The 247,240-nt window shown below is 59.9% G+C and overlaps 8 protein-coding genes, 3 long non-coding RNA genes and 1 other non-coding gene across 25 annotated transcripts; 7 read left to right on the plus strand and 5 right to left on the minus strand.

The window, feature by feature from the left end:
* Positions 1 to 2,155: 2,155 nt before the first annotated feature.
* LOC131511147 (uncharacterized) lies at positions 2,156 to 12,764 on the minus strand. Its single transcript, XR_009261353.1, has 4 exons — positions 12,656 to 12,764; positions 9,679 to 9,793; positions 6,844 to 6,951; positions 2,156 to 3,111 (listed from the first exon to the last, which is right to left on the minus strand). It is a non-coding gene; the product is annotated as an uncharacterized LOC131511147 (long non-coding RNA).
* Positions 12,765 to 12,967: 203 nt separating this feature from the next.
* MAP2K2 (mitogen-activated protein kinase kinase 2) lies at positions 12,968 to 34,543 on the plus strand. 4 transcript variants are annotated; one of them, XM_058729033.1, is made up of 11 exons: positions 12,968 to 13,353; positions 16,912 to 17,122; positions 22,088 to 22,234; positions 26,023 to 26,100; positions 26,620 to 26,671; positions 26,751 to 26,875; positions 27,430 to 27,643; positions 29,487 to 29,551; positions 30,581 to 30,642; positions 31,649 to 31,756; positions 33,386 to 34,543. In XM_058729033.1, the coding sequence occupies exons 1-10, from the start codon at positions 13,262 to 13,264 to the stop codon at positions 31,743 to 31,745; spliced, it is 1,143 nt and encodes a 380-aa protein (XP_058585016.1). In that variant the 5' UTR covers positions 12,968 to 13,261; the 3' UTR covers positions 31,746 to 31,756; positions 33,386 to 34,543. The 4 variants fall into 4 exon arrangements, with proteins under 4 accessions (XP_058585016.1, XP_058585014.1, XP_058585013.1 ...); XM_058729031.1 differs by lacking the exon at positions 33,386 to 34,543 and adding an exon at positions 32,159 to 32,412 and having other exon boundaries at positions 31,711 to 31,756; XM_058729030.1 differs by having other exon boundaries at positions 12,970 to 13,353; positions 31,711 to 31,756.
* On the minus strand, positions 32,456 to 39,330 carry LOC131511146 (uncharacterized). Its single transcript, XR_009261352.1, has 2 exons — positions 38,904 to 39,330; positions 32,456 to 32,657 (listed from the first exon to the last, which is right to left on the minus strand). It is a non-coding gene; the product is annotated as an uncharacterized LOC131511146 (long non-coding RNA).
* Positions 39,331 to 39,958: 628 nt separating this feature from the next.
* Positions 39,959 to 42,223, minus strand: LOC131511144 (uncharacterized). The gene is made up of 3 exons (XR_009261349.1): positions 42,047 to 42,223; positions 40,689 to 40,803; positions 39,959 to 40,568 (listed from the first exon to the last, which is right to left on the minus strand). It is a non-coding gene; the product is annotated as an uncharacterized LOC131511144 (long non-coding RNA).
* Positions 42,224 to 51,335: 9,112 nt separating this feature from the next.
* On the plus strand, positions 51,336 to 72,284 carry ZBTB7A (zinc finger and BTB domain containing 7A). 3 transcript variants are annotated; one of them, XM_058728983.1, is made up of 3 exons: positions 51,336 to 51,735; positions 61,154 to 62,430; positions 67,175 to 72,284. In XM_058728983.1, the coding sequence occupies exons 2-3, from the start codon at positions 61,169 to 61,171 to the stop codon at positions 67,671 to 67,673; spliced, it is 1,761 nt and encodes a 586-aa protein (XP_058584966.1). In that variant the 5' UTR covers positions 51,336 to 51,735; positions 61,154 to 61,168; the 3' UTR covers positions 67,674 to 72,284. The 3 variants fall into 3 exon arrangements, with proteins under 3 accessions (XP_058584966.1, XP_058584967.1, XP_058584968.1); XM_058728984.1 differs by lacking the exon at positions 51,336 to 51,735 and adding an exon at positions 52,527 to 52,997; XM_058728985.1 differs by lacking the exon at positions 51,336 to 51,735 and adding an exon at positions 58,537 to 58,759.
* A 1,888-nt stretch (positions 72,285 to 74,172) lies between these two features.
* On the minus strand, positions 74,173 to 98,945 carry PIAS4 (protein inhibitor of activated STAT 4). Of its 2 annotated transcripts, none has more exons than XM_058728992.1 (11): positions 98,809 to 98,945; positions 93,674 to 94,100; positions 82,853 to 82,937; positions 82,040 to 82,081; positions 81,566 to 81,656; positions 81,335 to 81,463; positions 81,135 to 81,240; positions 79,040 to 79,113; positions 78,781 to 78,941; positions 76,139 to 76,269; positions 74,173 to 76,000 (listed from the first exon to the last, which is right to left on the minus strand). In XM_058728992.1, exons 1-11 carry the CDS (start codon positions 98,833 to 98,835, stop codon positions 75,729 to 75,731), a joined length of 1,545 nt encoding a protein of 514 aa, XP_058584975.1. In that variant the 5' UTR covers positions 98,836 to 98,945; the 3' UTR covers positions 74,173 to 75,728. The 2 variants fall into 2 exon arrangements, with proteins under 2 accessions (XP_058584975.1, XP_058584976.1); XM_058728993.1 differs by lacking the exon at positions 98,809 to 98,945 and adding an exon at positions 96,327 to 96,449.
* A 15,041-nt stretch (positions 98,946 to 113,986) lies between these two features.
* On the plus strand, positions 113,987 to 123,092 carry EEF2 (eukaryotic translation elongation factor 2). The gene is made up of 15 exons (XM_058728957.1): positions 113,987 to 114,113; positions 115,129 to 115,343; positions 116,227 to 116,408; positions 116,488 to 116,699; positions 117,209 to 117,387; positions 117,573 to 117,678; positions 118,193 to 118,306; positions 118,503 to 118,641; positions 118,782 to 118,977; positions 119,569 to 119,827; positions 120,273 to 120,380; positions 120,800 to 121,153; positions 121,448 to 121,630; positions 121,712 to 121,844; positions 122,364 to 123,092. Exons 1-15 carry the CDS (start codon positions 114,111 to 114,113, stop codon positions 122,555 to 122,557), a joined length of 2,577 nt encoding a protein of 858 aa, XP_058584940.1. The 5' UTR covers positions 113,987 to 114,110; the 3' UTR covers positions 122,558 to 123,092.
* LOC131511246 (small nucleolar RNA SNORD37) lies at positions 117,073 to 117,137 on the plus strand. Its single transcript, XR_009261441.1, has one exon. It is a non-coding gene; the product is annotated as a small nucleolar RNA SNORD37 (small nucleolar RNA).
* Positions 123,093 to 127,209: 4,117 nt separating the features above from the next.
* DAPK3 (death associated protein kinase 3) lies at positions 127,210 to 140,379 on the plus strand. Its single transcript, XM_058729016.1, has 9 exons — positions 127,210 to 127,327; positions 128,273 to 128,415; positions 134,559 to 134,919; positions 135,102 to 135,231; positions 135,441 to 135,489; positions 136,068 to 136,094; positions 137,385 to 137,537; positions 138,281 to 138,326; positions 138,722 to 140,379. Exons 2-9 carry the CDS (start codon positions 128,354 to 128,356, stop codon positions 139,256 to 139,258), a joined length of 1,365 nt encoding a protein of 454 aa, XP_058584999.1. The 5' UTR covers positions 127,210 to 127,327; positions 128,273 to 128,353; the 3' UTR covers positions 139,259 to 140,379.
* An 8,033-nt stretch (positions 140,380 to 148,412) lies between these two features.
* ATCAY (ATCAY kinesin light chain interacting caytaxin) lies at positions 148,413 to 178,756 on the minus strand. Its single transcript, XM_058729035.1, has 13 exons — positions 178,022 to 178,756; positions 175,506 to 175,625; positions 165,338 to 165,396; positions 162,437 to 162,658; positions 160,868 to 161,053; positions 160,480 to 160,582; positions 159,216 to 159,347; positions 158,389 to 158,475; positions 156,040 to 156,138; positions 155,345 to 155,380; positions 153,300 to 153,371; positions 151,990 to 152,019; positions 148,413 to 150,117 (listed from the first exon to the last, which is right to left on the minus strand). Exons 2-13 carry the CDS (start codon positions 175,580 to 175,582, stop codon positions 150,108 to 150,110), a joined length of 1,113 nt encoding a protein of 370 aa, XP_058585018.1. The 5' UTR covers positions 175,583 to 175,625; positions 178,022 to 178,756; the 3' UTR covers positions 148,413 to 150,107.
* Positions 178,757 to 184,230: 5,474 nt separating this feature from the next.
* ZFR2 (zinc finger RNA binding protein 2) lies at positions 184,231 to 227,050 on the plus strand. Of its 5 annotated transcripts, none has more exons than XM_058728945.1 (19): positions 184,231 to 184,350; positions 203,599 to 203,794; positions 204,765 to 204,879; positions 205,264 to 205,488; positions 205,581 to 205,831; positions 207,937 to 208,119; positions 210,118 to 210,346; positions 211,443 to 211,594; positions 212,546 to 212,665; positions 214,125 to 214,264; positions 215,346 to 215,478; positions 216,146 to 216,336; positions 219,319 to 219,490; positions 220,696 to 220,834; positions 222,563 to 222,660; positions 223,001 to 223,096; positions 224,370 to 224,481; positions 225,037 to 225,134; positions 225,876 to 227,050. In XM_058728945.1, exons 1-19 carry the CDS (start codon positions 184,298 to 184,300, stop codon positions 226,056 to 226,058), a joined length of 2,886 nt encoding a protein of 961 aa, XP_058584928.1. In that variant the 5' UTR covers positions 184,231 to 184,297; the 3' UTR covers positions 226,059 to 227,050. The 5 variants fall into 5 exon arrangements, with proteins under 5 accessions (XP_058584928.1, XP_058584932.1, XP_058584929.1 ...); XM_058728949.1 differs by having other exon boundaries at positions 225,906 to 227,050; XM_058728946.1 differs by having other exon boundaries at positions 222,566 to 222,660.
* Positions 227,051 to 237,740: 10,690 nt separating this feature from the next.
* MATK (megakaryocyte-associated tyrosine kinase) lies at positions 237,741 to 244,652 on the plus strand. 4 transcript variants are annotated; one of them, XM_058728995.1, is made up of 14 exons: positions 237,741 to 238,001; positions 238,496 to 238,604; positions 239,351 to 239,410; positions 239,721 to 239,834; positions 239,945 to 240,060; positions 240,146 to 240,365; positions 240,774 to 240,867; positions 242,184 to 242,249; positions 242,958 to 243,057; positions 243,136 to 243,211; positions 243,312 to 243,385; positions 243,555 to 243,750; positions 244,039 to 244,125; positions 244,219 to 244,652. In XM_058728995.1, the coding sequence occupies exons 2-14, from the start codon at positions 238,563 to 238,565 to the stop codon at positions 244,456 to 244,458; spliced, it is 1,485 nt and encodes a 494-aa protein (XP_058584978.1). In that variant the 5' UTR covers positions 237,741 to 238,001; positions 238,496 to 238,562; the 3' UTR covers positions 244,459 to 244,652. The 4 variants fall into 4 exon arrangements, with proteins under 4 accessions (XP_058584978.1, XP_058584977.1, XP_058584980.1 ...); XM_058728994.1 differs by having other exon boundaries at positions 237,742 to 238,001; positions 243,136 to 243,220; XM_058728997.1 differs by lacking the exon at positions 238,496 to 238,604 and having other exon boundaries at positions 237,744 to 238,001; positions 243,136 to 243,220.
* Positions 244,653 to 247,240: the final 2,588 nt, after the last annotated feature.

Raw genomic sequence — 247,240 nt, forward strand, 5'->3', positions numbered from 1 at the left:
CTGACACATGATGCGTGACTGTTCCACGAGGCGGTGCTGGGCCAGGGCAGAGCTTGGCTTCACATCCTTGTCGTGCAGCTGTGTGACTCCGGGCCAGTGACTCTGCCTCTCCCTGCCTCAGCTTCCTTGTCTGTGAAAGGCGGTAAAGGCCCTCCTCACACCGAGGTGTTGGCGGGAGCCCATAAATTAAAGCACGTGAGGGGCTAAGAAGGAACCTCCACGGACCCAGGTCCCCAAACCTGTGCTCTTTGTGTCAGTTTCCATCACGAGCAGTACGTGCACCCGTAAGGAACCTGTCGTGCTCCAAACCCGGGACACGCGGGCAGAAGCCTGCCTGGCACTTTCCGGCTGCCTTGGCCCTTTGGCCTCAACACAGATCTGCTCAGGACAGCGGGTCCTGTTTTGCACACGAGGACCGAAGGGCTAATCAGGGGTCGTGACTCACTGTGCCACTCCATGAGTCAGCCACAGCGGGGACAACGCCCGGGCTCCCTGCTCCAGGCGGGGGCTTGGCCCCGGCCACCATGTCACCTCCCCGTTCCTTTGACTTCTCCCTGGGGGGGGGGGGAGGTTCTCTCTACACTGGCCTTTAAGATCAGTTTGGGAGGAAGAGGCAGGGGGGTTCTGGGAGCAGCAAGCCCTTGACTAACTCTCTGCTCCCTCCTCCTCTCCCTCCTCCTCCCCTTCCTCCGCCTGCTCCTCCTCCTCCTCCAGGACCCTCCCTTGGTGTGCCGCCAGGCTGGGCAGTGAGTAAAACCCTCGTGATACGGGTGTGGCAGGGGCAGGCCAGGGGCTGGGGAGCAGGGGGACTCTGACCCACCTCTTGGGCAATGCCCACTGATGATTACCACCTAATCCTCAGGGTGCCTCCTACATCACATGCCACAGCATGTCCAGGAAGTTCCAGGCCCTTGGGGTGGGTGACCACAGGTGATGTGGTCTCTGAGCGCCACAAGGAAGGAGAGCTTGGCCCGGGGTGGGCGCCCTCCGGCTTCCCTAAAGGATGAAGGGCGCCGTGCCCGAGAACTCGTCTATTCTTGTGGTCACTGTTTATTGAGCATCTGCTATGCACAGGCTGCAAACCAGACAAACCCTCCCCCCGTCCGCACACTGATGTTCCCGCAGGGGCAGACCACTTGCACCTAAGCAAGTGAGTAAGTCAGATAAAGACACCATGGAAAGAAAACCAGAGCAGGACAGGTGTGGAGATAGGAGGGACGGGAGGGAGGGGCCGTGGGGCTGAAATGCGTTGCGCGCAGCGGGGGAGGCGAGGGCAGGGGTGCTGGGGGCCTGTTCCAGGGTGAGATGGCTCATGGTCAGGTGCGATGGCCAGTCGTCGATGGCTCTGGAAGGTTCTGTGGGGGTCTGGGTGGGACGTGTGCATGGACAGGGCTGGAAGGCCCGGTGTGTCAGGGGCCCTGCTGTCCAAGCCTGGTGTCTGGGGCTCGCTCCTAACTGGGGCGCAGGCAGGTGGTCCCCCAGCTCCAGGAGGATGGGCGGCCCCTGGGGCGGTGCCCCCTGAGGGCCTTGAGGGTAGAGGGGGTGGGGGTGCTCTGTCCGTCCCCACCCCTCCTCCATGTCTAGCCCCCATCAAATCTTGGTGATTGCTTTATGGCTGGCGGTTCCAAGGGTCACAGCGACGCTCTCACAGGAAAGGAGGCCTCCATTGGCTGTGGATGCGGTCATCCCAGCTTCCTTCCCGTCGCCTCGGGGTGGGGGGTTGGGGGGGCTGGGCGTGTCTCCTCTGGCTCCACCCCAGGGCGTTCTGGAAAGGAGCCCACAGTGCGGGGGTGCAGAGGCATTTCTACGTCTCCAGACCCTGAATTTGTCCTGACCCTTCACCTTCGCCAGCCTGACGAAGGAGGTCCCGTAGACAGGACGCCTAAGGGCGGAATTTAGTGTCTCCCTGCCCTGGAGGCTGCAAATCCCAGATCAAGGTGTGGGCGGGCCTGGCTCCTTCCGAGGCCTCGCCTTGCGGTGTAGACCCCGCCTTCTCCCTGTGTCTCTATGTAAAAGACACCCTGTCCTAGGGATCAGGGGCCCCGCCCTCATGACCTGAACTTGATCACCTCGCTAAAGAGCCCCTCTCTAAATAGAGTTACATTCCGAGGTCCTGGAGGTTACAGTTCCAACTTTTGAATGGGAGGGGGGGGGGTTGGGGAGGACACGTCCTTCAACCCACAAGGCCTTCTCAAAGCTGTTCCCAAACCCATGCCTGGTGGCCTCTGCCCGAGGGTCACCTCCCTCAGGGACCATCCTGAGCATCCCAGCCACCCTAGCAGAGCACCTGGCGGGGGGCGGGGGTGGGGGGGCTCTGATCACCTGTCCATTCCCTCTGTTCCCACCAGGAAACGGGCTCCTGTCTGTGTCGGCCACCGATGGCCCCCCACCATCAAGGCGGCTCCAGACACATCTGCGGAATGAGCCCCGCAATCCAGCACGTGCCGCGGACCCCAAATAAGTGAGGCTGCTCTCGGCCAACTTGGGACACCAGCCTCGGGTCTCATCAGTCCTTAACTTACTCTCCCCTTTCGTGCCCGGTGGCTTTCTGGCCTGAGTGCCCCGGGACCTCAGCGCCCCACCCCCCCCCCCAGCTCGGCACAGTATGCTTAGCCGGGACACCACATCGCGTCTCCCCTCTGAGACCCCGTCCGGAAAAGTGTGACAACTGACCTAGAAGGTTATATAAGCCTCCTGCAAAGGCCAAACATGGGGGTTAATCTTTAATCCCGGGGAGAATCTGATCAGGATTGGCGTTCGATCGGAGGGACGGGCCCAGGAGTTCGGGCACAGGGAGAAGCCCACCAATTAGAGGCCAAGCCCACCCACGCGTGAGAAGGGTGTCGGAAAGCCCCGTGTCCCGCCTCTTGCACTGGGACGCGCTATGAACCTGTGCCCAGAACTCCCTTCCCGCAGCAGGCCGGTCCCCCACACCTCCCGCCTCCACTCGCCAGGTTGGACAACACTGGAAAGGTTGCCCAGCCTACGCACCCCCACATTTGGCAGGATTGAACAATACTTATCTTTATGTTGCATTCATTCCTGCGATCACCTGCTCTTTGGGGCATCCGACATCCGTCTCAATTTATCATCGTGTCCCTGATTGTCATTCTAAAATCAATTTAATGAAGAAGAAGAAAAAAACAAAGTTCTCGACACTGTTGAAGAATGTGCCAAGACTTTTTCCTTCGATGCATTTTTTGGAAAGTTTTATATACTTATTTCGAGAGAGAGAGAGAGAGCGCGTGCGAGAATCCCAAGCAGGCTCCGGGCCGTCCGCATGGTGCCTGCACGAGGTGCGATCCCACGAAGCGTGAGACCGTGACCTGAGCCAAAACCAACAGTCGGACACTTAACTGACTGGGCCGCTCAGGTGCCCCTGATACATTTACCTTCAAAGGAAACATGACAGGGGCTCCTGGGCGGCTCAGTCGGCATGATCTCGAGGTTCATGAGTTCGTGAGTTCGAGCCCCGCGTTGGGTGTGGAGATGACTTAAAAGTTAAAAAAAAAAAAAAAGTTTTACACAAGCTCCTTTGGTAAACATCGTATCCTACTTGGAAGAGAATTTGGAGAACTCTGTGCCATACATTTGGCTAGAACACACACAGAGATTCAGCTACCCATGTTCATTAAAAAAAAAAATTTTTTTTTCACATTTACTCATTTTTGAGAGACAGGGAGAGGCAGAGCGTGAGCAGGGGAAGGGCAGAGAGAGAGAGAGAGAGAGAGAGAGAGAGACACAGAATCGGAAGCAGGCTCCAGGCTCTGAGCTGTCGGCACAGAGCCCGACGCGGGGCTCGACCTCACGGACCGCGAGGTCGTGACCTGAGCCGAAGTCGGACGCTCAACCGACTGAGCCACCCAGGCGCCCCGAGGTATGTTTCACTTTAAAAGAAAATCGTTACCGGAATGGAAAGATATTCGTCCATTACTCTCTGTACTTTGTTGGACTGTGGTATGGGAATGGCTATACATGGGATGTCCAATAAAAAAGAAACACTTCCACTCTGTATTTCTTGCCCGGCCATTCGTTACTATCATCTGTTGCTTTTCTTTTTTTTTTTTTTTTTTAAATTTTTTTTTTTTCAACATTTTTTTATTTATTTTTGGGACAGAGAGAGACAGAGCATGAACGGGGGAGGGGCAGAGAGAGAGGGAGACACAGAATCGGAAACAGGCTCCAGGCTCCGAGCCATCAGCCCAGAGCCCGACGCGGGGCTCGAACTCACGGACCGCGAGATCGTGACCTGGCTGAAGTCGGACGCTTAACCGACTGCGCCACCCAGGCGCCCCCATCTGTTGCTTTTCGACGTGAGGCTCGAACCCACGGCTGCGAGCCCAGGAGTCACGTGTTCTCCGGGCTGAGCCAGCCAGGCGCCCCCGGTTTTCGCATTTTTAAATGCTTTTGAAAAAATATGGCAGAGAAAGTTATTTCGTGTCACAGGAAAATTATATGAAATTCAAATTTCAGCCTCCCAAACCCACAACGTCACTGGCACAGAGCCCCGTGCCTCTGGGGAGGTGCTGTGTGCCGTAGTGTGGGAGCCGGAAGGGTAGAGCGGAGCCCCCGGCAGACAGACAAGTGCGGTTAAACTTTCGGCTCTGTGGCCCTTGAAGAAAAAATTTGCCGGGGCGCCTGGGTGGCTCAGTCCTTTACGCGTCTGACTCTTGGTGTTCGGCTCAGGTCATGATCTCCGGGGGTTCGTGAGTTCGAGCCCCACGTCGGGCTCTGTGCTGACAGCATGGAACCTGCTTGGGATTCTCTCTCTCTCTCTCTCTCTCTCTGCCTCTCCCGCACTCGTTCTCTCCCTCTCTCTCAAAATAAACAAACTTGAAAGAAAGGAAGGAAGGAAGAAAAACAAGTTTGCAGACTCTGGCCCTAATTTGTCAGCCCCTGTCCTCCAAATCCCCAACTCTGGAAGCATAGGCAAGGCTCTCCAGGTTCAAAGACACAGGCCACCAACCCCCCCTCCTGTTCTGGTCACCCAGCATCCTCGGTGGACCCCCTCTCTCTCTCTTCCCACCGGGCCAGGCCTGAGGCTGGGGACACGGAGGTCGGCTTCCCAGTCCCGCGCGCCCTCTAGTGGATTCTAGAAGCAAGTGCTTCCCCACCTCCTCCCCAGCATCTCCGCGGGGCGGTGCGAGGTCCTCGTTCTTTGGCCCCTTCCTCGCCCTCATTCTGCCCCCTGCCCCGGGACGAGGTCTCCAGCGCTTCCCCCTCCCGGGTCCGTGCTCCTCCTCTGCCACCGTGCACGACATCGCCCTCAGCTAGGGTTACGGATGCGAACACACGTGAACGGCCTTGTGATTTTTTTTCCAGAGGCCCTTCCGACGTGCACCTGCAGACACTTTGTATCCGGACCCTTGCCCGCACGCCGTGCTTTGTGCCCCCAGAGTATTTCCGCCCGCGTCATGTCATCTGACATCTGCAAGGGCCGGCTGCTGCGTCCCAGTAACGCAGTAGGACGGATGATGCTATGCGGGCTCGGGCTCCCCGGGAGGCCTGGGGTCCCAGGCAGGGAAGGCTCGGGCGCGGTGGCACTTCGGTCTAACTCCGCGCTCAGCGACATCACCTGGGTGGCCTGAGCTCGGCCACCGTGGGGGGGCGGGGTTTGCCCCACAGGAACTGACACCTGCCGCCCACTGGGGGTTTCCCTCCTCCCAGAACCCCTCGCTGCGCATTAACCAGCCTGCCCGCCAGACCCAAGCCTCCGGAGTCCGCTCCGTTTCCGCACCGACCCTCAATTCTCTCTCTCTCTCCCTCTCCCTCTGCCCCTCCCCTGCTCGCTCACGTACTCTCTCTCTAAAAAATATAATAATAATAAACAAAAACAAAAACAAAATAGAAACGATAGTCCCCGTGTGGTGCGCACGAGGAGGGGATGGGTGGCCGTCCTGGAAGGCTGACCTCGTTTTCTGCCAGTGGTTGGAAAATGGCTCGTGGCTCCAACTGGCTTTGCGCGGACTGTTTCCTCTGCCTCAAAACCCTTCCCCCACATCCCCGCGGGACATCCTCCCACCTTTTACGCCTGTGACCAAATGCCACTTTCTCTGGCATCCTATTTCAAACCTCAACCTTAATAAAATAAAATAAAATAAAATAAAATAAAATAAAATAAAATAAAATAAGTAAACTGCAACCTTGCCCTCTTCCCTCCTTGTAGGCTTCCCACGGGCCAAACCCAGCTTGTCACCTGTGTTTGCACGGCCTGCAAGTTAAGAGTGGTTTTTACATTTTGTTAATGCCTGAAGAAAATTTAAGAATATTTTCTGACGGGGCACCTGGGTGGCTCAGTCAGTGAAGCGTCTGACTCTTGATCTCAGCTTGGGTCTTGATCTCAGGGTTGTGAGTTCAAGCCCCGTGTTGGGCTCTGTGTTGTATGAAGCTTAGGAAGGAAGGAAGGAAGGAAGGAAGGAAGGAAGGAAGGAAGGAAGGAAGGAAGGAAGGAAGAAGGAAGAGAGTGAGAGAGAGAGAGGGAGGAAGGAATCACAAAAGAAAGAAAATAATACTTTCTGGCGTCAGAAATGATACGAAATTCAAATTTCAGTGTCCATAAATACAATTTATTGGCACACGGCCACGCTCACTTGTCTGAATACGGGCTGTGGCTGCTTCTGGCTACGAGCCAGTGTTGAGTAGCTGAAAATATTTATTATCGGGTCCTTTACAGAAAAAGTTTGCAGAGCCCTGCTTTAGTGCCAAAGGAGGAAAGGGGAAACTGAGGCCCAGAGGGTTGAAAGGAGTTTTTCAAGACCTCAAGTCTTGAAGGGATTCCTCGTTTGCGAGATGATCCCAACAATACTTCAAATGCTTTATAAGAAACACAGAAATCAGACTGACCAGTAAGTGCCTCCACAAATCGAAGGTCGTCTAGGATGCCAACCTTGAGGGGAAAATCTGCACACACCCATCTGATCTTGCCAAGCCCTGAGATTTTTTTAATTGCCCCTGTAAAAAAAAAAAAAAAAAAAAAAAAAAAAAAAAAAAAAAATTCATTGCTCTTTCCAGAAACCTTGAATTTAGGACTTTGATCAGAGTGATTAGGATAGCATATCAAAACCCCATTTTGAATTCATCCCTCAGGAGGTATTTTATTATTAATACAGTTAGAAGTTGGTGGCAAAAGACAGAAATTAGATTTGTGGGGGCTGGGGGCTGCGGTGAGGAACAGGGACTGATTGCTGCTGGGGATCGGGTTTCTTTTTGGAATGATGGGAATGTTCCAGAATTAGATCGTGGTGATGCCTGCACAGCACAGTGAATTTTATACTAAAAACCATTGAACTATGCACTTGGAAGTGGTGGATTTTACATTGCATACATGCTGTCCTAATTTAAAAAAGAGAAAAAAAAAATCGAGTAAAAAAGACAATGCCTGGGGCGCCTGGGTGGCTCAGTCGGTTAAAGTCAGACTTTAGCTCAGGTCACGATCTCGTAGTCCGTGAGTTCGAGCCCCACGCCGGGCTCTGTGCTGACAGCTCAGAGCCTGGAACCTGCTTCGGATTCTGTGTCTCCCTCTCTCTCTGCCCCTCCCCCGCTCACACTATCTCTCCAAACTGAATACATGTTAAAAAAAAATTAACTAAAAAAAAAAGAAAAGAGAGACACCGTACATAGCTCACCATCACACAGTATTTCCACCAAAGAGATGTATTAACGGAAATAGAGGACAACGAAATAAAAGGCCGACCCAATGGCAAAATGTAGTGTCATTGGAAGGGATGAGATCCACACAACATAAAATGAACTGTTTCAAAGCGAACACTTCAGTTGCACTCAATACATTCACAATGTCTTGCGGCCATCAGCTCTGCCCAGTTTCAAAACAGTGTCATCGTCCCAAAAGGAAACCCAGTATCCATTAAGTAATTGTTCTTTTGTTTTTAATGTACATCTATTTTTGAGAGAGAGAGAGAGAGAGAGAGAGAGAGAGAGAGAGACAGAGTGGGGGTGGGGGAGGGGCAGGGAGAGAGGGAGACACAGAATCCGCAGCAGGCGACAGGCTCTGAGCCATCAGCACAGACCCCGACGCGGGGCCGGAACTCACAAAATGTGAGATCGTGACCTGAGCCGAAGTCGGACGTTCAACCCACGGAGCCACCCAGGCCCCCCTCCATTAAGTGATTGCCCCGCCCCCACCGCTGGCACCCACTTCCTGTCTCTATGAATATACTCTTCTAGAGACCTCGTATAAATGGAGCCCTGCATCATGTAACTTTTTCAGATCGCCTTCTTTTCGTCAGACAAAACGCCTTTGTGATTCACTCAAGGCCCTGTGCGTATTCGGCTCATTCCTTCGTATTACCGAGCAGTATTCCCTTGTGTGGAATTAATCCATACTTTATTTTTATGTGTTTTTATTCACTCAGTCCAGAATTTGTTTTTCTGGTCACCCACTGAAGAGCCCTTGGGTTGTTTCCAGCTTTTGGTCTCTTACCAGGAAAGCTTTTATGAACGCTCCTGTTCAGATTTTGTGCGAACCCAAGAGTTTCTTTCCCTTGGGTGAACCCTCAGGGGTGAGATTGCCGGGTCGTATAGTAAGTATTTGCTTAACTTTCTAAGAAACCACTAAACTGTTTTCCTTGTCAACACTTGGTATTGTCAGCCTTTTTTATCCCAGCCATTCTAATGGCCTGTGGTAGTCGTATCTCTTTGGGGCTTTTGGGCAATTCCCCAGTGGCTAATGGTGCCGAGCCAATTTCATTTCATAAATATGGTCTCATAAAGACATAGTCTGTAACTCTATATCTCTAAGACTTTTTTAAAAAGTAATCTCCACACTCAACGTGGGGCTCGAATTCAGGACCCCAAGATCAAGAATCAGGTGCTCCACCCGCTGAGCCAGCCGGGTGTCCCATACTCCTGAGACCTTTTTTTTTTTTTTTTGATGTTGTTGTCATTTGTGAGTTTTCTACTGCTTGGCATTTATTTGTGGGACTATTCTGGAACATATTTGTCCCCGGATTTGGATTTGTGTACCTTCCAGATTCCTGCCATTGAGAACATTAGTGTGTATGTCTCCCAGTTATACGAGGCAAGAGTTTCCTAGGCCAGGTGCCTGAGAGTAGATTTGCTGGGCATTCCAGACACCCAGAGGGGGCCTGTCAGCCACTGTTTTTGCTAACCCACCGCACAGGTAAGACAGACGAAGTTCAGGGTGCATTCTGAGATAGCAGGGGCGGACATATGTGATGGTGACACCAGATCGTGCCTGAACAGGGTAAATGTCACCTTGGGTTGAAGCTACCAAAACGATTAGAAATCTATTTCCTGGGCCAGGGGACGGATGTAGGAGACACCCACGTTTCTGGGACCAGGGAACACATGCCTTACGAAAGGTGTGATTGGAACCGGTGATAAGTACAGAGATACGTTAGTGGGAGAGTTTGCAGAGCAAAGCGTGCTCATTAATAAAGATAGGAGGGTAGAGGGCGTGAAATCTGCAGTGTTATCTCAACAATAAAGGCTGGCGTTCTGTATCGAGTGGTGACCGCCACGTGATTAGCGGGAAACTTGTCCCCCCCCAGGACAGGGACGCCCGTTTGTTTTATTCAAGCTGCGAGTGTGGACCGGGAGGGGAAGGGGCAACACGAGAAAAGATGTGAACTCTTCTTGGGGCCGTCCCCCAATCCACACCCCCGAAATATCCTGTAGCAAAGCAAGAGGACCCGTTACCGTTAGACGTGGCGGCGTGCACGAATGCAGCGTGCTGTGCGAAAGAAGTCGGTCACGGAGGCGTGCAGGCAGCACAGCTCCCTTTCCACCAAGCTCTAGAACACGCAGAAGTAATCTGGGGGGAGAGAAACCAGAAGCTAGGGCGTCCGTAGGGGAGTCGTGGGCGGCGGCCAGCTCGTCCTGTCTCGTGCACGCTGATTGCTACCTTCCTTTCCAGCTTCCTGGTAGCCGAAAAGTGGCCGCGGTGGAAATGTCTACACCACAGGGGAGGGCAAAGGCCACGCATGACAAATCAGCGCCCCCCCCCCCCCCATCGTATCTGTCTGTCTGTCTATCTCTCATTTCAAAAACCCACTGTTGATCCACTGCTGGCAGGGGGCGAGGCCGACTGTCTGAAAAGGGCACCGAGGAAACTTTCCGGAGGGACGGAAACCCTCACTCCGCCTTGTTTCCGGGCATGCCCACGTGGGTACGTGCAATGGTACAAGACTGTCTGTGCCCATAGAGCCTAAAATAAAATGATGGGGAGCTCACGTTGCAGCACACAAGGGAGGTAGAGAAACGCCCAGAGCTGGGGAAGGCTGTGGAAATTTTTGAAGCCGGATAAGCATTCTCCCCAACTTGGAGGGGGCTGGGTGGGAGCAGCCGGAGGAAAAGGTAAGAAGGCTCAGGTTGGGGTAGCGAAGGAGCCGAGATACAGAGCAGTTTTTTTTTTTTTTCCAACGTTTTTTATTTATTTTTGGGACAGAGAGAGACAGAGCATGAACGGGGGAGGGGCAGAGAGAGAGGGAGACACAGAAGCAGAAACAGGCTCCAGGCTCTGAGCCGTCGGCCCAGAGCCCGACGCGGGGCTCGAACTCGCGGACCGCGAGATCGTGACCTGAGCTGAAGTCGGACGCTCAACCGACTGCGCCACCCAGGCGCCCCAAGATACAGAGCAGTTTTAATCAGGGGTGGCTATAAGGTTACACTGCATTTTAGATCGGTTGTTACATATTGTAATCACGTGGATATATATTATGTATCTATTTTGTAAACGCTGTATTTCTGTACCTATCCCGTAAAGAGCCCTGCAAACCAACTATCAAAATATGATTGAAGGGTAGCTGGAAAAAAGTGGGCAGAACTGAGCCAGGGTGACCAGGGGACCCTGGAAGAGGGTGTCGCCTGAGCCCTTCCCTCTCTGTTTCTTTGCACGCTGGCCCCAAAGGCACACCCACCATGACAAATACGCCGGGGCACAGGGACGGGACATAAAGAAATGCAATGTGGAGAGTGTTTTATGATGTCAACCTTTTTTCCCATTTAAATGACTGTCTTTTGGGGCGCCTGGCTGGCTCAGGTGGATAAGCCTCCAGCTTCAGCTCAGGTCATGATCTCGAGGTCTGTGAGTTCGAGCCCCGAGTCAGGCTCTGTGCGGACAGCTCGGAGCCTGGATGCTGCTTCGGATTCTGTGTCTCCCTCTCTCTCTGCCCCTCCCCCCCTCATGCTCTGTCTCTCTCTCTCAAAAATAAAGAATTAAAAGCAGGGACTTGAACAGATATTTTTTGCACTGTATTCATAGCACTGTTATTCATAACAGCCAAAAGATAGAAAAACACAAATATCCAACAATGGATGAATGGATAAACGAAATGTGTCCTATCCATACAACGAAATATTACTTAGCCTTAAAAAGGAAGGGAATTCTGGGGCGCCTGGGTGGCTCGGTCGGTTAAGCATCCGACTTCAGCTCAGGTCATGATCTCACGGTCCGTGAGTTCGAGCCCCGCGTCGGGCTCTGGGCTGATGGCTCGGAGCCTGGAGCCTGTTTCAGATTCTGTGTCTCCCTCCCTCTCTGCCCCTCCCCTGTTCATGCTCTGTCTCTCTCTGTCTCAAAAATAAATAAATGTTTAAAAAAAAAAAAAAAAAAAAAAAAAAAAAAAAAGGAAGGGAATTCTGACACCTGCTAGAACACGGATGAAGCTTGGGGACATTATGCTGGGTGAAATCAGTCAGACACACAAAAGAACAAATACTCCATCATTAAAAAGCAAAATTCAACTGAGCAAATGTAAGATCTAATTGGCTGTATTTAATGGTTCATGAGGTGCACAGCATCCCCGTCTCAGCAGGTAGAAAGGAAGTCTGAAAAGCTGTACAAAAGGAAAGGTTTTTACAGGCAGAAGCAGCAGAAAAAGGAAGTTTCTAGCAAAGAGTGGGTTGTTTCAAGCAGGGTCACCTTCCTTTGGGGGAAGGCCGGCAGGGGGGGTGGGGCGGGGGGTGTCTATCAGGCAGGCTATCTCACTAGTGATGACCAAGCAATTCCAGATTGGCTCGTTAAAGGTCATTCTTGGGAGAGTCTAACACTGTAATTGGGTTAGGTATTAAGTCTTGGTTTACTGACATGGGGCTTAACACGAGTGAATCCATTTTGGGCCTATTGGTTTCTTTTTAACAGTATGATTCCAAATATTTCAGGTCCCTAGAGTCCTGTCCGCAGAGACAGAGAGTAGAAGGTGGGAGCTGGGGGTGGGGTTGGGGTGGGGGGGGGGGAGTCAGTCCTTCATGGGGACAGAGTCTCAGTCTGGGGAGCTGGAAAGTTCTGGAGTCAGAAGGGGGGGGGGTTGCACGACAATGTGAGTGTGCCTAACGCGGCTGAGCTGCGCACTTAGAATGGTAAGTGGTAAGTTTATGTCACATATATTCGCCACAATTTAAAACCTGTTTTGAGGGGCACGTGGCTCAGCCAGTGGAGCACGTGACTCTCCATCTGGCAGTTGTGAGTTCAAGCCCCACGTTGGGTGTAGACATTACTTGAATAAATACATAAATAAATCAACTTAAAATTTTAAAAATGTTTTGAAATGACCTTTCATGAAAGAATTGGGTAATTGCTATCACGGGGGGGGGGGGGGGTTGGCGTGAAAGTGTCCGTAAGTGGCAAAAAGACCGAAGTTGACCCTGGGTGGCCTCCCACAACTTTTGGGGATCTTACTGGCTCACGGAGCCCCAGTCGAGCACCCACGACGCTCACAGGAACAAGGCCTCACTCCGGCCCACCTGCCCGCTCTCATCCCTAAACTGCTAGCTCCGTCTCCCCTGCGCCTCCGCCCAGAGCCCCAAGCGCATGCGCACACGCGCCGTCGGACGCGAGCGAGGGCGCAGGCTCAGGGCGCCGCCTCAATAGGTCTCCGCCCCCTTTACCACCACCCCCCCCCCCCCCCCCCCGCGGAAGGCGGCCTCCGGCTGGTGCGCAGGCGCCGCGGTAAGGGGCGGGTCCGCGCGGCTCCCGGCGCTGGTTCTCGCGAGAGGCCGGTCCGCGATCTCGTCGCTCCCCCTCCCTGCCCTCGGCCTCCCGGGCTCCGGCTGCAGCGTCAGCCTCGGGCGGGCCTCCCTTGCGCCGGCGGCGGCTCGTCGGCCTCAGCCCCGGCGCCTCTCGGCGCCCCTTGGCCCCGGTCCGCAGCGACGCCCGCCCTCGCCGCCCCGGTGCCCGCCTAGGCCGCGGCCGCAGCCCCGGGCTCACGTCGGCGCCGCCCGCTCCCGGCCCGCCCCCTATGGGCCCCGGTTAGACGTGCCGCCGCCGCCGGCCCGCGGAGCCCCGATGCTGGCCCGGAGGAAGCCGGTGCTGCCGGCGCTCACTATCAACCCCGCCATCGCCGAGGGCCCGTCCCCCACCAGCGAGGGCGCCTCCGAGTGAGTGGGCCGCCGGGCTTGGCCGGGTTGTGGAAGGGGAGGGGGTCCCCGAGTGGTGAGGTCGGTAGGAGGGGGGGAGGGTCCCTGAATGCTGAGGTCGCAGGAAGAGGGTCCCTGAGTGGAGAGGATGGGGTGTTGGGCCCTGAGTGGTGAGTTGGGGCTGGGGGGGTGGGGGTGGGGGGTCCCTGAGTGAAGAGGTTGGGGTGGGGGATTCTGAGTAGTGAGGTCGTGGCAGGAGGTCCCTGAGTGGAAAGGATGGGATGCAGGGTCCTGAGTGGTGAGGTCAGCGGGAGAAGGTCCTGAGTGGAGAGGATGGGGTGTTGGGGCCCTGAGTAATGAGGTTGGGGGTGGGGGGAGGTAGGGTCTGAGTAGTGAGGTCGTGGGGTAGGCGTTCCTGAGTAGTGAAGTTGGGGAGAAGGTCCCCGGGTAGTGAGGTTCAGCTGCAGGATCCTGGGGGGGGGGGAGCCACCGCCTCTGGGGGCTGGAGCCTTGCAGACGCTGAGGCAGACGAGGGGACTTGGGGGACAGAAAGGAGCATCTGGGACCGTGGGGGTTCAAGGTAGCAGAGTCGTATTGTGTGAGGGGCACGTGCTCGTGAGGTCAAGCCAGGGTGACCCCTTGGCCACAGAACAAGTCCCCACTCCTGTTTCCCACGCTAAAGAGAGGCAGGGTGGTTCCAGAGGCCCCTAGCTGGGGTCTGTTTGCTGTGCCTGTGGTGTGACCCAGTGAGAACCAGGTGTGATGGGTGAACTGCATGTTGGGCACCTCTCGGGGGACTTGGCACTCTGGGCCCCGGGGGAGGGAGTCTTGGTGGCTGTGTGTGCAAAAGCTGACATCTTTTCCTGGCTCTGAGTTTGCGGCTCGACGTGGGGATGTGTTCCTTACTTTCAAAAACCTACTGCTCCTGCTTCTCACAGGAGAGGGCCTTCTTCATACTCCCTTCTCTGCCTCTTACCGTGGTTTCTGATTTCCATCCCTTCCAGAATTCCCCCCGGTAGAGGAAGCCAGCCATTGGAATTCCAGTGTTTTTTTCTTTCTTTCTTTCTTTCTTTTTTTTTTTTTTTAAATAACCACAGCTGAGTTGCTATTAAATTTAAAATGGATTAATCAGCTGACTCCAGAATGCATTTTAGATATCACAGGGCAATGCCAGAGACCTTGCAGAGTCTGGCCTCAAAAGCTGCCTCTTTAACTCTACGGGAAGGAGTCATGTCGTGTATGCTCATTGCTATGCCTCCTCTCTGTCCATCGGTCCTTCTCAGCCATTCCTCATCCAGGCGCTTGTTAACCAGGCATTCAGGGAGCACCTGCTCAGGCCCATGGTCCTGGCTCGGGGCCGTGAGCAGGGGCTTTGCAATCGCGCAGGACACGGGTTTGATTCCAGGCACTGTAACCCTCAGGCAAATTACTTAACCTCTCTGAGCCTGTTCCCTCCTGTGTGGGCCAGGACTGCAAGATCCCCGCCTCCCAGGAGGATCTGGAGAACAAAACAGGGTGGGGTTTGCAAAGCTCTGATACCCAGGGGCAGGCAGCCCCCTGCCTTCTAGCAGCTTCTTTGCAGCACCGGCCCAGATGGCATTGCCCGGCCAGCCGCAGACCATCTCGTTCCCAGCCTGTGCCCCTTTGCTCAGGCCTCTGAGTTCCAGGCTCGTTGCGGTCAATTGAGGGATTGGAAGGTTCCTGAGGAATTTCTAGTCTCCCTCTTTCATTCCCTGTTTGAACCCCTCAATGAGGTCTCCTCTATGGGGGTGATCAACCTTGGCTCAAAGGCCATCAGAAATTGGTGGGGGCGCCCGTTTGAGCGTCTGACTCTTGATTTCAGCTCAGGTCATGATCTGAGGGTCGTGGGGACATGCATTGGGCCCCACGCTGAGCACGGAGCCTGCTTAAGATTCTCTCCCTCCTGCCCCTCCCCTGCTTGCTCTCTCTCAAGCTTGTGCTCTCTCGCAAAAAAAAAAAAAAGAATTGATCGCCATGGACCACCTGAGGTGGCCCATTCTCCTTTAGAGACTTTTCTCAGGTACCCTCCCTGTCTGGTCCAGTAAGCCCCAGACCACAGCCAGTATTTGAAACGTGGCTTATCCAGATTCAGGGGAGACGGAGTAGTTAGTATCATACACGTTCCAGATGCCAAACACTTTAAAATTTTTTTTTTTTTCAACGTTTTTTATTTATTTTTGGGACAGAGAGAGACAGAGCATGAACGGGGGAGGGGCAGAGAGAGAGGGAGACACAGAATCGGAAACAGGCTCCAGGCTCCGAGCCATCAGCCCAGAGCCCGACGCGGGGCTCGAACCCACGGACCGCGAGATCGTGACCTGGCTGAAGTCGGACGCTTAACCGACTGCGCCACCCAGGCGCCCCTCTAAAATATTTTTAATTGCACACATGTAAAATAAAATAACTTGCACGTGTGGCTTTTATTCTTTTTTTTTTTTTTTTTTAATGTTTATTTTTGCAAGAGAGAGCACAAGTGGGGAAGGGGCACGGGGTGGAGGCGGGTGCACAGAATCTGAAGCAGGTTCTAGACTCCAGGCTCTCAGCATAGAGCCCAACTCGAGGCTCGAACTCACGAACCACGAGATCGTGACCTGAGCTGAAGTCGGACACTTAACCGACTGAGCCCCCTGGGTGCCCCCTGTTCGGTTTCTTTTGCACAGCACTGTGTTAGTCCTTGTGTGCGTTGAGCTAATGTCTGCCCACCTCTTACAGGGAGCTGCTTTTTACTCCCAAGATCTGGTTTAAAGTCAAGGCATTAGTGAAATTGCCTTATTGTCAAAATCCCTTGGAAAATTCCTTGAATCACCCAATAAAGTGCCGAGTACGTGGTTGGTTGTTTTACTAACTGGCTCCAGGAAGGGGCGCCTGGGTGGCGCAGTCGGTTAAGCGTCCGACTTCAGCCAGGTCACGATCTCGCGGTCCGTGAGTTCGAGCCCCGCGTCGGGCTCTGGGCTGATGGCTCGGAGCCTGGAGCCTGCTTCCGATTCTGTGTCTCCCTCTCTCTCTGCCCCTCCCCCGTTCATGCTCTGTCTCTCTCTGTCCCAAAAATAAATAAATAAATAAATAAATAAAAACGTTGAAAAAAAAATTATTAAAGATGTAAACTTGAGGGGCGCCTGGGTGGCGCAGTCGGTTAAGCGTCCGACTTCAGCCAGGTCACGATCTCGCGGTCCGTGAGTTCGAGCCCCGCGTCAGGCTCTGGGCTGATGGCTCGGAGTCTGGAGCCTGTTTCCGATTCTGTGTCTCCCTCTCTCTCTGCCCCTCCCCCGTTCATGCTCTGTCTCTCTCTGTCCCCAAAATAAAAAAAAAAAAAAAAAAAAAAAAAACGTTGAAAAAAAAAATAAATGCTTAATGTTCAGAGCAACATAATAAGAGCCCGTCCTCAGGGAGGGGGTGGAGTCCTCTGCACAGTACTTGGGTCTGATCTGTTCCCGCATCCTTCCAGCCACACATGTGGGGCCTGGCATGCGGCGGCCACACGGTGAGCCTGGCTGGGCCAGGTCATCTCTCTGTAGCTTGCATGTTCTTGGCTAGCCCTTGCCCTTGGGGTCTTTGCAGAGCAAACTTGGTGGACCTCCAGAAGAAGCTAGCAGAGCTTGAACTCGACGAGCAGCAGAAGAAGCGTCTAGAAGCCTTCCTCACCCAGAAGGCCAAGGTCGGAGAGCTCAAGGACGATGACTTCGAAAGGATCTCGGAACTGGGGGCTGGGAACGGTGGGGTGGTCACCAAGGTCCAACACAGACCCTCCGGCCTCATCATGGCGAGAAAGGTGAGAGGCGGTTGGCGAGGGCGGGCCCTGCACCCCTGCGCGGTGCAGTAGCGTGTGGTGGGGCAGGCCTCTGGTTTCTGATCCGCCCAGGGCACTTGGGCACTCGGGCACTCGCCCGGGCCCTTAGCGAGAGCCGGCCCGCTTGGGATGCGGAATGCCCGCCTGCCTCGGGCTGCCCTTCCTTTACCGACCGCTGCCTTCCAGGACTTCAGGTCACGTTCCCAGAAACATCCGGACTGGGACAGACCGGCTCCCTCTTCTGGGCTCCCAGGCCACGGTGCAGCCCCCTGGCTAGGTGGGCGAGAACCCTCCCTGAGAGGTGTAGGGGTGGAGAAGAGGAGGGTGTGACCATTTGGGGATTGGTGACTCCTACACGCATAACCGGGGGACACAGTCCGTGTGATAAATCGCTCAGCTCATACAGGCATAGCAAGTCAACCCTTTCTGGAAGCCCGTGCCCCGGTGGTTCCCACCTGTGTTTTCAGAGCCCCGAACGCCCCGCGCCCAGGTGGGTCCGCGTGGGTCCTGCCTTCCCTGGGTTCGCCGTGCTCCCTTGCCACTGGGATTTAACATCGTCGCTCTTTCTCCTGCCCCCAGAGCACCTCCCTCCCTCCTGAAACCTATTTCTGTCCCCTTCCCGCAGGCAGCCTTTTCAAAACCAGAGCAGCCCCAGAAGTCTCTGGTCTGCCGTCACCCAAAGAACAGGGGATAAAAAGGCAGATGTGAGATTCAGGGGGCGGTCGGGGGAGGACTAAGAACAGAGAGCTGGTCAGAGTTGGCTTGAGGCACCAGAGAGTGCTCCCGGGCCAGCTGAGCAGTCTCCTGGGACGTGCCTCATGGTAAGCCTGAGCCTGGGAGCTTGTCCACACCTTTACGGACGAGCCTTCGGAGTAAGATTCGGGAGCTTGAGCCTGGGGCCCGGATGAGTTCTGCTGCACGGCCACGGTGCTCCCTTGTGATGGGTGCTCCCCTGTGACGGGTGAGCCGTCGCCGTGAGGGAAGTGGGGTGAAGTCTACACGGGCACTGCCAGTCTTAACAGCTTCCCACGCGTCCAGAAGTCCTTCAAGTAAAAAGTTAAGAGAAGAACAGGTCTAACCTATTGGGGAGCAGACCTCCAGTTTTGTTCCCCGTAGATTGTGGCCTCTCGGTCGTGTGGGCCCCGTGTGGCTGCCCGCCCAGCACGGTGTCGGAGCGGAGCTGTGCCCGCGGGCACTTGGTGGACGCTTGGAACAAGAAGGCCGTCCTCGCAGCCAGCGCAGTTCGGGGCTGCGACTCCACAGGCCCAGGAGCTCTCTCTTAGCCAGTCAGCGGAGGTCGTAGGCTCTTTTGAATCCCATCCGGAAGCCCATTTCACCCAAGAGGCCGGTTTGTTTTTATTCAGCTGGGGGCGTAGGTGGGAAATTGACACGCAAAGCGGTTTTTGGGAGACCGGCCTCGGTCGTTCCCCCCATTACCCTGGGTGGATCCCGAGTCCCCGCGTGCTGGGTCTGAATGCCATGCTTTCTGAGTACAGAGCTTCTCAGATCTGCAAATGCAGCCCGCCAGCCGGGCTGGAGTTCGAGGGCCAGGGTGGGCTTCTCCGTGGGCCAGCATCCTTTGTCACCCGCGTGGCTCCGGTCCCTTTGATCGACGGAGGTGGGGGGACGTGGAGGCTGGTTACATAAGCCCCGAGTGAACTGGTCTGGACTTTTACAGTCACACTTGATTGTGTTTTCTTGGCCGAAGCACGGCGTTCCGACCCCTCGTGCCCTAGGAACCAAACCTGTGTCAGTCGGGCCAGGAGAGTCTGCAAAGATCACGTTGGTTCCGTACGTGCCTCCCTGGACTGGTAGCGGACGAGTGAGTTTGGGCCTTGTGTTTGTGCGGCCCCCGGGCGCCCGCTTGCCTCCGCGATGGAGGTTTTGTGGCCTCTGTAAGGCCACATCGTGGGACCAGCTGCCATCTCTCAAGTGCCCGGCCCACGGCCGAGCCAGCGTTATTTATGTTCTGGTTTAAAAGGAGCAACAGCTCCACTTTACACACGGGCAGCCTGACGCTGGGTCGGGGCAGCGTGTGAATTGGCTGGGGTGGGCCCCTCTCAGGCTGGCCCTTTGCAGTCAACCCTGACTTGATGGGCGCTATCAGCTTGTGGCGTCCAGAATTTACTTCCCCCCCATCTCTAGCTCGCACCTCCTGGCCCCCCATCGTGCGGAGGAGATAATCTCTTTACATCCCGAGATGGTTTGGTGTTGGGTTTGAATGCCGAGCTCCAGCCTTATCTAGTCCTTGGCGTCTGCATGACCCCAGGGCAATGGCGTGGAAAGCGCGTGGTGTTGGTGTTCGGGGAGCCTGGCCCCAACACGGACTTGCCCGCCCGCCAGCTGAGTGCCGCCGAGAGCAGGATTTAACCTCGCGGCACCTAGACCTGCCCCTCGGCCCTCCTCCCACCGGGGTTGATGTCGGGAGTTGTGAACGCATGTGCTCAGAGACGTGCCCCTCGCTCCCCGCTCCAGCTTTTCCCCAGACGAGATGCTGGCAGGCTGGCTCCTAACTGATCTGGAAGGCTCGCTCTACAGTCTCGTTCGCCCCCGTGTTCTCTCTCCAGCGTCCTTCCCGAAAGCCTTTGACTTACCGTGGCCTTACTTCATGTTAAAGGCTCCAACCCCAGGCATCCGGGGTTCCGTCCAGCTGTGCCCCCTTCTGCCCACTCTTCCTCTTCTGCGAAGCCCGCAGAGTTCTAGCCCTGCAGCTCGGTCGTTCATCTGCGGCCCCTTTGAAGTTCTCGGTCGAGAGCCGCACCGTCCGTGGCAGCCGCCCCGGTCAGCCTTGGCCACGGAGCCGTCGGGACACGGTCGGTCCGGCCGAGGTGTGCTGTCCGTGCAGGGAAGCGCGTTCCGGGTTTCAGGGACTCGGGGTGGGGAAAGCTCACAGATTACGCGTTGAAACAGTAATGTTTTGGTGCATCGCATTGAGTGAAAATACACGAAAAATTCCTCTCCTCTGTTTTCCTTGTACTTTTCCAACGTGGCAGCGGGAGGGTTTAAGACAGAACACACGGCCTGTTCTCTGGGGCAGCGCTGGCCGCCATCAGCCCACATTGCTCATCCCTCGGCCTCAACCAGGCCCTCTTTCTGGGCTTTTGAGAGGAGACCGCTGCCTCCTGGGTAGACCGCCGCGCTCCTTTTCGGAGCCAGCGTGTCGCGAGTGTACCCGCCGGGCAGGTGGTCCTGCAAAGGAGAGAGTGTCCCCGAGTCCTCGGACGGGTGGCCGCGGGGGCGGGGCGGTGCCCAGGCGTGCGGCCAGAGCTTGCCCCCGCAGGTGGCAGCGACAGTTCCCCGACTTTGCTGGGGAAGGTGAGGGGCGCCGGGCACCGTGCCACTGCGACCCACCAGTCACGGCCGCCAGGGTCATCGTCACGAGCTGACACCATGTGCCACCCTGAACTCAACAATCACACCTTCCTGGTGCCCTCAGTCCGCTCTCTGCCCCCCGCGGAGCACCCATCCCCCACCATATCCGGCCAACTCTCATCTGGCCTTCCAGGCCTGGGGAGCCTCCCCCCAGCCAGTTGTCTCCCCTGCTCCCTCCGAGCAGGTCTTTACCACTCCCTCTGCCCATCACAGGGACTCCATGCAAACGTCTGAAAGGCTCAGGCACCCTCGATCCTTTTCCGCCTCTCCCGTTTCTCTTGTCCTGTCGCGGTGGTCAGGGCAGCCGAGATCCTCAGTGGCCTGGACAGGGAACCACGGCCTCAGCTCTTTCCCGGTGGGCATTGCTCTTGGCGCTTTGTCACCTGCGTCGTCCACCTCTCCAGATGCTCCTTTGGTTTCTCCACCTTTTGAATCTCGAGGTGACCGTCCCCTCTGCTGACTTAAACTCAGGTGAAGGGGACCTAGGACCCTCGGGTGGTGGCCCGGAGCTCCCTCCGTGTGGGGCTGCGGGACTCCAGAAGCAGACCCCTGGCGGAGAGGGGCGGAGGTCCCGGGCCACCCTGGGCTGGTGCTTTGGGTGACTGGGGGGGAAGATTCCTCTTACCAGACCTCCCCTGTAGCCAAGTGAAAATGTTTGCTCCATTGAGGTTTGTTTTAAAACAGCCTTTCTGAGATGTACTTTACGTGCCACACCGTTTACCCTTTTGCGTGTGTGTGTGTGTGTGTGTGTGTGTGTGTGTGTGTGTGTGGGTTTTTGGCCCCACCTCCCTTCCTCCACTTACCCTTTTTTCTTTTTTTTAAATGTTTATTTTTGAGAGAGAGAGGGAGACACAGAGTCTGAAGCAGGCTGCATCCAGGCTCTGAGCTGTCAGCACAGAGCCTGACGCGGGGCTCAAACTCCCGAACTGTGAGATCATGACCTGAGCCGAAGTCGGAGGCTCAACCGACTGAGCCACCCCGGGCCCCCCCACCCCCCACCCCCGCTTACCCCTTTGAAGTATATGTAATTCAGTGGCGTACATTCACAGACCTGTGCATCTGCCACCACCATCTATTCTAGAACATTCCCTCTCCCCAGAAAGAAACCCCATCTCTGTCAGCAGTCACCTCCCCGGCCCCCACGAGCCCCCTTCCCGTCCGTGGATGAGCCCGTTCCGGACGTTTCGCACACGTGGACTCACACCCTTTGTGGCCTCTCGTGGCCGCTTCCCTCCCCGAGCGTCGCGCGTTCGGGGTCCGTCCGCGGGGCGGCGGGTGGGGGCGCCTCGCTCCTGCTGGCGGCCGAGGGACGTGCGCGTGCGCGGCGGACACACCCGAGTGAAACGCGTGTGCGGCGGATGCTTGGGTGGCTTTCGCGTTCTGGCGATCGTGCGTCCCGCGTGCACGCAGCGTGCGAGTTCGCGTGGACGTGCGTCTTTGGTTCTCTAGGCGCCTGGAAGCGCGTCGCTGTTTCGAACGCTGTGGCGGGCACATCGGGGCCGGGGCTCCAGAGCCCGCTCGTCGCGGGTGCCCGTCCGAGGCCCGGTCTCGAGCCCCCTTCCCTCTCCCTCGCAGCTGATCCACCTGGAAATCAAGCCGGCCATCCGGAACCAGATCATCCGCGAGCTGCAGGTGCTACACGGGTGTAACTCCCCGTACATCGTGGGCTTCTACGGGGCCTTCTACAGCGACGGCGAGATCAGCATCTGCATGGAGCACATGGTGAGTGGCTGGGGGTCCCTGCCCGCCACCCCCGGGCCCGTGTCCTCAGACGCCAAGCACCGTGGTTCCCAGGGTCCTTCCCGAGGTGCCCCAGGCCGGGTCGGCGTGTGCGCGCAGGTCCCGTGGTTCTCTGCCCCCGTTCCGGCCTCGCCCCTCCCTGGGCGCGTGGCAGAAGCCGCTCTGCCTCGTCTTCCCCACCGGCCGTGTCCTGGCAATGCCCCGTGCTGTAAGGTAGCTTATTAAACACTCCTTGATGGTGGGCACGGGCTGATCCCAACCCGTCCCAAGCCACAGTGAATGAAATTTCCTTCCACGAGACGCGGGATAAAGTCCCGAAGCTGGAGTTGCCGGGCCCAAGGCGTCCAGCAATCTCGATGGACGTCTCCTAGGTGCCCTCCGAAGAGAGAGCTCCGTGAAAGGCGAAACCCCGCTCTGCCCCCCCAGCTCAGGCCTGCGGAGTCAGAAGCTTCGGGGTGGAACACGGGCACCTCTCTTGTTTCAAACCACCATGGCTGATTCTGACGGGCCCCCTTATTAAGAAACCGTGGTCTTGAACGTCAGAACTGGGTGGGATCGGGTGTAACAAAAGCAGAAGTGGTCAGAGCTGAGGGCCCTGGGAGGAAATGCTGCCCACCCTGTTCCGAGCCGAATTCGTCAGGTGTGGGGCTGTCTGCCGCCCGGCTCCCCGGGCCCTGGCCCTGTGGGGCCCTTGCAAAACCAGGATGCTGTGGCCTTAGGCACGGCGGCTTCGGTTACGCCTCGCAGGCCTGCGCTGTCCCCTCCGACGGTGTTGTAACGCGGGCAGGAAGTGAGTTTCAGCAAGCTCCGTGAGCGCTCGTGGTGTAACCGTGCCCCAGACGGGGTGCTGCAGGCCCCAGGCTCCGGGTCAGGCAGCGCCCCGCCCGCCGGTCGCTGCCAGTGAGCGCCAAGGGCAAGAAAGGTGGTCGAGGCAAGCCTCTGCCTCCCCTCCCTGCTGCCCCGGAGCGCGGTGCGGGTCCGAAGCCGCCACCTTCCCTTGCAGAAGAGGCCCCGCGTCCCACCTCGGCCCCCTGGCCCCGCTTCTGTTCTCGGTTTCCTGCCGAGGCATCTGCGCCCCGGCGACGCCGGAGAATGGGCTGCAGCGATGAGGGGGAGGGGCAGGGATCCCGGCTGCTCGCTTGCTCGTCCTCTACACATTCCTGGTTGGGTTCTTTCGGTTTGCTTCTATCACGAGGGCGGGAGGGAGCTAGAGTGAGCGTGTAGCACCCGTGAGAAGACGCGGTCAGGTGAGGCCCGCGCTCCCCACCTGCCGCGGGGGTTACCGTGCACGAAGCCAGGAGGCCACCGGTTTTCAAGTTTTGGGTGAGCCCAGAGGAGGGGGCGGTCTGGGCAGGGAGATGACAGCACAGTAACCAGGGCGGGGGTGGCGGGGGGCGGCCCCCAGCCCACTGCCCTTCGTGGTGTTTTCATGTCACACGATCCCCTCCAGAGCCGCATTCCCCAGGGTTTTCTGTCTCTCCGTCATTCACTCGTGTGCCATATTGGGCGACAGCCTGGGGTCGGGCGTCCACGCCACCGCTCGCCTCTTGGCGGCATGGCTGGGGACGAGGTTCTCGCCTTCCACCCGTAGAGCTGGGGGGCGGGAGAGCCAGCCTTCCGCCAGCACCTGGAGCCGAGGGCAGGGGGCGAGACTACCTGCGCAGGTTTGCGTGCGAATTGGCTCCTGTGTCCAGCCGGGAGGACTCCGGCCCCCGCTTGCAGCAAGAGACCCCCAGCTGGTGACGAGCAGCGTGGATTCCGCACGCAGGGATGGTCTCCCCTGGCCGGCCCATGGGGTGTGTGGGGCTTAGAAGCAGCGGGCCGGTGGTTTCCTGGTGGCCCGAGGCTGTCGCTGGGGCCACTCCGGGCACGGACCCTGCAGACAGCGGGTACTTTGGGGGGCAGCCTGCTGACTGTTCACAGGCACCTCTTGGTGTTTCCTGGGGTCTAGTCAGATCTGAAGTCACACCTCCGCCTGGCAGGGAGAGGAAAGGGTGATGATCCCCACCCAGGCCGGGGACAGAGGTGACTGGACGACAGGGCGTGTGTGCCCCGAGCACGAGGCTTCCTGAGGAGAAAGCACGCATAACGGGAGCCGTTTAGGTACATTTGTTAAACTCCGTGTTTCCCCGCGCATGTGGATGCCTATTCAGATACACAGAAAGATCTGGAACAATAGAAGTCACGCTTCAGGGGAGGCCAGCGGACTCTCCAGGAGATTAGGGGGTGACGTGCCTACAGTTGAGGGTTTTATAAGGAAAGTATTCATGTAGCACCTGCTTGATCAGGGTACAGTTCCCAGAGCATTTAGGACACCCTACACAGAATGAAAGTGTGGGATGCTGCACACGTGTGAGATTTGGGGTCAGAGACACCCAGTTGTGCTATATCTCTGCCACTTCCTGTCAACGTGGCTTGAACGATTTACACTCAGTGCAGACCAGGGGGGTCTCATCCGGGACTGCTCTTGCCCCAGGGGACACCGGGCCACGTCTGGGGACATGTGTGGGACACGTGTCGCTGGCAGGACTGGGCAGTGCCTGGCCTCCCGTGGCCTCTGGGGGTGTTCCCCCCTGGACATCCTCGTTTATAAGCCTGTGGTAGGTCCGTGACAATTAAGAATGAAAGGAGCTGTGTCAGGAAGCAGGGTTATGGTTTTAAAAGAATTTGTTTTTTGATTCTTCTAAGATTGGTTGATACAGGAGAAAACAGGAGGGCTGGAAGGAACGCCCCCGCCCTGCAGACAGAGCGGGCTGAGCCAGGACGCCTGGTCCCGAGGGTGGCCGTCTAGGCACTCGAGAGTCACGTGCAGGTTGTAGAGGCTTCATCGTGTATCGGGTTTTCTAGAACTTCCCACCCCTGGCCTTTCTCACTGGGCACGACTCGGGTAGAAGTGCTGGAGATACGGGGCCCCGGCACCCCTGGGATTTCAGGCTCTCCTCCCGCACCCCTTCCTCTGGCTTCGAGGAAGCCGCGTGGCTGTAGGCGGCCCGGAGCCGCTTGCTGGAGACCGTACCGGCCCGAAGCTGCCCAGCGTTGAGCTCAGATGCTGGCCCCCCGCGCTTGGAACTTAGTGGGTCCATCTAGCGTCCCAGGGGACCCAGTGGGCATTCCTCAGAGCCCCACCTAGGTTTGGTCTCCAGGTTTGCTGTCCCACAGCCTGCGGATTTAAGGCCATGACTGGGGTGGGGTGAGGTGGGACTCAGACTGGTAGGACCCGTGCCCGTCCTTTGAAGGCAGGACGTATCTGCGCACAGCGGCGAGCACGTGACAAGGCCTGAGGGACGGGGGCCCGGGAGCCGGGAGGTGTGGGCAACGGTGTTTCTCCTGTGCTGGTGCCTCCGGGCCCCCGCTGCCCTTCTGCCCGGTCTGCCTCCGACCTGCAGGAGGAGAACCCAGCCCCAGAAGCTGGCTGCTTCCCTCCGCCTGCTGCCAGTGTGGCGAGCTGGGGAGGGCTGAGTCCTGGGCCTCGCTTTCTGGGAGGATGGGCCGCCTAGGACACTGGCCGGCACTCTCGTTGCTTCCTTACTGGATGGGCTGTCCCGAGGGACCGGAGGGGGTCCCTGCTCTTGACCAGCGAGTCGCGCGTCTGGCTGTGGTCTGGCCTCTGTGTCCCGTGGAGGAGATTGAGCTCCAGCTCCTGGCAAGCGGGGAAGTGCTCCGCTGTCCTGCCTGCTTCCCGGTGTCCCTCTGGGACTCCTCCTCTGCACCGCAGGCCCCGCCTGGCCCACCGCCCAGAGCCGGCTTTCTCCCCTCTGTGCCGTCCCTAGGACGGCGGTTCTCTGGACCAGGTGTTGAAAGAAGCCAAGAGAATTCCCGAGGAGATCCTGGGGAAGGTCAGCATCGCGGTAAGTGCGAGGGCTCCAGGCGCACTCCCCCTGCACCTCCCCCCACCCCGACCCCCCAGGGCTGCCGCACCTCTGGGGCGGGTGCGTGCACCCACTCCCGGCCCTGGGCTCCGCACGAGTCTATTCTTGTCCTGGCCCCAATTGGAGGTCCCCGTCTCTGGCAGCCGAGGGGCTGAGCAGGTGGCACCTCTTTGCACATGGGGTGGAGGGACGCTTTCCTGCCCCGCACGGGCCTTGGCGCCCCGTGGGTGGTACCCCACAGGGCTGTCCTCACGTGGCGAATTAGCCATCAGCCTGCGGGACCTCGGTGCAGCCCGGCACGGAAGCTCTCAGCAGACGGTGCCCGTCGGGCTGGCGAGACCCTCCGGGCAGTGGGGGCGGGGCGTTGTGGCCGTCCTTGCCACTCTTCTCGCTTGTCCCAGCCTCACGTGGGCTCCTGAACCCGTCCCAGTCAAGTGGCCCCTCGGGTCTGCCCGAGACGCCGCCCTGCTCACCCGCTCCCTCCCTCCCGCCCCGCAGGTTCTCCGGGGTTTGGCGTATCTCCGGGAAAAGCACCAGATCATGCACCGAGGTGAGCGGGCCTGGGCGTCTTGGCGGCGGGCGGGCCAGCCGGGCCGGGCCCCCCTGACCTGCAGCTGTTGTGCCCGCAGATGTGAAACCGTCCAACATCCTCGTCAACTCCCGAGGGGAGATCAAGCTGTGCGATTTTGGGGTGAGCGGGCAACTCATCGACTCCATGGCCAACTCCTTCGTGGGAACTCGGTCCTACATGTCTGTAAGTCTGTCAGGGAGCCTGCGGGCGTCCGTACCCTCCCCTCTCCTGTCAGCTCTTCCCTGTCTTCCAGAAGCTTTACAAAAGCCTGCGGTTCTCCGTCACACGCTTTGTGTTTCTGCTGGGGTCCTACTTTCCATCCAGATTCTAGTGACCTTGTCTTCTCACTCGGGGCCTTCTCTGGAAACACCTGCCTCGTTCCTTTCCGCCAGCATGAGAGACTAAGTGCAGGGCTGGGGTCAGTTAGAAAGTGGCCCTCAGGTGTTTTCAGAAACATCTGGGGGTCCCGGGAGCAGACTCTGAGAAGTTAGTCTTGGGATTGTAGCAGAGTCTACGCTCTGCCCCTTCGTGGGCTGGTCATCCTTTTGCAAAAGTGCCAGAGGTTCGGGTCTCGAGAGCTGTTTCAGCCCCGGCTGGGAGCCTCGCTGTCCCAAGGCGGTGGAGCGGGGGATGGAATTGCCTTCTTCGCGTTGCCGGTCTCGGGAGGGTGGCAGGGCCGGGACGGGGCCGCCAGGGTCCAGCTTCCGTCTGGGCGTTTCTTTCTTCTCCCCCGACAGCCAGAGCGGTTACAGGGCACTCACTACTCGGTGCAGTCGGACATCTGGAGCATGGGCCTGTCCCTGGTGGAGCTGTCCGTCGGAAGGTACCCCATCCCCCCGCCGGATGCCAAGGAGCTAGAGGCCATATTTGGCCGGCCCATGGTTGACGGGGCAGAAGGAGAGCCTCACAGCATCTCACCACGGCCGAGACCCCCTGGACGCCCCGTCAGTGGTATGGCCTGAATCTGCAACTTTGGACTGGACAGGCAGTGTTACCCGTCCAGGGTATCCCGGGGCACCTGAGGCTTGTGGGGACGGCCCCCCCGGACCCGGTCCTGTCCCCCACGGGGTGTCCTGGGCACCTGAGGCTGATGGGGACAGCCGCCCAGACACGGTCCCAACCAGGGGCAGCTGCACGGGTCAACCAGCTGTGGGGCATCTAGAAACTAACCTCTCAGCCAAACTGTCATTTGGGTGGTTTTTCCAGCACTTTATTCCGGAAACGCTCAAATGTAGAGAGAGGCCCACGGGGATCGCCCAGTGAGCACCCATAGGCCCACCGCCTGGACTTTGGGCGAAGGCTCTGCCGTTCGGAAACCGAGACTGACTCAAGTCGGATTCAGTCCCGACACGCAGCGCAGGAGGGAGCGGGAGGCTGGGGGGCGCGGGGGGCCAGCTGGGCTCCCAGAGGACTGTCCGTACCCGCGGCGGTCACCTGTGCGGTGGGGGACTGCCCGGGGCCAGAGAGCTTCAGGCTGGCCCTCTGGCCGCTTTGGAGGGGCGAGGGCGAAGGGTCACGGCAGCGTAATTAGGAAACAGCGCTCAGGGCTCTGCTGTCTTTCTTTTCCTTAAGTCAGGTGACAGGAAGGGAGCGGAGGGAGTCTGAAGGAGTGTGCCGTGGACAGCGGCTGGCCTGTGCCTTTGCGTGATACTAGCTTTACAGAGAGACTTCACACACCGTGTGACTTACTAGCTTAAGGGGTGCAAGCCAGTGGCTGTCTGTGTCTTCACAAGGCTGTGCAGCCGTCACCACTGTCTGGTTCCAGAACATTCCATCACCCTAAAAAGAAGCCCCATCCCCGTCAGCCGTCACCCCCGCCCCAGCCCCTGGCAACCACGAGCCCCCTTCCCGTCCATGGACGAGCCCGTTCCGGACGTTTCACACCCGCGGACTCACAGCCCGCGTGGCCTCTCGTGTCTGGCTCCCTCCCTGAGCGTCGTGTGTCCGGGGTCCGTCCGCGGGGCGGCGGGGGCGGGCGCCTCGCTCCTGCTGGCGGCCGAGTGTCCCTGTGTGTGGCGTTGGGTCTTCGCTGCCCACAGGCGCCGGCAGTCCAGCAGCGGTTTGTGTGGTGTTTGCGAGCCCGGCTCCTCTCCTCTCCTGGTGCCAGACCCAGGGGGTCCGGGTGTCTTGGTTTTCTCCCGTCTCCCGCCCCCGTGTGTGTCCTCGGGCCCTGGCTCCGTCCCTCCCAGCACCAACTCCCAGATGGCATCGCGGGCACTCCGCCGAGGCCCCGTCCCGGCAGGGAGAAGCCGCAGGGGGTGTCGTGCCAGGCCGCCTCGGCCTGCCAGCGCCTCCCCCAGCCCCAGCTCGCGTGCCTGTTTCAGGACAGGGGACAGGAGGCGAAAGTCCAGCGGCCAAACCTGGCCCTGGCCAGCTGGGCCAAAGACAAGGGTCAGCTACCCCCAGCCGCTCGTCCATCCTGGGCAGCGTTTGGGGCCTGATGCCGCCTTCACCCGCGGCTCCGAGCAAGGTCACGCTGCCCTCCTTGCTCGTGGTCACCCCCCACCCCCTGCCTGTGCGCTAGAAAGCAGGGGCTGTGACTTTGGCACAGCCTGGAGGCAGCACCGTGCCAAATGTGTGACTTCTCAAAAAACACTCCTGTTCGTTTTGGCGTCTCGTCTTGTTTTGTTTTGTTAAGTCACGGGAGGCTCAGAAGAGAAGCCGCTTTGCCAGGGAGGCAGGCGCAGTAGCCGGGGGCACGGCCAGGCCGCCGCCTCTGGTTCAGGCCGGCGTCGGGGGGAAGGGTGCTCAGCGGACGCCCGCCTCACCCCTGGGTCTGTCTCTGCCCCTGCAGGCCCCGGGACGGACAGCCGGCCGGCCATGGCCATCTTCGAGCTGCTGGACTACATTGTGAATGAGGTGCGTACCCGGAGCCCCCGGCCCGGCTGCCCGGGGGCGGGGTAAGCCGTTTGGCTTGGATTTGCCCGCGTGACCCAGAGGAAGGAGCTGCAGGCACAGACCGGAGCTTGTCGCGGGGGGGCAGGTGGCGGGACCGCTTCCCTCATACACACGAGTGAGCCGCGGGCACGGACGGGGGCGGCTCCTCGGGCCTGGAAAGGGCTGAGTAGGGCCTGACCCTGAGGCCCGCCCTCCCAGCTCGGTCAGGCCACCCTTCCTGGGCGTTGCGTGGGCTGCAGTGTGTTCTCGGTGGCCCTTTTGAGTCAGGGCGGAGAAACAGGGCGGCCAGGCTGCCTGAGGCCCTGGCTCGGTCCGGGGCTGGGCGTCCAGTGAGCAGCTCAGAGCAGGGTCAGTGATGACAGAACAGGACGGGCTGGCTCTGGTGACACAGCCCTGCACCTGGCAGCCACGCCCGGGCCCAGCGAGCACGTCTGTCCTCCCAGGGATACTCGGCACTTCCCACCCCTGCTGGGTTTCACCGGGACCGTTGGCCCACAGCCTTCCCTGACAGGGGCTTAGCCCCACACACACCTGTCCCCACCCAGGCGCCTGTGTGCTGGCTTCCCCAGCTTCCAGGCCCGAACCTGGAACGAGCTGCCCGCCCCCCCCACCCCCCCCCCCCCGGTGGTCCCAACCCCCTGCTGGAGACAGGTGGCCCAGACAGTACGACGCACATCTGTAAAGCGGGGGTGGGTCCTGTCTTTTCCCCCCACAAGCAGCTGTGATCCTGAAACCAGACCTTTCCAAAGACAGCCCTGAAGAGCCTGGCCGAGTTGGCAGGGCGGGTGGGGAAGCTGCTGGAAGACGGGGTGGGGGGAGGGTGCCTCTCTAGCAATGAACGTGAAAGGACTGGGGCCAAGGGTGGTGCCTTCTGAGGGTCCCCGAAAAGTGCTGTGCTGTCCCCGCGGATGCAGGACTGGCAGGTGCCTCTCCCCCTGATTCCAGAACCATCCTTGAGTATCTAACCCCCATCTCTCTGTCCGCCCACAGCCACCTCCCAAGCTGCCCAGCGGTGTCTTCACCCAGGACTTCCAGGAGTTTGTAAATAAATGGTAAGGTGCCACCGCCTCCAGCACGGTCTCGGGGCGGGATGCCAGGCCGCCAGGGGCCCCGCCTGCCTCCCGGGATGGCCGCCCACACCCTGGCCACCGACCCAGATGCGCACTTCCTTCCTGGTCCGGGGCCGGGCCCCTCTGCTACCGATGGGCGCTGCCGGTGGGTGGCCGTGCCTGGGGGGCACCTGGAGCTCACCCGAGAACCCAGACGGGTTCCTTTTCGAGGCTGCTGAGTCGTGGTAGCCAGCTGGTGGCCCCATCTGGTCCCCAGAGCAGACCAGGATCACGGGCCGTTTGGAAATGATGCCATTCCCGCCTCACCTTCCACCAGCAAGCACCTCCGTTTCCTAGCCTCTCAAGCCCGTAACTGCCCCATCTTCCACATGAGCCTTCCCAGTCGCTTCCTGGCAAGTGGCCACCTTTTCTTGCCGCGTCAGCCCGGGCCTGGGGCGCGCAGGCTCCAGAGCAGGAAGGGGGCTCGGAGCCGCCCCTCACCCTCAGGGCCGTCCTGCACATCAGGATGAGCGGGCCGGCAGGGCGTCCCACACAGCAGCACACCCGCTCCTGGTGGCAAAGCCACCACTGGCCCTTTGCATGACCGCTGGCCAGCACGCTGCAGCTCAAATCCAGTGGCGTGTGTCCATGTTTCTGTACCGATTGCGTTTTCTTTTGTGTTTGAACAGCCACCATTTGGCCTCTGGCTGGTTTGAGCAACGGTTCTTAGGGGCAGTTCTGCTTTTTTGAAGGAAAAAGTTCCATTTTGACACTGGGGCTCCCAAACTGGGGACATTCGTTAGCAGTGTAGCCACGTTGCCGCTGGGCCTGACGGAGCAGCAGCGGGGGCGTCCCCACGGCCTCGCCCCATCCCTCTTGCCCTTCCGTCCCCGGAGGTCGTGCCCTCCCAGCAAGGGGGCAGCAGAGCAGACTCCGTGCCTTGCCGCATCCAGGCTTTGGACCGGCCAGGCGTGGGGACCGGGCTGACCCACCCCGGCTCCGCAGGCAGGTCTCCGCGGCCACCGGCTAACGGCCCTGCCTTGTCTTCCCACCCCCTGTCCTCCTCTCCAGCCTCATTAAGAACCCAGCGGAGCGAGCCGACCTGAAGACGCTCACGGTGAGTGAGGCCGCGGGTTCCGGGCCCCGGGGGCGCTCCTCGGGGCGCGTGTGGGTCTCCTCTGCTCCGAGCAGCCGTGGCGCCCTTGGCTCCCAGAGGAGCGGGATGGCCCAGCTGTGCCCGTGGTCGGGGTGTCCGCGCCTGGGAGTGCCGGGGCCCTCATGCTTCTGTGCGGCTCCCGCCTTGGGCCTGGCGGGCCCCACAGATCGGGGAGACCTGAGGGCCGCCGGCCTCCCTGTGCGGCGTCCGGTGTCCTTGAGAGGCCAGGTGGGCGTCAACTCCCCTTCCCCCCGGCAGGGTGGGGGCGGGTAGGGCTGCCAGCCCATTGACCTGGGGCATTTCTCTCTGTGAATTTGACCCCCTCTGCTGCCGGGCCTCCTCACCCACAGCCACCCTGCCAAGCCTGGGGCGGCCTGCTCTTCAGGCACCTCCACGACACGAGACCGTGAGGGTCGCACCTGCTGGTTCTCGGTCTCTGGTGCCGAGCGTCAAAACACGAGCGTCTCTTAATTATCGGAACGTGGTCTTTCCAGTGAGGGAGCCTCAGCCTTCCCGCTTCCTCCAGTTAGCCTCCACCTCAGGACCTTTGCAAAGGACAGTGCTTCTCCCCAGGGGACGTGTCCCGGGCCCCTCTCAGCTGGCCTGGCTGCTTCCTGGGGTCTCCGCTTCAGCCCCTCCTCTGACGTGTCCCCAGACACCTTGCCTCGGCCCACATCCTCTATTCGTTCTGGTGACGGCCACCGTCTCCTGGTCGTGGGCGCCACCGAGAACGCCAGGCGGGAAGGGTCTGCGCGCGGTGACTCTTCCGGAAAGTCTTCCGACGCGGGAGGTGTCCCAGTAACGTGTGTTAGAGGCACGTGTGACGTCACAAACGCCTGTTCGTTGTAAGATACACGAAAATCTGTGAAATAGAGAAACTGATGGATGGCGGGGCCCCCGCGGCGCCCCTCGGGACTCTCTGTCCCACTTACACCCTGCTGTGGGACCGACTTTTTAACTTCCCTTCTCCCCCGTTCCTACCCCCTGCCTACAGCGCAGGCAGCAGCTGGGGGTCCGGGTGTCGCGTGAGGAGACCAGACCTGCTCCCATGGACCCCAAGCCCCCAGGACCCACCCCTCCCAGCACGGCCCGTTGGGAAAGCGTCGCTCACCCCCACCCCCACCCCCACCCCCCGGCCTGCAAACCAGGAACCTCGGGTACTGAGCTGTCCTGCGCAGGAACTGCCAGCCGCGTGCAGCTTTCTAAATTACTTGAACCGAAACAGAAGGCCTGGTTTGGCTCCTCAGCCACAGGAGCCACGGGTAAAGGCCTCGGAGCCTCCCGTGGCCAGTGGCTGCCGCAGCAGACAGAACGTGTCAGGGACTTCACTGTCCTCCCAGAGGCCCCTGTCGCTCCAGATCAGACGTTCTCACCCAGGGGTGACTGTCCCCGGGGGACACGGGGAGGTGCCTGGAGATGCTTGCGGGCGCCAGGGCCGGGGTGCCGCTCAGCCCCCCGCGGACGCTGCCAGGGGAGCCGCGGCGCCGGGGGGGCACCTGGGCCCGAGGGAGCAGGTGCGGAGCGGCGCCCTGCGCGCATCCGGACAGCCCGCCGGGCCAGCTCGTTGACGGGCTCCTCCTTCCCTTCCAGAACCACACGTTCATCAAGCGGTCCGAGGTGGAAGAAGTGGACTTCGCCGGCTGGTTGTGTAAAACGCTGCGGCTGAACCAGCCCAGCACGCCCACACGCACCGCCGTGTGACGGGGTCCCCCTGGCGCCCTGCTCTCCCCCACCCACCCGCCCGTCTCCAGGGAGGGCGGCCCTGCTCCTGGCGCCTTCTCAGACCTGCTTCCTTAGGTTCAAAACAAAACAGGGAAAGAAAAAGCAAACTGTGCCCATCGTACTTGTTCCATGTGTTCTGGGGGGTCAGCCCCTGGCCCAGTCCCAGGGCGGGAGGGCCGCCCGGGGATGCAGCACCAGCCCCGAGCCCTCCGCCCACCGCCCACCGGGGGGGGGGGGGGGGGTGGCACCAGGAGCCGGCCTCACTCTCTTCCCAAGGGAGGCGGCCTTGGAGGGGACCTCTGGACACCGGCGTCCTTCACCGGACAGGGAGGGGCGCCCCCGCCCCCTCCCCCCGACGCCCAGCACTGTCCCTGGAGACGGCCGTGGGGTCGGCCCCTCTGCCCTCCCCACCGCCTCTTGTCACTCAGCATCCCGTGCCCTGCGCCTCAGGAGGGACCCGCTCAGCCCTGCCCTGTGCTTGGGGGACAGACACTTCTGACTTCACGGCAGCGAGCCGGCACCCGGCAGAAAGGATGTGGCAGGTTTCCAAGCTGTCGGCGGAGCCAGCAGACGAGGCCTGTGCCATCCCCGAGCCTGCACACCGCCAGATGCGACCAGGTGGCTCCTCGTGTCCCCTCCGCTTTCCCAGATTCAGGAGTGACTGCCCAGGGCGGGTCACTCAGGCCGTCCACGGGGTCAGCCACGGCCGCTGGGAGAGGGAGGTGGTCCCGGTTCCTCGTCCGTCGGGGCCCGGCCACGCTGCCCCTGGAGCCGCTTCTGAGACTTTCTGTCCTCGGAGCCCCGGAGAAGACGGAGCTGGGAGCCGAGGGCCCCCCCTGGACGCTGCCCGCGGGCTGGGACGAGCCGACGCTCAGCTTCGGGGAATCGCGGGAGGAGCCCTCGTCTCCTGTGGACACCAGAGAGACGGGTTGCTGGCTCCTTCGACTGGCTTTCAGGGTCCTCCACTTCCCAGATCCCCCAAAGTCTCACCTGGTCGGGAGGAGAATAAAGATTAGCGGAAGTCGACCGGTGTCGCTCTGTGGGGCCTGCTGGGAACATGGTCAGCATCTGGGCAGCGGGCGTCTGACGCTGGCCGCTGACCCGCGGCCTCTGTGGCCTTGTGTCGCACACGCCCAGCCCGGCTGCGGCCGGCCAGCCCCCATTAACGGCTTGCCCTTTTCAAAGACTGAGAGACCGGGTCCCGAGGGCTTGGGGGGGATCTGGAGTCGGTGGGCTGAGGCCCGCAGGGTCGACGACAAGCTGGTGCAAAAGCAGGGCGACCTCCAGGGTCAGGACCCCAGAGGGGTGGGTGCCGCCCTGAGACCTCCCCTCAGCGGTGACCCGAGGCCGAACCAGAGAAACTGGCACTTTCTCGCTCCGTCTGCCCCAGACCAGGCTCCTGGAAAGCTGGGGGCTCGCCCGAGCCTTGGGGACGGACCTAAGTGTCCCCTCCCCGACCCGTGTCCCCTGCAGGCGCCCGGCAGTCCCCACCGGCCGCCAGACAGACCAGGTGACAGTCCCTGTTGCAAGGGGACAGGCTCCTCAAGCACTTAAGAGCTGTTGGCTTGGGGGTCCGGGCAGGAGGTGGTGTCCAGGTGCTTCCAGGCCTGCCCGTGGCCCGTAGAGTCGGAGCCGATCACGCAGCCGTGGCCCCTGGCTCCTCCTGGAGAACTCGGCACAGCCCGTACGGGAGCGGCACAAGGACACCCCCTCCGTGTCCGGGGCTCCTGTGGACACACGGGGGCGACGCCAGTGACCCCTGACACCCCCGCTGTCTGACCTCGTGGTCCAAAAACAATCACGGGAGGAATCGTCTTGGGATCTTACGCGTTGGGCGCTCCCTTCGTTGGTTTTGTGTTCTCTTCACTTCTGTTGGTTTTTGGCGCTTGGTTTGGAGGAAGAAAATCCCGAGCGGGACCCCGTTGGTGCGGAAGCTTCTTCTGGCTGGATGTTTTCATCCATGGGAGCCGTACTGCACGTGAACACGAGCGCCGTCCTCTACGTCCCCGGACAGCCGGGCTCTTGCCCGTGGCGTTTGCGCCTCCGCACCCGCTCCGTCCAGCCCTGTGGCCCGCGTCCCCTTCCTGGTGTGAGGAGCCCCAGGGCCCGCAGGGCGGAGCGGAAAGGAGGTGTGCGGGGTCCCGGTGGCCCCGTGCACGTCACGCGGTTGGGAGATCTAACCTCTCAGCCGCGCTTCACGCCCGGGAAACAAACGGGAAGGTAACCGGAGGGTCTGTTCGATTGGCCCCACTGTAGGCAGAATGTCACCGTTTTACCTTGTGTCCGCTATGGGAGAATGAGCAGCGTGGTCTTTGACATTCTCCTCTCCCCTCCCCCACCGCCACGAAGTCTTGGGGACCTGGTAGGTGTTTTGCCCTCACGGCACATCTCAGACCCGGCACGTCTCGGGTGCCGGTGCCGCCCGCAGCCCCGGGGCGGCGTTGGGCAGCACAGGCCCAGCTCTCCATGGGGATGACCTTGGCCCCTCAACCCGGGGCCACAGGGCCACGCCTGGGACACCTGTGGTTGTCCCACGGGGGGTGGGGCCGGGGAGGCCGCTGCCCAATAGCGCCCGGGGTGCCCCGCGGAGAAGGGTCCCAAATGGCCACGGTGGCCAGCGGCGGGTGAGGGGAGGGAGACCCTCCGTTAACTATTTGGAAAAGCAGCGGAGTCCGGGCCCTGCTCCCACGAGACCTCAGGGTAGATCCCCGAGGGGTCAGACGGTGCAAGCCAGGGTGAGCCCCACGTGACTCCCTTCTCCCGCCCACTCAGTGTGTCTGTGTGTGTGTATTTATTATTTATTTTTAAGCCAGCTCCACGTGGGGCTCGAACTCTCCACCCCGAGACCACGAGGCTCCTGCTCCAGCGACTGAGCCCCTCAGTGTGTGCATTTAAATGGGCGCAGTACCCCAGGACCTCAGTGGTCACGTGATTGTGGAAGGCACTCTCCTGGGGGCTCAGTGGAGGCCCCTAACCCAGGGAGTCTCACCTAGGGCAGTCCTGCCCCCCAAGAGACACAGGGCGGTGTCTGGGGACATCTGTGGTTGTCATGACCAAGGTGTTCCTGGTATGGGCGGGAGGGGGTTGGGAGCCCGGGATGCTGCTCGGCCCCCAGAGCGCCCAGGCCGACCTCTGCAGGAACGACCCACCCCAGGGGACACTGCCCGGGGTGGGGGGGGGGGGAGCCTCATTCAGCCCCAACCCCTTCCCCAATTTGACGGTCCTAGAGGCCACGGTCGCCCAGCCAGCAAAGGTCAGCGCCTGGACTTCCCGCAGCCCTGCCTGGACTGCGTCTGCGTCCCCACAGCCCTGCCTGGACTTCCCGCGTCCACAGCCGGGGATGCCGTGTGGCAGGAGGGATGTGGGCAGAGGTGGCCCAGAACCTTCTGGAAGGTGGGGAGTTCGGAGGAGTGCGCTCAGCCAGCAGCCGGGGTGGAGGTGTGTGCCCCCGGCAGGAAGCCTCAGGTCAGAGGCGGAACTCGGCCTCCCTCTGTGGGCCGCGGACTCCGGGTTAACAGAGGTCAGAGGAAACTGTGACAGGGTTTCCCAGAAAGCGGGGTCCGCCGCGGGGTGGGGGGGCGGAAGGGGAAGGGGCCCGGCCCGCCCCCCTCCCTGGCTCCAGCTGACCAGGTGTGCGCGCCCCAGGCCAGGTGGGGGAGGACCCGCCTGGCCGGCCATCCCCATGGCAACGCAGGGCCCAGGGCCGGCTCCCGAGGAGGAGGAAGGAGGAGGAAAGGAGGAAGGAGGGCCGGAGGGAGAGGCCTGGGCCCCACGGCTGGCTGCCTGAACCGGGCCGAGGCTCAGTCTCGGGTTTCTGCCCGGCCTTCCCAGGGGACGGAGGGGGGCCCCGGAGGGAAGGACTTGGAGAACCAGAGGCCCCAGGTGAGGGACGGACCTCGGCCCGCAGCCCCGGCTCCTCCCGTGAGACACCCACCCCACGGTGGTGGCCGCGGGACCCCGGGAGCCCCACAGCATTGCTGCCCCCCCCCCCAGCTCAGTGGCCTCAGGGAGGGTCCTGCCCCCCCAGGGAGCCTCCCTTCGCTCCCTGTCCCGCCCGCACGGGGTCAGCCCAGGCTGCCCCTCCCCCAGGAAAGAGCAGACCCTCTCCCTTCACCCCGACCGCACCCCATAATGTGGGCGACACGTTCAGCAGCTCTCGGGACCCCTGTCCTTCCTCTCTGACCCCCAGAGAGGCTGCGCGACTTGCCCAAGGTGACCTGGGACCCATGTGGAGGGTCCAACCTGGCCCGGGCCAGACTCCGGCCATCCTGCCTGCTCCGCACTCGGTCACCGTCTTTTCCCGGGCTGTTCTGCGGTGGGGTCCACAGAGCTGGACGCAACTCCCAGCGCCCTCCAGCCTGAAGGCAAAGCGAGGCCGAACGCCACGGACTGGCTGTTCTCTCCGAGAACTGGCTACACACGAGGGTCGCCGAGGGCCCTCAGGGGCAGGGAGCCCCCCCCCCCAAGCAGGGAGCAAAGCTGGGCAGTGGGGCCCTAGAACACGGGCCCTGGAGATGGGCCTGGCAGGGGGCGAGGCAGGGAGACGGGGTTCAGAATATTTCACGACTGTCCAGCAGAGCAGTGACCGCCCCCCAGTAGACGTGGGAAGGAACCTGGGGTCACGAGGCCCCCACTGTGCCTGGGGTTGACCCTTTCATCTCCGTCGCTGTGGTGGGACACAAGGAGGCCGGGACAGCGGCTGCCATGTCAACGTCCCGCTGGCCTTGGGCACGGGACTGGGTGGGGGCCGAGCGGGGAGCCAGGTCGCTTGGACGTCTGGCCAAGACACCGGTACTTTGTGCCAGGGCCGGCTGCCGCCCCGCGAGCCAGGCAGTCGTGTCAGACGAAGGGGCTCAGGAAGACGAGTTAACGGGGAACACGATGCACAGAGCCCAGCACGGGGGTCCAGTCCCAAGGGTGGCCGTCCCCTTGGGGGCCCTGCCAACCGTGCCGGAGGGGACATTCATGGATTGACAGGGGGGCCGGACCTCTGATTGCAAAACAAGTCATGGAGAGCTGGGTCCAGGGCAAGGCCTTGGACTGGAGACCCCCCCTCGTCCTCCCCTGGGGCCAAGCCCTGAGGTCCGTCCCTCCACAAATACCCTGGTCCAGGGGGCCTGCCTCGTGTGGAAGTCAAGGCCGGCTCCTGAGAAGCTGTCCCGTCCTCCCTGCCCCGCAAAAGACCAAGCCCACCCGGCACCGCTGTCCGCTGCCCCCACGGTCCCCGTTCTGCTCCCCTCTGAGCCTTGTCACACTCTGTCCCCTCTGCGCCTGCCCGGTTCCTGCTCACTGACTGGTGGGCATCTGCTCAGAATTCACCTTCTCAAGGCCAAGGCGTCTCCCCTGCTTCCCCACCCCAGGTGGCTGCATTCCCCCCTCCACTCACGTGCAAGCTCGTGCAGGGGTCAGTCACCACACCGCTGTCCTGACACCCCGCTCCTTTCCTCCAGTGACGGGCTTGGGTTTTTCCACGGGGACCCAGAAGCTCTCTAAGCACAGCCACGTCAGCACCCTCATGCCAGTTTTCCCCCCTCCCCGGGGACCCAGGGTGCAGGTGCAGAGGCTGCCCAGGGGTCCTGGGCATGAGAATGGGAGAGAGGTGGGAGGGGGCAGAGGAAGTGCAAATGTCTCACTCACTCTGGCCTCCCTGTCTGCACCTGCTGTTCCCCGGTTCTGGAAGGTTCTCTCTTCCATCACCCCTCTCCACCCCCAAATCCGGCTCAAACTTCAGGCTCAGGACAAACATCCCGGCTCAGGACAGCCTTCTCCTTCCCCTTCTTCCCTCTCCCCACCCTCCCCCCCCCACCCCACTCCCACCCTCAAGGGCCGCCAGACCTTCCGGGGAACCTTCAGCACCATTGCTGGTGTGATTTTTCCGTCTCCCGTCTTTGTGGCCTGGGACTTGCTGGCGGGCTCTTCACCATGATACGTACATAACTCGGGCAGCAGGAGAAAAAAAAGCAGGTGAACTTGGACTGATCACAACTAACTTGGTGCATGAAAGGGCACCATCCAGAGACAGCCCACAGAGTGGGAGGAAATATTTGCACATCTTGTACACGGGAGGCGGGGCTAGTCGTAAGGATGTGCAAAGCAAGCGTCCTTACAACTGGACAGCCAACAGTTTCCCAACGAAAAAGCGGGCAGAGGATGTGAATGGACATCTCCCTAAAAGGTGGCGTCCAAGTGGCCACTGAGCACATGAGCAGACCTAGTACTCAGTCTCCCTGCGGATGACACCTGGATCGGGGCTGGGTTTTTCGTCCACCGAGGGGTGGGGTCTCGGCACCAGGACCTGGGAGGGGAGTTAGCAAGGCCCGGGAGGGGTCCTGAGGTTGGGGGTGGGGAGGCATGCCCGGGTGATCGCCTGGGTGTGCTGTTCCCTGTCTTACCCCACATCAGAGGCGGGGAGCCTGGCGGGGGGTGGGGGGGGGCGGGGCGCAGTCGGTTAAGCGGCTGACTTCAGTTCAGGTCATGATCTCACGGTTCGTGGGTTCGAGCCCCGCGTCGGGCTCTGCGCTGACAGCTGAGAGCCTGGAGCCTGCTTCAGAATCTGTGACTCCCTCTCTCTCTGCCCCTCCCCCACTTGCGCTCTGTCTGTCTCTGTCTCTCTAACATAAATAAATATTAGAAGAATTTTTAAAAATAAATAAGCATTAAAGAAAATTAACAAACAAACAAACAACTAGCCGGTGGCTCCCGGATGACGGAATCGGACACTGTAACCGATTTCTCCGTCTCCTTCCCTGCCTGGGGACGCCGTGCCCAAGGTGGGGCAGGACACAGGCACAGGTGCAGGGGGGCCACCGGCCCACGTGGGCTAGGAGGAAACCCCTGTGCCACCCTCTTTCCCCTCCCGGCCTCTCCCCTCCCTTCCCCAAATCTCCCTTTGGTCTGCTCAGCTCACCATAGCCCTGCGACCCTCTGCCTTACAGGGAAGGGACCGCTTTTCCGGCCCGCCTGGCTCCTGCCCTGTGTCCGCCAGCCCCTGAGGTTCTGGGAGCCTCTGGTGTCCTCAGTGGGGGCCTTCCGGGTTCACGGCCGGGCCAACCTAGGGGGCAGGGAAGGGGTTCCCCGGAGCCCAGCAGAGACCTGCAGAGCCTGGGTGCCAGGGCACCTCCGCTGGGTGCCCCTCACCCCACAAAACGCAGTGTCCCCGAACATCACTCACTGGGGGCGGACACGCTCTCATCAACACTTTGTTTTGGTCACCTCAACACCTGCCCTCGTTCACAACAGCATGATTCACGGTAGCCCGGGCTGGAAACAGTCCAGACGTCCAGTAGCTGAAAAACAGGTACACACGGTGTGTCCACCGCGCACGCACACGCCCCTCAGGTGCATCCACCGCGCACGCGCACGTCCACAGATGAACGTGTCCACCGCGCACGCGCACGTCCCTCGGCCGCGAGCAGGAGCGAGGCGCCCGCCCCCGCCACCCCGCGGACGGACCCCGAACGCACGACGCTCAGGGAGGGAACCGGACACAAGAGGCCACGCGGGGTGTGGGTCTGCGTGTGTGAAACGTCCAGGACGGGCTCATCCACGGACGGGAAGGGGGCTCGTGGGGGCCGGGGGCCGGGGGCGGGTGGGGATGACAGCTAATGAGGACAGGGCTGCTTTTGGAGTGATGGAATGTTCCAGAATTAGTGGTGGCGGTTGCACAGCTCTGTGAACGCGTGAACGTACTAACAACCAGTGAATTGTACTCTTGAAGTGGGTGAGCTGTACAGTATGTGAATTATATCTCAATAAAGCTGTTATTAAAAAAGCAAACCACCCTCTCCCATTGGTTCACGCTCTATCCTGCCGGAGCCTCAGGTGACTCCCCGGTCCTGTCTGGCGAGTCCTCCACGAGGCCCTGGGCCCTGAGCTGCCGGGGGAGAGGTGACGGGCCCGGTTCCTCCCGGGCTGGGAAGGCAGTGGCTCTGTTCCCCCCGGGCTGTGGACCCCTCGACTCCCCAGAAGGGCCGCAGGGTGCCGGGTGGGGCGGGTGGGACTGAGGAACAAGGCCACGCCCATTTCACAGACAAAAACACCGAGTCCCTGAGACAGGCAGGTGTGCCGGAAAGCAAGCAGAGCAGCTGGGCCGCCAGCCTGGGGCTGCCAGACAGATGCCGTGGTGGCAGGTGGCCTCGGGGACACTGTCCCCCCCCCCCTCCCCCCCCAGCACACACATCCAGGACCGGGCTCAGACCACACGGAGCCTCCTTCCTAGCGGTTTCTGGGCCAAGGGTCCCTTGCTGGGTGACGTCAGCTGACATGACATCCTGTTCTGCCTTGCACCCCGCCCCACCGGCTCCCACTGGGGACATCGCGGGGCTGTCCTTGGCGTTCTCTGGTGGACGTGACTCTCGGCCCCACTTCAAGGCGGCGGGCGTGGGGGCAGGAGCCCGGAGGGAGGAGGTTGCCCGCCCCGCCCGAGGTCACGTGGAGAACTTGACCTTGACCCCTTGACCTTGACCCCAAGGGGGGGGCGGAGGCTCTCGGGAGAGGGAGCTGCAGGTGGCGCCCGGCGGGACCCTGTACCTGACGGCCGCCCCGCGCTCTCTCCACCCCTCGTTCCGCCGCTGTGGCTCTGCCCGAAAGTGAAGTCCGGTGACAGCAAAGTGAAACCGAAGCCTCAGCCCGCCGGGCCAGCCCCAGGAGGGCCGGGGGACACGGGCGGCTGCCGGGCGGCCCACGTGGCAGGCGCCGGATGGAGGGCGGAGCCTGGCGTTCAACTGCGCTGATTTTAAAAAAAGAAAGAACTCGGACCAGAAGTGCGGCCTCGTCCTCCCGCCCGCCCCCGCCCCCCGCGGCCTGCTCTCCTCTGCCCGCCGCCTCCCAGGGGGTGGGGGGCGCAGGGCCAGGACCCGGCCTCGTCCCCTTGGGGTCACGGAGGCGAAGCCGACCCACGGGGCCCCTCCCTGAGGCGTCCCGTCACCGCCCGGCTTCGGGCCCATCGCACGGACGGACGGACGGAGAGCAGGGGCCCCCACCCGGAGCGGAGACGGGCCGCCTCCCTGGGGCGGAGGGGGCAGAGCGCAGCAAGGGGGTTCAAGTCCCCGGTCGCGGAGAGCCAGGGGGCAGCGCTTTATCCTCCTGCCGAGCACCCAGAGGGAGAGGCCCCAGGCCCGCTTAGCAGCAGGCAGGATTGAAGTTAGACCCAGGCCAGGGTTTCTCGCCCTCGGCACCGTGGATGTTTGGGGCCACATCATTCTCGGGGGGGGGGGGGGGGGGGGGGGAGGGGGCCTGAACGTCAGGGGGGGCTCAGCAGCATCCCTGGCCCCAACCCTCCCAGCCGGGAGCCACCCCTTAGGGTCACAACCACCGATGCCACCCCCCCCTCCGTGGGAGGGAGTGGGGTGGGGGTAGGCGGGTGGGGATAGCAGCCTGACTCACGTGACCCACCGCCCTAAGCAAATTCTTACAGTGTGGGGCCAGGCCGGGGAGAGAGCCGCAGAGACCGAGCCGTGACCCAGGCCCCAAAGGCAGGCAGGCTGGCCATCCCGAGCGCCGGAGCGCTCTGTCGAGGTTCTGAGAGGCCCCAGGGGGTCCCCATCGAGCCTGGGAGCGAGGGGGGCATCCAGGAGGCCAGGACGCAGGTGGAGAGAGAGGCCAGAGCCAGGTGCAAAGGCCCATTGCACAGGTAGGAATACTGAGCGGCAAGGTGGCGTAAGGGACAGCGGGAGGGCCAGAATAACCCGCCTTCCTCTAGCTCCCAGACCAAGTCTAAACTGCCTAAGTGAGGTGCACTAGCGCCCCCCCCCCCCCCCCAACCGAGGTACAAATGGGCCAGGCATCTCCCCAGCCGCTGAGAGTTCAGAGGCTGCTGCTCGAGAAAGATTTCCCCTGTGAGGCTCAGGGGCTGGGCCGGGGGAGGCCTCCGGGCGCCGGGGGCAGTCGGGCGCTCCACGCGGCCTCGATTTGCCAACAAGTACTGAAGTGTTCCCGGTACTTGCACACCTGGTTTGGCCACCCCGGGCGGGCTGGTTAAATGTTGGCTCTTCCCCAGGAGCACCTCTGGGAGGAGCCCCGGGATCTGGGAGGAGCCTGACTGGGAGGAGGCTTTACCGGCCACCGCCGGAGCCCTGCGGAGGGGCTGGCTGGCTGGTGGCGGCCCCCAGGCCTTCCGGGTGCCCGCGCACCTGACACGCAGGGCCCCTGCCCACGGAGTCAGCACCACGACCCCAGCAGGACACTCGAAGGCTGGCGCCAGAGGCCGGCCCCTCGTCCCGTCCCTGTGGTTGGAGGAAGCAGTTTGTGCCCTTGCTGGGCGGACAGAAAAGGGCGGCCTCTGTGCAGCCGGACCCTGATGTGTTTGGCTTTTCTTTTTTCAGTCTTAATAGAACGAGAGAGAGAGAGCCGAACTCTGATATTTTTATTGTGTAAAATCTATGTATGTCACCATCGTCACCACCTCTAAGTGCACAGCTCAGGGGCATCAAGGGCACTCACGGTCGTGCAGCCGCCCCCGCCATCCGTCTCCAGAACCTTCCATCTCCCCAGACTGAGACCCTGCCCCCATGAAGCACGGCCTCCCCACCCCTGGCTCCCACCATCCACTCTCTGACTCGGTGGATGGGCCTCCTCTGGGGACCCCCCGTGCGTGGGGTCACGCGGGACGTGTCCTTCTGTGTCTGGCTCCTGTCCCTGCGCACAGCGGCCTCCGGGTCCGTCCACGCGGTGGCAGGCGGCAGGACGTCCTTCCTTTCTGCGCTGAGGAATATTCCAGCGTGTGGCTGGACCGCACTGTGTTCTTCCCTCATCCATCAACTGACACTCGGGTTGCCTGCATCTTTTGGCAACTGTGAACATGGCTGTACAAACACCAACATCATTTTAGGAACCGAACTTTGCTCCGGATTCTCTGACTCAGGCCCCAGCAACCCTGTTGGGCGCTTTGGAGCTAGATGGAATCGGAACTATGGAACTCATCTGCCTGCCTGGGGCCAGAGCGGACCATGAGTGGACCAGACCCAGTGCGGTTGGCCAGGCCGGGCAGCGGGAGGAGGCTCAGATGGGACACGAGCTGGTCTGTCATCCCTCCCTCTGGTCCACCCCAGAATCAATTCCATCCTCCGCAGGTCAGCCCCACAGAGAACCCCCGGGGAGGTAGGCCTGGCTGTCAGTCTGTCTGTCTTTCCTTGTGGGACGTGGCTTCCTGTCTCCCTTCCCCATCTTGGTCTTGTCCCCGAATGGTTTGGTGAGACCACCACCTCCCTTGGGCTGAGCACTAGACCTCTAATATTATGACCTGAAATCACATTAGCTTTTTCAGAAGCCCAGCTACGCTATTGGTTTTGAGTTTTTTGTTTTTTTTTTTTTATTTTAACGTTGATTTATTTTTGAGAGAGAGGCAGAGACAGAGCACAAGCAGGGGAGGCTTGGTGAGAGGGGGGAGACACGGCATCCGAAGCAGGCTCTAGGCTCCGAGCTGTCAGCGCAGAGCCCGACGCGGGGCTGGAACCCACGAACCGTGAGATCACGACCTGAGCCGAAGTCGGACGCCCAGCCGACTGGGCCACCCAGGCGCCCCACCACTTTCAACCTTTTCTCAGGGTGCAGTTCAGCGGCATCAGATACTCCCACACTGATGTAGCCGTGCCCACCACCCGTCTCCAGAACTTTCTCACCTGCCCAGACTGAACATCTCGTCTCCGTTTGCTCAGCTGGCTTTTGAGAATGCGCCCAGACCTTTACGGCCCTCCCAGGAGACCTTCTGTTTATTTGGCTGTTTTGCGTCGTCTACCCTGGATCCAGATCTCTCTCTGTTCTTGCAGACGCGTCTCCCGAACGGCCGATCACTAGCCTTCGGCACGTCAGCACCTTTACTCAGGTCGCTGGTAAACACAACAGGGGAGAGCTAGCTAGCTGGGTAGATGGAGGTGTTGTTGCCCACGCACGCACCATGGCCACGTCCTAATCTCCAGTACCCCAGAACGTGACCTTCCTGGGAAATACGGGTATTGAAGAAGATGTCCTTAGTGAAGTGACCGTGAGGTCATCCTGGAGTCGGGTGGACCCCTACTCTGATATGACTGCCGTCCTCATAAGAAGGGGGCCTTTGGACACAGAGACAGACTTGCACAGGGTGGGGGGGGGGGGCAGTGTGAAGCGATCCAGGGAGACGGCCGTCGGTCTGCAAGCCAGGGAGCCCCCGAGGTTCCCGGAGGCGAGGAGAGAGGCCAGGAACACGTCCTTCCCTGGGGTCTTTGGAGGGAGCCTGGCCTTGCTGACGCCTTGACTGTGGACGTGCGGTCTCCAGACGTGAGGGAGTATGTGCCTCAGTTGTCCTGTGGCGCCCAGCCTGTGGTTCCCTGTTATAGCAGGTGCCAGCAAGGGGACTTAATATTTTCTAGGGTCGTTATCAGAGGAGGGGTCAGAGACACATTGGAAGAATGGCATCCTGCTGGTTCTGGATGGAGGGAGGAGGTCATGGGTCTTTTCAAAACTAACTGCGGGGCACCTGGGTGGCTCGGCCGGTTGAGCGTCCGACTTCGGCTCCGGTCACGATCTCGCGGTTCCTGGATTCAAGCCCCGCGTCGGGCCCTGTGCTGACAGCTCGGAGCCCGGAGCCCGCTTCGGGTTCCGTCTCCTTCTCTCTGAGCCTCCTCCACTAGTGCTCTCTTTCTCTCTCTCTCTCTCTCTCTCTCAAAAATAAACATTAAAAAAAATTTTTTAATACATAAATAGGGGCACCTGGGCAGCTCAGTCAGTTAAGCACCCGACTTCGGCTCAGGTCGTGATCTCACAGTGCATGGGCTGGGGCCCCACCTCGAGCTCTCTGCTGTCAGCACAGAGCCTGCTTCGGATCCTCCGTCCCCCTCTCTCGCTGCCCCTCCCTCCCCTGCTCGCGCTGTCTCTCAATCTCTCTCTCAAAAATAAATAAGCATTAAAGAAAAAACCCTCTTTAAAAATAATTGCGTTATGTCATTTATATATATTTAAGACCAACAATAGAAGTAAACGTATCCATACACTTGCAGACACACACAGGCAGGTCTAGGGACACCCCCAAGCCAAGGCCACCCTCTCCCTGACACTCCTTATCCAACTGTCCACTGCCCCCCCCCCCCCGGAAACCTGGCAAGCCCTTCGGGTTCTAGGCCTCCCGTCCCCCCACCCCGACATCGGACCCAGCATCAGCTCTTTTCCACCTGACCTGCGGAACAGACCTGTTCTGGGGCATCCGGGTGACTCAGTCAGTTAAGCTTCCGACTCCCGATCTCAGCTCAGGCCGTGACCTTGCAGTTCGTGAGTTCGAGGCCCGCATCAGGCTCTGTGCTGACGGCGTGGATCCTGCTTGAGATTCTGTCTCTGCTTCTCTCTGCCCCTCCCCAGCTTGCGTTCTGTCTCTCAAAAAGAAACATTTTGGGGCGCCTGGGTGGCGCAGTCGGTTGGGCGGCCGACTTCAGCCAGGTCACGATCTCGCGGTCCGTGAGTTCGAGCCCCGCGTCGGGCTCTGGGCCGATGGCTCGGAGCCTGGAGCCTGTTTCCGATTCTGTGTCTCCCTCTCTCTCTGCCCCTCCCCCGTTCATGCTCTGTCTCTCTCTGTCCCAAAAATAAATAAAATAAAAAACGATGGGAAAAAAAAAAAAAAGAAACATTTTAAAAATAAAATAAAATTGAGGCGCCTGGGTGGCTCAGTCGGTTGAGCGTCCGACTTCAGCTCAGGTCACGATCTCGCGGTCGGTGGGTTCGAGCCCCGCGTCGGGCTCTGGGCTGATGGCTCGGAGCCTGGAGCCTGCTTCCGATTCTGTGTCTCCCTCTCTCTCTGCCCCTCCCCCGTTCATGCTCAGTCTCTCTCTGTCCCAAAAATAAATAAACGTTAAAAAAATCTTTTTTTAATAATAATAAAAAAAAAAGTCCACAATCCACGTACCCCAATATTCACTCTTTGGAGTATAGAAGTCAGTGGTTTTCAATCTAATCTTAGAACATTTTCATCACCCCTAAAGGAAACCCCGTTCCCCCTTAGCAGTCACTGTCCCTCCCCGGCCCCCACGAGCCCCCTTCCCGTCCGTGGATGAGCCCGTTCCGGACGTTTCACACCCGCGGACTCCCACCCCGCGTGGCCTCTCGTGTCGGGTCCCCTCCCTGAGCGTCGTGTGCTCGGGGACCGTCCGCGGGGCGGCGGGAGTGGGCGCCTCGCTCCTGCTCGCGGCCGCGGGATGTGCGCGTGCGCGGGGGACACACCCGAGTGACGTGCGCGTGTATAGATGGACACGTTGTGTTTACGCATCCGTGAGTCGACGGACGTGTGGACGGTGTTGAGTTTGAGGCTGTTACAAGTAACGCTGTTGCGGATTTTCGCGCACAAGGTGCTGTGTGGGCCACATGCTGTCCTTTCTCTTGGATACACACGTAGGGTCCCCCGTTAACTTCTGGAAGAAGCGCCACAGCTGTGCCGCTGGGCATTCCCACCACTCGTGGTGCTGGTGGCAGGGGGGCGGGGGTTCCGGCCTCTCCCCAATCCCATCGACACTTGTTACCGACCTTTTTCACTCTCCCCATCCCAGCAGGGGTGAGGTGGTGTTTCATCGTGGTTTTGATTTGCATTTCCCTGATGACTAATGATGTTGGGCAACTTTTCATGAACTTTATGGTCCGTTTATGTATCTCTTTTGGAGAAACGGCTGTTAAAATCCTTCGCCCGGTCGAAACAATTTGGTCACTTTGCTTTTAGCGTCGAGTTTCAGATTTCTTCGTAGGTTCCGAGGAGTCAGCCCTTATCACATCTATGATTTTCGAAACTTCTTTCTCTCCCCTTCAGTGGGTGTTTCTTTCACTCCCTTGATGGTGTTCTCTGAAGCACCAAAGTTAAGGACTGTTACTTGAAAGATATTTTAAATTTCATGGCAAATAACGTATGCATTGGGGCGCCTGGCCGGCTAAGTCAGTAGAGCATGTGACTGTTGATCTCGGGGTTTTGAGTTCGAGCCCCACGCGGGGCATAGAAAATACTTAAAACAATAATATACGCGTGGTACGGAATTCAGAAGATCAAAGACAGTGAACAGAAGGTCTCTGGCCCTGCTCCCCACCCTCCTGAGAGCATCCCCCAGAAGCTATCCCCGCTCACGGTGACAAAGATTACCTGCTCAAAATCTACAAATTTGCAGCCTAGCCAACACAACCTGAATTCACGTCCACCCAATGCCTCGCTGTGCGTCTTTGGGAAATTATTCAACTTCTTCTCCTCCGGGTCTCGGTGTCATCATCCCGTACCTCAGGCTTGACAATCGATGCTGCACAGGGGGACCGACATCGCAGGCGGAGACAGAAGTCAGAAAAGCAGAGCTGACTGACGTTCCCACCGACCCTGGAACGAGAGTTAGTTTGGAGACAAGTGCCCGCTATGTGTCAATTTTCGTATTGCTCTGTGGCTAAGACAGAGCTGGTCAGGTTGACACGCCCCAAGAAGCATCTGACGGGGGTGGGGGTTCTGCCGATGAAGTAACAAACGCTATGAGTGCGTGTGGATGTTTCAGCTCTGAAAGGTGGGTTTCAATCCAGCGCTGCCCTGGCCAGGAACAGGAGGGGGGTGTGGCCCAAGAGTAGTAATAACACCGACAGAATGACATCTAGGCTGTATACTAAGGACTTCTGCCGCACTGTGCTGTTGAAGATCGTTACCCCTGCCACCTTATCTCTCCCCTGTTTACAACGCTAGGAAGTCCGGGTCATTATTTTCTAAAGGACGCTGAGGATCAGAGAGGTTAAGTAACCTGCCCAAGGTCACACAGTAGCTCAATCTCTTACGCTCTATGAACTCTAAAAATAGTATCTACCTGGGTAATGTGGGGGGAGGGGAGGGAGTAGGGTCTGAGGAATGGGGGTCAGGACAAAGCTTTGCCTCCCTTCCTGTTGTCACTGCAGGGACTGGAGTGAGCATGGGGGGTGGGGCGGGGTATGCCAGCCCGGCACATCCTTGGAGGAGCCACCCCCAGCCCTTCTGGCAGGGTCCAGAGTCGGGTGGAATGCTGGATTTGACGCCCTTGCCCCTTGCCCCTCTCTGGGCCTCAGTTTTCTCATATGTAAGATGGAAATTATGTAATGCCTCCTTCTCAGGGCATAATGAAGTTTAGATTCGATGCCAATCTTCTGTACGCGTCTATATTCATTCCCTGCCCCTTCTGAAGCGGTTTATCCCCTGTGGAAAAACGGTGCAGGATATTCAGGGCTGCATGGTACAGGAGGGGAAACTGAGTCACCCGGAGGGTGGAGCTTGCGGGGAAGGGGGTGAGGCCATTGAGGAGCAAGGCCCGAGCTCCAGTTATCTGCAGGAGTCCAGGCACCACCCTGAGACCTGCAAGTTGTCTTTCTGCCTGGCCCTTCTGTCCTAAGGCTGATGGCAGGCTGGTTTAAGGAAGGAAAACGGGCTTATATCCCAGGCAGGGTCGTTAGAGCAAAGTCCCTGGGTTCCACCCTCACCGGGACCCACACGGCCCCTCCCTCAGTCCCTTCCTACCTACTAGGGGCCGGTTTCAGTCCTGGGGCTGGCACTTCCCCTCTGGGGGCCTCCCGGGTTTCCCCTAGAAGCCAAATTATTATTACAAAAGGCGATTCAACCCGTTTGGGAGTTGAAAGGCGCCTTTAATATGTTGGGCGAAGAAGCAATAAAGTACCAGGGGCGGTGGGAAGCTTTGAAGTCCGAGAAGGACAGACCCCCCGTCCACTTCACCCACGGCAGGGCCAGTAATGGTGGTGATAATGATGGTAACAGTAAATAATAATGATTATAACGCGATTGGACGTTAGAATGGAGGTAAACAGGACCCGGGACAGAGCCAGCCACTCGAGAGGCGCTCGGTAAAAGGCGGCTCTAAAGCAGGTGCCAGCCCTCTCCGTCCGAGGGAAGGAGGAAGGGGAAACTGAGGCCCAGAGCCCCTCGCGCGGCTGATCGCACCGGCCGGCCCTCCCCAGGCGCCTACTGTGTGCAGCGGGCAGCCGGCCGGGCCGGGTCAGGCTGTTCTCACCGCGCGGCCCCTCCTCCCCCTCCCCCGTGCCCCGCCGGACCTCTCCCACGACCGGGGAGGAAGTGGGAGAAATGGACAGGGGAAAAAAGTCGGGCTGAGCCAACGCCTCCCCACTCCCCATCTCTGCCCCTCCGGAGCCACGCAGACCCTTGAGCGAACGGCCCGCAGGACCCAGACGTCCGGGGCCCGGTCCCCGTCCAGCCCAGCGGCCCGCAGTTGGGTGGGGGAACTCGGCAAGCCGGGAAAACAACCGCCCAGCCCGCCCCTCGCCAACCCCTTCCCCCGCTACGCCCCTGGCGCAGCGGGCGGAGGCGACTCTTTTATATAATCGCGGGCAGGCAGGTTGGCTGTTTCATTTAGGGACCCGGGAGCCCAGCGGACCCAAGCCGTCAGTCGAAAACCCGCCCCCGGGTCCCTTCTGCGGCGGGGCAAACTGAGGCCCCGGGAGGGCCGGCGCCTGGCCCGGGGTCCCCGCTCCCTCGCCCCCCCCAACCCCAGCGGCCCAGGCCGCCGCGACCCACGCCCGCGTCGGTCCTCGCAGTGCGCACAGCCCTCCCCGCCCCCGCTGCCATCCTGCCACGCCCCGGGCGTCGGGGGCAAAGCCCGCGCCCCCCCGCACCCGCCCCTGCGCAGAGGCTGGGGGCCTGTTTATCTGGAGGCCCCCACCCCCCTCCACCCCGGGGGGCCCGCTCCCCCCGCGCCCCGGGGAGCTCTGGGGCCAGATAAGCTGGCAAGCTGGCACGGCGCCGCGCAGCGGGGCGGAGAGGTCAGAGGAGGGGGGGCGCGCCGGGGGCGGGTTGGACCCCCCCCCCACCAACTTGACAAAACCTAATAACAGCCCGGTCTCCCCGGCGCAGCGGGCGAAGCCCCACGGGAGGGCAGAGACGTGGCAAGAGGGGACCTGCCGAGCCTGTTCTGGCCTCCGAGGCCGGGGTGGGGGGGGGCGGGCTGGGCGTGGGGGGGGGGGCCGGCGGCTGCGGCACCTTTAAGACAAGGGAGGACCCCTCTTGCCCTCGGAGAAACCAGGAAGGGAGTCGCGAGCATCATACGGGGCTTTGGCTGTACTGTACAGTTACTGTAGGGGCAGTGACGCCGCCGCCGCCGCCGGAGCGAGGGAGCGACGAGTGGAGAGCGCGAGAGGCGGAGAGCGAGAGACGCGGACCCCGGAGGCGAGCGGCCGAGGAGCCCAGTCCCAACTCCGGGCCCCGGCCCCTCGCGCCCCGGCCCGGCCCGGCCCCGGCCCGGCCGCGCGAGGTAAGTCAGCGCCCGGCGCGGCCCCCCGCACGGGGTGCAGGGCGGGGACGGGCCGGGGGCGCTGCGCCCACCTCTGCCCTCTCGGGAAGGGGAGATCCGGGAAGCCGCGGACGTTCCGCAAGTTTCAGAGGAGGGGGTGGTTGGCAGCTGCCCGGAGGCTGGGAGCGCCCTGGATCCCGAGCGCGGGGAGGGGGCGCCGCCCGGGAAGGGGAATTGGGGGCGAAGTGCATGGGCTTATGCCCCAGCACCCCCCCCCCGCGCCCCAGTGCATGGCTTTTCGGGGATCCCAGACGCGCGGGGAGCGGGGGAGGGGAAGCGGGGCCGCATTGAGGGTGGGGGGGAACCGGCGTGGGGAGATAGGGGGGCGCGTCGCGTGCTAAGTTTGCAGCTAGGTACTGGGGGTGCTTTCGCCCCCCGGGGGCCTATTCGGTGCTGCGTGCATACGTTGGAGTTGGCCAGGATTGAGCTCCATGGGGGATGGGGGGGGGAGGGGGCTGAAAAAACAGGGAGGGGGGCTTTGCAAAGGAGGGGGAAGGGGTGGAGTGTCCCGGTGGGCGGGCGCGGCCGCGGGGGCTTCTGGACGCCGTAGTCCCCCCACCGCTTGCGACTGGCAGGTGGCAGGCGGCTGGGACTACAAGTCCCAGGGTGCCTCGCGCCGGCGGCCCGCCGCGGTCCGCGGGTAGGGGCGGTGCGGAGGAGGGGCGGTGAGCGGCGGGCCGGCGAACCAATGGGCGCGGACCGATCGCGCGGCGCGGCGCGGGGGCGGGCCGAGCCGGCCCGGAGGCGGGGCCTGAAGCCGGGCTCCCCTCGCCGGGGGCCGGTGGCGGTCCCCGGCTTCCGGCTGCGCGGCCCGCGGGCCGGCCCCCTCCCCGCCCCGGGGCCCCTCCCCGCCTGGTTGTGTAACCGTCCCCAGCCCCCCTCCCCTCGGCCCCCCGCCCCGGTAGGGGGGGGGGTCACCCACCCGGCGCTCCCCGGGGAGGGCGGCGGCCCCAGCGGCCGCGCGGCGCAAGCGAGCCCGGGGATGCGCGGCCTAGTGCAGGCCGGGCCCGGGCGTGGGGGAGGCGGGCGGGCGGACCCAGATCCGGGGTAATTTGCATCGCCCTCCCCCCAGCCCGGGTGGGGATTGGCCGCCGGCGGCGGGGGGTGGCGCGGGGCCAGGCTCACTGCCGCCTCCCGGCCCCTCGGAGGGAGCCAGCCCAGCCGCAGCCGCCGCCACCGCCGCCGCCGGGGCCGGGCCCCCTCGCCGCTGCCCCGGGAAGGAGGTAGGAGCCCCCCACGCGGGCGGTGCGGCGGGGGCCCGCGGGCCGGGGCGGGGGCCGCGCGCTGCGGCCGGGGCGGGGGAGGGGGCCGCTTCCTGCCCCCGCCCGGGCCTGACTCAGCCTTGGGTGGGGGGACAGGCCTGGCCCCTTGCCCCGCCCGCGCGGCCGCGCGGCTCCGGCCCCCGGGGAGGGGGCGGAGAGCACCCCTCTCCCCGCCGCCCGCGCCCCCAAAGCGCGTGACCCCGTCTCCTCTGGCTCAGACCCCCCTCCTTCCCCTTGACGCCACCACCACGTGCGAACCCTGAGTCCCGGCAGAGGAGGGGGTGAGCTGGTGGGATCCGGCTCCCTCCCTCGCCCTTCCTCCCTCCCTGGCTTGGGAACCAGCCCCCTCCCCCAGTCCCGGGCCTGGAACCAGGCAGGGGCCTGAACTGAGCGCCGGGGCCGGTGCACCCCCCCCCCCCCCTCCCCCGGGCACAGGCCTTTGCGGGTTCTGGGTGGCACTGCTGGCTGGGGAGCCCGGTGGACCGCAGCAAGAGACTGCTGTCCAACCTGGCTGGGGCACCCAGTGGGCGCCCACTAAATGTTTGGGGAATGCAGCCAGCAGTGGAGTGAGCCGTCAGGGGAGGCAGACAACTCCTCCCCCCACCCCCCCAAGCCGGGCGGCGGAAGTGAGAGAGGTGCTGGTGCCCCTTCCCCGGGTGTGCCCACCTGGTTCACCCATGGGTGGCGGGCTTGGTTTACTACGCACCCCCTCCCCCTGCCAGCTGCCTCCGGGAGCAGGGCCGGCTGGAGAGGGCATCCGGGATTCCATGTCAGCGCGCCCCCCCCCCCCCCACCACCACAACACGGCCAGGGCGTAACCCTGAGTGTGCCGCTCCCACACTGGGGGGGCCCTCCGCAGGACCAGCCGATCACTTCCTATTGGCAGAGCTGGTCTTGGGAGAGGTCCGGGGAGTCCAGGCTCGGCTCCGTGCAGGGGGCATTTTCCCCTGGGGGCCACCCCCGCTGGGGCCCCTAGAGCGCACCGGGCCTGGCACTTGTCGGCTGGGCTCGGGGCTCTGTTTACCGCCAGCCATCGCTGTGGAGACGGGAGCCTAGGGGAGAAGGGGGGGCAGGAGCCGGTGACTGGAAGAGCGGAGGCCTGGGATCCGCATGCCTAATGAGGGAAAGAGGAGCCAACGGGGACACTGAAATTTTAATTCGAGGGTCACTTTGGGGGGGTATTTATTATTCAGTTCTGATTGGCTGCGTGGTGGCCAGTCAGCACCCTGGCCCGGGCCGGGAGCCACGAGAAACTCTCAGCACAGGCCCTAGGAGAAGCAGCAGGGGGTGGCCGCAGGGAGCTGATGCGCCCTTTCCTCTGTGTGGGAGACTGAGGCCTGGCAGAGCTGGGTCTCATCCAGTGGGGAAGGTTCCTGAGGCCGTAGCAAGTACTCGTGTTTGCTTTTTCCCTTCCTTTCTCTTCCTTGGGGCCCTCTGACCTATAGCTGGGTCAGGCTGGTGGCAGTCCCCTTTGCCACAGGAGGAAACCAAGGCTGGGAGGGGAGGCTAGACACGCGTGTGGGGACCCCGGGGCAGGGAGGGGGGGGGTGGTGGCTTACAGCAACCCTCGGAGCAGGTGCCGTGTTGGGCAGGGGAGACTGAGGCCCGGGGGGAAGCAGAGAGCAGCCCAAGGTCACCTAGCTGGGCCTGGGTCTGACCCTCATGGTCCTGCCTCCTGGCTCACAAGACGAGTCTCCTCTCAGCTGAGGGGCACCCACCCACTTCTCTTCCTGGGGGCCTGGGGGCTGAGAGCCGGCATTTGTAGGCCAAATGGAGACTTGCTGGGGCTTATGAAACCCTGTGTCCAAAGAGGACGGCGAGGCTCAGAGAGGGCCAGCCAGGTGCCCAAGGTCACACAGCACGAGCCCCTTGTCCTCTCGCCTCCCCAGCCTTCTGTGGCAGGCACTTTTATGGCTCGCTAAGGCCTTTCCTGCCCTCTCTGAGCCACAGTCCCGCACCTTGGCACCTTGGCCCCTGGAGATGGGCAGGGCTCTGGGTTTTATGACCCATTATACCCAAGATGACTGAGGTCACCTCGCTAAAGCTGAGACTCAGGGCCAGCCCCTCTGCAGCAGAGCTGGCCCGAGGTCTGCTGGGGTTTCGAATGACCCACTAGCTGCTGTGTGACCTTGGACAAGCCCCTTGGCCTTTTGGAGCCTGGGTGTCCCCTGCTGTAAATTGGGGTTACAGGGTTCTCCCTGCGTGGTGCCTGTGGGTCCTACCTGTGTCCTCCTGCCCTCCCTCATGGAGGGAGCACCTAGGTCAACTCAGGGCGCAATGGGGGTTCTGGCGGAGTGTGTCGCCAGCCCGGCCGCTTGAGACATGCAGAACCCCCTCACCTGTCACCTTGTGCTCCAGGCACCTGATGGACCGTAACCCGCCCTGCAACAGCCCTGGGCAGTGGGGACCAGAGGAACAGGCTTGGGTGGGGGCCAGTGTGGTCCGGTCCCAGCCCAGCCCTCACCTCCACCTGAGGTCTCCTTGGGGAGGTCACCGCCCCTCTGCCAGGCCTCAGTCTCGCCCAAACCTGTGGTCCTAAGGGTTTAGTCCCCGATTCCCCAGGAGACTTGGCTGAGCGACTGTCGTGCGGTGTCAGGGCCTGGGAGAGTGCTGCATCCCTGGTGACCAGGGGTTAGGGCCCCCCTGTCCTGAGTTCACAGATGTCAGCAGGACTCCAGTCCTGCCCCAGGCTCCCTCTGTGACCTCAGGCAAACCTCTCCCTTTTCTGAGGCAGAGGCAGAGGCAGCTCTGAGGGGGCGTGAGAATAAGCTGTCCTCAGCCCCAAGGCCTGCAGGGTAGGGGGTTCAGTCCCTTGCTGGTACCTGGGGGCAGTGTGGAGGAGGGGGGAGGAGCCCGGGAAGGACCAGTCGGGCAGTACAGAGCCAGTGGGCTTGTGTTCAAAGTGAGCTCTGCTGTGTGACCCTGGGCGAGTCACTTCCCCTCTCTGAGCCTCAGTTTCCTGACCCGTAAAGTGGGGCAGTGATTACAGACCCGTAAGGACCCCTGTCGAGATCAGGGTCGGGCCTGTTGAGGAGCAGCGCCTGCCCTCGGGGCCCAAGCCCTGAGTGGAGCCCTAAAGCGCGGAAGGGGCCCTGCTGAGAATCTGGCGCTTGTGAAGAGCCTGGCCAAAGGACTGGCCCCTCCATCTGTCCCCCCAGCAGGCTGTGAGCGGCCACTCGGTGGAAGTGTCCCCACCCACGCCTTTCTGGTTTAACTGGAAAACAAGGCCCCGTCCCACCTCCCATCAGGATGTGTTTGATGGGAGGGAGCTGGCGGGTTCGTGGGCACAGGACACAAGGCCCCCACGGGCCAGGCTCCCCCTCGTCTGGGCCCTCCAGGCTTAGCGATCCACCCGCCCGGGCTGGGGGCTGGAGGAGGGCGGGGGGTGGGTGGGAGGTGCAGGCACCTCCTGGTAACAAGCAGGCCTCGGGGGAGGGAGGGAGAGGTCTGGACGAAAGAGAGGACAGCTTCGAGAGGCCAGCCAGGCCCCTTCCATTTTGTCCAAGCAGGTACAGCCTGAGCAAGGGTGGGCTAGACCGTGATGGGAATCTGTGAAGCCTGGCTTTGCTTACCCCCAGGTGATGGGAAGCTCATTCCTTCTAACTCCCCACGAGTGGCTCTGGCTTCCCGGGGCTTCCTCTTGGAAGCCGGTGACTGGTGTCAGGGCTGTTACTTCCTGGCCCGCGACAGCCCTCGAGAGCGTGGGAATAGGGTGAGCCTCAGCCCCACCCATGAGTTGGGGGTCAGATGGGATCCTCGTGACCTCCTCGAAGCACCCCCCGCCCCCCAACTTCCCACCGGCCTGCAGCCTTCCTGCCTCTGGCCCTTTAAGGCCTGGGCAGGAAGCCCCTCCCCATTTAGGGCAATAAATGGACACATAAAATGGCCGAGGGCCTGTTTGCTGGTGTCTGGCCTGGCTGGAGGCCTGTGAGGACAGGCGGGCTGGCAGCCCGGCAGCCACCCTGGGCCGTTGGTGCCCCCCACTCCCTAATCGGGACGCTGCATTCCTGTCCCATTAAACCCCAGGCCGGGGACCGGGCCAGGCAGGGATTGGCACCAGGTCAGGGCGGGGTTACCCGTTGGGACCAACCTTGCAACACAGGCCGCTGGCCTGGGAGGGGGCGGGGGCGGCTGGGCGTGGGCCTGGCGACCGCACCTGGGCACCAGACTTGCTGTGTGACCTTGGGCCAGCCACCCACCCTCTCTGGGTCTGGTTTTCCCCTCCAGGTGAGGGCTCCTCACCCCTGGCTTCCTCCTGGGGCCTCACCACATACTTCCTTGACACGCAGTAGGTGGGGAGGGGGCTGAATTCCTGGAGTCACGTTCGGAGGTTAAGTTCGGAGTCCCCCCATCCGCAAGGAGGCCCCGGGGGGGGGGGTCAGTAAGCAGCCTCACTGGGCCTTTGGGGACACATGCCGGCACACAGTAGGTCCTCAGGCAGAGTTTGCTGAATAGGTGGGGCTGGGACCCTGGGCCTCAAGCAGCCCCAGTCCCCTTGGCACTTGTCATGACCTCCGAGGAAACTGAGGCACAGAGAGGCCCTGCCTCTTGCCCAGTGTCCTACAGCCTGGAAGTGGAGGACCTGGGATTTGGGCTCGGACTGCTGTGCACGGCACATAGTAGGTGTCAGAGGTCCCTTCTTTGGTTTCCTGTTCTACTCTGTGTCGGGGCCGGGGCGTGGGGTGTAGACAGGCCTCAACCGCTCATTAAGCAACCCCCCTCGCCCCCTCTTCCAGGAAGACAGCAGGTGGCAGTTACCTGCCCACCCCCTGCCGGCCGCCCCCTCTCTCCTTCCCCACGAGTTTGGGGAGGGGGGAGAAGGAGGAGGCCCGCCCCAACCCTCACCTTGCCCCTGACCTTGGGAAGCACGGTAAATAGGGCCTCCTCCCCCTGTCCCTCTCCGGGGCGCCCACCTCCCGGCCTTTGCCTGTCCTGTTCCCCTGCTCAGGATGCCCTTGCCACACCTGCTGCTCCTGGGGCCAGGCGGGGGCCCTCCTGACCTGGCGCTGGGTCCCCGGCCTGGCCGCTGGTCTGCTGTGTGCCCTTGCCCAGGCCTCCTCACCTCTCTGAGCCTCTCCTCGTCTGTAAAGCCCTGGGCTTACAGCGAGAAGGATGGAACAAGGTGCCAGTTAGTCCCCAGTCGTCCAGGGCACACGGGAGGCCCCGGGAGGGCTCCCGACAGGCCCGCCCGGGGTTCTGCCGCCTTGGAAACAGTGCGGCAAATAAATGACCCTAGGTTAGCTCGGAGGTGGGACCGGGGGAGCGCGCCAGCCGGGTGGGCGGGGCTGGGTGTGGGCTCACTCCGCGCATAGCTCTGTGGTCTTTGGTTCATCCGGTTTGCTGCGCCCCTACTGTGCGCCGGCGGCGGGGGTGGGGGGAGGGGGGAGCCTGCTGAGGCCTGCCCCTCGGCCGCCGCCGAGTCAGCACCGAGCGCCCCGGAAATCCCATGGAGGCGGGGGCGGGGCTCTGATGAAAGATGGGCTGGGTGGGTGTGGGCCCGAGCTGTGAGGACCCTGGCCCTGGAGGGTGGGGACCTGGCCGGCGTGGGGGTGGGGCTTCCTGGAGGAGAGAAGTTTCATTGGGTCGTCCTGACCGAGGCAGCCACCTGGCGTGGGGGCACCTACTGGGTGTCGGGTGCCGGCCGGGCCTCTTAGGGCGCAGGAGGCCACACGGCTGTCCTGGCGAGAAGATGCCGTGGCGCACAGTGGGTGTTCAGCAAACAGGTGCCTTTTAACTGCCGGGTCGCCCGCCTGACCCCCGCGGGGTTTTCTGCCTCTGCCTTAGAGGGAGCGGGCCCCAAGGGGTGGGGGCAGTGGCCTGGGGTGTGGCACGCAGGTGGCGGGAGGGTGTGGGCCAGGTTGTCTGCAGACCCAGTTTAGTTTCCAGGCTGAGGGATGAGGCAAGGGCTTGCTGGGGGTGGGGGGTGGTGGGGGTGGGGAGGTCTCTTAGGATTACGTGGGGGAAACAGAGGCCCTGGCTGGAGGGGACAGAGACGTGGCCTTTGGACCTACGGGCCGCGCCACGCTGCAGGCTCGCCTGGCTGGTGCAGACCCAGACCCAGGGCCCGGGCCGGCGCCCTGTGCCTGCTACCCCAGCCGGCTGCAAACCGGAGCCCGAGCATCTTCATACTTAGGACCGGGCTGCGCCAGCCCCCTTGCCCGGCAGGCGCAGTGCCCGTGGGAAGGCAGGGGTGGGGCAGCCTGGGGGGCGGGGGGGGGGTGGGGGGAGGTGCCGGTGAATGCTCTGAACCCTTGCAGGTCCGGACCTTGAGGCACCTGGGGGGAGGATGGCAAGCGGGGCCACGGTGGCCATCTTGAGGCCTTGGTGGCCCGGATCAGAACGGGGTGAGGAGGGCCGAGGCCAGTCTGATCCGGAGCCCATCTGCCCACTTGCTCCCTGGGGCCTGGGGCCAGACGGCAGATGGTGGCAGGGGGTGGGAGCCGCCACAGGGGCTCCTCCGAGGCTTCCGTGGCTGGGCCTCAGATGGGGTCGGGCATCCCCCCCCATCTCCTGCTCCCAACAGCCACATCTGAGCCTCCCCCCCCCCCCGGCCCCCCCCCCCCCCCCCCCCCCGCCCCACCACAGGCTGGCGGAACAGAGGGGAGAGCCGAGCAGCTGGTGTGGTCAGCGGGAAAGAGGGCGGGCCGCAGAGAGAGGCGTCCTGGGAAGTGTAGTGCCGGCCCGAGTGGCCACACAAAGGCCTCTGTGTCAGCCCCAGGGCCAGGGCCCTGCTCCCAGGGCGGCCCCGGGCCGGGACAGTCCCGGCCTGGCCTTGGGTTGGGCCAGACCAACCCCGGGGTCCCTTGCCAGGCTGGTCCACTCGAGGCAGGAGGGATGTGGGTTGGAGCTGGGTTGGGCTGCTCGTGCTCTGCCTGGGGGGCTGGGGGTCCCGAGGCCCTTAGGCCAAGGAAGGCGCGGCCCCCCTCCCGGGAGATGTCTGGGGGCTCTGTCCTGAGAGCTGGGCAACCGGAGGAACGTGGGTTGTGTTGGGTGGCTTGGGGCAGCTGGGGGCTCCCCAGAGAGGGTGGAGGGGTGGGGACAGGAGCCAGAGGGTTGCACAAGCGCCCGAGTGGGTGGATGAGTCACAGCCCAGGGGAAGGCGGAAAAAGGGAGTGGGGGAGAGGGGCAGGACAGACGGAGTGTCCCCCACCACTACCGCCAGCTTTTCCAAAGGCCTCTCTGTCCATTCGACAGATGGGGAGACTGAGGCCCTGGGCCGAACAGGGTGGCCAAGGGTTGGGGAGGAGCCGGGTGGGCATGAGGTGGACAGAAAGCCCCTACTTCTCCTCTGGGGGTTCAGCCTGGGTGGGCAGGGAAAAGGAGCCTCAGGCAGTCGTTCTCCCCCGCCCCCACCCCGTGACTCTCTGCTGTGCCTGGGCCAAGCTGAGCTGCGTCGTCCTGGGGGCTCCGTGCTGGGGGCTCCGCGAGGCGCGGGAAGTGGCTTGTCCTGTGGCCACTGGCTCCGCCCCTCCAGGGCACGCCCACAGCCTGGTCCCTGGGTCTTGGCCTTACCCTTTCCTCCTGACTCAGAGCCTCACTGGGAGGTCAGAAAAGGCCCAGGGGCCAGGCAGGGACTGACGACCGGGTTGTCCCCCCGGGTCACACATCCTAGGTTTGAGTCAGGGTACGGCTGAGGGGCCGTGGGCGTGGTTCTCCACCGGGAGCCCTGTTTTCTCACCTCCACAGGGCAGACGGTGCCGGGGGCTCGGCCATATGACAGCACACAGTGGGTGCCTTGCATCACCACCTCCTTAGACAGGGTGCGGGCAGAAGCCAGCACTCAGATTCATTAGGAAGCAAGGCATTTATCGAGCGCCTACTGTGTGCTCCCGTACCGCCTCAAATCATCCCTTGGCCGGGCACTCTAGGGGGCCCTCTGGTGGAGGGGGGGGGGAGTCAGGATCTGTCGCTCGAGCCCCCGGCGTGGGTTTTGCCCGTTGATAAGGCAGCACTGTACGTCCGCCTGCCCTGGTGCACAGCTGGGAAACTGAGGCTGGGGGCGGGGGGGGGGGGGCGCCGCCTTCCGGGGGTCCCCAGCCCCGGCCGGTGCGCCCACCACCCCGCACCCTCACGATCACTACTCCCTCCCTCCCCCCCTCCCCCACCTGGCGCTGCAGGTCTCGGCGCGGAAGATGGCCGGCGGTGTGGACGGCCCCATCGGGATCCCGTTCCCTGACCACAGCAGCGACATCCTGAGCGGACTCAACGAGCAGCGGACGCAGGGCCTGCTGTGCGACGTGGTGATCCTGGTGGAGGGCCGGGAGTTCCCCACGCACCGCTCGGTGCTGGCGGCCTGCAGCCAGTACTTCAAGAAGCTGTTCACGTCGGGCGCCGTGGTGGACCAGCAGAACGTGTACGAGATCGACTTCGTCAGCGCCGAGGCCCTCACGGCCCTCATGGACTTCGCCTACACGGCCACGCTCACCGTCAGCACGGCCAACGTGGGCGACATCCTCAGCGCCGCCCGCCTGCTGGAGATCCCCGCCGTGAGCCACGTCTGCGCCGACCTCCTCGACCGGCAGATCCTGGCGGCCGACGCGGGCGCCGACGCCGGGCAGCTGGACCTCGTGGATCAGACCGACCAGCGGAACCTCCTCCGGGCCAAGGAGTACCTCGAGTTCTTCCAGAGCAACCCCATGAACAGCCTGCCCCCCACCTCCGCCTTCCCCTGGTCTGCTTTCGGCACGTCCGACGAGGACTTGGACGCCACCAAGGAGGCCGTGGCCGCGGCCGTGGCCGCCGTGGCCGCCGGCGACTGCAACGGCTTGGACTTCTACGGGCCGGGGCCGCCGGCCGAGCGGCCCTCGGCCGGGGACGCAGACGAGGGCGACAGCAACCCGGGCCTGTGGCCGGAGCGGGACGAGGACGCCCCTGCCGGGGGCCTCTTCCCGCCGCCCGTGGCCCCGCCGGCCACCGCCACGCAGAACGGCCACTACGGCCGGGGTGGGGAGGAGGAAGCGGCCTCGCTGTCGGAGGCGGCCCCCGAGCCGGGCGACTCTCCGGGCTTCCTGTCGGGCGCGGCCGAGGATGGGGACGGGGACGGGCCCGACGCGGATGGGCTGGCGGCCAGCACGCTGCTGCAGCAGATGATGTCATCGGTGGGCCGGGCGGGGGCGGCGGCGGCGGCGGCGGCGGGGGACAGCGACGACGAGTCGCGGGCGGACGACAAGGGCGTCGTGGACTACTACCTGAAGTACTTCAGCGGCGCCCACGACGGGGATGTTTACCCGGCCTGGTCGCAGAAGGTGGAAAAGAAGATCCGGGCCAAGGCCTTCCAGAAGTGCCCCATCTGCGAGAAGGTCATCCAGGGCGCCGGCAAGCTGCCGCGGCACATCCGGACCCACACCGGAGAGAAGCCCTATGAGTGCAACATCTGCAAAGTCCGATTCACCAGGTGAGCCGGTGCGCCGCGGGGCGGGGGCGGGAGGTGGGGGTGCAGCGGGCACGCCGGGACCCCCCCCTCCACCCCCCCCCGCAGCACCGCTGTCCTCTGTCTCGGGCGGGGGAGGGCTCGGGTGCTCCCCAGGCTGAGCCCATAGGCCTCGGGGCCGGACCACGGGAGGCTCAGGCTCGAGGGAGGGACGGCCCGGGAGTCGGGGGGGGGGGGGGGCATTCTTCTCATCCGGACTGGAGGCCGACGTTTTGCCTGGGGAGAGGGTGGCTGCCCCGTAGGGCAGGGGGAGCCGGGCTGCCTCCCTGAGTCTCCCAGGAGCCCCGGGGGACTCGCTCTACTCGGCCAGCATTTACGGAGCACCTGCTGGGCGCCAGGCCCTGTCCTAGGCCCCGGGGACCCAGCAGCGGAGAGGCACGCCAGAATCCCCGTGCGGGCCATGGGGCGTGTGTGAGCTAAAACCACAGAGCAGAGAACACAGGTTGGGAGCAGAGAACCAGGGAGGGGGCGGCGGCTGTTTTAAACAGAGAGCTGAGTCCCCGAGGAGGGAAGCGCCACTGCCAAGGCCCTGAGGCCAGTTCAGCTTGGGGGTCGCGGCAACAGCAGGAGGGAAATGGACATGGGAGCCACTGGGTTTGGTCCCTAGGCAGGAGGAGTTGGAGGCCAGGCTAGGGGAATTTGTGATTGGGTCTTAAGAGTCCAGAGCTGGCCGGCTGGGCCCTGTGGGCCAGCCGGCGGCAGGGGGGGAGGGGGGGCGCGGGGGGCTGGCGTGCAGGGGCCTGGCCAGGCTGGGTGACTCAGCATCACCCCCTACCCCCACCCGCCCTGGGGTTCCCCCAGCCACGCCCACCCAGGCTGAAGAAAGAGGCCATTGTCCCAGCTTCCCGGCCCTGCCCCATGGGGACAGGATCTAGGGGCTGACCCCCGGCCCCTTCCCCACCAGGCCAGGAGAAGAGGGTGTGGCCCAGACTGCAGGGCTCAGGACCCTAAGCAAGGGGTAAAGGGTGCCAGCTGGGAGGTAGGAATCTAGTTGGGGGCCTGTCCCCCCCCCATTTGGTGAGATTGGGGCACTGTTAGTCTCGGGGGCTGCCTCTTCCTCCAGACAGGGGTCCTAAGGTGGCTGTGGGCCGTGCCCTCAGGGTCTCTGGGCCCAGGAGGGGCAGCTTTGTAGAGGCCCAGTAAGCCAGGATCTGGAGAGGTGAGAAGGGGCCTGGGGCTCCCCTGACACTCCCCCCCCCCCCACCCCCGCCCTGGTCCCACACCCCTAATGACAGGCCTCAGGTGGCTTCATTCTGAGCTGGAGTTCTCCTGGCTACCCCACCCTGACTCAGGCTGATCCTGTTTACCAGGCAGGGAAACTGAGGCAGGGAGAGCCACACCAGGCCGGGCCTCTACCCCCACGTGCCCACCTGGCTCCTCTTTGCCCCCAACCCAGGGCCCCAGCCCCCACGCCTTCCTTCAGGCCAGGGAGCCCAGGGGCCCCTGTGAGTCACACTAGAGAGTTGAGTAAGCGGGGCCTGTGGCAGCCGGGGCTATAATTACCCGGACCAGGGCTCGGGGTGACGAAACAGGCTGCTTCCACCCCCACCCCACCACCGGGCAGCCCCTGGCCCGCTGTGCAGCCTGGGACAGGTCGCTTTGCCTCTCTGAGCCTTAACTGGAGGAGTCTGTCTGCTCCTCAGTCGGAGTCCCTGCTGTCCCCTCTGGACCTGGCCCGTGCTGGGATCTGGACGGGACAAGCGGGAGACCGTGTTCGTATAGACTCTGAGGAGGTGGAGGGAAGGGAGCTCCCTCGGGGCTAAGAGACCCGGGTGGTCCAGGGAACGAGGAGTTCACTGTGTCCCGAGTTCTGTTGACTCACGTGGGATTATAAGGCTGGAGAAGAGGCAGGGGTCTGGTTGCAAAGGGCCAGGCCTTGAACCTCAGGGCGATAGGGAGGCTTGAAAGGGTTAGAGCTCTGTGGGTGGTGCCAGAGGGAGGGACCTGGGGCTAGAAGAGCCTGGGGAGACCAAGTCTCTGAGGAGTGGGAAAGGCTTCCTGGAGGAGGAGGGACACTGGAGATGGGGCTTTGACGGATGCATAGGAGTTTGTCGGTCCCGCCACTGAGCATTGTGGTAGGTGTGAAAAGTGAGAGGCCCAGGATGGCTGAGCCGTAGGGTGCAGGAGGCTGCAGCAAGGAACGGGTCAGATGCTGGCCAGGGTTGCGGAGACCCAGGTCTCTGCCCCTGCCCTGTGGATTCCAGGCAGGAATCCTCTCCCACGGCTAGAGGCCAACCCAGCGATCACATGAGTCACCTCTGTGATTTGACATCTTCCGGCAGGCGCACTTTTTAAAAAGTGAGAGGAACAGGTGAAAGTAACTCGAGTCGTATTTGACGTCCATTTTTCTTGCGTTCAACGTGTAATCGGCGTACAGAGCTCTAAGCGAGCCAGTTTGCATGACACGTTAAGCGAACGAAGCGTTCAAGATCTGGGGCGCCTTTTGGACTTGGTGGCCCATCTCAGCTTGAACAGGCCACGTCGCGAGGGTTCGGGCCGCGTGTGAGAGCCGTGGCTGCTGTGTGACACAGAGCAGCACCCGGGCTGTCGTTGCTTTAGGGCTGATCCGTTGGCCAGCTTGGCTGGCTCTGCACTGTTCCCTGTGGGGCAAGATGGGCAGGCAGGGGCCCCGGAATCACCCGGGCCCCGCTGTCTTGCGGCTCGCAGTCCAGGCAGGCAGACAGATGAGGAACAAGGAAACCGGCACACAAACGAGAGTAAGAGGTGGTGGCCTGAGGGACGCGGGGTGGGTTGGGTGGAGTGCGAGGTGGGGAGGGGCCTGTCTGAGGAAGTGACGTCTGAGCTGGAAGTCAGATATGAAGATCTGGTTAAAAAGTGCTCCAGGCAGCAGGAACAGCATGTGCAAAGGTCCTGAAGTAGGCTTGTGCTCAGCCTGTTGTAGTGACAGCCAGGAATCCAGCGTGGCCAGAGCAGAGAAAGACAGAGGTGCTGGGGGAGTTGACGGAGACTGGGGGCTGTGGGGTGGGGACCCTCTGTCCCAGAATGCAGGACTTTCCGTCTTAGAGACCAGGACAGCTGGCCACCCTCTCTGTTACCAAACACCCTGGAGTGTTGCCTCATGCCCTGTAGTATTTTCCAGCCCTGGAAATAGGGTCTGGTATTCAGCAGGCACTCAGTAAATGCCTAGTGTTGTGAATGAATGTGGGTGCCACAGGCAGAACCCCCAGAGGGAAGCCCCCCATTATTTCCCTCCTTCTATGGATAAGAGAAAAGGGGTTCGGAGAGGTTCTGCCATTTGAGCGGTGGGGCGGGGGGGGGGGGGGAGTGCGAGGCATTTTCCAGCCCCTGTGGGTGTCGCTTCCCCAGCGCAGAGGGCCCACGTCTCGGGCCCACGGCCGTGGGTGCCCCGGTATTCCCGGGCTTGTCCCTCCTCGGGCTTGGAGGGCCCACGTCTCGGGCCCACGGCCCTGGGTGCCCCGGTATTCCCGGGCTTGTCCCTCCTCGGGCTTGGAGGGCCCACATCTCCGGCCCACGGCCCTGGGTGCCCTGGTATTCCCAGGCTTGTCCCCACCCCGGCGTGGAGGGCCCACATCTCCGGCCCATGGCCCTGGGTGCCCCGGTATTCCCGGGCTTGTCCCTCCTTGGGCTTGGAGGGCCCACGTCTCGGGCCCACGGCCCTGGGTGCCCCGGTATTCCCGGGCTTGTCCCCACCCTGGTGTGGAGGGCCCACATCTCAGGCCCATGGCCCTGGGTGCCCTGGTATTCCTGGGCTTGGAGGGCCCACATCCCCGGCCCACGGCCCTGGGTGCCCTGGTATTCCCGGGCTTGGAGGGCCCACGGCCCCGGCCCACGGCCCTGGGTGCCCTGGTATTCCCGGGCTTGGAGGGCCCACGTCTCGGGCCCACGGCCCTGGGTGCACTGGTATTCCCGGGCTTGGAGGGCCCACGTCTCGGGCCCACGGCCCTGGGTGCCCCGATATTCCCGGGCTTGGAGGGCCCACGTCTCGGGCCCACGGCCCTGGGTGCCCCGGTATTCCCGGGCTTGGAGGGCCCACGTCTCGGGCCCACGGCCCTGGGTGCCCCGGTATTCCCGGGCTTGGAGGGCCCACGTCTCGGGCCCACGGCCCTGGGTGCCCCGGTATTCCCGGGCTTGTCCCCACCCCAGCGCAGAGGGCCCACATCTCCGGCCCACGGCCCTGGGTGCCCCGGTATTCCCGGGCTTGTCCCCACCCCGGTGCGGAGGGCCCACATCTCAGGCCCACGGCCCCGGGTGCCCCGGTATTCCCGGGCTTGTCCCTCCTGGGGCTTGGAGGGCCCACGTCTCGGGCCTATGGCCCCCGGGTGCCCCAGTATTCCCGGGCTTGTCCCTCCTGGGGCTTGGAGGGCCCACGTCTCGGGCCCACGGCCCCGGGTGCCCCGGTATTCCCGGGCTTGTCCCTCCTCGGGCTTGGAGGGCCCACGTCTCGGGCCCACGGCCCCGGGTGCCCCGGTATTCCCGGGCTTGTCCCTCCTCGGGCTTGGAGGGCCCACGTCTCGGGCCCACGGCCCCGGGTGCCCCGGTATTCCCGGGCTTGTCCCCACCCTGGCGTGGAGGGCCCACATCTCTGGCCCACGGCCCTGGGTGCCCCGGTTTTCCCGGGCTTGTCCCCACCCCTGCGCGGAGGGGGGCCCGCCTCTCCGGCCGTGGCCCGCGGGGCTCGGGGTGGTGCCGGCGCCCGCTGACCACCCCCCCTCCGCCCCGCCCGCAGGCAGGACAAGCTCAAGGTGCACATGAGGAAGCACACGGGCGAGAAGCCGTACCTGTGCCAGCAGTGCGGGGCGGCCTTCGCGCACAACTACGACCTGAAGAACCACATGCGCGTGCACACCGGCCTGCGCCCCTACCAGTGTGACAGTTGCTGCAAGACCTTCGTGCGCTCCGACCACCTGCACAGACACCTCAAGAAGGACGGCTGCAACGGCGTCCCCTCGCGCCGCGGCCGCAAGCCCCGCGTGCGGGGCGGGGCGCTCGGGGGGCCCGACCCCTCCGCGGGGGCCGCCGCCCCGCCCGGCGCCGCGGCCCCGCCCAGCTCCCCCGACGGCCGGCGCAACGGCCAGGAGAAGCACTTTAAGGACGAGGACGAGGACGAGGACGAGGCCGGCGCCGACGGCCCGAGCAGGTTGAATGTAGCGGGTGCCGGCGGAGGGGGAGGCGACGGGGGCGCCGGGGCCACCGCCGACGGCAGCTTCGCGGCCGGACTTGCCTGAAAACCAAAAAGAGAAAACAGAAACCCGAGAGAGAGAGAGAGAGAGACAGAGAGAGAGAGAGAGAGAGAAAATCACCCACCACCCCCCCAAAAACACAAAAAAAGAAAATCTATCTATATACAGATATCTATATCTATATATATATATACAGATATATATATATGAGGCGCCACAGAATCTAGGGTAGTGCTTTTCTGAGATTTTTCTCCTTCATGATGTTCTCTCCCTCCGCGGGGACCCTCGGCCCCGCTCCGGCTCCCCGTACCCCCACCCCGCCGACGGGTTTCGGGGCTCGGTTTGGGGTTTTTGGGGGACATCTAGATTCTGAGCCCCCCCCCCCCCCGCCCCCGCGGGGCACACCCAGCATGGGGTCTGGGGTCCCATCTGAGGCCTGGTCAGGGCCCCAGGCGCCAGGTGGGGGTGAGGGTGGCCGCGGGGGCTGGGGCACTGGGGTGGGCTTTTGTTTTCGTCCCCTCGCTGGTTTCTATGAGTCTTTCAGACAAGACCTTAAACGATCTCTGTCCGCTGTGAGTGGACGTTAAAATGCACCCTGTCCCCACCCCCACCCTCCTTCCTCAGGGCACTTACTAAGTGGGGGTCTCCCCCCCCCCCCCACCTCCCCGCCTCCCCGACGGTCTCCCTGCCTCCCGCTCCTGCCTGTGGTCCTGTACGTGTCCTGGCCGCTGTGACACAAATCTATTTATTTCCAGGCCCGGAGAGGGGAGCCGGGGGAGGGGGCGCCAGGGTGGCTCCCTGGGGGGGGGGGGGGGGGAGGCTGCTGCCGCCTCCCGTCACGGCACTTACACCCTGGCGGACCCCCCCCTCGGACCGCCGCTCAGGGCGCCCCGCCACCCCCCCCCCCAGGCCGTGCTCCCCCACCCAGGCCACCCAGACCCCACGAGACGTTTGGAGATTCAAAACATTTTTGTCTTTACCCTCCCCTTAGCCCTCTCCCAAGTTTTTAAAGCACTTTTTAGATTTTTTTTTTCTTTCCCTCCTTAAAAACAAAATTTATATATAGATATATATAGATATATATATATAAAATATACTTTCCTCAGAGGAGCAAAGCAACAGTGTGGGGTGGACGAGGCCAGAGCGGAGGGAGCCCAGGGTCTCGAGGTGGCAGGGAGGAGGGGAGAAGAGGCCAGACGTTCTCGTGTCACAAAAGCAATAAAGACAACATTTTACAAAATGAAAGGAAAAAAAAAAAACAAAAAAAACCACAAAAAAACACACACAAAAAAAGACAACCAACCACAAATAGAAGTCTTGGCACTTTGTAACGGAACGGGTACTACACTTTATCTTAATTCTTAATTTAAAACAATGTTTACAAGTTGCAACCAACTTCTATGAAAAGTCGAAAAGACAAAAAAAAATAAAAATAAAAAATAAAAGAGAGCGAGCGAGAGAGAGCGAGCGAGAGAGAGAGCAAAAAGAAATTCCTAAAAGTCAATTTATTTTTGTACAAAATAATAAAAAAAAAAACCCACCGCAGACGCAGAATCCACTTCTGTTCCCCGAGGTGACAGGGGTCAGGAAGGCACGGGGGCGAGGTCTTCTGAGGTATTCGTGCTTTGACCCGGGGGCCTTGCCTTGCAGGCAGGACCGTGGGGTTTTTTTGTGTTTCTGCCGTGTCCCCACCCCCCTCCCATTCTGTCCCGTTTTGGTTCTGATTCGGAGGTGTCTCATCACCTGCCAGCCATACGATGGCCACCCGTGTCTGCGGGGACCCTCCTTACTGACTCCCCAGCTCAGGGATGGGCCCGAGAGAGGGCTGGCCTTCCAACCAGCTACAGCAATCCAGTCCCCCCCCCCCCCGCCCCCTGCCCTCGCCCCTCGCCCACTTTGGGGCTCCCCGCCCTCCAGCATGGCCGCCCTTCCTTGTGGCCACCAAGGAGCCGCCATCTGGGACAGGTGAACCCCGTCGAGGCGGGTGGCGGGGCCCCACCTCCAGGGCCTTATATTCCCCCAGGCACCCCTCTTTTTATTCAAAGGCACTGACTGTAATCTGGGGGCTGGCACCCGCCTCCCCCCAGCCTCTGGCTCCCCAAAGGCCCGGTACTGACCGAGCCACAGGCCACGGACGGGGGCCAGGGCTGGGGAGACCGTGTTGCCAGAGGCCAGGGCACCCTCACCCCAACGCCCTCTCGCATATGCAATGCCTAGCGTGGGACCCTGTAAATAGACGCTCTGTCAAGCCGAGACCCTCCCGCATCAAAGCCCAAGGTGAGGGGTGCCCCTGCTCCCCCCCCTCCAGCTGCTGGCCCGTCTCCCTGTGCCCCTTTGCTCTGTGACAGACCCCGTCTTGTCTTTTTTTTTTTTTTTTTTTTTTTTTTTTTTAAAGGGAAGCTTTTTAAGAAGGCAACTTTCATCATTGTTTCTACAGGATACTATTCATCACCCCTCCCCCCGAGCCCGTCAGCCCCCCAAATGTCTCAGGACCCCCCCTCCTGAGGGGGGGTGGCAGGGGAGCCCAGGGCCGGGTGGCCTCCCTCACACCCCGGTGTCATAGAGTAAGCCCTTTTGGAGAACCATCTGTGGAGGCCAAGCAGAGAGCTCGAGCGCCCAGGCCAGGGACCCCCCCCCCCCACCCCAGCTGAGAGGTTCCCTGAGGGGACAGACCTCTCCCCCCCGCTCATACACCCCCTCGCAATAAAACCAACTGAAAAATCACAGCTGTCGTCCTGGCCAGTGGGGGCGGCTGGACTCGGGGTGGGGGGATCAAGGCCTCTGGCACTATGGCGGGGGCAAGGGCTGAATCCCCGCCGAGCACACTTTTAACAGACTTCCTCGGGAATTGCACTAAACCCCTGCCCCGCTTCTGATCGCCCTGCCCACCCACTCCGCCTTAACCCCTGGCCCGCCCGCCCGTCCTAGGGGCCGCAGCGTCCGCATGGGCCCAGCGCCAGGACCCCGGCCCCTGACCCCGCGCAATCACATACTGTACATAGACGTGGATCGATTTTATTTTTATTCTTTAAATTAAGGTCGTGATCAAGTGTTGCCAAAGATACTGCTGAGTTCTCGCGTTTCAGGAAACAAACAAACAAAAAAAAAAATATTTGAGGGGGAGCGTGCTGACTGGTCAGAAAGGACACAGCAAAACGTTTTTTTGTTTGGTTGTTTGGGGTTTTTTTTTTTTTTTGTGTTTTCTTTTTTTGGGGTGTTTTTTTTTTTTTTTTTTAACTGCCTGGTACAAAAAAAAAAAAAAAAGAAAAGAAAAGAAAAACAAAGCGAAATTGTTATTTCCATCATCTTGGTGAAGTTTGGGTGGATGTGTGCGCGCGTGTGTGCGAGAGTGAGGTCCGGGCCAGGGGCTCCGGGCAGGGTTGGGGGGGGAGCTCCGGGGGGGGGGGGGAGGTGTGTGCCGGAGGGCCTCCCCCCACACTCCCCGGAGCGCTCAGCTGGCCTGTGGGACCTAGGAGAGAGAGGCTAACACCCTTGCCACTTCTCCCAGCCTAGCACCCCCCCCACCCTGACCCCACCTTTTGAGATTAAGAAAAAAAAAAAAAAAAAAGCAAAAAAACACTACAAAACAGAAAAAAAAAACAAAACTTAAAACCCAGTGAATGTAAAGTTCCGGACCAGGCCCAGCCTGGCACGGGTGTGGGCCTGCGCCTCTCCGGGTTCCAGCAGGCCATACCAAAGTCGGCCCCCCCCTTGGGTGGCTTGCCCAGGAGACCCCCATGTGGCCATCTCGTTGCCATTTGTACCTGGCTGTCCCTTTGCTTCCTTCCGGGGTTGGGGGGGGCGGTGGCGGGAGCCGGGGGCGGGGGGGGGGGCAGCATTGGACACGTTGCGCGTGGTGCGGTCGAGGCTGGGCCGGGCGGGGGGAGGGGCCCCCCAGGACCGAGGCAGTCCAGGCAGCCGGGATTGTAGGAGGCCAGACAGAGTGAAAGGAAAAGCAGGACAAAAAATTTAAAACAGAAAAAAAAAAAAAAAAAAAAAAAAAAAAAAAGCAAAAATCCTATTTTTTGAGAAAGAAAGATATTTATATTTGCAGTTTTATTTTAAAAAGTTATTTAAGCTGAGGAAGCAGCCTTCCTGGAGGGCGGCTGGCGCAGGACGGGTCAGGGCCTGGGGGCTCGGGCGCCCCGGGAGCCATAACCTCAGAGTTCAGACTAGCTCGCACTAAGGACATAGATTTACACAGGGGGTGGGCAGGCAGGGCCAGGAGGTGGAGGGGCTGGGGAGACCCCCGTCCCGATGCCGGGGCTGCCTGGAGGCCATGGCCAGGGTTCCTGAGGCCCAGGGTCCCCCCCGCCCCTCCCAGGCCCAGACACAAGGTGCCTTGGACTTTGGGGGGCCGGGCCTGGTGAACGGGGGCGGGAGGGGGGGGGCAGGGGCGGTGCCCGGGGGCACAGAGCACAGAGCAGACATTCCATAGACTGTATTTGAGAGTCTTTATAAAGTGTGGGAGATTTAAAAAAAATCAATTGATAAAAATGCACTTTTGGGGGTGGGGGGGGGAGAAGCTTTAAAAGTAATAAAAACAAAAACAAAAAGACAAAAGATGAAAAACCAGACAAAAAAAAATCATTTTTCTTGTACATAAAAAACCACTAAACGCAGCCTGTTACGACCGCTGCTGCCTCATTTGCCTGATTTTGATGTTCTTTGTGTTTTGTTTGGGGGGAGGTGGGGAGCAGGGGACGGTGGGTGGGGGCTTGGGGGCCCCCTTCCCTGAGGGTCCGGGCTCATGCACCCACACCAGTCGGGGCCCCTGCGGTGACCTGGCCTCGGGGCTCCCGGGGTGGGCGGGTGTCCCCAGCATCGGCAGGCCCAGGGCCCCTACAGAGGAGGTGACCCACAGTGTGGGCTTGGCAGGTGGCACTGGGAAGGGGCCCGGGGGCGTGCAGGGAGAACTGGCTGGACTGGACGTGCTTCTCCATCGCTTCCAGCTGCAGGGTTTCTGGAGGCCGGTGGGCGGCGGGGAGGGGGGGAGTGGTGGTGGCTCGCTCGGGCACCCCAAGTCTGTCAGAGCCCCCCCCCCCCCCCCCCCCCCGTGCAGCCCCGCGCTGGCCCCGGGAACGCGACCAAGGATCCGAGCTGGCTGCTCCCCGGACATCCCCGGGGAAGAAGGGGGGCCAAAGCCCAAGCACTGATGAAGGATCCTGGACTGCAGCCCCCACATCTGGGTTGGGGTTCCCAAACATGGGCACTTTCGGGCCCGGGAAGAGGCCCTCCCTTCTGTTGCCCAGTTGGGCTCAGGCCAGCAGGACCCAGACGGGGGGGGGGGGGGGGGGGGGTGGCAGAGGGGACTGAGGGGCCGCAGCCTGGGAGAGCAGTGGCGGGGGCCTGGGGCGGGGGGGGGGGGGGGGGGGAGGGAATACAGGGTGCCGGCTCCAGGGGTCACGTGGCTGCACACGTGGCATTCGAACCCAGGCCTCCCCCTCAGCTGAGTGAGGGTGGGGCCGGCGGGGGCTGGGGGCAGCCACCAGCCCCACAAGGGCCTGGTCACCCGTGCTCCCAAGTCCACTGGGAGAGGCTTGTTTCGAATTGGAAGTATTCACACACGTCTCCCCCTGTAAAGCCAGAGGCTTTAGCACATCCCAACAACTATGGAATCGTCACCTCTAAGCTCCAGAACATTCCATGACCCCCAGAAGTGCCATTCCCCATTAGCAGTCACGGTCACACCTCCCCCCCCCCCCCCCCCCGTGTTCCACTTCCTGTCCCCGGACGGGCCTGTTCTGGACGTTTCACACACGCGGGCCCACACCCCGCGTGGCCTCTGGCGTCCGGGTCCCTCCCTGAGCGTCGCGTGTCCGGGGTCCGTCCGCGGGGCGGCGGGGGTGGGCGCCTGGCTCCTGTTCAAGGTCCGATCACGTTCCCGCCCGAGGACGCGTCTCCATCTGCTGGCCCGTCGGCGGACGCTGGGTGGTCCCCACCTTTGGGCGCCCGTCAGTCACGCTGCCCTGCAGGTGCGTGTCGGGGGCTCCCACGTGAGCCGGCTCCCTCTACCTTCGGGCGGGTCGCGAGGACGGGGCGGGCCGGCTGGTGGTCGCTCCGTGTTGCGCCTGGGGAGGGCCCGCTGTCCCGTCTTCCGGAGCGGCCGCCCCACTCTCCACGCCCACGCGCCTCCGGTCCCCGCAGCCTCGCCAGCACTTGCTACTGGGCCCGGGACGCCAGCCCTCCCCGCGGCGGACGGGCGGTGGCTCCGGGCTGCGTCTCCCGGTGGCCGGTGAGGAGGCTCAGCATCTTCCCACGAGCCTACCGGCCATTTGTGTACTTTCTTGGCCACGCAGGGGAGCAGGGACAGTCCTGGGGTTGGGTGGCTCTGGTTCAGCTCCTCACCCGACCTAGCGGGGAGACGCCGGGCCCAGCGGCCAAAGCGAAACCTTCCTCACTGGACCGAAGGCCGCGCTTCTTGGATCCTGAACACCGCGGGGCAGAAGGGAACGGTCAAGGGGGGGGTCGGGGGTTGTCTTTGTCCTTTGATGCCCTCGCCCCCAGCCAACGCCCCAGCACACAGAGAAGACGCCCCGGTGGCTTCACCTTGACCTTTTTTATTTGTGTTTTTTAAAAACAATTAAATTAGAATACAAATATTAGAAAACGGTGGCCCTCAGCGGCCCGTGCAGACGGAGGGGCCGCACTGCACAGCCGAGTTTATACAGTAAAACTGAATTTGCCCTCGGCCAGATTGATGTCCCTTTCTTCTTTAGACCTGAAATGATATTGCTTCCTGACTACAAGAGTTCTGTTTATACAAAGGAAATTATTCTGGGGCAGGGGGTGGGCAGCAAGGAAGAAAAGAAGCGAGACAGAACGGGGCAGAGGCGGTGGGAGAACCAAGCGTGGCCTCCGGGGGACGAGGACGCCGGGTGGCGGGGCCGGGCGCCCAGCTGCCGGCTCCCCACGATGGCCGGACCCCACCCCCACCCCGAGGCCGGGCGTCCCCGGGGCAGGGGGGCGGGGGGTGGGGGGTGCTGGGTGAGCAGCTGAAGGGAGGCCCTCGGCCCGGCCCTGTTGGAAGACGAGAGTGAGGCTCCCAGGGGAGGGGGTGCCGGGCGGGCCTCTACCCGTCGGAAAACCCAAGAGCAAGAAGAGGGGGGAGGAGCCACCCCAAGTGGGGAGGGTGGGGCGGGGTGGGGATGGGGGGGTCCCTGCTGCCCCTGGGGGAGTGGCCGCCCTCCCCGCCCCGCCCCGCCGAGGAGGGGCCTGGTGGCGGCATCTGCGGACGTCTGCGCTGTTCCGTAGGGAAGTTAACCTGAATTGGAGTTACCGAGGTAGCTGGCTAGAAAACGGAGACCCCCCCACGCCACACGCCGCCGCACCCTGGGGCCCCCGCCTTCCACAGGGGGTCCTGGCCACATGCTGGGTCTTCAAAATACCAAGTTATTGCACTTTCAAAAAATACAACACATCTGTGGCTAAACCCTCCCCGGCCCCCCCCATAACCACCCCCCCCACCCCGGCCCCTGCTCCCCCCGCCCCCCTCCCTGCCCCAACCCACTCCATGGCTTCTTGGCTAAAATGCTCCCTGCTCGGCGGTGCGCTCCAGGGTCTCTGGGCGAGAGAACGTGTTTGCAGAGAAAAAAAAGCAAAGGAACAGACGAATGTCAAAGTTGCGGCTGCTGCCAGGGGGAGGGGCACGTGGCCGTCAGTGTCCCCCGCTGCCCCCCCCACCCCCACCCCATGCGCCCCGTCCCCCTGCACCAGCTGGAATGGTCACTGGAAGAGGCGAGGCGGGGAGTCCCAGGGCCGGCTTGGGCTCCGGGGCTCGGGCTCCGGCCGGGGAAGCAGCTGTGTGGGTGGCTTGCCTCGTTTTTAAAAGTTTGATTTTTTTTTGTTGTTGTTTCCTTTTTCTTTTTTTTTTTTTTGTACTTTTTTTTGTCATTTTACTTTTTTTTAATCCTCCGATAGGAGAGTCCAGAGGTACAGGTGCCAGGAGCCAGGGAAAGGGGTGGAAAAACAAAATGAACAGTAAAAAGAAAAACAAAAAAAAATCACTCCTCCCTCTGCACCCCGAGGCCCGCCTGCGCCCCATCCGCGTGGGTGAGCACCAGGAAAGTCGAGTGTCCGGCCAGCGGTGGCGGTGAGCAGTCAGCAGGCCGACACCAGGCCCTTCTGGAAGGGACAGCGGCGCTTGGGCCGGGGACCCTCCTCGTCCTCGTCCTCGTCCTCGTCCTCCTCCTCCTCCTCCTCCGACGAGGACGAGCTGTCCAGCGTGAGGTCCACCACGTCGGCTCCCGGCTTCCCGTTCTCCACGCCGCCCACCGCACCGCCCCCGCCCGCGGCGCCCCCGCCCGCGGGGCCTCCTGCACCACCGCCGTTGAGGTTAGGGGTGGACAGGAGCCCGTTGGCGTCCGAGGTGCCTGAGGGCGACAGGGTGGGAAACGGAGGCGGTGAGGGGCGGGGGGGGGGGGGGGGGGGGCCCGGGGCGCAGCAGCGCCGATCGCTGGGCCTGGCGGGCGGCCCGAGCCGCGAGCCCTGCTCTCAGGGCTGGGACTCACCGAGCACCAGGATGGGGCACTGAGGGCTGCAGCTGCGCTCCTTCTCGGCGCGGATCGGGCACCACGAGCCGTCCTCCAGGTACTCGATCTCGTCGGCATCCTCACACTCGCTCAGGATCTTGGACAGGAGCCTGGAGGGGCCGGGGGGCTGACTCCTGGGCCGGCGAGAGTCTCCCCGCCACCCCCAGGCCTGGACTCGGGGGGTGGGAACGCGTGCTAAGGAACCCACTTCTCTGCAGAAGTGGCTTCGGGAGAGCGGCTGCCAGGGCCCGGCGTCCTCGGGTCAGCGGCCCCGTCTCCCCGAGCGAGGGGCCGCGGTCACCCACCCAGTCTCGGCAGCACGGTGGCTGCCCACCCTGCCGCGGCTGGACGGCGTGAGCCTGGGGGTCTGGCCCCCAACCCGAGCCGCTGCCCCCCCCCCCCCCCGCCCCACCTTTCCAGAGAAGGAGACGGGCTCGGACAGAAGGTTTGTGCCGCTCACAACCCCCCTGAGAGGCTCTGGGGCGGAGCAGGGGGCACAAGCAGGGCCACGGCACCCCCGCACGGACAACAGCACCGACGCAGCACCCACGGCGAGCCAGGCCCGGGGTCCCGTGCTCTGGCCCTGGGCACACGGAGATAATGCCAGCTGCACCCGTTTCACAGATGCGGAGACTGAGGCCCGGGGAGGGGCGGGGAGTTCCCCGAAGCCAACGTGGCCAGAAAGCAGCAAGCCTGGGTTCCAATTCCTGACCACAGGGCCTCAGTCGCCCCACCGACAGGATGAGGCCTACACAGCACCCACCGTCTCCAGCCACCGAGGGCCCACACCAGGCCAGGTCTGGGACAGGGATATACTTGCTGCGGTGGCAACAGGCCATCACGGCCCCCAGCGTGAGCTCAGGGTCACAGCTGCACCCGCCTCAGGGGACCCAACGACCGCAGCCGCTGTCACACAAAAGGAAGGCCCTTCCCTGCTCCAGATACTCCGGTCGTCACGCCCACGGACCCAGCATCCTGGGGTCACCCTGCGTCCACACAGCTCTGCCTGCCGCGTGGGTCTCCGTCTCCAACTGGAGAGCCCCTTCCTCCACAGAGCCCCTTCCTCCTCCAGGCAGAGCGCAAGCCACAGGGATGACGTCATCTCTGTCCGGCTTGGTTCTCCACACTCCCCACGCCCAGCTGGGAGTTCTCTGAAGGCAGGATCTGTGACAAAGTTCTCGCGGGGACCCCGGAATCACCCAGCGCACGGCCAGGGATGGGACAAAATGACGAATCCTCGAGGAAAAAGCATGAATCAAGGACCCTGCCTCCAGGAAGCCTCCCTGGCTGTGCCCAGGCCCCGCGGGATGCTGGGACTGTGGTCTGTGTGAGGCACAGCCGCACCCGAGCCCCAGACCCATCTGCCCCTGGAGCGGTCGGAGCTGCCGCCACTCGAGCCTGGGTGACCCGCTCTAGGCCTGTGGGGGTGGCGGGAGAGGCAGGCACGGGGCCGCACAGCTGCCAGGCCAGGAACAGAGCAGCCATTCAGCCCCGGCCCTTGTGCCCGGCCCCAGGGGCCTCCTCTCTCCACCCTGAGGCTAGACAGCGTGGGGGCACTGGGGCGCGCCAGCTCAGCCCTCCAGAGGGGGCCCGGGCTCAGAGCTGGCCGGACCTGGGTCTGAGTCCCGGCCTGGCCACCTGTGAGCTGGGGGCACCCAGAGTAGGTGACTGTCCCCCCTGAGCCTCAGTTTCCTCATCTGCAAGGTGCGGATGATGAGGCTCACCTCCTGGCTCGGTCGGGAGAGACGGCCTGACGAGAGCCTGAGTGCGGTGACCAGATGGAGAGAAGCACTTGAACTGGGGACACGCTCAAGCCACGCCCCTACGGGCAGGAAGCCACTCCCGGGCCCATGGGGCACACACTTGCCCCACGAGGTTCATTGGCCGTCACAGACCTCCCGGTGCAGCAGCGAGGCCACAGACCCACTCCTGCCTGACCCCAGCCTCTCTCTCTCCCTGCCCCCCCCCCCCCCCCCCCCGCCCTGGGGACAGATGGGTGTGGCTGGCGCCTGGCAGGAGCTGGTCAGTCAGGTGCTGGGCTCGGTTTCTGGAAACCTAAGACCTGAGCAAAGTTTCCCCTTTGGGGAGAATGGCCTTTTTCCCCTTGTCCCCCTGTGGCTTGGGGAGGGCCTGCCGCTCAGGAGGTGGGGACAGCCTGGCTGCACACCGGCGCCACCTGGGAAGAAGGGCACAGGAGAGCCAGGACCAGAGCTCAGGGCGGACGCGTCCTTCCCACCTTCCCGGCAGAGGCTGTGCCAAACCCCGTTTCGGAAACAGCTCTCTGGCTCGTGTGGTGGACGTGAGGCGGGGGCTTCCTGGGGTCCCTGCTTGGTGTGGGGCAGATGCACTCCAGATCCGGAGGTCACGAGCAGACCTCCTGGGCCCAGACAGCCTCAGCCACGGCGCCACCGGGTACGCGGCACGGGCCCCAACAGGTCCCGCCGGGGCACCCGCCTCGCTCGTGGCCAGGCCTTCCGAGGCTGCCAAAGGGCTCCGCGGAGCCGCCCAGAGAGGCCCCCTCGTCGTGCGGCTCTGCGGCTCATCGCGGGGCCGGGGGGTGGGGGGGAGAGGGCCCCCCCCGCAACGCGCCCCCCCCCCCCCCCCCCCCCCCGGCGACTCACCCGTCGATGATGAGCTGGTCGTAGGGGGCCGGCTTGTCGCACACGGGGCACATCCAGGTGGGCTTCTTCTCGTTCATCTGGAGGTAGAAGACGGCGTCGAAGCACTGTAGGTGGGCGCAGGTCTCCGCCCGGCAGGGCACGGACAGCCGCATCTTCACCAGCTGCGGGCAGGGGGCCGGCGGGGTGAGCAGGCCACGCGGCCCGGCACTGCCCCACCCCGCGGCGGGCGAGGGGACAGGGCCCGCGCACCCCGACTCACCGGGCAGATGAGGGAGACCCGCACGCCCGTGGTGGCGATCTCGCTGTCAGGGTCCAGGCGCAGCTTCTCTTTGACTGCGGGGGAGGGGTGGCCGTTGTCAGCAGAGGGCACGGAGGCGTCTGCGGGCTGGAGCCGAGGGGCGGGGCCCTCCCGCACCCCACCCCCGCGTCAGGCACCCCCACTTGCACCCTCCCAGGACGAAGAGGTGCGCTGCGGCCGTAGCGCCCAGGGCCGCGGAGGTCACCCGGAAAGCACCCCGGGCAGCGGCCGGCCATGCTGGATAACCGGGCGCCCCGACCCCGCGGCGGGTTTGTACGGCCCACAGGCTTCTTCGGGAAGAAAGGTGGCGGCAACCGACAGCTGCCAACGGGGCGGGCCCCCCCGTGACTGGGAGTCCCCACGAAGCCATCCCCGGAGGACTCGGCGAGGACTTGGGGGGGGGCAGGGGGAGGGGGCGGAGGGGGCGAGGGTGGTCTTGGCCGCCGGTGCACGCGCTGGGGGGGCGGGGCTATCCCCCCCCCACCCCCCCCCCCCAGCAAACCCCGCAGGGGCGGGGCGAGAAGTCTACATCTCAAAAAAGGAAAAGGCGGCCAGTGCCCACCACAAAGCCAACTGCCTCCTGGAAAAACTCCACGGCAACGTGCAAGGCCCCCTTCTCGACGGTGAACGCGGCACGGGAAGGCACTGGAAGGACACTCAGGCGCGGCAAACCCTGGGGCGGCCCGCAGGCTCCCTCCCTCCGGAGCTTTTTGGGCAGAACCCGGAGACTGGCCAGACCGGCTGCCAGACCCCAGCCCTTGAAGGCTCAGGACAGACGGCCCGGAGCCGCCCGGCCCTCCTCCACGCTGGGTGGAGGGTGCTCATCCCCACTCCACTCTCCCCAACTGTCCCGAAGGCCACGTGGGTCCCTCACACCTCGCCGTGAACTTCGCCTCAGAGGTGCATCGGGTTTGGAGCAAGGCCGCCTCCCCCCCGCCCGACCCAACAGAGACAAAACTGGGCGCAGCAAGGAGGCCACAGGTGAGACCAAGTACAGGACTTCCCGTGGCAACCAGCCAGCGGCCCAGAGGCCCAGCCTGGTGCTGGCTTCAGAGAGGAAGCCTGACCATGGGCTCCGAGCCGGGCGGAGGCAGCCCCACCCACGCTGGCCCCTGCGCACCTGGGAACGGCAGGGTCCACCCCCCCCCCCCCCCCCCCCCCGTCGCCCACCACGCCCACCAAGGTCAGCCAGACGTCCAGGCCCCCGCCCCTGCCCCGTGGGCTGCCGCCTACAGAATGCCGCCCAGCCCCTTGCCGATGCCTGCCCCCGGCCTGCATGGCCGGAATGCTGCTGGGGGCCTGCCTCCTGTGCTCAAGCTGGCCATTGTCCCCACAGGGAGACAGGCAGGTAGGGGGGCGGTTTCGAAGAAAGGGCTCTTTCAGGGAAGTGGGAGGCGGTGGGGTGGGGCGCACGGGCCAAGGCCCTGCCGCTCGGCACCTCAGTGTCCCCAATGGTCAGACGGGGACGTCGCCAAGTCCCCCGGCCCAGGGCCATCGTGTGATCTGGTGGGAAGCTGTGGCAACCAGAGAGGGCCGCTGACTTGCCTGAGGCTACACAGCCGCCAAGCAGATGAAGTTCCTGCTGTGGGCTGGGCAGCCCCTGGGCGCAGGGACACAGGAGGAGAGACAGGACCTGCTGTCTGCCCGTCTGGGGAGCGGTTCGCTTTCAGTGCTCCCTGTGTCCCGTCCCCCCTCCCAGAACACGACCAGTCTTGCTGTCTGAGGCCAGACTGTGTCACTGCCCGGGGCCCACAGCTGCAAACTGGGTCTGCTCCTGCCCTCCGTGTCCCTGGCCCCCACCCAGCAGTCAGAGGCATCTGCCTGGAACCCCCGTCTCCAGGGACGTGCCCGGCTCGGGGCTGTGGGAACGGCCCCCAGGTGCTCACCCTGCCAGGATGCCGGCGGGCTTCACCCCGAGCTCTCACCGCCCCGGGCTCGCTGGGCTAGAGAGCACACCTCCCTCATCCCTGCCTCGTCTGTGACTGGCTCCGCTCCTCCTCCCACGCTCCCCGGGGTGATGCACGGATGCTGGGGCGCGCCCCTCCCACGAGCTCACCCAGCGCCTTGCACAGCTCTGGATGCTTCACCCCGATGGTTTTCAACCTCTGCAGCAGCTCCGAAGAGGTCAGCTGTCGCACCAAGTACAAGGCCACGGAGTAGCTCTGGGGATACAGGCAGGGGAGGGGCTGTCAGGACCCCCCTGGGGGGAGCGGGGGGTGGTGGCGGGCAGGCGGGCAGCGCCCCAACCCTACTCACCTTGCCATAGTTCCCCCAGGTGACGGTGATGCGGTTGGTGGCCGAGGAAAGGTACATGAGGTGGGTGAGGTTGATGGGGCGACACGGCCTCTTGGGCTCCACTCCAGGCTTATTCGAGGGGTAGTAGCCCTGGAAGCAGCCATGGGGGCTCACACCGCGGAAGATGCTCCTTCCGCGCCCTCAGCCCCGCCCCCGAGAGCAGGCCCAGGGCTGCCGGGGCGCCCCGCTCACCGGGACGGAGCAGTAGCTGTGGTTGACCTTCACGGCGATGTTGGGTGGGTACTGGTCCTCCTGGGGGCCGCTGGTGTCCGAGTAGCAAATTCTGCAATGGCAGCAGAGCCCATCAGGCCGTGAAAGGGGGCTCTGGATGGAGGGGTGGCCCTGAGAGGGGTGGGAGGGTGGACGTGGGGCCCGGGCGGAGGCCACAGGGGCCACGTCTGCCCGGCAGGTGGATCGCCGTTCTGCACGGTATTGGGGGGGGGGGGGGGTGTCACGGGGCCCAAGAGCTGGTCTGAGCGAGGCTACCTGGGGACATGTCCGCAGGCAGAGGCAAGGACACACAGCAGGAAGAGAGGAGGAGCAGGACCCCCCCCCCCCCCCCCCCCCCGTGAGCGGGGAGCCCGAGAGACACCGTCGGGAGGGAGAGGGGCCCGGTGGGATGGACCTGCGGTGGGCGTGGCGGGGGCCGCGGCCCGCCCAGCTTACCTGAGGACCACCTGCACGGCCTTGATCCCGGGCTGCAGCTCTCTGTGCGCCGAGGGGGTCAGAGGGGAGGAGAGGGGTCAGCGAGTCAGGAGGGCACCGAGCACGCCACACGGGCTAACCTGCCACCTCCCCTGGTGACGAAGTCCGTGGGTGCTGACTGAAGCCTCCTCTCCTGACTACTCACTGCTGACTGGGACAAAGGACCCCCCTCTCTGGACAATTCGGGGGGTGTCCGCGTGGATATTAAATAGGTTGGTGGGTATAGGCCTGGCACGGGCCAAGTGGCCAACAAGTGGCTGCTCCAGCGGTGACTTCTGTCTCAGCTGCAGACGGAAAGGCCTCAGATAGCAGAGACCGGGGACGGCCTTTGTCCCTCATCTGTCCTCGCTCGGGGGCCCCTGCAGGACCCCGGGCAGTGTCTGGGGGGACATGTGTGTGTTCATCACAACCAGGGAGGCTCCGCCATCAAGTGGGATGGGAGCTGGGGATGCCGCTGAGGCCCCCCCACCCCCCCCCCCACCCAGGGCACAGGGCCCCCCTCTCCCGAGCCAGCAGCGCCGAGGGGAGCCACGCTAGAGGGGACACTGGCCCTGTCCGGGACCGCGGGTCGAAGGCAGGGAGGGCACACAGACTAAGCACGCTGTCCAGGACCGGGGGCAGGGGCCACTGCACACACGGTGGGGGTGGGACGGGGCGTCGGGCCTCCGTGGGGTCTGCCGAAGGCCCCCCCCGCCCGGCAAGGCCAGCTCGCCCCAGACCACGCCAGCCCACCGCCCGCCGAGGAGGTCAGCAGGGGTGCAGGGCACAGCGCACCTGGAGTTCCGGATCAGCTCCACTTGCCTTGGTGTCAGCGCAAAGATGCACGGGCTCTCCTGAAGCTTCTCGTTATTCTGTGGGACTGAAAACAAACTGAGGGTCAGGGGGACGTCCGGTTCCCGATGAGGGAGCCAACCGTACCCACGTCCGCGGGGAGCGGGGAGCGGGGAGCGAGGGGCTGAGCCCACCTGGGCAGCCAGGCACGTGGGGTGGAAGCAGAGGCACCAGGGACGAGGTGCGGGGGGACCCCAGCCCAGCCTGTGATTCAGGGAACGCCTCCCCCCACCTCCCCATTACGGGCCCCTTGAGAAGGAGCAGCCTTCTTAGCCCTCCAGGTTCAGGCGTCACTGAGGAAGACTGAGAAGCGCTGGGCTCAGGGAGAGGAGCCTGCCGGGCTGGCAGGATGCCGTGGGGGCAGACCTGAGCCAGCCGCTTCACCTGGAGCCTACTTTCTCGGGGTCCGTACCACGCCAGCAACAACTGTGTCCCCACCCCGCACGGCTGTTCTGGACACCCGGCAAGTGCGTGCCTGTCTGCGTGGCGCTCTGCTGGAGGGGACAGGGACAAGCTGGGGACAGGTTGTGCCTCGGGCATTCACGGCCAGCGAAGGAGACAGGGAAGCAAAACCACCCTGAGCCTCTAAGTGCACAAGAGTCACGGAGCAGCCCAGCTCACAGCAGGGACCCCACACACGGAGGCACGCTAGTCATTACAAAGTGCCTGCTGGGTGTACGAGTGGGGGAATGTCTGCCAGGGGATGGAGACCAGGGTGGTGACGAGCTGGCTCTGCACTCTCAATTACAACTGCATCGAGAACCCCAGGGGTGATCAGAAAGTGCTCTGAACTGAAAGAGAATACACAGTGCTCCAAAACCTGGGAGGAGCAGCTAACACGGTCGTTAGAGGCAAACTTATAGCTTTAAATGCTTCTGTTAAAAGACAGAAAAAGGTTTCAAATAAGTTAGAAAAAGAACAGAAAATTAAAGCCAGAGTCACCAGATGGAAAGAAATTAAAGATAAAAATAGCAAGGGAGAAAATCACTCAAGCGAGAGTTCTTTGATAAACTAGCTACAACGAACAGAAAATCACAAGAACGCAGGCTGTCAGAACGAAAGACAGACAACAGTACAGATCCCACAGCCTTCTAGTTTAATATGGGAATGAGGTGAACGACTTTACGCCAATAAATCTGATAACTTAGATGAAATAGACAAATTCTTCCAAAGATGCAAATTACCAAACTGGCCCCAAAACATGCACGAAGTTTGAAAAGCCCTTTATCAGTGAGGGAAGCTGAACTCATCGTTGAAAAGTCCTCCACACACGAAAACCAGATCCAACTGGGGAGTTCCCTCGAGTATTTAAGGAGCGATATAGGGGCGCCTGGGGGGCTCAGTCGGTCAAGCGTCTGGCTCGTGGTTGCAGCTCGGTCATGAACTCACAATCTGTGGTTTGGAGCCTTGCGTCGGGGTTTGCCCAGTGCAGAGCCTGCTTGGGATTCTCTCTCTCTCTCTCTCTCTCTCTCTCTCTCTCTCTCTCTGTCTCTCTCTCTCTCTGCCCCTCCCTCCCTCCCTCCCTCCATCTCTCTCTCATATTAGAAAAAAATAAAAAGAAACGATACAGACTCCATACAAATTTTCAAAAAGTAAAGAGGACGCTTCACTCACTCTACAATCCCGGCACGAGCCTGATACCAAAACCTGACAAAAAGGCATCAAGGAAGGAACAGTGAGGGAGTGCCTGGGGGGCTCAGTCGGTCCAGCACCGGATTCTTGATTTCGGCACACATCATCACCGAGACTGAGCCCCACATCGCACGCTCTGGGCTGTTGGTGCTCAGCCTGCCCTGCTTGGGGTTCGCTCTCCCTCTCTGCCCCCCTCCCCCAATCCCATGTGCGCACACACACTGTGTCTCAAAACAAATACACGTTAAAAAAAAAAAAAAAAAAAAAAGGAATACTGTCAATATCCCTCGCAAACACAGACGCAAAAATTCTTAAGAAAATATCGGCAAACGTGCAGGCCCTTGGGATCTGGCCCAGGTTTGAAACCTCGACACGCCCACCGGGCATGGCTCAAACGCAGTGACAACTTCCGGTGCTGGGGGGGGGGGGGGAGGAGGAGGGGGGAGGGGTGCGGAGCAAGTCTCTGCTGCGGGCACAACCCCTCCTCTGGAACGGCCGGGCAGCTTCTAGCAAAGTTAAACGCACAGCTACCCAATCGCTCAGCAACCTCCTATCTGCCCCCAGATAAAAGGAAATAGGTCCCCAGGAAAACTGTACAAGAACGCTCACGGCAAACGTATTTCTAGGAGCCCTAAACTGGAAAGAACCCGAGTGGCGGCCGGTGCAGAAACAGACGAACCCTAAAACCGATGCCCCGCACGGCCACGCGGGCAAATCCAACAGCCAAGGTGCTGACCCACAGCAGGCAGACGCCGAGAAGTACCTGACACACGTGCCCTGGCCCGCGTCCAGGAGCAGGCGGAACTCGCCCGCAGTGACGGGAATCGGGACGACAGGGGGTGCTTCTAGGGGTGCGGGTTGAGACGCCGGACGTCCGAAGGGGTGGGGGGCTTTACGTGACGGAAATGTTGTGGGTCTACAGCGTTTGGGTTCCCGGGGTAAGACTCAAACTACACACCGAGGATCTGAGGACTTTGTCGTATGTAAATTACACCTCGGCTTTTAAACATTTAAAGCATCGGTGGAACAGGTGACTCCTGATCTCCGGGTTGTGAGTTCGAGCCCCACGCTGGGCACAGAGATTACTTTCACTCCAGGACAGCTGACGAGGGAATGCCAGGCGACCCTGAAACGGAAAAGCATCCAGAAGCTGTTCAAGCTCCGACAAGGAGTGGACCCCGAGATGCTTCTGTTGGCTGAAAGCAGCAGGTGCAAACAGGTGTGTACCACACCAGATCTGCGTCACCGGGCAGAGGGAGAGATGTGTGCAAAGGACATCTCTGGATGGGGGGCTCTGTGAGAGCTGGCCACAATCACCGCCTCAGAGGAGTCAGCTTTCCTTTTTTTTCTTCTTTACTTATTTGGGGAGAGACAGACAGAGCGCACAAGCAGACGAGGGGCAGAGAGAGCAGGAGAGAGAGAATCCCAAGCAGGCTCTGCTCTGTCAGCACAGAGCTCGACCCGGGGCTCGAACTCACAAACTATGAGGTCGTGACCTCAGCAGAGATCAAGAGTCCGATGCTCAGCTGACTGAGCCACCCGGGCGCCCCAAGGAGTCAGCTTTCTTTCCACTGCCCGAGCCCTTGCAACACTGGTGGGCGGACTGTTCTCGTAAAGGGCTGGAGTGTAAATATTTTTGGTTTCTGTGGGCCACATGCCCTGTGCCTCAACGTCCCCACTCTGCCTTGTACCACGAAAGCCACCAGAGATGGCAAACAGACAAATGGGCGTTGGCTACGGGTCAATAAAGCTCGGTTTTCGAGAGCAGTCAATGAAGCTGGCCCCCGGGCGCGAGGTGGCCGAGCCCTGCTCCCGAACCTTCTGAATCCCAAACCACAAGAGTAGGTAACCTACTTCAAAGCAAACGCAATTGAAATATAAAAACCAGCTCGGCTCCGAAGCCAGACCACGTGGGTTCGTACCCCAGCTCTGCCCGGGTGTGCACCGCTGTCCCCGCCCGAGCCTGGGTGCCTCCCCGCACAGACCCCCTTCTCCGGGCTCGGGGCCGGGCGTGTGGCCGGAGCTCGGCAAGAGGTGGCCGCTCTAACTGCCAGACCACTGCCAACCCATCCCCGCGGAGTCCCGCTTAGGGCCTTGGGGGAGGGCCGCCCAACTGGGGGTGGGGGAGCACACAGGCCACCTGCAGACATGCCCAGACCTGCCCAAAGAGCCAAGGGGCAATTATTTCTTGGGGGCGGGGCTCCCCATACCTAAGACGGGCTGCGAAGGCTGAGGGGAGCCGAGTACCACCCTCGACCCCACAGTGTCCCCAGGGAGACTGTTTGGGAGCCACCACGAACAGTGCAAGGAAGGCAGGCGGGCCCCGTCACGGGAGGCCGAGAGCCTGGGGTCCCTCCCGTGGCTCCTACTTCTAGACGTCGCCACCGAGGGGATGGCATTGGGGTTTTCTGCCACACCACCAGCCCCGGGGGCTCGCTGCTGCCCCAGGAAGCCCAGTGGCCGGGGGAGGCGAGCTGCCACCTGGGTTGGGGCACAGCATACCCGGCACGGTGGGAGGGGGCTGGGGGTCCCCCAAACCCAGACCTGTCATCCACTGAAGTGGTGGCTCCGCCCCTCCAGCAGCTCTGAGCAGAGACGCAGGCAGCATCCACAACTCGTGGCACTCCTACCCCCCCATCAACTCCCAAGTGGCTCCAATTTCGAAATGCACCAGCGAGGTCCCTGTCCCACACAGACCCCTCACTGCCCACCCCCACCCCAGCAGGCCACCGTCTGCCACTTGGGGGATGCCATCCCCACCCCTAGTGCCCTTGATTCCACAGCAGCCATCTCGGCCACCTCCTCCTGTTGCCGGTGTGTCAAGAACATCCTGCCTCAGGGCCTTTGCACTTGACATCCCCTCTTCCAGAACATTCCTTCCCCAGTGATTTAGATGGCCCTGATGTCTCTGAAATCTGCTCAAATGCCACCAGAATGACAGATGTCCCTGAACACCTTCATTTAAAAACTGCTATCCTCCCAAGGGCACCTGGGTGGCTCAGTCGGTTAAGCACCTGACTGTGGCTCAGATCGTGATCTCAGGGTTTGTGAGTTTGAGCCCTGCGTCAGGCTCTGTGCTGACAGCTCAGAGCCTGGAGCCTGCTTTGGATTCTGTGTCTCCTTTTTTCTCTCTCTGCCCTTCCCCCACTCACGCTCTGTCTCTCCTTCTCCCTCAGAAATAAACAAACATTATAACTGCCACCCCCCAGGGGTACCTGGGGGCTCAGTCAGTTAGGTGTCTGACTCTCGGTTTCAGCTCAGGTCATGATCTCACGGTTCGTGGGATGGAGCTCTGCATCAGGCTCTGTGCTGACAGCTTGGAACCTGCTTGGGATTCTCCCTCTTTCTCTCTGCCCTTTCCCACTCACAGGTGCTCTCGCTCAAAATAAACTTTAAGAAACAAAAAAACCCAAAACACTACAACTCCCCAACAACCTCCTGCAATTCTGGTCTCCCCATCTCCTTCCCCGCTCGATTTTTCTCCAAGACTTTTACCTCCTAAGAGTCAACATAATTTCCCGGTGTCTTTGAACAAACCCAGAAGTACGTCTGCGGGGACACAGGCTGCCGCAAGGCGGTGGGGGCCCCGCCAGATGGAGCACAGGCTGGGATGAGGTGCCCACCCCAGGCCCCAGCGCCCCCCAGGGACTAAAGGGAGGGAACCCCTGTTCCCAGGTCGTCTGGGAGGACCGGAACCAGCCTCCGGCTCAATCCCAGACACCAACAGAGAGGCCCGGCACAACATGTCCACCCCAGCTGCCAGGCCGCCTTGCAAACTGCCACCAGCAAAGAACACTTCACGACCGGAGCAGATGCTCACGATACACCGGGGTGGGGGGGCGGAGGGGGAGGGAGGTGCTAAAACCGTAGTCAGGACACGGCTGTGGTCCCGAAGGGTCGCACGTGCGGAGGAAGGACGGTGGCAAGAACACGCCCAAACCTCCAACAGGGGCCTGTTCCTGTTTCTATGACGCACACACACTTGCACACGAGCTTCGGGAGCAAGCAAAGAAAAGGAGATCTTGAACAGTCAATCAGAGGGGCGCCTGGATGGCTCGGTCAGTTAAGCGACTGACTCTTGGTTTTGGCTCAGGGCATGATCTCGTGGCTCATGAGTTCGAGCCCCGGGTCGGGCTCTGTGCTGGAAGTGCAGAGTCTGCTTAGGATTCTCTCTCCCCTCCTCTCTCTCTGCCCCTCCCCTGCTCACATTCCCTCCCCCCCCTCTCAAAATAAGTAAGTAAACTTAAAAACAAGTCAATCAGATAGGCCTGGTCTCCCTCCCGCTGGCCTATGGCCTCCTGCACCCTAGAACCTCAGAGAAGGAGAAAGGCCCACCCTCTAAGCCAATGCCCCCAGACCCACAAGGTCTCTGACTCCTGGCCCAGCCCCCCCCACCACGCTGTAGCCCCAGGCCCCCCGAACGGAGCAGTCGAGGTCTCAGAGGTGTTGTGACTGCGGTGGTGCTGGGGGAGGAGAGGGGAAGACAGGTGCCCCGGGCGGGTGCAGAGGGCCCAGCGGGCAGCAGGGAGCAAGCAGGCACGAGCCCTGGGTCGGGGGCTCCGGGCTCACACCCACCTCCGCCACTCACAGGGGCTCCCACACGCAGCCGGCGGGCTCGTGACTTGCTGCCCCCGTGAAGTTACGCGGATGGAAGGGGCTCACACGCTGAAGGAGAGCTGCAGAATGTTAGCTCAAGGTCATTCTCGCCGCGGCCCCCCACACTGCTTCCCAGCAACGAGCCTCTGCTCACACGGGCACCCCCTGCCCTGCTCCACACCGTCGATGCAGCGACGGAACAAACGAGGCCCAGGCGTCAAAAAACACATACAGGTTAATAAGCAATGTCAGGGTCGGGGACAGGGCCACAGGGATTAAGAGGGCGGTAACGAGATGAGGGAAAGCGAATAGGAAAGAAGATGAGCTTTAGGTTAGGTGACTGGGAAGGGAAGGCCCATGTAGGGTCTGGGAAAGCGTGAGACAGCAGGAACAGCACGTGCAAAGGCCCCGGGGCAGCACCAGGCCTCGTGGTTTGGAGGAACAGTGAGGCCTGTGTGGCTGGAGCAGAGTGGGAAAGGGAGGAAGAGAGAGAGAGAGAGGGAGGGAGGGCAGGGAGGGGACCAGGCAGAAAAGTCAGCGGGTCATGGGAGTGTTTTGAGCAGAGGAGGGACACGACCAGCCCACTATTTTAAGTTTCCTCTGACTGCTGGGGAAGGCGCAGGTGATGTATAGGGAGAGACCAGGGGGGCGGCCAGGCAGGGGGGCCTGAAGCTGGGAGATCAGACCTGGAATGGATCTGAGGAACCACGGAGGAGGCTCTGCGCCTCACGGGGAACACCCACCCCAGAGAGGACCCAACGAAAGGAGACCTGGAAAAGCTCACCAGACCTTCAGCGACCCCGAAGTCCTCAAGACAGTCCAGTCGGTCCCCACTATCCCCACGGCCCGCTCATCCGCGTTCTCTGGCCTCTCTCTCCTGCGCCACACAGCTCCCATCCCCACGCCTTCCATTCCTGAGCCCTCGCTCGCTGCCAGGCCTGTGCCCACCAACCCGCTCCCCTGCTCCTTCCTCTCTGTGATGCTTATGGCTACTCGGCCCTCAGGTCTGGAACTCGGCCTCCTCCAGGAAGCCTCCTGACTGCCACCTCCTCACAAATGCATAATGAGGTGCTCCTGGCACTGACTGCCCCCAGGGAAGCCTGCACTCCCCAGTCATTCCCCTCAAGGCACCATTTAAACGTGTCTAGTGCAGCTTCCGGGCAGAACACTCCAAGCGGGGGACCCCACGCCTGCCTGGCTGCCCGGGCAATACCACCCAAAGGCTTCAGGGGCTGGGTGAGGGACGCACGTGTGCCCCGCACGACAGGGCAGCTGCCGGACAGGCAGGCCTCAACCAGCGTCGGGCCCCCCAGCTGCAGGGGCACGTAGAGAGCCAGGGGGACCTCGGGCACCATCGCCCCAGGGCAGCAGGGACACGGACAGCCCCACAGCCCGAGCCGCTGGCCGCAGGACGCCAGAGCCTCGCGGAGCAGCACTGCTCAGGTCAACACGTCTCCTTCCTCCTGCCCTCAAGTCTCAGGACGGCCTCTCCTCTCTCCCACACGCCCAGACGGGGGTCCGGGCCTCCCCCTGTCAGACTGGCCGCTGACACCGCGACCAGGACTGTGTTCCCTGGCACACCTCCCCCGAATTCTGCCGTGGTCGGGAATCGGGTGCCCCTCTCCTGGCTGGGACGGGGAGGACAGCCGGGCTCTTCGAGCTAAGAGGCGGCCTGGGCTCCAGAACCGTCATGTGGTTCAAGATGGGTTCTTCCCCACAGGGGTGCAGGGCACGATGACTCGGGGAGGGTCAGAGTTGAGAACACGGCCCCGGGGCCCCTTCCTCAGGATGGTGTGTGACCTCGGGCCGGTTTCCCGACCTTTCTAGGTGCCGGCCCCACTGCAGCACATCATTTGTCTCCTGAGGTCCTTCCAGCTCCTGGGTCTGTGACTCCATTATTCTCCTCCCCTCCCCCAACCCAAACATTCCACTCCCTGTGATTTATGTCCCCTCTGCACCCGGCACGGTCTCCATCCGCCGGCGGCTCTTCCGGGGAATCAGACCAGAGTGTTTGGACCTCGTTTTGGTCAGCAGGTCATGGTCAGGAGCGAGGGGGAGGGGGAAACCGGCTGAGCTCGAGCCTGGTGGAGTGGCTCTGGGGCAATGCCAGGGCTGCAGAAGCTGCCACAGGGAGGCGCCCAGGTTGAGGGGCGGGTGGCCAACATCGCCGGTCCTGGAACAGAGGGACCAGACCACTTCGGGGCCAGATCTGGGCCCCACGAGGGCTCTCCCGGTGAACCTGGCAGCCGCCAGGGGGTCCCCGAGGATGGGAGTCCCAGGGAAGCCAGGGAAGGGGTGCACTCAGGATAGGGGCGGGGGAGTGGGTGGGAACAAGGGCAGGGCGGGGTCGGCCTCTTTGTTCTGAGCCGCCAGCAGAGTCATTCCTGGTGCAGACAGGGGAGCAGACTCTCCCGGAGATCAGGTGACTGGGGTCCCCGGGGGCTCAGGGCAAAGTGATGCATTGTGGGGCGGGGGCGGGAGTGGGCCATGCAGGAAGGAAGCCCATGGTCCAGGCAGGGGAGGGAGGCTGCCGGCCCTGGAGTTCAAAGTCACCTCTGTCCCCCACCCAGTGCCAAGCCTGACTTACTGCTTCCCGGTGAAAACCCAGCCTCTCTATCACGAAGATCATCCTCGAGTCCTTAGGAACCTGAAACGTCAACCTGACCTTCAGAGCCAGCCAGTCCCAAGGCCCGCAGAGCCTGCCAGAGTCCCTGGGGGTAGGGGCAGAATGGCTTCCAACATGCACAGAGAAGCTGGGGGGAGCAGACAGGGAAGGCGTCCAGAAGCTCAGGAAAGGGCCTCGGGTCTCCGGTGCGGCCACGTCGACCCCACAACAGGTGCTGCTACGGCAACTTGCTCCCCACCCGGGGGCCGGTGACAAACACTCCCCGAGAGGAGGCAGGAGGGCAGAGCCTCAGGGTCCCGGGCCCGGACCCCCGGCAACTCCTTCCTCCACCCCCTGCAGCCTCTCCCGGAACCACAGCCCCCTCGCCGAACCTCACGGAGCTCAAGGGCTCCGGCGAGGAAGGGGGCTGGACACGGCGGGCTGGCTGGCACGGGCCGGCGTGGAACGCTGCGTGCAGAGAGGGGCCCCCTGGCCGAGCGAGACAGGACGCTGGGTCAGCAGGGTGGGAGGGAGCGAACCACACAGCGAGGGGCATGGCGGGTGGGGGCCCGGAGGGACCGTGGCCTCTGCCACGGCACGCAGGGACCGACGCACGGCGAGGGCCAGGGCCAGGTGTGCAGCGGGGGCGCGGTAAGGACGCGGGGGTTGAAAGGGAGAAATGGGGAATGGGCCGCAGGGGTGGCAGGACCCACGGCGCCGACGAGGCTGGGGGCACCTCTAGGCCCTAAACGAGGAAAGCCGGAAGGGAACCTTCGCGAGGGCGGGGGGGCGCTCTCGGTCTCCTGCCGCGTTCCCAGGGTGGGCCCCCCCTGCCCTGAGATCGGGGCAGCACGTGAGGCCGAGACCAGGCCGACACCCGCCCCGGCCCCATCATCACAGCTGCCGGCAAGGGGCTGGGGGCCTGGCCGCGTGCACCGCTCTAGGGGCCTGGCATGCGGCAGGTGCCCCATCAACACGGGGGCCAGATGAATAAGCAGGGAGGAGCCACAGAGCCCTGGCATGGGTCTCCTCCAGCCCCAGCGTACCTCTCGGGAGCACGGCTAGCCATTCCCTAGCCACCTGGCCCATGCTGACAGGCCCGAACCCATTGGCCGAGGCTGCTCCCATGGGGCGCCTACCCTCTGCAGAGGAAAGGTTGGATCCAACTTCCAGCCCCTTTGCCACCCACCGGGAGTTAGGACCTGGAAGCCAGCATCCCAGGTGGCCCCCAGCGATCCCTGCCTCTGGACGGCCCAGCCCGGTCCAGTCCCCACCCATGATGTACAGAGCTGGTCTGTGGGATGGACGCGATGCAAAGTAGAGAACACGAGGTCATGCCGCTTCGAAGCTTAGGGCATCGAGAGGACGTGGCTTCTGGCTGATCCTACACAGATGTGCACACTAACCCTCCCTCCCCCCCCACCCCCACCCCCACTGGTTCCACAGGAAGCCGGCCACCGTTACACACAGCGAGGACGCTCGAGCCATCCACGGGCACCATGTGGCACGAACTGAGGTCTCTAGTCCACAGCCAGCAAGAAGCCGAGTCCTGCCGGCAGCCAGGTGAGTGGGTGGACGCCAGCCCCAGTCGGGCCTTCAGATGAGACAGCCCCCAGCCAACAGCTTTACTGACACCTCATGAAACCCTGAGTCAGGACCACCCGGCTAAGCCACTCCCAAGTTCTGGTGCTCGCAAACAGAGCAGATGAGCGTCCAATACTTTAAGTTGCTAAAATTTGGGGTCCATTGCGAGACGACGCCGTGTAGCTAATATAAAGATTCAGAGGTGCCCCTGCGCTTCCTGAGAGGGAGAGCCCCCCGCAACCCCATGGCCCTCGCTGGTCCCCAGAAAGCGCTCCAGGGCGGTGGCAGGCTGGCCGTGGCCACTGGGCCCATGCCCGGTGGGACCCCCAGGGCAATGGCAGACTCACCCAGCTCTGTGGGCTTCAGCAACTCATCGAGCATGTTAAAGAAGGGCAGCTTCACCAGACGCACTTCTGGCTTGAGGGTCTTGGCGGGCAGGCGTCCAAGTCCGTTCAAGTACTTCCCATAGAGCACGGGGTAGTCGATGTTGGGGCCCGAGAGGGGAGTCCTGGGCACCGTGCCAGCCCGGTCATAGGCTGAGTGCATGGTCAGGGGGTCCAGGGGCCGGTGGGGTTGGGGGACAGGCTCTGAGCTCTTCTTGGCGTAGCGTGTCTCATACAGCTCTTTGATCTTCTTGAACAGCTCAGGGCTACAGTCAAACTGGACCAGCTGGAGGGCCCGGGTGACAAGTTCGTGTTTAAGTCCACTCTTACTCCGGCCGACAAAACCCAGGAGCATCTGAAGATCGGAGACTCGGAAACTCATCACCATGTTCTGGGAAAAAAACAGACACACGTGCTCAGAAGGGACACTGCCGGATTCAGGGGCTGTCCATGGGACAAGGGGCTTTCTGGAGCCCCCGGGCCCTAACGAGGGGGGACAGCAAAGTGAGACCCCATCAGGTGCTGCCTGGCCCTGCCCCCGAGCCCCCTCCACTCTAGCTGGCAGGAGCAAGAACCCAGGAGGAGGAGGCAGCTTTAGCACCGGGCCCACGAGCCCAGGCTCGGTCCCACCTCCGTGTCTTTACTCAGGCTGCCAGCTCACCCTTCCTTGTGATGCCCCCTCCCAGCTCAGCCCTGCTCCCCTCCTCCTCCTCGAACCTCCCTCAGCATTGCCAACGCAGCAAAAGCTTCTGACTGCCCCCCCCCCCAACACACACACACCATTGCCTTCTATTTTAGGTTCTCTTTTCCCATCTTCAAGCCTGAAAGCATCCCCAGGGCAGGAACTGAGGATCTTGCTTTACCCGTAAACAGCCTCAGCCACTCCCTAGCCAAGCACACTAATGGCCTCTCTGACCCTCGGTCTCTTCATCAGGATGACAGGATTCACTTCATCGGGATGTGGGAAGGACCAGAGGAGGTAACGTACAGGGAAAGCAGAGTAAATCAACATCGGCCACGAACGTGTTTTCCCTTCCGTCTGGAGAATGGGAGCCACAACTTAATACTGATCAGCTGCCAGGAACTGAGCTGCGCGTGTGATTATATACTTAACTCTGATTCTTAAAACGACCCTGCCAGGCCGGGGTGAGCGCCATGTTATAGGCAAGACCTAGACGTAGGCCCGGGCCTGACTCTGAAGCCAGGGGGTAATTTCCCCCTTCGGCACCGCAGGCGTCCGCACGGAGCTGAGCGCTGGCGAGCATCAAACGTCCGCCGTATTCCAGCGGGCCTTCTCTGCCTCGACACCGTGGGCAGCGGGGCTGGACTGTTCTCTGGGGCGGGGCCGCCCTGGGCACTGTGGGGTACTCAGCAGCGTCCCTGGCCTCCCTCCGCTCGATGCCAGGAGTGACGATCGCCAGACCCCAGCGGTGACAATCACAAACGACCCCCTACAAAGCATCCTCTGGGGAGGGGATCGTCCCACTGAGAACGGCGGGTCTGAGGGGAAGGCTTCGGGAATCCGGCGGCCACAGAGGCCGTTCACTGAGCTGCGGCAAAGTGGTGAAGGAGGTCTGGCAGGGTCCCTCCAACTAAATCAACCCGAACACAAGGGCTCAGGTGATGCCAGTGTTTTCTTCGGGGCTGCCCGGCTGCGGCCTGCCCTCCGGGAGATCCCGGACACCGAGGGGGAGTGAAGGGTGTGAGGGTCCCCCAACATCCTACATGAGCCAAGTATCCTGCGAGGATGGGCCACCCGCACCGAGCCCCAAAGCTGGCCTGTGATGAATGCAATGTGGTGGGAAAAAGAAACTTCCAGGGGAACGGGGCAAACAGGTACGTGAGATGACGGTAGGGATGGAAAGCTGGCGAGCACAGGGCAGGACGGCACCCAAGGAAACCAATAAAGCCCTTAAATCCAACTTAAGAGTCTGACAGTCGGGGGTGGGCGGGAACCCGGCCAGGGTGTTTACACAGTGGTCTCGGTGCCAAAAGGCTCTGGGGTTTCCCGTTTCCTGGCTGCTCAAGGGTGAGGCGTGGAGTCTGACGGCAGCAGGGGGACTCAGAAGCCCCGGGTTCCCAGATGACCCTGGCCCCTCTGTCAGGCCCCTCTGTGCTCTCTATCCAAGCAAGATGTGTACCCTCTCCCAGGCGTATAGCAGACAGGCACCTGCTGACGGCGAAGGGGCTGTCGGGGCACAAAACCAGATACCGATGCGCGGGGTGCCGGGCCTGTCTGCAAAATCTCAAGGGAGAGCCCTTTCCTTGCTGTAGGGCCTTCTTCCCAGCCCTGCACTATGGACGTGCAACGTCTGCCACAAGGCCAGTTCCTGCTCACGAGTCTCACAGAGGGCCGTGCCCGCCAGGCAGGTGAGTCGGCTGAAGCTCCGTGAAAGAAGCGGCCGGCCCCCAGAGCCTCCCTGCATAGTCAGCGGCAGGGGCTATCCGACTCCTGAGGGCGCTTCCTTCCGCTCCCACCCAGCTGTCCGGGGGCCTGGGGACCCTCAAATCCCAGCACAGCTCCTGCCTCGGGACCTAAGCACTGTGCAGGCCCTCAGCGAGCCCCGAACGCTTGTGCAAACAGAAAGACTTCACCTTCCTTAGCCTGACTTCCTACCTTGAGCAGACAAAATAGGCTTGCAGGCAAGATGTTTCTTCTGGAAGAGGCCCAAGGCCTTGGAGGGGAGAGGCGATGTCATGTGGAAGCTGACTCCCCGCCACGGAGCTAAAGGCAGGTGGGCTCGGCGCCACAAGGCATCTTCTAACCCGATCCCGCCCCTGGGAGTGCCCCGCCCCCGCCGAGGCCTGGCCCTTTTACCAGGTTGGACATCCCGAGCTGCCGCACGAGCATCCTGGGGCACATCCCTCAAGCTGCCATATGCTCACGACTTGGATTTCTCAGCAGCTGCCACCACCACGAAGCCCGCCCTTGGCACTGGGGGGAGGGGGGGATAGCGTGACAGGGGCACACGCGCTCAGGAAGACGCCCCGAGCGCTTTGCAGATCACTTCCTGCCAAGGCTTCCACCTACCCCGCCTGGCCCTCAGATCCGTGTTTGTAAACAGCACCGGGCCCCAGCGGCTTCCACAGTCTCAACTCTGGGCTTGTTTGGAGCTGCGTGGAAAAACAGCCTGGGCAGAGCTGCCGGTTCCCTCAACCTGCCTCGGGGACAGGTCCCTCGGAGCATGAGGGGAAAAGTTCAGGTCCTCGTCTCCGGGGGACAGGGGGCCTGTGCAAAATGCCACACACCACCTCAGGGGGTTCACTGAACAGAGGCGCCCATTTGAGGCAACTCGAAAGAAGGGTCAACTTGGTTTAATTGGGGTGGGGGGCCCCCCCGGCCACCAGAGGGTCAAGTAGAGTTCATCAGATCGGATTTCAAGGCCCTGGATGGTATAGAAGAATCTAGTCCCCACCCTGGGGGGAACGGGGGGGGGGGGGGCGGCAGGGAGCAGGGGCCCAGGGGCCCAGAATCGCAGCCCCACAGGACGGCTGAATTTCAGGGCTCCGGGGGACTTCAAGCCCACCAGCTGCCACCTTGGGCCTGCAGAGTCCAGACTTCCGCATCTCCAGGGCAAGTCTCAAATTTCTCAAAATGCTAGACACGGGTGGGGCGTGTAGTGCAGGCATTGGAGGGGGGGACACTCCGGGGGTGAAGGGAGCCGCATTTCAGATCTCAGTGGGAAAGGAAGGGAGAAAGAGGAAGCACAGAAAGAAAACATTCACAGGTCAGGACCCTGGGGAGGGGAGACTGGGGGCGGGGCAGGGGGCGGAGCCTCTGTCCAGCAAAGGTCCGGTGCCCCACTTCGCTGCCACCAAAGGCCTGGAGTAAACTTCGCAAGGAGGAAGAAAACCACCCCAGTGTAGTTCGGGACAAGGTCTCTGGAGCCTTGCCGTGAGGGAGGTACCTGGAAAAAAGGTACATCCCTAGAACAGGGATGGCATCTGTGGGACGTGGAACCTGGACCCCAAAATGGAGTAAGCACGAGGAGCACTAAAGAAAGAGGTGGGGGACTCTCCATGAATCAGTGCAAAAAACCGGCAGCAAGGAAGAGCGAGCCTTAGAAGCCAGAGTCAGGGTGCGTAAAAGGATCCAAAGCAGGGGTCTGGGAGTTGTGTGGAGGGAGAATGATCTGAGTAGACTCACCAGGGAGTATAGGAGAAACGGCCAGTATGGGGCCTCATCTTGCTACGGTGAAGTTTACAGACCCCGGGAGCAGAGTCCAAAGCCTCACAGATGCTGTCCCCAGGGTAAGTAAGACGGGAGAGGAAGGCAGAGCCCAGGACCCGAGAATGAGGAGAGAATTAGGAAGGCTTTGAACAGAGAACAGGGATCAGGGCTCCATCCCAGGCTGGAGAGCAAACTCAAGTGACTCCGTGCCCACTCGGAGGGCGAGAGAGATGGTGTCAGGAGGGGGGCGGGGCTCTGGGATCAACGCGGGAGCTGAACTAGGGGTCCAAACTCCACCCTAGGGTACAGACCCCCAAAGAACACTGTGTTTCCGGGTGCTTCGAGCCCCTGGGTCATCACCCCGGATGGTGGAATCGGTGGCAGCAGGATCAAGGGACCCTTCCGATCAAGGAGTCGCCGACCCCAGCTGGTCTGCTGGGCGGGGAGGCTGAGACCCAGATGCTAGTCCTCGGTGCCGTGGAGGGTGGAGAGGCGAAGACACCTCCCCCCACCCCAGGCCAGAGCGTAGGACCCCGGCTCAGAGCGAGGAGGGGACGAGCAGCCCAGCCCGTCATGCTGTCCGGAGGACTGTTCCTCTAGCTGGGAGGCGCGGCCCTGTCCCCGTGCTTAGGGAGACTGGACCCTAACCACTAGGGCTAGTGGGGGGGGTGGGGGGCGACCTCGCCTCAAGCCCGGGAACCAACCCTCAGCCCGAAAGCTAGGGTAAGGTTTGGGGGGCCCCGCCCCCGGCCTCCCCGCCCCCCGCCCGCACCCGGCGCGCCAGGGCCAGGGGCGGGCGAGGGGGCCGGGCACCGAACCGCGAGCGGGCCGCGCCGTGGGGCCCCAGGCGGAAGGCGCAGACCTCCGCCCGCCGCCCGGCCCCCGCCCCCTCTCCCGCCCGCCCGGGCCGGCGCTGCCGCTCACTCACTTTGGCCTCCACCAGCTCCGCCGCCATCTTGGCCACCAGCGTCCCCCGCGCCGGGAGCCCCCAGCCGTCGCGTCACGTGACCGCCCGCCACTCGCGGGCGGGGCCGCCATGGCGGCCAATTAGCACCCGCGCGCCCTGCTTCCCCCCCGGCCGGCGAGCGGTGCTTCGCAGTGCGCAGGCGCGCGCGACCGCCGCCCGGGCCTCGGGCCAATCAGGGAGGCCCGACGCCGCCACCCTCCCTTCGCTTGCGGCAGCCACGCCCACCCCTGGCGGCGTCTGGCTTCTTAAAGGGATACTAGCCCTGCACAGGTGGGGTTCAGCGCTGGGTCCTGTCTAGGGAGGAAGGAGGGAAGGAGGGGGCGGTGGCGACAACAATGCAGCCAGGTGTCGCGGCCCCCGCGCAGGACGGCCGCCAGGTGCGAGCCCTGAGGCCCGGCGGCCTCGGGGGAGGGGATGGGTGCTCCAAGCGCAGCGACTGCCGGCGCCTGCAGTCGGTCGCCCAGCCTCGCCCCGCGGTGCGGCCCTAGCGGCGCGGCTCCCCGCGCGCCGCACATCCGGGTCCTGGCGCGGCCGGGGGCGAGGGGGCGCGGCGCCCCCCGGCTGGCCCCGGACGGGCGAAGGACCACCTCCTCCCCCGCTTCCCTGCAGCCCGCGCTGCTCCGCCCCTGCTAGCGACCCTCCCGCGGGTCCCGCCTCCCCACCCACGGTAACCTTTGGAATCTGCGCTAACTGGGGCCTCCCCTGCTCTAGAGCCCTCCTTGGCTCCCCAGCGCGCGCGCGGGCAGCGCAGCTCAAACTTGGTTGTGTCAAAAGCGGGAGGCGAGAGAGCAAAGATGTGTGTTTCCAGGGCGCCCGCCCGGCTGGCCCAGAAGAGCGTGAGACTCTGGATGTCGGAGTCGTGAGTTCCAGCCCCGCTTTAGGGATCAAGTGTCCTTAAGGTCTTAAAATAATAAAAATACAAATAAAAATGAATTCAAAAACGTGTGTTCCAGGGCTCATACCCTGAGTTCATGATTCTCAGGGCAGGAATGAAGAGAAATTTAAGGAAGCACCCCAAATCACTAGGTTATAAGATATGTTAATGTGATTTTTTTTTTTTTTTAATAAGGATGCGAGGCGCTTGGGTGGCTCGATGGTTGAGCAACCACAAAAGGGGTACCCGGGTGGCTCAGTTGCTAGAGAATCCGTTCTTGACTTCTGCTCAAGTCGTGATCGCACTGTCTTGAAATAGAGCCCCTGATCCCCCCTGATCCGCCTCTGTGCTGACCTCCTGGAGCCTGCTTGCCCGTCCCCTGCTCACCTGCGCACTCTCTCTCCCTCCCTCCCTCTGGAAATAAAAAAAAATAAACATTAAAACGAAGAAGGAGAAGGAGAAGGAGGAGAAGGCAAAAAAAAAAAAAAAAAAATCCATGATGACAAAAATACCAAAATTTTTAAGTCGAGGTAGCATCCACCTCAGCAAATGCATGTGACCTCACTCACTTCCCCCAGACCCGAATTTTACAGGGTTTATGTTATTTTCATCACAATTTTGAAACTTTCGAAACCGTTTTCAGATTAGCAAGAAATTGCAAAGATAGTACGGAGAGTTTTTCGTCCGCCTCCCCCAGCCTCCCCCAACGATAACACCTTCCGAAAACACTGTGTGTTACCAAAACCAGGAAAGCGATGTTGGTACAGTACCATCAACCCAGGTACAGATGTTCAGATTTCTCAAGTTGTTTGTTTTTTGTGCTGTCCAGAGAACACCGTCATCAACCACATCAGTCGCTTCCATTGAGATATTCAGTAGTAAGCTTTCCGTATATTGAGCACCTCCTATATGGCAAACACTGTTTTGGGTCGCGGGACGGCAGACATATTCCGTAAAGGTCAGGATAATAAACGTATTTGGCTCTGCAGCCCACGCACAGTGCGTCTAGCGGCCACTTGACCTTGGCATCATGGGCAGAATCAGCTGTGGGCTGTGTGTAAACTAACAGGGCATAGGCTGTGTGCCAATAAAACTTTATAAGTACTGAAATTTGAAATGGACATCATTGTCACGTGTTATAAAATATGCTTTTGTTTTGTTCCAACGTTTAAAAAAAGCTCAAGCGCTGTTCAAAAACAGTTGTGTCAAGCAAGACTTGGCTCTCCCTCCCTCTCTCCCTCTTTCCTTCCGTTCTTTCTTTTTCTTCCTTAATTTCTAATCGTGATCCAACACGCAAAACATAACGGTAAAAATCGTTTTTTTGTTAAAATTATTTTTTAATGTTTATTTATCTTTGGGAGAGACAGAGACAGACCATGAGCAGGGGAGGGGCAGAGAAGGAGGGAGACACAGAATCCCAAGCAGGCTCCAGGCTCTGAGCTGTCAGCACAGAGCCCGATGCGGGGCTCGAACTCATGAGCTGTGAGATCAGGACCTGAGCCGAAGTCGGATGTTTAGCTGACTGAGCCCCCCAGGTGCCCTTCTCTGGCTTATTCTGATGAGCGCGATGTCCTCCAGACCCACTACGTTGTAGCCAGTGTCACAATGTCCTTCCTTTTCCAGGCTGAAGAATATTCTGTTGTATGGATGGCCCACCTTTTGTTTCTCTGCTCCTCCCTCGATGGACCTTGGGTTGCTTCCACATCTTGGCTATTCTGAATAATCCTGCTATGAAAACAGGCGTACAAATAGCTGTTTGAGACCATGCTTTCAACTCTGTGGGGTAAATGCCCAGAGGTGGAATTGCTGGTCACGTGGGTAGCTCTATGTTTAACTTTGAAAGACCTGCCGAACCGCAGGGTTTGCTACAATGGCTAGTTAGTGTATGTTGTGTTCCCACCAGCAGCAGGAGGGCTCTGATTCTCCACATCTTCAAGGACACTTGCTACTTTCTGCTTTTTGTTTCATTTTGTTTAAATTGTTTTTTTCCTTAAGTTTATTTATTTGGAGAGACAGAGCAGAGGAGGGGCAGGGAGACAGAGAGAGAGAGAGAGAGAGAGAGAGAGAGAGAGAGAGAATCTCAGGCAGGCTCCATGCGGTTGCTGCAGAGCCCAATAGGAGGCTCCCACCCACGAACCCGTGAGATCATGACCTGAGCCCAAACCAAGAGCTTAACCGACTGAGACACCCAGCCCCCCACCTTTCATATTGTTTTAACAATAGCTTCCTAATGCGCGTGAAGTTGTACCTTATTGGGGGGTTGATTTGCATTTCCTAAGGATTGATGCTCATTTCTCATCTCTTCATGCGTTTATTGGTCACATGGATGTCTTCTTTGGGGAAATGTCTGTTCAAGTCTTTTGCCCCCCCCCCCCACCTTTTTTTAATTGGGTTGTGTTTTATGTTGTTGAGCTGCAGAAGTTCTTTATATATTGTGGACATTAACCCTCCATCAGATATATGATTTGCAAATATTTTCTCCCATTCCTTGCCTGCCCGACTTCATATTATTAAGATTTCAATAGGCTCCAAAATGATTGCCTTCCAGATTCAATCCAGTCCCTGTTTAACTCCCAACAACTTTTTTGCAGAGATAGAAAAATCCATCCTAAAATTAGTGTTGAATCACAAGCGACCCCAAATAGCCAATACAATCTTAAAAAAAAACAAAAAAAAAAAGAAGAAAAGAATGAATTTGAGGACTCACATTTCCTGATTTCAAAATTTCTATAAAGCTATGTGATTAAAACAGTGTGGTGCTGGCCTCTGCACAGACATATTGACTGATGGAATAGAATTGAGCGTGAATTTTGTGTTATGTATATTTTTCACGCATTTTTTAAGTATAAAAAAGAAAAAAAAGTTATCTTTGCCTTTCTCAAGTTTTTATTTATTTGTCTTGAGAGAGAAAGTGCAAGCCGGGGAGAAGCAGAGAGAGGAAAAAGGAGAACCCCCCCCCCCAGCAGGCCCCACACCGTCAGCACACAGCCTGGCACGGGGCTCAAACTCACAAACCGTGAGATCATGACCTGAGCCAAAATCAGACACTTAACCCACGGACGCCGGCAGGCACCCCTAGAACTGTGATGTATTCTTACACCACTAATCGAGAAAGGACAAAATAATCTCGAAGGCATTATGCTATGTGGTGGGGGCGGGGGGGGGGGAGCCGATCTCAAAGCGTTACACGCCGTGTGATTCCATTTCTACAGCATTCTCAAACTGACAAAATTGGAGAACCGGAACAGAGATTAGTGGAACAGCCTGAGGGCTGGGCCATGGGGAGCGGAGTAGAGGAGACAGAAAAGGGATAGCAAAAGGAAGATGTTTGGAGGAATGGAATAGGTCTGTATTTTGGTGACAGTGGTGGTTATGAGATTGTATACACCAATGACACAAAGCTAGACACACATTATGCAACCGTGGGGAGGGGCCTGGGTCAAGGGCACAGGGGACCTCTCTGTCCTATCTTTGCAACTTCCTACGAATCCATAATTATTCCAAAGTAAAAAGTTGTTTTCTTTTTTTCCTAAGGGCCTAGGCCCCACCCCCCCACCCCTGGTGGCTCAGTCGGTTGAGCGTCCGACTTTTTATTTTGGCTTGGGTCATGATCTCCCGGTTCGTGGGTTCGAGCCCTGAGTCAGGCTCTGGGCTGACAGCACAGAGCCTGCTTGGGATTTTCTCTCTCTCTCTCTCTCTCTCTCTCTCCCCCCTCTCTCTCTGCCCCTCCTGCCCCCCCCAAAATAAATAAATAAACATTTAAAAGAAGAAGAAAACAGTAAAATAACATTATTGAGAAATTCCATAAAATTCGAATATAGAGTAGGGATGTCATAACAGGAATTATTATTACGAGCTGGCAAAAGCTTGATCATTGTTGAGTACCTGTGAGTGATACATGATGAGTCTTCATGCTTCAATGTGTAGCTATTGCTGTGTGACAAATAACCACTCATTCAGCAGCTTGAAACAACAGTTTGACAGTTCCTGTAGTTCAGGCATCCAAGCCCGTGTGGTTCTCCTTCCTAGACTCTGAGCTGAAATCTAGATGCGTGCTGGGCCGTGATCTCATCTGGAGGTCCGACTGAGGAAGGACATACTTCCAAATGTGCTGAGGTCATGGGCAGAATTCAGTTCCTTGTGGTTGGAAGACTGAGGGCTTCAGCTTCTGGCTGGCTGTCAGCTAGAAGCCACCCTCCAGGACCCATCACGGGAACTTTCTCAACATGAACGCTCACTCTATCCCAACCAGTGAGTAAGAGAGACAACTCACAGGCTGGAGACTGCAATCCTAGGTAACCCATTTACAGGAACGACTTCCTCCACCTCCGCTGTCTCCTGTTAGTTAGAAGCAAGTCACAGGTCCGAGCAACACTCGAAGACAGGAGATTATACAAGGGCATGAATACCAGGAGGCGGGGATTGGCAGGGGCACTCTAAGAGTCTGTCCACCACGGTACCTTTGAAAAAATTCATAATAGGGGCACCTGCCTGACTCAGTTGGTGCACCATGTGACTCTTGATCTCAGGGTTGTGGGTTCAAGCCCCACATTGGGTGTAGAGCTTACTTACAAATAAAATCTTAGGAGCACCCGGGTGGTTCAGTCCATTAAACATCTGACTCTTGATTTCGGCTCAGGTCATGATCTCATGGTTCGTGAGTTTGAGCCCTGCATCGGGCTGTGTGGTAACTGTGCAGAGCCTGCTTGGGATTCTCTGTCTCTCAAGATGAATAAAATAAACTTTAAAAATAATAAAATCTTTAAAAATATGTATATATTAACATTTATTTATTTTTGAGAGACAGAGCAAGACAGAGCATGAGTGGGGGAGGGGCACAGAATCCAAAGCAGGCTCCAGGCTCTGAGCTGTCAGCACAGAGCCTGACTCGAGGCTCGAACTCACAAACCGCGAGATCCTGATCTGAGCCGAAGTTGGACGTTTAACCACCTGAGCCACCCAGGCGCACTTTATAAAATACACGTTCATAAAAAAACATTAGAAGCAACTTAACAGCTGTGTATGTAACTAGATCCCATGTATAATATTAGGTATTCATGTTATTATTTAATTTTTAACTATTTTAATGTTTATTTATTAAATATTAAAGATAGACGGGTAGAGGGTGAGATAAAATCCCAGGCAGGCTCTGTGCTGTCAGCTCAGCGTGGAGCCTGACAGGGGGCTCAATCTCACGACCGTCACAACTGTGAGATCATGACCTGAGCTGAAACCAAGAGTCGGATACCTAGCCGACTGAGCCACCCAAGTGCCCCTAGACATTCGTGTCATTATTAAAAATTAGAAGTAGCCATACAATTTGACCCGGCAATTTCACTTTTAGGAATATATTCCGCAGAGATGAATTCTAGCCTACGACCCAAGCTCTGCACTGGTAAATTAGGAAATGCGTGATTTGCAGAAAAATGTGTGCTGGGTGTTCCAAGAGGTGGCGAGGCTCACAGAATTCTTAGCATTATCACAGGGTGGTAAGGATGAATTGTGCCCCCGTATCTGTTCTCTGTCAGTAATAGGACTTCCTAGTGTAAGCTGGGCACAGCCTCCCAGAATAAAGACTACGTTTCCCAGAAACCCTTACAGCTAGGCGTGGTCATGTGACTAAATTCTGGCCAATGAGGGTAGTGATATGTACACTTCCTTTCCCTTTTCCTCTCTCCCTCTTCCTATTGGATGCAATGTGGACACGTGGTGCACCGTCTTGGGCTATGAGGGTGAAGGCAATATTCTAGGGAGGCCGAAGCAAAAAGAAGGATCTTGAGGGGCGCCTGGGTGGCTCAGTCGGTTGAGCGTCCGCCCTCTGCTCAGGTCATGATCTCGCGGTCTGTGAGTTCGAGCCCCGCGTCGGGCTCTGTGCTGACAGCTCAGAGCCTGGAACCTGCTTGGGATTCTGTGTCTCCCTCTCTCTCCGCCCCTCCCCGACTCAAGCTCTGTCTCTCTGTTAAAAATAAACAAACATTCAAAAAATTAAAAAAAAAAAAAAAAAAAAAGAAGGATCTTGAGATGTTGACAGCAACAAGTACATTATATACGTATTTTACAGGTACGCTGCGTGTCCCGGACTGGGACCTGGTTGGCAGGGGCCTGCTTAGCACAAACATAAAAACAGTCCACTGCCTTAAGTGTTAATCTCATCCGAAAACACTTTCACAGAAACGTCCAGAATCATGTTGAGCAAAATATGGCACCACGGCCCAGTGAAAGGGGACACAGAAAATTAACTAGCACGTGGGGGTAAGGTAGGATTTGTGCTTACAAAGATCCTTCTGGCAGCTGTGAAAAATGGATTGTGGAGGCAGGAGAGCAGGGAGGAAGTGAGTGTGGTCACCCAGGGAAGTGATGATGCCGTCCTGGACCAGGGTGGGGGCAGAGGGGATGGAGTGAAATACATAGAATCAAGGTGTTTATGGGCGCCTCAGTCGGTTAAGCGTCCGACTTCGGCTCAGGTCATGATCTCGCGGTCCGTGAGTTCGAGCCCCGCGTCGGGCTCTGTGCTGACAGCTCAGAGCCTGGAGCCTGCTTCACATTCTGTGTCTCCCTCTCTCTCTGCCCCTTCCCTGCTCATGCTGAGTCTCTCTCTGTCCCAAAAATAAATAAACATTAAAAAAAATTTAAAAAAAAAGAATCAAGGTGTTTATGTGAAGAGTGAGTTCTGATATCATCCTATTCTAATTAAAAATTTTTTTTTTACATTTTATTTATTTTTGAGAGAGAGAGATACAGAGCACAAGTGGAGAAGGGGCAGAGAGAGAGAGGGAGACACAGCATGCGAAGCAGGCTCCAGGCTCTAAGCCATCAGCACAGAGCCCGATGCAGGGCTTGAACTCACGGACCGCGAGATCATGACCCGAGCCGGAGTCGGACGCTTAACCGACTGAGCCACCCAGGCGCCCCCATATTTGATTTTAGAACATTTCTAGGTCCCCAAAAAAGAAATCCCGGAGAGACTCACTTTCTGTCTCAATGGATTTGTCTGTTCTGGACATTTCTTATAAAGTGAATCATACGCTATATGAACTTTACGTCGATTGTGTCACTGAGCATATTTTCTTTAATTTTTTAATGTTTATTTATTTTGAGAGAGAGAGAGAGAGACAGTGCAAGCAGGGGAGGGGCAGAGAGAGAGGGAGACACAGAACCTGAAGCAGGTTCCAGGCTCTGAGATGTCAGCACGGAGCCCAATGGGGGGCTTGAACCCACAAACCGTGAGATCTGATCTGAGACAAAATCAAGAGTTGAAGGGTTAACCCACTGAGCCACCCTGGTGCCCCTGAGCACTGTTTTTTAGGCCCATCCACACTGTGTATGTGTCAGAACTTCACTCCTCTTTAAGGCATAATAATACTCCAATGCGCAGCCCGACCACATCTCCTGACCCATTTCTCAGCCCCCATCATCTCCTGCCTGGACGAGCACACTACCCACTGCTGTCTGCTCTCCCTCCCTCCCACCGCCCCCCCCCACCCCCCCCAACAGTCCGTCCTCCCCGCAGTGGCCGCCAGAGGGCACCCGTGAGCCCCCGAGTCAGGCCCTGCCCTCCCGTGCCCACAGCCCTCCAGGGCTCCAAAATCAAGAGAGGTAAAAGCTCAAATCCTCCCAGGGGCCCCCAAGGCCCTGCACGACCTGCCCTATCCCTTCTCTTACCCTCCTCCCTCTCACCCTCTCCCTTACCCTCCTCCCTCTCACCCTCTCCCTCACTCTGCTCCAGGCACAGGGCCTCCTTACCATTCCTTCAACACTCCAGGCCATGGTTCTGCCCCAGGGCCTTTGCACATGTTCTTCCCACCTGGAATGCCTTTCCCCAGGCACCCATATTGCTCTCTCCCTGATCTTCAGATCTCTGCTATCTCCTTAAACATATAAAGTGTGTATTACCATCTGTCCCCACTCCTCCCAGCCCCTAACTCTATTTCACCTTCCTTCCCAGCATTCTTGCCATCTGACATAACCATACACTGTATTCATTTATTCATGCTTCTCCCTGCCAGTCCCATTAGAATATAAGCCCCACCAGGATAGGGACAATTGTCCCGTGTCCCCAGCTCCTCAGTCAATGTCTGGCAGACAGGAGGTACCCACTAGATATGTGCAGGGTAGATAAATATCATTCACACTAGAAAAACGGAGAGCATTTTATTTATTTATGTATTTATTTACTTTTCTATGTATGTATATGTGTATTTATTTATAGTAATCTCTACACCCAATGTGGGAGTAGAACCCACGATCCGAGATCAAGAATCACATGCTCTTAGGGGCGCCTGGGGGCTCAGTTGGTTGGGTGTCTAACTTCGGCTCAGGTCATGATCTGACTGTGGGTTCGAGCCCTGCATCGGGCCCTATGCTGACAGCTCAGAGCATGGAGCCTGCTTTCGATTCTGTGTCTCCCTCTCTCTCTCTGCCCCGCCCCCACTCTCTCTGTCTGTCTCTCTCAAAAATAAACATTAAACACCAAGGTAGAAATAAAAAAAAATCACATGCTCTGAGTGACCCAGCCAGGCACCCCTAGAGCACGTTATTAAAATAAAACAAAACAAAACGATCACATGTAGGTTTTTTTCTCACTCTCAACACCGTGAACGACATTCAGGACCCGATCATTCTCTAAAGTGGGGCCATCCTGGGCACTGTGGGGTGTTGAGAATCCCCGGTCCCCGCCCACTTGCTCCCAGGAGCCCTCCTAGTTGTGACAACTACAGATGTCCCCCAGACACGGCCCAGCGTTCCGCGGGGACAGAATTGCCCCATACATCAGGGGTTCTTCTCACTGGGGTCTCTACTCATATGCTCCCCTATTCTCTGAGGGATCCATGCATCCCAGGGTCCCCGGATCGGCCTGGTTTACAGCCATCATCCTAGTATAATTAAATCAGGATCCCTTTTACTTTCAAAATCGTCCTGGTTTGCACTTTGGTAAAAGGACGCGTCCACTGAAGCTGAAATCAGGCATGGTTGTATGACTCAGCAATTCCACTCCAAGGTATGTCCCCAACAGAAATGCTGTTGGGACATGCGCTAGAATGTTCCATAGCAGCGTGAGTCGAAACTGCCCCAAACTGGAAACGGCCCAGATGCCCACCAACAGTGAAACGGGCGAATACATTGTGCCAGGGTCTCAAAAGAAAAATACAGCATTGAGACGAGGCCACAATGCGTGATTCAACATGCCCGAAATTCACAAAGAGCAACCCCCCCTTCCCCCCCCCCACACCCCGTCTATGTGGTTAGAAGACAGAATGGTGGTTTCTTTGGGGTGGTGGCGACTGGAAGAGACGCGGGGGCACTTCTGGTCACAATCTGTATTTTATTTTATTTTATTCTATTCTATTTTATTTTATTTTTTTATGTTTATTTATTTTTGAGAGAGACAGACAGAATGCGAGTGGGTTGGGGCAGAGAGAGAGGGAGGCACAGGATCGGAAGCAGGCTCCAGGCTCCGAGCCGTCAGCACAGAGCCCGACGCGGGGCTGGAACTCACGAACCCTGAGATCGTGGCCTGAGCCGAAGTCGGACCCTTGGACCGACAGAGCCACCCAGGTGCCCCTGTATTTCATGTCTTTCGAAAGTTGTATGGGGGCGCCTGGGTGGCTCAGTCGGTTAAGCGGCCGACTTCGGCTCAGGTCACAACCTCGCGGTCCGTGAGTTCGAGCCCCGCGTCGGGCTCTGGGCTGACGGCTCGGAGCCTGGAGCCTGCTTCCGATCCTGTGTCTCCCTCTCTCTCTGCCCCTCCCCCGTTCATGCTCTGTCTCTCTCTGTCTCAAAAATAAATAAACGTTAAAAATTAAAAAAAAAAATTAAAAAAAAAAGTTGTATGAACGTCAAATTTTAGCATCCATCAATAAAGTTTTATTGGCACACAGCCACGCCCATTCGTGTAGGGTGTCTGTGGTGGTGACGCAGCAGAGGTGAGAAGCTGTGTGGCCCAAAATCTAGCCTGATTCCCCAGGCTAGATCATAGCCCTGCCCTGTTCTGCCCTCTCCTTTGCTCGGTCTCTCTCTCCTTCCCACCCAACTTGAAAGGTTCAATTTGTGCAAATATTTGACTGACTGTTTCCTCCACCAGCCAATCAGCTCCCCGAAGGCAGGGACGCTTTGTCTTACATCACAAGCTCCCAGGAGACAACCAGGAAACCCAGGAGCTCCCAGTCTGAGGGAGGTGAAGAATTCCAGGCAAAAAAAAGGTGCAGCCAGGCCGCACAGCTGATGGGTGTCTTTGTGGGTGGGGAGGGGTGGGGCCCTTGGAAAGCCTGGGCTGGAGGTCCCAGGAGCAGCTTAAAAGCAAAGAAAGGCAAAGGGGTTTGCCTAGGGCTCTAATCAAGTCCCTGAGGGCATGTTGGGAGCCCCAGACCAGACTGTCACCTTTCCTTGTCCTCCGGGATGGTCCGATTGTCGGTGTAAGCCTCTGTAAACTGGGGCTTTACAGCTCCCATAGCAAAACCCCTCTGGAGGGGAGAAGCAAGTCTGTCTTTTCCTTAGAGCCTTGTTCAGGGACCTTGGACATCAGCGTTGCCCTGGAGCTGCTGTTCTCACCGGTTGGCCTCGCCAGACTCCCCTGAAACTGCACGACTCTCCCCGGAGAGCAGCCTGCGTGCTTTCTCCCCAAGGCTGCTTCCACACGGGCCTCTAGCAGAACGACCCACGGAAGAGCCATGCTGGACCCCGAGGCAAGAGGAAAGATCTGTGACTCTGGCCCTGTCGTGGGTTCGAGCCCCGCATCGGGCTCTGCACTGACGGTGCGGCTGAGGTTTTTGGAGCGCTCTTAAATTTTGTGCCCAAGGGAAACCATCCGCTTTCCTAATCCCGGTTCCAGCCCTGCCCGATAAGTATTAGGTGCTAATAAATATTCGTAGAAGGAATAGTTGGAACGTCGAGCCTAGTGTTTCTGTCCCATCACGGGAGCTGGATTCGTTTGCTGTGGCTTTAATAACAAAACACCACACACGGCAGGGCTTAAACAACAGATACGGGGGCACCTGGGTGGCTCAGTCGGTTGAACCTCTGACTTTAGCTCAGGTCATGGGCTCGCAATTCATGAATTCGAGCCCCTTGTGGGACTCTGCTGTCAGCGCAGAGCCTACTTTGGATCCTCTGTCCCCCCCTCCCTGCCCCTCTCCCGCTTGTGTGCACGCACGCGGTCTCAAAAATAAGTAAAAAAAAAAAAAAAAAAAAAACCCAGATATTGATTGTCCCCAGTTGTGGAGGCTAGAAGCCCGCAATCGAGGCATCGACAGGGCTGGTTTTCCCGAGGCCTCTCTTGTGGACTTGCGGATGGTTGTCTTCTTGTGGGATTCTCTGTCTCCCTCTCTCTCTGCCCTTCCCCTGCGTGCATCCACCCCCTCCCCCGCCCTCACTCTCAAAAATAAACAAAAAAAGAATTTAAACTCATGATGTCTGGCTTCCGTTGAACCACATCTGAAACCCATCCAGGCAATAGTAGTGGGGCAGAGTTGCTCCCTGATTCAACTCATTTTTTTTGTTATGGTCGTAAAATACACATAACATAAAATTCACCCTCTCAGCTATTTCCAAGTGCACAGCTCAGCGGCGTCAGGCACTCTCACCCTGTTGTGCAGCCACCTCTGTCGTCGTCTCCAGAACTTTCCATCTCCCCAAACTGAGACTCTGTCCCCATGAAACACTGGCTCCCCACCCCCTGGGCATCCCGCCCTCCCCCAGGGGCTCCCACCATCCACTCTCTGTCTCTGTGGACTGGACTCTTCTAGGGACCTCCTGTGAGTGGGGTCACGCAGGACGTGTCTGTGTCTGGCTTCGGTCACTGCGCATAGTGTCCTCCGGGTCCATCCACGTGGTGGCAGGTGGCAGGACGTCCTCCCTTCCTGAGGCTGAAGAACCTTCGGTTGTATGAATACACCAGCAAACCGTGACTTTGTGAGTCGCTGGGTTCTTGTCTCATCTGCTGTGAGACTCCGATTGAATCCTCTAACTTCTCTGAGCCTCAACTATCTCCTGCACAAAGGAGCTCAGCCAAAGCCCAGGGTGTGATCGGGAGATTGCGTGAATTCACTGATTTCAAGGGCGGTGGCCGGCGTTCCATAAACGCTCCAAGTGCATCAAAAGGCAGATACGAGGGGCGTGCAATGGCGGGGGCTGGTCAGCAGGGGCCGCTGCCGTCGCCTCCCGGAGGTACAGCGTTCTTGGCTGGCGCATGCGCAGCTGAGCCTCCCTGCAGAGGCGACTTTTTTCTCCCGGTTCTTCCCCGCCCTTTACCTCGGCCTGTATTTATTACTGCAGACCCTGAACCTGGCTGGAGCTGCTTTTGCTCTCTGCTGAAGCCCGGTACCTTCCCCAGGCTTCTGCTGAACGTGGGTCTGGGAAAAGCGGTGGGGACAGGTACCATGCGTGTCGCTGGTCCCATGCCAGCAGCTGTGGGGCTGAACACGTCCCCACGAAGAGTAGCAGCGGAGGGAAGGACTTCAATCTCACTATTCTCCTCATTAAACTCTCCCCGGCTTATTCAGTTTACGCTAAGTTTTCGTAATAAGCACTCTGCTCACGTGAGAGCAAATTGAACCCCCTCTTAACGAAAACCTTTGCTTTTCATCTCTGAAATGCCTTAATTTGAAAGGAAGTGCTGCGAAGTGTCTAATACGGAGCCCAGGGCACAGTGGGCGCGCAATACATTTAAGAGAGAAATTCACTAAGAACGGGAGCCCTGAGGGGCGCCTGGGTGGCTCAGTCGGCTGAGCGTCCGGCTTCAGCTCAGGTCATGATCTCAAGGTCTGTGAGTTCAAGCCCCGCGTCGGGCTCTGTGCCGACAGCCTAGAGCCCGCTTTGGATTCTCCGTCTCCTTTTCGCTCTGCTCCTCCCCCAATTGTGCTCTATCTCTGTCTCCCTCTCTCTCTCAAAAATAAATAAATGTAAAAAAAAAAAAAAAAAAGAATGGAAACCCATCTACTGGAAACGTGTCCTTCAAACGGCGCAGGCATATTCGTCTTGTAAAATTAACATCAAAATGTGCCATGAACACAGCTGTAGGTGTTCAAAGACCCCGAAATAACCCCGAGGGTAAATGCAATCAACGACTGGACAGAGCTTTACAAAGCAAAATGCGCAAAGCATTTGTGGGAAGGAGTGCACAGGCTCGGAGTTCAGATTCCAATTTGCCTTGGTTTTTGCAGGTGCTTATCTGAGGGAAAGCAGTGCAGTCCTTCGGAGAGCACGAGCGTAGGGGAAGATTTACCTCAGGGGTTTCTTTGTGCTAACGGGAATATCATTTGGGGATGACATAAGGAATACTTACTAAGGGTCTACTATGTACCAGGCATTGGGCTTGGCTCTATATAAAGAATAAAGATACCGCATGGAATGCCAATTTGTTCCCTCGAGCCAAAGATCTGAAATGCAATAGTTTCTCAGGGTCAGATTAGGACACAAATGCAAAATAGTCTTGTGTACCTCCCGCTAGAGAGGAAATGAAGTAGCAAATGAGATTACACCTGGAAAGCGTTGAGCCCCATGCCTGAGAAGTGGCAAACTGTGCCCCTGAAGTAAATGTTGTATTAATAGCAAGGATAGCTAATTAAAATAGCTACATCGAGTGCTGTGTCAGGCACGGTGCTAATCCCTTCGAATGTATTTAACCTTACTCTCCCCCAGTGATCACCCCGTTTGACAGATGAAGAAAAGGAGGCACAGAAAATTCCGAGTACCTACTGTAAGAACGGGTACAGTGGTGCAATTTGTGAGGTGTTTCGTTTATCGCTATGGCGACTACACCTAGCCCATTGCCTATGGTATAGATAAAAACCAATCTATCTTTGCGGGATAAATCAGAGATTAGTACGTGCCTTCAAAAAAGGTTTTTATTTTGAAATAATTACAGGCAGGTAGTCGCAAAAATAGTACAGAGAGGTCCCGAGTAGCCGTCCTCCACCTTCTCCCAGTGGGATCATCTTACATAAGCGCAAAACCAGAACATTGACTTCGGTACAATCCACAGACACTTCCCACATTGCAAAGGGCTTTTAACAGAAGCGCTTGGCATTTTGCAAACTGATGTCCGATTAACTCCGATTAACAGTCTCAGCTAAAACGGTGCTCTGCGCTTTTTGCACCCGAGGATCGCATTCCGGAGGCTGGCACCCGGCTCCAGTAGACCACCGCCCCCGGGAGCTCCGGCAGTCGCACCCGCGTCCAAAGGGTTAACCGGAGGAGCGCTTCCTTGCGCCTGCGCAGGGCGTTTCTTCTCGCCCCGCCCCCGCAGCGCGGTCAGATGACCCGCCCAACCGGCTTCTGCCTATAAAAGGTCGGGTGTTGACGTCAACGTTCTCTTCCGCCGTCGTCGCCGCCATCCTTGGCGCGGCTCGCCCCGCTCGGATCTGCCTGGGAGAATCCACCGCCATCCGCCACCATGGTGAGCAACACTGTCCGGCTGGTGGCCTGGAACGGCGGCGGGGCCTCCGCGGGACCGGCGCTGCCGGGTCTGGGGCGCCGGGGCCGCCCAGACCTGGAGGAGACATGGCGGCGCCGGCGGGCCTCGGGTCGGGGAAGCGGCCGCCGCCATGTCTGCGCGTCGCGCCGTTCGCCGAGCCCCTTCTGCGCTTCCGGGGGCGCCGCCGCCTCCCGGGACCCCGGGCCCGGCTGGGAGCTGGGGCAGAGTCGGGGCGGGGGGGGGGGAGGGGGGTATGATGATGTGGCAGATGCTGTAATGGCGGGCGCCGTGTGGAGCGGGGCGAGGGGAGCCGCCTTATGTAACCCGCGGGTCGCGAGCCGGAGTTGGTGTTCCGTCGGGTGTCGCGGGTGGTAGCGAGGGGGGAAAACGGGGGAGCCGAGGACCTCTTGAGAAAGCTCTTCTCTTAACGCTGTGTGGCGTTGGTCCGGCGTCGTGTCCTCCCCGCGCGTCCAAACTGGGAAAGGCTGACAGGGGAGCGGGGAAACGGAGGCTCGCGCGGCGCTGGGGCTGTGCCAGCTGTCCGCACCCCCGGGGGGAGGCGTGGGTGGAAACCTCCTGGGGTGGGTGGCCCCGTCTGACCCCCAGGTGCAGGGGTGACCTTGGGTCTCAAAGACGCCCTTTGGGGGACGCTGGGGAGGACTCCTGCGGTTACAGGGCTGGGGTTCTCGGGGGAGTATTGACTCTCCCTTACGCTTGACGGAGCTGTCGCGGCCCTCCGACAGGTGTATCCCGTCACTTGGGGGCCTTTTCCCCGGCCCTCGATCTGGATTGTTGCTTCTAAGTGACAAGTGGGATCTGGTGCTTCGAGATGGGACAGGTGGCCTCTTTAAGAGGGTGTCGGCAAAGGGCCGTTTGGGTGGTAGCTGGGGCTGTCCCAGGTCCACGCCACCCCTGGCCGTGGCCTCGCAGTCGATCGATGGAAGTCCCAAGGCCGTCCTGGCTTGGCCTGAGCCTCCCCCTCCCCCCCGACCCCCAGGTGAACTTCACAGTAGATCAGATCCGGGCCATCATGGACAAGAAGGCCAACATCCGAAACATGTCCGTCATCGCCCACGTGGACCACGGCAAGTCCACGCTGACGGACTCGCTGGTGTGCAAGGCTGGTATCATCGCCTCCGCCCGCGCCGGGGAGACCCGCTTCACTGACACCCGGAAGGACGAGCAGGAGCGATGCATCACCATTAAGTCAACGTGAGCCTTGGTGCCCTCTGCCGAGGGGAGGGGAGGTGCTCACCCAGGTCCTGGGCGGGTGGGGGGCCCAGAAAGCAGGCACCGGCTTGTTCCCGAGGCTGCTGGGGGAGGGTTTGAACACCCTGGGGGCTGGGTTTTTGAACGACGAGTGAGGGTGGGGTTCGGTCTGGTGAGGGGAAGCTGCCGCCACCAGAGAGGCTCAGGGGTGGTTGGCTGGTGTCGGGGGTGGGGAGTCTTGGGGAGGGAAGGGCTTGCCCCTGGGCGTCCCCGTTTCCAGGCCAAGGGGCTCTTGGGGCACTGCCTGGAGAAGTCTGGGAGCTTGCTCCTGGGTGGTCGGGATGCTGTCAAACAGCCCGCTTGCGTAGGGCGTCCCCAGTGACTTCTCTAGCCCCAGCCGACCACGGTGACACCCAAGCAAACTGACCGTAACCGCCGTTTGTCTTTCGTCGGTAACTCGCGAGGCTCGCCTGGGTTGTTGGTCCTGAGGCTCCTTTCAGTTGGGAGTGGATGGGGGCAGGGGTGAAAGGTGGTCTGGGGTCACCTGGTCCAGGTTTAGAGTCCAGGGTGTTGAGCCAGGATGAGGGGGCTGGACGGGTGGGCTCCAAGGAGCTGGTCTTTACAGCTGGTACTAGGGAGGTGGGCCTGCTCCGCGGAGGGCGATGGCTTTGGCGAGGGGAGTCTAAGGCCTCCGGGGAGAGGAAAGAAATTTCAGCGTTCTTTCTAGATTTGAACCCCAGTTGCTAGGTGACCCCAGAGTCCCATAGGGATTGAAGAAAGCCCTGCTGACTCTCCTTGCCCACGAAGCTGGGCTTACTCCAGGGGTCACGGGGAGGACAGTGGAGATGAGTCTTTCCTCCGCCCCAACTTGTCCTGATCTCTTCAGGGCTATCTCCCTTTTCTATGAGCTTTCGGAGAACGACTTGAACTTTATCAAGCAGAGCAAGGATGGCTCCGGCTTTCTCATCAACCTCATCGACTCACCTGGGCACGTAGACTTCTCCTCGGAGGTGACCGCCGCCCTCCGTGTCACCGACGGTGCCTTGGTGGTGGTGGACTGTGTGTCTGGTAAGTAGCGGGTTCCCTCACGTGTGCTTCGGGGCGTGGGGCTGTCCTGCCCCTGGCTGATGGAGCCACCTGTCCCCAGGTGTGTGTGTGCAGACAGAGACGGTGCTGCGGCAGGCCATTGCCGAGCGCATCAAGCCGGTGCTGATGATGAACAAGATGGACCGAGCCCTGCTCGAGCTGCAGCTGGAGCCTGAGGAGCTCTACCAGACCTTCCAGCGCATCGTGGAGAACGTCAACGTCATCATTTCCACCTACGGGGAGGGCGAGAGCGGCCCCATGGGCAACATCATGGTATGTGGCTTGCCCGGTGAAACGCAGGGTTCCTCGGCTGGCTCGCCGTCCGCCTCGGTGTTCCCAGTATTTTTATCCCACGTGTTGTTGGGGGAGCCACAGTCCTCTTCATCCTGGAGGGGCTGTGACTGTTCCTGGGCGGGGGGAGGCGCTGGCCCTCGGAAGCACTGTTGTGAGTCTAGGGTCCCTTGGGGATTCGTGGTGGTTCTGAGAGCGGGCTTGCCAGAAACGTTAGGGTGACCAAGAATGGGGTTGGACCGTTTTTGGAACTAACTTCTTTTGGGGAAGCTGTGGGGTAGTTTGCTCTCTTGCAGACCATGCCCTCAGGGTTAGTGGTCCCCCCACCCCCAGGGGATGAGCAGAGCTGGGTCTTGTCAATGATGACGGAAATTTCTTCACTTTGACCTGATGGCTATTGAAGAAATCTGATGTCTGAGGCCCACCGCGCCCGGGGACTTTGTTTTCCGTCCGTGTCTGTTTACAGCTTTCTCTCGCCTTTGCCCTTGCAGATCGACCCTGTACTTGGGACTGTGGGCTTTGGGTCGGGACTCCACGGTTGGGCCTTCACCCTGAAGCAGTTTGCAGAGATGTACGTGGCCAAGTTTGCCGCCAAGGGCGAGGGCCAGCTGGGGCCTGCTGAGCGGGCCAAGAAAGTGGAGGACATGATGAAGAAGCTGTGGGGTGACCGGTGAGCGCCACGTGTGAGGAGCAGGGGCGTCTGCAGCATCCCTGCGGTCCTGGGGGGCGGGGGTCGTCCACTGGTGGTGGCGGTGGTGGGGAGGTGGCTGAGTGGGCTCCTTCTGCACAACTGATTTCCTGGCTCCTTGGGTCTCTCCTGGTCCTACCACGGTTGAGTTGGGTCTCGTCTGCCAGGTATTTTGATCCAGCCAACGGCAAGTTCAGCAAGTCCGCCACCAGTCCTGATGGCAAGAAGCTGCCACGGACGTTCTGCCAGCTCATCTTGGACCCTATCTTTAAGGTGAGCAGCTGAGCGTTTTGTGGATGTGCATCTTCTGGGCTGTCCGTGGGCCTGTCCTGAGGAGCTGTTCCCTGACCTGCTGTGGTGGGTGACAGGATGCTCTGGGGCTGGGCACAGCCGGGTTGGAGGGCGGCTGCTGGAGGGGGGTGAGGGCACAGTGGTAGAGGTTCGGCCCCTGGGCTGCACCCTTACAAGCCAGCCACAGATTCCTAGGTAGAGGGGAGTCCACCTCCCTGGCTGGGGGTTTAGAGGGAGGGGAGAGGAGACAAGCTTGGGGCTTTGCTGGTTTAGTGAATGGAGCGTGAATTTGAACACGTTCGTGGCGTGTAAGTCAGAGCGGATTTGTGGTTTGTGACGACGTATTCTGCTTTTTCTGGGATCTGCATTGGGCCAGGCCCTCAGTGCTGGGCTGCGGGGACTTTGCAGCACTGCCCTCACTGTGGGCTGGGGCAGGAAGGAGCTTCAGGCTTCCCAGCATGTTCTCAAACATGCTGTATTGTTTTTGCCACGTTAGGTATTCGTCGCGATCATGAATTTCAAGAAGGAGGAGACTGCAAAGCTGATTGAAAAGCTGGACATCAAGTTGGACAGCGAAGACAAAGACAAAGAAGGCAAACCGCTTTTGAAGGTGAGTGTGGGCGGCTGCCGGCCCTGCCCCCTAGTCCGTGAGCCATAGCCCCACCACCTGTAGGGTGGACAGGAGACCCGCGGTGTTGGTGTCTCTCTGGGAGGGGCAGCCCAGCACCTGAGCGTCTTCTAGAGCCACTTGGAGCTCAGGGTTGTGAGGGCAGGGGGTGTCCCTGAGCCTCCCGTTCCTCCCGTAGGCCGTGATGCGCCGCTGGCTACCTGCTGGGGACGCCCTGCTGCAGATGATCACCATCCACCTGCCTTCTCCCGTGACGGCCCAGAAGTACCGCTGCGAGCTCCTGTACGAGGGGCCCCCGGACGACGAGGCAGCCATGGGTACGTGAGGTTCACCTGCAACCCCGGGTGGGAGCAGGCTGTGGCCGTGTGGTTGGAAGGTCCCGGTCGCAGGATCCTGGGATGGTGAGGTTTGAGGAAATCACACGCTTCCCTCTGGGGACTCTTTTTTTACACCTCAGGCATCAAAAGCTGTGACCCCAAAGGCCCCCTGATGATGTACATTTCCAAGATGGTGCCGACCTCCGACAAAGGTCGATTCTACGCCTTCGGCCGCGTATTCTCGGGGCTGGTGTCCACTGGCCTAAAGGTCAGGATTATGGGACCCAACTACACACCTGGGAAGAAGGAGGACCTGTACCTGAAGCCCATCCAGAGGTGAGGTGCCTGGCAGTTCTTGGTATGTTCCAGACTGGTCCGTGCCACCCCCCCCGCCCCTCATGGGTGACAGAAGGTGGTGCAGCCCCCAAAAGGGTAAAGGAACCGTCAAAGCTGACGGGCTTACCTGGGCGCACTGGGAAGCAGTGGGCAGAGCTGTATTCTGACTCAGACACACCCGTGCCACAAGTTTGAGGTGGTGGCCAAAGTTTGGTCGCATACCTGGAGGGTCGGCACGGACTCCAGAGGAGGCCCCTGGTGACGGTCTGTCTCCCAGCTCTGCGGTTACGGGTGTTGGGAAGGGCCAGCTCCTCCAGCCCGCCAGCTGCTGGGGCCCCCACACCCCGCCTGCCTCGGGTTCTCAGCTGTGTTTGGTGCTCCTGTCAGCCTTGGGCTGGGTGTGGAGCCCTAAACGGGAGGTAGGAATGAGCACACTGGTGTGCAAGAGGCCTCAGCGCTGATGTCAACTGTAACTGAAGCCAGGGCTTTGGGTCCGGGGGGGGAATGACACCGCCATTTGAGGCTGGGGGTGGTGCGGCCACAGGATCCAGAAGGAGGGGATCTGGCGCACTGATGATCTGTCTCCCCCAGAACAATCCTGATGATGGGCCGTTACGTGGAGCCCATCGAAGACGTGCCTTGTGGGAACATCGTGGGCCTGGTGGGCGTGGACCAGTTCCTGGTGAAGACTGGCACCATCACCACCTTCGAGCATGCCCACAACATGCGGGTGATGAAGTTCAGCGTGAGCCCCGTTGTCCGGGTCGCCGTGGAGGCCAAGAATCCGGCCGACCTGCCCAAGCTAGTGGAGGGCTTGAAACGCCTGGCCAAGTCGGACCCCATGGTGCAGGTGGGTGGGTGCCCTGGCCGGGGCCGCGCTCCTCCGGGGGTGGTCAGTTGGCGGTTTACCTGTGGCGGAGCCAAACACCGAGCCGGGGGCTGGCGAATACTCGCAAGGTCAGGTGTGTGCACACACCTCGTCTGCTGAGCTGCCGTGCAGCAGGGTTGGTTTCTCGTTGGGGGTCCCCGCTCTTTTCCGTAGGCTGCTTAGAAGCTCTCTGGCTTGGCCGTGCAGCAGGCCATTGGGGAAGGTTAACGCTGGGAGCAGCAAAAGCACCTGGGAGCTCTTGCTTCCCGTGAGCCTGGAGTTCCCTGAAAACCCCGGGCCCGGGAGGCCGCCTTCTCCAGCTACAGGGCTTCTGGAGCCTGCTTTCCACCTGTCGGTCTGGAACTTCCTGGGTTCCGAGTGTCCTGGGGTCAGGGCCAGGGGCTGACCCTCCCTCCATCCATTGTAGTGCATCATCGAGGAGTCAGGGGAGCACATCATCGCGGGGGCTGGCGAGCTGCACCTAGAGATCTGTCTGAAGGACCTGGAGGAGGACCACGCATGCATTCCCATCAAGGTGAGGCTTGGCCCCGCCCCGGGCTCACCTGGCCCGAGGCCTGCTGTCTCCAGTACACGGCAGGCAAGTAGAGGTTGCCGAGTCCAGGGTTCAGGCTCCACTCTGCAGGGTCCTCCGTCCTCTTCCCTGGGCGTGTTTCTGGCAGAGAAGTTGTGCAGTTAGGAAACCGGTCCAAGTCTTAACGTTGGAGCGAAGCTGTTTCTAACTGGAGATCCTGAAGGTGGCAGACGGTGGTTAGGTGACCGTGGTCAACCTGGCTTCTGGGTCCTCTGCTTTTCATTTCTTGCTTTGGCAAGGAACTGAACTCGGATCTGTGTGTGTGTTACACTCAGGAGTCCTATCGGGAGGAGCCTCTGAACGTGTTTCTGGGGTGGTCACTGATTCCCGGGGCTGGCCTGACCTTCTCACGACTTTTGCAGAAATCCGACCCTGTGGTGTCCTATCGGGAGACGGTCAGCGAGGAGTCGAACGTGCTCTGCCTGTCCAAGTCTCCGAACAAGCACAACCGGCTGTACATGAAGGCGCGGCCTTTCCCCGACGGCCTGGCCGAGGACATTGACAAGGGCGAGGTGTCCGCCCGCCAGGAGCTCAAGCAGCGGGCCCGCTATCTGGCCGAGAAGTACGAGTGGGACGTGGCAGAGGCCCGCAAGATCTGGTGCTTTGGGCCCGACGGCACCGGCCCCAACGTCCTCACCGACATCACCAAGGGTGTGCAGTACCTCAATGAGATCAAGGACAGCGTGGTAGCTGGCTTCCAGTGGGCCACCAAAGAGGTGAGGGGGCCACTCGAGAGTCCGGCTTACGATGGATCAGTTACCTGTGGGGTTCTCGGACAGGCAGGAGACTCACACCTGCTGGGGGATTGGGGGGCCGTGTTCCGTGAGGGTGAAGGGCTCAGGGTCTTGCATTCTGGGAAGAGCGTCCTAGGGAGGCTGAGTTGGGTAGGACGTGACACTTTGGTCTTGGGGGGCCCCTGGGGGCCTTGGCGTAGAGCTGTATTACCTTTTCTGGAGGAGAAGGCTGCAGCGGGCCCAGGACCTTGATGGCGGTCACGCCCTTTTGTGCAGGGAGCCCTGTGCGAGGAGAACATGCGGGGCGTGCGCTTCGACGTCCACGACGTGACCTTGCACGCGGACGCCATCCACCGCGGCGGCGGCCAGATCATCCCCACTGCCCGGCGCTGTCTCTATGCCAGTGTGTTGACCGCCCAGCCCCGTCTCATGGAGCCGATCTACCTTGTGGAGATTCAGGTAGGGGGGCCTGGTCCTTCAACTGTTGTTGGGTCTTGTCTTGCTCGACAGCTGCTAAAAACCGTCATTCTTTCCTGACAGTGTCCGGAGCAAGTGGTTGGTGGCATCTATGGTGTGCTGAACAGAAAGCGGGGTCACGTCTTCGAGGAGTCCCAGGTGGCCGGCACCCCCATGTTTGTCGTGAAGGCCTACCTGCCTGTGAACGAGTCCTTCGGTAAGTGCCGGCCCAGTGCAGCCTCACCCGCTGCCGGGGGCTGGCTGGTTCTGGGCAGCCTGGTCGAGGGCGTGGCCGGTTTTGCCTCCAGCAAGGCCTAGAGCCGGTCCGACGAGACACTGATGGAGTCTGCAAACTACTGCCCGTCAGAGGTGGGCCCGGCACGGTTGTGGGGGATCACGTGGTCTGCTCATCACGTGGACATGGTGAATTTGCAGGGGGAGACGACTTGGGTGTGTAACTTGGCACCAAGGTGGAAGCCAGCAGCAAGTAGCTCGGGTTCGTACTGTGGGTGGGCAGAGGGAGGCCCCCGAGTGGCCAGCTCTGTGTCCCTTACTAACGAGCGATCTGGGTGCAGGGCTCAGGGGAGATACAGGGTAGCGTTAACGTTAGCGTGACTCGGTCGAGGTGACTGGGCTCTGATCTCCACGTGCCCAGTGTCTCCTCCTGGGCGTTGCCACGGTGGCAGCAGGAGCCAGGTCTCCCGAGCCCGCCAGTGAGCCCTGTCCCTTCCCGCAGGCTTCACTGCTGACCTGAGGTCCAACACCGGTGGCCAGGCCTTCCCCCAGTGCGTCTTCGACCACTGGCAGATCCTGCCCGGGGATCCCTTCGACAACACCAGCCGCCCCAGCCAGGTGGTAGCCGAAACACGCAAGCGTAAGGGCCTGAAGGAAGGCATCCCAGCCCTGGACAACTTCCTGGACAAGTTGTAGGCCGCCCTCCCTGCAGCCTGCCCTCCCGGCTGGGACTCCGCACAGCCCCTGCACCCGGCTGGTGATCGACCACGTAAGCCCTCGCGTTCTCCATGACACCTCGAGACTGTCCACAGTGACGCTCCGCCTGACGGGTTCTGGGGCCCACTCTGTGCCATCACTCAACGTGAACACTCGATGCCGTTTCTTTCGATATTTATTTCAAGATAGCAGAGGCAACAGAAATGCCCTGGCAGCAGGGACTTATTTGGCCGGTGGGGGTGGGGGAGGCGGGATGGGACACTCAACAGTTTTTTTTTTTCCATTTCAGAAACTCAGATGTCCAAAAAAAAAAAAAAAACAAACGCATTAAGAGGTTTATTTGGGTAAATGGCCCGTAGTGGATTTTCCCCCAGAAAGGGGGAAGGAACAAGCGGGTAGACCTTTATCTTTGGACAGAAGCTAGAAGGCAGGAAACTTTGTGCAGTGTCACCGTGAGCACCCCCAGCTGTATTAGTGCCATTGGAATAATAAATTTGATATGGTGGTGACTGTGTGTGTGTCCACGTGGTTCCTTGTCCGGTCAGCCCGCGGCGGGCTCCCAAGTGCTGCCACACAGAAGGCCGGACCTGACCTTGAAGTACCCTTTCAGATCCCAAGCCCAGGTACCAGGCCCATCTAGCAGTCGCACAGGGCTCCCATCTGTCACATCTGTTGTCCAGTGGGACACGCCATGATGGTGGAGCCTCACACCTACCCTGTGCAGGGGGACAGCCGCCCACCATGGCCCCCGCCTGCTGGGCGCTTGAAATGGGCCCTGACTTGGTGACCTTGTAAATCCACTGCTGTGGTCTGATGGGACCGGAGCTGCCTTCTCCATCGTGGTCGGCTCGGACGTGACTGCAGCGAGGGGACATCACAGGACGGTCTGCCGCCAGGTCGTTTGTCTTGTCCAGCTGGATGGCTGTTCAGAAAAAGTAATGTTGGGCATTAGACTTTTAACCTTAAACATGAAATTTTAGGCAGCGTAGGACTAAGATCTTTCTACCAACCAGTGGCTCTTGCATAAGGAACATCCGGGATACATTGTTTCAACAGTGACGCTGGGGAGCCGCTGTGGAAGTTCGGGAGGTATTCTGGGTCACCAGTGTAGGGGACCCCATCAGCATTTAGAAGGAGCCTGGGATGATGGATGTCAGGACTGCATGGGACAGCACTGCACGTGTGAGTTGTCTGGTTCAGTCTCGGACCCCAGCACCTTCCGACAGCAAAGGTCATTCACATTGGGAAACGTTACTTCAAAACAATGTGCTTGACACGCACGCAAGTATTTTGTGCACTTTTAATAAGCTACGCTTGTTTTTGAATAGTTTTATACTTAACAGAAAAGTTTGCAAAGATGTTACAGAAATGTGCTAAGTGACCAGTGGTGTTCTTGGTTTTCCGTGGAAGTTTTCTACGCTGTTTCAGGGTCCGACCCAGGATGCCACGTGGCATTTAGTTTTGCACATTTTTAATATCCAGTAATTTTGTCAAAGACACCACTGTCGTAAATAGAAACTTGAAGTGTGTTTTAAGTTTAAACCGACTATAAATTCATACGCTACCTGTGGTCCTTGGCTTGCTAATCCTGCACCTCTGTCCGCGTGCATTTTCTGTCAAATGTGAAATTCCACTTGCAGGGGTTGACCTGGCAACATGAGGTCTGTAGTCACACCCAAGCATTGACGTGTCGCAAGTGGGTGTCTGTGTGTCTGTGTGTGTTCGCTGTTTTCATTGTACTGATTTTGTGTGATTCTTCTGGCTGCTCCAGGTCAGGACTGAGGCCCCCGCCAGGTGCCCCAACCGGGGGTAATTCTTAAAGAGTAATTGCAGTGTGGTATCTGGAACCACGTTAAGGAGCTTTTCATACTGTTACGCTAAACACCAGTGGCCCATCTTGCGCTTTGAAAGTGTCCTTTCCCCTCTGCATGATTTCGTGACCTCATGTCTTGGTTACTGGGAAATAATAGCATATACCAAGTTGGCTGCTCTAACAGCTGTTGGCACATTTCACTAAAGAATATCGAAAGGTCACGTTCGTTAACAGCGATTTCATCAGAGGAGTGCTGGCTATCAGGAAACGGTCAAGCAAGTTTTGAGATTTTTAATTTTTTGCTTAAAAGCTCGAATTTACCATTGGCAACAAATACGGTCACTTGCTTCCCTTGAAGTGACGGTTTTGGTTTAAGTTTGGAGAATCCCAAGTAGGCTCTGCACTGCCGGCATGGAGTCCCGACATGGTGCTTAGACCCTCGAACCATGAGGTTGTGACCTGAGCCGAAATCAAGAGTGACTTTTTTTTTTTTTTTTTTTTTTTCAACATTTTTTAATTTATTTTTTTTGGGACAGAGAGAGACAGAGCATGAACGGGGGAGGGGCAGAGAGAGAGGGAGACACAGAATCGGAAACAGGCTCCAGGCTCCGAGCCATCAGCCCAGAGCCCGACGCGGGGCTCGAACTCACGGACCGCGAGATTGTGACCTGGCTGAAGTCGGACGCTTAACCGACTGTGCCACCCAGGCGCCCCAAGAGTGACTTTAAAAAAAAAAATTTTTTTAACATTTATTTATTATGTATTATTTTTTTAATGTTTATTTTTGAGAGAAAAAGTGCAAGTTGGGGACGGGCAGAGAGAGAGGGAGACACAGAATGAATCCAAAGCAGGCTCCAGGCTCTGAGCCATCAGCACAGAGCCCAACACGGGGCTCGAACCCACGAACCGTGAGATCGTGACCTGAGCCGAAGTCGGAGGCTCAACCGACCGAGCCACCCAGGCACCCCGCCCCCCCATCCCCCGTTTTTTTTTTTTTTTTTTTTTTTAACATTTATTTTTGAGATAGAGCTTGAGCAGGGCAGGGTCCAAGAGAGAGGGAGACACAAGATCTGAAGCAGTTCCGGGCTCCCAAGCGGTCAGCACAGAGCCCGACATGGGGCTCGAACTCACGAACTGTGAGATCATGACCTGAGCTGAAGTCGGACGCTTCACCGACTGAGCCACCCGGGGGCCCCAGAGACGTTTGATTTGTTCATTTGTGAGAAAATGTCTGCCACGTGCCCAAGTCTAATTTCCTACAGCTTGTCAGGCCTTTTTCTTCACCCCAAGAAAAATGATGCCCCAACTCCCTAAGTACGGGCTTTGCGTAAGTAACTTACAAAGAATGCAGTATGGGAAAGGGAGAAAGAAGAAGGTGTTCTGGAGCAACCCGACAGACACTACCTAGAACCAGGTCAGCATCAACAGTGATGTCCTGGTGGTGGTATTCTGGAGCCTTGTTAAGGTGTCATGGGAAGGGCACTTGACCTCTGTGGTCTTCCTCCCTAAGACCCATCACCCCAGGGTCCGAAAACCACACCAGACAAATCCAGTTGAGGGACGTTCTGCAAAATACCTGACCGGTACTCCTTGAAACTGCCACCAAAGTCCTCAAAAAAGGAAAGTGTGAGAAGCTCACAGCCAGAGGACTCTAAGGACGAAATATCACGGGGGGTCCTGGATGGGATTCTGAGGCAGAGAAAGGACATTAGGGAAAACAAATCTGAATAAAGTGTGGACTTGGTTAGGATAATGTGTTACTGTTGGTTCTCCAGCGGTGACAAGTGTACCAGACTAATGTAAGATGTAACGATTCAATCAGGAGACGATGGTAATGGCCTGAGGTCAGGGTGGTTGGGGAAAGTCAAAAGACGGGGTCTAGGGGCGCCTGGGTGGCGCAGTCGGTTAAGCGTCCGACTTCAGCTCAGGTCACGATCTCGCGGTCGGTGGGTTCGAGCCCCGCGTCGGGCTCTGGGCTGACGGCTCAGAGCCTGGAGCCTGTTTCCGATTCTGTGTCTCCCTCTCTCTCTGCCCCTCCCCCGTTCATGCTCTGTCTCTCTCTGTCCCAAAAATAAATAAAAAACGTTGAAAAAAAATTAAAAAAAAAAAAAGACGGGGTCTTTTGTCAGGTGGCATCTGCAGTGGTTCAGCAGTGGCTTTGGGTTCGGGTCTTTCCAGGAATGAATCTCAGCTATGCCGTCTACTGGCTGTTTGACTTTGGGTGGGTTACTTAACCTCTCTGGGTCTCAGCTTCCCCATCTGCAGAACGGGAGAAATAGTAACATAGTTTGGTACGTACTAACTAGCTGTTGTAGCACCTATCGGGAAACCATGGGAGTCAAGGATCAAGCACGACAGGGGACACCGGACTGGCCTCATTTGCATTTTTGTGTACTTGGAATGGGGGTAACATTTCACAGAGGAGGAAGCTGCGACTCAGGGACTAAAGCGGCCGCGGGCGGCCAGGCGGGAGCTGGGCTTTGCGTTCGCGTATCTTGTGCTCAAGGAAGGGCAGGAAGAGGGACGCAGGATTTCAGCACCGCACCTCTCAGCTTCAGGACCCGGGTCAGAGGACAGCGGGTGGGGCAGCCCGGGGGCCGGAAGTCGGCCTTCCGACTTCCTAAGTGTGACCGACGTCAGTTGCAGCCAATGTGCTGCGTGACGACGAGCCTGGCGGCCAGTGGCGAGGCGGCATCCGGGTTCGGGGGCCCGAACGCCAGCGGGCGGGGCCTGGGAGGCAGCGGGTGGGGCGGGACGTCACGAGCGGCGGGCGCGCTGACCAATGGGCGGCGGGCCCCGCCTCCCGAGGGCGGGCCCCGGCGGGCGCGGTGACGTCACGCAGGTCGGCGCGTCCCGGCGGCCGCGGTGGCTGGGCTGGAGAGGGCGGCGGTGGCCAGCGCGGCAGAGGGCCGGCCCGGGGCGCGGAGCCGCGGAGGGTGCGGAGCGGGCGCGGCCCGTGGCCGGCGGGCTGGGGAGGCCGAGGCGGCGCTTCGGGGGCCATTGGGGGGACGTCTGGAGACCCCTGGGATAAGCGGGCCGGGGAAAGGACTGGGTCCGGGCTCGCGAGGGGCGTGGCGGCCTGGGGGACGCCGGAGCGGGGTCGTTGGGGCTGGGAGAGACCTTGGAGGGGCCTGCCCTAGAGCGTGTGCGAAGGTTGGGGGAGAGGACAACGGAGGAGACTCTCAGATGTGGCCGGGGAGACGGGCTGGGGAGCCTCTGGTACCTGGAGGGATGCCTGGGAGGAGCGGGGAAGAGTTAGTCTCCTTGGGGCGGTGGACGTCAGCGGGAGGCAAGGACGGGCGGGGACCTTGCAGGGGCTTGGAAGCCATTGTTCAGTTCCTGAGGAATTCAGGATTGGGGGGAAGCACACGGCCTCGCAAGGTCTTAGGAGATCTGGGGCGGTCAGGGGGCTTGTGGGGGGAATGGGTGAGGCCGAGGAGGGGATAACGTGGCTGATGGGCAGGGAGGTGGGTGTCGGGACTGGAGCACCTTAGCAAATTGGGTAGGAGTGAGGGAGCCCCTGGCTTTGGGGGTGTGACGAGTGTGGGGGAACTTGCAGGAACGTAGGGGTGGGCTTTGGCTGAGCAGGTTGGGAGAAACCTAGGAAGGAGAGGCAGACAAAGGCTGGGGCAGTGTGTGGGGAGCCAGAGGTCTGGGTCTGGCGGAGTTGCGGGGCCAAGGTGGCACGGTGGGGTTGCCACCCTTTTGGGGGGTGGGGTGTGTAAGTGCGCGAACACAGGAAAGTACCCCGCCCGCCACATGCTCGTGTCTTCTGTGAGGAGCGTGGAACTTATCTTGGGGAGTGGGTGGAGGGCAGGTTGTTCTTCCCTAGGAGAAATGGCTGGCATCTCACGTCTTCCCTATTGCCCTGTCTCCTCCAGGGTCACAGCTAAGGGACTCGCTGAGACCGTGTCTCCGGCCTTTCACTGGAGGGGAAGGCACCGGAAGGCCGACCGGCCACCATGTCAACATTCAGGCAGGAAGATGTGGAGGACTACTATGAGATGGGGGAGGAGCTGGGCAGGTGAGCTCTGTGCGGGCCTCGGGGGCGGGAGGGAGGCGTTGCGGGGTTTTCTGGATGGCGTCTCCCCTCCTGTCCTCTTTCCTACCCTCCAAGACGGGATGAGTCAGTGCCGTGTGCTGGTGGAAGGAATTTAGGCTCTGGGGTCAGGCGGCCCCGTCCGCCAATTCTTTCTCTGACATTCTCTGTGCCTTTCCCTTGGGGAAAAATATCATCAAGCACATGGAGCCCCTAACAGAGTGCCTGCCGTGTGGCGTGAGAGAGAGCGGTAGGTGGTAAAGGTCTGTCCCTCTGTTTAATCCTTTCTTGAGGGAGGTGACCGATTCCCTTGCACGTTTCCAGGAGAGGCCCCCTGTCCGGGCCCACATCCCTGCCAGTTGGTTAGCATTCTTGTGGGAAAGAGAGGAGGTTTCCCGTTCCAGCCAGGCAGCTGATTTCCTGTCCCCCGGGAGCACCCCTGCCTTGGACTAGCCAGACATCATCCTTTTTTTTTTTCTTGCCGGAGCCTCAGACCTTATTTGGTGAGTTCGCTGCTGACCAGCCCTATGATGTCACCAAAAGGGAATGTAAATAACTGAGCCGTGCATCAGGCCTTGGCTGAAAAAGTATTTCAGGCCGGTTTGGGATTCTGAAGTCCCTCCTTTAGGAATTTCCATAACAGAGTGGTAGAGAACAGAGCCTCCCCCCCCCCCCCCCCAAACCTCATTCTTGTTGAAAATGTGTTAGGACCTCCTCCTGAGGGTGGCTCGGCAGAAGTCCGAAGGAAATACGAAGGAAATATACACGTCCTGTGTATATTCCCCTTAATCCACTATTTGCACTGTTGGGAATTGATTCAGTGGGAATGTGTACGCGTGTGACCCCGTGGCCTGAGAACAGGGAGAGTTGCTGTAGGGATTTATATGGACAAAGGACAGGGAGCCTCTTCAGTGGCTGCCACGGAACCACCGCCCCCGTAGATGGAATATTATGCAGCCATTAACAAAGAGCCAGGCAGGGGCGTCAGGGCGGGTCTGTCGGTTAAGCCTCCGACTTCAGCTCAGGTCATGATCTCGCAGTGTGTGGGTTCGAGCCCCGCGTCGGGCTTTCTGCTGACAGCTTAAAGCCTGGAGCCTGCTTCGGATTCTGTGTCTCCCTCTCTCTCTGCCCCTCCCCCATTCATTCTCTCTCTCTCTCTCTCTCTCTCTCTCTCTCTCTCTCTCTCTCTCTCAAATATAAGTAAACATCAAAAAAAAAAAAAGAAAGAAACCCCTGTTCCAGGGATGCCTCAGAGGCTCAGTTGGTTAAGCATCCCACTTGGGCTCAGGTCATGATCTCATGGTTCGTGTGTCGGGCTCTGTGCTGACAGCTCAAAGCCTGGAGCCTGCTTCGGATTCTGTGTCTCCCTCTGTCTCTGCCCTTCCCCAGCTTGTACTCTGTCTCTCTCTCTCTCAAAAATAAATAAAAACATTAAAAAAAAAATTAGAAGAACAAAAAAGAAAAAAGAGCCAGGCAACCTGTATAATGTTCGCCACGTAGGAAGTATATTGAAATTTGGTAGTGGCTGTGTCAATTTTAATAATTTTAATACATTTTATTTAAGCCGATAGATCGAAGTATGACCTTTTTGCTTGTGCGGTAAAAATTACGAAGGAAAAATTCTACCGCTGTTTTTCTATGAAGCCTTTGAAATCTGGTGTGTTTCTAGAAGCTGACAACACATCTCAGTTTTTCGTTTTTTTTTAAAATATTTATTTATTTACTTTGGGGGAGGGAGGGAGGGGCAGAGAGGAGAGACAGAATCCCAAGCAGGCCCCACGCTGCCAGCCCAGAACTGGGGCAGGACACGGGGCTCGACCTCACAAACCGGAAGATTGTGACCTGAGCCAAAATCAAGAGTCGGAACCTCAACCCACTGAGCCACCCCCGGTCCTCCACATCTCTGTTTGGACTGGCTTGGCGGGCCACCGTGTGGCCGGTGGCTGTCATCTGGGACAGCGCCGCTGTAACGATCCGGAAGGTGCTTGGAGATAACATGAAATGAGGAATTAGGCAGCGGATGCCGCACAGGCTGTGGTGCAGTTTGTATAAATTATAGATGTCGCTCACAAGGGGGGCGTGGTCGTCATCCCCACTGTATGAGGAAGCGGGGGCTGAGAGGAGGGAAGCAGCTTGCCCAAGGCCATGCGGACCGCAAGTGGCCAGGTGGGCTTCGGGTCTGGAGACCAGGCCCTGCAAAGGCCAGGCGGGCTGGAACCAGAGGCGGGCATTTATTTGGCTTCCACCTGCCCACGCTGGGACGGGCCCATTAGGTGTCCCAGCGACTTGTGGCTCTGCACGTTGGAAAGAGTGTGCGTCCTTGTGCCCCAGACAGTATCCTGTCCCCTGCTCGGTTGGCACCCCTGAAGGCGGGGCCCGCAGCCCAGCTGTGTCTCCCCCGGTGTCACCGCTAACCGTCTTGGCAAATTAGCTTCTGGGCCTCACCGTGCTGACGAGGACCATGAGTAAAGCAGGGCCACGTTTTCTTGTCCCAGGGGCCATGGGGACAAATGACCCGGAAGCAAGTTTGTATGTGTGTGTGTCTTTGGGAGGGGTCGGGGGATTCTTTCTTCCTAGCTGGAGTTCACGTTGATGGTCTCGAGAAATGACTTAGTCTGTGGGTGGACAGGTGTGGACTTCGCTCTGGCTTCTGCCTCGTAGAGTGGCGTTTGTGCCCGTATCGGTTCGCGCGGCCCGGTAGTGTGACTGGGGGCAGCAGGCAGTCGTGCTTTCCCAGCGCTGGAGGCGGGGAGTCTGAAGATCAAGGCGTCGGCAGGGCTGGTTCCTCCTGAGCTGTCTCTCCTGGGCGTGCAGACGACCACTGTCTCCCTGTGGCCTCACAGGGCTGTGCGTCTGTCTGTGCATCTGTGTCCTACTCCCCTCTTACAGGGACACTGGTCAGATTGGATTCAGGTCCACTCCTGTGAGCTCATTTTTTTTTTGTTTTAAATGTTTATTTCAGAGAGAGAGAAAGAGAGACACAGAGTGCAAGTGGGGGAGGGGCAGAGAGAGGGAGACCCAGAATCCGAAGCAGGCTCCAGGCTCCGAGCTGTCAGCACAGAGCCCGCCGCGGGGCTTGAACTCACGGACTGCGAGATCATGACCTGAGCCGAAGTTGGATGCTCAATCGACTGAGCCCCCCAGGCACCCCCACTGTGAGCTCATTTTAATTTAATCAGCTCTTTAGAAAGGCCCTGTCTCTGGGTAGTCCCATTCTGACGTGCTGAGGGTTAGGGCTGACACATGGGCTTTTGGGGGACACGGTTCGCCCTTTAGTAGTGTCTCTCTTCCTGTTCCCATGAGCTCTGCCTGACTTGTCTCCATTTGTTGGCTCTGCTTAGATACAGCAGGGGAAGGGCGCCTGGATGGCACAGCCAGATCTCACGGTTCGTGGGTTTGAGCCCTGCATCGTGCTCTGTGCTGCCACATGGGGCCTGCTTGGGATTGTCTGTCTGTCTGTCTGTCTCTCCTCCCCACCCCTTCCCCGCTCACACACACTCTTTCTCTCTTAAAATGAACTTAAAAAAAAAAAAAGCAAAGCAGGGAAAAAACAATCCTTGTATTTGAAAATGAGGCCACAGGTCCAGCACTTAGCACAATGCTACGTGGTGAATGTTTGGCATCTGATGTCATTACCATGGGGGAGTTGTGGTGGGACGGGAGGTGGGCCTGGAGGAATTAGCCGGGCAGGTGCAGGCAGAGGAGAGGGGCAGGCGTTTCGGGTGGGGGGAGTGTTAGTGGAGACGTGGGGGGGGGCAGGAGCATAATGTCCCAAGAGACTGCTGTGGCAGATCAGGGGGCACGGGGCGAGGCCTGATCAGGAACGCTTTGCCTTTCTCGGCTGACCCGTGCACTTGGCTCTCAGATCAGTGCTTGACTCTCCCGTCAGCACTGTAACAACTCACCGTGATTCAGTGGCCTAGAAGGGCTGGAAGTCAGGAGTCTAAAACGGGCCTGATACCCCCCGGGGCCCCAGGGAGACCCCTCTCCGGCCTTTTCCGGCTTCCAGCGATGCCACAGCCTTGGCTCTCGGCCGCTCCTCCGTCCTCAGTGGCCAGCAGCGTGGGGCCCACCCGTCTCTCTGCCTTCTTCCTGTGAGGACCTCTTGAGGACACTGGGCACCCCCCCGGGCACCGAGGGTCACCCCCAGGGTCTCAGGGGCCTTGGCTTGCTCCCTCCTGCAAGGTCCCTTTTGTCGTGAGAGTGCTGTATTTACAGGTTCTGGGGATTTGGACGTGGGTGTCTTTGGAGGGACTGTTGTTCAGCCCGCCGTGTCAGTATTAATTTTGCGCCTCCCACTGACCCACCTTGAACTTCACCCATCTTCCAACTGTGTGTGCGTAGAGCACATCTGTGACCCAGCCGTGGGTAGGTCCGCTTACCGGACAGCCCCGGTTGGGTCCCTTGGTCTTTTTGAGGTCCGTGTTGGCCTGGCAAAGGCGCCCCAACCTCTGTCTGTTCCCAGGGTCGTTCTGGCCGGCCTGCCCTCCCTCTGCCGTTGCCAGCTTCAGAGGGCCTGGCCGCCCCCGTCTCTGCCCTTCCTTCCTCTGCACTCTCTCCCTCATTTCCCCGAGATCTCATGTAGCCTGTTTTCTCTCGAGCCCTGGAGGTGCCGTGAAGTTTTCTGTCTGGAACGTGTACTTTCTGTCTTGGAATTGGTCCCCGCTGACGTGGACTCAGCAAATTGTGGCCTTCGGGCCAAATCCGGCCCAGCCTAGTGTGGTCCTGCCTGCCTGGGAGCCTGGAATGGTTCTTTATTTTTTTTTGAAAGGTTGTAAAAACACACAAGAATTATGACAGAAACCACATGGCCCGTAAGGCTAAAAATATTTGCTGTCTGGCCTTTTTCAGTCAGCTCTTGAGTTAAAGTAAGTTCATGTAACTAAGTTCCTGGATAGCAGAATAATTTGGACGTTGGACAGCTCCCCAGAGTGCCCCGAATAGGCTTTCTGTCTCTCTTTTCGTAGCGGCTGTCTTGAGATGTAATTCACATACTGTGCAGTTCACCCCTTTCAAGTGTGCAAGTGAGTGATCGTCGGTGTATTCACAGGGTTTTGCAGCCATCTCTCCAAGTAATTCCAGAACATTCCATCACCCTAAAAAGAAGCCCCGTCCCCATCAGCAGTCACTCCCGCCCCCGGCCCCCACGAGCCCCCTCCCCGTCCGTGGAGGAGCCTGTTCTGGGTGTTTCACACACGTGGACTCACACCCCCGCGTGGCCTCTCGTATCCGGTTCCCTCCCTGAGCGTCGCGTGTTCGGGGTCCGTCCGCGGGGCGGCGGGGGCGGGCGTCTCGCTCCTGCTGGTGGCGGAGGGACTTGTGCCTGTGTGGTGGACACGTTGTGTGTCCATTCATCTGCCGATGGACACAGGTTGTGTCCCCCTTTAGGCTCTCGTGAATCCTGCTGACGTAGGGTTTGTGTTCACGCTTCTCTGTGGATTCGTGTTGTCCTTCCTCCTGGGGGGACACCTGGGGCGGGATTGCCGAGGCGCCTGGAACCGGTGCTTAACCTCTCGGGGAACCGCCAGCCTGTTTCTGTGGGCGCGGGCTCCAGTCCCTTGTCCTCTCTTTGTCAGCTTGAAAATGGGTGCGTGCCTTTTACTTGGCCGGTTGTGTAAGAAGCTCCTTCAAAGTCAATGGCTTATTTCTTGTCTCTTAGATTTTTAAACACGATGAAATAGGCTGGAAAGTCGAGTTTGTATAGAATTGTGTCACTTAAAAGTAAAGACCCCCTCTTGGCTGCCCCAGCCCTCTGCCCCCCTGAGACACAGGTGGCGTATAGGGTGGTGAGTGATGGGTGCGAGCCCCTGGCCTCCTGCCCACGCAGAAGTACCTGTGCGCGTCCAAGCGGCACGGGCCCGCCGAGCGGGTCCTCAGCGTGTCTCCTGTCACCCGCTTTCTCCTGGCCCCACGGTGGACTCCAGCTCCCTTCCGTAAACCCCGAGCTGTGTCCCTTTCCTTCTGTGGCACACAGATGCCACGCAGCCACCAGATTGCACCTGCCGTGTGGACTCCCGGAGGGGCGGGGCTGGGAGGTGCAGTCCCAGAAGGTTCTGGAAAGCTGCAACCTTCCCGCTCCCCCGCCCCCCGGCCCTCGCGGGGTCCCGCTCACTCCGCTGTCCCCGCAGCGGCCAGTTTGCCATTGTGCGGAAATGCCGGCAGAAGGGCACCGGGAAGGAGTACGCGGCCAAGTTCATCAAGAAGCGTCGCCTGTCGTCCAGCCGGCGGGGGGTCAGCCGGGAGGAGATCGAGCGGGAGGTGAACATCCTGCGGGAGATCCGGCACCCCAACATCATCACGCTGCACGACATCTTCGAGAACAAGACAGACGTGGTGCTCATCCTGGAGCTGGTCTCGGGCGGGGAGCTCTTCGACTTCCTGGCGGAGAAGGAGTCGCTGACGGAGGACGAGGCCACCCAGTTCCTCAAGCAGATCCTGGACGGCGTCCACTACCTGCACTCGAAGCGCATCGCCCACTTCGACCTCAAGGTGAGCCGAGCGGGGGCCCGGCCGGGGCGGGTGACCTGGGGCGTGGGGGCGGCGAGGGGCTCCGGCTCGGAGCGCGCCCGCGGGCTGCTGCTGCCGGGGGTGGGGGGGACGCAGACCGCCTCGGCCTGGGCCCGGTGGGGGTGCGGGGCCGGCTGGGCAGCGGCGTCCTCCTTCGCCCGCAGCCAGAGAACATCATGCTGCTGGACAAGAACGTGCCCAACCCACGCATCAAGCTCATCGACTTCGGCATCGCCCACAAGATCGAGGCGGGGAACGAGTTCAAGAACATCTTCGGCACCCCCGAGTTCGTGGGTACGGCTCCGTGCGGCGCCTCGGGCCTGGGTCCCGCCCTCGGGTGTCCTCTCCCGAGCCCTGGTGTCTGGCCTCCTGCCCCCCCCGCCCCCCGCCAGGCGGTCTCTGCAGGCGGGCTGTGCCACCCACTCTCCGTGGCCGCGTCCCCGGGGCTGCCTCAGGTGTACCCGGCGTCCGACCCCACGCCGTCTGTCTCCCGGTCCCCGCAGCTCCCGAGATCGTCAACTACGAGCCCCTGGGTCTGGAGGCAGACATGTGGTGAGTGGCGGGGGATTGGGGTGGGGGTGGGGGGCTGGCCCACGCCCCCGGGACGAAGCACCCGAACCCCCCCAGCCATCCGTGAGCACTGCCAGGCCACAGCCGCAGGCGGGGATGGGGCCCATCTGCTGGGTGTGGGCAAGACAGACCGTCGACTTAGAACGGGGCTCAGCAAACGATGGCCCGGCGGCCAGAGCGGGTCTGTGGGTCCCGAGTGGTCTTCTTGTGTTTAAGGCGTTGTTAAAAATGAAACAGGCAGCAGAGACTGGGAGCCTCAAAGCCCGAAACGTTGGTTGTCTCACTCTTCGTAGAGCTTGTCAACCCGCCTTCGAGCCCACATCTGCACCCCCCCCCCAGCCCCCCCAATTTGAGCCTTGGCAGGTGGTGTGGGCAGATGAGCTCATATCTCGCCCTGAGACGCCAGGGTGGGAGAGACAGAGGCCCTCGGTGGAGGCCTTGCAGACCCTGAAGGAGAGGGGGCCGTGGGCTTCTGGATCCCCAGCCGTTGAGAGATTCTGGGAATTCGGGTGCTGACCGCCGCCACTGAGCTGACTGTCCTTCTCGTGTGTTCTCTCCAGGAGCATTGGTGTCATCACCTACATCCTGTGAGTGCCTGCTTGGGGCCTCCTGCTTCTCCTGGGGCCCTGCTGGGGCAGGATGCTGGGTGGCTGGGTGGGTGAATGAATTTGTGCAGGAGGGAAAGGTGTGAGTTCAGAAGGCCCCACACCCCCTGGCGCAGGGCCGAGTGGGGACCGCGTGTGTCCTCCCTCCCTGCTGGCCAGCAGCCCGGCCCGGCCTCACTCCCTGGGTGCCGCGTTTGGATTGTTCCTCGCCTCCACCCCTGCGCCAGGCAGGCTCCCCCTGCGTTTTCCTCCCTCGTCAGGTGGCACAGCGATCCACCCTGACGGTGCCTTATGATGGGTTTTTTCATAGTTTTAGGTTCTTTTTTTTTTTTTTTTAATTTTTTTTTTTTTCAACGTTTTTTTATTTATTTTTGGGACAGAGAGAGACAGAGCATGAACGGGGGAGGGGCAGAGAGAGAGGGAGACACAGAATCGGAAACAGGCTCCAGGCTCCGAGCCATCAGCCCAGAGCCTGACGCGGGGCTCGAACTCACGGACCGCGAGATCGTGACCTGGCTGAAGTCGGACGCTTAACCGACTGCGCCACCCAGGCGCCCCTAGTTTTAGGTTCTTAAGTATTGAAGAAAGGCTAGACTTTCAAAACAGCTACAAAACCAGTGCGGTTTCTGTGCCCCTCACCCGTCTTCCCATGACACTGGCATCTTTTTGTCGTCGTCGTTAAGTTTACTCGGAGGGAGGGAGAGAGAGCGCGAGCACCTGAGGGGCAGGGAGAGACAGGGAGAGAGGATCCCGAGTTCCACCGGTCGGTGCAGAGCCCCCACCCAAGGCTCCGTCTCACGACGGTGAGATCGTGACCTGAGCTGAAATCAAGAGTCAGACGCCTGACTGACCGAGCCCCCCGGGTGCCCCCAGATGAGTACTCCTCCCTGTCCGTCACAGTGCCGCGTGCCCAGAGCCCCAGGGGGCGGGGGTGTGGCCCCCCCAGCGCGGCTCATCAGGAAGGCCCACGATGTCCTTGTGTGGTCTCTCGGGCCGTGCCCGGACCGTGTGTGGACGCACTCGGCCGGGATTCCCCCGCGGGTTGTCAGTGTGGCCTCTGATCGCTGAACATTTGGGGGACGTGTTTCGAGCTTTCTTAGAGACTTCTGTCCGCTCGTTTGAGTCCCCGTTGGAGGCTGGGCGCGAGGTTTCTGTGCTGTGTGGTGGGAGGCTAGGGGCCGGGGTGCGCGGGAGGCCCGGAGGGGTGGCGCAGGCCGCGGAGTGTCGGTGGGGTGAGTGCAGGGGCCGCTGAGCCCCGTGCCCGTCTTCCAGTCTGAGCGGCGCCTCCCCGTTCCTGGGCGAGACGAAGCAGGAGACCCTGACCAACATCTCGGCCGTGAACTACGACTTCGACGAGGAGTACTTCAGCAACACCAGTGAGCTGGCCAAGGACTTCATCCGCCGGCTGCTTGTCAAAGACCCCAAGTAGGAGCGCTGGCCGGGCAGAGGGCACGGGCGGGGGGCGGGCAGGGGAGGCCGCTGGTCCCCGAGAGCACATCCTCGTGCTGTCCCCTCCTCGTCACTGGGAGTCGGGCACGGCCTGGCAGCGGGCCCGTGGACGGCTTAGCTCGGTCCCCGCCGTGGCTTTAAGAGCTGTGAATGGATCCTTGTTGAGAATCCTGGTTGAGAGCTGTGACTCCTGTTGAAGGTAGGTTTCGTGTGCAATTGCAGACTTCTGGGGTTCTTCTCCTAGGGAGGACTAAAGCTTTTGGCATCACGGAGCCCTCCTTCCCAGAGAGGTGCTCCTCTTGGCCAGAGTCCTCCCTGGCCCGAGCCGCCCATTCTTGCCACCTGCCTGTCCCTCCTTTGGGCGCCTGAGTTGGCGAGACCCAGCATCAGGTCCCGCCCCCGGTAACAAAACCGCTCGGAAAGCGTGACGACCCCAGAGCAACAGGCCTCTTGATGGGCTCCTTGCTGGCTGATCGGAGCGGATGCTCTGAGGGTGCAGGTAGTTCCCAGGTCATTTCAGGGACTTGCCCCTGCCTGGAGGGGCGTCCCCAGGGGGCCAGTGTCTGTGAGCCGTCTGAGGTAGGGGCAGGGAGCTGAGCTGCAGGGGGAGGGCGCAGAAAACCCCTTCCCTATTCTGTTCTCCCCGCCAGCCTCGTGGGAGGACGGGGATGTGGCGGGCGTGTGACTAACCAGGGTGGGGGGGGGGGTTGCTTTTCTAGGAGAAGAATGACCATCGCCCAGAGCCTGGAGCATTCCTGGATCAAGGTGAGATGGGCAGGGCTGCTCCCTCTCCAGGACGGCAGGTGTGACAAGGCCTGAGTGTCGGGCAGGGTGCCCAGGGGAGTGGACCCGGCTGGCAGAGGGCGGGGTGTGCACGGGGATGGTGTGGGAGCCCCTCCGTGTGATACCCGGTGGGGTCCCCAGCCCCTCTGCACACGGCACGGCTCCCTGCACAGAAACTTCCAGAACGGGGTGGCCTCTCGGCGGGGAGCGGCAGTCTTCTGTGAAGGGCCAGGCGGTCCCTGTCTCCTTCCCCTGGGTCTCTGGCAGGGAAATGCCAGAACCAGGCCCGCCCCCCCCCCCGCGAAGGGGCGGGGCCATGTGCCGGTAAGACTTTATTTAGGCCCCGCCCGCCTCAGGCCCCGCCTCTCCCTCCGCAGGCGATCCGGCGGCGGAACGTGCGGCGGGAGGACGGCGGCCGGAAGCCGGAGCGGCGGCGCCTGAAGACGGCGCGCCTCAAGGAGTACACCATCAAGTCGCACTCGAGCATGCCCCCCAACAACACGTACGTCAGCTTCGAGCGCTTCTCCAAGGTGCTGGAGGAGGTGGCCGCGGCGGAGGAGGGCCTGCGCGGCCTGGAGCACAGCCGGCGCCTGTTCCATGAGGACATCGAGGCGCTGACGGCCATCTACGAGGAGAAGGAGGCCTGGTACCGGGAGGAGAACGAGAGCATCGGCCAGGACCTGCGGCGGCTGCGGCAGGAGCTGCACAAGACCGAGGCCCTGCGGCGGCAGGCCCAGGAGGAGGCCAAGGGCGCCCTGCTGGGGGCCAGCGGGCTCAAGCGCCGCTTCAGCCGCCTGGAGAACCGCTACGAGGCCCTGGCCAAGCAGGTGGCCTCCGAGATGCGCTTCGTGCAGGACCTGGTGTGCGCCATGGGGCAGGAGAAGCTGCAGGCCGGGGGGTGCGGCCTCCGCTAGGGCCTGGTGGGCGGGCGGCCCCTCCACAGCCCCGCGACGAGGGCCCCGGTGGGAAGGGCGCGGGGCCGGGAACCCGAGGCCGCCCTCCCCCGGCTCAGCCCCTCTGTCCTGCGGCTTCCGGGTCAGCGTCCCCTGGGGAGCCCCGTGAGCCCCGCGAGCGCTCGGCACCGCGGGACAGAGCCGGCCAGGCGGCCCAGGGCCAGCCGCGTGCAAGGCCTGGGCCTTGAGCTCGGAACCCGGGGGCGGGCGGGGGGGGTCTCACCTGCCTCTGCCGGACGCCGAGGTCCCGCCTCTTCTAGAGACGAGAGGCAGCTTCTGACCCAGTCCCCTCGGTCCCCAGCCCTCGCTGCGCCCCCGGGGCTGAGCTGGCACCAGGGCCCGAGCCGAGGAGATGGCCCAGCCCTTGAGGCGTCGGTTTGGGGCAGGTGGCGAGGGGGCGTGAGGCTGGACGCGGGACCCTGATGCAGAAGCTGTGTCTGTCCCTCTCTGAGGCCCAGGCGGCCCCAGGTGCCGGGTCAGGAGCCGTCTCTGCCCCTCGCTCCTCTCTGCCGCGCCTGTCACAAAGCGCACGCGATGACCCGCACAGCCCAGCCACGCCCCTGCCTCCCGTCCCAGTGCTGCCTTCCGAATTGTGGGGTAGTCGCCCCCAGAGTGCTCTGCGAAGGCCCAGTGTCCCCCGAGTGCCCGGCGAGCCCCTGAGGCTTCCTGCTTCCTGCGGCCGGCCGAACCCTCCCCGCTGGGCCAGAGAAGGTGGAGGAGGGGCTGCAGGGGCAGTGCCCGCACCTGCCACTAGGTGCCGCCCTCGAGCAGGGCCCTGCGTCCCAGGGAACGTGCCCCAAGGTCCCGGATTCACCAAAACGAGGCTCTCTGGCCGCGTGCTCTGCACTTGTGCCGCGGGTTGGGTTAAGCGAGTGACATCTGTGTGGCCCCTCCGTAGCCCGAGAGGAGTTCTCCAGACAGAGGCCAGCCTGGCCCGGGGGCGGGAGGAGCCCCCCCGAGGTGTCCTCCCGTGTGCCTAGGCCCGTCCCCAGCGCCAGGGTGGGTCCCGCCGTGTACCTGTCCGCGAGCTCTGTGTATCACACGTGCATGTGCCTAAAGGAAATAAAGCCCCGCTTCCCCGACACGTGGCTGTTTCCTGTGCTCAGGCCCCGACCGGGGCGGCCAGTCTTGTGGCCACCCAGTGCCATGGCCGCGCCTGGCTCTCGTGTCTCTTCCCTTCCACTGCTGCCCCCATGCTCTTTGGGAAGACGAGGGCAGACCTGGGGGGCCTCGGAGGCTGCCCTGATCTTGGGGTTTGGCAGGTCTCGCTCGCGATGGAAGCTTCCAGACAGCTGGAACGAAGTCAGAGGGGCCTTCTGTCCCTCTGTGCCGCCTCAGATGCTGCCGGGCCCCAGGGCCCCAGCGTGAGGACGCCGGACAAGAGGCCACCCCGTCCACCCCGTCCGCTCGGAAGGGATGGGGGGTCCTTGTTCCCCCTGCTGCTGCCTCTGGGTCTGGCACGTGGTTCCAAAAAGGGAATACTTTTTACTTTCTTCCGGGAGCTGGAGCTATGGGGTCAGTGGTGCCCTATCCTTTTATTACCTCGTGCCCTACACCCAGGGGCACATCTCTCCTCACTCGTGTTCTGTTTTTACTTTGACTGAAAGGAAAACATTGAGATCCGACTTACCGTCTCTCCTTTTTAATCTCTTTTGGGTGAACAACCTCAAGTCTTAGCATTTCAGTAAATTTCAGCTCACTGACTGCTGAGCTCGGTCGGGTCTCCCCCGTTCGTCCCTGACTGTCCTTTACGGCCGGCTCGTCCAGCCCAGGACCTGGTCTGGCCCTTTGGGGTTCAAGGTGATGACTGAGCGGCACGGCCCCGTGGGTCACGTGGCACAGAGCCGGTCGTGGCGGGGGTGCCCTGGTGTGCGTAACGTGTGTAAGGTCGGCAGGCCGCACCCGTCTGCCACATGGCACCAGATGGCCTCCAGACCCCCCGGGGGCCCAGGGACCGGTGGACGGCACCCATCCAGCCAGTGCTGAGCGGGTCTCGCCCATTCCGGGCACTGTGGCGGGCGCTGGGCGATGGCTGCGGAGGGTTGAGATGACGTCTGTCCTGACGTGGGAGAGGAGGGAGTAGTGAGACCGGGTACGAACCGACATCCGCTTTGTCCAAGCGTCTCCTCGGGATAACGGGCAGGTGTCCTTGCTTTGCAAACACTCGGCCCCACCCCCTCCTACCTGGGGAGGGGTGTCCACGGGGAGCCCCTCTGGGGCCACACCACACCTAGCCAGGGCATCCGGCCGGTGCAGGCACTTCGCGGAGCCTGGGGCTAACGTAGTTATTGAGTCTGACCTTGGCCCGCAGGCTCTGATCTCTGCCCCTGCTGTCGCTCCTCGAGGGTGGGCTGGCCCAGTAGGGGGTTCTGGCCACCAGAATACAGCGGAGGTGACGAGGTCCGTCCCCCCATCAGGCCACAGAAGACTGTGGCTTCCGTTTTGCTGGCGGACTGTCCCTTGCTGGCTTTCACGAGCGAGCTGCCATGTCACAGGCCCAGATGGCAAGGGGCAGCCAGCAAGGAAGAAGGCCCACCAGCCGCGTGAGTGGCCCTAGGAGCGGACCCCTCCCCAGTGGAGCCGTCAGGTAGAACCCAGGCCTGGCTGGCACCTGGATCGCGGCCTCCCGGGTGACGCTGAGCCTCGGACCCGGACGGGCCACGTCGGGACCCCTGACCCACAGAGACTGGGGACACCCCGTTACTGGAGATGCCGTCTGGTTTTTCCTTGTGCAAAGTAGGGGTGTCGTCGTGCCTGTTTCTTGATTTGGGGGGACAGACTATGGGAACCACTGGTTGCCTTCCTCCCGCCCGTCGGTTGGCTCAGATCTTGGCTGCGGTGTGTGAAGTTCGTCGGAGGAAGGGTTTGAAACTGGTGTTTGTCTTGGGGCGCCTGGGGGGTTCAGGCGGTTAAGTGTCTGATCTTAGCGTTCGGCTCAGGTCATGATCTCGCGGTTCGTGGGTTCGAACCCCGCGTCGGGCTCTGTGCTGACTATTTCGGATTCTGTGTCTCCCTCTCCCTCAGCCTCTTCCCCGCTCGTGCTCTGTCTCTCAAAAATAAATAAACACTAAAAAATAAACGGGTCATCTAGTAAGTAAGCTGTTGCCCTGTGAGCTGTGCTAGCAAATTACTGATCCCGAGCAGGGGTGGTGGGGGCCCCAGTTTTAAAACCGGTCTGTCGGGAAGACAGGAGGCTTGGATTCGGGACAAGCGGAAGGCCCGTGGGGCTGAGCCCGGACCGCGGGCAGAGCGTTTCGCCCGCCGAATGAGAGGGCTCCACACAGGGTGTCAGGGGCACGGTGGGAGGAGAGAGCAGAACGTTCTGGTTGGATCCTGGTCGGCAGCGGAGGGACCCCGGGGCCCAGTGGGTGGCAGAGGGGTAACGGGCGGTTTGCACCCAGGGTGGCTCCCATGGATTGAAGTGTGTCCCCCAGAAAGAGAAGCGGTTCTGAAACCCTGGAACGTGGGCCTGGAGCTGGTGTCTGGAGTCACCTTGTGCCCGGCAATTTCCAGCCCGTGGCCCCCTCGGGCGGGGACGTGCCCAGGTTGAGATTTCGTCCGCGGCCTGGCCCTGGACAGAGGCCCTGTCTCGCTCCCCCAGCAGAATCTGGCCCGTCCGCTCCCACCTTCAGGACCAGGCGCGGCCGACGGCAGCAGGTGGGCGAGAGGCCGCTTGGCCGGGCCAGTGGGCGGCGGGGAAGAGGGTCAAGAGGGGTGGGCACCCGGGGTGGGGCAGGGGAGGGGCTCCGGGGGCCCCCGTGGGGGAGATGGCTCCAGGGACGCCCCTGGACATCCAGGGCAGGCGCTTACGCAGGGCCGAGCAGGCCGGGGCCACCACCTCGGGCGGCGCTGTCCTGAGGTGTGGACGATTCTGCTGCTTCCGTCGAGCAGATCTGTCGTGGGGGCCCCTCCGTGGAAGGCGGTGGGCAGGTGCCGCGGGGGCCACGCGGGGCCACAGCGGAGCCACTTGCTGTCTGCAAGGGGAGGCAGACGGCTTCGAAGGCCGCCCCGTCGGGCTCCCGGCTCTTGGCCAACACACTACCTCCCCGTGTTGCCAGTCGTGCCCTCCCTCAGGGACGGTGGCCCCATCTGTGTCCCTCGCCGGCAGCGAAGGATGAAGGAAAGGCGTGTTGGGGGCAGCACAGTGGGCCCCCCTGAGCATGAATCCTCTTAGACTGGAGGGGGGGGGTCACCACGCCATGCTGGGTCCCTCGCCGTCTTTCCTGCAGGTGGGGGGCAGGCGACGTGCCCTGTGTCCCCGCCCCGGGGTCGTGAGCAGGTGCAGGGAGGAGGGCAGGGCCGGCCAAGCCCACGGCTCCCACGCACATGGGGCGCTGCTGGTAATAACAGGGGGGGCCCCCTATGGAGCCTCCCCGCCAGCCCCAAGATGCTCCTTCGGCCCCGGAGGCCTTTAGCGCCCCCTTGTGAGAGAAAAAGAAAAGTCAGTCCCCAAACCTTCTCTCCGTCCGTCCGTCCATCCGGCCCCACGCAGCGGCTTGAAAAGTGAGACACAGACCAACGGCGTCGTGTTGGGCTCCGTGCCGACAGCCCGGAGCCTGGAACCTGCTTCGGATTCTGTGCCTCCCTCTCTCTCTGCCCCTCCCCTGCTCACGCTCTGTCCCTCTCTCTCTCTCTCAAAAATAAATAAACATTAAAAAAAATAAAAGGATTTCACTCACAGACCCTCAAGTTTGAATTCCACACGGTCTGGGCTTCCCACAGATTTTTTTTTTTTAAGGTTTTTCTTTATTTACCTCGATAGAGACTTGCAAGTCGGGGCGGGGCAGAACGAGGAGGAAGAGAGAACCCCAAGCAGGCTCCGCGCTGTCCGTGCGGACCCCGATGGGGGGCTGGAACCCGCGAACCGTGAGATCAGACCCGAGGCCGAAGTCGGACGCCTCCGCGAGCGAGCCACCCAGGTGCCCCCCAAATTAGCCATTTTTAAGTGAATGATTCACTGGCATATGGTGCATCCCCAGTGTTCTGCAACCACCCCCTCTCATTCCAGAACATTCCATCACCCCCACAAAGAAGCCCTGTCTCCACTAGCCGTCACGATCCCTCCCCAGCCTCCGGCACCCCGGAGGCGGGTTGTTCTCTCTTGTCTTCTGTTCCAGTGAAATCCATCTGTCCGTCTTTGCGAATGGATCTTTTTGCCCGTGCGTGATTTTGACCCTGAGGACTTCCCAAAAGGGTCCCAGGGCGGGCCCGGCCCCCACACACCAGAGAGTCCCCGACACACATAAGGAACCACCGGTTAAGAATCCTCTGGTTCTGCCTCTCGCCAGCTGGGTGAGCCCCACCCCACCCTTGCCCCTCAGGGCCTCGCCGCCCTCCTCCGGGGTTGGGGAGCAGGGGTGGGAGGCCTCCGGAGACCAGGGCCAGGGGCTTCATCTTCGGGTTGTAACAGCTCCCTCTCACCCATGGCCTCAGTTTCCCCGTTTGTCCCAAGTGGCTCGAATCACCGATTTCCTGCCTTCCTCTTTCATTCGTTCCTTCCCCTACCGTTTAGGGGGCCCCTGCCTTCCGTGGGCCCTGCCTTGTGGGGTACTGGGGATGCAGCGGAGAATAAGATGTACCTGGCCCTCCCTGTGTAGAGGGAGGGGGTGGAGGAACCAGAAAGACTTCCTGGAGGAGGGGCCGTCCAAGCGGACACACAGTGATTTAGGCAAAGCAGGCCAGAGGGAGGAGGCTTGGATAAGACAAAGGGGTTCAGGGAAGTGAAAACAGGATGTGCAAAGACCCTGTGGCACCAGCTCTGACCGCAGGGGAGCAGGTAAATGAGGGGTAGGGGCAGGGCAGCCTCCCCCTCCCTCTCCCCACCTCCCTTCATGAAACCTTCTGGAGGTGGGGGCTCAAACCCAAAGAGAGCCTCTCTCCCTATGCTTGGGGCCTTCCCACCCCTGCTCCCCGACCCCAGAATCCTGTCCTTTCCCGGCTCAGGAAGCGGCCGGTGGAGGCCTGATGAGGGCTCCCAAAGGGGGGCACTATGTCCCCATCCCCGCAAACTGTGGCCGGGAGCCTCCCCTGGATTATCCGGGGGGCCCCACACATGGTCACAAGTCCTACCCTCTTCCTGTCACCTCCCTGCTGCCCCGGCGGAGGCTGCCTCCTCGACCAAAGTCGCCTGGCCCCGCTGAGCTCCTTTTCAACGGGGCCTCCTCCTTGCGCTCGACCTAGGAATCTGGTGCCGGTGAGAATCCTGCCAAGTCTGTTCAGCCAGACTCCCCCCCCCCCCCCCAACCCTCGTGTCTCCCCTCAGCGACTCTCTGGCCACCGGGCTGCCTCTCTCTGGCTACGGAACGCCGCATGTCCCCGGACGCAACACGGAGCGCTTGCCCGCTGCGGCCGGGCCTGAGTTCAGTCTCCCTTTCGCGCTCCGACGACCGTCTGGCTCTGGCTCTCTTGACGCCCCCCCCCTCCCCTCCGTGTGTGGCCAGCCGCAGCTTGGGGGAGACCCGGAGCGGGAACTGCCCTTGCCCTGTCCCGACACCCTCACCCCCGCGGCCTGCCCTGTGCGTCCCTGCGGCTTCCATGACCTCCCTCCCCCGATTCTGCCGGCAGGAACCGCGGTGACAGCCGAGGGAGAGGGGAGCACCATTATCCTGTCGTCACCGGTGTGGAAGGACTCCCTGCGTGGCCCCATCCAGGACTGACCTGGTGCGAAGGTCGTGGGGGGCGTGGCCCTCACTTCCTCTTCCCACCTCCAGCCCATTCTGGGCCTCGGTTTCCTTGACTGACAGCATGGCTGGACCCCTGACCCCTGAGCCCCGCCAGGCGCCTGGCCGGCTGGCAGGTGTGGAAGCCGGCTTCAGGGTGTGGCCTGTGACCCAGTTTGGGCGGCAAGAATTTCCGGGGAGCCTCCTTGTGGGGCACGGAGCCCAGACCACGGGTGACAGTGGCCTCCTGGTGTCGGCCCACCTGTGTGCCACGTCTGTCCCCAAACGGCCCACAGGTCGCGAAGTGTTTGATTTCCTCTGTGTGAAAGGTCCGGAGACAGAAAGTAGGTCAGTGGGTGCCAGGGCCTGGGGGCAACTGCTCACGGTAGGATAGGGTTTCCCTCTGCTGGAGATGGAATGTTCTGGAACTAGATAGCACTGACGGTTGCACAACATCGCGAGTGTACTAAATGCCACCGATGGTAAATTTAGCAAAGAGAGAGGTCAGGTCCTCACTGAGCACTGGGTCCCACTGGAACCCCCACATCTGCTGAGCCGGCCCCTGGGGCCCTCGCCTGGGCTGGGCCCTCCACCGGGGACACCCGCGACCTGCCCGCTGGCCTGCTAACTGCTGCTTCTCTGTCGGTCTCAGACCAGAGAGGACCCTTCCTTCCGGGACAGGGCCCGGCCTCTCCTCCTAGTCCCCAGGGGTCAAGCTTCTCCAGTAGGCCGGGTGCCAGCAGGTGAATGAAGAAATGAATGAGTGAGTGAATGAATGAGTGTATATATGAATGAATGCATGAATGAATGAACGAATGAGGGTTCAAGAACCCCCTCAGGGTAATCAGAGACCCGGTGGGTTGGGACAAAACGTGTGGCCCCATCACCCCCAGATGGGAGTGGCACCTGTGACCCCCGTGCCACCCGCCCGGTGAAGCCACCACCGCGGCCGGGACGGGCGCCTTCCTGACTCCAGTGACCTGTGTGCACACCCGTCCTGCTCCTGGCACCCGAGGCTCCTCTTCTGGGCTATGTGATGTGTGACCAGAGAGAAGCACCTGGTCCCCGCCTCCCTGACACACCGGGGCCCTGGCCCGCGCCCCTGTTCGGGCTGTTCCCGAGTTAGCCCTTTGTCATCAGCAGGTGAGATGCAAGGAAACCTCTTCCCTGAGCTCCGTGAGCTGCTGGGGGAAGGTTGTGGGAGCCCCTGGCTTTTGGCCAAGTGGGACATCATGGGGGTGACCTGGGGGCCCAGCCCTCACGACTGGCGCCCGAGGTGGGGGTGAGCCCTTCACCCGCGGGGTCCGGCCGGACTGCCCGGTGTCAGGTCACAGGATGCGGGGGGAGGGGGGATCCCCGGGAGCTGGAGAGCGTGGGGACCCTTCCCCAGTTCAGTGTCGGGAACGGTGTGAGCGTAGAGAGGAAATAGTCTTCTGTTCCAGAAGAGGCAATAATGATCTATATACATACAGTAATTAAACTATTACCATTGTCACCTGCTAACCCTGCTTGGTTCCAGAGCGGACTGGGGTCGGGAAGGGAACTTGAGTCACAGAGAGGCAGGTCCGGAAGGGGCCCTAGGGATAGCCCCGGGGCCCCCCCCTGAAGCAAGAGCGGCAGGGCCACGGCCGCGGTCGCCCCAGGCCGCCCCTCTGCGCCCGGACCCAGGCCAGCGTCACACCTCGGGGAAGAGGACACCAGTGACCACCCTCCCTTCTCAGCTGCTGCCTCTTTATTTCCACACAAATCCCCCAAAGCCCGTGGAAACCATGTCTGAACATCACGACGACTTTGGGTATAAAAACCACAACACTGGCCGTCCTTAGGATGAGCGTGTGAGCCACGACCGAGGACACGACCCACGTGTCACAGGAGGGAAGCCCGGCGTCCCTTCGTGACGGGGGCTCGGGGTCCACTGCATCTTGGCCGGAACTGCCCCCGAGACACATCTTTCGCGAAGCCGCTGGGAGCCACCCGCGTGGACACGTGTGGAGGGAGCCATGCCGTGGGACTTCTCCCGCCTGGGGACGGCCTCCCGGGCCTCTCTTTATCCTGGAGGGGCCGCCGTGGCAGCCGAGCTGGGGTCCCGGGCCCCACTTGCCCGTTGTCCGTGGCTGCTGGTGGTCCGGAGGGGCGGCGGGCGGGCCGCGGGGAACCAGCTGGTCCCTGTTGGGGTTTCTTGCGTGGCTGCAGGCCTCGGTCCGTCCCTCTGTTGCCTCCGCAGGCACGCACTGTCGCACCGGGCGGACGGCCTCAGTTCCTCGCGCTCAGCCTGCAGCCGGTTCCGGCCTCCTCCCCCGGTTACTGGTTACTGTGTTTGTGGAGGCCCCGCGCGGACCCCGCAAACAGGGCCCGCCTCCCGGGCCTGGAGTTTGGGGCGGCCCTGGGGACACCCAGGGCACCCTCCTAAAAGGAGGCGCTCCGGACAGGGGCAGGCGACAGGCAGAACAGGGGGCTGTGGGGGTCTGTCGGAGGGCAAATTGGAGAGGCCCATCCGCTGGCCTCGGCCGCCTCAGGCTCCGGGTGACACGCCTGGGCCCGGAACACGGTCCTGTCCTTTATTTGACATTTGGGAAACAGCAGAAACACAAACGTAAGACCCCCCCTCCACCCACCCCCCAGGCGTCCCGGCCTTCCCGGGGCAGAGCTGCGCCGACCCAGAAGATGCGGGGCCCAACTCGGCTCCCAGACTCCGCGTTTTTCGAGGCGGAGCCTCTGGCGTTGGACGCGGGACGGCTCCGTGACGTTCAGGACATTCAGGAGCCTCCCCCACGGGGCAAAATGTCGGGTGTTCCCTTCCCTCAGCACCAAACACCACCAGCTCCCTCCTGGCATCGGAATAACCCAAAACACCTCGATGCGCCCAGGTCAAGAAGCCTCCGGCATCTCCCCTGAGGCCAAGAACCTCATACCCAGGGCACTTGAACTAGACCGCTAAGAAACCAGCGACGGGGCCGGGAAGAGGGGCCTGGAGAAGGTACCCGCTCAACCTTTGTTCAGATTCATAGAAACAGAAACTCCGAGGATCGGAGGGGACCGCAGAGGACCACATTCTGTAAGCACTTTCCAGCCTTTTCTTAAATGCCTCCACGGACGGGGAACTCACTACCTCTAAAGGCCACCCTGACGGGCGTGCGGACCACATTAGAAAAGTCTGACTTCTGTCCAAGGTAAATTTACCTCCTTTGACCGCAGGTCTTCGTAGCATCCAGGCCACTGGGATTTATTTTCCCAAGTGAACTTCAAAACACTCAAAACCTGCAATAAACCTGTATCTTCCTGTATCGCGGTTCAGAGCCGGTTTCCCATGGCGGGAACCTGAGGGGCTCATCCCAACCCTGTGTTGGAGTGGGGGGGTGGGGGGGGTCAGGAAAGCGGGGACACTTCATTCCCTCAGTAGGAGGTATTGATCAGGATTGCCCTGTGGTGTGGCGTCCATTAAAGGGGCTTGAGAATGTTCTAGAAGGGGGGGCGGGTTTGCAACTGCGGGGCGGGGGTGATTCGCAGCAGCTCGCGTGTGCCATCGTGGACTCCGTTAATCCCAAAGAAGTTCGGGAGATGAAGGCGAGGGGAGCTGGTCAAGTGTAAAGCCATGAGGTGCAGGGACGGGAGGTCCCCGGGGCACAGCGCTGCTGGGGGGGCTGAGCTTCCGGGCCACGTGCCCAGGGCCGCAGGGGGTGTTCTAGGAGAAAAGGCACAAGAACGAGTCCAGATCCGGCCAAGGAGCTGGCGGGCATCCGTGGCCCCGGGGTGGGCCAGGTGACAAACAAGAGAAGGCTCTTGAACCAGGACTTTGTGCAGTGATGGTGGTGCTGAGGGCGAGGAGGGGGTCTCTGAAGCCGTCGAGGGCACACGGGCCATGCCCTGGGCCGTCTTCCTCTTCTCGGCCGCGAGCTCGTGAGTGTGGAGGGCTGAGAACCAGGTCCTTTTCTGGAACATACCGCGTTGTTTGAAAACAAAACAAAACAAAAACGTTTTCAAGCAGCTCAAAAGGATGCTGGGTTTCAGAGATGGATGAGGGGGACTGGCCCCCTACAAAGACAGGGGCGTCAGGACAAGGCGGGGAGGAGGTCCAGGACCAGAGGGCGTCTGACAGAGGTTTCTTGCCATCTGGAATCTTCTGTCTTGTCCTTCTCTGTAGTCTTGTCACCTCAGGACATGCTAGAGAGGGATAAACACAGGCCAGGCTGTTATTACTGTTTTTAAAGAACTCGGGCAGCAGTGGGGGGGTGGGGGGCGGCGCCTGGGTGGCTCAGTCGCTTAAGCAACCGACTCCGGCTCAGGTCATGATCTCGTGGTGCGTGGGTTCGAGCCCCGCGTCGGGCTCTGTGCTGACGGCTCGGAGCCTGGAGCCTTCTTCCGATTCTGTGTCTCCCTCTCTCTCTCCCTGCCCTTCCCTCACTTGTGCTCTGTCTCTCAAAAACAAATAAGCGTTAAAACAAATACATAAATACAAATAAAACACGTGATTATCCTTAAAAAATACAGAAAGAATGCGGGGAACGTGTGCACGCGTGGACGGCACGATCCGACCCGGCTTTGGGGGGCCCTCGGCAGCAAGAGCGGGACCAGCCCACCAAGGTCTGCTGCCTGCCACCCACCTTCCGGGTGTGCTTCCAAAGGGGACCCCTCAATCGGTGCGTCAGGAGAACGGGCCCCGGGCCGACGTCACCAGTCGGACCAGAGGGAAGCTTCAACCCAGCTACCCATCCTTCTGTCCCTCCCTCCGCCCACCTATTCACCCACCTGTCTGTCTGCGTGTCCACCCGGTAGCTTCCTACAATTTCTTCTTTGGGGGTCTTTAACAATTTTAAACACTTCTAATTCATCATCCCTACCTGAGGATTCAGGGGAGGGTCTAACTCTGCTTTTTCTCGAATCTGCTGGCTTTCGCTCGTGGTGCGGGACTTCCTTGTGCGTTCTGTGTCTGTGGGTGAAACTCACCCCCAGAAGACACGGATTGAGACGATCTTGTCAGAAAGGCACCGAGAACTTGCCTCCACTCGGTGTGCCCAGGGCAGTACTGGTCTAAGACCATTTAGATTAAGAATTTTTTTTAATGTTTACTTATTTTGGAGACAGGGAGAGAGAGAGAGAGAGAGAGATACAGCGTGAGCTGGGGAGGGGCAGGGAGAGGGAGACACAGAATGTGAAGCAGGCTCCAGGCTCCGAGCTGTCAGCACAGATCCCGACGCGGGGCTCGAACTCACGGACCGCGAGATCATGACCTGAGTCGAAGTCAGGTGCTTGACGGAGCCCCACCGCTCGGAGTGCCCCGTCTGGTAAGAGTGTCTTTGTTTCCCTGGGGACCGTGGGTCGTGTGAGACAGCGTAGGCTAACAGCGGGATGTAGGTTGGGGGTATCGGCGGGACCTCGGGACGGCGGAGACTGAGCTCAGCCACGGGAGCGGTTAGCCAAGCGTAAGGGACCGCCCCCAGGAAACACCCTGGACGTGGGCGTAGCGTCCCTGGTTGGGGACATTGCCGGGCGAGCTGAGGGCTGCCTGGATAAGCCCCCCGGGAGACCACACCGGGAGGCTCACCTCTGGCCTCTCCGGGCCCGGGCATCACATTCCTTGTGCCCGTTCTCACCTGTACTCATCCCTCCACCATATTAAACCATAACTGTAAGCGAGACAGCTTTGCTGAATTCTGTGGGCAATTCTAGCAAAGCCCTGAACCTGAGGGTGGTCTCCATGACCCCCAGCACATAGAGCGGCTTTTCCTGGCATCTGGAGCAGGCGGGGACCCTGAGACAGGCCGCGGGCAAACGCCGCGCCCGTGGCCGCGTTACAAAGCCCGGGCTTTGGGGGCCTGGCTCCGGTCAAGCCTGCCGTGTGGCTTAGCTCTGGGGCATCAGGTCGGTGGCGCCCCGGAGTTGCGCAGGGACAGGCAAGCCAAGCCTCTCTGACTCCCCAGGACGGTAGCAATCGACCCCCAAACAGTAAATCGCGGGGCGAACGGTTCCCACGCGACTGGGCTCCACTCGGGACACTGAGGCACAGGCACCGGGACGGCCCTGCTCCCCACCTACCTTGTTTCCTGATCTGTGGCTGGAGCAGGCCTGTGAAGAGAGAAGCCTTCGCGTTATTTGCCCATTTTGGGGGGGAACCCTGGCATCTGGCCGCGAGCCCCGTGCGGCCAGGTCGGCCTCGCCTTGAGCTGGTACCAAGCGAGTAGGGGCAGCCCATGGGGACGTGCAGAAGGGTCACCAGCCAGAACCTCCACCAGAGAGCAGAACCCCTCTCGCGGCCGCATCAGCTACCCGCGGTCCCTGAGTCCTGGACGCTGGGGGCGGGGGGGGGGGGATGGCCCCAGGTGGCGCAAGGGCAGGAGACAGAGGCTACGCGAGGGTCAAATGCAGGAGGCAGGCTGGCCGGGCAGAGGGGAGGGGGGCAGGGGCAGGGGCAGAGCCCGCTGCGTTTTCTACCCATCGGGGGCAAGGCGCCACAGGGCTTGGGGCAGTATCTGCTGGGCGTCAGAAAAGTAAAGCGGGGGGCGTGATGGGAGGAACTGCTTATCGGGTGTGGGGTCCGTTTGGGGTGATAGAACATTCTGGAACTAGACAGTTCTGGAACTAGAGAGGGGTGCTGCACGGACAACTCTGCCAGGGTCCGAAAGGCCACCGGAACATGCACTTTAAAACTGTTCGTCGCGGGGGGGGGGCGCCCGGGGGGCTCAGGCGGTTAAGTGTCTGACCTTTGATCTCGGCTGAGGGTCATGATCTCACGGCTGGTAGGATCGAGCCCCACGTCAGGCTCTGCGCCGACAGCACGGAGCCGGCTTGGGATTCTCTCTCTGCCCCTCCCCCCCACCAGATAAATAAATGACCTTAAAAAAAAAAAAAAAGGGTGAAGAAGCCCCTGGAGAAGAGACGGGACTGGGGCTGGCCATCCAGGGGGCTTGCCCGGCGGTGGGGGGGCATGTGCTGAGCCCCCGAGGCCGGGCACGGGCAGCCCAGCCCCAGAGAGGAGCGGACTTTCACATTTTATGGACAGTTCGCTAATTTGTTTATTTATCTGCAAAGCTTTTATTTTTTTTAAGTAATCTTTGCTCCCGCGGTGGGGCTCGAACTCACAGCCCTGAGATCAAGGGTTCCACCCTCAACCGACCGCCAGGCGCCCGATTGTTGGTTTAAATATAATTCCGGCTTCTGCAGGTGTCCCGTGGGGACGGCCCGGGGTGGAGGGAAGAGGGACCCCGGGACTGAGCATTCAGGATGGGGCCGGCGTTGTGCTGGCCATCCACGCCCGCTCTCTGCTGTCCTCGTCACGAGAGCGTTGCGGTCACTCTTACCGGACGTGCGGGCTCGGCCGCCCTCGCCGTGGCCACCTGCACAGTTACCTGTCCTCCGCCGGCACCGCCTCGGGCTTGTCCTCAGACCTGGGCAGGACGAACTCGGGCTGCAGCCGGGCGCTGGGGACGGAGAGAGAGGACGTGGGTGACGAACCTGCCCGCTGTGGCCTCGGAGGGTGGCGTGGGGGAGTCTCGCTGCCCCAGGATGGGCCCCGAGGGCACAGAGACCAACCCAGGGGTTAATGACTGCAGAGACGACCATGGGGAAGGGGGCACGAGCGGGGACAGGACGGGGAGGAGGAAAGACCCCTGAACGTTCCTCTCAGCTGTCAGCCCGGAGGCACCGGTCCTCGCCCCTTGGACACGGTCCCCTGTGCCCTGATTCCGGCTTGCGGTGCTGGTCTCCGTGCCTCCGCAGCTAAGACTGGGAGGCCAAAGAGAGGCAGAGAGAGAGAAAGACAAGGAGAGACATACACAGAGACAGAGACAGGGAGAGAGAGAGAGAGAGAGAGAGAGGGGGAGCGCGAGAGATGGAGAAGGGCAGGGGAAGAAAGGAAGGGGAAAGAGTGCAGACAGACAGACAGACATCTCTAGTTCCCACCCAGCAGCGGCTACTGTCTCGAACACAGAACTACGAGTCGGGGCACCCGGGCGGCTCGGTCAACTGTCGGACTTGGGCTCCGGTCCTGATGTCACGGTTCATGAGTCTGAGCCCGGCGTCGGGCTCTCTGCCGTCAGTCTGTGGGCACAGAGCCCGCTTCGGATCCTCTGCCCCCCTCTCTCTGCCCCTCCGCCACTCCCGAGCACACACGCTCGCAGGAGCGCTCCCCCCCTCCCTCCCTCTCTCTCTCTAAAAAATAAACAGTAAACAAAACCAGAACTACGAGTGATGAGGACACAGGAGGGGGAGGGGGAGCCCTTGTCCTGCGGGGGGGGGGGGGGCGTGGGGTGGCCCACGTGCCCCGGGGACAGCGTGGCGGTTCCGCAAAACGTTCAAGGCAGCATCGCCACGTGCTCCCGGAACCCCACTTCGGGAACGCGGGGACTCAGCTGGGTGTTCGCGGCCCGTGTCCGCAGCGGCATGACTCCCAGCAGCCTCAGCAAACCCACGTCCCTCCGTGGATGAAGGACAAACACAACGTGGCCCGTCCACGCGTGGGAATATTACTCGGCCTCGGGAAGGAAGGACCCCTGCCGCCTGCCACCACGCGGGCGGACGCGGGGGGCCACGCACGGGACGGGGCGTCCTGCCTGCCCTCGGCCTCCCTCCCTGGCGCCCGCGGCCCATCATCACTACGCGACGCGTGCGGAGCCTCCACGGCGCTGCTCACCGTGTGGCTCATCTGCCCACGTCACCCGCCCTGCCCGGGACCCGCTTTCCTCACTCGGTGACGCGCCCCTCTCCTCTGCCATTTGGAGCCCCCCGGACCAGGACTCTGTCTTTTTCACCTGTCTCCCCGGAGGAGGCTGGCACGGGGCCGGGCACTGATAGACGCTCTGGACCCCCCGAAGCCCCAACCCTCCCCCAGGCTTGCTGTGTGGCCTGGGGCAGGTGCCCGTGCCTCTCTGAGCCTCGGATTCCTGGGCTGCGAGATGCTGCCGGGAATCCTGGCCCTGCCCAGCTCCGGGGTGTGGGGGCGGAATATGAACGTATCCGGGGGACGGTACGAGGGCCTCGTAACTGGGTGGGGTCGCGATCGCCCTGAGGTCCCGTGACCGCCACCCCTGGTGACGCCACCAACAAAAACCAAACCAGTAGGTTAGTGAAGGGGCATTTCTGGGGCTGTCGGGGCCGAGAACGGAACCTGTGCCCCCTCTGTCAGCGGATGACTTGATTTTACCGCGATTACTATGAGCCACTTTTCGCCCGGTGGGTCCCCTTGCCCTCATTCCTCAGAGTAACCCCCACGGTGGCTGTGAACTCTTTACTCGCCTACCGTCCCTCCGTGACGGAGCGGATTCGAACCCCGGTCTGACTCAAAGCCCTCAACAAACGCGAGGGCGTCATCGGCCCCTGCTGGGCCAAAGCCACCTGTTACCCCCCCCAAAGGTGGGCCCGGCCCAGCCCCCGCCCCGAGGCACTCTGTACACACCTCTCTCTCCTGGCCTTGAGCCTTTCCTCTTCGTACCTGGAAGACAGAAAGTACAACTCCTCAGACGCCCCCCTCCCCCACAGGTGCGCTGCCTGGGGACCCCTTCCCTTCTGGGAGCGGAGACACAATCTCCTTGTCACGTCCGAGTTCGCGCCAGCCTTGGGCGCAGAAAGGCAGCCGGGACTGACGGGCCGACGGCCTTTTTTACGTTTCTGACAGTGACTCCGCTGGCCTCGTCCAGCATCTGGTATAGATATGGCTCAGCTGATTAGTTTTCTGTGCCTGATCCGGGACCAGCAATTGAACGGGGTCATTGTAAAGCAACCCCCTCGCTGACGTGGGTCGGTCTACATGCCCCCCCCCCCCCCCCCCCCGCCGCCCCGGGCGTAAATATTTTCGACTTCTTAGGCTGGTTTCCGCCACAGCTGCTCAATTCCGATGTGGCTCAAAGGCAGCCATGGATGGGCGGGGCCGTGTGCCAATAAAACTTTATTTATACAACAAGCCGTGGGCCACGGGTGGCCGGCCCCACGTGTTCTCCGATCTCACGTGGGCTTGTTTCACCGTGTCTCCCCGGGTCCGCTGCTCCCACTCACGTCCGGCGTCCGGTTCTCGGGCCCCCGAGAGGGGAGGCGCGGAGCCTGGGCGCGCTGGGGCCGGGGGAGGGGGCGCCCCCACGGCACGGGGACACTCACTGTAGCACGCACTCGGGGATCTGCACGTGTTCCATGGGGATGAGCTGTTCCAGATCTTCCAGGCTGTGTACGTACTGGATCTTGTTGATGAATTTGACGCTGGCGGGACAAGGAGGGACACGTGTGAAGTCCGGCCCAGGGCTCGCGAGGGCACAGAGGCTCACAGCCCGTCTTTTCAGAAAGAGCAGCCTCTCTCGGTCCGCACCCGGAGCCAGGCTGTCTGGTGCCACGCGGGGCTCTGTCACCAGCGTGTGGCTTTGAACTCGCGGTTACTGTTATTTTAAAAAATCTAACTTAAACCTAATTTTGCTGAAGTATAAAATAAGCTTTTTTCGAGGGCCCCCCGGGCGGGCGGCTCGGTCGGTTGAGGGGACGACTTCAGCTCAGGTCGCGATCCCACAGTTGGGGAGACCGGGCCCCGCGTCAGGCTCTGCGCCCACAGCCCGGAACCTGCTTCCGAGGCCCTGGCTCCCTCTCTCTCTGCCCCTCCCCCGCTCGCACTCTGTCTCTTCAAAAATAAAGCAGCATCGGAACAAGTTTTTAAAAGCTTTTTTTAAAGTTGAGTCATTTTTCTAAATGACAAACAGAAGGCCGAGAGGATACGGCACGACAGCAAACGCTAAAATAATCGAGTTAATGGTAAAAAAAAAAAAAAAAAAAAAAAAAAAAAGGTAAGACGGAGTCAGGGGTCTACAAAAGCGTGTTGAGACGTTTCGTATCTATGTCGAGAGGTCAGATTAAAACTCGGCTCAGGCTTTCCGGCGTCCGATGCAAAGGGAGACACGTGAGGAATCAATGACACACAGCGTCCCTAATGGGAAAAATAAAGCAGCTGCTTGGCAGAAAGGCCGACGGTAAGCGATTAGGCATGACAGACGCTCCCCACGGGGCGTCACAAAGCGGCCACGTGCGGTATTCTGAGCAAATCCGACTGCTTTCATGCAGGGCAAGTCGCATGTTGTAAAATATTTTTTATACATTTATTTTTGAGAAACAGAGTGAGACAAAGCGTGAGCTTCCTTCCTTCCCTCCTTCCTTCTTTCCTTCCTTCCCCTTCCAACCTGGGGCTCGAACTCAAGGACCCTGAGATCAAGAGCTGCGCGTTCTCCCGAATGAGCCCACCAGGCTCCCCTGAAGGATCTGGATTCGATTCAATGCTCTGAATCATGTCAAATTAAATATACATTCAGGGGGGCGCCTGGGTGGCTCAGTCCCTTAAGCGTCTGACTCCTGATTTTGGCTCAGGTGGTGATCTCACTGTCACGAGACCCGGCCCCGAGTCAGGCTAGGCACAGAGACTGCTTAAGATTTTCTCTCTCTCTCTCTCTCTCTCTCTCTCTCTCTCGGGGCGCCTGGGTGGCTCAGTCCATTAAGTGTCCGACTCTTGGTTTCGGCTCAGGTCATGATCTCACATCGGGCTCTGTGCTGACAGCATGGAGCCTGCTTGGGATCCTTTCTCTCCTCTCTCTCTGCCCTTCCCCCACTCATGCTACCTCTCTCTCTCTCTCTCTCTCTCAAAACAAACATTGGAAAAATACATGTATATATATACTTCAAAAGATGTGGTTTACGGTGCGGATCTTGGGTACATCACATTGGCGTGACGTCTGGGGCGGCTCAAGTCGGAGACTAAGGTCAGCCCCCTGGCTACTCAGTCCCCATGGGGCCAAACCACAGTGAAACCCTAGACAGCAAGGTGAGCTTCCCGGTTGGTGGACCTTCCCGTATGCTGTCATCCATCTTTGCAGGGACAATTAAGGGCTTTTGCTACCACCCCCGGGGAGGGGACAACTGCCCACCTGGGACCTCCACATGCACCTTCGGGCTTCGCCAACTTTAACCTGCGTCCTTCCTCTGTAGGAAACCGCGACAGCTTTTCTGAGCTCTGGGAGTCCTTCCAGTGGCCCGTCAAACCTGAGGGTGGTCTCGAGGACCCCCCAAGGCACACATGGCTCGTGACATTATTGCCCGGAGCGGGTCAGGCCCTCCTGGCGTCCTAATGGTCCCCGCACAGGTTCTGGAGTGGACGGGGAAGGGGGGAGTGTGGCGGGCGAGCACCTGGCTGTGTGACCCTGGCTGCGTGCCTTGACCCTTCTGAGCCCCAGATCCCTCGTCCACGCGACGGGCGTGACAGCGTCAGCCTCTCCGGTGGTGGCTGTCACGTTATGAGGTATCCGGCGTTTAGGATGGGACAGCTGCTTTCTAGTATTTTTCCTGTGTTCATCCCTTAATACTAACAACGCACATGATTTAAACAGCTTGAGGCCAAGGTCCGCATCCGACGCAGAGAAGCTGGAAGATTCGGATTCCCAACAAAGACGCGCGAGCCCGCCCCGGCCGCGGCCTCACCTGATGAAAGGCCGGGACACCGCCAGCACCGTGCGGATGAACCAGGACGGGTGCACAATGATCAGCGACTTCAGGTTCTTCCGCAATCTGCGTGGGGAAACAGAGCAAGTGAGCCCTGGGGAGGGAGGGGCTCCCGGCGGGCAGATCCAGGCTCGGGGGGGGGGGGGGGGGGGGTCCGGAAGGCCGAGCCCCCTTTGCGGGGTTTGTGGGAGCCACGCTGACCTCTAGCCCCAGGTGTCACTTCATTCAGGGCCTGAGCTCTTGACTGCGTGGCCGCGCGGCCCATCCCCGAAAGATGTCCTGGGGCACCCTGGTTCTGACCCCCTGTTGTGGTCACGTTGAACTGCGTCCCCCTCCCCCCCCCCCCCCCCCCAGATTTGTATGTTGTAGTCCTAACCTCTTGGACCTCAGAACGGGGACATTGTTTAGAAAATAAGGTCATGGCCGACATAATTCTCTAAAAGTCACACCAGGGCAGGATGGGACGTAATCCAATCACTGGTGTCCTTATAAAGAGGGGACGTTTGGACGCAGACACACGGGGAAAGGCCGCGTGACCACGACGGGGGCGGAGCGCCTCCAAGCTGGGGGGGGGGTGCCAAGGATGGCCGGTGCCCCCCCTCCCCCCGCCCCCCCAGGAGCCAGGAGACGCACGGAACAGACTCAGGAGCCGATCAAGTCCGTTCAACCGTCCGGTCTGAGGTCGTTTGTTTGTCCGACGGCCACGCCGCCTTCTGGGGGGGGGGGGGGGGGGCGGGGCTCCGGGGTCCCCTGCTCCGCGGGGGTGAAAACCCCTCCCTCCCGGGGCCTTCCGCCCACGCACTCACCTCCTGTCGATCATCTGATAACACTTCTTCAGCCAGCCGATGCCAGGCATCCTCCGCCGGGGGGTGGCGCCGTTCAGGTAGACGATCATGTAGTCCTCGGCCACCAGCAGCTCCAGACTGCTGATGACGTACCTGGTCACGTGTGCGGAAGATGGGGGGCCCGGCAGGGGGGGCCAGAGTTAGGAAGCCCCGCCCCCCCGTCCGCGGGACGGAGCGCCCGTGGGCGCCTGCGCTCTTTGCTGCCGCCTGCCGTGCTGGGCCAGCCCCGCCTGCTCGGGGTGGCGCGGCTGCAGACCCCAGCCCACCCCAAGTTAGTGTCCGTGGGCCTAGGGATAGCAGGGGTCACCATTTCACTAAGCACTTATTAGGCACCAAGGGTTTTACGCGCACGACAGCATCTAGCGTCTCCGTTAATCCGGAGAGGGGGTCCCAATGGCCCCGGGGACGGCCGGGGAACGGGCACCCACAGTGGACGGTCCACCGCACCAGACGTTACGGGTCCGGGATCCCGTCCCGGCCCCGTCTCTACCTGAGCAACTTGAGAAAAACTTTTCTTTTTGTTTACTGTTCTTATTATTTTTTTAAATGTCTGTTTATTTTGACAGCGAGCGAGCGAGCAGGGGAGGGGCAGAGAGGGAGGTGGACAGAGGGTCCAAAGTGGGCTCCACGCTGTGAGCGCGGAGCCGGACGTGGGGCTTGAACTCGCGAGCCGGGCGATCATGATCTGAGCCACCCCGGAGCCCCAGAAAACCTTTTCCTCTGTCTCAGCCTCTACTTCCCCACCTGAAGGCGGGGGGTGGGGGGAGGCTGGGCTCCCTGGGTTCTGGGGCCCCTTCCTGCCCTGACCTCCCGCAGGTGCCTCCTCGTCCTCTGAACCACCGGGCACCGGAGCCCCACCGAGTCACAAGGAAACCTCCATAATCACCAGAACAGAAGTAGATCACGTTTACTGAGCTCTTTCTGTCACCTGCCAGGTGCGTTACTCCATCATTATGAAGCTGCACCCCTGTGTCCTTGGGCAAGTGACTGAACCTGTCTGTGTGTTGGGGGCGGCACCTGTAGGAGGAGGTGTCCGCCCCACAGGGTTGCCCGGAGCGTGGACTGCGTTTCCACACGTGAAGCGCGTGGCCTCGCGGGCCGCCAAAGAGTAAACGCTCAGTAAGTGGGAGTGACGAGGGGGTGGTCCCGGGAGCCTGGTCCAGCCCACGGGCTGGGGCTCTTGGAGCCATGGGCACGGGGCGCAGCGGGCGGGCGGGCCACTTACAGGAAGAGGTTCTCCATGATGTAGTGGTAGTCGGGGGAGCTGCTGTCCGGGAGGAAGCAGGCAGCGAACACAATGATGGCGTTGAGACCCTCGCCGTAGTACCCTGGGGAGAGGCGGCCAGTGAGTGGCTCGTGCTCTGAGCTGCCCCCGGCTCTCCCCCGGGCTCCCACCCCCTCGCCAGCCAGCCCCTTCCTTCCCGGAGGGCACGGCTCTGAGTCATGGGAGCTCTTGGGGAGCCGGCAGACCCCTGATCGGCCTGCCTTTGATGGGGACACCGGGCTTAATGCCCCTGTGTCTCGGATGAAGAGACTGAGGTTCAGAGGGAGCCTCTGATGACCTCCGGTCGGCCCGGCTGGAGCCAGGGGGAGCTCGCGGGGTGCGGTCTCACCTCCGTGGGTCACTACCCTCATGTAGGGTCGGATCATGTGCAGGTCAATCCGGTGTTCTTGTTCTCCGATGATCACCGTCCGCCAGAGGCGCCCGTTGGTGGCACCGCTGTCCTCCACTGCGCCGTCCCCGAACAGATCTGCACTGTCCCCGGGCATGTTCTTCGCGGCGGCCACCGGGGTGTCATCTGGAAGCCAGCCGGGGGGGTGGGGGAGGGAGCAGGAGGGACGTCTCAGTCCAGACGTTGGGTCCCAGCCTCCCGCCCCGGCCCCCTCTGCCTCTGCTGCCTGTGGACGCGTGACCCTCCTGCTTCCCCCGTGACCTTGCCCACGTGCTTCTCCCCACCCAGAGGCCCTGCTCGTCCACTTCCCCCCCTCCCCCCGCTCTCCCTTCACGGCCCGGCTCAAATGCCACCTTCTCCAGAAAGCCTGGCTTCCCAGAGCACTCTGTGGGCTTGGGGCTCAGAGCCTGTGAACGTGTCTGTCTGCTTCATCAAACCGCGAAGGCGCTCAAGGGCACGGGCGCTCTCATTCTGTGCCCTCCTTGGAGCCTGGCACACGGAGAGACGATGCAGCCTGGCACCGGGACGCCCTGCACGCTTGCCCGGCCCCTAGCGACGCACGCGGCTCTCCACGGCCCGGTCCTCCTCCGCCTGCCGTGTTTCATCCAGCCCTGACCCCTCCTTCCGGCGCGTCCTCTACCTCAGCCACCAGAGGCCCATCTAAAACCCCTCTGGGGCGACAGGAATAAACACAATGATGAGAGAATCCCACACATCACCGCACACGTGTCGGGTGGCCTAGACGAAACGGCTAAATTCTAAGAAACGCACAAACCACCAGAACTGACTCAGGAAGAAATAGAAAAACGGGGTAGACCCGTGACGGCAGGGCGATTGGATCAGGGGTGGAAACTCCCTCCCTCCCTCCCTCCAGCCCGCCGAGGCCCGGGTGGCTTCGAGGCCGAGTTCCAGCAAACAGGTAAAGAGGTAACGCCGATCCTTCCCCGTCTCAGCACTGCACACGTTCGGGGCGTCCCGGGTGGGCATCCTCGCCGCCCCACTCAGTGCCAGGAGCAGCCCCAGTGCGACGGCCCCAGACATCCCCAGACGCGGCCCTGTGTCTCCTGGGTCAGGACCACCCCTCGGGTGAGCCCCTCTGCCCCGTCCCAACATCTCACCTCGTTTCCCTCACAGCACTGAGCACCAGGGGCGATCAGCTTGTGCGTTTTGGCTTTGGTACCTCGCGTCTGTCTTTCTGGCGACCGTGCTTGGGGCTGGGCACCCCCTCTTCCTGCCACATCCCTGCCACCCGCCCCGCACCGCAGTCAAGATCTGCTCCCAAACAAATGCTCCCCAGACAGCGTGCAATGAGTTGGAGGCACTTCATTTCGGACGTGGTCACCTTTGAGAATCACGGGAAAGCCACGCCCCCTGGACAAACCCTCAAATCCTCAAGAAAAACGGGTGTGGGGTCGCAGCGGAGGAGGGACCCTCCCGGGGCTGTTCCGTGAACCCTGGGTTGGAGCCCCTGTCCCAGCTCAGCCCGTGGGGAGCAGCCCTGGGCCTCACCTTCCCACTCCAGCTCATTGCCATTTCCCAGAAACTCCAGCGAGTCGGTCTCGTCCGGGGTCTCGATGTCGTCCACGTTGATATCTAGGTCATCAGGGGTGTCCAGGAAGTCGTCGGACAGCAGGGAGCCCTCGCTCTGATCCAGCGAAATGTTGATCTCGGGGGCGACCAGTGTCTTCCGCTTACGATGAGCTCCGTTGAAGTTCAATGTGTTGGGAGGGGCTGTTTGGAAAACGGGAGAACGAATCAACTGTGGCTTCTTCCTCCTTGCTCCCCCTCCCCGGTTCCTGACCCGGTGAGAGGTCTGCCCCACCATGTGGTTGCAAGTCAGGCGACATCCCTTCCGGACAGGTTCATGCCGTGCCCTTGCCGCCTGGACGTCAAGGGCGGGCGCCTGGACCTCGCTGCTTCCCGGCTCTGTGACCCCGCAGACGGAGCCTGACTTAATTTTACCGGCCGCTAGGTGAGACTCGCAACGGTGAGTCAGGTCAGGGTCACACGGATGGCCTGCCCGGCTCTAGACGGTGGGCCTGTCGACACCTGCGATCACTGTTGCCTTCTGGATGGGGCTGGCAGAGGACGCCCGCATTCTGCTTTTCACCTCTCCGTGATGCTCACCTCCGTAATCGCTGAAGTTTACCGATCACATCGCACGGGCCAGGCCCTCTTCACAGCACCCCCCCACCCCAAGCGGTTTCCTGTTTCGACTTTGCGATATCCGCACAAGGCGAGTTCTGTTATTGTCCCCTTTACCAGGTGAGCAAACTGAGGCACAGAGGGATCTCTCTGGAGCTGGTCAGAGTGGGTATGCCTCATGGTTTGAACTGCTTTTTCCCGAAGACTCTTAGCTGAAACTCTGGTCTCCTTGTATGAGGTGGTCCCCCCCCACCCCACCCCCCGGGCTGCCTCCAAGGGGTTAAAGCTGATCCGACAGCTAGCTGAGCAGGGCTAGCCCCTGACGGAGGTGGCCTTACATGGGGTAAGTCCCCAGATGTCCCCAAGCCAGCTCAAGGGAGACAGGTTGTTCTTCCAGAGACCTTGGGAACTCTCCCCCAGAATCGTCAGCGGACGGAATCGTCGGTGGACAGTGAGGACAAAATAAATGAGCCAATAGGAGAGCCCTGCCCCTCTCTCGCCAGATGAAGACATTCATCGACACGTAATTCAATGGACAAGCTCCTTACCCTTTTTGTCTTTGAATTTCTCCAGCCCTAAACCACGGGTCAGAGGTGACCGCCTCAGGACACACACCGGGATGTAAATGTGTGCTTTTGCAGAAAACGGTAAAAACAAGATAGCCATGGGGGCACCTGGCGGGGGCGGGGCTCAGTCGGCTAAGCGTCTGACTCTTGGTTTCGGCTCAGGTCATGATCTCACGGTTCGTGAGTTTGAGCCCCATGTCGGGCTCCGTGCTGACAGCGTGGAGCCTGGGATTCTGTCTCTCTCTCTCTCTTTCTGCCCCTCCCCTACTTGCACTGTCCCTCCCTCTCTCTCTCTCTGTCTCAAAAATAAATAAAGAAAGAAAATCGAATAGAATTTTCACTAAAAAAAAAAAAAAATCTGATGGAATTTGTCCTGCCAAATTTCAGACTTGCTGGGACTGATGATCCCTTTCTTTCCTCCTGTTTCTGCTTTTCGGAATGAGGACATCTATCCCATGCCTGTCCCACCGTCATATTTTGGAAGCAAATAACCTGCCGGGGTTTCACGTGTTCACAGCTGAAGAGGAATTTTGCCCTGAGTCTTCTTCCTCTTATGGCCCTCAACTGATTAGATGAGACCCACCCATATTAGGGAATGCAATCTACTCTACTCAGAGTCTAGTCATTTAAATGTGAATCTCATTGAAAGAGTGACTCTCAATGGAAACCTCTAGAATAATGCGTGACCACATCTCTGGGTGCTGTGGCCCAGCCAAGTGGACACATAAAATTGACCACCAAGTCTCTCCATCTCCTTAACTAAATGTCATTTGCGAAGTCCCTTTTGCCACGAGAGGGGACATTCACAGATTCCAGGATTAGGATCTGGATATGCTTTGGGGGCTGTGATTCAACCAGTCACACCTAGGAAAAGGGGTACGGTTATCCCACACCTCTCGTTTTGCAGAGGTAGGAAACAGAGCTCCAACACAGTCAGGGGACTCGCCCAAGATCACCCTCTGGGGGTGACAACGACAGGCAGAGTCCATGTGCTCAGGTCAGAAGCAGGCCCAGTACTCTAGGGGGACCAATCATCCAGAGTGGCCCCAGAAACCTGGGACGAGCTGGTCTTAGCTCTTACTGCTGTGTGACATCAGGGGCATGGCTGTCCCTCTCTGGTCAGTCTTTCCTCCGAAAGGGTAGGATGAGCTGTGATGAGCTGCATGGGGGAGACGCGGGCAGAGTGGGCCCCCCCCCCCCCAGCAAGACCACGTGAGGGGATGCCACTGAGGAGAACACATGTTCAGGACAGTTCCTCTGGCTGTCCTGGACCCCCCGTCCCCAAATTCTGGGGCTTTGGATCCTCAGAGCCGTGAGCCTTCCTGAGCGCTTAGGGCAGCAGAGCCCTCCAGGGCTGACTTTGCGCCTGGCGTCCCCTGGGCACTTAACATATGTCACCTCATTTAATCCTGGCAGTCCCCCTTCCGCGGGGAGCTCACGACCTGCATTTAATAGATAAGGACTTGGAGGGACAGAGAGGCCAGGCAGCCAGCTGAAGGATACACAGCAACACCACATGACTCGGCCGCGCATCTCCCCCCCCCCCCCCCGCCCCACCCCAATGGTCACTTTCCCTCCAGGCCTCGCGCAGAAGGCCCCCCTTCCCTGACGGTCCGCCTCGGACATTTCGACAGCTACGGCCTCAGGCAGAGCGGGACCTGGAAACGGCGTGCCCGTTTTTGCACCCGTGGAAACTTACAGGACGTGTCTTCCGTGGGGCTGCCAAGCGGGTCCATCCCTGTCTCTTCCGGGAGTGGCCTGCGGACCCAGCAGAGAGCAGGTATCAGTCACCGGAGCGCAGAATGCAAACAAACAGCATGGACAAGACTCGGGGAGGTCTGGGGAGTCCCTGGGACAGAGGACACCTGCTCATCAGCACAGAACATCCTCGAACATCGGTGCCGGAGGGCTCCCTTCAGATCATCGCATGGCTATTAAGCTTTTCTTTCTTTCTTTTTAAAAAAAAAAAAGTTTTAATGTTTATTCATTTTTGAGAGACAGAGCATGAGCGGGGAAGGGGCAGAGAGAGAGGGAGACACAGAATCCGAAGCAGGCTCCAGGCTCCGAGCTGTCGGCACGGAGCCCGACGCGGGGCTCGAACCCACGAACCACGAGATCACGATCTGAGCTGAAGTGATCAGCGCCACTGGCTGACCCTCTCAGGTGCCCCAAGTTTCGTCTTTTAAAGTAACGCCACCGACCGTGCATTTGTGGCCCTTGATGCTTGGCCGGGCATGGATTTGCAAAACCAGGCGGTTTTTTCCTGGCAACGCCTGGACCGCTTTGGGGAGCTCAACGCCGGTGCATTGGACCCAGGCTTTGCTCCCGGCGAAATACTCCATCCCGGGAGGCAGAAGGTCTGCACAGAGCCTGGGGCTGCCAGAGGCCCTCGCTGCAGGGCGTGCTGACTCAGGGAAGCGCTAATTCACCTCTGCAACTCAGCAGTGCGGGCTCAGCCCAACGGGGAGCCAGAGCCGTGGGGAGAGGAGGGCGATGGAATGCTTCCTCCTTTCCTTTTCAAAGCGCTTCACTCCCTCTGTCTGTTCCTCTTCCTTTCCGTCTTCCTTTCCTGCCCCCCCCCCCCCCAGAACATCCAGGCGCAGTGGTGGGTCTGGGAGGGGAAGGGAGAATGGGAAGTTTCTTTGCGGTCATACAGGTCAAAGGTCAAACTGGAACAGACACAAAGGAAATGAACGCGTGCGTCCACACAAACACCCACACTGCAGGGGCGCCTGGGGGGGGGGTTCAGTCAGTTAAGCGTGACTCTTGACTTCAGCTCAGGTCAGGATCTCACGGTTCGAAGGTTCGAGCCCTGGTGTCGGGCCCTCCCTCCGCCAAAAAATAAAGAAGCTTAAAAAAAAAAACCCACACCCCAGTGTGATATGATTCACAGTGGCCAAAAAGTGGAAACACGCCGTGTCCATGGATGGGTGAAGGGATATGTGTCCCTCACGCACCGGAAGGTCACTCGGCTGCGAGCAGGAGTGAGGCGCCCACACCCGCTGCCCCCCAGGAACGGACCCTGGATACACGACGGTCAGGGAGGGAACCAGACACGAAAGGCCACACAGGGTGTGAGTCCACGTGCGTGAAACGTCCAGAACAGGCCCGTCCACGGACGGGAAGGGGGCTCGTGGGGGCCGGGGGTTGGGGGGGCAGCTGATGAGGCCGGGGTTACTTTTTAGGGAGATGGAATGTTCTGGAACTTGATAGAGGTGACGGTTGCACAGCATTGTGAATGTACCAGACGTCATTGAATCGCGCACTGAAAACCGTTGATCCTATGCTATGTGGATTTTCCCTCAAAAGAAAACCACGCCTTGAAGAAGGACACAAAGGGCAGACGGGGGCTGAAGAGTCAAGTCACACGCCTGCTCTCTCGGTCTTGTCTGTAGCTGCCACCCTTGCTCCCAACACAGGTGACTCCTGAATGAGTCCAGGACCCCAGAGCCCAGGAGAGACACCAGCCACCTGCCAGGTTACCCCCAACTGCAGACTGACGGCTGAGGCCCCACCTCTAGCCTTGTCCTGCCCACACAGCACTTAAAAGCATCTTAAATTTGCGGCCGAGTCAGAGACGTGACACAAATATTTCGGGTTTCCGTCTTTTCTTCTAACGGACCTGCCCTCTGTGAGTGGTAACAACCCCCCAGGAGCTGAATGTGGGCCCCTCCCGCTCACCTGGGGGCCGTTCCTTCTCTCACGTGCACCTGCCCGCCCAGTGCCCATCAACGTCTGAGGCGTCAAATCCTGGTCTAGACCGAGTCTGAACCCTCACTTACCCCATGGACAGGGCACTCGCTGTGTGCCGGGTTGGAATGTTCGCGGCACGATCTTATTTCCTCCCCACAGCAGCCCTCGGAGGCAGGTAGGAGCCCATTGCACAGGGGAGGAAACTGAGGCTGGCCCCACAGGCTGGAGTCAGAGAAACTGCCCGGTGGCCGAGCTGATTCCAGTCATTGCCCTCTACTGCCCCCTTGTGCCTGGTCCGCACGTGTGCACCGACCCCAGCGGGGGTTTTGTGCAGCCCAGGATGTCCGGTTCTCATCAGGATGTGATTCAGCCTCCCAACCCTGGGCGGGTCCACATAAAGCCTACCTTGGCCCCTAACCTAGCGGGATGTGGCCCAGCTGCAGCCGAAATGTCAGGGTGGGGAAAGCATCCAGCTCCTTGGTGCGGACTGGGAAACTGAGGACCCGAGGGAGACTTTTCCTTCAGTTCACAAACGTACGTTAGGTGTCTGGGCTCCGGGCTGCATACAGCAGGAGCCAGGACAGATGCTCGGCCAGGCTGCAGCGACAGTCTCCGTGCTGCCCTGAAGGTTTCTGGTAGACGTTCGCATTCAGCAGGTGGCGACTTTAAGTATGAGACCTCCCTCCACAATAGGGGTCTCACGCAAGGGAAAGGCATCGAGGTTTCCCCGGGGAAGAAACAACTCTGACTTGATTTCTGCTCAGGTCATGATCTCGCGGCTCGTGAGATCAAGCCCCGCATCGGGCTCTGTGCGGACGGTGGGGAGCCTGCTTGGGATTCTCTCTCTCCCCCTCGCTCTCTGCCCCTCCTCTGCTCATGCTCGGTCTCTCTCAAAATAAATAAATGAAGTTAAAAATTTTTTTATTTTATTTTATTTTTTAATGTTTATTTTTGAGGGAGAGAGATCTCAAGCGGGGGAGGGGCAGAGAGCAAAGGGGAGACAGATTCCAAATCATTCTCTGCGCTGAAAGCATGGAGCCCAATTAGGGGCTTGAACTCCCAAATCGTGAGATCATGACCTGAGCCGAAGTCAGATGCTCAACCGACTGAGCCACCCAGGCGCCCCCCAATTAAAACTTGTTCAAATAAAATACTTACGTACAAAATAAAATAGAAAATATACAATATGTTCTATACTTTGTTACATGTAAAAACACATAATTATACATCCGATTATATGTAATTGCACATAATTGCATATATTACACAAAACATACAACAGCATAATGTATTAATAAAGAATATGGAAATTAATGGGGCTCCTGGGTGGCTCAGTCGGTTATGCATCTGACTTTGGCTCAGGTCACGATCTCACGGTCCGTGAGTTCGAGCCCCGCGTCGGGCTCTGGGCTGACAGCTCAGAGCTTGGAGCCTGCTTCGGATTCTGTGTCTCCCTCTCCCTCTGTGCCTCCCCCACTCGCAGTCTGTCTCTCTCTCTCTCTCTAAAAATAAATATTAAAAAATAAAAGAATATGTAAATTAATAAACATAGTAACACAAATATAACTTATATGTAAATCTACAATTCTATAATACGACATACTATATAATTGTCATAATATGATTTTAAATATATAATATGATTAATAAAATATAATCATACATGTAGAGAATGGAAAACTATTGGTTCTGTTTCTCTGCAGAACCCTGACTGATACAAGAGAGGAGACATGTAAACACTGAGTAAACAAACAGTTGGAGGAAGCAGAAGGTGATACCTGCAACAAAGAAAATAAGAAAGAAGAGGGAGGAGGTGAGGCACAGTAGTGGCAGTCAAGGAAGGCCTCTTGGAGGAGGTGACTTTAAAAAAAATATTTTTTTTAACTTTTTTATTTTTATTTTTGAGACAGAGAGAGGCAGAGCATGAACGGGGGAGGGGCAGAGAGAGAGGGAGACACAGAATCAGAAGCAGGCTCCAGGCTCCGAGCCATCAGCCCAGAGCCCGACGCGGGGCTCGAACTCACGGACCGCGAGATCGTGACCTGAGCTGAAGTCGGACGCTTAACCGACTGAGCCACCCAGGCGCCCCTAAAAAAAAAATATTTTTAATGTTTATGTTTGAGAGAGACAGCATGAGCGGGGGGTGGGCAGAGAGAGGGGGGACAGAGGATCCAAAGAAGGCTCTGCACCGACAGCGGCGAGCCTGATGTGGGGCTCGAACTCACGAACTGTGAGAGCAGGACCTGAGCTGAAGTTAGACGCTCAACGGAGGGAGCCCCCCAGGCGCCCCCAGGAGGGGACTTTTGTGTAGAGAGAAGACTAGGGGAAGTGCCTTCCATTTGGGCAGAGGCCCTGAGGCCGGAAGATGCTTGGTGAGTCCTAGAAACAGACCAGAAAGCAGAGAACTTCTCCTGAGTTGGAGAAGCCGACTGAGCAGGACTCCAGGCTCCCCGGGGGAGAAGAAGCCCGCTGTTTCCCAACAGGCCCCACCCCCGCCGGCCCACAGGGCTGCGGCTTTCAAGGCCAGGTGGAAGCTTGCTACTTCCCCAAGTCCCAGGAAGCGCTCATTTTGTGCAGAGCTGAAGCCTCTCGGGTAAACTCCAAGTGGACCCGGATGGCTCCCGGCAGCACAGTCCTTGCTTACCTACAGTGGGCAAGCCCCCTGCAAAGTGGGCTTTCTTTAATATGCAAGGTGCACCGTATGACTTTCATCTTTCTGTGCTGGGTTGAATTCTGTTCCCCTCCCCCAAAAGATAACTCAAGTCCTACCTCCCAGCACTTGGAATGTGACCTACTGGCAACAGGGCCATTGCAGATGTGATTAAGTTAAGGAAAGGTCAATTTAAAAAATAATCTTAAAAAAGGGGCGGAGGGGGGTGCCTGGGTGGGTCAGTTAAGTGTCTGACTTCGGCTCAGGTCATGATCTTGCGGTGCGTGGGTTCGACCCCTGCTTTGGGCTCTGTGCTGACAGCTCGGAGCCTGGAGCCTGCTTCGGATTCTCTCTCTCTCTCTCTCTCTCTCTCTCTGCCCCTCCCCTGCTCGAGGTCTGTCTCTCTCACTCTCAAAAATAAACCAACATGGGGCGCCTGGGTGGCTCAGTCGGTTGGGGGACCGACTTCGGCTCAGGTCATGATCTCGCACTCCGTGAGTTCGAGCCCCGCGTCGGACTCTGTGCTGACCGCTCAGAGCCCGGAGCCTGTTTCAGATTCTGTGTCTCCCTCTCTCTCTGGCCCTCCCCTGTTCATGTTCTCTGTCTCAAAAATAAATAAACATTAAAAAAAATAAAAAATAAATAAATAAATAAACATTAAACAATTTTTTTAATAAAAAAAGAAGAGGCCATACTTCATTAAGGTGTCTGTCAGTCCAGTGAGTATTGTGCTTATGGGAAAAGGGGAATTTGGACACAGACGCAGGACATGTGAGGATGTGGCAGAGACGGGAGAGACGTGTCCATAAGCCAGGGATCAACCAGGATTGCTGGCCACACCAGAAACTGGGAGAGGTGGGAAGGAGTCTCCCCTTCAGGGGGAGCAGGGCCCTGCTGACACCTTGATTTTGGATTTCTGGACTCCAGAAGTGTGAAAGCATACATCTCTATTGTCCGAGGCCACCCAACATGGCAACCCCAGGAAACTCATGTACCCCTGTGGTATGAAATCCAGATCTCTCACCTGGGCATCCCACCAGGATGTGGCGTCGGTGAACCCTCCAACCCCGTTCTCACGACCTAGCTGGGCTCTTGCGCTACATTCCCCATCATGGCAAGGCCTTCCTTGCCCCAGTGCCTTTGCACATCTCACTCCTCTGTCTAGAGTAAATTTGCTTAGCCTTTAAGGCTGGGTCAGTGTCCTCCAGGAGGTTCTGACTGAGTCTGGCCTCTACCCCACCCTGCACTCTGCCCCAGAGCCCACCATGAGCACTCAGTCCGTGGTACGTGTGCTTATCGCTTGCTTCCTGGGAAGACTGTGAGCCGTTGAAGGGGAGGAAGTGCCTCTTCCTATCTTGCTTTGGTGAGTCACAGGCCAGCCCTCACAGAAGTGGCTTGTGGAAGGACAGGGGGAAGGAAGGCACATCACATGAGTCGGAGAGGCACAACCCAGAAGGCCTGTCAACCTGATGCGGCTCTACCCTCAGATTCTAGCCTCAGGGTTGAGGTTTCTCATGATGTGAAACAAGAGAATTGGGAATAAACTTTGACCATGCCTCCTGCTCCCCAGCCCCCCGCCCCCCGCCCAACCTGTGCTCCAAGGGCATCAAACTTGGGCACTGCTTGCCTCGGTCTCCCTTCAGGGGCTTCCCAGTCTGTTTCTGCCTGACCAAGGCCGCTTCTGGTGCGTGGCAACCACAGAATCTCTTTCCGGGTAGAGGCATGCTTTTCTGATAGCCATATGACACCCGCAAAGCTCAGGCAAGGGAACCAGAGGGGATACTTCTGTGGGGCCTAAAAAATTATTTCTTGGCAACTTTGGTGGCTCTTAGATGCCCAGACAAATAAATGTACTCTTTTTCCTTCTCTGCAATTTCCAACACCTCTGTCCCTTCCTGTCACTCCTGTCTCCCCCAGCACCATTGTCTCCGGGAGGGTCACAAGGCCTGGGGTGGTAAGCAGAACCATGGACAGCGGCACCACAGCCGCCCTCCCCCCGCCCCCCCAGCAGCCTGATTCCACCCTAGCAGCCCTGACTCCACCCCCAGCAGTGCCGACTCCACCCCCAGCAGCCTGACTCCACCCAAAGCAGCCTAGACTCCACCCCCAGCAGCCCGACTCCACCCCCAGCAGCCTGACTCCACCCTAGCAGCCCTGACTCCACCCCCAGCAGCCTGACTCCACCCAAAGCAGCCTAGACTCCACCCCCAGCAGTGCCGACTCCACCCCCAGCAGTCCAACTCCACCCTAGCAGCCCTGACTCCACCCCCCAGTAGTCAGCTGTGTTTTTGCAGACTGAATTGTGTCTCCCCTGCCTCCTTCACCCCTGCCAATTCAAACATCTAAGGACCAACCGTCAATACGGCTGTTTTTGGAGATGGGGCGTTTAAGAAGCAATGAAGGTGAACTGAGGTCCTTCGGGGCCTTGATCCCATCGGGCGTGGCCATGTAAGAAGGGGGAGAGACAGGAGCAATCTCTCCACACGCATGCACAGAGGAAAGGCTACATGAGGACACAAGAAGGTGGCTGTCTACAAGCCAGGGAGTGAGCCCTCACCGAACACACGGATCTAACTTCCAGCCTCCAGGGCGGGGAGGAAGTGTCTGTGATACTCTGTCTGGCAGCCCAAGCCGACTGAGACAGAGGAGGAAACTAGGAGAGACGAGCCCAGCGGGGAGAAGGGCGGGGCTGAGGACGGCAGAAATGCTCCAGCCGGTCAGGGCCCACGACTCCTACACACATCTTTTGGGACCTGCTGAGGTGTGTGCAACACAAAATTAGCTCTGTGCGTGTGCTGGGCTGAGGGAGAGAGGCAGAGAGAGACAGAGGAGGAAGGGAGAGACAGAGAGACACAGAGAGAGGGGAGAGACACAGGAGGGAAGGAGGGAGGTGGGAGGGAATGATAAAGCGAAAGGAGTGAACTGTTAGTTGGCAAATCTGGGGAAAAGTTTACAGTTATGACTTAGACCATCCTTGTAATCTTTCCTCAAAGTTTGAGACGACATCGGAATAAAAAGTTACAAAGCAACAGAACCCATAGCCACTTGCTTGTGGAGGGAAAGGCGGGCTGGGATCCCAGTCAGACACCTATCCCTGCACCTGCCTCTTCTGACCTGTGAGACTCTGGTCAAGATCCCCCCTCAGCTTTTCTTCTGCCCCTCAACCTGCCTCCACTGGCCTCAGGGCCTTTGCACATACTGCTCTCTGAGCTTGGAATACTCAGGACCCACCCAGAGTCTCCTTCCCCTGTTCGTCCCTCTTCATCCTTCACAGCTCGGGGTCAGCACCCTCTCCAGCCTCTCCAATCTCTCCAACCTGGTCAGACCCCACCTGGGCACTCTCCAAGTACCATGAACCCAGCTGCAATTTTCCGTTGGGTCGTGAAGTTTATGAGGGAATGGCCTGCCCCTGCCCCAGAGGAAAGGCCCCATGAGGGCATCTGTCTTGTTCTCTATGTGTCCCGAGTGTTTCGCCCAGGGCCTGGCATACAGCTGGTGCGTATCGTTACAGAGAATGAATGGAGAAATAGGGCAGAGAGAGCTACATCATCTCTGGGCTGCCCTCTGGATCCTTAAGAACCTGCAGAAGGGCGGGAGACAAGGAAGATGCTACAAGGTCATGGCAGCGGGAGGGGCTGCGGGCACAGGGCAAGCACTCTGACACGCTGGGGAGGCTGGAAGACGCCCCCGGGAAGGGGACCACTGGGCTGGAAGGAACAGAACTGTGGGTTGTCTGGCACCAGACAGAGGTGCTTATGTGGAGACGCCGCTGGGTGCCGAATGAAGGAGCTGCACTCACTCCTCCCGTGGCGGGGAAGGCAGAAGCCTTGGCGAAGGGCTGGCTCACGTCCCCGGGGCGGCACAGCAGGGCCACTGTGCCGCAGACACTGGGCTACTGAAAAGGGACAGTGACCCTCTGCAGCTGGGAGAAACTCGCTTAAAAATCATAGTTGCAGCTGCCCCATTTTGTCTCAACAAGGGGCTTGGGAGAGGGGGTGTCTTTTAAAAGATCAGGGCGGGGGGCGTGCGAGTGAACGAGATACGGCGAAGAAGCGTCCAGGGTGGGGGGGCAATGTATTTGGGCAGCCCTCGTCATTTAGAGGGCCCATCCCGGCCGCCTTGCCCTGCGCGCCTCAGAGAATTCTTCCAGCAACTCTGTGAGTGAGGCATTATCGACCCGATTCACAGACAGGACAACTGAGGCACGAGGAAGCCCTCGGCACCCTCAGCGACGGGGATCCTCTTTTCTAGGGTGAGCACCCTCCCTCCTTCGTCTGTTCCTTTCCAGACAGTTACATAATGAGCTCTTGGACAGCATCCCCTGGGGCAAAACCCTTGCACTAAAGGAGGGCAGAGATGCACTTTGTGTCCAGCCATCGGATTAGGGGAGCCTGTGCCGACCCGTGTTTTCTCTTACCCCACACCACCCAGCAGAGCGAAGAGAGGGACACAGGCCTGGTGGCTCACGCGTCCTGGCAGTGGAGGCCCACGGCTTCCTTCCTACCCGGTTTCTTATTCCTACCAGTGGCCGTCACCCGCTCAGCCGGTGTCTCCTGAGTGCTGACTGTATACCAGAGTCTGTCTTTGTGCTGCCGGACGACAGCGATCCAACCAAAGGCCCCTGCTCTCACGGGGCTCCATTTGGGGGGGGAAACAGACCACACACGAGATACGCATGGACAATATTTAGGGTATTAGGCTCACCGCAGGACCTCCTGGGGCTGCTGTGACAAATGACCACACACTTAGGGGCTTAACACGACAACAGATTCATTCTCTTATGATTCTAGAGGCCAGAAGTGAGTCTGAAGTCGGTTTCACTGGGCGGCAGGCAAGGTGTGGGCAGGCCTGGCTCCTTCCGGAAGCTCTAAGGGAGAATCAGCTTTTGTCCCCTTTCCACCAGGGGGAGGTGCTCCTCCCCCTTGGCTCGTGGCCCCTCCCTCCTGTGACACCAATCTGTCACTTCCGTCGCCTCTGCCCCGACTCCTGAGTCGAGTCTCCTGCCTCCTCTCAGAAGGACCCTGGGATGATATGGAGGGCTCACCTGGATAATTCAAGGTCCTCTCCCTCTTTTCAGATCCTTGGCCTAAACACGTGCAAAGAAGTGTCTTTGCCCCAGAGGGGCACATTTTCAGAGTCCGGGGATTAGGACACGGACATCTCTGGGGTCCACTCCAGGGATTTTAAGCAGGGCTAGGACAAGATGCCTCCGGCTGCCACAGGTAAAAACACACCCTCACCCGGATTCGTGGGAACACCCGTAAGAATATTAACCCCCCACGAGGCAGTTGTAGAATGTTCGGAATTCCTAAAATAGCATGGGAATGGGAGCTTTGTGCTGCTGTGGTGGGGCGGGGGGGGGGGGGGGGGGGGGGGGGAGGGGAGGGATCCATCTTAAATAATTCGGCAAGTATTCATTATGTGCCCGGCGTCCCCCAAGCCCCAGCTCAGAGAGGCGGTGGGCACCCACCCCACCCCCGCCCCGCCCCCAGCAGGGGCTGACGCAGAAATGGGGAAGCTGTACCTGGGAAGGCCTTCGTCCTGCCATTCTTCCTTCACGTCCACGTTTTCCATCCGGAGCGTAGCTTCAGTGGTCCCCATGGGAACAGAGGAGAGGCGCGCTGGCTTGAAGCAGAGCTGAGTCCTGAAGGAGAGCCACGTGGAGGTTTTACTGGGCAGTCATCGTAATAACAACCACCCCCCCCCCACCCACGTGTGGCACCTCAGATCGATAAGAGTGTTGGATCCATTATTATGTTGAATCGCCGCCCAGCCCCATGACGCAGGTGAGAAAACAGAGGTGTAGAGGGCTGATGACATCCATGTAGGTCTGGAGTTGGAACCCAGGTGAGAGCTGAGCCCCCAGGTATAAGCCCCCTTCGCTTCGAAGCTCCAAAGTCCATGCTCCTTAGGGCTCATCATCCCTCCCTTACCTTGTACTTACACTGGGCAGCAATAAATCCAATTACAATCATTTATACTAAAGTGTTAGTGACTGATATACTTAAGCTTCCTTGCTGGGACCGACACTTTCAAACCCTACCTCTATCTTCTCCAGGCTACCTGCCTTGCCTCTCTGTCCCCGAATAAAGAAGCAAATCCTGACGACCTGCTGGGGCCAACGAAGGCAGTGTGGAAAGAGACTGGGGCTGGAAGTCGGGATCATAATTCTTATCAAGCACAAAGCTCAAGTTTTGTTTTTCTTGTTCTGAGGAGCTGGGGCAGGATGGCGGACAGATGCTAGATGGTGCCTTAACAGCTGGGCTGTCTGGAGCAGTCAGAGGTGCAGAATGAGGCAGAATTGGGGTCCACCCTGAGGCATGCAGGACTCCGCCACTCACCCCTCCCAGCCTCAGTTTCCCCATCTCCAAATTAAAGAGCTGGACTAGAAAGCATCTTTGCAATACCTTTGGGGCATAACCTTCCAGGATCCTGTAACTCAGTCAACACCATGGGTTCTGTGCCTTTAAACCAGTGGCTTTCAACTGGGGATAATTTTGCCCTCCCCCTCCCTGCCAAGGGATGCTTGGCAAGTCTGGAGGCATTTTTGGTTGTCACAACGTGGGGACGGGGCTCCTGGCCTTAAGGGGGTGAGGGCCAGGGATGCTGCTCAACACCGTTAGGTGCGTGTGCAAGCTGGGTCCCCAGGACCGAGAACGATCCAGCCCCAAAGTCCACAGATCTGAGATTGAGAAACCCTGTCTTAATCGCATGCTTGCGAAAGGTCCCCGGGCAGGGTTTGACAGTCCTTATAGAGGGCCCGCTGCGTCTCTGCTTCCCATCCTGCAAGCAGCTCCTCGGTTGTTGTTCTCACACGCCAGCACCAAAGGCCCCCGCCCCCAGCCCCTCACCCTTCCAGATGCCACGGCGGCCCCTCGGCAGAGCTGGTGCATGGCTAACGGTTTGGGTGGGTCATCTGAAGCCCCTGGAGGCGGGGTCTGCATTTGGGGTTGTGGGACAGAGACGAGGACCCAGAGGGAGCCTGGGCCAGGAGAAGGCCAGGCAGGGGGGAGGGGTGGCTGGCTAAAATTAGACACCCTCCCCGCCCCCACCAACACGCACTTGGGAAACAGTGTCCCACTGGATTCTTGTCGCTGCTCTGAATGTCGTCATCCATTCATGGAGGAGGGACAGTAAGACGCAGTACGCCAAAAAAAAAAAAAAAAAAAAAAGAAAAAAAAAAAAGAAAGAAAGGAAGAAAAACCTCTTCCTGATGCCTGGAGTGATAACCACCACCCAGGACCTTACTGCAGGGGGAAGTTCTGGTCAATGGAAATTCATTTCCTTTCGGAAGACAGTGGTGTCTGCCTGGTTTTCCTCACCCCAAGCGGGGCGTGACCTCAGCCCCCCCGAAGGACGCCCCCCAGTCCCACCCACAGCGGAGGCGCTGGACCCACGCAGGCCGGTGCCACAATACTGTACAGGTGGCGTGTGGGTCCTGCGCGCTCCGGTTCTAAGATCCTGACTTCACTCTGAGGGAAAATGAGGCAAAGTGAGGGGCAGCCGAGAGGTGTGCCTTTGCGCTGGGGCGCTGAATCCTCAGTGCATGGCGTCCAGGTGCAGACAGAGGGGGAGGGATCCGTCTTCAACCTTCTCCCTGCCTCCCCGCCCCGTAGGCGAGCCTCCGTGTACACATCCATCAAGTCTGTCTGTCTCTGTCTCTCTTTCCAAATCCGCTCACGGTGTTATAAATAGACAATGCACAGAGGTGGGGCGTGTACATTTGGGTCTCTTAGGAAGCGTCCCAGAGAGAGGCTGAGGGTTTTATCAGCCTAATCTCCAAGCGCGTCCCGAAAATGGTGCATCCCCCTGCCTTCCAGGTGAGCGGTGGGCACGGAAGGCGGGCTCTGGGTGTATATGCCCGCGGCTGCTTCCCCTCGGCTTCGGGAGACAGGGCTGTGCTACCGTGCAGAGAATCCCAAGACCGTGGGTCCCGGCTCCCAGCCGCCCCACCTGCCCGGAGGGGGTTTGCAACAGCGGATGTCTCCGCACCGGCAAACGTGCCCGGGCAGGGCCGGGACGAAGAGAAAGGGGACTCACCTCCGCGGCCTCTGCGGGTTACGCGCAGACAAAGGCGAGCCCCGCGCCGACGCAGCCGGACATCCCTCGCCTTCCGAGTGCGGTCCCTGGGCCTCTTCAGAGCATCCGAGGAAGGTGCGCGCAGCGGCGGACTCTGCACGCAAGGAAGGTCACCCGGAGCAACGTGGCGGCGCGGACGGGGGGCGCTTTTGTCCGGAGGTGGGGAACGGACGCAGTTCGCAGTCAGCCGGCTGCCCCTCGCCCCGCTGCGAGCGCGCCCCCTCACCGGCACCGGCGCCCGGCCGTGCCTCCGAGGTGTTTTCTTCCTGCCAGCTCGCAGCTGGCGGAGGCTCGGCTGCCTTAAGACAGTTAATTATGCTGCTTTTGTGTGCAGGGTGGGTGGGTGGGGGCAGGGCTGACCGAAAAGCACAGCCCCCTGCCAGAATCCGGTGCTCTCCATTGGCTGAACGGGGAGTGTTTCCAAGGGCCTCACCGGGGGCAGAAGCGGAAATGATTTCCTGATGGCGCATCACGGATTTAAAAACAAAACAAGGAGCAAACAAACAGACAAACACAGGACGGCGGTGGCCTCATTCCTTAGATTGGGAAGGAGGGAGGGAAAGCGTCCCGAGGACCACATTAGGTGGGGCCCCCAGCCGTGTGCCGAGGACCCGGCCGCGTGCTGGGGAGGCAGAATCTTCCCGGCCACGCTTGCTCGGGCCACCGATGGAGAGGCGCCCCCTACAGTTGTGCGCTCAGCGGCCCTGCCCTGGAGGACTCCAGCCTGACAGTATAATAGTATCACGAGTTGCAGCTTCTGAAATTAGACTAGAAGGAGGTTTGGACCCTGGCTAGGCGGCTGCCTAGCCGGGAGGCACGACCGCGTAAGTGACCTTCGCTGCTGGGCCTCAGTTTCCTCACCTGTGAAATGGGAACATCATGGTACTGGCGTTTCGGCATTCAATGAGATCATGTAGGAGGGCGCTTAGCACAGTGCCTGAGAACGCTTCGCTACCTGTCTCTCGCCCTTGCTGTTTCGGGTTTAGACCTGTAGCAGAGGCCGAATGGTGGTCCCCACAAGATAGGGCAGCTCTTATCCCGACCCCTGGGACTTGGGAATATGACCTGATTTGGAAAAAGGGTCCTTGCAGGCAGAATTGAGGATCCAGTACCCTCATTTTGAGATGAGATCATCTGGATCGAGGATAAATCCCAGATCCAATGCCAAGTGTCTTTACCTCTGCAAACCAAGGAGAACCAAGGATTGCCAGCAAACACCCGAAGCTGGGCAGGCATGGAATGCATTCTCCCTCACCGCCTCCAGAAGGAACCGACCTTCATTTTTGACGTCTGGGCTCCGGAACTGTGAGAGAATTTTGATTTCTATTGTCGTAAGCCGCTTGGCTTGTGGTGCTTTGTTACAGCAGGTCCAGAAAACGAACACACCCTGAGTAGCAACCAATGGCCATTACTCTGCCCTGCCTCCCTTAATCACTGCAGTGGCTTTCCACCTGTTTTGTGAACACATCAAGTTCATCCCCACCACGGGGCCTTTGAACATGCTGTTCCCTCTGCCAGGAATGCTCTCCCAGAAGAGGTTCACATTATTCAGATGCCAGCTCAGAAGTAGTCTCCTCAGAGAGGCCTTCCCTAACCACCCCTACTTTGCCCCCCAATTCATCACCCCATTCCATTGCCCAGTCTGATTTTTTTTTTTTTTTTTAGTACATACATTAGTATAATTGCTGGGTCATACACTAAGGAGCCTGACTTTTCCCCCACAGCACTTACCACTATTTGAAACTGCCTACTTATTTTTTGTTTGTTTGTTTATTCTCTGACTCCCTAGCTAGAATGTAAAATTCAAGATAAATGAGACTTGGGTGGTCTTGTACCCTGCTGTGTTCTCTGCAGAGGTCAGCAGCACCTGGCACAAAGGGGGGGGGGGGGTCGGGGGGGTCCAGGAGATGCAGGTAGAATGCGTCGATGTCGGCTCCCCCCGCCCCGTGGATACCAGACAACACTCTACTCACCTTGCTGCCAAACTCACTGCATCAGGGTCTGTGCCCCTCCAAGCCAAAGGCGGAAAGGCACTGCCCCACAGCAGGGGATGAGAGCCTGGAGCCTGAAGCTCGAGATCCATCGGACTTTATGCGCCCTGGCTGGAGGAAGTGGAGCCCTGCGAAGAGACGCGTGTGTTAACTCAGTGGGAAATCCAGGCCAGTCCTCGTGCTGGGCACTGGGGTCCAGCGTGTGAATAAGAAAGACTTTGCTTTTGTCGAACTCCCGTTTGGAGAAACAGATGGGCAAAGGAGTCTGGGCTGATTTAGAGACATCTTTGAAGCAGAGTGGCTTGGGGGAGGGGGCATGGGAAGACGTCCAGGGGCAGAGGGTGGGCAGTGACGATGTGAGTTGGGCCCTGAGAAGTGAGTAGGAGTTGGATGGATGAAGGAGCTGGAGAAAAACAATCTGGGCAGAAGGCATTTGCAAAGCGACCTCCCCTCCCTCACGAGAGCGCGCGGGGAGCTGTCCGTGGTGCTGTGGCCGCCGCCAAAGAGCCGGCGCGTGAACCCAGCTTGTCTGGTTTACTTTTCACGTGGTTAAAATACACATACAGAACATAAAGCTTGCCATTCCGATAATTTTTAAGCGTGAAATTCAGTGGCATCCATTACATTCACCATGTGCAACCATCACCACAATCCATCTCCGGAACTTTTCCATCTTCCCAAACTGAAACTCTGTCCCCATTAAATACTAACTCACCTTCTCCGTTAGCCATTCCCCCATAAGGTAAGCTTTTTTTTTTTTTTTTTTAATTTTTTTTAATGTTTATTTATTTTTGAGACAGAGAGAGACAGAGCATGAACGGGGGAGGGTCAGAAAGAGGGAGACACAGAATCTGAAACAGGCTCCAGGCTCTGAGTTGTCAGCACAGAGCCCGACGCGGGGCTCGAACTCACGGACCGCGAGATCATGACCTGAGCGAAGTCGGACGCTTAACCGACTGAGCCACCCAGGCGCCCCAAGGTAAGCTTTTTGAGATCAGAGATGTTGCACTTTGTCACTGCTATCTCTCAGATCCCTAGCCAGTGGTTCTCACGGTGGGGCGGGGATTCTGTCCCCCGTGGGAGGTTTGGTGATGTCTGGGAACATTTTTGGTTTTCGTGACTTGGGCGATGGACACGGTACTGGCATTGAGTGTGTGAGACCAGAGATCCTGCTCAGCACCCTACAAGGCACATGACGACTCCCCACGACAGAGAATTACCTGGCCCCAAACATCACCAGTGTGGGGTGAGAGTAACACCCGAAACGTAGTCAGATGCCATTATACTGAATCGAGGCAATGAAATTGCTAACGCTCCGGGGCGCCTGGGTGGCTCAGTTGGTTAAACGTCCAACTTCGGCTCGGGTCATGATCTCGCGGTCCGTGAGTTCGAGCCCTGCGTCGGGCTCTGTGCTGACAGCTCGGGGCCTGGAGCCTGCTTCGGATTCTGTGTCTCCCTCTCTCTCTGTTCCTCCCCCACTTGTGCTCTGTCTCTGTCTCTCAAAAATAAATAAAAATGTAAAAAAAAAAATTAAAACATGTTACAAAAACTTGCTAACGCTCCTTGAGTGTCATTTTCCTGATTTGCAAAGGGGATTGATTAATCACAGACATTCGATCCTCATTTTTTTTTTTTTTTTTTTCGATCCTCATTATTAGTTGTTTCCGTATTTGTGAATTTGCCTACTGGCTGAAATTTATTGGTAACATTTGTAACACTCAAATCAATACTCATGGTGCCTTCAGGGTCATTTGCAGACAAGGAAGTGCGATGAAAAATTTGAGTGCTGGTTGTACATGTTCCCAGGTGAGTTCGAACAAGGCACCATTTTGCCTTCTGATTCCAGCCCAGATTGTAAACTGCCCATTTCGGGATTTATCAAGCACCATGGTTTTTGTGCTTTACGTTGGTGGTTTTGCTGTTTATAGTGGCCCCCGTGCACGGTCCTGAAGGGCTGTCTAGTGTTTCCAAGCACAAGAAGGTTGGGATGCACCTTGCGGTGAAAATAAGCGTGTTAGTTAAGCTTCATTCAGGCATGAGTTACAGTGCTGTCGGCTGTTCATGATCAGTAATGTATATTAAATAAGATGCCTTTGGACAGAAGCACACAGAACACAAGGTTATGTATTTGATCGGTTGATGAAAAATAATGTGAGCAGAGGCTTGCAGGAACCCACTCAAGTGTCTCCCCAGGAGTGGGGCTTTAGGATTCCCTATTCTAGGGCTTGGGGCCACTTTATAGGACAAAGCTGCTGCCAATAATGAGAATCAACTCTATCTACTTCTGAGGGCTATGTAGGGATAGATAAGATTGTGCATGCAAAAAGCATTGAACACAATGCTTGTAGTAAATAACAGGAGGGAAAAAAAGATATTATGTAACCCAGAGAAAACATTAAAACAGACCTGCTTTTGTATAAAGCATGTAGCCTTTGTTACCTAGCTAGAGCTGCAGGGAATTGGAGGAAAGCCGTGTGTAATTCCCACTCTGAGCGTTAGCCAGGGCATGGTGGGAGAGCCGCTGTAGATTGTTTCTGGTGGCCACACATGGTCATGAAGACACAAAGGGAAGAATGCCATCCACTAAATCACCATACGGCTTTCCTTGGCACCCTGGGCTTGCCATGGTTTCTGTCCAAGAATTAACTAGCCCTGCGCCTGCTTCATAGAAAGGAGGAAAGGAACCCCATCCCACCAGAGTTGGTAAATGTATTTTTCTAATTAATTTTTAAAATATTGAAATAATTGTAGATTCACATGCAGTAAGAAATAACAGAAAGATCCTGTGTACCCGTTCCCCCCGTTTACCCAACGGTAAAATCTTACACAAGTATAGTACAATATCACTATTGCTTTCAATAGAGTTGAGATACAGGACATTTTCTCACGACAGGATACCTCCTGTTGTCCTTCTATAGAGGTTCCTTCTATAATGCCCGTATCCTCCCCTGCCATTTCCTTAACCCTAGACATCACAAATATCTTCTCCATTTCTGTAACTTTGATGGTTTAAGAGTTTTAAATGGAATCATGAGTATGTAAAGCATGGAACCCTTTTGCATTGGCTTTTCCTGTAATTCTCTACAGCTTCATCCAAGTTGTGTGTATCAGGAGTTTATTCCTTTTTGTTGCTAAGTAGTGGTCCATCATACAAAATGCACAGCAGAGGTAAACCTGTAGAGACAAAGAGCAAACTGGTGGTTGCCAGCAGCTGGGAGATTGAGAAGTGCCTGTTGATGGAGACAGGGTTTCTACTTGGGGTGATGAAAATGTTCTGGAATTACACAGTGGCGATGGTCACGCAGTTGCGTACATGTACTAAAAACCATTGAGCAGCACACTTTAAATGGGTATGTGAATTCTATCTCGGTTAAAGCTGTTATTAACCAAAAAAGCACCCTAACTGTAGTTCATAGTTTGTAGTCTGTAAGTGCTGCAGAGGACGGGCACCAAGGAGTTTTGTTCACTGTTGCGTCCCCCAAGGTGGCCAGGCTTGGCCAAGAAATCTCTCAAAATGACTTCCACTTAGAATAGGGTTTCTCAGCCTGGGCACTGGTGACTTTGGATCCGGTTCGTTCCGTGTGGGGTGTTCGGGGTGATGTGGAGGCTGAGCAGCATCCCTGGCCCCCACCCACTCGATGCCAGGAGCCCCCCAGTGTGACAATTACAGATGTCCCTGGACACCGTCCAGTGTCCCCTGGGGGCAAATCCCTCTGGTCGGGAACCACTAGTTTAGGGTCACCGAATTTTAAGGCCCCACGAAAGGCTGCCCACCAGCGGGTCCCGAAGGACAAGCAGGACTTGGCTGTACCCATAGGGCCACATGTACCCCAGCCAGAGAGGTCAGCGGAACTCCCAAACTCACCCCAGTGGGACACAAAGTATAAGGCACTTCAGGCTCGCGTTCAGGGCGGGTCTTGGGGTGCCAGGCAGGGACCCCCAAAGCCGAAGAAGGGCTGCAAGGAGGGCAGGGCTCCGGGAAGAGGCGGGGCTCGAAGCAGAGTCCCCGGAAGCTGAGCTGCCGGAGGGAAGGCGGGGCCCCGGGAAGGGGCGGGGCTCGAGGCGGAGACAGCCCGCGGACGCAATGGGAAGCGAGGAGGCGCGAGCTTCGCGCGGGGGGGCGGGGCCTGGGGCGCGTGGCGCCGCGCGAGCGGCACGCGGCTTGGGGGCGGGGCCCAGGGACGTCACCGCCGGCGGCTCCTCCCCTCGCGCCTCGGGTCGGCTCGTGCGCACCAGAGACGCGAAGATGGCGGCGAGTGGCTGCCCCGGTTTCGCGCGCGGCGCCGGCCCTCCGTACAGGTAACGGCCCCCGCGCCGCCCGACTCCGGCCCCGGGGAAGCCGCGCGCCGACCGCAGCCAGGCGGGACACGGGCGGGGAGGCCTGCGCCAGCTGGGATGGCCGCGCAGCCGCGGACCCGTGTCTGTCAGGGGAGAGCGGCCCTGGGCCAGTCGGGGCACGGACACCGCGCCGGGCCTGACGTGGGGAGGGCAGCGGGCCCTGAGGCCGGCAGAGAAGCCAGGGCGGAGAGGGGACCCGTCCGGGCGTGGCGAGGGGCAGAGCTGGAGGGCAGGAGCGCGGGGACCCCTGGGGACGGGGGCGGGGACCGGGACGGAGGCCGGGGAGGGTCCCGAGGGCTGCGGGGGAGGGGGCGGGGAGGCGGGAGCTGATGCGCGTCGCGGGCGCGGAGCCGGGCAGGGGGTGGAGCGGGGACCTTGGCGGAGGAGTGGGGAGTGGAAGCGGAGACTTGATTTACGAGGAAACAGACCCGGGAGGGCACCTGGCGGGGCAGGGGGGGGTGGGGTTTGGGGGTACTGACCCCTGATGGGGGTCGGGTGACCGGAGGGAGAGGCGGAGACATTGGCGAGGGGGATTGAGGCCTGATTGGGTCAGGTGGAGATTTGGTGGGGGTGGGGGGAGCAGACTTGGGGGAAGCCCTGAGACCCAATAGAAGGGTGGGGACGAGGGGCTTCCCGGGGAGGGGAACAGTAAGGGGGGGGTAGAGGATCCCGAGACCTTAAAAACATCCGTGGAGTAGGTGTTTGCGTGTTTACGGTCTGGTAAAGTACAGACACCCACGCATTGGGGGGCGGGGGGGAGGAGCCAAGAGAGAGGTGGGGGCAGGGATAGGAAGCAGCCCAGGGAAGGCGGGATCTGCAGGTAGAAGCGCGTGGGGTGTGCTGTACCCCAAGTGTACAAGTACGCTCCGCACGCCCTTCTCCAAGGCCTTTCCTTGGAGCATCTCTGCCGTCTCCGTGTCTCAGCCTGACACTCGCGACCCGAGACCCGACACCCGGGGCTGCCCCTCCCCCCCCTCCCCCAGCCCATCCTTTTCATTGCGTCGGCTTCCGCTCTCAGCCTGCTGAAGCTCCTGGGCCAGTTTCTCCCAGATCCCGAGGAAGCGAGGGTGCACACCGCCCCCCAGGCCCCCCAGAGACCCGTGTGCGCTGCACTGGGGGCCTTGCTGCAGGGTTCGGTTTCGGCTGGTTGAAAGTAGAGGGGTGGACAGTGAGGGCCGACCCCCCCCCCCCCCCCCCAAGCCCGTCGTTGCGACGCTGCTGCGTTCTTTCTTCTGGGATCACACGGAAACAGCGCCGGGCTTGGAAATAAGGGCTGCGGAGGGTGGGCGTGCTCCCCGTGTTTTCTGCCCTGGGAGCGACTTGTGAGGTGTGGGGTGGCCAGTCGTGGATGTTCTGCCGGCGCGGGGATGCACGCTGTTTCCTGCAGCGGAGTCTCATTTCGTTCCGTCCTTCCTTGCTTCCGTCACCCATGGGCAGGACTCCACTGGCCCCCCCAGGCTGCTGGAGGCGCCCGCTGTTGGAAGGGCATCACCCTCTGCCTGCTGGGCAGCGACTTCTTTCTTTTCCTCCTCGCTCGTTCCTGTTTCTTTCTCCAGTGCGTCCCTGGGTCACGAGTGGGAAATCCCTTGAATGTTACGTGTTCTGTTGACATTACTTTCTAGAGGAGAAATGGGCTATTTACATGGTTAAAATTGGTAATTGCCAGGCTTCAGCAGATGTTTCTGTCATTTATTTTTTTTAATTTTTTATTTAAAAAAATTTTTTTTTAACGCTTATTTATTTTTGAGACAGAGAGAGACAGCGCATGAACGGGGGAGGGTCAGAGAGAGGGAGACACAGAATCCGAAACAGGCTCCAGGCTCTGAGCAGTCAGCACAGAGCCCGACGCGGGGCTCGAACCCATGAACCGCGAGATCGTGACCTGAGCTGAAGTCGGACGCTTAACCGACTGAGCCACCCAGGCGCCCCTCTGTCATTTATTTTAATTAAAAACTTACACATTTTAGCCGAGCTATTCTGTCTGCATTCTGAGGATTTAGGTGATTGTGTGCTCACGTATCAGGAAAGGATGTAAAACTACCCCGAACAGAACCTCACATTACTCTATGTTTTAGAATTCTCTCCAAGAGTATGTTTTAAATTAAAAAAAAAATGTTTATTTGTTTTTGAGACAGAGCGTGAGTGGGGGAGGGGCAAAGAGAGAGGGAGACACAGAATCCAAGCAGGCTCCAGGCTCTGAGCTGGCAGCCCAGAGCCTGACGCGGGGCTCGAACCCACAAACCGTGAGATCGTGACCTGAGCTGACGTCTGACGCTCAACCAGCGGAGCCACCCAGGTGCCCCAAATATGTGTTACTCTTTAAGAAAAGACGGGGCACCTGGGTGGCTCAGTCGGTTAAGCGTCCGACTTCAGCCAGGTCACGATCTCGCGGTCCGTGAGTTCGAGCCCCGCGTCGGGCTCTGGGCTGATGGCTCGGAGCCTGGAGCCTGCTTCCGATTCTGTGTCTCCCTCTCTCTCTGCCCCTCCCCCGTTCATGCTCTGTCTCTCTCTGTCTCAAAAATAAATAAACGTCAAAAAAAAAAATTTAAGAAAAGAGTAGGGGCGCCTGGCTGGCTCAGTGGGTGGAGCATATGATTCTTGATCTCAGGGTTGAGCCTCCCATTGGAAATAGAGATTGCTTAAAAAAATAAATTATTAAAAAAAAAGTGTAAATTTAACAAACTGAAACATGGGGATCATAACGGAAGAAATTCCAGTCTCACAAAATCTTGAAAAGAGACCACCTGCGTTATCTGAATGACTTTAAGTTAACTACACATTTTCTTTTGGGGCAAATGGCTTTTGTTTAGACCCTTCAGCTGCTTTTAGAGTATGTATTTCTTAGGTAATGTGCCATGGATAAACTAATTAGATATTGGGAGTGCCTATCAACTTTATCGTAGCTTTTGGACGACAGAATTTACAAAGCCCGTTTTACAAATTGCCAAAGTGAAGACCACAGTTTTTAGAGGAGTTTTGAGTAAGTTTTCTTGCCTTTTAAACTTGATAACTGTAGCCCCGGCTGGGAATATTCCTCACGTCGTTGTCCGTTCTTAGGGTTGGGATCTGAACTTTTTGAATTGGTGGTCAGTAGGAATTGGACGCACATTCACTTTTGAAGGTATACGAAAAACTTAAGTTACCTGCTGGTAATGATGATTTCCATTGATTGGATATTAGGTGGTCTTTTAAATCTTCTAAGGTTTTGTTAGAGTTAGAGCTGCAGAGACCCACAGTGAAGGACTAATCCCATATGTGGAAAATTGAATTTGGCAGTGCTTCTCATGAGCCCCGAGTGCAGCTTCCAGTGCGAGCCGTTCAAGAACTCCAGCTAAGTTCTGCGTGGCTTTAAATCATTTGGCTAGTGGAAACGTCTAGAACTCCGAGCTGTATGCTGGCGGTCCATCCCGGTGGAACGGGACAGGCTGTAACAACACCTCCATTGTCACATTTCCCTCTTCGTTCAGCGGGTTTGTGAACATCGCACCTGTGCAGTACGCCGGCCTACCTGTGCCTTCCCATTCTTGTTAAGTCTAAATGAGACAGCTGCTGGATTTGGGGTAATGCTTGGTTTCTCACCAAGAGAAGCTTGCGGTGTACGTTTTAATCGGCCAAATTCCTTCATTTGGAATGCAGCATGTTTGATGGGTGGGCCCCCATCCCAGCCGGTTAGTGATGATAAAAATGCTGGCTATCAGCTCTTGAATCCTGTAAGTCCAGGCGCTTGATTGCTCAGGGGATCCTCGCAGAAATCCTTTGAGGTAGTTACTACGGCGGCTGTGTTGTGGATGAGGAGAATGAGGCTCTGGGCGCACTGACTGGTGTGGGGTCCCCGTGGTGGTAAGTGGTGGGGTCCAGCTGGGGAAGCAGGCTGCCTGGCTCTGAGGCCGTGCCTTTGCCCCACGGTGGGCTGTGCCTGAACCCCGGATGTGATTGGGGTGGCAGAACCCAGCCTCGCGGTGAGACCTGCCGGCAGAGACCAGGTTACTGCCTTTCTTTACACTTCCTGGCCTGGATCCTGTCCCCCTCGTTTGGGTCCCCATCACGTTGTGCTGTGGGGCCAGATTCTTCAGATCTTAAAAAACTACCGTCCCCGGAACGTGGAAGCCAAGGGAGTGTCTGGCCTGGTGCCACCAGGATGGTAACGACACCCCAACCTATTTCTCTCAAAAATCTCTCCCAGAGGCAACACGTGGCTTGGGAAAGGCAGCAGAGCCCACGCCAACCATGGAGAGCAGCGCAGGCAGCCCCGGTGCCGGCAGACGGAAGGTCGCGCCTGCCCCTTGCTCCGTCCGGTGTGGCTGCAGCCTGATTCAGAGCAGTCTGTCACGTGCATGCCCCTCGTGGGTCTCCACACGTTCCAGAGTAAACCTGACCCACCACCTGTCTCTTGAGCTTGGGTCCAAGGAGCACAGGCTGCCAGGGAGAATCTGGTGTCGCTGCCTCAGGGGCCAGTGGGACTCCTGCCACCGTGTCCAGAAGCAGGGTTGCGTTAGACATCGGGGGAGTGGGGCCCGGGGAGGGGAGGCGGGGGCCTCCAGCTCAGTTTGGAGGAATCCTGACAAAAGTCTTCACTGAGCAGCACCTTCCAGTTATTCCCGGGTGGGCTTGATGGGCCCTGGAACAGCACGAACCTTCCTGTCAGATGTGGTTACCGTTGCCTTTTTAAAGGCCCATCTCAGCGAGGCTGACATACTCGGTAGGGACCTGCCGAAAGAGGCACTTGGACGTCTGGTTGTCGTTCAGAGAGTGCGTGCGTGTGCAGGGGAGGGACAGAGGGAGGGAGGGAGAGAATCCCAAGCAGACTCCACACTGTCAGCACAGAGCCCGATGAGGGGCTCAGACTCAGGAACCTTCGCGAGATCGTGACCGGAGCCAAATCAAGAGTCAGATGCTCAGCCGACCGAGCCGCCCAGGCCTCCTCTTTTACGCTTTTTGCGTGTCTTTTCTGTGTCGGTGGCATTGTAAATCTGGAGCGTGCTGTTTACTTGTGGAACATTCTTTAGAATCTTCACAGGAAGAGGTTTGGCACCACCCAACGTCTAATGGATTGGTAACTGCTCCCTAGTTATGTCCCTTCTACCGGGGTGTCTGCCACCCGTGGGGAACTGGAATTCTCCGCCTTCTCTTTCTGACGATACTTGTGTTATATGATAATTTTAACGTTGCTGGATATCTTTTAGCTGGAAACTTCATTTGTAAATATTTTGGGAAATGGGATTTTTTTGGGGGGGGGGTAGGTATTGTTGAAAAAAAAATTAAAAAAAAAAAAAGAATCGAGAATTGTTCTGCTTTGATTCTGTAGCATTTCGTATTTTGGAAAGTCCGTTCTGGTGACAGGTTAACTCCTTGAATGAGTTTTGCTCTCTGGAAGCAAAATGAGCCATAACATCCAAGAGCCTCGCAGTGAATGTTTTTGAGAAGCCAGTGGCTTCTTCTCAATGTAAATGTCATTGAGACATTGCTTGAATCCAGGGTTGGTAGGTGGATGTCTGTTGTACTTGGCTCAGGAGAACGTCAGATTGGCTGTCTAGTCCTGCCTCCCCCTGTTGACACGAGGTGCGTGTGTCAGACCAGTGTAGACGTGGCCGTGCAGGTTCTTCCACAGCAAGAGAAGGCTGGAGCCACAGATGACCCCTCGCCAGTCCCCAAACATTGGCCTTTCATCATCGTGGCTCCCAGCAGTAGAATGGTGTGGCCACCTGAACCCCGGTTGGACTTTGTTTCACTTGCGCTGCTTCTGGGAGGACCCAGCAGAGTATCGTCAAGACGGCGTTCTTGAGCACCTGACTGAAGAGCTAACCACATAGCCACCCTCCATGTGGGGACTATGTTCCTTTGCAGAAGGGATGGAAGAGAATTCCGGGAGCTGCACTGCCAGGCACAGAATCCAGCTCACCCTAGAGGCTGGGGAAGCTCCTGTCACCGGTCCCTGGAGTCCCTGCCTCAGGAACGTTGAGCAGCCCAGTGGCCCTGCCTTGAGGAGCCACGCTGGCCCTGATTTGGAGCTGGAGACTCTTGACCACAGTTTAAAGAAGTTGGGGGTTGGGGAATGAAATCCTCTCATCTTCTCAAGAGCCCAAGGATTTAGCTTATGAAACCCCTTTCCAGGACGTTGAGATGTTTTCCGGGGGTATCTGGATCTGAAACGGACATTTCACATCGAGAAGGCGCATAAGGCTTTCATAATTAAAAAAAAAAAAATCTGCTAAAAAATCAGAATCGTGGGGCACCTGGCAGGCTCATTCAGTAGAGCATGCAACTCTTTTTTTTTTTTTCAACGTTTTTTTTTTTTTTTTTTTTTTTTTTTGGGACAGAGAGAGACAGAGCATGAACGGGGGAGGGGCAGAGAGAGAGGGAGACACAGAATCGGAAACAGGCTCCAGGGTCCGAGCCATCGGCCCAGAGCCTGACGCGGGGCTCGAACTCACGGACCGCGAGATCGTGACCTGGCTGAAGTCGGACGCTTAACCGACTGTGCCACCCAGGCGCCCCATAGCATGCAACTCTTAATCTCCGGGTCTTGAGTTCAAGCCCCGTGTTGGGTGTGGAAGTTACTTAAGTAAACTTTTAAAAAATTAAGAAGATACAAAATCTTTTTTTTTTTTTTTTTTTAATTTTTTTTTTTTTTATTTTAATTTTTTTTTTTTTTTTATTTTAATTTTTTTTTTTTTTTCAACATTTTTTATTCATTTTTGGGACAGAGAGAGACAGAGCATGAACGGGGGAGGGGCAGAGAGAGAGGGAGACACAGAATCAGAAACAGGCTCCAGGCTCCGAGCCATCAGCCCAGAGCCCGACGCGGGGCTCGAACTCACGGACCGCGAGATCGTGACCTGGCTGAAGTCGGACGCTTAACCGACTGCGCCACCCAGGCGCCCCTGTTCTGGGAGGATTTGAAAGGAGGGTACTGAGCGAAGGTTCTCAGCACTGTGACTGCAGGAAAATCTTTTATTCCACTTGATTTTTTCCCTCAGATCCTGCATGTTTCTGGTTGTGTGTGTGTGTGTGTGTGTGTGTGTGTTCCCACTGAGTATGACCCATTGAAAGTGGTGTGTAACAGATCACCCTTACAGCAACCTCAGAACGACCCTTCGCTACCTGCGGTAGGTTCCTCAGATCACCCTTCTGAATCTGAAGCGAGGTCTGCGCTCCAGGTCCCTTATGTCTTTTACGGTTGGCCTTTCAGGAGCAAGCAAGAGCGTGTCCCACAGGAGAGAGCCCTGGCTCAGGGAACTTGGCCTCAGACAAATCCCTTACATCTCCAGCCCTCGGTGTCCCCTTCCGTTAGGTGACTGGGCAAAATGGTACCAGCGAGTCTGGCCAGCCTTGCCTTCTAAAATCTCATCTGGATGATCTCCCCAAAACAAACATTTAGACCGAAAAACCACGAGGAGATAGGACCCAGACAAGGGTGCCAGCCGGGACTTACTGCTTCTCCTGTGCCAGCAGGTGCCCAGCGCTTCGCCCCCCAGCTTCCAGCCTCTGCTCTTCTCCCTCCTGGGCAGATGGCACCAACCAGGCCCTTGTTAGGGCGTCCTCGTGGTGGGGACAGTGGCCCTCGGCCGTGTAGTGCGGTGACACGCCCTCCCTTCGAACGACGGGTGACGTCCAGCTGAAGCGGCACAGAGTTTATTGTCCTGGCTTAAGGGGAGGCTTCACCAAGAGCAGATTTGTGGCTTCTTATCCCTGTTCCTCAACCACCACTCCCAACCCTTGGTCTCCACCGGGGGTTGAAAAGCGGCAGCCTGTGCATGATGTTTGTTCTCACGCCTGCTTTCTTCCACCCGAGCGGTGGACCCGTTGCTTGCTTTCTTTGAATTGGTTGCTAGCGTTCATTCTTTTTATTTTTTTTTAGGTTTATTTATTGACAGAGAGCGAGCGAGCGAGCATGAGCGGGGAAGGGGCAAAAGACAATCCCAAACAGCGCGGAACCCAGTGTGGGGCTCAAACTCACAAACTGGGAGATCATGACCTGAGCCAAAATCAAGAGTCAGCCATTTAACTGACTGAGCCAGCCAGGTGCCCTGGTTGTATTTAAAAATTGGGAGACTTTGGGGCACCTAGCTGGCTCAGTCAGAGAAACATGTGACTTTTGATCTGGTCATGAGCTTGAGCCCCACATTGGGTGTAGAGATTTCTTAAATAAATAAAAACTTAAAAAAATTGAAATAAATAAAAATTGGGAGACTTTGCAAAAATCCTGATTTCTAGTCTTGTTAAAATCCGATCTGGCAACCCCAGAATGCATTTTATGCCCCTGACTGTGCCAGGTGCTATAGCACATGAGCTCCTATTTAATTGTCCCGCCATCTCAAGAGGTGCGTGTTCCCATTTTACAGGCTAGTAAACCAAGGGTAGGAGAGAGTAAGTGACTTGCTCCAGGCCCCAGTGAGCAGAGCCGGGACTGGAAGTTGGGTGGTCTGGCTCTGGTGCCATGCCCGTCCCCCTGGGCTGTGGCTCTCCTCCTAGTTCCTAATCTTGAAACCTGACTCCAACCCAGTCCTCATGCAGAAGCCTCAGCCTCTCTTCTCTGCCATCTTGCTTGAAGGGAATGTCTCATTTGTGCTTGTAGGATTTTAGTCTATGGAGGTGCCTGAGTGAGGACACAGAGAGGTCCATGCCATGGCAAAAAGAACTTGGTACGGTTCACAAGACAGGGGCCCACAAACGTATGGCCAACTCATCTTTGACAAAGCAGGAAAGAATATCCAATGGAATGAAGACAGTCTCTTCAGCAAGTGGTGCTGGGAAAACTGGACAGCGACAGGCAGAAGAATGAACCTGGACCACTTTCTCACACCAGACACAAAAATAAACTCAACATGGATGAAAGACCTAAGCGTAGGACAGGAAGCCATCAAAATCCTCAGGGAGAAAGCAGGCAAAAATCTCTTCGACTTTGGCCGCAGCAACTTCTTACTCAACACGTCTCCGGAGGCACGGGAAACCAAAGCAAGAATGAACTACTGGGACCTCATCAAAATAAAAAGCTTCTGCACAGCGAAGGAAACAATCGGCAAAACTAAAAGGCGACTGACGGAATGGGAGAAGATATTTGCAAATGACACGTCAGATAAAGGGTTGGTATCCAAGATCTATAAAGAACTTATCAAACTCAACACCCAAAAAAACCCAAATAATCCAGTGAAGAAATGGACGAAAGACATGAATAGACACTTCTCCAAAGAAGACATCCAGATGGCCAACCGACACCTGAAAAAATGCTCAACATCACTCATCATCAGGGAAATACGAATCAAAACCACCATGAGATACCCCCTCACACCTGTCAGAATGGCCAACAGTAACAACTCAGGCAACAACAGATGTTGGTGAGGATGCGGAGAGAGAGGATCTCTTTTTCACTGCTGGTGGGAATGCAAGCTGGTGCGGCCACTCTGGAAAACAGTGTGGAGGTTCCTCAAATAATTAAAAATGGAACTACCCTACGACCCAGCCATTGCACTGCAAGGCATTTACCCAAGGGATACAGGCGTGCTGTTTCGAAGGGACACATGCACCCCCATGTTTATAGCAGCACTATCGACAATAGCCAAAGTATGGAAGGAACCCAAATGGCCATCAATGGATGAATGGATAAAGAAGATGTGGTGTGTGTATATATATATATATATATATATATACACACACACACACACACACACAATGGAGTATTACTCGGCAATCAAAAGAATGAAATCTTGCCATTTGCAACCATGTGGATGGAACTGGAGGGTATTATGCTAAGTGAAATTAGTCAGAGAAAGAATTCACATGACTTCACTCATATGAGGACTTTAAGAGACAAAACAGATGAACATAAGGGAAGGGAAACAAAAATAATATAAAAACAGGGAAGGGGACAAAAACATAAGAGACTCTTAAATATGAAAAACAAACAGGAGGGGTTATGGGAGGGGGGATGGGTTAAATGGATAAGGGACATTAAGGGATTTACTCCTGAAATCATTGTTGTACTATATGCTAACTAACTTGGATGTAAATTAAAAAAATAATAAAAAAAATACCACACACACACATGGCAGAAAAAAGAGAAAAAAAAAAAAACAATTCCCGAGACGGGGACATGCCACATCACACAGGCCCACATAAAATTTGCCACTTCACCCCCACGACTGCTTTTTGGTGCACCCGTTCCAGCAGGGACTCTTAACTGGGGCCTGTGAAGCCCAGGGGATCGCAGGCACAATGCCATTTCCAAGGAACCACAGGGGAGGAAGTCCCAGCTTCGCCGGCTTCTTTTTTTTTTTATTTTTTTTTTTAATTTTTTTTTTTTTTAACGTTTTTATTCATTTTTGAGACAGAGAGAGACAGAGCATGAATGGGGGAGGGTCAGAGAGAGGGAGACACAGAATCTGAAACAGGCTCCGGGCTCTGAGCTGTCAGCACAGGGGCCCGATGTGGGGCTCGAACTCACGGACCGCGAGATCGTGACCTGAGCCGAAGTCGGCGCTCAACCGACTGAGCCACCCAGGCGCCCCTCGCCGGCTTCTTAAAAGGAGCCAGAAAGAAAGCTGTTAGAACTTGGGAGAGGATGAGATGACCGAAGGCCTTCCATGAAGGGGAGCCTGAGAAGGAGTGTGGGGTGCTCTTCCTTTGGACCCGTGGCAAGGGTCTGGGTGGGAGAGGCAAGTCTCTGCTGCCCCGTTGGCTGCTTTTCTGCCCAAGTGCTAGGCCAGTCGCCAGTCCCCAAGCTGTGGTGTCCTCACCTGTTTTTGCGGGTCTGAATTTACCAGCAGCGCTTTTGACATCGGGGTGGTCACTCTGGGGTGGGCACTGTGGGGTGTGGAGCAGCCTCCCTGGCATCTCACTTCGTGCCAAGAGCACCCCCAGTCGTGACAACCTCAGGTGTCCCCAGCATCACTCCACCTTCCCTAGGGGTGGCATCACCCCAGGGGAGGGCCCTTCCTCTGGATTTCAGCTTCCCTACGGGCCGGGCCTGTGGAGATTCTTTCCCGTGAGCTGTGTTCCTGCTCACTCGTCTCCTAAGTGTGGCAGATTGGCTGCCAGAGTGTCCCTGTCCTTCATTCCTTCTCACGTCCTCACTTGTCCGCCATGACCTGGCAGCTCGTCCCATCTAGAAATGACGTTGGGCTCCCTGGCCCTTGGACCTGGGCTTCCTTGTGCCTTGTCTTGTTAACAGACAGCAGTGGGAGTGATACAGCTGTAGTTGACCCCCCCCTCCCAATTCCGAACTGAAGCCTACTTCCCAGGGTGATGGTATTAGGAGGTGGGGCCTCTGGGGAGGGGTTAGGTCATGAGGGTGCAGCCCCCATGAATGGGATGAGTGCCCTCGCCCCGCCCTCCCTGTGAGGACACAGTAGGAAGTTGGCAGTGTGTGGTGTGAACCAGCAGACCGTCCCTCACCAGACATGGAATCTGCCAGCACCTCGGTCTTGGACTTTGGCCTCTAGAACCTTTGCCCAGGTCCCTGCCACCTCGGGAACGCTGCCGCAGGAAGGACGCAAGGCTGGCCCTGGAGGTGGAGAGAGCCACAGTGTCCATCCGGCAGCCAGCCGCCCTCTAGAAGTAGCCTGCCTGCTTGCCGCTGACCTCAGATGCAAGGCGGCCCAGCCTACGCAATCACAAGTGAAATAAGCGACTGCTGTTTTAAAGAAAAATTTTTTTGGAATGTTTATTTTTAAAAGAGAGAGAGAGACAGAGCACAAGTGGGGGGAGAGGCAGAGAGCGAGGCGGAAACCCAGAATCTGCAGCAGGCTCCAGGCCCTGAGCTGTCAGTACAGAACCCGATGCTGGGCTCGAACGCCTAAGGTACGAGATCATGACGCGAGCTGAAGTCCTACGCTTCTCCGACTGAGCCACCCCGGTGCCCCAGGCAATTGCTGTTTTCAGCCAGGAAGCGGCAAACCTTTTGAGTAAATGGCCAGAGAGTAAATACTTGCAGCTTTCTGTGTATCTGAGTTCAGGCTGCTGTAACAAAGTACCATGGAGGGGGAGGGGTGGCGCCTGTAAGCAGTGGGAACACATCCCCCGCTTGTGGAGGCTGCCGTCTGAGGCCAGGGAGCCAGCGGGGCTGGGCTCTGCGGACGCAAGGCCCCTGCACGGAGGAGGTGGGGACAGGGAAGCGGTCTCCCCTGGGACTCCAGGGCACTCACGAGGGCTCCAACCTCATGACGCCATCTAATCTTCATCCTCCAAAGGCCCTGCCTCTCACGCTATCGCACGGAGGGGTGGGGTTTCCACATCCAAATTCTGGGACGCGAAGAGTCAGTCCCCGTTCCAGGCTGCACTGTGTCCGTGGCAGCTACTGGTCTCTAGCCACTGCAGGACAGGCCGTGAACAAGTGGGTGCGGCCGTGTGCCATTGGAACTTCAGGTTTTGACTCAAATGTGAATTTCACATAGTTGTCACGTGTCACGAGACGCCACTCCTTTCACTTTCTCCAACCATTTGAAAACGGGAAAACCACTCTGCTGTGGGCCACGCAGAAGCAGGCAGTGGGCAGATGTGGCTGTCCCTTGTCAAACCTTGCTTAAAACCCTGTCCTTTCTCCCTATAGCTCTCCGCCTGGGCTCTGCCGGGTCTCTCCTGAGAGTGGGTGTGAGATGCGTGTGCCCTTCCTGAGTCCGACGGGACACCCCTCGCTCCCACTCCTTTGTGGGGCTCGCTTAGCTACATAAAAGCAAGGTGGCACTCCATCCTCTCAGACCATGAACACCAACAGGTGTCCTCATGGTGTCGTGGGGTTGTTCAGGATAAGGCGGGCCTAGTGTTCCCTTTCTGGGTCACAGCCAGCACTTTGGTCTTTGTCACCAAACATTTACTACCCTTGACTGCTCTGCATGGCCCCACTTTAAGTGTTTGTAGAGCCCTGAAGGAGGAAGGGTGGGTGTGCCAGCCGCCCGGCCATCAGTGGGAACCCCCCCCGCCGCCCCCCCCCGGCCTCTCCCAAGGCCAGAAGAGGCCTTTGCAGGGAAGGGTGACTGGGATTTGGGTGGGTGGGGCTTGGATGCAGCCCACCAGGCCGAGAGAAGGGCCAGGTGTGGACAACGAAATGGGAGAGGCGCACAGGGGCTGACAGGAAAACTGTCCTGTGTCCTGAGGGACACAGGATGTGTGGGGTGACAGGAGGCTGGACGGTGAGCTCAGGGCTCTCAGATGTGAGGCAGAATCTGGGTTTTATGCAGTAAGCAATTAGGAGTCACCAAGAAAATCTCACCACAAGATTTGTCCTGTTTTAGGATGCTCAGGTGGTGCTATAGGCTGAACTGTGCCCCCCCCCCCGCCCCCGCCCCACTCCTATGAAGCCCGGCCCCCCATGCGAGTGTATTTGGAGGTAGGGCCTCTAACGAAGTCATTACGGTTAAGCAAGGACACGGGCGGGTCTAGGGCGGCCATCCTGGCCCCATTCTGTAGGCTGGGCTCGGGGGCAGGTGGTGGGGGCCCCGGGCTGGACAGGAAGCCGGCACAAGGAGACACGTGGAGAAGGTCCGTGGAACATACCTTGCAGCATTGCTTTAGCACAGAGACGTTGGAAATCATGTTTGGTGGTTTAAAGAGATGCCCGTGAACTCTCTGATGCCCCTCCCGTCAAAAGTCAGGGCCTGACCCTCTGCCCCGGAGTGTGGCTTAGATGCGGTGATTCAGTTCTCACCAGCGGAGTGTGGCACGTTCGGCCGTGTGATCGACTTCTGGGGCTGGGCCACGACAAGTCCAGTTTCGGCCTGGGCGCCCCCCACCCCCCCCGGCGTCTCGGTTTTCTCTCTGGCAGGAGCCAGTAGCCACGTCGTAAGAACACAGTGCCAGGGAGGCCCGCACGGGAGGATCAAGGCCTCTCGTGAACAGCCAGCACCGAACTGCCAACCGCGTGAGGGAACATTCCAGACGCACAGCCCGCTGCCCCGGTCAAGCCTTCAGTGATGCCGTCCCGGCCAGCGTCTAGTTGGCAACCTCCTAAGGTCAGTGAGCCGGTGCCCAGCCACGCCCGTCCCGAATTCCTGGCCCACAGACACCGTGAAGACAGATACTACTGTTTGAAACCACATCATGGGATAATTTTTGACTCAGCGATACGTACCTGACACGTAATGTAAATATCTACCAACGGGAAGATAGGCAGGTGAGCTGTGATGTATTCAGACGAGTAGGTAATCAGCCTTGAAGTTCGGGAGGCCCCGGGAGGAAAGCGTGAACGGAAGCCTGCTCGCCAGATGTCTCAATATTGCAACGTTACAAACCAAGCTGGCAAAAAGTTACATACGGTATGTTTATCCTACCTACCCTGACAAACATACCTTTCTAGCAACAACAACAAAGAGGCTAAGGGTTTTGTGGCTGGCAGAACAGCAGAGATGACTGAGTTTATTTCTTGCGCGTGCCGGCATGCTGTTGATGGGCTAGTGCTGCCTGGATGTCTTAAATAAGATGAAGACATACTAATTCAGAAATGAGTCTATATTCTGTAAAATATTTCTCTTAGGTGCCCCAGTTTCAGCATGAATGATGTTGGCAGTAATCAAGACTTTCATGTCCTTTCGAGTTTGTTACAGAAATGCCCTGAAGCAGCCGTCATGGATGGGCTGACTTGTGTCCCCCTAAAATTTCTCTCTTGAAGGCCTAAACCCCAAGATCCCACTCAGATGTGACTGTATTTGGAGATGAGGGTCCTTAAAGGGGTGATTCGGTCAAAATGCGGTCGCAAACGTGGGCCCTGATCCGGTCTGACTCTTGTCCTTGTAAGAGGAGGCGAGGGCACAGACACCCACGGAGGGGCGACCGTGTGAGGACGGGGGGAGAGACGGTGTCTGCACGCTCGGGAGAGATACCTCGGAAGGAACCAAGCCTGCCAACTCCTTCGTCTTGGCCCTCCAGCCCGTAAAATTGTGGGAAAATGAATACCTGGTGGTTGAGCCACTGTGCGTAACGGCAGCCGTGGCAAAGGAACACGGCCCCTTTCCCGTCAGGCTTCTGCCTCTGGACTGCAGAGCACATGACGGGGCGGCGTCCAGAGCCTGAGTCCCCGCAGGGACGGATCCTCAGAGGGGTGTGCATTCTTACCCACACGGGTGCCCGGGGGCGCGAGGCCTTCATTTCTGCTGGAACCCCAGTGGAGAAAGGCTGAGGTAAGGCTCTAACCAGGAGACGTGGGTAAAGCCCAAGGGTTCAAAACAGGTGCATTTTCACCAAAGATGCTGAGTGAGTGTAAAACGTGGGGAAAGCAACGTAATTTTTCATGTGTTTCTAAAAAGTTTCTTAAAATACTAAAAATTTTTTATTAATGTTAGGAAAACATGTGGGTCGAGATGGGGAATGACTGCTAGTGCTCATGACTTTGTTTTTTCTTACTGTCGTAGCGAGATAAATACAACATAAAACTCACCGTCTCTGAGTGCACAGCTCAGAGGCGTCAGGCACACACACGCTGTTGTGCAGCCACCCCCACCACCCGGCTCCAGAACTTTCCGTCTCCCCAAACCGGGACTCTGTTCCCACGAAGCGCTGACTCTCCCTGCCCCCTGCTGCCCCCCACCCCAGGGGCTCCCACCGTCTACTGTCTGTCTCTGTGGACAGGACTCCTCTAGGAACTTCCTGTGAGTGGGGTCATGCAGGACGTGTCCTTCTGTGTCTGGCTTCTGTCACTGTGCACAGCGTCCTCACGGTCTGTCCACGTGGTGGCAGGTGGCAGGACGTCCTTCCTTTCGGAGACTGGATCATATTCTGTTGTGTGTGTGTGTGAGGGCCATATTTTCCTTTCATGTCATAGAGCAAGAAGTGGGGAGAACGGTCTCCCCAGGGCCTGAACCGGGTTAGTCACTAAAGCAGGTGGGGACAGAGATCCCTGTGTGCTTAGTAAAGGTGTGTGCGTTTGTGATGTGTGGGACCTTCTTTTTTTAAACATTTTTTTAGTGTCTATTTATTTTTAAATTTTTTTTTTTCAACGTTTTTTATTTATTTTTGGGACAGAGAGAGACAGAGCATGAACGGGGGAGGGGCAGAGAGAGAGGGAGACACAGAATCGGAAACAGGCTCCAGGCTCCGAGCCATCAGCCCAGAGCCCGACGCGGGGCTCGAACTCACGGACCGCGAGATTGTGACCTGGCCGAAGTCGGACGCTTAACCGACTGCGCCACCCAGGCGCCCCAGTGTCTATTTATTTTTGAGAAAGAGTGCAAGCAGGGGAGGGGTGGAGAGAGTGAGACAGAGAATCCCAAACAGGCTCCATGCTATCAGCACAGAACCCGACGTGGGGCTCGAACCCATGAGCCGCAAGATCATATCTGAGCTAAAATTGAACACTCAACTGACTGAGCCCCCCAGGTGCCCCTAGGTGGGGCCTTCTAATGCAGCGTTGCCCCATCAGAGTTTCCATGATGAAGGAGATGTTCTATATCTGTGCCTTCCACCATGGTAGCCACTAGCCACGTGTGGCTCTCAAAACCCAAATTAGTTAGGGGCGCCTCGGTGGCTCAGTCGGTTGAGCGTCCGACTTCGGCTCAGGTCACGATATCGCGGTCCGTGGGTTCGAGCCCCGCGTCGGGCTCTGTGCTGACAGCTCGGAGCCTGGAGCCTGTTTCGGATTCTGTGTCTCCCTCTCTCTGACCCTCCCCCGTTCATGCTCTGTCTCTCTCTGTCTCAAAAATAAATAAACGTTAAAAAAAAAAAAATTAAAAAAAAACCCAAATTAGTTAAAATTAAACTACATTTGGGGTGCCTGGGTGGCTCGGTCAGTTAAGCGTCTGACTTCGGCTCAGGTCATGATCTCACCATTCCCGGGTTCGAGCCCCGCGTCGGGCTCTGTGCCGACAGCTCGGAGCCTGGAGCCTGCTTCGGATTCTGTGTCTCCTTCTCTCTCTGCCCCTCCCCTGTTCACACTCTGTGTGTCTCTCTCTCTGCCTCTCAAAAATAAGTAAACATTAAGAAAATTAAAAAAAATTAAACTACATTTGAATTCCATTCCTCCGTCGCCTGAGCCGTGTTGTAAGTGCATCGGGGCCACGTGTGGCCAATGCTGGTGTGTTGGACAGTGGCAGCTCTAAGATGTGGGGCCGGGTCAGGGGCCGTCTAGCCCAAGTAGAAGGGCAGTAGGGGACCTAACAGTTGCGAATGAAGGAAGCACAGGTGTTTGTCTCCATCCGGGTTCCTTCCAGACGGCCTGGGGGGGGGTGTCGGGGTGGGGGGAGGCAGGTCGCAGGGTCAGATGAGTAACGAGGACGTAGCTTTACACACAGCATCACACTGAAAAGCGACAGTGCTGTATGAAGACTCAATTCGAATGTGGCAAAAGCACAAAGCTCATGGCCGGTCGCGGCAGGGAGGGAAGGGGATCTGATGGGGGGATTGAGTTCTCGCTGTTGAAAGAAACTTGGAAGCAAATGTGGCAAAATAGCAACGCTCATCGCACCTCAGCGGTGTGCGCCGTGTTCTTTGTTTGAAACGTTTTGTGATAAAGAAGTCTCGGCACCGAGGGGATTCAGAGAGCCGGTCAGGCATCCACTTGATCTGCTTTTGGACCAAGAAAGTCTGTAAAAACGGTAGGCCGAGAAGCGAAAATCTTACAAGTGGCTGACTTGAGCCGAACTGTTCCTCCTAATGGGTAGGGTGCTGCTGCTCTCCCGGGAGCAACGAAAACAAGTGGTTACCTTGGGGGGTTGGCTTCCAGCTGGGTTTTACTTTTGCTGTAGAGCTGCGGATTCCGAGTTGTTTGGACAGTGGCGTTGCACTTGGGAGTGGCCCGCGGGGCACCGGAGGGTCCAGGACACTGCCTCCGATCGAATCTAGGAGCGTGCCGTAGGTGGGAGCCGCAGGGGCCGCCCCCACCTGCCTGTTTCCCACACACGTGCCCCGGGGGACGCCTGTAAGCTCACGCTCCGCGTCTGTATTTACTGAGCACCTGCTATGTGTCCGATGCTGTTGCTGTGCTGGGAGAGACCTCGGGACATGCTGCTGTTCCTGCGGGGGAGGGACGGAGACGATCGGGTGGCACTGGGAAGAAAACCCCAGCAGGGCGAGGGGACAGAGTACTGCCCCTGTCCTAGACTGACTCGGGGAGGGCTCGTTGGAGGAGGTGACATCTGACAGGAGGGGATGCGGTGGGGGGGGGGGGGGGCACTGTGAGAGGACCCTTCTGGCTGCCAGGATGCCAGTGAGGAGAGGGCGGGTGCCTGGTGGGGGTGACGCACCAGGCTCCGCTGGCCCCCAGCTCCCGCGAGGAACCTTTGCACTCTACTCTGCGTGGTTGACGCTCAGCATTCTGCTCGGCCTGGAGGGCGCTCCGTGCGTCGTCCCAGCTGGGCAGCAAGCCACTTAGAGGGACAGGAGCCGTCACCGCATGCCTGGCTTTGGTCCAGAATGTGTGCGGAAGTACCAGGGGCTCGAGCAGTGCTGGCCGCAGTGCCTTTGTCCTTGGGACCCCCTGCCCTGGAGCCTTGCCTCATCCCCGGCTGGCTTTGCGGCAGCTTTCTTCTGTGATCCATACGGGTGTTGGCTAAAACCTCTGATGCTGCTCCTGTCAGACAAACGGACTGTTACCTTTGAGGATGATGTTTAGCAGAGTGGGAGCGCTTGGGTCACAGAGATCTGGGTCTGGATCAAGCACTTGACCTGTGTCCTCAGAGGTTCCTCATTCAGAAACGGGACAGATGGTCACAGTGGCGCCTTCTCAATGGCAGTAAGGGGAGAGGGAGGTGGTGTGGACAAAGGCCTCAGTGCTGTGCGTCCTGCAGTGCAAGCCGGCAGTGAAACTCGTTCTCGTGACTAAGAGTTTTAAGTTTCGTGTTAACTGATTTTCTGTATCTCAATAATTGGGGGATCCATCGGCTCCTTGGTTACAAAATACCGTTCAAGTCTAGCTTTCTCAGAAGAATGTCGATGTCCAGATAAAGCTTGCTGCCCGCACAGATGAGCCGAGAAGTCAACCAGTGGGCTCAGGCCCTGACTTTGTCACTTACGGTGCCTCGGTTTTCCTCACCTGTAAAACGGGGGCAAGGAGGGTCCCCAACGCACAGAGGTGTTAATGACATTGTGTTATTTCGTAAAAAGTGCTTAAAACCAAGCCTGCTCTCTTAGCAAGGTCTTAACAAAGGCTAGTAGGTAGAGAAAGTACAGAATTACTGTCGGCATCCCGAGCAGCCGACGTTCAGGGTCCGACGGAACTTACGAGCTTCCACGAAGGCGTTCGCAGAACTCCGTGATGCAGCCGGCTCCTGTGTTTATCTGTGGTTCCAGCGCCCAGCCTCCGATGGCTTTTCCCCTCCCCGCCACCGGAGCCAGCCTCGCCCCGGGACCTGCTGCGACCCCGACGTTTCCCGCGGCCGCCCAGCCCCCCGGGCCTGTCGGCGTGGCGGGGTGTGGCGGGTACCAGCCCTGCCCCAGCCGGCCCCCGGAGCCTGCCCCAGCGCCCAGCGCCGCTCCCTCCTACCAGGTACCAGCCCGGCCTCTCTCTCACTGGCACCTCGCCTTTGAAGCCGCGGGTAGCGTCGAGTGGGAGCGTGCAGCGGGTGGCCCGCGCTGGCAGACAGTCGGGCGCACAGACGTCCCTTCCCCGCGCTCCTGTCCCTGCCTGTGACCGGGAGCAGGGGACGAGCGTGAGCTCATCTGGCACTTCCGGTGCTGCCGCTGCCATCTTCCCGACCCCTTCTCTGGGCCCGGAGATCCAGCCGCTCGGAACTTCCAGCACGTCCCGTGCCGGACGTGGTCCAGACCCCCGGGCCTCTGCCGCCCACCGCTCGTCCCCTCTAACATCAGCAAACGGCACCACGGGCCGCCCCGCTGGCAGAGCTCGCTCTGTTCGGCTCCGCCCTCTTCCTCTGTCCCTTGCCTTTGCTTCCCCAAGGCCTCTGGGGCTTCTCCCCGCAGCCCGTCCCCCGAGCTCCTGCCTGCCCCCAGGGCCCACTCCTGACCCCTGCTTTCACGCTCACCTGCCCGTGGTCCCGTTCCACGTGACGACCCGAAGGCTCCTTTGCACGTCACCCAGACCCTCCCTGAGTCCCTGGCCCCAGCTGTCACCCCAGCCCCTAGTCCCCTGCTCTGACCGCCTCCGTCTTCTGCAAGCCCACCAGCTGGCTCCACGTGGGGGCCTCTGTGTCCTGACCCTGCGGGGAACCCTGTCCCCACGTCCTCACGTACCACCCTCCCTGCGCTGCTCCCGTGCGAGCTGTTTCAGGCTGGGCATTGCCCACAGCGCTTCTGCCCTCAGACGTCAACATTTCCACGAGAGCGGCCACGTCCAGCTCGCTGGTCGCTGCGTCCCCAGCTCCTGAACCGGCCCGTCAGAGTCGGAGCTCAGGAACTGTGAACGTGAGCCGCGTGTGGGGCCGCCGAGGGCACGCCTTGCCCCTGCCCTGAGGGGCCCTCTCCCTGCTCCGTGTCTCTGCGGGGTAACCCCCTCTCAGGACGGTTACAGCCGCGAACCAGCGACGGATGCCGGCAGCTACGAGAACAAACAGGATCCCCTGCCCGCTGCCAGCCAGCCTCGGCTCCCGGCCTCGGCCGTGCCGTGCCAGCCAGGTGGGCCTCTGTAAGGGGCCGCCGGCTTCACCGTGGGAGCAGCCGCCGCAGAGCCACATTTTAAACTTGCCCAATTCGTAGGAGGTCCAGGGGTCGTGTGACTGTCAGGGCTGCCTCCTCAAATATGCGCCGAAGGAGATCTGGAAGGAGGGGGGTTCTGCCGAGGACTTGGACTTGAGGGGTGGGAGAGGCCGGGGCTCCGGCCTCCAGCCGCAGCCGAGACTTCCAGGAAGTTCGAGGCCAGTAGCACCCGGGACCATGCTGGTTCTAGGCAGCGGGAGAGGCCCGTTGCCGCGGCTACGGGGGGCCGGGATTCCCACTGCTGGGAGGGGGGAGGTTGGGGGCAGAGGGGTGGCTTTGCAGAGAGGTTTTGTTTGCCCTCAGGGACTAAAGGAACGCGTGTCTGGCCCGGCGGTGGGTACGGCCCAGCGCGGCCCCTGCAGCAGGCGGCCACCGCTAACCCAGGACAGCCAGTCAGCACCCTGGCCCTGAGCTGCACGGAGAACGACACCCGCCTGCCGGCCGCCAGCGCTCTGCCCGCGGCCTCCGTCTCCACCCTGCCTTCCTACACCCCGACCTCCTACAGCCCCATGTCTGCCCTGGACGCAGGTAGGGTGCATTTCCGTGCGCGCACAGGCCGTTCCTGAAGAGGCGCCACAGCCAACCCGGCGCCCCGTCTGGGTTTGCTCTCTGCTTCCTAGGACCGAGCCACCCGAGCTGTGACCTGACCGAGCGCTGGGCAACCGGTCCTCACGGCCCCTCACCGCCGCCCCCCCGGCCGCCCCCCCAGCTCCCAGAGCCCACGGGCTCCGTGTGGGGCGGCCCCGGGAACAGCCCCAGGGCCGGTTCTGCCGGCAGCCTGGCCGGAAAGCCCCCGAAGCCCAAGGGTGGCCCCAGGCAGCCCCTGCTTCACTACTGTGACGTCTGCAAGATCAGCTGCGCCGGCCCCCAGGTCAGCTGCCCTCCACCCCCCGCCGAGCAGGCCCTGGGGACCTTCCTGGGGACCGTCCTGCCGCCTTGGGTAGCCACACGTCAGGGGTGTCCTGTTCCGGAACTGGCGGTGACACGGGCGCATCAGAACTGCCTTTCCGGCGCGCTCGTGGAGGACACGAGGGCAGGCGCAGTGCTGACCGCTGGCGGCGGGAGCACGGGCAGAGGCAGGCAGCACCGCCTCCTGCGAGCCGCCACGGGTGCAGCAGGGGCAGTTCCGAGAGGCCTGGGGGTGGGATGCACCTTCGTCGCAGGGCTGCTCGAGCAAAGGTGCACCTGGAGCAGGGTGCCTGGTGGGCGGGAGCAAGGGTGTGTGTGCTCTGTGCGCGTGTGCGTGTGTCTCGTGTGTGCGTGTGTGTGTGCTGTTGTCTGAGAGGGACGCCCCCCGGCCCTGCTCACAGATAACCCAGCTGGCGCTCTGGAAAGGTCACCAGATGCTGGGGCTCCATCTTGACAGAGAGCAATGCGCTAATTCTGTCTTCTTTTTATTTATTTATTTTTACGTTTATTTTGAGAGAGCGTGTGTGCACGCATGCAGGAACGAGAGGGAGACAGGGAGAGAGAGAGAGAGTTCATGAGAGACTAGCGGAGAGAATCCCAAGCAGGCTCCACGCTGTCAGCACGGAGCCCGACGTGGGGCTCAAACTCCAGAACCGTGAGATCGTGACCTGAGCCGAAATCGAGAGTCGGACGCTGAACCAGCCGGGCCCCCCTGGGCGCCCCCACGGCACTCTCTTTGTGCTTGTCCTCACCTGCACGTGTGCGTGCATTTTGCTCAGTGTGACCTTGTCACCTGGGCCGGCTCCCGCCTCCGCAGCCACGTCGGGCTCCTGAGTTGGCCCTTCCCCACCCCCGCCCGCCACTCTATCACCTTGTGTGTGGAGCTCCGTCAGCTGGCCTCCCGCGGCCCGGGCAGTACTGGTGCCTGTCCTCCGGGCGTCCATCTCCGTAGCCTCTCCCCCTGGGGCGGCCCAGGTGACCATGCAGCCAGGGGCACAGGGACCTCTCCCAGCACTCCTCCCTGCTTTGTCTCCCTGTCTCTCTTCACACACGACGCACGCGTTTATGGCGAGGAGTCCGGTAGCCACACGGCCACTGCAAACGCGTCCTGTCGCTTTGAGCTCGGAGCTCTGCAGCGTGTTCTGCCGGCCGTTCTGTCCTTCCACTGCAGCATCACCGCCTCCCCGTGTCAGGGGAAGGCCAGGGGCTCAGGGGGGGCCGGGCACCCAGGAACTCGCACTTGCTGTGGCGATGGAGCTAGAGGTCAGACCCGGGTTGTGGGCAGCCGCGGGGCTTAACTAGGGTGGTGCGTGGGGATCGCAGGCCGGAGTGGGCTCTGTCCTTTTAGACTCTTCTCTGCCCCAAGGCTTTCACCGTGTGTGTGTGTGTGTGTGTGTGTGTGTGCACGCGTGCGCACCTGCTGTTGCTTGGGTAAATGCTCACAGGTTTCCTGTGTTCCGGAGAGTGTCCCCTCCTGCTCCTGTCCCCGCTTCCCACCTGCCCCCGAACCAGCCCGTGCGTGGGTTTCCCCGAGATCTCTTCCCTGCAGGGCATGCTGACCCTTGGCATGGTCAGAGCACGTTGCTTTAGCGGGCCCACCCTGGGGGTGTTCGCTGCGGCCGGCCTCGTCCTCAGGATTCCCAGGGAGGACTCCAGTCACTTGCCAGACGCCGCCAGATCCTTTGGGCTCAGGCCTGTGAGTCCTGGCAACCTCCCTCGCGTGGACCCCTCGTAGCCGCGCTCCAACGAGGAAACGGGCCCTTGCTGTTGCAGTCGTGTGTGTCCTTGAGTGGTTTCCGAGGTCAGATTCTGAACAGCCAGAGTTTTCCTTCGGAGAAGCCTCTGAAACCACGTGTGTGTTTCTTCAAGGACACTTGCTTATTGATTTTCAGATAAGAGAAAGAAAAAGAAACCTGACGTTTTTCAGCCTGAGCTTCTGAGCCTGTTGACGGGGTTTAATAAAGTGGCTTGGTGGCCGGTGGACGGGGAGGGGGCCACAGGCCCCCGCCTCCCCCGCGAGTCAACCGCACACACGCCCCTCAGGCCGCTCTCCCTCTCTGCCTGCAGACCTACGTCGAGCACCTAGAAGGGCAGAAGCACAGGAAGAAACAGGCGGCTCAGAAGATGGGCACCCGGCCTGACGGCAGCCCGAGCAGGGCGCAGACACAGCTGCGCTGTGGCCTGTGCGCCGTGTCCTGCACTGGGGCAGACGCCTACGCCGCTCACATCCGGGGGGCCAAGCACCAGAAGGTAGGAATCCTCCCAGGCGACAGCCCGGTGGCTGGAGGGGGCGGCCGCCAAAGGCAAGGAGCTTTTCCTCAGGAGCCAGACAGCTCCCTGCTGTTAAAGTCACCCCGCCTGTGGGACGACAGCATGGAGCGGTGCCCGGGCCTCGTACCCGGACCCCAGAGGGAACCTTCTGGGCTGTAGGTGTGTTTACGTGTTTATGGAAATAAGCATTTGTGTGTTGAGGGCATCAACTACGTGTTCCATTTGAAGTTCTGCTTTTTAAAGATAAATGGGTCAAATTAAACTAATACGATGAAAACACTAAGTTTAAAAAAAGGTTTTTTTCATGTTTATTTATTTTGGAGACAGAGAGAGAGAGAGTGCGAGTGGGGGTGGGGTGGGGCAGAGAGAGATGGAGACAAAGAATCTCAAGCAGGCTCCAGGCTCCAAGCTGTCAGCACAGAGCCCCACGCGGGGCTCACACTCACGAGCTGTGAGATAATGACCTGAGCCGAGGGTGGACGCTTAGCTGACTGAGCCACAGAGGTGCCCCTAAAATGCTAAGTTTTAATGTCAATTATAATAGCAATGTTTTAAGTGATATGAAATTATTTAACATCAGTGCTTTCGATATGTATTCCTATTTTATTTATTTTATGGTTTTTTGTATTTTACTTTTGAGAGAGAGAGAGAAGGGGAGGAGCAGAGAGAGAGAGAGAGAGAGAGACAGAGGGTCCAAAGCAGGCTCTGTGCTGTCAGCAGATGTGGGCTCGAACTCACAAACCCTGAGATCTTGACCTAAGCCAAAGTTGGACACTTAACCGATGGAGCCAGCCAGGTGCCCCATGTTCCTATTTTAACATCAGCATTTTTGTGCGGCCTTCAGAATGCACATAGTACGTCCTTTTATGGAGAGACTTGATGGGATCCCCACCTGAGGGAAGGTCGGGACACACCTGCCTCTCCCCCGGGGGTCTGCTCTTCCCGTGCTGCACAGCGAGCTTCTGGAAAAGCAGCCCCCTTCCCAGGTGGTGGTGGTAACCTGCAAGGTGACTCTGGTCACAGGGGGCGTGTGCCGAGGGCGGGAGGGGACGTTCCTGGGGAACCAGCTTCAGGCCGCATAGTTACTGAGCAGGAGGGTTAGGAGGGAACCTCCTCCAGGTGCCCTCCCTCACGGCTGGCCCTCCTCCCGCCCCCCACCGCGGGACCCGTCTTCTCCCCTGCACTCCTCAAGAGCCTTGTCTCCAGCGTGGCTGGGGCAGGCTCTCAAAGGCGTGAGGGAACCCACAAACCTCTCGAAGGAGAGGGCGACCCGTGGAGGAGGGGAAGCAAGCGGGTGGAGGAAGGTGGGGAGGGGATGCCCAGGCCTGGCCGCGCAGGGGTGCAGGCGGGAGAACCGGGGCCCCGGAAGGGTGGGCTGTCCTGCGGGTCCGGGAGAGCCTGCAGCCAGCTCTGGGCGGGGGCGGGTCTGAGCCGCGAGCTTCAGACCCAGGCGAACACGGTGGTTGACGGAGGGAGAGGCGGTTGGCGTGAGGACGTTGCAGGTGGTAGTCAGTCCTCCCAGTAAGTACGTTTGACGGGGGGCCGGGGGGTGCCGAGGATCCCTGAAGAAGGTGGAGTGTGTCCGTGGACATCTTAGCAGTGGCCTCTGGCCACACATCTCGCCACACGCACTGTGTCCCGTCCGGGCCGGGCCCGGGGCTGGCGCTGGGGTTGCAGAAAATGGCCCTTTCGGCCCGAGCCAGTGCCATTTGGAGGGGGGTGGGCGTAGGCAGCACAGGGTGTTGACGTGTTCTAGGTCCTGCCTGCGCGGGACTGGTAGGGCCTGGAAGCAGGAAGGAGCTTCTAGAAGGAGTGGGGCCGGAGAGCCCGGGCGTGTCACTGGGGGCCGGGGTGGGAGCGGCGCCCTCCCCTCCGTAGGCTCCCGGCCCTGCACACCCCCTAGGTGTTCTTCCCGTCTCTTCAGGAAGGCCGAGGAGGCCCAGAGAAGGCCTGAGGGGGGACCTGGGTCTGTTCCAGGTCTTCAAGCTGCACAGCAAGCTGGGGAAGCCCATCCCCCCCATAGAACCCGTGCCGGGGAACTCCAGCTCGGCCACGGCCGCGGGCGCCAGCAGGCCGGCCCCCCTCACCGCGGACAGTCCCTCCACGGCCTCTGCCAAGCCCACAGCCCCCGCCGGCCCCAGCGCGCATGCCCTGAGCAAGCCAGGGCCGGCCAGGAGACCGGCGGCTTTGAAGGCCTCGCGCCTGGGTACGTGTCTGTGTGTCACAGCCAGCCACCCACGCCCTGACTCCTCACGCTGGGATTTCAAGGAAGCGCTTGTCCATTTAACTTGTGTGCGTGCGTGCCCGCCATCCCCACTCTGGAGGGTCGAGCCTCTGGATGGAGGGCGGGGATGGGGAGAGGCAGGCACCTTCCGGCCACACCGTGGTAGCGCCTCTCACACCCCGGTGCTCGTGGCGAACAAAGCGGGCTCTGATGAGTTAGGTGGGTCCCGGGAAGTTAAGGGGGGCTCCTTGCCACTCCACCTGCAGCCCGCCTCCCCTGGGTGGGGGCGCACCTGCCGTGGCCTGGGCAGTGGAGGCAGCCAGGTGGCACCAGCCGGGCGGGTAGCTAGGATTGTGTGTGACGCCCTCGCTCCACCGACTGCTTAACGGCACCGCCTGATTTACCCTCCACGACTCTCAAAAGTAGCTTTTGTCACGATCCCAGTTTGCAGAGGGAAAAACAGAGGTGAGGCGAGGCCCCGGCCACCTCACACGCGGTGCAGATGTGATTCAGACCCAGGTCCGGCCGACAGGCTCTGCGCCCCCCGCCCTGCTGCACCCGGGAAGCAGGGGGAGGACTTACCTTACTTTGAGCCTCAGCAGCACCGTGTTTTGAGTAACCGCGTGCTACTGAAGGTGAAACCGTGAAGCAGCATGGCTGACAGATGGGTCTCCCGCGTGAGGCCCGGTGAATTTGCCCCACGGGGCTGGGCTGACCGTGTCCCCAGTCCACCTGGAACTCTGTCCTCCGTCACCTGAGGGATGCAGAGTTGGAGCGGCTGGGGGCTCCTCTGGGCGGGGGGTTGGGGGGGGGCGGCGACAGGGCTCTCTGTGGATGCGTTCGGATTTCCGCCAAACCCTGTGTGGGCCTTGTTCTCTCAGCTGCGGCCCAGGCTGGTCCAGAAGGGTCTTTCGGGACCTGGATCTGACTGACTGACGTCACGGGGGCTGGGGGTGCGGGTGACTGGGCAGCAGGAGACCTCGGTTTGCATGTTGTCCACCCTCCACACTGGCGGACTGGAAGCCAGCCGTGGTCTCCGGCCGGAGCGGGCTGTAAGCAGTGCAGTCCTCCCTTCCAGGGCCCCCGGAGCCGCAGGCAGCGGGCAGCAGACTCCCCGAAGGGACACACCTCGTATCAGATGGGTCTAGGGAACCGCCCACCGGAGGAGGCTCTGCAGAAGCTTCTGGAAGGTGTGATGTGCCGCCCGTGGGCCCAGGCTACGTGGAGGAGGTAACTGCCAGGCAGCCGTCGTGATGGGGCCATCGGTGTGCGCCCCGCCCTGTCACTGGGCCGTGGCAGAGGATCTGGGCAGGGCCCAGACTTCAAGACCTCGCCCCGTTCTCCACCTGAGGTGTATACACTTGTTCACGGGAGAAGCCCGCGGGAAGGCCCGGGCCCTGGGCTTCAGATCCTGAGACAGACCAGCACTTCCTGAGCCTTTTCCCGCTGGAAGGAAGGCAGAAAGGGGGATCTGTGTCCTGCCGAGCTTCTCCCCGCAGGCACGCGATTCTCGGGCTTTAGCAGCCGGTGTGCACCACCCAGAGCCCCGGCAGTGGCCCTGCAAGGCCTGCCTCCAGCAGCCTTCTAGAACCAGATTTGGAAGCCGCCTCCCCGGCCGGCCGCTTCCGTAGTCCCAGCCTCGCCGCCGCCGCCGCCGCCGCCTCCTCCTCCTCCTCCCTGGCTGAAAGCATTAGCGTTTCTTCTGTCCTCAGGGTGATGTTTTTGTTTGACCAACTCAGCATCTTCTATTTTGTCTGGAGAAATAACCACCCAGATAGATTGCTGCCACGGGAGGCCCTGTGGTTGGGCAGTTAGGAGATAGTAAGGTGCTGAAAAGCCTGAGGAGACACAGAAGGGGCCTGTGATGGGTGGAAATCACCATAGGACGGAGGCCAGAGCCCTTGGGGAACTGGCCTGGGCCGTGGGTGCTGTTGCCTGGGGTGGGGGTGGGGCAGTGGGAGGAGGAGGGGGGCGGGACAGTGGCAGAGGTGGCCCGGGGCACTGGCGGGCGTGTTGGTGAAAGGCCGGCTACCCCGAAACCCACTTGGCAGGCGGGAAGCCAGCGCGTGGGCCTGGGCACCCCCGGAGGGCCTGGCGCCCTGGAGGTGACGGGAGGTGACCCTGCCCGGAGACCAGACCCGCTGTGGGGCAGCCCTAACTCAGCTGAGCTCTGTGTCACAGGTGTGTAACCACGAGGGCAAGGTGATCCGGTTCCACTGCCGGCTGTGTGACTGCAGTTTCAACGACGGCACCGCCAGGGACTTGCATGTGAGGGGACGGCGGCACCGGCTGCAGTACAAGGTGTGAGGGGCTGGGGAGGACCTGCCGGGTCCTCATCCTCCCTTTGTCCCCCGAGGCTGAGCCCTCCCCCCCCACCCCGGCCCCTCGAGCGGCATCCAGACCTGGCGTTTCCCGCTGCCGGGAGGAAAACCCAGAACTGCGTTTGCTCATAGCGCGTGGTCTCTTGCTGCGGAACGTGTGGTGGGAAAACCGTGCCTGAGTGATGCTGCAGGGCGTCCTGGAGCACGCAGAACAGGCTCACGCAGGCCGCCTCCTGTCCCCAGCCCCGGCCGGGTTCTCTTCCGGCCTCTGCCGGGAGCCCGAGCTGGTGTACAGCTGAGACGGGGCTCAGGGCTGAGCGGTTACCTGGGGGCCGGGAGGTCACGGCCGAGGGGTTGCTACTGCCACGGGGGCGTCGGGCTGTCCAGGCTGAGCCACATCTTCGGGGAGCCCGGCCTCCAAGGGGTCAAGGGGTCTGGGTGGCGGGTGCCGAGGGCCTTCCGGCGCCAGCAGGGTCCTTGTTAGGGGGTCCGCTCCCCACACAAGGTGGGGGGGCTCTTGGGTCCCTCAGCCCTGTGGGCTCACCCAGAGGGGCTGCCGGCTGTCTCCCTCTCTCAGGTGTGCAGGGCACCGGGCCTTGTCACGCGTGCACACGGCCTTGCGCGTGTCTGTGCACAGCCCATGTAAAAAGCGGCTTGTGGCTATTCCCCGTTCTTTAGCAGCTTTATTGAGACGTCATCCGCACGCTGCACACTTTACCCACGTGAGCGCACAGGTTCATGGCTTTTGCTGCTGTGTCTGCACAGAGCTGTGGCCATCGCCTTTCTGTAATTCCAGAACACTCCGTCACCCCCAAATGAAGCCCACCCCTATTAGCAGTTGCCCCCACAGTTTCCCCTGTGAGCCCCCTTCCCGTCCGTGGATGAGCCTGTTGTGGACATTTCACAAATGTGGACTCACACCCCGCGTGGCCTCTCGTGTCCGGTTCCCTCCCTGAGCGTCGCATGTTCGGGGTCCGTCCACGGGGCGGCGGGGGTGGGCGCCTCGCTCCCGTGCATGGTGGACACGCCGTGTGTGCCTGCTCATCCGTCAGTGGACACACGGGCTCTTCCCACCCCACGCTGCTTAGACGGTGCTGCACTTTCTGGATGATGGAAGTAAACGCTCAACACGGAGTCCAGGAGGGAATCTGAGCTACTTTGGAAGACACGGATTGCTGAATTCCACACAGATGCCGCTTCCCCCGAGCGGCCTTGATTAGAAATAAACATCTTGGGTTGGCTCTGCGGCGACTGGTCAGCGGTCGGCTGTGGGATCTCGCGGTGCTGCCGATTTCCTTCTTCCCTGGGCAACGTGGGCTCTTGTGGCCACACCTGGGCGGCGTCGAGTCGGGCCACAGAAGGCCGTGTGGGCTCCCTGGGCTCCGGGCCCTCGTCTAAAGGAACGTCTCCCGTCTCACAGCCCTTCTTGCCCTTTCCAGAAAAAAGTGGACCCTGACCTTCCGATCGCAGTGGCGCCCAGCCCCAGAGCTCGGAAGCTGCTGGAGGAGAGGCTGAGGCGGCAGAGGCAGCTGAGCAGGAAGCGGCTGGAGGGGATGCGGCGCTGGCACGCCGAGATGAGGTGCGCGGGCCCCGCCGGCTGCCTCACCCTCCCGCACACCCTCTGCTCCCTTTCAGGCCCCAGGCCCGGGTGCTCACCCCTGCGAGGTGGGCAGGGGACACCGCCCTTGGCAGAGATGGTCAGGCTCAGGGCCTGCGTCAGCATCTCGTAAGACACGCAGGATGGCACAGCCACGGCAGCCACGGGACAGGCGCTCTGGGCCCCACTTCACAGGGACGCCCCGCGTCTCTGTGAACGCTGACCCCGGTATCCCCTGACTTCTGGTGTCCCCCTGACCTCCAGTGTCCCTCCGACCTCCTGTGTCCCCTGACCTCTGGTATCCCTTGACCTCCGGTGTCCCCCTGATCTCAGTTCCCCTGACCTCCTGTGTCCCCCGTCCTCCTGTGTCACCCTGAACTCAGTTCCCCTGACCTCCTGTGTCCCCCAACTTCCTGTGTCACCCTGACCTCAGTTCCCCTGAGTTCCTGTGTCCCCCTGACCCCGGTGTCCTCTGACCTATGTCCCCCTGACCACCTCTGTCCCCTGACCACAGAGTCCCCTGATCTCCTGTGTCCCCCTGACCTCCTCCGTCTCCCTGACCCCGGGATCCCCTGGTATCTGTGTCCCTCTGACCTCCTATGTACTCCAGACCTCTGGTCTCTGCCTGAACCTTAGGGTTCCTTGTGTCCCCCTGAATCTTCATGTCCCCTGACCACCCATGCATTTGGCACATCCTCCTTCACCCTCTGGAGCAGGTTCGAAGCATTATTGACATGGTGTCTGATGCTCGGAAGGTCCAGGCAGTGTCTGAGCTGGAGGGCAAGACCCAGGACAGACTCAGGATTGCAGCTGTCCTTCATTCCCTGCCTCTTGCCCTTGGCATATGTTCTCCCGACCCGCCTGGCCTCAGTCTCCCTGATATACGGTGGGCATTTGTGCAGGACCCACATCCTGGAGGTGGGCTCCCAGGGCCCCATCAGGCTACTGCGTCTGTCCCTGGAGGTCCTGGAGCCCCGACCTCACCTAGCATCGCTCTGATGTGACAAGCCCAGGGGACCCTCGGCTGCTTAGAGCAACCTGTCCCCCCTCTTCCCCCCAACAGGCGCTACGATCTATGTAGAAGGCAACTGGAGGAGGGGCCACAGGCCCAGGAAGAACACCCTGGACCCTCGCCACCTGACCAGCCCCCTCCTTCCCTCCTGAGCAGGCCGGGGGCACCTACTGGCTCACCTCTGGTGGGTGGCGGCCTTGTCTTTGTGCCGAATGCCTCCCGTGGTTGAGGCCCCACGGGTGGGTGAGGTTCTCAGGCCCTCCCTACGAGGACCTGAATCTTCTAGGAGTGAGGAACGTGACTTTGAACGAGGACCTCCAAAGGGTGCCCAGGGGTGGGAGCTGGAGGGCCTGAGGGCCATAGCCTCATCACCAGTCACGGACAGGGGCCCCAGGCCTGGGTCCCATCAACAGCCACACGCGCTCCTAGCTGTGGGGCCCCGGTCACCGTTTCCCTCTGGAGCCTCAGTGTCCATCTGTCCACGCACGCTGGGCCAGGGTGGGTTGGGAGCCCCCCGTGCCCACCTTGCCGAGGGGAAGGACCCCGTCGAGGTGGCTGCAAAGCCTCTGGCTCAGACATGTAAGACCACCACAGAGGGGAGCCCACCGGCCCCACGCAGTCCTGGGTCCTCTCTGGCTCACCGCCCCGGGCGTCCCTAGTCTTCCTTCACCTGGCTCTCTGCTGCCACTTGCTTGCCACCCCCAAAGCCAGCCTGGCTCCGGGGTTCCCCACCCCAGACAGGGCTGCGTGTGCCCTGCAGCAGCCGGGGCTGACCCGGCTCATCCCCTCCCCTACCTGCCGGGTGCCGGAGCCCCTCAGCCTGCCTGTGACACTCTCCCCTTTGCCTGTAGCCCACACGGCGGCCGGAGTCCAGCGATGACCGGCACGTCATGTGGACGCATGCTGCCATCTACCCCACGGAGGAGGAGCTCCTGGCCGTCCAGAAGGCCGTCTCCCACGTGGAGCGCGCCCTCAAGCTGGTGTCCGACGTGCTGGCCGAGGAGAGCTCCGGGAGCCCAGAGCAGGAGGGCGGCGAGCACAGGTAGTGGAGGCTCCTCTCTGTTCCCAGGGCCCAGGGGTGACCTCGAGCCGTTCTGGACAGGACGTGGCTGGCAGGAGGGCAGAGGCCGCCTCACCTGGGACGGCCTCTGAGCTGTCCGCGGTCTCTGGGACTTTCCAGCCACGGGCAGAAAGTTCCCCAGACTGACGTTTCCTATGGAAGGTGCATCTACAGTGCCATTCACGAAGGGTTAACGGCATCTGTTTCCTGGTCTGCAGAACGGAGATAAGTGTGATTCACAGGGTGATGAAGGCCCCCCAGCGGGAGATGCCGCTGGGCCCCCATGAATCACCGCGACTCCTTCCTGTGACTTGGGGCAGGGAAGCCCCTCCGCCTGTGGTCGGAGAGGAAGTCAGCCTTTCCAAGTCCCTTCTCTCCGGGGCCTGCTGCTTCGGCTCCTCGTGGAGTTGTCTGTGTTACAGTAAAACGTAACCCGGAATTTACTGCCTGAACCATTTTCGTGGGTCCGATTGGGCGGCACGGAGGGCATTCACCACCTTGTTTCCAGAACTGCCTCCCCCACCGACCCAGCCACAAATCTGCCCCTGCTAGATTCCCGATGCCCTCGCCCCCTGCCCCCACCCCCCAGTCCCCTGGCTCAGCCTGATCTGGACATTGAGCAGAAGAGGAGCCCTGTGGCGTCGACCCGTTTGGGGTCTGGTTGTTACCAGGGTCTGCGCCCTCAGGAGGCGCCTGGTGCTACCTGTGAGTGACTTCCGAAGGGTCAGCCCCGGGCTCAGACTCGGGACCTCCCCTAGGACAGTGGACAGGGGTGCAAAGAGGCGCTCTTTCTGCTCTGCACTGACGCCCTTGCAGAGACGGCCAAACCCCCTCCCAGCTCCGAGGTCTGCCCGGGTATAGGGTTCGCTCACCGGTACACGAGAGCTGGTCTGGCCCCAGCGTGACCCTTGCCCTCAGCCCTGCTCCAAGGGGCGCGGGGCCGGCTTCCCTGGGCTGGTGCTGTGTGGGGTGCATAGGAGCGCCACGCCGCACCCCTTCGCGTGACGCTCCCGTGTTCCCTCCGGTTTTCTCCCAGCACATGGGTTTTCTTTCTGTTTTTATTCATTTGCTTATTGTTTATGATTTTAAGTTTATTTATTTTGAGAGAGAGAGAGAGAGAGAGAGAGCATAAGCAGGGGAGGGGCAGAGAGAGGGGAGAGAGAGGATCCCCAGTGGTCCTGCACTGAACATGGAGGCCGGGCAGTGGACACAGGCAGACCTGGGACCTGCAGGCCTTCCTCAGGTCTCCCCCCCCCCCCACCAACCCCCCCTACCCCCCAGCAGCACAATGTCATGCATGCCCACAGCACTCAGCAGCTGCAGAGTCGTGTGGCCCCGGGACAGTAGAGGTGGGGACCCAGACGGGTCAGCCTCCACAGGGCGCGTCCCCGTGCTGCCCCTGCCCTCCCCTGCCCTCCCCCTTCCCTAAGCCTGGCAGCTGCCCTGTGCCCGAACAACAAAGCTGACCTGGCTCTTTGAAGCCTTCACGTAACGCTTACGGCATGCCGCGTGTTCTGTCCTTGGGTTAATTTTCAAAACTTGGAAATGCGTTCTTTACAAGGATCGTAGCGAGCCGTCCTACGGCTGTTCTGTTATTCGCTGTTGGAAAGAGCACGTCAGGTTTGGGTGTTTTTCTTGTATAGTGGAAGCTCCCCAACGTGCACAGAAGTTGATGGAACAGTGAGGCCCGGGGAAGCACCAGGTGCCGGTGCCCGAACCACGGACTCCACACGAGGCCTCCTCAGTCTCTTGGAAGGAAGCCTTCTGAGTCTGTGCCCTCTAGGATTTCAGTAGCTGTCCCTAAACAGCAAGGACTCGCGATTTAACAAAACCACAACACCATTGTAGTTTAACAGTCATCCTTTAACATCGTCAAACAAGCAGGGTCAAAATTTCCGTTGTCCCACAGAGATCAGAATGTGGGTGGTTTTGTTTTACAGCGTGTGTGAATTGGGATCCAGCTTGATTGACGAACCTCTGCGCCTTTTTGTCTACTTGCCCCCCCCCCCCGCCCACTCCCGCCCTGCCCCGGCTCTCTGCCCCTCTTCCCGTGGGAGGTGGGAATCTGTGGAGTCTGGTTCTAGCCCCGTCCGCAGCCATTCTGGGCTGGATTTGGCTGGTGGCCTCCCAGACCTGGTCCTCTCAGGCCATGTTGGGCTCTAGCGCTCTGTCGTCCAGAAACCAAGAAATACATAAAAAAAACATAAACGGATTTGAACAGATCAGGTCCCCTCCTATCCCGAGAAGTGTCACAAAACAAAGAGTGGCAGCTCTTGGAGCCCGGTGGGGACTTTGTGTAGGCACCCGCCGAGGGAGGGGCCCAGGCGGGGCGCAGCGAGGGAAGCGGCCTCGTGGGGCTGGAACACAGGGACCAAGGGAGGCAGTGTGGGAGAGGATGGCTGCCGCGAGTCGGCCTGGGAGAACTGGGGTGTCCCCCACCTGCAGAGGGGGTAGCACCGGGAGGTGATGTGTTGGGGCAGATGCTGTAGTTAGGTTCACACTGCGCAAAGCTGGCCTGAGCTTCAGGGGGGCACTTGGGGACCATGGCCGGATGCCTCGGGGCCTGAGGAGAGAGGGCAGACTCCCGGCCGAGCACCTGGCTGGGCTTCCTAGCCAAGGAGCTGAGGTGGGGGCCCGGTGGCCCCAGAGACGCTCAGGGAGCACAGAGCCAGGAGCCGTGTGGGTGGCGCCATCTGGCCGAAGACCAGGGGCCACAGGGATGGCCATTGGTGGCCGTTTACAGAATGCAGAGAACAGCAGGTAGTAACAATGCCCGCCCTTACTGAGCGTGCGCAGTTTGCCGGTCTTGTTCCAAGGCGCGTGTGCCCGTTTCCCAGATAGGGAAGCTGAGACAGAGGCCCAGCAAGGCGCCCGTGGTTGCGGGAGCGGGGGACCCCGGCAGCACTCCCTTCTCCAGATCCTTTCCCCTGCGGGTCTCACGCGTTTTCGGGCTTGTCTCCACAGCAGCGGCTCCCCCAGAGCTCGGGTCCTGAAGGGCGTGATGCGGGTCGGCCTCCTGGCGAAAGGCCTCCTCCTGCGGGGGGACAGGACGGTGCAGCTGACCCTGCTCTGCTCGCAGAAGCCCACCCACACCTTGCTGCGGAGAATCTCGGAGCAGCTGCCCCGGCAGCTCCCGGTAAGAGCCCGGCCTCTGTGCGTGGCAGGCACTTGGGCTCCCGGCCGGGGCGGCTGTGTTTCCGCGCGAGTCTGCTAGACACGGACCGGGTTGTTTTTGTAGAAAAGTTGACAAGAGGAGGAACTTCGGGGCTCCTTTATAAAACGAGTTTAGGGTCAGACTCAGGATGTCAGTGTCCCGTCACTGAGGGTGCTGACTTACCAGCCACCACAGGGGCAGTTGGTGCCAAGCACTGCACAGGACCCTCCCCCTTCACAGGGGAGACGAGAGGGGACCGTGGCGCGTGGCCTGGGCTCCTCCCCTGGACTGTCTGGGACTTTCTCACCCGAAACAGTGACCGGGGAAGGGCTGAGAGTACGTCATGATTTAAATGGGTCTCGGGTTAAAAAATCAGTTCCCGGGGTGGAGGAGGCTCTCCTTCCTGGCGTGTCTGTCTCTGTTCCTGGGAGAATCCAGCACCGGGGGTCGCGCAGACCCAGATTCGCCCTCTGGGGTCCCCACTCTGGTCAGGAGGTGAGCGAACATGCACAAGAGCAAGCTAGCTTCCAATGTGTTGTCTGTGAAGAAATGAAAGTCTGATGCCAAGGAGGGAGCACTGGCAGGGAGGGGGCACGTCACGATGGTGGGAGGTGTGTGTCCCGTCAGGATGGAGCTAGAGGCGAAGGGGGGGGTGCTTGAAAGATGGGGGGCAGGATTGGTGGTCAAAGGCTTGAGGCCAGATGCTTCTGGTAGATGTTGCCAGGTCAGCCTCCAGCAGTTTATAGAGAGGTTTGCCAGCCCAGCTGCCCCTCGACTTCTTGAGGTTTGTCCTCAGAGGCGATGCTGGTGCCTCATTACAGTTTTAATTTGCTTCTTTCTTAGCGTGGGGGTAACCTGTGTCATCACGTAAAAAGGGTCTTCCCCGTTTCTTTTCTGCAAACCACCTGTTCTGTCGCTCGCAGGTTTTGTGGGTTTTTTTCATCGGATCGCTGGTTTTGTTGTTGTTGAGCGGCGGGCGTTCTTTACATGTGAAGGCACCTACATGCAGGGTGCTTTCTGTACGCATCTCTACACGTGTGGGCTCCTAGAGGGTGGGGGCTGTGTCTCAGTCCTCCGGAGGCTACAGGCGCCCAGCACAGGGCCTGGCGCTCGACCGCATTCTTGCTCGTTGACGCCTGCTTCTCAGCTGCACTGACGTGGACTCGTGTCACACTTGCACCTCACAGATGGTGACAGAAGACGAGTATGAGGTCTCCTCTGACCCCGAAGCCAACATCATCATCTCCTCCTGCGAGGAGCCCAGGATGAGGGTCGCTGTGTCTGTCACCTCGCCCCTGATGCGGGAGGACCCTTCCACGGACCAAGGTGTGGCCGGGCCCTTCCGTCCAGCCCCACTCCCCACGCTCCCTGGTGACTGAGGGCCGCATCTGCCTCTGCTCTGGGTGGGGAGGGGGTCACAGCCACCAGCCTTCTGGCACTTCTGCCAGCCCTGGATGCTGCTGGCAGGTAAGAACTGGGCCTTGGGGCAGCAGAGGAAGTAAGGTGGCGACAGTCACATGAGCTCCAGAGCACTGTCCCCCTCTTCCCTTTGCCTCCGGGCCTGCACAGACACCTCCCCACCCCAGGGAGATCAGCTGTGCTGGGTCCCTGGGAGCTCAGCTGATTCTGTGTAGCAGGGGCCACAGGCAACTCCATGGGTCCTAAGGCCTCTCCTGTGAGACATGGGGGCTCTAGGGCTTGAGGCCGGTTGGCTGAGAGAGTGGGAAGGGCACTGGGCCAGGCCAGGGGCCAGCAGGGGCCTCAAGTCACTGCTGTGGTGAAGGCCAGCTGCCAGGAACACACCGTGGATCTCACGGAGCCCCGGAACCTCGTGGAGCAGCTCCCAGAACTGTTTTCCAAACTCCAGTCATTCTTGAACCCCCTTCATGATTGTTTGGTCACAGCGGAGGGCCACGAACTTCTAACGTTCTTCTTTAAACACTTTTTTTAATGTTCGTTTATCTTTGAGAGAGAGAGAGAGACAGAGCGTGAGTAGAAGAGGGGCAGAGAGAGAGACACAGAATCCAAAGCAGGCTCCAGGCTCTGAGCTGTCAGCAGAGGGCTCGATGCGGGACTCGAACCCATGAACCGCAAGATCATGACCTGAGCTGAAGTCAGACCCTTAACCGACTGAGCCACCCAGGCGCCCCTAACTTGCTTCTTTAAATCAGTTCATTTTTATCGCTTAAATTTTGGGGGAGCAGAACCCTGAACCATTGGCGGGAACCATCACCAGTTGTCATGGTCACGTAAGAAATAACCACAGCGGGATGAGACATCGTGAAATCCTAGCTGCAGGCCCCCCTAGGGTTTGCTCAAACACACGAACAAGGGCAGCCTGGGAGCGTCAGGCAGTGTGAACGATCCGAGGCTCCTAGACGGGTGGGCAGGAGGGCGCCCCTCTGTGTCCCCCACAAGTGTCGGGCCCCAGGCTGGCTGTCACCAGAGGGCGACACCGGAGGCGAAATGCCCTCCTCCCAGACCCACCCCGGACGGTTCCATCTCAGCCTGAAGCAGTGGCTGGGCTGTGACCCACCCGTGGGGACACCGATGCATGAGTGAAGCTGTGTCCCATCGCCTGACCTCTGTGACCCGGGGCCTCCCGGAGCGAGGGGCAGAGAGCGTGAAGCAGGGGAAAGACTGCAGGAAAAGGCCCCTGAGTTTCCCCCAGATGCGGGGCCTTTGCCCTCGAGGACGGCACCTGTTCTTGTCCAGCCTGCTCTCTCCCTTGCTGTGATGCACATGGAAGCGTCTGGAAATCTGGCTTAGTTCATAGTTTTCCATCTGAACTGTGATTTGCTAACCGAGGGCGTCAGCACTGAAGGTGCTCGGTAACCAGCATTACGCTCTGTCCTCGTGGGAGCTCTCCCGCAGAGGGAGAGCATTTCCACAGAAATGATTTCTCTGGTCCTTGCGTGGCCTGGAGGAGAGATGGTCTGGAGCCCGGTGCCTTCCAGATAACAGGATGATGCCCAGGAGGGGCCGGGCCGCGTGGCCCAGGGAGGCGAGGGGGGTAGTGAGGGGCGCCGTGCCCACACGGCCCTTTCCTTCTAGAAGGAAGGCAGGTGCCTCAGCCTGACCCAGAAGACATCCTGAGCCCAGAGAAGTGCCTTCAGTCCCTGGCCGCCCTCCGCCACGCCAAGTGGTTTCAGGTCAGGGGGCCGGAGGGGGCCTCCGTCTGTGTCCCGGCGCTCGGGAGCGGGCTCTGAATGCAGCTGTGGGAGACAGCCGTCTGCACGGCTACCCACGTCTCCTTGCCAAGCACTGACCCGACAAGGTTTCCTCCTGACCCTTGTCAGAAACGTAAAGGAGTGACCCGGACTGCTTTGGGGGATGGCGGGTACTGGAGGCTCCGAATTAGGCCGGATCAGTGGGTCTGTGCCACACCCAGAGTCCCTCCCGGCCAGGCTCACTCCCCAAGGGTCAGCCCTTGTCCCCAAGGCCACAAGCGCATGGCTTCCTGAGCTGACGGTGTACTTCTTCCCCCCCCAGGCTCGAGCCAGTGGCCTACAGCCGTGCGTGATTGTCATCAGGGTCCTTCGTGACCTCTGCCAGCATGTGCCCACCTGGGGGGCCCTGCCGGCCTGGGTAAGCAGCACCCCGTGGCTGGCCCTGCCCTGGGGAGCCCCCCAAGGGCCTCCAACAGCCTTGACAGGCCTCATTTTCTCTGAGACAGAGGTTCCCCTTCCCAGTGTTGGGCTTTCCAAAAAGGGGCCCAACTGAGCAGCCAGGAAGGGTGGGTGGGGAGGGGGCGGCCTAGGGGTCCGTCGGGGCCAGGAGGAGGCCTGCTGCGGAGCACAGCCTCATGAGACTGCCGTTACCTTGAACCGGCAACCTCACAGGCAGAACCAGAGAGCACGTGAGGCAAGGGGGCCCAGGACTGGCCTCGGGGCCGCCTGGCGCGTGCCCTCCCTCTTCCGAAGGGGAGACCCCCATGGCTCTGACAGCCCCTGGCAGTCAGTCCTGGGGCCTGTCGGGGGAGAGGAGAGAAGACAGAGGCAAGGGCACCCGTGCCCCAAAACCCCAGGTTGCCGTACTGTGTCCGTGTACCTGTCGGCACGTCTGAGTCTGTCCATCTCATTTACTTTGGGGGACGGACGTTTGCTTTCCGCGTGCATTTCTGCTGCCAGCATCTCTCCCCCCCCCCCCCCCCCCCCCCGCCCCAGAGCCGTGCTCTTGCACAAGTAGACCCTTCCCACCTGGCCTTGCCATCCTTGGCCTCACTCACCCACGAAGACCGTCTCCCAGACCAAGGGCTCTCTCTGCCCAGTGTCCAGAGGAGGCAGGCGCTGCTCTCGGCACCACTCCTTTTGGGACACGTGGGTCCGTTTGGGCGCCGAGAGGGCCCCGCATTCCCCAGGAGCCCGTTTCCCTGTAAATCTAGAAGCACCCCCCCCCAAGAGCACACTTGTCCTGATCCCGCCCCCAAGACCCCCCCCCCCACCGCTCCCCACAGGGAGGGGGGCTCCCTGGGGAGGGGAGCATGCCAAAGCAGGTCAACGGGTCATCTGACCCTTACTAAATGCACGAGGGTCACAGAGAGCAGTTCTTCAACCCTCTTGACCCTGGTTTGCAGTGTTACTGTGCACAGGGTTTGCCGATGGAGAATCGGGAGGCGGAGAAGGCGCAGAAACCTGCCGGCAGCCACCCCCTGGGGAGGCAGAGACGAGGCCCCAGGGACCACCCTCCTCCTCAGAAGTCAAGGATGGGTGGGGGCGAGGAACAGTGCTGCTAGGGGCCTCCGTCCCAGGGTCTGCTGGAGACCCCGCGCATCGCAGCTGTCGCCCGGGGGAGAGTCCAGCTGGCCCAAGTGCTCTCCTCTGAGGCACGGCGTCGTCTTTTCTGTCCCCGCGGGGCCCAGGCCATGGAGCTGCTGGTGGAGAAGGCCCTGAGCAGCACGAAGGGGCCCCTGAGTCCCGGGGACGGCCTGAGGCGTGTCCTGGAGTGTGTAGCCTCGGGGATGCTCCTGGCAGGTCAGTCCCGCAGGCCGGGGAGCCCAGAACAGTAGAGCAGGTGTGGCAGGCACAGAACGAGCCACTTGCAAACCCTGGGAGCACTGTCCCGGGCAGACAAGGGAAGGGAGCCAGACAGACACTGCATGCCACAGAAGCAGCACAGGGACGAGGATCCAGAGTCCGGGCAAGGGAGGGGCCCGCCCTGGGGCAGTGCAGCCCTGGAGAGCCCTGGAGAGCCCTGGGAATGTCGGGAAAGGAACCACGCAGGGTCGCAGATAACGGGCGTCAAAGGGAGACAGTGCGCTGAGCCATCGAGGTGTTAGATGCAGAAACGGGGCTTTCCCGTCATTTTAGGGCATAGGATGGTGGCAGGTGAAGTGTCAGGAGAGGCCGCGCAGGGGGCATGTGCCGCCGGCCTGTCCTGTCCCAGGGCTCTCGCAGGCGCACACAGGGGTGTGGCTGGTGCACGCTTGGGGGCAGTGGGTGGGCCCTGCGTGGGACCCGCCCAACCGCGGTGGTGGTCTCTTCCCCTGGGTACTTTGTCCTTTGCGGCCCCCACCTCTCCTCGACAAGATGGGCCTGGGATCCAGGATCCCTGCGAGAGAGACCAGAGGGACGCCCTCGGGCCCATGACCTGCCAGCAGCGTGAGGACCTCACGGCCAGTGCGCAGGTAGGACAGCCGGCCCGTGTGGTGCGTGTGGCTCCCAAGTCCAGGCCAGCTCGGACAGGCCGGGCGTGGCACCCGGGTCCCCGCCCAGGTTGCGGCTACGCATGGACCCGGAAACGATGTGGGGTTCCCCCTCCCCCTCTCCTTCCCTTTGTAGAAACAGGTGGCCTGTGGGAGGGTGGCCTGTGGGTGACGGGGGCAGGGCCAGCCTGGCTCGGGGCCGAAGCTGCCATGACAGTGAGGCAGGTGCACACCTGGGGCTTTGCTGGCTGGGACTTCCCTGGGTGTTCCGTGGCCCCACGTCTCAGGGTGTGACGACACCCAGCCGTGGCCTCCAGCTTGGCCCGCACAGCCCCCCGCTGTGGTTTCCCTTTTGTTAGCAAGTTTATCTGTAAGAAAGCCTCCCCGTGGCACAAAACCCACACGGACCCTGGCGCTTACGAATTGCCCTTAACGGGAAGAGTCAAGTTGCTCACGGTCACGGCCGAGTGGCGATGCAGGACTTGGAGTCCCGGTAGAGAGCCCAGAAAGGGGCTGATGCTCCGAGGGCTTCCTGGGAACATCCTGCCATCGGCTGGCCCCGGTGCAGTGCGCTTCCCCAAGCCCGCGCGTGCGTGCCCCGAGCTCTGTGGTTGCTGGACGGGTGTCGTCGAGGACACCCGGTGAGCTCGTGTCCGCGCTGGGCCGTGGGTGCAGGGCCAGCGGCAAGCAGTGGGAGGGTCCTGACTGGCCGTCTGCCCCCAGCACGCCCTGCGCTTGTTGGCGTTCCGGCAGATCCACAAGATCCTGGGCATGGACCCTCTGCCGCCCCCCAGAAGCAGGCCGGGGGCGCGCTTCCGGAAGAGGCTGCGGGAGGCAGGAACCGAGGCCCAGAAGGGTGAGGTCCCCAGGAAGCAGGGCTGGCAGGGTGGAGAGGGGCCCGCGTGAGCAGCGTCCCCTGCTGGGTACGCCCGGACGCGTCCTCACCGCAGCCGCTTCGTCCCGACGCTGGACGGCCGTGTTCTCCTTTCCGGAGCGATCTGTGGGTTTCTTTAAAAACACTTTGCTTAAATCCTCCTGGAAATCACCTTCTCCCGGGGTGAGGGCCCCCTGGGGCAGCAGCCGGCACCCGAAGGCCCGCCCCGCGGAGGGCTAGAAGGTGCAGCACAGTGAAACGCTGCCGGCTTTGGGCTCACCCTGTGGCCCACCAAGCGTGTGGCCTTCCGGAGCGCTCCGTGCGGATGCCCCAGCCCTGCGTGGACTTGAAACCACATCACAGGGACAGGCCAGGGAGAGCCGGCGGGTGGGGCCAAGCCTGAGGACGCACCCAGGCCAGGATCCCCCGTCCCTGGGCCCAGCCTGCCCCAAACACATTCCCCCCTCCCCCCCCCCCCGCTCCAGACCCCAACCTGGAGACGCCCCACCCCAAAGGTCTGCAGGGCCAGAGCTGGCATCTTCCCGGCCAGCGTCCACCCTCAGGGAGGTGGGGGGGCCCAGTGGCGGTGAGGATGCAGGCTGGGTGCGCCCCTGGCCCCCCAGAAACGTCTGTGACCCACAGTCTGCCCTGACCCCGTACCACCGAGTGCCTTCTACTTAGAGCGGGAGCTGCTCGGTCACTCCTCACGCACCACCCCCCCACCCCCCCACCCCCCCACCCCCCGCCGGGTGCAGCAGGTCTGGGTCCGGGCCTGGTGCAGGAGCCCGGGTGGACGAGGGGCAGCCCTGCCCAGTCCTCCCTCTGTGCTCGAGCCTCCCTGCCCAGTCGCCCCACGGCACTGAAGGGGAAAAGTCCGTCCTTGGGCCGAGGCCATGTGTGGTCAGGTGAATCCTTAAATTCCACTTCTGTATTTAGGGGCAGTCTGAGTGTGGCTTTGTGTCTGATGTCTCCGTAGAGCCACCTGAAAGTTTGCGAGGGTGGGGAATAAATAAATAACGTCTCATGGTGTGGACTGTGCGGTCCTTGCTTGGGGTGCGGAGCCCCCGCTGCGCCCTCCCGCCGCTCCCTCAGGGCTCCGAGCGGGGGTGCCCGGCCGGCCGGCATTTCTCTCTGACACTCAGGCCGTAGTGTGAGCAGCGTGCTGCCCGGAGGCTGTGCCCCCGTGCGTTGGTCCCCCGGGCCATTCCCACCCCAGGGTGCCCTGGGGACCCTCCCCGAGGAGCACTCATTTTGCACAGGCCCCATGACCACGCAGGAAGCCTGTCTTGGCCTGGTCCTAGAAATGATCATCAACGGGAAGGCTGGGGGCCCAGAGGGCTTCCTAGAGAAGGAGGTGGCCAAGCTGAGTTGGTGGGGGGCTCTCTGCCTGTAGGTCCCCTACCAGGAGTTCCCCAGAGTTTTCCCAAACCCTCGTGGCAAACCTCAGGGGGCAGAGGGGGGTTCAGACGGGGAGACTGGGTCACCGCTGAGCTGCCGACAGCTTCAAGCCCCCAGGGCATCCCCAGGCAACCGTCAGGGTCCGGGGAGGGGAGCGGGGGGAGCGTGGGCCTCCGGTGGGGGCGCGTGTGTCAGAGCACGGGCTGGGCGCACACAGACCCCCTTCTCAGCCCCCTCAGGCAGGCGAAGCCCTGCTTGGTTCTCACGGGCACGTTATCAACTGGAAACGGGCAGCAGCCGGCCAGTGCCTAAGCACCATCCCCCCCCCCCCCCGGGAGGGCAGGCCCCTCTCCTCTGCCTCTGGGGCCCTGGGCCCCCTTCCTTGTTGGCAGCCCAACAGTCCCTAGGAGTCAGAGCCAGCCCCTCGGCTGGTCCTGGCTGCCGCCACGGATGGGGCACAAGGGATGGGTCCGAGGGAGGGTCCCGACATCCTCCGCCTCCTCCGGCGGTGGCTCTGCCCTTCGCCCAGCTCTCCAGGCTCGCCACCACCACCACCGGGGAGTCCTCCCGGGTTCCTGTGTGCTCGAGCCCAAGCCATCACCGTCGGCACTGTCTGTGCTTGCCACTCGCAGTGCTACTCTGCTGCTTCAGTCCCCCAGCAGTGGGAGCTTGTGGTAAAATTCAGGCGACTCCCAAATCCCAACGAGGCCCCCCCAGAGGCCCATCTGCCACCCTCTCCTCCCATAACGCCCCTTCAGAGCCACCAGTCTCTTGCTGTCCTCAGACCAGCCAAACCTGTTCTTACCCCAGGGCCTTTGCACATGCTACTTGCACTACCAGTAAGCTCTTCTCTGACCTGTATGGCCGGCAACTCCTCCCTTCCCTCGGTTCTCCTCCCAGATGTCCCCTCCTCCAAGAAGACTCCCTGACCACCTCTCCCTGTCACATAACTATGTTTGTTTTCTTTATACCACACGTCACTGATTAAAATCACCTGCCACCCGCCTTCCCCCAGCGACATGGGTTCTCTGTGGGCAGGAAGCGTACCCACTCCACCCACCGTGGGCCAGAGCAGACCAAGTGCATGGTGGTAGCTCGGTACACGTGTCACATGCTTGCAACTGTGCTCCGGCACCCCAAGGGGAGTCTCCCTGTGACAGGAACGTGCCTCCTGGCAGTGAAGACACAGTCTGCGTCCACCTCATCCCAGGAGACCGTTGTCACGGTTTGGCCGAGAGGCTTCGGCTAAGGCAGGGGCAAGAGGACAGAAGGAAGGTGGCTTCGCCCGTGCAGCGGAGACTTGCCAGATGCGGTCGTCACAGCTTCGCGGGGAGCCCCGTGTCCTGCCGCCGTGACCTGCACGCAGGTGCTCGCGGACCGGCTTCCTCCCTCAGATCCTGGCAGGGGGGCAGCTCGGGGACACCTCATCACCCACTGTTCGCTGGCGCACCCCCGGCCCCTGGGGAAGGGGGACAGTATCCTGAGCACCAGGTGGCCTAAAGCCAATCCTGCTGACGGGGAGTTAAATCTTTCCCCCTAGCAACTCCCGAAAAAAATCAAGCAGTTGGTTAGCGAAGCACCGGGTCCAGATGGACGAAGCGCCTGGGCGACTGAGCTTGCCGCCGGCCCGCAGAGCGTCTCTTCTGGTCTCTCCCCTGCAGCCCTCTTCCCACCGGCAGGGGACCCCGGAGCCAGCCCCGTGGCAGGCGGGGAGGCTGGAGAGCAGGCCCCGGAGCGGCATCCCTGGACCTCAGGCTGCAGGATGCTGGCGGGGCGAGCCCGGTTGCTAGGAGACAGCGGTGAGTGTGGGAGGGATGACGCGGGCAGTGTGGGCAGGGCTGGAGCCGCGCCTGGCAGGCGGTCCAGGGAGGACGAAAATGGAAGCCGGCTCCATCCAGAGCCGCGGGCAACACTGACACCCGTGAGAGCCCGCCGTGTCCCTGGTCCGAAATAAGTCGCGCCCCAGGGGTGCAGGGAGCATCTCCAAGGCTCGGCCGGTGTCGACAGCGTTTGGGGGGGCGGGGGGGGAAATGCCAGCTCCGTCTCTCCCAGGAGCCCCGTGTTTCTCCTACGGTGGAGAAGGCAGCCTGGGTTGGGGGGGGGGTGCCCCGTTCGGGTCTGTTCAAGTTCTGCACATAAAAAAAAAAAAAGTGGGGATACGGGAACTTGCACCCCCCACGTTCCCAGCAGCAGCATCCACGGCGACCCAGTGGTGGACATGACCCGAGTGCCCATCGGCAGGTGAATGGACAAGCCCACTGTGGCCCACCCGCCCAGACACTGGACTATTACTCAGCTTTAAAAAGGAAGGGTGTCCTGTCAACCTGCCACCATGTGGACAGACCCGGAGGTCACTGTGCGCAGTGACAGAAGCCAGACACAGAAGGACACGTCCCGCGTGACCCCCTAGAGGAGTCCCGCCCACAGAGACAGAGAGTAGATGGTGGGAGCCAGGGGTGGGGAGTCCGTGCTTCATGGGGACAGGGTCTCAGTCTGGGGAGATGGAAAGTTCTGGACGCAGATGGGGGGGGGGGGGGCGGCTGCACGACAGTGTGAGTGTGCCTGACGCCGCTGAGCTGTGCTCTTGGAGACGGTGAGTTTTACGTCTATTTTAACACACCGGGGAACTTCAGTGCACTGGGTTTTCCCATTACAAAAAGCCTGGAAGTTTCAGAAAAACGAAAGAGTGGAAACGAGGTCGAGTACTATGAACACACGCCGTGTTTCCTTCCTATCTTGTCTCTCGTGCTCTCTCGGTGGCGGGTCGGCTCTTTATACCATTTTGATGCCTGTTTCTTCACGTGACGCTGTCTCAGCTTTGATTCCTCGTTGTTCTGCGTGTGCTTAGACTTTTTCTCATTTAATACTTCCACAGACGTCACAATATGACTTTTTTAATTGTGGTAACACGCATATAAAATTTGCTGCTTTATATCAAAATGTACAACTCAGTGGGTTTTGCTATTTTCGCTGAGATGCGCGACCGTCGCCACCATCTAATTCCAGAACATTCCATCAGCTCAAAAAGACGGCTTGCCCCCATTAGCTGTCACCCTCACCCTCAACCCTCCCCAGCCCCCACGACGTTTCACACACGTGGACTCACGCCCCGTGGGGCCTCTCGTGTCCGGTTCCCTCCCTGAGTGTCGTGTGTTCGGGGTCCGTCCGTGGGGCGGCGGGGGTGGGCGCCTCGCTCCTGCTCGCGGCCGAGGGACGTGCGCGTGTGGGCCGTGTTCTGTTTATGTGTTCATCTATTGGTGGACATTTTCCCCCCACTTTTTTGGCTGAGATGTCATTTTTAATAGATGCATTTTAATAGATCCCACAAAATGAACGTGCCCTAATTTGCTTAACCATCCCCTCCTGTTGGACATTTTCAAGTTATTAACCACGATGCGGCAAACATGCTGTCTTGCACAGTTGGGGTTCTGTCCCTACCTCCATAGATGTCCCAGAATGGAACTTATCGATCAGGGGGCGCGGGCATTTGAAGGCATTTGAAATTTCCACGTGCACGTTTGGAATCCGTCAGAACCTGGCCAGGTTCCCTCTCGTGGTAAACGAAGGAGCCCTGTTCTCCTCTCCCAAGTCGGGACTGTGTCTCCAAAATACTCATCTTCACGTGGCCATGAGTTTGGCAGTTAGGTTTCATTCTGTGACATCTTTTTTTTTTTTTTTTTTTAACGTTTATTTATTATTGAGAGGCAGAGAGACGGAGCATGAGCAGGGGAGGGGCAGAGAGAGGAGGAGACACAGAATCCGAAGCCGGCTCCAGGCTCCGAGCCGTCAGCACAGAGCCCGATGCGGGGCTCGAACTCAAAAACCGTGAGATCACGACCTGAGCCGAGGTCAGACGCTTAACCAACCGAGCCCCCCAGGCGCCCCCACTCTGTGACATCTTGTATCGTGCACTGCTGTTTCAGTGTCTTTTATCCAACCAGCGTTTATTGAACGCCTGGCACGCGCCATGGGCCGTCACTCATGTGGCTTCCCTATGTCTGCCACTGAGAGTGTTGAAATGTATTCAGTATTCAATCAGCACGCACTCCCCAACTTCCTTGGGAGGAACCAAAGCTGAAGCAGCAGCTGTCCCTTCGTGCAGTGAGGGTGACTCCAGGCTCCCGTCTCAGCGTGGCCTTGAACAGACGAGCTGTGGGGTGTCAGGACAGTTCACTTCGCCTCCCCGACCGTCTATAAAATTGGATCAAAACTAGCAGCACCCACCTTGCAGAGCTGGGGGAGAACCCAGGAATAAAGTGGATTTGTCAACACTTGCTGCACGGAAGGTTTCGGCCTCAGGGACACAGGCATGGCGGAGGGCAGGTGTGAAGGTGGAAACCAGCAATCAAGGTGAAGGTCACGCAGGAAACCGTGACCTCTTCAGCTTCCAGAATACGAGCCGCCGGGCTGTGAGAAAAGCCCTACGGCATCACTAGTGTGTGAGGCAGTGACCAGTGCCTTGTACTCGACCCACTCCAATGGCGAGGAGCCTCCTGCCAGCTCTACGTCACTTGCCATAGAGCAAATGTTAGCTAGTGAGAGACTAAAACCCAAAAAGAAAAGGAAAAAAGTAATTTGGAGGGAAGAGACAATAACAACAGAAGAAAGCAGTTGTAGAAACCCCCTTATGCAGGTTATCCTCAGAGAGCTTGTAGAAGATGTGATGGCCAGGAAGCAGGTTTACATTTGCCTTTTGAAAAAGAACTTTAAGGGGTGCACGGCCGGCTCAGTCAGTGGGCGTGCGAGTCTTGATCTCAGGGTCGTGAGTTCGAGCCCCATGTTGGGTGTAGAGATTACTTAAAGATGAGAATCTTAAAAAGGAAAAAGAACATTCAAAGAACTAGAAAGAAGTTGGAAACTCAACCTGGTAGTCAAAATATGGAAATGTTGACAGACTTGGAAGACAAAGTGGAATGAGAAGACAAAAAGAAAAAAAAAGACAGGAGACCAATGTATGATGAAGAAGAAGAGACACCACAGAGGAAGAAATCACCAGTGACATCATCTAAGAAAGTTTGGCAGGAATGGAACACATGACACAGCCCGCCGAAACGTCCAGCGCGACCAGTGAACACAGACGCCCACCAAACCCATGCTTTGAAAGTACAGGATGTGGAGGCTAAGAAGATTGTACAGGCTTCAAAAGAGAGGGCAAACAACGTGACAAGCAGGGGATAAGGAAGCAGGACAGCTTCAGGTTGTTCAACTGCCCAAGGCTAGAATCTGGAAGACACCAGGCAAGGAAGCCAGCCACCACTCGGGATAGTGTCTTCAGTCAAGCCACCGGCCACACGGGGGGGTGGAAGGAAAAGCCTTGAGGGTACACACTCCTGAAATGAGGGCACAGACCAAGAAACAGGGAGACCTAGGACCCCCCCCCAAAAAAAACAGGAGTCACTTCCCAGGAATCCCTAGATGCTGAAGAAGGACCAGGGGTACAGCCGGGCCGCATCTGGCCCTGAGTGGAGAAGTTAGATCCATTGGAAAGGTTGGAGGAGACAGAGTGTCACAGATACACAAAACAAAGGCAATCACTAACTCCAGGCAAATACCAGAACAAGGCCTAGAAAATAAAAGTGCTCCTTAGCAGACATTGCTCCACTGTGAACAAGTTACACATAATAACATAAAGGTCTCCTGCAGGCTCGGCTCCAGAGGTAAGTGATTGATCAAGCCAGAGATGATCCCTGCCCTTGCTCATGGAGCATACATTTTGTCAAGGGGGCAAAGGCACGTCAGGAGGGCAGTCAACAAGAATGAGTAGACGTGGTAACATGTAGTGATTTGGGCTCAGATGGTGGGTGGCCACTATAGGTGGTCAGTAAGGGTCTCTTGGAGGAACCAGAAATGCTGAGAAGGAGCCAAGCTGGAGAGGAGCTGGGGAAAGCACATAGGAGGAGGAGAAAACAGCATGCGCAAAGGCCCCAAGGCCAGGCAGTGCCTGGAACATTTGAGGAACAGCAGGCAGAGGCAGAGGAAGTGGTAGCAAGCCAGCCAAGGGAAGTGGAGGAGGGAGCTGAGAGCAAGAGGTGACAGCAGCCAGACACAGCTGGTGACGTGACGGGCCACCGAGAGGAGCTTGGGTTTATCCTAAGCATAGTGGAGCCATGCAAAGATTTTTTTTTTTTTAATTTTTTATTTATTTTTGAGACAGAGGGAGACAGAGCGTGAGCCGGGGAGGGGCAGAGAGAGAGGGAGACACAGAATCCGAAGCAGGCTCCGGGCTCCGAGCTGTCAGCACAGAGCCCAACGTGGTGCTCAAACCCACAAACCGCGAGATCATGACCTGAGCTGATGTCGGACGCTCGGCCGACTGAGCCGCCCACGCGCCCCATGCCACACAAAGATTTTAAACCAAGAAGTGCTATGGACCTGGTTTACACGTGTTGAACCTACAAGCAGGCTCACCTCCACCTACAGAACAAGAAAGACAAGATGAGGGATGGGGGCAGGCAAACAGGTTCCCCCATCAAAGGCAGGTCCCTCCCGCCTGGCACCCCAAAGCAGTCGCCTTGAGAAGCCCTTCATTCGGCGAGTGGAGAATGGCCCGTCACGCCATGTGCCCAGTTGCAGAGTGAGCGATGCAGCAGTTTTCCTCGAAAGAGCGGAGTGTTCCTCCGCTGAATCCCCCAAGTCCCCTGGCGGGGAGGAGAAAGCTAAATTTAAAGGTGTGCTAATTGGGGCACTCCGATCTGGCCCGGTGCTCCAGCCGAGGATCTTTGGGCCCCCCCCCCCCCGGCAGCTCAGCTGTTCCCACGTCTGGCTGATGCCGTCCTGCCTCACCTACCACCTGGAGAACTCTTTGGGGGTCCGTCGTGGGCCCAACACCTTGCCGTGCAACTGGCCTGTGGGCCCTGGAGCCCGACGGACCGGGGTTGAAAGCGCAGCCCGCCGCTTCCTGTATCCCGGGGTGAGCCCGGGCACCGACTGGGCCTCAGTTGTCTCGTCTGTGAAATGGCTACAATGAAAGTGCTCAGCTCAGGGGGGCCGGTCATTGCTCATTACCTCTCCCCTCCCTTGTACTCGTTGGCTTAAAAAATACGTCCTGAGCCCCTCCTGTGTGCCAGGTTCAGGGGCCACAGCCGTGAATGACACTGTCCAAAACCCCTGGCCCTGGGGAGCTGATGTTCTGGAGAGGCTGCAGCCAGTAGACAACACCACCACCACCACCACAACAAAACGAGTACAATATATGGCCAGTTAGACCATGGTAGCTCCACTGATCTACAAGGGGAGAGGACGTGAAGTGTCAGAAGACTGGAATATTCTGTAGGCGCTGGAATGATGGGTACGTCCGGGGAAGTGTTCCAGGCAGAAGGCACAACTAACGCAAAGGCCCTGAAGTGGGGACATGCCTGGGAACTTTGAGGAGGCTTCCTTGGCCCCTGCTGTAAAGACTACATTTCCCAGCTTCCCCTGCTACTAAAGTTGGCCATGTGGCTAAGTTCCACCCAACGGAATAGAGCAAAGCTGTCACGTGCGTCTTCCAAGAAGAGCCCTTGAAGGGAAGAGGTGTACCTTTCCCTGCCAACTTCCCGCTTCCTGTTGGCTGGAATGCACATGGGAGGGCTGGAGCTTCAGCAGCCATGTTAGCTCAAGAGGTGACAGTTCGTGTGCGGAGAAAGGCAGAGCAACAAGATGGCAGGAGCCTCGGTTCCTGACACTGCCCAGGAGTACATCCCTCAGAGATTAATTTCTGTCTACTTCAAGCCTCCAGCACCCGTGTTCTTCCACCCTGTGTAGCCAGTCCCGATTCAAACTGATGCATTACGTAAGGTGCATGTCCTATGACTCCCCTTGTTCGCCGCCTACATCGATTTTCATCCATATTAGTACAGAATTAAGAAATGTGCCCTGCCTTTGAGAAGTTTACACCCCCACTGAGTGAGTCCGCAGGCCTGACTTACAGCCCCAGCCAGCTGTGCGACCATAGACCAGTAGCTTTGCCTCTCTGGAACTCAGGATTGGCCCCCAAACCGCCAGGAGTTTGGAGAACAGGGGCTTCTGCAAATTGCAACAGCCAACAGAGGAGAGAGGTAGGACGCGAAAAACGGTGAGATTTGAATAAACAAAGAAGGGCCTTCAGGAGGGAAAGCGGGTGGGTCCTCAGGGCTCCTCTGTTGCACGTGTCGGAAGACGGCACCACCCGACCCAGCGGATGGATGGGAGATCTATCAGATCTTGGAAGGGTGCACCCAGGAGCTTCCACTTCTAGCTGGGCTTAGGGCAATCTAATCTGACTCGCCAATTCCACGTCCTAGAGTACGTTCATTTCAACGCCCACCTTCCTGCCCTATTTTCAGTATTAGGAATCCTTTTGCTCGCAAGTGGCAGAAACCCCCTGCAGGAACAACCAAAAAAAGCAGAGTGGTTTCCAACACTAGTCATAGCGTGAACTCGAGGCTCGGCTGGATCCAAGGATTTGAATTCCTCCTTCAGGATTCAGCCTCTGCTTTCTCTGCACTGGCCTCCTTCCCAGGCAGGCTCACGGGCTCAGTCACCAAGGCCAGGTCCACACCCATCACTCGGTGAGACAAGAAAGCTGGTGCCTCCAGCGAGGGGTCTTTTCGGGGCATAGAAGCAGGGTTTTGCTCTGAGAAGGTGGGTGCATCCTAAAAATGGTGCCAGTCGAGATAGGTGTGAGCTGGAGATGCCAACAGGACAAAGGGGAAGGGCATTCTGGGCAGAAGGAGGTGCCAGACTGCTGGGTGCTTTGTGGGAGCAGGAGGTGAGGCCGGGGAGGTCCGTGGGGAGCTGAACGTGAAGAGCTCTGAATGCGATGCTGAGCGTTTTAGGCAGTGGGGAGCTATGGGAGGATTTAGCGCGGGGGAGGGCTACAGTCACATTTTCATCCTTAGCCATGCAGGGGAAGGTGAATGGTGGTAGGTAGCAGGGAGGAAAACTGGAGGCAGCTGGGAAGTCAGGGAGGGGCTTCTGTGTCGCCAGCCTGTACCAGGCGGGGTGGCCTGGCGCGTCAGAGAATTTCTGGAATCAAGCTCGACAGGACTGAAACACGGAGGGTGAGGAGCCCGGGACTGGGTAATTCTGAGGCCCGGCTGGCTTCAGAGTGGTCGAGGGAAAGGGCAAGATCCCCCCCAGCTCCTGGCAGGAGGAGGAGATACTGGCAATGCCACCCCCCGGGGACTGAAAGACCCCTCTAGCCTTTGAGATTCCAAGTGGCCAACTCGTGAATGTCTTTGGGGTTGGGGAGTTGACCCCTCCTGTAGCTCTGACCGAAATACGCCCCGGACTCAAAGCCTATCTCCCTAGAGTCAGGTGCAGCTCAGTGCCCCGTATGCTGGGGGGGGGGGGGGGGGGCTGCACCCCTGGCTGGCCCTTGGAGATTTGGGAACCTGGCACTATCTACTTAAGCCCGTCCCTCTCCAGTCTCAGCACCTTTGGCTCCTCTGATCGCCTCTGGAGTTCGGGACAAGATCCCTGGGGTCCTCGGGAGGATGAAAGCATTACTCAGACAGTATTGTCACAGAGGGAGCAAGCCAGCCCCTTTCAAATCTCTTCCCACCTCTCTGACTGCATCAAGCAGAAAGTCTCCCCGGGGAGCTAGGGCCCCTTAGAGCCCTGTACGTGGGCTCACGTCCCCGCTGAGCAAAAGGAAGGCAGGCCTCCATCATGGGGCCTCCGTCTCAGTGTCTGGTCTGCACCTAACGCTGGGCTGCTGGGCTTCCTGTGGCTATTTTGTTGTGTTTCTATTTCAGGCAAGTGATGATGGTTTCCCATATATGGTGGCCCCAGGACCCAACCGAATGCTGGCTGCAGGGTCTCCAGCCCCGGGTCCACAGCAGGGCCTGTGCCTGTTGCTGGTTGGAGGGTCCCCTTCTGGAACTTTCCCCCTTGGACCTCTTCTCTCCTGTGTAACAGCAAAGGATGGATGGTGCCATTGGTATCGTGTCACATCTCGGTGCTGGGTGAACAGCTGTTGACTCTAGGACCTTGATACATAGAAGTTCCCAGTTGTGGCTCCAAAACAGGGAAGTTTTGTGACTCCGTAAGTGGGCGTCTATTCCCAACAGCCTTCTGGGGTGACATAAGATTACATACAGGACCCAGGATGCTCCTCCCTGGGCGCTGCGGCTTGCTTATCTCCCCAAACGGGCAGCTCACTCTCCCCGTCCCCCCGCCCCCCACGCTCCCCCGCCCCGCGCGCGGCACCCGCTCCAAGGCCTCTGTTTCCCAGGGTGGGCGGGGTGCGCGCCCGAGACACCACGCCACGGCGCGCGACGTGGAGCAGGCGAGCGCCCCGGGCCCCCCGCCCGGGCCGTGCGGGAGGCGCCGGGGGCCGCAGGGGCGGGGCGGGGAGGGGCCGGCGGCGGCGGCGGCGGCGGCGGCGCGCGGAGCAGACCGCAGTGCGGCCGGCGCTAGGACCTGCGGGGGCTTCCCGGGCCGCGGCGCCTCCCGCTCCCCCGCTCCCCCCAGCCCTCCCCCCCGCCCCAAAATGAGGAAACGGAGCAACTTGTTCCAAGTTGTGCAGCCAGGGCTGCCTTGGGGTGCCCAGCCAGCGCTCGGGGGCCCTCCTGGGTGTGGGCGCGGGGCGCGGCCCGGGGGCGCCCCCTGAGCAGGTGAGCCCGGTGGCGGGGGTAAGGGGAGAGACCTTGGGGCAGTGGCGGTGTGTGTCGGGGGGGGGGGGGGCCCGAGGGCCCCGGGGGCGTCCCGGCCGTGCGCTGGAGCAGCCGGTGTGAGCGCCAGTGTGCGCGGCCGGCGTGCGCGGCCGGTACGCGGCTGGGGTAGCGGGTGGTTAGAGGCGATCGGGCGCGGGGCGGGGGGTATTTTTCTGGGTGCGAGTGTGCGCGTCTGCAGGCTCCCGGGTGTGTGTATCCGCGCGTCCACGTGGAGGGATGTTCGCGTGTGGCCGAGATGCGTGTGCGCGGCCCTGCGTGTAGCTCGTGTAGCGCCGGGTGCCCTGGCGGCCCGCGTCTGGCGCCCAGGTGTTCAAGTGCGGGTCCGTGTGTGTGTGTGTGTGTGTGTGTTGGGGGAGACAGGCACACACATCTCTGGATGTCGGAGAGGCTGTTCGTGTGTGCACACGTGTAGACGTGTGCACACCTGTCTCTAGGTGACCGTGCCTTTGCTTGCACACCCGCGTGCCCGTGGGTCCCTGTGTCCACCTGTGTCCAAGCCCCATGTGTTTCTGTGTGTGCTCGTGTGTACATGGATCAGTATGCGTGTGAGTACACAGGGGGCTGGGGATTTACGGGGGGTCAGTACTGGAGAGGCAGAGGTTCATCTCCCAGCCGTCCCCACGGTCCACTCACCTGCTGTGGGGTCGGGCGAGAAAAGCCCTCCCCCCGCAGCAGTAAGAGACCGTGTGTCTGTCCTAGGTTGGCGTTGGGATTGGTGGGGGATCAGAGAGGCTCAGCCGATGGCCAGAGGGGCCCAGGAGGGCTGCATGCCCCCTGTCCCCCCCCCCCCCGACCATCCCGGCCCCACCCTAGGGTCAGGGATAGTGGGGAATGACCTTGAATCATCCTCTGGTTCCTTGCTCTGCCCCTGCCCACTTACCAGAAAAGAGGAAGAACCAAGCTCAGGCAGGCGGCACGGTGTTCCCCACCCACTGAGTGACTGCTGGGGGCTGAGCCAGGCGCTTCCCCCCTCCCCACCATATGGCCCCTTGCTCTGTGCCCACCCTGTGCCTCCGTTTCCCTTTCGGGACCGTGGCGAGGCTAGATTCTCTGGTTTCCTCGCTGATGTTTCGTGGCCGCAACTCTACAAGGAATTCCTGTGGATAAAGACCGCCTCCCCAAAGGGGCTTAGGGAGCCATCACCCGGGACCCCCTATGGGGATGCCCTCCCCCTGTCGCCTCCATCTGGCCCCGGGCTGGAAGGGCTGGAAGTGGTTCGTTAGCAATGGCCCCGGGCCCCAGCCTGGCTCCAGTCTGGGCTCTCCAGCTGGTCTCTGCCCCTCCCCCAGGTGAGCCCCCGCTTCCTCCGTGCCTGGCGCCCCACGTTCGTCTCAGCCAGGATGCCAACGGTGAGCACCCCCACCCCGGGCTGCCTGTGTCTCGCCCCGTGCCCTGCTCAGTCCACACCCACGGGACCTCAGTGCCGTGTCGGGGGCTGTACTCTGACCGTGTCCCCTTCAGCCGGTGCTGCATTTCTGTCACCTTTTCTTCCCGATCTTCCGCCTTCGTAGAAGCAGATGTTTCTATCCTGGCTGCTCCCCCTTTCTTTTGTGTTGTTCTTTCTGCCTCTGCCTTGCTGTCTTTTGCCCAGTTTCCATTTCTTCCTCACCCCTGGCATCTCTCATGCCCTTTTGCCTCCCCCCCCCGCCCCCCCCGCAGAGGCGCTGGGCCCCAGGCACCCAATGCATCACCAAGTGTGAGCACACGCGCCCCAAGCCGGGAGAGCTGGCCTTCCACAAGGGCGACGTGGTCACCATCCTGGAGGCCTGTGAGGTGAGTGGTGGCCTGGGGGCCTGGCGGTGCTCGGGGAGGTGCGTCTCTGCCAGGACCCCCCCCACCACCACCCCCACGCAGACACCGACCCCTGGCTCCCTCCCTGGCAGAGCAAGAGCTGGTACCGTGCCAAGCACCACGCCAGCGGGCAGGAGGGTCTGCTGGCGGCGGGGGCGCTGCGGGAGCGCGAGGCCCTGTCGGCCGACCCCAAGCTCAGCCTCATGCCGTGAGTCGCGGGGCCGCCCGGGGCGGGGGCCGGGGGCCGGAGGGCCTGGGCGGCCTGGTCCAGCGCGCCCTTCCGCCGGCCGCAGGTGGTTCCACGGGAAGATCTCGGGCCAGGAGGCCGTGCGGCAGCTGCAGCCGCCGGAGGACGGGCTGTTCCTGGTGCGCGAGTCCGCGCGGCATCCGGGCGACTACGTGCTGTGCGTGAGCTTCGGCCGCGACGTCATCCACTACCGGGTGCTGCATCGCGACGGCCACCTGACCATCGACGAGGCCGTCTGCTTCTGCAACCTCATGGACATGGTGGAGGTGCGGCCGCCGCGAGGCCCGGGGCCTCCAGAGCCGCGCGGGCACCCCAGGCCCTGCCCCATGCCGGCAGTGGGGGGTGGGCGGGGGGGGGGCTGGTCTCCGTGGACCACCAAGCCCAAGGTGGTCTGAGTCCTCTGGATGCACCTCTGGGGGGCCCCAGGAACCTCCAAGTTGACACTCGTCCAGAGACCACCGCCCCACCTTCCCCAGGATCCTCCTCTGTTTCCTAGCCTGCAGCCTTTCCGTTTCCATGGAAACCAACCCAACTCCTCTGGAGGAAAGGAACCCCCCCCCCCCTTCTCCCCAGCTCCTGCCCGCCCGGTTCAGGGCACAGAATGCAGGGCGTCCCCTCACCGCGGGGCCAGGCTCACGGCTGCCTCTGCCCTGTCCCCCCCCCCCCACACACAGCATTACAGCAAGGACAAGGGGGCCATCTGCACGAAGCTAGTGAAACCCAAGAGGAAGCAGGGCACCAAGTCGGCAGAGGAGGAGCTGGCCAAAGGTAGGGGCCCCTGCCCTCCCGCACCGGGCCCACGGCCAAGGCCGCTGCACACGAGCGGATCGCGGGACCTGGCACGATGAGCAGAGCAGCCGGGGCAGCCCTCGGGGCGGGCAGGAGGGCCCACAGACGCCCACCAGCCCACATGGGGTGAATTCCCACACTTGCTGCTGCTTCCACATCTCTGTCCCCGCCCTGTCACCTGGGCCAGAATCCTGGGCCTGAGCCTGAGCCTCAAGCCACCACCCACCCACCGGCCGTCCAGCCCCAGCCCTAGACCCTTCCACCAGAGCCCTGCCTCTGTGCCCCCAGAGGTGACTTCCTACCATGAAAATCTACCCATATCTCTCCCTTGCCTTCTAGAACCTTCCCTCATGGCTGAGCTGTCTTCCTGGCCTCATCTACAAGGCCCTTCCTTTTTGTCCCCCGTTTCCCTCCTTGTTTCCTCCCGTGCCTCTGTGCTGTTGTGCATTCTTTTCCCTCCCCAAGTACTCTTCCGGCCCCATTTTCATTGAGAAATGACATCCTCAGTGCTCAAGGCCCGAAGCAAATGCCACCCCCACGTCCACGGCCACCCTCTTTGAACCTGACGATCATGTCTCTTTGGAAGCATGTCTCTCCCAGGGAAATCTGGACGTCTTGGGGGTGGCCCTCAGGGGAGGCTGGTGTCACCATGCTTGATCGTGGAGTGGGGCTTTGGGGAGGAAGGGGAGGGAGCCTATGGAACCTAGTAGAGAGGAAGGGGGAACGTAGGCAGTTTTGAGACAAGGCATCAGGGAGGCTGGACTGCAGATGACCACTTAGAGTGCTGGAAGATTCTGGAAGATTCTGGAAGTCTCCAACCTTTACCAGAAGATTCCAGGAACTTTGACAGCCTCCGTGTTTGTGGTATCTTTTGCTGTGTGTCCCTGGGTAGCCAGAGATGAAAAGACTCTAAAGGGAAGAACCCATGGGGTATTGGGAGGGACACAGTCTCCAGGTGGAAGAGAGGGCAGTCCCAGGGCTGCCCCTGGGGCTCCATGGGGCGTTCCTGGAGAGCGAGGCTGGGGCCTTACCCCACCCGCCCCCAACCCTCGTCAGCTCCTTTCCTCAGGTCGGCCTGAGATGGGCAGGCTCTGTTGCTTTCCAGCACTTGAAAACCAGGACCGGGGTGGGGTGTCTCACACAAGCCCTCGGGCCGTTGCTAGGCGTAGTGGCCGCCTGAATGTGTGTCCCTGCCGGGGCGCTGTGGGAGACACCACCGGCCTCTCGCCAGGCGGACCCCCCACGGGAGGGGCTGGTGGAACCCATTCCCCTCTGACCGGGTCTCCACCCCACAGCCGGCTGGTTACTGAACCTACAGCATTTGACGCTGGGTGCGCGGATTGGAGAGGGTGAGTTTGGAGGTAAGTGGGGTCCTGGGTCCGGGGCTGAAGGAAGAGGGGCGGGAGAGATGAATTAATCCACACCCGTGTTAACACCTTCTTGCTGTGAGCCTGTGTCTCCCTCTGTGGCGGGGGTGGGGGGTGGGGGGGTTGGTGACATCAGCTGTGCGGACCAGCAGTCCGTGATCGGTGATCGTGCGCGATGCCTTCACACCTCTGGGCCCTGTACTGGGAATGCCGTTCCTGGAAGCTGTTGTTCTGGAAGGCTCTGGGGCTTAGATCAGGGGTCGGCCTACCTTCTCTGTAAAGGGCCTGGCTTTTCAGGCCAGTCTGTGTCACATCTATTCAGCTCTGCCTTAGTAGCAGGAAAGTTGCTGCAGACACAGGTAAATGAATGGGCCAATAAAACTTTATTTGTGGACACTGAACCGCGAATTTCTTGTCATTTTCATTTGTTGCAAAGTAGTATTTTTCTTGCGACTTTTTTCAAACGTGAAAAAACGTACAAACCACTCCGAGCTTTGTGAGCCTTGCAAAGGCAGGAGGCAGGCCTGGATTTGGCCCACGAGCTGAAGTTTGCAGACCCTACTTAGCTGATTGTCTTTGATCAGCCTGCAGGGGTGAGGGGTTTTCCAGGCCTGGGGACCCACAGCCCTGGCGGTGTGCATGGCGGTCGGTGTGCGTGGGTGTTTGCATCTGATGCCCCCCCCCCCCCCCCCACCGCCACAGCGGTCCTGCAGGGTGAGTACCTGGGACAGAAGGTGGCCGTGAAGAACGTCAAGTGCGATGTGACGGCCCAGGCCTTCCTGGACGAGACGGCGGTCATGACGTGAGTCCTGGGTGGGGGGCGGGCCCCCTGGGAGGGGGGGCCCAGGCGCACCCTCACGGCCCGCCTGCCGGCCCCCAGGAAGATACAGCACAAGAACCTGGTGCGTCTGCTGGGCGTGATCCTGCACCAGGGACTCTACATCGTCATGGAGCACGTGAGCAAGGTGGGGGTGGGGCCCGACGTGGGATCAGGGTTGGGGGGGGGGGGCACCTGAGCAGCCTCGAGCCCCCCAGGCCCACTTCCCTTCCCCACAGGGCAACCTGGTGAACTTTCTACGGACACGAGGCCGGGCCCTCGTGAGCACGCCCCAGCTCCTGCAGTTTTCCTTGTGAGTGGGACTCCCCGGGCGGGGCGGGGAGGGGGCTTTCTAAGGTCAAGGGAAAACTGAGGTGCCAAGTGGGAGGAGCCTGGCCTTGGGAATCTGCGCTCCGGTCACCGAGCACCCCCCGGCCCCGCGCCCCCCCCCCCCCCCCCCCCGTGCTCTGCCCCCGGCCCAGGCACGTGGCTGAGGGCATGGAGTACCTGGAGAGCAAGAAGCTGGTGCACCGAGACCTTGCCGCCCGCAACATCCTCATTTCCGAGGACCTGGTGGCCAAGGTCAGTGACTTTGGCCTGGCCAAAGCCGAGCGGAAGGGGCTGGACTCAAGCCGGCTGCCGGTCAAATGGACGGCGCCCGAGGCTCTCAAACACGGGGTGAGCCCCCCTCCATCCTGGGACCCTTCCTTGTGTGGCCCTATCTGGGCCTCAGTTTCCCCATTTCTGAAACAGTCTTGGGTTCAGTGCCGAGGGCCAGAACAACAAGGACTCCTTACCCCACTGAGTCTATGGGTTCCGCTCAGTGGCGGGGGAGACTCAGAGGGGTCAGTCTATCGGGAGGAGACCAGAGAGGGAAGGTCAGCCCAGGGGGACTTCCTGGAGGAAGCAGGGGCTTTAACAGAAGCCATTAGGGCTCCCTCCTCACCCTGGTCCTGGGCCCCACAGAAGTTCTCCAGCAAGTCGGATGTCTGGAGTTTCGGGGTGCTTCTTTGGGAGGTTTTCTCATACGGCCGGGCTCCATACCCCAAGATGGTGAGTGGGGTCTGGGGGGAGGCGCTGGGTCCCCTGTGAGTCTGGGGACCATGGCCCTGACCCCAGCCGTGCTGGCGTGCCCTCTGCCCACAGTCGCTGAAGGAGGTGTCAGAGGCCGTGGAGAAGGGGTACCGCATGGAGCCCCCCGAGGGCTGCCCGGGCCCCATTCATGCCCTCATGGGCAGCTGCTGGGAGGCTGAGCCTGCCCGCCGGCCGCCCTTCCGGAAACTGGCAGAGAAGCTGGCCCGGGAGCTGCGCAGCACGGGGGCCTCGGCCCCGGTGGGGGGCCAGGACGCGGACAGTTCCTCCTCGCCCCGAGGCCAGGAGCCCTGACCCTGCCCGGTGGGGCCTCAGGCCCCAGAGGACAGAGTAGAGGGTGCGGGGTCGGGGGAACGGGCCAGGCCCGAGAAGGGTCAGGGCCAGCGAGCTGCTCATGTGGCCCAGGTGGGGGGCTCTGGGCAGCCCGTGGACACCAGGGACCCGGGGAGGCGAGGGATTAGAGCCTCCATAAAGACTGGTTCCAAGGACTGTGGGTGTCTGAGTCTCTCTGCGACCCTTGGCGTCCTTCGCCCCAGGGGTTAACACCAGGGCACCCCCGTCACTCAGCCCAGGGCCATCCACCTACCAGTCGTCTGCCTGCTGAGGCCCCCACAGCCGCCGCTGGGGACACAAATCCCCAGGGGTGGAGCCAGGAGAGCCCCCAGGCATCACGGCCACCCCATGGGCCCACTTGTTGCCACCCACGGTCCCCGCTGTGGTGCCCTCACAGCTGCCGTATTCGACCCTTGGGGTCCCCGGCTCAGAGGACCTCGGGAGGCTGCCTGCGGCCACGGAGGCCCACGTCCCACATCGTCTGTGGCTCCTCTGTGCCAGCCTCGCCCCTCAGGGCGGGCACACGGGAGCCCGGGGAGGGTCTGCCACGGCGGTGCAGCCGCCAGCCTGACCCAGTGACTCCAGAGGAGACTGACGGGAAGATGCAGGGGCGGGGGCTCTGGGCTCGCACCCCCAAGTTCCAAGCCTGACACCCCGGCTGTGTGGCCCTGACCCGCCGTGACGAAGCGTCTTGAACTGAGGACAGACACTCCAGGGACAGGGGACATTAGTGCTAAACCCGGGGCCTCTGGGCAAACCTCCCCCCGCCCCCCCCGGGTCCCAGCAGCCTCCTCTACGATCAGGCGTCTTTTCGGGGTGATGGGTGGGGGCCTGAAGACTCACACCGGTCAAGGCTCCGTGCACACAGCCGGTGCCCAGTTATTACCGGGACTGTCCGTCACCCCTTCTCATCGATGTTTCCAGCCAGCTTCTAGGATGCCCGGAGGGGTCTCCGGCCAGGCTGGGGTGGCCGTCGCCCCAGGACCCCTCAAACCAGAGAGGGCAAACCAGACCACAATACACCCTCCCGCTTTGGCTGACCCACCGCTCTTGAGCACGGCCTGAGCCAGGGACTTCCCCAAGGTCACACTGACCTCCTACGGTGCCCCTCCCCCCTCCCCCCCCCCCGAGGTCCCACCCACCCTCCAGCCTCATTTTCCCCACCAGCACCCGAAGGGGCCCAGGGATTTTTCCTGGGGGAGAAATGACGGGTGGGAGGCTGGTGGGGCTGACAGTGGCCTGACCCCCACCTAATCCAGCAGGAGGGGACGCCCGGCCCCGCGGCCCCGCCCCTCCCCGCCCCTAATCCGGCTCTCTAAGCTGACACAGCGTCTGCACCTCCTGCCGCATCCGCTAAGCCACCCGAGTCCCCTGCGCCTAACTCCCGATCCCTCCTGCAGCCTCTTAACCCACCTGGGGCCAATTAGCTAATTGGGGCCTGAGAACAGAGCAGCTCGTTAGTGAGGAGGCAATTAGGGCATTAGGGACCCCCCCCCCCCCCCCGCGCACTCTGTGCTGCAGGCCTCGTGCCCCTGTCCCCAGGCCCGCCCCACACACGGGCCAGCTCAGCCCGGACGGGCCCCAGGGAGCCTCGGGGAGCACCGGCCACCCCGGGGCTCGGGCTCACACGCCTCTCGGGCGCTGGGGCCTGGGTCTCCCGCCTCGCTCCCCAGACAACCTCCGTCCCGTGCTCCGTGGCGCTGAATCCACCAGACCTTGTCTTGGCCTCATCGCTGCCCCCCCCCCCCCCCCCCGTCTCCCCTCCTCTCGGGCGCCAAGCTCCTTGGGTGGGGGTGGACAAACCAGTCTCAGGGTCTTTGCCCTGGCACCTGCTCCAGCTCTTGGACCACTGCCTCTGGGACAACCTTGTCATCTACCTGTCCCCAAAATTGGGCCCTGGGGAGAGCCGCCTCCTCCCTCTTCCCCCAACTCTCTCCCCCGGGGTTGTTCCCCTCCCCCAACTTCCATCCCCACAGCCAGACCAGGCCTCCCATCTCGCCCCCAAGAGATATTCATCCAACATGCGATCTGACTGCGTCCCTCCCCTGCTCCACAAACTCCCGTGGCTCCCCAGTACCCTCTCCACACACACACTTGGGCCCGGAATTTTAGCCTTGCACTTCATCGCTCTGATTACTTTCCGTAAAAGAGCGGCCCACCCTCCGTCCCCCCTTCCCTCCCCGGCTTGAGTTGTCTCACTGGGCTTAGAACCACCTGACACTGTGTTACGTCTCCTGGTTGGCTATCTCCCCGACTAGCATGTCCGCCCCGAGGTCTGTGTCTGTTCTGTTCGCTGCTGTGAACACTGCCTGGTATATTGTAAGCGCTCCACAGTGTTTATTGAATGAATGAAGAACGGACTTCGATTCATTCCCCCAAACCCAGCGAAGTGCCCCCTACTCCCCGGCCGGCTCGGTGTCCGGGGGAGCCGACAGGAACTGCCTTCACTTCACTTCTCGGAACCACAGCTTCCCCAGCCCCCGTCAACATCTGTGTCTAAGAGGACCTTTTTCTGGCCCCAGCTGCCGAGAACAGTATCAGTGGGCATTCATCGAGCACTTCCTGAATGCCAACCACTGTGCAATGCTCTCTGCTTTCATCACCTCGTTGCCCCACCCGGGCAGGTCCTGGTGTCGCCATTCTACAGCTAGGGAAACTGAGGCCCAGAGAGGGGAGGCCCTCGTTGGTGTCCTACTGGGAACGGAGGCAGACCCAGGCCGATGGTCCCCCCCCCCCCCCGCCC

Source organism: Neofelis nebulosa, chromosome 4 (assembly GCF_028018385.1).
Source record: "Neofelis nebulosa isolate mNeoNeb1 chromosome 4, mNeoNeb1.pri, whole genome shotgun sequence".
In the NCBI taxonomy this organism is placed as follows: Eukaryota; Metazoa; Chordata; class Mammalia; order Carnivora; family Felidae; genus Neofelis; species Neofelis nebulosa.

Bases quoted from the DNA above. Each gene is read 5' to 3' on its own strand.
- MAP2K2 (XM_058729030.1), top strand. From the start codon at position 13,262: ATGCTGGCCCGGAGGAAGCCGGTGCTGCCGGCGCTCACTATCAACCCC. The intron at 26,101-26,619 runs GTAAGTGCGAGG...CCCGCCCCGCAG, and splicing joins TGGGGAAGGTCAGCATCGCG to GTTCTCCGGGGTTTGGCGTA. The intron at 26,672-26,750 runs GTGAGCGGGCCT...TTGTGCCCGCAG, and splicing joins GCACCAGATCATGCACCGAG to ATGTGAAACCGTCCAACATC.
- ZBTB7A (XM_058728983.1), top strand. From the start codon at position 61,169: ATGGCCGGCGGTGTGGACGGCCCCATCGGGATCCCGTTCCCTGACCAC. The intron at 62,431-67,174 runs GTGAGCCGGTGC...CCCCGCCCGCAG, and splicing joins TGCAAAGTCCGATTCACCAG to GCAGGACAAGCTCAAGGTGC.
- PIAS4 (XM_058728992.1), bottom strand. From the start codon at position 98,835: ATGGCGGCGGAGCTGGTGGAGGCCAAA. The intron at 82,082-82,852 runs GTGCGCTGTGCC...CTCGGCGCACAG, and splicing joins GAGCTGATCCGGAACTCCAG to AGAGCTGCAGCCCGGGATCA. The intron at 79,114-81,134 runs GTGAGCTCGTGG...CCTCCCCCGCAG, and splicing joins AGAGCTGTGCAAGGCGCTGG to TCAAAGAGAAGCTGCGCCTG.
- EEF2 (XM_058728957.1), top strand. The intron at 115,344-116,226 runs GTGAGCCTTGGT...TGATCTCTTCAG, and splicing joins TGCATCACCATTAAGTCAAC to GGCTATCTCCCTTTTCTATG. The intron at 121,631-121,711 runs GTAGGGGGGCCT...CTTTCCTGACAG, and splicing joins TCTACCTTGTGGAGATTCAG to TGTCCGGAGCAAGTGGTTGG.
- DAPK3 (XM_058729016.1), top strand. From the start codon at position 128,354: ATGTCAACATTCAGGCAGGAAGATGTGGAGGACTACTATGAGATGGGG. The intron at 137,538-138,280 runs GTAGGAGCGCTG...TTGCTTTTCTAG, and splicing joins CTGCTTGTCAAAGACCCCAA to GAGAAGAATGACCATCGCCC. The intron at 138,327-138,721 runs GTGAGATGGGCA...CTCCCTCCGCAG, and splicing joins TGGAGCATTCCTGGATCAAG to GCGATCCGGCGGCGGAACGT.
- ATCAY (XM_058729035.1), bottom strand. From the start codon at position 175,582: ATGGGGACCACTGAAGCTACGCTCCGGATGGAAAACGTGGACGTGAAG. The intron at 156,139-158,388 runs GTGAGGCCGCGG...TTGTCCCGCCAG, and splicing joins GTGTCCCGGCCTTTCATCAG to CGTCAAATTCATCAACAAGA. The intron at 152,020-153,299 runs GTAACTGTGCAG...CTCTCTTCACAG, and splicing joins GCGGTGCCGGCGGAGGACAG to GCCTGCTCCAGCCACAGATC.
- ZFR2 (XM_058728945.1), top strand. From the start codon at position 184,298: ATGGCGGCGAGTGGCTGCCCCGGTTTCGCGCGCGGCGCCGGCCCTCCG. The intron at 210,347-211,442 runs GTACGTGTCTGT...CCTCCCTTCCAG, and splicing joins TTTGAAGGCCTCGCGCCTGG to GGCCCCCGGAGCCGCAGGCA. The intron at 224,482-225,036 runs GTCAGTCCCGCA...CTCCTCGACAAG, and splicing joins CTCGGGGATGCTCCTGGCAG to ATGGGCCTGGGATCCAGGAT.
- MATK (XM_058728994.1), top strand. From the start codon at position 238,563: ATGTGTTTCTGTGTGTGCTCGTGTGTACATGGATCAGTATGC. The intron at 240,061-240,145 runs GTGAGTCGCGGG...CGCCGGCCGCAG, and splicing joins CCCAAGCTCAGCCTCATGCC to GTGGTTCCACGGGAAGATCT. The intron at 243,058-243,135 runs GTGAGTCCTGGG...GCCGGCCCCCAG, and splicing joins GACGAGACGGCGGTCATGAC to GAAGATACAGCACAAGAACC.